At 42.2% G+C, this 286,376-nt stretch overlaps 16 protein-coding genes across 34 annotated transcripts; 7 read left to right on the top strand and 9 right to left on the bottom strand.

Moving 5' to 3' along the window:
• Positions 1 to 49,270: 49,270 nt before the first annotated feature.
• Positions 49,271 to 73,873, top strand: rnf34b (ring finger protein 34b). 4 transcript variants are annotated; one of them, XM_031803175.1, is made up of 9 exons: positions 49,271 to 49,393; positions 49,598 to 49,633; positions 63,715 to 63,933; positions 67,445 to 67,879; positions 69,669 to 69,734; positions 69,931 to 70,132; positions 70,362 to 70,397; positions 70,600 to 70,641; positions 71,849 to 73,873. In XM_031803175.1, the coding sequence occupies exons 2-9, from the start codon at positions 49,625 to 49,627 to the stop codon at positions 72,031 to 72,033; spliced, it is 1,194 nt and encodes a 397-aa protein (XP_031659035.1). In that variant the 5' UTR covers positions 49,271 to 49,393; positions 49,598 to 49,624; the 3' UTR covers positions 72,034 to 73,873. The 4 variants fall into 4 exon arrangements, with proteins under 4 accessions (XP_031659035.1, XP_031659037.1, XP_020314008.1 ...); XM_031803176.1 differs by having other exon boundaries at positions 49,285 to 49,393; positions 67,499 to 67,879; XM_031803177.1 differs by lacking the exon at positions 69,669 to 69,734 and having other exon boundaries at positions 49,278 to 49,393.
• A 198-nt stretch (positions 73,874 to 74,071) lies between these two features.
• kdm2bb (lysine (K)-specific demethylase 2Bb) lies at positions 74,072 to 129,548 on the bottom strand. Of its 8 annotated transcripts, none has more exons than XM_031802849.1 (21): positions 129,115 to 129,548; positions 127,674 to 127,818; positions 127,338 to 127,416; positions 126,869 to 126,915; positions 125,836 to 126,014; positions 125,635 to 125,741; positions 118,967 to 119,060; positions 118,396 to 118,549; positions 118,096 to 118,211; positions 106,294 to 106,420; positions 105,583 to 106,004; positions 105,373 to 105,471; positions 85,697 to 85,933; positions 85,408 to 85,551; positions 85,071 to 85,157; positions 84,568 to 84,915; positions 83,203 to 84,275; positions 82,795 to 82,958; positions 78,523 to 78,684; positions 78,032 to 78,250; positions 74,072 to 76,447 (listed from the first exon to the last, which is right to left on the bottom strand). In XM_031802849.1, exons 2-21 carry the CDS (start codon positions 127,798 to 127,800, stop codon positions 76,266 to 76,268), a joined length of 4,167 nt encoding a protein of 1,388 aa, XP_031658709.1. In that variant the 5' UTR covers positions 127,801 to 127,818; positions 129,115 to 129,548; the 3' UTR covers positions 74,072 to 76,265. The 8 variants fall into 8 exon arrangements, with proteins under 8 accessions (XP_031658709.1, XP_031658704.1, XP_031658705.1 ...); XM_031802844.1 differs by lacking the exon at positions 129,115 to 129,548 and adding an exon at positions 128,464 to 128,628; XM_031802845.1 differs by lacking the exon at positions 129,115 to 129,548 and adding an exon at positions 128,464 to 128,628 and having other exon boundaries at positions 83,203 to 84,272.
• Positions 129,549 to 141,544: 11,996 nt separating this feature from the next.
• On the top strand, positions 141,545 to 145,921 carry orai1b (ORAI calcium release-activated calcium modulator 1b). The gene is made up of 2 exons (XM_020457823.2): positions 141,545 to 142,716; positions 142,951 to 145,921. Exons 1-2 carry the CDS (start codon positions 142,603 to 142,605, stop codon positions 143,509 to 143,511), a joined length of 675 nt encoding a protein of 224 aa, XP_020313412.1. The 5' UTR covers positions 141,545 to 142,602; the 3' UTR covers positions 143,512 to 145,921.
• morn3 (MORN repeat containing 3) lies at positions 143,934 to 151,601 on the bottom strand. Its single transcript, XM_020457822.2, has 6 exons — positions 151,304 to 151,601; positions 150,762 to 150,908; positions 146,830 to 146,987; positions 146,528 to 146,687; positions 146,254 to 146,438; positions 143,934 to 146,112 (listed from the first exon to the last, which is right to left on the bottom strand). The coding sequence occupies exons 2-6, from the start codon at positions 150,904 to 150,906 to the stop codon at positions 146,050 to 146,052; spliced, it is 711 nt and encodes a 236-aa protein (XP_020313411.1). The 5' UTR covers positions 150,907 to 150,908; positions 151,304 to 151,601; the 3' UTR covers positions 143,934 to 146,049.
• Positions 151,602 to 151,709: 108 nt separating this feature from the next.
• LOC109868349 (transmembrane protein 120B-like) lies at positions 151,710 to 159,103 on the top strand. Its single transcript, XM_020457820.2, has 12 exons — positions 151,710 to 151,864; positions 152,748 to 152,866; positions 152,996 to 153,112; positions 153,208 to 153,267; positions 153,364 to 153,459; positions 153,552 to 153,641; positions 153,765 to 153,830; positions 153,995 to 154,056; positions 154,186 to 154,278; positions 157,525 to 157,589; positions 157,912 to 157,980; positions 158,382 to 159,103. Exons 1-12 carry the CDS (start codon positions 151,802 to 151,804, stop codon positions 158,496 to 158,498), a joined length of 1,017 nt encoding a protein of 338 aa, XP_020313409.1. The 5' UTR covers positions 151,710 to 151,801; the 3' UTR covers positions 158,499 to 159,103.
• Positions 159,104 to 164,471: 5,368 nt separating this feature from the next.
• Positions 164,472 to 168,868, bottom strand: LOC109868352 (rho-related GTP-binding protein RhoF-like). Its single transcript, XM_020457824.2, has 5 exons — positions 168,358 to 168,868; positions 167,553 to 167,640; positions 166,148 to 166,257; positions 165,301 to 165,435; positions 164,472 to 165,082 (listed from the first exon to the last, which is right to left on the bottom strand). The coding sequence occupies exons 1-5, from the start codon at positions 168,490 to 168,492 to the stop codon at positions 164,918 to 164,920; spliced, it is 633 nt and encodes a 210-aa protein (XP_020313413.1). The 5' UTR covers positions 168,493 to 168,868; the 3' UTR covers positions 164,472 to 164,917.
• Positions 168,869 to 169,432: 564 nt separating this feature from the next.
• On the top strand, positions 169,433 to 196,558 carry setd1ba (SET domain containing 1B, histone lysine methyltransferase a). Of its 2 annotated transcripts, XM_020457827.2 has the most exons (18): positions 169,433 to 172,500; positions 172,940 to 173,056; positions 175,276 to 175,430; positions 175,724 to 175,822; positions 176,232 to 176,502; positions 179,146 to 179,255; positions 182,833 to 183,966; positions 188,022 to 188,765; positions 189,221 to 189,391; positions 189,517 to 189,801; positions 189,970 to 190,045; positions 190,145 to 190,576; positions 190,699 to 192,075; positions 192,386 to 192,552; positions 192,729 to 192,854; positions 192,976 to 193,095; positions 193,265 to 193,402; positions 193,517 to 196,558. In XM_020457827.2, the coding sequence occupies exons 3-18, from the start codon at positions 175,290 to 175,292 to the stop codon at positions 193,688 to 193,690; spliced, it is 5,565 nt and encodes a 1,854-aa protein (XP_020313416.1). In that variant the 5' UTR covers positions 169,433 to 172,500; positions 172,940 to 173,056; positions 175,276 to 175,289; the 3' UTR covers positions 193,691 to 196,558. The 2 variants fall into 2 exon arrangements, with proteins under 2 accessions (XP_020313416.1, XP_020313415.1); XM_020457826.2 differs by lacking the exons at positions 169,433 to 172,500; positions 172,940 to 173,056 and adding an exon at positions 173,110 to 175,089.
• Positions 196,218 to 204,266, bottom strand: car15 (carbonic anhydrase 15). The gene is made up of 8 exons (XM_020457205.2): positions 204,015 to 204,266; positions 203,871 to 203,900; positions 203,499 to 203,675; positions 203,143 to 203,288; positions 202,909 to 203,001; positions 202,731 to 202,797; positions 201,708 to 201,868; positions 196,218 to 198,202 (listed from the first exon to the last, which is right to left on the bottom strand). Exons 1-8 carry the CDS (start codon positions 204,094 to 204,096, stop codon positions 197,978 to 197,980), a joined length of 981 nt encoding a protein of 326 aa, XP_020312794.1. The 5' UTR covers positions 204,097 to 204,266; the 3' UTR covers positions 196,218 to 197,977.
• Positions 204,267 to 206,049: 1,783 nt separating this feature from the next.
• LOC109867914 (integral membrane protein DGCR2/IDD) lies at positions 206,050 to 221,809 on the bottom strand. Of its 7 annotated transcripts, none has more exons than XM_020457241.2 (11): positions 221,485 to 221,796; positions 214,140 to 214,172; positions 212,480 to 212,602; positions 211,046 to 211,132; positions 210,663 to 210,873; positions 210,474 to 210,550; positions 210,149 to 210,331; positions 209,708 to 209,911; positions 209,302 to 209,451; positions 208,840 to 209,076; positions 206,050 to 208,694 (listed from the first exon to the last, which is right to left on the bottom strand). In XM_020457241.2, the coding sequence occupies exons 1-11, from the start codon at positions 221,564 to 221,566 to the stop codon at positions 208,459 to 208,461; spliced, it is 1,623 nt and encodes a 540-aa protein (XP_020312830.1). In that variant the 5' UTR covers positions 221,567 to 221,796; the 3' UTR covers positions 206,050 to 208,458. The 7 variants fall into 7 exon arrangements, with proteins under 7 accessions (XP_020312830.1, XP_020312833.1, XP_020312834.1 ...); XM_020457244.2 differs by having other exon boundaries at positions 209,302 to 209,454; positions 209,753 to 209,911; XM_020457245.2 differs by having other exon boundaries at positions 209,753 to 209,911.
• Positions 221,810 to 222,039: 230 nt separating this feature from the next.
• Positions 222,040 to 224,783, top strand: LOC109868177 (testis-specific serine/threonine-protein kinase 1-like). The gene has a single exon (XM_020457622.2). It carries the CDS (start codon positions 222,872 to 222,874, stop codon positions 223,952 to 223,954), a length of 1,083 nt encoding a protein of 360 aa, XP_020313211.1. The 5' UTR covers positions 222,040 to 222,871; the 3' UTR covers positions 223,955 to 224,783.
• On the bottom strand, positions 223,986 to 230,432 carry LOC109868094 (splicing factor ESS-2 homolog). The gene is made up of 10 exons (XM_020457530.2): positions 230,004 to 230,432; positions 228,437 to 228,605; positions 228,232 to 228,321; positions 227,143 to 227,309; positions 226,857 to 226,974; positions 226,308 to 226,441; positions 226,035 to 226,137; positions 225,745 to 225,854; positions 225,523 to 225,638; positions 223,986 to 224,847 (listed from the first exon to the last, which is right to left on the bottom strand). The coding sequence occupies exons 1-10, from the start codon at positions 230,139 to 230,141 to the stop codon at positions 224,568 to 224,570; spliced, it is 1,425 nt and encodes a 474-aa protein (XP_020313119.1). The 5' UTR covers positions 230,142 to 230,432; the 3' UTR covers positions 223,986 to 224,567.
• A 14,713-nt stretch (positions 230,433 to 245,145) lies between these two features.
• On the top strand, positions 245,146 to 247,720 carry LOC109868096 (uncharacterized). The gene is made up of 2 exons (XM_020457532.2): positions 245,146 to 245,348; positions 246,005 to 247,720. Exons 1-2 carry the CDS (start codon positions 245,219 to 245,221, stop codon positions 246,772 to 246,774), a joined length of 900 nt encoding a protein of 299 aa, XP_020313121.2. The 5' UTR covers positions 245,146 to 245,218; the 3' UTR covers positions 246,775 to 247,720.
• On the bottom strand, positions 247,232 to 250,496 carry rnf185 (ring finger protein 185). Of its 2 annotated transcripts, none has more exons than XM_031802351.1 (7): positions 250,317 to 250,496; positions 249,821 to 250,043; positions 249,499 to 249,517; positions 249,241 to 249,353; positions 249,064 to 249,118; positions 248,543 to 248,660; positions 247,232 to 248,368 (listed from the first exon to the last, which is right to left on the bottom strand). In XM_031802351.1, exons 2-7 carry the CDS (start codon positions 249,994 to 249,996, stop codon positions 248,271 to 248,273), a joined length of 579 nt encoding a protein of 192 aa, XP_031658211.1. In that variant the 5' UTR covers positions 249,997 to 250,043; positions 250,317 to 250,496; the 3' UTR covers positions 247,232 to 248,270. The 2 variants fall into 2 exon arrangements, with proteins under 2 accessions (XP_031658211.1, XP_031658212.1); XM_031802352.1 differs by having other exon boundaries at positions 250,368 to 250,490.
• A 10,131-nt stretch (positions 250,497 to 260,627) lies between these two features.
• On the bottom strand, positions 260,628 to 262,240 carry LOC109868097 (chemokine-like receptor 1). Its single transcript, XM_020457533.2, has 2 exons — positions 262,150 to 262,240; positions 260,628 to 261,999 (listed from the first exon to the last, which is right to left on the bottom strand). The coding sequence occupies exon 2, from the start codon at positions 261,956 to 261,958 to the stop codon at positions 260,942 to 260,944; it is 1,017 nt and encodes a 338-aa protein (XP_020313122.1). The 5' UTR covers positions 261,959 to 261,999; positions 262,150 to 262,240; the 3' UTR covers positions 260,628 to 260,941.
• Positions 262,241 to 275,279: 13,039 nt separating this feature from the next.
• On the top strand, positions 275,280 to 279,993 carry LOC109868102 (iron-sulfur cluster assembly scaffold protein IscU-like). The gene is made up of 5 exons (XM_020457538.2): positions 275,280 to 275,584; positions 278,547 to 278,660; positions 278,810 to 278,920; positions 279,096 to 279,174; positions 279,309 to 279,993. Exons 1-5 carry the CDS (start codon positions 275,483 to 275,485, stop codon positions 279,398 to 279,400), a joined length of 498 nt encoding a protein of 165 aa, XP_020313127.1. The 5' UTR covers positions 275,280 to 275,482; the 3' UTR covers positions 279,401 to 279,993.
• Positions 279,994 to 280,149: 156 nt separating this feature from the next.
• On the bottom strand, positions 280,150 to 285,087 carry tmem119b (transmembrane protein 119b). Its single transcript, XM_020457536.2, has 2 exons — positions 284,773 to 285,087; positions 280,150 to 282,552 (listed from the first exon to the last, which is right to left on the bottom strand). The coding sequence occupies exon 2, from the start codon at positions 282,538 to 282,540 to the stop codon at positions 281,629 to 281,631; it is 912 nt and encodes a 303-aa protein (XP_020313125.1). The 5' UTR covers positions 282,541 to 282,552; positions 284,773 to 285,087; the 3' UTR covers positions 280,150 to 281,628.
• Positions 285,088 to 286,376: the final 1,289 nt, after the last annotated feature.

Below are 286,376 nucleotides of genomic sequence, written 5' to 3'. Positions count from 1 at the left end.
TGTTCCACACTGTTAGGGCCTATATAAAGCTGTCCCAACAGCAGAGCTTTCTTTTCAGTACCATGGACTGAATCCTTACCGCTGCTATACCTGGCTATCAGCGGAGCTTTGTCTGGCAGCGAAACAGTTGATTCAGCCTTATTTACTGCCTTTAAAAAAAACATAGCTGATATGGCTGACTTTCTTAAACAAATGTGGTTTCTACTGACAATTGAAATGTACAAATTATGGCATAAGGGGATGACGAGCGTCAGAATTCAGAACATGGGCCGTTCTTACAGTATTTTTCCTGTACACCAAGTCAGAACTGTAGGATAAATAAAGGGGGCATATAAGCAGATAATGATAAATGCTCTTACAATATTCTATAATATTAGCCTAACAAACCATTATAACTCTGTTATTGTCGTTAAACGCTTGCGCCAACATTAGCTTAGCTTATGTTATTGAGAATTTGACACTATAGAAAACTCGCTACAATGTCAAATCCAAACTCACCTCTTTTACCAAATGAATTTGATCCAAATCAACCCCACCGCAGTGCTGACCTCCTCTGTCCTGCGTTTTACCCAGTGTAGATTACTCCCTGTACTCCAGCTGACAGCGGCACTCACGGATAAAAAACTGTTTTATTGTAAATTAACAAAGATGTAAAGAACTCATTCACTCGTGCTGTATTCAACCTTTTCTGGCCCATGGTGTTGCATGTAAATGTTTATCCTTTTAAGCTTGGAAGAGAGACCCTTAAGACTTCAGCAGTCTTAGGCACCACAATCACAAGATGTCCTGTGTAGCTCATTTGTTAGAACATGGTGCTTGCATTGCCAGGGTTGTGGGTTTGATTCCCATGGGGGACCAGAGATAAAATGTCTACACTTGCTACTTTAAGTTGCACTTGATAAGAGTGTATGCTAAATGACTAAAATGTAAATGTCATTACCGACCTGGGTTCAATCCCAGGCTGTGTCACAGCTGACCGGGAGACCCATGAGGCAATGCATAGTTGAAACCACTACTAAAGGACTTGCTTGGACCAATAGCAATGGACATTAGACCAGTGGAAATCTGTCCTTTGGTCTGATGAGTCCAAATTCAAGATTTTTGGTTCCAACGCCATGTCTTTGTGAGACGCAGAGTAGGTGAACGGATGATCTCCGCCTTTGTGGTTCCCACCGTGAAGCATGGAGGAGGAGGTGTGATGGTGTGGTGGTGTTTTGCTGGTGACACTGTCTGTGATTTATTTTAAATTCAAGGCACACTTAACCAGCATGGCTACCACAGCAACATGCCATCCCATCTGGTTTGTGCTTAGTGGGACTATCATTTGTTTTTCGACAGGACAATGACCCAAAACACACCTCCAGGCTGTGTAAGGGCTATTTGACCAAGAAGGAAAGTGAGGAAGTGCTGCGTCAGATGACCAGGTCTCCACAATCACCCGACCACAACCCAATTGAGGTGGTTTGGGATGAGTTGGACTGCAGAGTGAAAGAAAAGCAGCCAACAAGTGCTCAGCATATGTAGGAACTCCTTCAAGACTGTTGGAAAAGCATTCCTCATGAAGCTAGTTGAGAGAATGCCAAGAGTGTGCAAAGCTGTCATCAAGGCAAAGGGTGGCTACTTTGAAGAATCTGAAATATAAAATATATTTTGATTTGTTTTACACTTTTTTGGTTACTACATGATTTCATATGTGTTAATTCATAGTTGTGATGTCTTCACTATTATTCTACAATGTAGAAAATGGTCAAAATAAACAAAAACGCTTGAATGAGTAGGTGTGTCCAAACTTTTGACTGGTACTGTATATATTGTCAAAAGCGGAGCAAATGAAGGCAAATAGAGATATGTATATAATGACGAGAAGCTCACGGATGTCACCTGCGGGAAGGCAGGCGACAAGTTTAGTTCCAAAATAAGCCCACGGAAACGCATTGGGCTTATTTTGGACAGATTTTGGCGAGTGAAACCTCTCGCTTCACCTCTTCCTCTCTGCTGCAAAAGAGACAGGTTGGAATGTCTGACTGAAATACGGGACTAATCCACCTTTTTCGTAAATTAATGGTGTTTGAATGTGTTGGGACATAAATGTTTGGTCGTGGGACAAAAGGCCAAAATGCAGGACTTTTCCTCACAATGTGGTCACCCTGTCCATCGAGAGAGGATATCCCTCTGTATAGTTCTATGGCTTTCCAATACATCAGCTTCTCAGCCACGGTTTGTGTTCTGTGTGAATGAGCAGATTGCAACGAGATGGAGGCGAGGCCCAGTCATATATGGACCTGCCAGTGGTAGAGTAATATCACTATAGTGCTGACTGTGACTCACTGCTCTGCTGGGTATGCAGCTTTCCCGGTTCATAGGGATAGTACCGGTATGCAGGGCCATCCATCTTCTGCTCTTATTAGGCCTGTAGAAATTCACGTTGGAGCTCAGTGTCAAATAACAGGAGACTCAGGGCCAATTTGCAGCTGACATAAAGCTCGCCAGCTTGTCCTAAAACCTGGAAATTAGTTACCTCTGGTTCGTTCGGCCGTCCCTATGGCGGAAATTAATGGGGAAAGAATAGGGTTTTGGGATAAACAATGAAAATAAGAGGTTAAGAGGTTAACACAGGTTTAGGAGATCTTATACGTTTTGTTCTGTGAGATATTATCAGTCAGTTAACATAACCTTTATGAATTATGAAGTCTTTATGTGGTTTATGTGCTTTTTTAAATGACAAATTCTTAAAAATTCACAAAAAGTGACTTTAGCTGATGAAGATTATCTCATAGTACAAAACATATACATTGATCTCCTAAACCTTTGTTAACCACAGACCATATTTTTTGAGTTTATGCAAAAACCCTACAACAACTCCATTCATTTCCCCATAGGCTTTAACCAATGAACCATGGCGGAGTTAGTGCCCACAAAAAGATGGCATTTAAAAAAATGTAACCTTGATTTGCAGTTAAGAACAAATTCTTATTTACAATTACAGCCTACCCCAGATGACACTGGGCGTCGCTCTATGGAACTCCTAATCACGGCCTAATTGTGATTCAGCCTGGAGTCAAACCAGGGACTGTAGTGACACCTCTTGCACTGAGACACAGTGCCTTAGACTGCTGCGCCACTCGGGAGCGCAGGCATTATCAATCAATCAGTCAATCAATCAAATGTATTTATAAAGCCCTTCTTACATCAGCTGATGTCACAAAGTGCTGTACAGAAACCCAGCCTAAAACCCCAATCAGCAAGCAACGCAGATGTAGAAGCACGGTGGCTAGGAAAAACTCCCTAGAAAGGCCAGAACCTAGGAAGAAAGAGAGGAAGCAGGCTCTGAGGGGTGGCCAGTCCTCTTCTGGCTGTGCCGGGTGGAGATTATAACAGAACATGGCCTAGATGTTCAAATGTTCATAGATGACCAGCAGGGTCAAATAACAATAATCACAGTGGTTGTAGAGGGTGTGACAGAGGGTGCAACAGGTCAGTACCTCAGAAAATGTCAGTTGGCTTTCCAAAGCTGATCATTCAGAGTATCTCTACTGCTCCTGCTCTCTCTAGAGAGTTGAAAACAGCAGGTCTGGGACAGGTAGCACATCCGGTGAACAGGTCAGGGTTCCATAGCCACAGGCAGAACAGATTAAACTGGAGCAGCAGCACGACCAGGTGGACTGGGTACAGCAAGGAGTCATCAGGCCAGGTAGTCCTGAGGCATGGTCCTAGGGCTCAGGTCCTCCGAGAGAGAGAGAAAGAAAGAAAGAAAGAAAGAAAGAAAGAAAGAAAGAAAGAAAGAAAGAAAGAAAGAAAGAAAGAAAGAAAGAAAGAAAGAAAGAAAGAAAGAAAGAAAGAAAGAAAGAAAGAAAGAAAGAAAGAAAGAAAGAAAGAAAGAAAGAGAAAAGGAAAAGGAGAGAGAGAATTAGAGAGAGCATACTTAAATTCACACAGGACACCGGATAAGACAGGAAAAATACTCCAGATATAACAGACTGACCCTAGCCCCCCGACACATAAACTATTGCAGCATAAATACTTACTATTGACCCAGGCAGACTAGCGTAAAGAAAACCATATTCCTTCTAATAGCATCTCCAAGGCAAAGAGCTCATTCCAACAAGGTATTTTGACAAAAGCTCTGCTGCAAGTACAGTAGCTTAACACATATCCACATTGGTGTACTGACACAACACACTAAGGACTCAATTTTTTTTTTTAACCCCCTTTTTCTCGGTATCCAATTGTTAGTAGCTACTATCTTGTCTCATCGTTACAACTCCCATACGGACTCGGGAGAGACAAAGGTTGAAAGTCATGCGTCCTCCGATACACAACCCAACCAAGCCAAACTTCTTCTTAACACAGCGCGCATCCAACTCAGAAGCCAGCCACACAATGTCGGAGGAAACACTGTGTACCTGGCAACCTTGGTTAGCGTGCACTACGCCCAGCCCGCCACAGGAGTTGCTGGTGCGCGATGAGACAAGGATATCCGTACCGGCCAAGCCCTCCCTAACCCGGACGACACTAGGCCAATTGTGCGTCACCCCACGGACCTCCCGGTCATGGCCTGTTACGACAGAGCCTGGGCGCAAACCCAGAGTCTCTGGTGGCACAGCTGGCGCTGCAGTACAACACCCTTAGCCACTGCGCCACCCGGGAGGCCCTTAAGGGCTCTATTTTAACAAACCTAACACAACGGTAAATCTTAGCACTGTGAGTGTGTGTCAGAATTTTTACAAATATTTTCACAACCAGAATTATGGGCACAGTAGCTGATTAATAAACAAGTTGTAGTTGTGGTGAGACTTGACCTCTCACTGGCCAATCAGAACGTGGTTCAAAGCTAAATATGTAGTTGCTTGACGTTGTGTAGTTACAGTCTTTTTTATTGCATTGTCATCAACTCCAATTTGAATGTTAGTCGGTTACAGCCTAGTTTGTTAAATAAACTACAGAAAGTAAATAACAAACTGTATGTAGGCACATCCCATCTTTGCTAAACATGTTTAACATGTTTGCAGTCAAAATGATAAGAAACCTAATTGCAGGACTTCAATATGGATATGTTTTGTTAAACATAGCATTCCAACTGTTATAAGAGCTCGGCCTACTTTAAATTGCATTATGTCTGACATGTCTAAGCAATGGACATGCCTAAGGTTGTCAATAAGCTGGATTAAATGTACTATTGATAAGGCTTAAAAAGACCCACTGGTTGAGTCAACATTATTTCCACATAATTTCAATCAAATTACGTTGAACCGAAGTTGAATTGATGTCTGTGCCCAGTGGGGAGAGTGAATAATCACAGGGGCACAAGTTTGGTTTTAGAAGTGGGGGGGGGGGGACATAATTATTATTTATTTATTTATTTTATTTTATCCTATGAGATAGACACTCCAAACAGTCCCCCCATATTCATTGAAAGTTGCTCCCCTGGTCAAACACCATAATTGCTAACCTGTGGGCATATAATATTAAGGTAGACTATGGAGGCGTTTACGCACATCCAAAACAATAAGGGGAGCTGGCTAGAATACTGATGAAAAGAGGATGTCAGCTCACTGTGTTGCTGCTCCCAAGCTTGATCTTTTAATAAGCTATGGTCATTCATATTCATTTCAAAGCAGTCTCATGAGCTAACCCCTTTATTGAGAGACTGCTATTTGGCAATTACATTGGGAAGGACAAAAATAAACTGCCTTTATTGAGGGGAGGGGAGGGGAGGCTATGCTTGGTTTTTATTCTAAACAACAATATTTCTAATTAGGATGGGGTCAGAAGCTTGATATCATAAATTGCATTTCTCGTTCCATGACACTCTGTGCACACATAGGCCTACATTTCTTTACGCATAACATATATGCGTCAATACAAAATACTGGGCTCCTGTCAACTGTATCGTTGCTTATGTGCCTTTGACACTTGTACCTACTTGGCGCCATACAGACCACTAAGAAAAGAAGAACATCTATCCACCTTGATTAGAAAACTTTAAAACAATTTGAGTTCGTTGGAAATTACATCTGTCTCTGTCTTTGTTGTCTCTCTCTCTGAGGCTGAGAGGAATAGGACTGTTCTTTCTCCATGTCCTCTCTGTGGCTGAGAGGAATAGGACTGTTCTTTCCCCATGGCTCTCTCTGAGGCTGAGAGGAATAGGACTGTTCTTTCCCCATGTCTCTCTCTGAGAGGAATAGGACTGTTCTTTCCCCATGTCTCTCTCTGAGAGGAATAGGACTGTTCTTTCCCCATGTCTCTCTCTGAGGCTGAGAGGAATGGGACTGTTCTTTCCCCATGTCTCTCTCTGAGGCTGAGAGGAATGGGACTGTTCTTTCCCCATGTCTCTCTCTGAGAGGAATAGGACTGTTCTTTCTCCATGTCTCTCTCTGAGAGGAATAGAACTGTTCTTTCTCCATGTCTCTCTCTGAGAGGAATAGGACTGTTCTTTCCCCATGTCTCTCTCTGAGAGGAATAGGACTGTTCTTTCTCCATGTCTCTCTCTGAGAGGAATAGGACTGTTCTTTCCCCATGTCTCTCTCTGAGGCTGAGAGGAATAGGACTGTTCTTTCCCCATGTCTCTCTCTGAGGCTGAGAGGAATGGGACTGTTCTTTCCCCATGTCTCTCTCTGAGAGGAATAGGACTGTTCTTTCCCCATGTCTCTCTTTGAGAGGAATGGGACTGTTCTTTCCCCATGTCTCTCTCTGAGGCTGAGAGGAATGGGACTGTTCTTTCCCCATGTCTCTCTCTGAGAGGAATAGAACTGTTCTTTCTCCATGTCTCTCTCTGAGAGGAATAGGACTGTTCTTTCCCCATGTCTCTCTCTGAAAGGAATAGGACTGTTCTTTCCCCATGTCTCTCTCTGAGAGGAATAGGACTGTTCTTTCCCCATGTCTCTCTCTGAGAGGAATAGGACTGTTCTTTCTCCATGTCTCTCTCTGAGAGGAATAGGACTGTTCTTTCCCCATGTCTCTCTCTGAGAGGAATAGGACTGTTCTTTCCCCATGTCTCTCTCTCTGAGAGGAATAGGACTGTTCTTTCTCCATGTCTCTCTCTGAGAGGAACAGGACTGTTCTTTCTCCATGTCTCTCTCTGAGGCTGAGAGGAATAGGACTGTTCTTTCCCCATGTCTCTCTCTGAGAGGAATAGGACTGTTCTTTCCCCATGTCTCTCTCTGAGAGGAATAGGACTGTTCTTTCTCCATGTCTCTCTCTGAGAGGAATGGGACTGTTCTTTCCCCATGTCTCTCTCTGAGAGGAATAGGACTGTTCTTTCCCCATGTCTCTCTCTGAGAGGAATGGGACTGTTCTTTCCCCATGTCTCTCTCTGAGAGGAACAGGACTGTTCTTTCCCCATATCTCTCTCTGAGAGGAACAGGACTGTTCTTTCCCCATATCTCTCTCTGAGGCTGAGAGGAATAGGACTGTTCTTTCCCCATATCTCTCTCTGAGGCTGAGAGGAATAGGACTGTTCTTTCCCCATGTCTCTCTCTGAGGCTGAGAGGAATAGGACTGTTCTTTCCCCATGTCTCTCTCTGAGGCTGAGAGGAATAGGACTGTTCTTTCCCCATGTCTCTCTCTGAGGCTGAGAGGAATAGGACTGTTCTTTCCCCATGTCTCTCTCTGAGGCTGAGAGGAATAGGACTGTTCTTTCCCCATGTCTCTCTCTGAGAGGAATAGGACTGTTCTTTCTCCATGTCTCTCTCTGAGAGGAATAGGAATTTTCTTTCTCCATGTCTCTCTCTGAGAGGAATAGGACTGTTCTTTCCCCATGTCTCTCTCTGAGAGGAATAGGACTGTTCTTTCTCCATGTCTCTCTCTGAGAGGAATAGGACTGTTCTTTCTCCATGTCTCTCTCTGAGAGGAATAGGACTGTTCTTTCTCCATGTCTCTCTCTGAGGCTGAGAGGAATAGGACTGTTCTTTCCCCATGTCTCTCTCTGAGAGGAATAGGACTGTTCTTTCCCCATGTCTCTCTCTGAGAGGAATAGGACTGTTCTTTCTCCATGTCTCTCTCTGAGAGGAACAGGACTGTTCTTTCTCCATGTCTCTCTCTGAGGCTGAGAGGAATAGGACTGTTCTTTCCCCATGTCTCTCTCTGAGAGGAATAGGACTGTTCTTTCCCCATGTCTCTCTCTGAGAGGAATAGGACTGTTCTTTCCCCATGTCTCTCTCTGAGAGGAATAGGACTGTTCTTTCCCCATGTCTCTCTCTGAGAGGAATAGGACTGTTCTTTCCCCATGTCTCTCTCTGAGAGGAACAGGACTGTGCTTTCTCCATGTCTCTCTTTGAGGCTGAGAGTAATAGGACTGTTCTTTCTCCATGTCTCTCTCTGAGAGGAACAGGACTGTTCTTTCTCCATGTCTCTCTCTGAGGCTGAGAGGAATAGGACTGTTCTTTCCCCATGTCTCTCTCTTAGGCTGAGAGGAATAGGACTGTTCTTTCCCCATGTCTCTCTCTGAGGCTGAGAGTAATAGGACTGTTCTTTCCCCATGTCTCTCTCTGAGAGGAACAGGACTGTTCTTTCTCCATGTCTCTCTCTTAGGCTGAGAGGAATTGGACTGTTCTTTCCCCATATCTCTCTCTGAGGCTGAGAGGAATAGGACTGTTCTTTCCCCATGTCTCTCTCTGAGGCTGAGAGGAATAGGACTGTTCTTTCCCCATGTCTCTCTCTGAGGCTGAGAGTAATAGGACTGTTCTTTCTCCATGTCTCTCTCTGAGAGGAACAGGACTGTTCTTTCTCCATGTCTCTCTCTGAGGCTGAGAGGAATAGGACTGTTCTTTCCCCATGTCTCTCTCTTAGGCTGAGAGGAATAGGACTGTTCTTTCCCCATGCCTCTCTCTGAGGCTGAGAGGAATAGGACTGTTCTTTCCCCATGTCTCTCTCTGAGGCTGAGAGGAATGGGACTGTTCTTTCCCCATGTCTCTCTTTGAGAGGAATAGGACTGTTCTTTCCCCATGTCTCTCTCTGAGGCTGAGAGGAATAGGACTGTTCTTTCCCCATGTCTCTCTCTGAGGCTGAGAGGAATAGGACTGTTCTTTCCCCATATCTCTCTCTGAGGCTGAGAGGAATAGGACTGTTCTTTCTCCATGTCTCTCTGAGGCTGAGAGGAATAGGACTGTTCTTTCCCCATGTCTCTCTCTGAGGCTGAGAGGAATGGGACTGTTCTTTCTCCATGTCTCTCTCTGAGAGGAATAGGACTGTTCTTTCCCCATGTCTCTCTCTGAGAGGAATAGGACTGTTCTTTCCCCATGTCTCTCTCTGAGAGGAATAGGACTGTTCTTTCTCCATGTCTCTCTCTGAGAGGAATAGGACTGTTCTTTCTCCATGTCTCTCTCTGAGAGGAATAGGACTGTTCTTTCTCCATGTCTCTCTCTGAGGCTGAGAGGAATAGGACTGTTCTTTCCCCATGTCTCTCTCTGAGAGGAATAGGACTGTTCTTTCTCCATGTCTCTCTCTGAGAGGAACAGGACTGTTCTTTCTCCATGTCTCTCTCTGAGGCTGAGAGGAATAGGACTGTTCTTTCCCCATGTCTCTCTCTGAGAGGAATAGGACTGTTCTTTCCCCATGTCTCTCTCTGAGAGGAATAGGACTGTTCTTTCCCCATGTCTCTCTCTGAGAGGAATAGGACTGTTCTTTCCCCATGTCTCTCTCTGAGAGGAATAGGACTGTTCTTTCCCCATGTCTCTCTCTGAGAGGAACAGGACTGTGCTTTCTCCATGTCTCTCTTTGAGGCTGAGAGTAATAGGACTGTTCTTTCTCCATGTCTCTCTCTGAGAGGAACAGGACTGTTCTTTCTCCATGTCTCTCTCTGAGGCTGAGAGGAATAGGACTGTTCTTTCCCCATGTCTCTCTCTTAGGCTGAGAGGAATAGGACTGTTCTTTCCCCATGTCTCTCTCTGAGGCTGAGAGTAATAGGACTGTTCTTTCCCCATGTCTCTCTCTGAGAGGAACAGGACTGTTCTTTCTCCATGTCTCTCTCTTAGGCTGAGAGGAATTGGACTGTTCTTTCCCCATATCTCTCTCTGAGGCTGAGAGGAATAGGACTGTTCTTTCCCCATGTCTCTCTCTGAGGCTGAGAGGAATAGGACTGTTCTTTCCCCATGTCTCTCTCTGAGGCTGAGAGTAATAGGACTGTTCTTTCTCCATGTCTCTCTCTGAGAGGAACAGGACTGTTCTTTCTCCATGTCTCTCTCTGAGGCTGAGAGGAATAGGACTGTTCTTTCCCCATGTCTCTCTCTTAGGCTGAGAGGAATAGGACTGTTCTTTCCCCATGCCTCTCTCTGAGGCTGAGAGGAATAGGACTGTTCTTTCCCCATGTCTCTCTCTGAGGCTGAGAGGAATGGGACTGTTCTTTCCCCATGTCTCTCTTTGAGAGGAATAGGACTGTTCTTTCCCCATGTCTCTCTCTGAGGCTGAGAGGAATAGGACTGTTCTTTCCCCATGTCTCTCTCTGAGGCTGAGAGGAATAGGACTGTTCTTTCCCCATATCTCTCTCTGAGGCTGAGAGGAATAGGACTGTTCTTTCTCCATGTCTCTCTGAGGCTGAGAGGAATAGGACTGTTCTTTCCCCATGTCTCTCTCTGAGGCTGAGAGGAATGGGACTGTTCTTTCTCCATGTCTCTCTCTGAGAGGAATAGGACTGTTCTTTCCCCATGTCTCTCTCTGAGAGGAATAGGACTGTTCTTTCCCCATGTCTCTCTCTGAGGCTGAGAGGAATAGGACTGTTCTTTCCCCATGTCTCTCTCTGAGGCTGAGAGGAATAGGACTGTTCTTTCCCCATGTCTCTCTCTGAGGCTGAGAGGAATGGGACTGTTCTTTCTCCATGTCTCTCTCTGAGAGGAATAGGACTGTTCTTTCCCCATGTCTCTCTCTGAGAGGATTCCTGCGTTTTGGCTTCAATCACCATGATGTGTAGTGAGATGGAATGAGACCGTATCAAAACAACAACCAGTGTCTGACATTCGTGTGAGTGGATATCAGATAGGTTGGGTGACTGAACGCATGTTTCTGTTTCTGTTTCTTCTCTCTGTCTGTAGCTGGTTGATCCTGGAACAGCTTGTCATAATTGTGTTCAACCAGCAGAGTGGCTGAGGAGTCCAGTGAATAAGGGGAGGAAGCGAGAGAATGTGTGTGTATAGCTGTTAGCCCAACAGCCTCTCTCTGTGTGTGTTTCTCTGATGTGAGACTGAGTGGCTCCACTATGCCCAGGGTCTGTGGCCCTCACTGTTGACCTGCTGTAGTGACGGAATATTATTTTTGGGAAAGCAGGCTCCACACACACACACACACACACACACACACACACACACACACACACACACAGAGCACACTTTATGTAGTTAAAAGCATCGACATGGAGGAAACAGGTGGTTAAACAAATATTGGAGTGAATGTGTGTGTGTGTGTGTGTGTGTGTGTGTGTGTGTGTGTGTGTGTCTGTGTGTCTGTGTGTGTCTGTGTGTGTGTGTGTGTGTTCCCCAGGATATGTTTTAGCAACAGCTTGTCCAACTTTTCCTTGGTAGAGAATCAAGAACAGGAATCAAGGACCTTTAGTTGTTCAGCTTCCACAGCTTCAACATGTGGTTTTAGTAGTTGACTATTGTTCCTGATTAATAAATTATTCATTTTTATAACATTATTATAACAACCTAATCATAATACTATCATCTATCGATTTAAAGTAACGCAGCTGAGGCTTAAACTTCTGCAATCAATAACCAGAAGTAATTGTTTCTCTGACATCACATCTTCAGTAAACCTTTGATTGAAATTTGGGTTAGAATGATATACACTGAGTGTACAACACATTAAGAACACCTTCCTACTATTGAGTTGCACACCCCATTTTTCCCTCAGAACAGCCTCAATTCGTCGGGGCATGGAGTCTACAAGGTGTCGAAAGCATTACAAACCGGTGCGCCTGGCACCTACTACCATATCTCATTCAATGGCACTTCAAACATTTGTCTTGCCCCTTCACCCTCAGATTGGTACACAGAGACAATCCTTGTCTCAATTGTCTCAAGACTTAAAAATCCTTCTTTAACCTGTCTCCTGCCCTTCATCGTCAGCAGTCTTTGTTTAATGTTTCAGGCTTGTTTCTTCAAAAACAAGTAAGAAATATCAGTTTTACTACAGGGACACAGACTTGGAAATGCGTGTATGCGTGCGTGATGAAGAGGACGCGAACCTGCTAATATCACCTTCCTATTGAACATACTTCTTTCCGTATGAAATATTATAGTTTAATGACATTTTAGGGTGACGGTTAAATAGAGACGTATTTTGACTTGTTGAAACAAAGTTTAAGGGTAGATTTTCGGATTCCTATCTTGGCATGTTGAATGAGTGGATTACTCATATTGATGGCACCAACTAAACAGACTTTTTGAGATATAAAGAATGATTGTATCTAACAAAACTACACTGCATGTTATAGCTGGGACCCTTTGGATGACATATCAGAGGAAGATTTTCAAAGTAAGTGAATTTTTAATCGCTATTTGTGAATTTATGAAACCTGTGCTGGTGGAAAAATATTTGGATGTGGGGCGCCGTCCTCAAAGAATCGCATGGCATGCTTTCGCTGTAAAGCCTACTGTACATCAGACAGTACAGTTAGATTAACAAGAATTGACGCTTTCAACTGATATAAGACACTTGTATGTACATAAATGTTTAACATCCATCTTTTTTATGATTATTTATTTGAATTGCGAGCCCTCCAGTTTCATTGGAAGTTGTCCCACTAGTTGGGGGAGTGTCTGTTTGAGGTTATGATAGAGAGATCTGTTTGTAGGTAGACGTAAGGGTAAGGTGAGGAGGTTAGGGCTGAGAGTTAAGGATAGGGTGAGGAGGATAGGGGTGAGGGTTACGGATGGGGTGAGGAGGATAGGGGTGAGGGTTAACAATGGGGTGAGGTGCGGGTAAGGTGAGACTAGGGGTCAGGACTGGTCAGAGTAAATAGGTAATAGAGAGAGATGGAGAAGAGTGGTTGATGACCTCTGCTTCCTGAGGAGTGACTAAGTAGAGAAGTAAAATGGTGAGTGAATTAGAGATTTCTGAAGCTTTCAGATGTCCATGGTCTAGTGAATCTGGTGTCTCTGGTTTCCACAGCTGTCTCTAGAGACGACTGTTACATCAGAGTGGGAAGCGTTCATTTCCCATCTCTACTATCATAGATGCTACTGGTACTAACATCTACGATACCCATCCAGTCCAGCCATCTCAGACCCAGTGTGTTCTATACTGAATGCCCTTTGTAGGATATATATAGAAATATAATATAGAAATACGTCATCTAGGAATAAATACATAAATAAATCACACAGGAATAAATACAGAAATACAATTAATCTCTCTCTCTCTCTCTCTCACACACACACACACACACAGAGAGAATGTTTCAACCCCCCAGCCAGACGAGGCACTACTCTCATGTAAGTTCAGTAGGACGTTGGGATCGATAATTACAGTAATCAACTGAATCAGCACATGATTAGAGAAAACAATGTCAACCCTATGTCATACATTCTCGCACTCTTTCCTTCAGCAACTTCAAACTGGGAGGAGTTGATTACTGCAGGTAAGAAGTCACAAATAGCCCCTTGTAGAAGGTCTAATATTATAACTCTGTCCTATATTAACAGGTCTAATATTACTACTCTATATTAACAGGTCTAATATTACTACTCTATATTAACAGGTCTGATATTACTACTATATATTAACAGGTCTAATATTAGGATATGCATATGCACGGTAAACCTTATTTGAAGTGCTACTCATACAGTTACGACCAAAACAGTCGTTTATTGTAATAAGATAAGTATGTCATGAATGTGTTTTGACACAAAAGTTTAAGTTTGTGATATTCAGATGTACTGCTATGTCTAAATTAGTGATCTGTTTTAGGGGGTCCACTTCCTCCTTCTCCTACTTCTTTATGTCTCAGTGTCTGTCTATTGTTCTGTGATTATGTTCACCCTGTTCACAGAGCCTCTGGGTCTGAAGGGGGGGTCAGGTGCAGGTCTCCCAGCTGACCTCATCCTCTGTGTACTGGACCCTGTGTATGGGCCTGCTGGCCTGGACCCCTAACAGAGCCAGACTGGACCACCAGGCCAAGGTCAACGCATGGACCGCAACCACCAATGACCACAACCTGTGGATTCAGGTATGGGGATGAAGGGGAGAGGTAGGGGGTGAAGGAGGAAGGAGAGATTGTATTTGAATTAATGAAATATCTCTCCTCCTCTCTTTCTCTCTCTCCATCTCTCTCTCTCGCTCTCTCATGGTATAAACACATGATCATATGGATTGGTTGGTTGATTGATTAAGACACATCAACAGAAAAGAGATCTCAGACATGAGAGACAGAGACCAATTTATACCTGGTTCTAACATGTGTCCTTTGTCCTGATATAATATTAGCCTTTTTTTCTTACAGTCATACTTATGGATGGCCCCAGCAGGAATCACACCCACAACCCTTGGTAGAGCAAGCACTATGCTCTACTGACTGAGCCACACACATTTTTGGATAGGTGTAGATGATTAAAATACACATTACTATCTGGTTGTGATCTTCCTGATGTAGTCAGACACACAATGTGTCTGGATATCGTAAAAGTATAGACAGATCTGGAAAGTGAAACTATTTAAATCATTATTATCCCGCCTTTTAATATCATTGTCAGGTGGCACCATTGACTTCAATGACATCAATGACATCAATATGTGTCTTAAATAAATACAAACAAAAAAAGAAGAATAGGGAAGGACCTGGAAATCTGGTCACAATGCGGAAGGATATGAGACACATTTTAATACCATGTGTAGACACATCTGAAAATGTGGCACAATCAAAATGTGGATAAGGTCAGGACCAAGGACACATTGTCATGATCGTCGTAGTGAGGAGACCAAAGCGCAGCGTGATGTGAATACATCTTTTTAATGAAAGACGAAGTAACCACGAAGTACACTAAACAAACAAACAAGACGAATGTGACCGCTATCAAAATTGAGTGCAAACAGGCAACATCATCACATAGACAATAACCCACGAAATACCCAAAGAAGATGGCTGCCTAAGTATGGTTCCCAATCAGAGACAACGATAAACAGCTGCCTCTAATTGAGAACCAATCTAGGCAACCATAAACATATATAAACACCTAGATGGTAAACAACCCCATAAACCTACAAAACCCCTAAACAGTACAAAAACACATACATCACCCATGTCACACCCTGACCTCTGGCGCTCTGGCGCCTCCTGGCTGACTGGCGGCTCTGGCGCCTCCTGGCTGACTGGCGGCTCCTGGCTGACTGGTGGCTCCTGGCGGTTCAGGCGGCTCTGGCGGCTCCTGGCTGGCGGCTCCTGGCGGTTCAGGCGGCTCTGGCGACTCCTGGCTGGCTGGCGGCTCCTGGCTGACTGGCGGCTCCTGGCAGTTCAGGCGGCTCTGGCGGCTCCTGGCTGGCTGGTGGCTCCTGCCGGCTCCTGGCTTGATGGCGGCTCCTGGCTGACTGGTGGCTCCTGGCGGCTCCTGGCTGACTGGCGGCTCCTAACGGTTCAGGCGGCGCTGGTGGCTCCAGGCTGGCTGGTGGCTCCTGCCGGCTCCTGGCTGGATGGCGGCTCCTGTCTGACTGGTGGCTCCTGGCGGCTCCTGGCTGACTGGCGGCTCTGGCGGCTCCTGGCTGACTGGCAACTCTGGCAGGTCCTGGCGGCTCTGATGGCTCAGGACAGACTGGCGGCTATGACAGCTCAGGACAGACGGGAGACTCTAGCAGCTTAGGAAAGATGGGAGACTCTAGCAGCGCTGGGGCAGGAGGAAGGCTCTGGCAGCGCTGGACAGGCGGGAGCACCTGTAAGGATGAGACGGAGAGACAGCCTGGTGCGGGGGGCTGCCACCGGAGGACTGGTGCGTGGAGGTGGCACTGGATAGACCGGACCGTGCAGGCGCACTGGAGCTCTTGAGCCCCGAGCCTGCCCAACCTTACCTGGTTGAATGCTCCCAGTAGCCAGGCCAGTGCGGCGAGGTGGAATAGCCCGCACTGGGCTGTGCTGGCGAACCTGGTACACCATGTGTAAGGCTGGTGCCATGTACGCCGGCCCAAGGAGTCGCACTGGAGACCAGATGCGTAAAGCCGGCTTCATTGCACCCGGCTCGATGCCCACTCTAGCCAGGCTGAAACGAGGAGCTGGAATGCACCTCACCGGGCTATGCACACGTACTGGGGAGACTGTGCGCTCCACCTCATAACACGGTGCCTGCCCGGTCTCCTACCTGGCTTCACCACACTCCACGTGTGCCAACCCCCCCCCCCCAATATATTTTTGGGGCTGCTTCTCGGGCTTCCAGCCACGCTGCCGTGCTGCCTCCTCATACCGGCGCCTCTCTGCTTTCGCTGCCTCCAGCTCTGCTTTAGGGCGGCGATATTCCCCTGGCTGTGCCCAGGGTCCAGAATCTCCTCCCAAGTCCATGAGTCCTGCGTTCTTTGCCACTGCTGCTGCTGGCCGTTACCACGCTGCTTGGTGCATTGTTGGTGGGTTATTCTGTCACGATCATCATAGTGAGGAGACCAAAGTGCAGTGTGATGTGAATACATCTTTTTAATGAAAGATGAAAAAAACACGAAGTACACTAAACAAACAAACAAAATAACAAGACGAATGTGATCAAAACTGAGTGCAAACATGCAACATCACATAGACAATAACCCACGAAATACCCAAAGAAGATGGCTGCCTAAATATGGTTCCCGATCAGAGACAACGATAAACAGCTGCCTCTAATTGAGAACCAATCTAGGCAACCATAGACATACATAAACACCTAGATGGTGAACAACCCCATAAACCTACAAAACCCCTAGACAGTACAAAAACACATACATCACCCATGTCACACCCTGACCTAACCAAAATATATAAAGAATACAAAGAATACTCAGGTCAGGGCGTGACACACATGTTAGCACCAGCTATAAAAGAAGGCTTTAGTGACCGTGTGTCTGACAGTAATTTGGATGTAAAGATCACAATAAGTGATTTTGATTTGATTGGTTTACAGTGTGTTATTGATTTATTGGATTGTAAAGTTCCCTACTTCTGCTCTTAAATGTGTTTAACTATATCATCCTCCTGTGTGATACCATTTCCAACTGTTGTAAAGTAGTGTAGTGCCAAACAATACAGGGTTAACTTTTCCGTAGCCAACCTTTGACTGTTCCCTCCCTGACTGCTAAGGGCCACAGTTCATGATGGAAAAACAGCCCTCTCAAAGCACAAAGCTCCACTAAATAACCATAACATTTGAAAGGGGACATCCTAGATACATTGTAAAAGAAAAGTTACAACATTATTCATGCATTATTGGGAGAATCAAGGTATTTTCTTCAGACAGAAAAAGTAATCCAAAGTGTGCTTACTACCGTACAACATAACCAGTGACATGGAATTTATTGATACTGATTTAATAAAATATTGACTGAAGTAACATGTATACTTTTTCTATAGTTAAACAAGCAACATACTACTTGTATTTCTCTCTGTCTGTTTGGTTACCAAATCAAAAAGGGTTGGAATCAGGTGTTGGAATCAGGTGTTGAATGGACTACTGCTACTCTTATGCCCCTCATGGTTCCTCCTGTCCCTCTGGTGTTGTAACAGAGACATCTTCTGGTCAGAGAAGGTTACTGCATGTCTCTTTTAATCCTCACCTGTCAGTCATTTGGACATCTCCATTCAGATTGAGGCTCCATCACTTCCTCTGGTCTTCTTAAACTGCTGTCCTAGAGTATTAGTAGGTGTGCGTGAGTGCTTGCGTGTCAGGTAAAGAGAGAGACCAGCTCACTGTTCAAATCAAATTGTATTGGTCACATACATGTGTTTAGCAGATGTTATTGCGGGTTTAGCAAAATGATTGTGTTTATAGCTCAGACAGTGCAATAATATCTAGCAGGTAACATCAAACAATTTCACAACATATACACAATACACATAAATCTAAGTAAAGGAATGGAATTAAAAATATATAAATATATGGATGAGCAATGTCAGAGCGGCATAGACTAAGATACAGTAGAATATTATAGAATACAGTATATACAGTGGGGCAAAAAAGTATTTAGTCAGCCACCAATTGTGCAAGTTCTCCCACTTAAAAAGATGAGAGAGGCCTGTAATTTTCATCATAGGTACTCTTCAACTATGACAGACAAAATGAGACAAAAAAAATCCAGAAAATCACATTGTAGGATTTTTCATGAATTTATTTGCAAATTATGGTGGAAAATAAGTATTTGGTCAATAACAAAAGTTTATCTCAATACTTTGTTATATACCCTTTGTTGGCAAGGTCAAGGTCAAACGTTTTCTGTAAGTCTTCACAAGGTTTTCACACACTGTTGCTGGTATTTTGGCCCATTCCTCCATGCAGATCTCCTCTAGAGCAGTGATGTTTTGGGGCTGTTGCTGGGCAACACGGACTTTCAACTCCCTCCAAAGATTTTCTATGGGGTTGAGATCTGGAGAATGGCTAGGCCACTCCAGGACCTTGAAATGCTTCTTACGAAGCCACTCCTTCGTTACCCGGGCGGTGTGTTTGGGATCATTGTCATGCTGAAAGACCCAGCCACGTTTCATCTTCAATGCCCTTGCTGATGGTAGGCTTTGTTACTTTGGTCCCAGCTTTCTGCAGGTCATTCACTAGGTCCCCCCGTGTGTCACGCCCTGGTCGAAGTATTTTGTGTTTATCTTCATGTATTGGGTCAGGCCAGGGTGTGGCATGGGGTTTTTGTATTGTGGTGTGTTTTGTCTTGGGGTTTTGGTATGTATTGGGATTGTAGCTAGTGGGGTGATCTAGCAAAGTCTATGGCTGTCTGGAGTGGTTCTCAATCAGAGGCAGGTGTTTATCGTTGTCTCTGATTGGGAACCATATTTAGGCAGCCATATTCTTTGAGTGTTTTGTGGGTGATTGTCCTTAGTGTCCTTGTTCCTGTCTCTGTGTTAGTTTACACTAGTATAGGCTGTTTCGGTTTTCGTTACGTTTATTGTTTTGTAGTGTTTGTATTTAGATTCGTGTTATGTTTGTTCATTAAACATGGATCGCAATCTACACGCTGCATTTTGGTCCGACTCTCCTTCACCACATGAAAACCGTTACAGAATCACCCACCACAAACGGACCAAGCAGCGTGTCAACAGGCAGGAGCAGCCCAAAGAGGAGATGCGCAATAAGGATTTCTGGACATGGGAGGAAATCCTCGACGGGAGAGGACCCTGGGCTAAACCAGGGGAGTGTAGCCGCCCAAAGGTGCAGCAGGAGAAGAGGCAACAGGAGCAGCCCAAAGAGGGGGACAGTATGGACTATACTTCTTGGGAGGAGATAGACAGGTGGGCGGTCGACCCAGGGAGAGTGCCGGAGCCCGCCTGGGATTCGATGGAGCAGTGCGCGGAAGGTTATCGGAGAATGGAGTTGGCGAAGCAAGCTCGGCGGCGCGGACGGAAGCCCGAGAGTCAGCCCCAAAAATGTATTGGGGGGTGGCTCACAGGGAGTAGGGCTACGCCAGGTAGGAGACCTGCGCAAACTCCCTGTGCTTACCGGGGGGCTAGAGAGACCGGGCAGGCACGGTGTTATGCAGTGGTGCGCACGGTGTCCTCAGTGCTGGTGCATAGCCCTGTGCGGTATATTCCAGCTCCGAGTATCGGCCGGGCTAGATTGAGCGTCGAGCCAAATGCCATGAAGCCGGCTCTACGCATCTGGTCCCCAGTGCGTCTCCTTGGGCCGGCTTACATGGCACCAGCCTTGCGCTCGGTGTCTCCGGTTCGCCTGCATAGCCCAGTGCGGGCTATTCCACCTCGCCGCACTGGCAGGGCGATCGAGAGCATTCAACCAGGTAAGGTTGGGCAGGCTCGGTGCTCAAGAGCTCCAGTGCGCCTGCACGGTCCGGTCTATCCAGTACCACCTCCACACCCCAGCCCTCCGGTAGCAGCTCCCCGCACCAGGCTTCCTGTGCGTGTCCTCGGTTCAGTACCACCAGTGCCAGCACCATGCATCAGGCCTACAGTGCGCCTCGCCTCTCCAGCGCTGCCGGAGCCTTTCTCCTCTCCGGCGCTGCCGGAGTCTCCCGCCTGTTCAGCGCAGCCAGAGCCTTCCTCCTCTACGGCGCTGCTGGAGTCTCCCGTCTGTTCAGCGCAGCCAGAGCTGCCAGCCTGCATGGAGCAGCCAGAGCTGTCAGACTGCATGGAGCAGCCAGAGCTGTCAGACTGCATGGAGCAGCCAGAGCTGTCAGTCTGCATGAAGCAGCCAGAGATGCCAGCCTGCATGGAGCAGTCAGAGCTGTCAGTCTGCATGGAGCAGCCAGAGATGTCAGTCTGCATCGAGCAGCTGGAGATGTCAGTCTGCATGGAGCAGCCAGAGATGTCAGTCTGCATGGAGCAGCCAGAGATGCCAGTCTGCAAGGAGCTGCCAGTCTGCAAGGAGTTGTCAGTCTGTAAGGAGCTGCCAGTCTGTAAGGAGCTGCCAGTCTGTAAGGAGGTGCCAGTCTGCAAGGAGCTGCCAGTCTGCACGGAGCCGCCAGAGCTGCCAGTCTGTAAGAAGCCGCCAGAGCTGTCAGCCTACATGGAGCAGCCAGAGCCGCCAGTCAGCGTGAAGCAGCCAGAGCCGCCAGTCAGCATGGAGCAGCCAGATCTTTCAGTCTGGCAGGATCCGCCAGTCAGCCAGACTCTTCCAGATCTGCCAGTCAGCCAGACTCTTCCAGATCCGCCAGTCAGCCAGACTCTTCCAGATCTGCCAGTCAACCAGACTCTTCTAGATCCGCCAGTCAGCCAGACTCTTCTAGATCCGCCAGTCAGCCAGACTCTTCCAGATCTGCCAGTCAGCCAGACTCTTCCAGATCTGCCAGTCAACCAGACCTGCCAGTCAACCAGACTCTTCTAGATCCGCCAGTCAGCCAGACTCTTCCAGATCTGCCAGTCAACCAGACCTGCCAGTCAACCAGACTCTTCTAGATCCGCCAGTCAGCCAGACTCTTCCAGATCTGCCAGTCAGCCAGACTCTTCCAGATCTGCCAGTCAACCAGACCTGCCAGTCAACCAGACTCTTCCAGATCTGCCAGTCAACCAGACTCTTCCAGATCTGCCAGTCAACCAGACTCTTCCAGATCTGCCGCCACCATGGACAGACGCCCACCCGGACCCTCCCTGTTGTTTTGAGGTGCGTTCGGGAGTCCGCACCTTAGGGGGGGGATTCTGTCACGCCCTGGTATTTATTGGGATTGTAGCTAGTGGGGTGATCTAGCAAAGTCTATGGCTGTCTGGAGTGGTTCTCAATCAGAGGCAGGTGTTTATCGTTGTCTCTGATTGGGAACCATATTTAGGCAGGCATATCCTTTGAGTGTTTTGTGGGTGATTGTCCTTAGTGTCCTTGTTCCTGTCTCTGTGTTAGTTTACACTAGTATAGGCTGTTTCGGTTTTCGTTACGTTTATTGTTTTGTAGTGTTTGTATTTAGATTCGTGTTACGTTTGTTCATTAAACATGGATCGCAATCTACACGCTGCATTTTGGTCCGACTCTCCTTCACCACATGAAAACCGTTACACCGTGTGGTTCTGGGATTTTTGCTCACCGTTCTTGTGATCATTTTGACCCCACGGGGTGAGATCTTGCGTGGAGCCCCAGATCGAGGGAGATTATCAGTGGTCTTGTATGTCTTCCATTTCCTAATAATTGCTCCCACAGTTGATTTCTTCAAACCAAGCTGCTTACCTATTGCAGATTCAGTCTTCCCAGCCTGGTGCAGGTCTACAATTTTGTTTCTGGTGTCCTTTGACAGCTCTTTGGTCTTGGCCATAGTGGAGTTTGGAGTGTGACTGTTTGAGGTTGTGGACAGGTGTCTTTTATACTGATAACAAATTCAAACAGGTGCCATTAATACATGTAACGAGTGGAGGACAGAGGAGCTTCTTAAAGAAGAAGTTACAGGTCTGTGAGAGCCAGAAATCTTGCTTGTTTGTAGGTGACCAAATACTTATTTTCCACCATAATTTGCAAATAAATTCATTAAAAATCCTACAATGTGATATTCTGGATTTTCTTTCTCATTTTGTCTATCATAGTTGAAGTGTACCTATGATGAGAATTACAGGCCTCTCATCTTTTTAAGTGGGAGAACTTGCACAATTGGTGGCTGACTAAATACTTTTTTTGCCCCACTGTATACTGAGATCATGTGACACTTAAATTGCACACAGGTGGACTTTATTTAACTAATTATGTGACTTCTGAAGGTAATTTGTTGCACCAGATCTTATTTAGGGGATTCATAGCAAAGGGTGAAAATATATGTTAAAATGTTTCATATATTTTTTGAAACACGTTTTTTTTTTCTACTTCAGCAATTTGGACTATTTTGAGTATATCCATTACATGAAATTCAAATATAAATCCATTTAAATTACAGGTTGTAATGCAACAAAATAGGAAAAACGCCAAGGGGTCGAATATTTTTGCAAGGCACTGAATATCCAAAACACTGATTACTACCCACTGGGTAATGGGTTCAACTAACAGACCATAATAACATATGTATTACTCATCAGTCATGCATTGTGATCTCTGAATCTTGAACTGTCTGTCCATGAGCGAGTACTGTACCCATGTGTACATACAATGCTGTCAGTGGTAAAAAAAAAAAAAAATCTTCACATTTTCAAACAGTACATTTATATTTTCCATTTGGGTGAGGTTTTTGTCTCGCCTGAATAGACTTGATTCACTGCCAAAAATAAAATTAAACAATCTAGTGTTCAGCGAAATAACAACACAATGTCAAATACAGGTAGTCTAGTTAAATAATTAACATCCAATCACATTAACCGTTACTCTCTAAAGGGAACCCTTCACTCATGGGTAGACATTAAGAAACTAAACATGACAATTTTAAAAATAAGCCATGGGAGTTTTTTGAGCTTGAATAAACACGACTTTTGAGTAGTAAGACATTAATAAAAGCAACAGATACCATTAATAAGAAGGGGCTAGGCAAGCCCCATACTATTTTGGAGGACTTAATTCTTCCTGCTGCCACGGATATGGCTGGGACAATGCTGGGGGAAAAGGCCATAAAAACTATACAGACAATTTCTTCATCAAACAACACTGTTTCACAATGTATCAGTGACATGGCAGGAGATGTTTTGAAACAATTACTGCTGTCACGCCCTGACCTTAGAGCCTTTTATTCTCTACTTTGGTTAGGTCGGGGTGTGACTAGGGTGGGTACTCTAGTTTTTGTATTTCTATGTTGGCCTGGTATGGTTCCCAATCAGAGGCAGCTGTCTATCGTTGTCTCTGATTGGGGATCATATTTAGGCAGCCTTTTCCCACTGGGTTTTTGTGGGATCTTGTTTTTGTGTTGATGCCTGTGAGCTCTACAGAACGTCACGTATTGTTTATTGTTTTGTTGTTCGGTTCTCCTTAAAATAACAAAATGTCGAACCGATTCCATGCTGTGCTTTGGTCTGAGTATGATTACAACGACGATCGTGACAACTGCTTCACATTCAAGCCAGTGAATTATATGCGTTACAGCTGGATGAGTCAACAGACATTGGGCCCAATTTGGACATTTTCACTTAGGGGTGTACTCACTTTTGTTGCCAGCGGTTTAGACATTAACCTCTCTGCGCACCGAACCAGTTAGCGGGATTAAATTTGACAACATACGGTGATCGCTACATAAATAGTCATATTAAAAAATCATGAAAATACAAGTGTCTCCTGTTTCGAAAGCCTAGAATCTTGCTAATCCAACTGCATTGTCAGATTTAAATAAGGATTTACTGCGAAAGAATACGATGCAATTATCTGAGGATAGAGCCCCATAAAAAAAACTATTTCAACCAGCACAGGCGTAACAACATCACAAATTGCAATAAAATAAATAGTTTACCTTTGACGATCTTCCTCTGTTTGCAATCCCAATGCTCATTGTTACACAATGAATGGTCTTTTGTTTGATAAAATCCATTTTTATAGCTTAACATGAAACATTTTTGTGAACTGCTTGTGTCGTGAATTCCGTCTCATTCAATTTTCGAAGACACATTCGATGTAAATACAGTGCCTTGCGAAAGTATTCGGCCCCCTTGAACTTTGCGACCTTTTGCCACATTTCAGGCTTCAAACATAAAGATATAAAACTGTATTTTTTTTGTGAAGAATCGACAACAAGTGGGACACAATCATGAAGTGGAACGACATTTATTGGATATTTCAAACTTTTTTAACAAATCAAAAACTGAAAAATTGGGCGTGCAAAATTATTCAGCCCCTTTACTTTCAGTGCAGCAAACTCTCTCCAGAAGTTCAGTGAGGATCTCTGAATGATCCAATGTTGACCTAAATGACTAATGATGATAAATACAATCCACCTGTGTGTAATCAAGTCTCCGTATAAATGCACCTGCACTGTGATAGGCTCAGAGGTCCGTTAAAAGCGCAGAGAGCATCATGAAGAACAAGGAACACACCAGGCAGGTCCGAGATACTGTTGTGAAGAAGTTTAAAGCCGGATTTGGATACAAAAAGATTTCCCAAGCTTTAAACATCCCAAGGAGCACTGTGCAAGCGATAATATTGAAATGGAAGGAGTATCAGACCACTGCAAATCTACCAAGACCTGGCCGTCCCTCTAAACTTTCAGCTCATACAAGGAGAAGACTGATCAGAGATGCAGCCAAGAGGCCCATGATCACTCTGGATGAACTGCAGAGATCTACAGCTGAGGTGGGAGACTCTGTCCATAGGACAACAATCAGTCGTATATTGCACAAATCTGGCCTTTATGGAAGAGTGGCAAGAAGAAAGCCATTTCTTAAAGATATCCATAAAAAGTGTTGTTTAAAGTTTGCCACAAGCCACCTGGGAGACACACCAAACATGTGGAAGAAGGTGCTCTGGTCAGATGAAACCAAAATGGAACTTTTTGGCAACAATGCAAAACGTTATGTTTGGCGTAAAAGCAACACAGCTCATCACCCTGAACACAACATCCCCACTGTCAAACATGGTGGTGGCAGAATCATGGTTTGGGCCTGCTTTTCTTCAGCAGGGACAGGGAAGATGGTTAAAATTGATGGGAAGATGGATGGAGCCAAATACAGGACCATTCTGGAAGAAAACCTGATGGCGTCTGCAAAAGACCTGAGACTGGGACGGAGATTTGTCTTCCAACAAGACAATGATCCAAAACATAAAGCAAAATCTACAATGGAATGGTTCAAAAATAAACATATCCAGGTGTTAGAATGGCCAGACCTGAATCCAATCGAGAATCTGTGGAAAGAACTGAAAACTACTGTTCACAAATGCTCTCCATCCAACCTCACTGAGCTCGAGCTGTTTTGCAAGGAGGAATGGGAAAAAATGTCAGTCTCTCGATGTGCAAAACTGATAGAGACATACCCCAAGCGACTTACAGCTGTAATCGCACCAAAAGGCTGGCGCTACAAAGTATTAACTTAAGGGGGCTGAATAATTTTGCACGCCCAATTTTTCAGTTTTTGATTTGTTAAAAAAAGTTTGAAATATCCAATAAATGTCGTTCCACTTCATGATTGTGTCCCACTTCTTGTTGATTCTTCACAAAAAAATACAGTTTTATATCTTTATGTTTGAAGCCTGAAATGTGGCAAAAGGTCGCAAAGTTCAAGGGGGCCGAATACTTTCGCAAGGCACTGTACACACACTAAACGTGACTTTTCCGTCATGTTTGGTTTCATTGCAATCAACTGTTTTGTTTGTAACACAACCAAACTTGATGGGTCATTTCGCGGGACGTATTGACTAAATAAACTGATTTGAAGAGAACAAGTAATGACATCACTGTGCACCAATGATATGACCTCTATTTCGTTGATTGACTGTATTTTAACCGAATGACCACTGATAGTCTTGAAATCTAGCTGGGTGGATAGCCAATGACCTGAGGTAAACGGCAATATGTAATGGTTATGTGTTGGAAGACCAACCCATGTAGTATACTCCGGCGTAATGAGGGTCATTCGCCATTGAAGATTCATACTGGAAAGAGCGCATGTTACGCACAGCACTTTTTTGGTAAAGTGCATCTTCAGCTGTTTATATATCAATCAGTATGGCAACTAAGTCAGGGAAAGCTGAAATATTAGAAGAAATTTTAGAAGAAATTGATCAGGAAAGTGAGACAGAGATTGTTGGAGGACGATTCATAGCTTTGATTCCCAAATGGAAGAATATTTTTTGAACGGAGAGGACATCGTTTTGGACTGGTAAGTTCTTCTCATGCTAATGCCGTTGTTTGAAATTAATAATATAAAATATTATTTTAGTAGCAATTTATAAAAATGTAATGAAATCACGTTGGCTATACATTGTGGGCGGGGGTATGTTTGTATGTACAGTGGGGAGAACAAGTATTTGATACACTGCCAATTTTGCAGGTTTTCCAACTTACAAAGCATGCAGAGGTCTGTAATTTTAATCATAGTTACACTTCAACTGTGAGAGACGGAATCTAAAACAAAAATCCAGAAAATCACATTGTATGATTTTTAAGTAATTAATTTGCATTTTATTGCATGACATAAGTATTTGATACATCAGAAAAGCAGAACTTAATATTTGGTACAGAAACCTTTGTTTGCAATTACAAAGATCATACGTTTCCTGTAGTTCTTGACCAGGTTTGCACACACTGCAGCAGGGATTATGGCCCTCTCCTCCATACAGACCTTCTCCAGATCCTTCAGGTTTCGGGGCTGTCGCTGGGCAATACGGACTTTCAGCTCCCTCCAAAGATTTTCTATTGGGTTCAGGTCTGGAGACTGGCTAGGCCACTCCAGGACCTTGAGATGCTTCTTACGGAGCCACTCCTTAGTTGCCCTGTCTGTGTGTTTTGGGTCGTTGTCATGCTGGAAGACCCAGCCACGACCCATCTTCAATGCTCATACTGAGGGAAGGAGGTTGTTGGCCAAGATCTCACAATACATGGCCCCATCCATCCTCCCCTCAATACGGTGCAGTCATCCTTTCCCCTTTGCAGAAAAGCATCCCCATGCTTCACGGTTGGGATGGTGTTCTTGGGATTGTACTCATCCTTCTTCCTCCAAACACGGCAAGTGGAGTTTAGACCAAAAAGCTCTATTTTTGTCTCATCAGACCACATGACCTTCTCCCATTCCTCCTCTGGATCATCCAGATGGTCATTGGCAAACTTCAGACGGGCCTGGACATGCGCTGGCTTGAGCGGGGGGACCTTGCGTGCGCTGCAGGATTTTAATCCATGACGGCGTAGTGTTACTAATGGTTTTCTTTGAGACTGTGGTCCCAGCTCTCTTCAGGTCATTGACCAAAAGAACACCATACCTACTGTGAAGCATGTGGGTGGAAAGTGGGCAGATCTCAACCCCATAGAAAATCTTTGGAGGGAGTTGAAAGTCCGTGTTGCCCAGCAACAGCCCCAAAACATCACTGCTCTAGAGGAGATCTGCATGGAGGAATGGGCCAAAATACCAGCAACAGTGTGTGAAAACCTTGTGAAGACGTTTGACCTCTGTCATTGCCAACAAAGGGTATATAACAAAGAGATAAAGATTGAGATATATTGAGATAAACTTTTGTTATTGACCAAATACTTATTTTCCACCATAATTTCCAAATAAATTCATTACAAATTCTACAATGTGATTTTCTGGATTTTCTTTTTCTCTTTTTGTCTGTCATAGTTGAAGAGTACCTATGATGAAAATTACAGGCCTCTCATCTTTTTAAGTGGGAGAACTTGCACAATTGGTGGCTGACTAAATGATTTTTTGCCCCACTGTATATCTGTTTATTATACCTGTTGATACAGGGCTCATATGTGAAACTATTCTAACTGAACATTTTCTTTCACAGTGACACTGACTCCGAATGGCAGCCCCCCAGGGCCAAGGCGTCCTTCCCCACTGAAGCTGGTTCATCCAGCTCCTGCCACAAGTGGTGTTCATCTGCCCAAATGTATTTCTGCAAGCATGGATGTGCCTCACGGCCAAAAGGGCACAGCATGGAGGCGTCGCTGTGTTCTTTGCAAAATGAAGTCCCCCATCACCTGCACCACATGCTTGGTGACCCTCTGCTTTACAGCAGAAAGAGACTGCTATGGCACCTGGCATCAGCAGCACAATATTGTGTAGAGGACTGAGGGTCTTCCAAATATTGAAAGTGTTATTTTGTAAATGTATATAGATTTTTTTCATGTTTTTTTCTCAATTTTTTGGGGGTGGGTGTGTGTTAGAATACCATTTTGGTATTTTGTATATAGTTATTCCATTCAAAATGTATAACTTCACCAATTTGTCCACTTGGGTACATTTGGGCTACTTGTGTGGGACACCTGGGTGACTTCATGATAAATGTCATGTAGCACACTCATTTTGGAAGTTATCATTCTGAAACGTTGCACAAGTACTGCTGCCCTCTTATGTTTTTCACTGAAATTGTCCCCATCATCCTATCTGAATGTTTGTTTTGTCTTGTTCATTTTAAATATGATGATACAACAATAAATGAAGAATGAAGAAACATATGGTTTTTTCATTGTATTATCTAAACCAGATCTATTGTGTTATATTCTCCTACATTCAATTCACATTCAAATGAAACCAAGAATATGCAGAATATTAGATTTGGGTATGTCTTCAGGCGGAAATTTAAAAAAGTAGGGGGGTAGCTGTAAGAGGTTGGCTGTGTGTTGAGTTATTTTGAGGGGACAGCAAATTTACACTGTTATACAAGCTGTACACTCACTACTTTACATTGTAGCAAAGTGTAATTTCTTCTGAGGGTGTACTCACCTTTGTGATATACTGTACATACACAGTAACTTTTGGATTCTTGGATTCTTTGGAGAAACCTGGAGTGGCTCTCCCGGTCCTATCTCCCAGAGTTATAGCTGGGTCGGTTCAAACATGGGTTAACGTTCCTCTTCATTCTCTTTCGACACACACACATTCCTTTCTTATGAACAAACATTATTTATCATTATAGAAAGACCCGGTAGAATTCTGTTAGTTATAGTTCTACATTAAATGTATAAATCATTTAGTCATTATTCATACAAATCATAACACACATTCAATAATCTACATTGGTTATGGATTCTGGCATAAGTCTCATCAAGATCTTTACAGACCTCGCTCCCCTCCTTCTCTTGACACAGTAGACAGGACCAGACATTATTTTGACCTGTCTTCCCCCATGGTCACCATGACACTCACATCAGAGACACATTAAAAAACATAGGACAGAACAGCTACAAATACATTACACATCATAGTAAAATATAAATTATTGGAGAATATCATGAAAATCAAGATTGATGTTAATTTGAGACAACATTGATAACTCACTAAGTGAAGGATAGTCCACTATAGACTGGAAACAGTAGGAGAAAGCAGGACAATATTGATAACTCTCTGAGTGGAGAACAATCCATGCTCTGTCTCTTCCTGATTGGGAGTATGGAACCTGTATCTGAGGTGTCTCCCCATGTTCTAAAAAATCTAATAACAACCATTTAGATTGGGAACATTTACCTCAGTGACCTACTTAAGACCTACATAGACCTACTTAAGGGTAGTTCTGTGTTTCTTGTGAAATGTTAATGCTAAGTATCACATATTGTGTATCTCACTCACCAGTCATCTGGGCCGAGGTCTGTCTTCTCAGTCTCTCTACCTCAGTCTTCACATCACATATCTGTTGAGCTGAAATAACAAAGGAGGACTAAGATCTGAATTCTATGTTAAAGACTTTAGACAGCGGAGTGTCTACAATAACCTGAGAATTGAGGAAATTACAGTCAGCTAAATGTATTAATGGTTGGAATAATCTTACCCTGTTCAGTATTTTCATTGTTGACATCCTCCACCTGTTTGTCTCTCTCCTTTAACTGCTTTTGTCTCTCCTGTAGTAGTTTGTCTCTCCTGTAGTAGTTTGTCTCTCCTGTAGTAGTTTGTCTCTCCTGTAGTCGTTTGTCTCTCCTGTAGTAGTTTGTCTCTCCTGTAGTCGTTTGTCTCTCCTGTAGTAGTTTGTCTCTCCTGTAGTAGTTTGTCTTTCCTGTAGTCATTTGTCTCTCCTGTAGTTGTTTGTCTCTCCTGTAGTCATTTGTCTCTCCTGTAGTCTTTTGTCTCTCCTGTAGTCGTTTGTCTCTCCTGTAGTTGTTTGTCTCTCCTGTAGTCGTTTGTCTCTCCTGTAGTCTTTTGTCTCTCCTGTAGTAGTTTGTCTCTCCTGTAGTAGTTTGTCTCTCCTGTAGTAGTTTGTCTCTCCTGTAGTCGTTTGTCTCTCCTGTAGTAGTTTGTCTCTCCTGTAGTCGTTTGTCTCTCCTGTAGTAGTTTGTCTCTCCTGTAGTCGTTTGTCTCTCCTGTAGTAGTTTGTCTCTCCTGTAGTAGTTTGTCTCTCCTGTAGTCGTTTGTCTCTCCTGTAGTAGTTTGTCTCTCCTGTAGTCGTTTGTCTCTCCTTTAGTCGTTTGTCTCTCCTGTAGTCGTTTGTCTCTCCTGTAGTCGTTTGTCTCTCCTGTAGTAGTTTGTCTCTCCTGTAGTCGTTTGTCTCTCCTGTAGTAGTTTGTCTCTCCTGTAGTCGTTTGTCTCTCCTGTAGTCGTTTGTCTCTCCTGTAGTCGTTTGTCTCTCCTGTAGTAGTTTGTCTCTCCTGTAGTAGTTTGTCTCTCCTGTAGTCGTTTTGTCTCTCCTGTAGTCGTTTGTCTCTCCTGTAGTAGTTTGTCTCTCCTGTAGTCGTTTGTCTCTCCTGTAGTCGTTTGTCTCTCCTGTAGTAGTTTGTCTCTCCTGTAGTAGTTTGTCTCTCCTGTAGTAGTTTGTCTCTCCTGTAGTAGTTTGTCTCTCCTGTAGTCGTTTGTCTCTCCTGTAGTAGTTTGTCTCTCCTGTAGTAGTTTGTCTTTCCTGTAGTCGTTTGTCTCTCCTGTAGTTGTTTGTCTCTCCTGTAGTCATTTGTCTCTCCTGTAGTCTTTTGTCTCTCCTGTAGTCGTTTGTCTCTCCTGTAGTCGTTTGTCTCTCCTGTAGTCGTTTGTCTCTCCTGTAGTCTTTTGTCTCTCCTGTAGTAGTTTGTCTCTCCTGTAGTAGTTTGTCTCTCCTGTAGTAGTTTGTCTCTCCTGTAGTCGTTTGTCTCTCCTGTAGTAGTTTGTCTCTCCTGTAGTCGTTTGTCTCTCCTGTAGTAGTTTGTCTCTCCTGTAGTAGTTTGTCTCTCCTGTAGTTGTTTGTCTCTCCTGTAGTAGTTTGTCTCTCCTGTAGTCGTTTGTCTCTCCTGTAGTTGTTTGTCTCTCCTGTAGTCGTTTGTCTCTCCTGTAGTAGTTTGTCTCTCCTGTAGTCGTTTGTCTCTCCTGTAGTCGTTTGTCTCTCCTGTAGTAGTTTGTCTCTCCTGTAGTAGTTTGTCTCTCCTGTAGTCGTTTGTCTCTCCTGTAGTCGTTTGTCTCTCCTGTAGTAGTTTGTCTCTCCTGTAGTCGTTTGTCTCTCCTGTAGTCGTTTGTCTCTCCTGTAGTAGTTTGTCTCTCCTGTAGTAGTTTGTCTCTCCTGTAGTAGTTTGTCTCTCCTGTAGTTGTTTGTCTCTCCTGTAGTAGTTTGTCTCTCCTGTAGTCGTTTGTCTCTCCTGTAGTCGTTTGTCTCTCCTGTAGTCGTTTGTCTCTCCTGTAGTAGTTTGTCTCTCCTGTAGTCGTTTGTCTCTCCTGTAGTCGTTTGTCTCTCCTGTAGTAGTTTGTCTCTCCTGTAGTAGTTTGTCTCTCCTGTAGTCGTTTGTCTCTCCTGTAGTCGTTTGTCTCTCCTGTAGTAGTTTGTCTCTCCTGTAGTCGTTTGTCTCTCCTGTAGTCGTTTGTCTCTCCTGTAGTAGTTTGTCTCTCCTGTAGTCGTTTGTCTCTCCTGTAGTAGTTTGTCTCTCCTGTAGTAGTTTGTCTCTCCTGTAGTTGTTTGTCTCTCCTGTAGTTGTTTGTCTCTCCTGTAGTAGTTTGTCTCTCCTGTAGTTGCTTGTCTCTCCTGTAGTTGTTTGTCTCTCCTGTAGTTGTTTGTCTCTCCTGTAGTAGTTTGTATCTCCTGTAGTTGTTTGTCTCTCCTGTAGTTGTTTGTCTCTCCTGTAGTAGTTTGTCTCTCCTGTAGTCGTTTGTCTCTCCTGTAGTAGTTTGTCCTTCTCTCCCAGTCTGTGGTTCCTGCCCTCTAGGTGAAGGTCTTTTTCCTGCAATAGAACTCTAAATTCCTCTACTTGGCTGTTCTTGTTCTACAGGTTCTTTCTAACTGCCTCTAGTTGAATCTCTCTATCATTTAGTTGCTTCTCTCTACTAATAGTTTCTCCCTCTGTCCCATTATCTGGTTCTTCCCCTCCAGGAGTCTCTCTGTCTCTCTAACTTCCTGGGTCATATCTTCCAGGTGTGTGTCTTTCTCCTCTAGTGGTTTCCTCATCTCCTGTCTTAATATCTCTTTTCATTATTTTTCCATCTTCAACTCTGAGAGAGCAATTAACATATTGGATTGGTTGTTTGATTCATGAATTCATTCATTCAATAGTATGCCTATAAAGACACATGATCATTTGATGGAGGTGGTACAATTATTTTGTTCTACAGTCAACCGTTATCTGAGTTGAACCAATCATCGTCTGATCTATTGACTATTTGATACATTTCCAAATGAATAAGTCTGAAAATCTAAATGACATCCCCCATGTTCCCTGAACCAATCCTCCCTCTTCCAGACTCTCTCATACTTACCAAGTTCACCAGCTGATCCCTCACTTTTCAACTTGTCCTCCTGGGTCTCACGTTGTAAATACACTGTACCTGAGTCGATTGTGTAAAACAGAGAGGTGAGTTCTGTGTGGTAGACTACATCACTATATGCAGAGAGGTGAGTTCTGTGTGGTAGACTACATCACTATATGCAGAGAGGTGAGTTCTGTGTGGTAGACTACATCACTATATACAGAACAAACAGGACCAATCAGATTTCTCCTGTCACTCAACCCTCCCTCAAGAAGGGACTGTGGGCACCAATGAGGTCTGGTTAATTTCATTAATAACGTTATTCTTTTTATTGGTCTATTTCTGTTCAAATGAATTATTTTCATTTTTTGTGATGACCAGCATTGGGCTCGATGGCAGATACTGTTTATTGTGGCAGGAGGCAGGGTTCTATGGTATGTACTGTACATTCAGTATAATTTGAAGAATGTCTTTGCATCATCATGCTGATCATCCATTATCCAAGATGGAGAGTCATGAATAATGGTCATGAAAAACAAAATGTATTTGTTTATTATAGTTACATTCAATCCAATGTCTGTCTTATTACATAATTTAATCAAATACCATACAACATATTGGAATGGCTGTTTGTCACCTTCCTTACTGATGTACATCAATGGAAAGGGGTGTCAGTAGTGCTGTGAGCAGTCTGAGAATGACTGTCACCTTCCTTACTGATGTACATCAATGGAAAGGGGTGTCAGCAGTGCTGTGAGCAGTCTGAGAATGACTGTCACATTCCTTACTGATGTACATCAATGGAAAGGGGTGTCAGCAGTGCTGTGAGCAGTCTGAGAATGACTGTCACATTCCTTACTGATGTACATCAATGGAAAGGGGTGTCAGCAGTGCTGTGAGCAGTCTGAGAATGACTGTCACATTCCTTACTGATGTACATCAATGGAAAGGGGTGTCAGCAGTGCTGTGAGCAGTCTGAGAATGACTGAGTGCTTCATAATAGAACATCAAACTTGATTCAAGCTGATTCCATTTTAATGTTGGACTGTGAAATGTTGAGCTCCATGGCAGACATATTGTGGGAAGGCTGCAGTATGTCAATTCAGGATAATTTTTTTCTAGATATTCATCATAATAAAAGCTACCATTGAAACAATTGGGACAAGTGCCAAAACATGTAAAAAACCATATTTACTTAGAAATCTTGAAGAAGACACACTGCTGTTCTTTAGAGTATCAGATTAACACTCTGGTCTGTTCCTTGTCTTGTGTTATTGGTTGTCAATCAACAAAAAAGACAAATAAGTTATTACTAACCTAGTGCTGATCATCCAAGATGGAGAGTCATGAATAATGATCATGTGAAACAGAATGTGTTAGTTATTCTCATTACCTTCAAATCACCATATGTCACATAATCCAATCAAATACCACAGTGATGTGATATACATCAGAGGGGTGTGAGGGTTCATCACATTCATTACTAACGACAATCAAGGGATGTGACCAGTAATGTTGAACTGGTTCAAATGCTTTTAGGACAAAGCTCAAATGATTGTAATATGCATTCTAACTAGTTGATATTCAGAATTCATCTAGTCTATTCATCTGTAACTCCGACTTTGAACTCCTACCTACAAGATAAAGTAGGAGTGTTCTGTACAGGGAAAGACGCTGGTTGCTATTGTTGTTGTTTAGGTGTTTATAAACATTACAGGAGTTACAGAACACTTACCTCCTCTGACCCTTAAACCCACTGCAGCCTCCTCCTCCTGTTCTCCATGGATGACCTGACAGATGTAGACTCCTCTGTCTGACCACCTGATGTCTCTCAGCCTCAGAGACACGTCGCCTCTCTCCAGATTCTGGGTGTTCAGACTCACTCTGCCCTTTGTCAGGAACACAAATCCTCTCAGTACATTTATAAACACAGCTGAATAAAAACTACAATATACATACAACAACCAGGACCATGTCAATTCTGAAATGCAACACACACAATTCCAGACAGACATAGACATTTGGAGAAAAGTATATATACATAAATATGTCTTAGAAGAATGGGAATGCTACTATCTAGAGTGATATTATCCCATTTGTTCCCAAATCTTTCCCAGGCATGCCACTATGCAAATCTTATGTCACCAGTAACCCTAACATGTAATCCATTTTGCTTCTTCTTTTTTTATTGAAAAGTAGGTAAAAAAAAGTATGTACCCCTATTCCTCAGCCTCAATATCTATATACAGTACCTCAGCCCACTTACCCACACACCCCAGCCCTGTTACCCCCATGCCCTAACCCTAACACCCACATGTATACAATGAAGTACCGTTACACCCATATCTTAGCCCTAAATGCCCTATTTGCTACTTAAGACCCCAGTTCCTTTGTCAATTCACCTCATCCCTGTTACTTGCCTATCTCAGCCCTGTTACCCACTTCCCGTATTACCCAAGTCACCAACAGCAACCTATTTCCATCTATTCGATGTACACCCCAACACTGTTATTTGCATTTCTTAGTCTTGTGACCTCTGACCTGTATACACTAATAATTTCATAGATGAGCTCATAGTACAGTGGTATAAGACATGTGCCCCAGCCCCATTCACTTTTTTCCCCCTACCACTAAAGTTGTTGCCTAAAAGGATTTGAATGGGCAACAGACGTCCATCCAGCGCCATTACCTGTATGAGCTTTGTGTATCCCTACACCCCATTACTCATTTAAACCAGGTAAATCCATGGGCATACTCATATAAAACAGGTCAACCTCAGTACCCAAGCCTCAACATTTATACAAACCAGGTCCACACTTGTACTTCAACCCCAATATTCATACAGACCAGGTGTACACCTGCACATCTAACACAATATAGAGATCTACTGCTGCATTTCAGCCCCAATATTCTTATAGACCAGGTGTACACCTGCACATCTAACCCAATATAGAGACCTACTGCTGCATTTCAGCCCCAATATTCATACAAACCAGGTGTACACCTGCACATCTAACCCAATATAGAGATGTACTGCTGCATTTCAGCCCCAACATTCATGCAAACCAGGTGTACACCTGCACATCTAACCCAATATAGAGATGTACTGCTGCATTTCAGCCCCAATATTCATACAAACCAGGCCTACACCTATCCTTCAGATCCAATTTGCATACCTACAAAGTCTGCACATGTGCTTGAACCCAATTAATCAACAAAGCCAAGTCTAAATATGCTAATCTTATTTACATAATTACACCATCTATTCATAAAAATCTATCTTTTTCTCAATCACACAGATACAAACATCACTTCCTCTTTCTCCAGTCCTCATTATTTTAAAACAGGAGTGTTGTATCTAGTTCGGAAAGTGAAATATACTGAGATCTCCTATTACCTTTACTGGTCTTGTTGTTTTAAATCCATAACCATGCTCTAACATTCAACAAACATATTGTACACAAGATTGTCCTATACACATACAGTGGGGCAAAAAAGTATTTAGTCAGCCACCAATTGTGCAAGTTCTCCCACTTAAAAAAGATGAGAGAGGCCTGTAATTTTCATCATAGGTACACTTCAACTATGACAGACAAAATGAGGGAAAAAAAATCCAGAAAATCACATTGTAGGATTTTTAATGAATTATTTGCAAATTATGGTGGAAAATAAGTATTTGGTCACCTACAAACAAGCAATATTTCTGGCTCTCACAGACCTGTAACTTCTTCTTTAAGAGGCTCCTCTGTCCTCCACTCGTTACCTGTATTAATGGCACCTGTTTGAACCTGTTATCAGTATAAAAGACACCTGTCCACAACCTCAAACAGTCACACTCTTAAGCCAGTACATGTCCAGGCCCGTCTGAAGTTTGCTAGAGAGCATTTGGATGATCCAGAAGAAGATTGGGAGAATGTCATATGGTCAGATGAAACCAATAATGAGGATGGGGTTATAGAGTTTAAGAGTTTAAATATAGAGTTTAATTCAGGAGATGGTAACTCTTTAACCTCTTATTGCGGAAATCCCGTTAACGGGATCAAATTCAACAACAAATCCGAGCCTGGGAAATTATCTGAGGGCAGCTCCCCGCGTACAAAAGCATTACAAACATTTTCCAAACAAGCTGAGGCGTCACGAAAGTCAGAAATAGCGATAAAATAAATCACTTACCTTTGAAGATCTTCCTCTGTTTGCAATCCCAAGGGACCCAGCTACACATCAAATGGTTTTTCTGTTCGATAAAGTTCTTCTTTATATCCCCAAAAAGTCTGTTTAGTTGGCGCGCTTCATTCAGTAATCGTTCAAAATGCATACAAATGAATCCCAAAAGTTACCAATAAACTTCGTCCAAACAAGTCAAACAACGTTTCTAATCAATCCTCAGGTACCCTAACTTCTTATGGGCAGGTGGGATGGTAGCGTCCCACCTGGCCAACATCCGGTGAAATTGCAGAGCGCGAAATTCAAACTACAGTATTATAAATATTTAACTTTCATAAAATCACAAGTGTAATACATCAAAATAAAGCTTAACTTCTTCTTAGTCCAGCCGCTGTGTCAGATTTCAAAAAGGCATCACAGGGAAAGCAAACCATGCGATTATCTGAGGACAGCGCCCTGCATACAAACAGATGAAAAACATATTTCAACCAGGCAGGTGAGACACGAAAGTCAGAAATAGCAACATAAAAAATGCCTTTCCTTTGATGATCAATAATCCACACAGTTTCCCTCCATCAAAATGCATACAAAATTAATCCCAAACGTTACTAACAAACTTTTCCAAACAAGTCAAACAACGTTTATAATCAAACGTTCGGTACCCTAATATGCAAATAAACAATAACATTTAAGACGGAGAATCGTTATTGTCTTTACCGGAGAAAAATACCAAAGAATGCACTCTCTTCCACGCGCTTGGAAACACTACAGTCAAAAAGGGAGCCACCTAGAAAAACTACAATTTCTGGCTAATTTTTCCAAAACCCAGCCTGAGACTCTTTCTAAAGACTGTTGACAGTGGAAGCCCTAGGAACTGCAATCTGGGAGGACTTGGCCTTATAATTAAAGTGATAGCCATTGAAAATAGAGGAAGGCTGAATTTGGCTTTTTTGGGGATGGTTTGTCCTCTGCGTTTCGCCTGACATATCAGTTCTGTTATACTCACAGACATTATTTTTACAGATTTAGAAACTGTCAAATGTTTTCTATCCAAATCTATTATATGCATATCCTAGCTTCTGGGTCTGAGTACTTTGGGCACGCTTTTCATCCGGACGTCAAAATACTGCCCCCTGCCCAAGAGAGGTTAAGCGTGGTCTGATATGTTAATTCTTAACCCATCATTTTATACAGTTCATTCAAAAGGGAGGTTCCATCAGGCTGACATGCTCTCTGACATCACTCAGGGGCTAGGCTTTTATCTATTATCTATTATCTCTTATGGCTCCTCAAATTATGTCCCTCTCTTCAAAAAAACACTTTCATAACGCATCGGATGAACACTTTCATAACGCATCGGATGAACACTTCACACATATAGTGTGTATACTTTTCAAGTTACAGTATTTCCTTTATAACATTTTTAATGACGTCACAAAATAACACACAATATGACATTAGTGTTATTTTAGGTCACCTCTGCCCAGTCGTAAGATGTTTTCATTTGTCACATAATTCAGCACAATGTCCGTTTTAAATTGTCCTATGTGAGCCTTTCTAATTATTCTGTTGTTTATGGTCAGTCAAGCCCCCACAGACGTATTATTCTCCAGCCCTTGGATGTGCACAGTTAGGGGCCAGAGGTCAGTGAACAGAAAGGGCTTTGCACCGGGGTTTAACAGGTCAACCTCACACTAATTGTACCCATACTTCCTCATTTACCAGTGAACATAGTAATGCGGGGGTACTCTCCCTATCAAGGAAGAGTTACTGGAGGAAGCAGTTCATGGAATTCTAGCCCTGCAGTCTAAAAATATGTTTAATGCAATGCAATTGCACTCATCTTTGACTGTGGATAAGCAAAGGGAAATAACTTGTCCTGTCAAGGAGTAATCGCAATGTGAAAAGCACTTCCTACTTTATTTGTATTTTTTAACTTCACACTGTCTTTGGATATATGAACATATTCACATGTATTCACATGTATTAATGTCTGGTGGTATAAATAAAACATTGTGTTGTTTCACATTACTCTTTTATGTTTATGTGTTATCTTTGCTCTAATGTTGCAATGTAATGGTGTATTTTTGTCATTTTGCCATTTTGCCCCTGAACAAGGCAGTTAACCCACCGTTCCTAGGCTGTCAATGCAAATAATAATTTGTTCTTAATTGACTTGCCTAGTAAAATAAATATAAAAAAATATGGATGTTCAGAAACCATCGCTACAATGCAACCCCTCGCTGACCTGAAATCCAGAGAGGCAGGACTGGTTCACTATTAACGAGACAGGAAAAGTCTGTTGATTTACCCTGGTGCAACGCAAGCTGTTTATTCAAGCTCATAAACACATGACACTGTGACAAGATAAACATCACCAGTAAAACTAAGAGACAAACCATTCCAAAAAAAACGTATTCCTAATAACACAGCTTGTGAGTCCCTGAATGTGTATGTAGTTATGTGTGTTTATGTCTGTGTATGTGAGAGTGTTTTGTTAGTTGCACCTAATTACTCAATCTCAGTTTCCCATGGCCCCAGTTTCACAATTCTGACAGGAACAAGAGAGATGGATGATGGGGTTGTTCACCAGGGTTGCTCTGCACAGCTCCAGTGTTTTTTGATTCAAACCAATCAGGCTTACTTTGGGGGAGAAGAAAGCCTCTTATCGAGGGGTTTAGCAGCATGTTAAAACAACAGGGCATGAAACAAAGCCAGAAAAAGACTGAAATTCCAAGACCTGATAAAAATCCTATTCTATTCTTGCATGAAAATAGGAATGAATGATCAGTTCCCCAAGTAAATTGCAGAACGGCGCAAATTTCTGTAACCACCCTTCAAGGTGAATAGACTTAAAGGAAAACGTGTAGCTCTCGTAGTCAATAAACTTTTATTGATAACCCAGCTAGCAATGAGGAATCGTCCCTGAAGCGGCCGTCTTCCGGGGGCAGGGACTGATTGAATCGGCCCGGAATCGGGTGTCGGACTCGGCCCAGAATCAAAATGAATCACTGCCCAGAATTGACCCAAGTACATCTGGCCGTTTCCGTCTACCGGAATTCAGCCGAACTTTGCCGGCATCAGAAGCGTCCATATGCCGGCATGGGTATCGAACTAGCATCTGTAGCAACGCAGTTTGTACTGCGGTGCAGGGTCTTAGACCGGGGCTCAATCCCCGCATCGTAGCCATAAGTAATACTGTCTAAGGCGGCCCAGACTAGGGCCACATAACATCGGCCGAGTCTGACTCTCAGCCGGAATTGGCCCAGATCCACTGTGCTAGCTGGGAACCAACTGTTCCGAGACTCCAAGAATACTCTATGGCTATTCTAAAAAATACAAAGTTCCCATAGAGGAGTCGAATAATGGAACACCCAATACTATCCATGGTAGGGATTGTAATAATTTATATAAAAACAATCATATACAACAATTGATAAAGAAATAAACTAAAAATACACTACACCGTTCAAGATAGGGAATGTTGTAAAATAATTAATATTCAACTTTTAATAATATTTAGAAATAGATAAAAGACAGCCTCAGAAGAAAGGATCATTATTGAAATAATACATCTGGAATACGAAAATACTTAGGGGCCCGAATTTAGGTAGGAATCAACATGGTAGGGATAAAAGCACAGCGAACAGAGGATATAAAAGGCACCGTATGTGGGTATGGGCGGGTGTATTGTGATGGAAGGTGCGGTGTGTTTTTGTGTTTGGAAAAGTCTGGAGTTACAGTAAGTGAGTCAAAACGGAAAATGGTTGCAAATGCCAGAGCCTATGTGTGTCTGCGACTTGGAGTTGTGAGAGAGAGCTTTCAATTTCACTGCCTGATACGGCAATTGCTCGGCCTCTGACCGCAAGGCACTACAGAGGGTAGTGTGTACGGCCCAGCACATCACTGGGTCTAAGCTGCCTGCCATCCAGGACCTCTACACCAGGCGGTGTCAGAGGAAGGCCCTAAAAATTGTCAAAGACCCCAGCCTACCCAGTCATAGACTGTTCTCTCTACTACGCATGGCAAGCGGTACCAGAGTGCCAAGTCTAGGACAAAAAGGCTTTTCAACAGTTTTTACCCCCAAGCCATAAGACTCCTGAACAGGTAATCAAATGGCTACCTGGACTATTTGCATTGTGTGCCCCCCTCCCTCTTTTACGCTACTGCTACTCTCTGTTCATCATATATGCCTAGTCACTTTAACCATATCTACATGTACATACTACCTCAATCAGCCTGACTAACCGGTATCTGTATGAAGCCTCGCTACTTTTATAGCCTCGCTACTGTATATAGCCTGTCTTTTTACTGTTGTTTTATTTCTTTACCTACCTATTGATCACCTAATAACTTTTTTGCACTATTGGTTAGACTGTAAGTAAGCAGTTCACTGTAAGGTCACCTATTGGTTAGAGCCTGTAAGTAAGCAGTTCACTGTAAGGTCACCTATTGGTTAGAGCCTGTAAGTAAGCAGTTCACTGTAAGGTCACCTATTGGTTAGAGCCTGTAAGTAAGCAGTTCACTGTAAGGTCACCTATTGGTTAGAGCCTGTAAGTAAGCAGTTCACTGTAAGGTCAAAACGGAAAATGTTCTATTCAGCGCACGTGACAAATAAACTTTGATTTGATTTGATATGGGATATAGATTTTAAAATAGATTATAAATATAGTTTATTTATTTATTGTCTTTCATGATGGAGCAGTCCCCAACCCTGTACCCTAGACACCCACTTGAGCGACCCACACACGAAGGAGAAATCCTTATCTGTTTTATAGTCCTACTGAAAGTAGCCTATACGCAGCCAAAACAGAAAGATAAATGCGGTCAGAGACCCAATAAAGCAGCACTGCCACCTTTAAGAGTCTGAGCCTGCCTGGCAGGCTTGGTCCAACAAAGCTATAGCACCCGGACGGGTGAGCATAATATACATGGAATTTTTCAAAGCTGCTAATGAAACGTTGACGACCTTGTACCTAACTGGTGGGGATTCCAGTGAGGTGCACCCACCCTGGTAGTGGCAGTACAGGCAACACTAGCTGCAGTAAGCCATGGGGAGGGGGTCACACTTGGACAATCAGAGAGGGGGCAAATTATTGTGGCACTGGTGGCACAAAATAATCAAAAGTGCACAGAGATGATTGGGAAAATGGTCACAACGGAGGACCAGTGTGTGTGTGTGTTTCAGGGTAGGGGGTGTATCTGAGCATCATCAGCTAGGACTTGACATTGGTTCATCAAATCTCCCCATTCTTTCTCAATTGTGCATGCCTTCTCCAACAGCTACAACTGTATGCATTCGCACATCAAGTCTTCTCTTGAGTTGGGCTCGGGGATGGAACAACAGTTGAACATCTGAGCTTGTGGTTGTTTATGGGGGGGAAGTGTGTGTGTGTGTGTGTGTGTGTGTGTGTGTGTGTGTGTGTGTGTGTGTGTGTGTGTGTGTGTGTGTGTGTGTGTGTGTGTGTGTGTGTGTGTGTGTGTGTGTGTGTGTGTGTGTGTGTGTGTGTGTGTGTGTGTGTGTATCCCACAACTCTTCTAATGGGGTAGTGATATTAGGGATAATGTAATTTTTGTAATGCCAATCCTGGTTAAAAGTAACAATCCTTCATATCTCCCTCACCAACTTTAAACATCTGCTATCTGAGCAACTAACCTGCAGCTGTACATAGTCCATCGGTAAATAGCCCACCCAATTCACCTACCTCATCCCCATACTGTTTTTATTTATTTTTTGCACACCAGTATGTCTACCTGCACATGACCATCTGATCATTTATCACTCCAGTGTTAATCTGCTAAATTGTAATTATTCGCCTACCTCCTCATGCCTTTGCACACATTGTATATAGACTCTTTCTTTTTTTCTACTGTGTTATTGACTTGTTAATTGTTTACTCCATGTGTAACTCTTTGTTGTCTGTTCACACTGCTATGCTTTATCTTGGCCAGTTGTAAATGAGAACTTGTTCTCAACTAGCCTACCTGGTTAAATAAAGGTGAAATAAAATTGAATAAAACAGCCAACATTATGACGCATATTATTCGTTAATTGTGGAAATAAATTAAAATATGCAATATTTTTCATATACATGTATATGTTTTATTAGCTGTATACAGTACAATGGAGGTGAGTGCGTAGGAAATTATTTGGGCACTTAATCCGCTTCTGTTCTGTGGGTGGCACTGTGTGCTCTTTTTAAATGATGGGTCTCAAAGGCCCTAGAAGACAGGTGAACAGGGGTGGTCTGCCAGTCTCTTGGACGACAATTCAATTTGGGATGAAGGTTTTAGAGGATGGAATGGTGAAGAACAATTGAATGTTTACTCAGTAGCAGTGCAAATACCATGGACTGTCAATCATTATGGTACTTTTTAATGGTAAGTTCACAAACATATATTCATTGGAAATTATGCAGACAATTACATTGATGGAAGCCACACTCTATCTGCAATATTAAAGCTGATCCAACCCCCGAAAAAAAAAAAAAAAAAAAGGATGTCAACACTTTGGAGTTTGTTTTACGATAACCCATGTGTCCTTTCCTGTAAACAGAGTGCTCTGCTTCCAGTAATCTCTGCGAGATAGTGGCGTCATGCAAGGTTATTGTAGTAAACTGAAACTAAAATGAATATCAACTAAAAATCTTTAAACTGATAGAAATGAAAACAAATGTAAAAACAGTAAACTATAATAACCATGGTGCCATGCCCTGGATATGTGTTTGGAGGTTTCTGGTTTAGACTTGAGGTGGTGATCCCACTTAGCATAACTCTGTCCCATGTTCAAATCAAAACGCTTTCCATATTGGGGTCAGTAATAACACAGAGACGTGCCAATGGCATCTGAAAGTCTCCTGAATAGCTTTTTATACGCAGCAGAATAACAAGATCATCTTTAAGGTAAGCTGTATCGAGTTGTTTCTCACTTCACAGTAAACCTCTATGAGGGCCAGGAACAAAGAAATCCCACTCTCACTTTTGATTTGTGTTTGTTAGCCGATGTTTTGGCCTACTACAGCGTTGCTGTACTCTTTACAGACCCCTCAGGAGGTCAGAGTGATCCACTTGGGAGGCAGTGAGGGGGAGTAGTTGAGTATTTATTTGCCACAATAGCCACGGGTCAGCTCTTTGGCTGAGATTTGAAAGTCTTGGTCCAAAACAGCCCCATGGAGACCTACACTCAACAAACACTCAACAAACTGCTATGTTTTCGGTATACTTTATCAGCACCAAAGGCATTCTCACAGCATTTACCATGCATACAGTGCCACCGTATGGTCATTAGAGTGTACTGTACTGTGAGCCCATATCTTACATGGGTCTTTTCCTCAGCATTCACGTTCACTGTGTAGGGATAGGGCTAGGGCTAGGCGTTAAGGTTGAGGCTGGGGTTGGGGTTGGGGTTGGTGTTGAACCGGAATGTGGACATGAAGGTAGGGTTAAGGTTAGGGTTAGGGTAAGATTTTCTTTTCCCAATTCTGTCTTTTTCAGTACTTCTGTTGCCATGTAATTTGATGCATCCTATTTGAACCTCAACTGGTACAGAAGTCCTCATTCTACATACACTTGACACATGTCCAAATATTTTAGCATTTATCACACTGCATGACTTTGGGAACGAAGGCTCTTTTACAGGGTATCTTGCATTACCCCAAAATAGGCTAAGTGAGAAGGGAAAGAGTTTTCTTCAAAGAACAATAGGGACAGTTGACCTATATGGGTCAGTTGGCATGCACCAATCACTCTGTTTCTTCAGTTGTATCCTTTGTATTTACTTTTAGCTCCACCCCAGGGATAACACCCTTTTAGGAAAACAGCTAACTTCCTGCATTTCAACACATTTTGCCACGGGGCCAAGAGACAATGTGTAGTTTCATAATTAAATTACATTTTGTCATGATGCTGGAGATAATTTTAGATTTTTTTATGTACATTTCCTGCAATTTTACAAATTTTGCCCTGGGACAGAGAGAAAAATGTGCTGTTTTATAGCTCACCTCATACTATTCTTCACATTTTGCCATAAGACTGAGGAAAATTGTGCAGTTTTATGATGGAGGCCTATTGGTAATGTGTACACATAAGCCTACTACAGTGCCTGATGTCAAAGTGGAATGATGTTTTTTTTTATGTTTTCAAATTAATAAAAAATGATAAGCTGATTTAAAATTAAAATAAAACTTTGTTATGGCATTCCTAAATACGTTCAAGAGTAATAATTTGCTTAACAAATCCCCGCCACCCCCACACACACATTCTGATAGCATTTTTGTGCCCCCCAGTTTTATGATTGGAATGTGATTCAAAACCAAGCAGCGGTGTGCTTTAGGACCATGTGGACGCCTCCGAGTGGTCAGGTAGGCTGTTTGCAGTGTTTATCCGACTGGATGAAAATAAAATATATATGGCCTACCGAGTGACGCAGCGGTCTATGGCCACGATGAGGTAATGCACAAGGCCCAGCATTGTCTGGGTTAGGAGAGGGTTTGCCGGCCAAGATGTCCTTGTTCCATTGTGCTCTAGCGACTCCTTGTGGAGGGCCGGGCATAGGCACGCTGACTTCAGTCGCCAGTTGTACGATGTTTCCTCCGACACATTGGTGCGGCTTGCTTCCAGGTTAAGTGAGCAGTGTGTCAAGAAGGGTCGTGTTTCAGAGGACGCATGGCTCTCGACATTCACCTTTCCCGAGTCCGTACGGGAGTTGCAGCGATGGGACATGGGGGAGGAAGATATATATGTAAATATATATATATAAATATATATATATGGTTGAATCTGTTTTTGAAATTCACTGCTCGACTGACTTGTATATATATATATTACTGTATCTTTAACGTCCCTCAGTCGAGCAGTGAATTTCAAAAACAGATTCAACCACAAAGACCAGGGAGGTTTTCCAATGCCTCGCAAAGAAGGGCACCTATTAGAAGATGGATATCCCTTTGAGCATGGTAAAGTTATTAACTACACTTTAGATGGTGTATCAATACACCCAGTCACTACAGTCGTGGCCAAAAGTTTGGAGAATTAAACAAATATTAATTTTCACAGTCTGCTGCCTCAGTTTGTATGATGGCAATTTGCATATACTCCAGAACATTATGAAGAGTGATTAGATGAATTGCAATTAATTGCAACGTCCCTCTTTACCATGCAAATGAAATGAATGCCCAAATAAACATTTCCACCGCATTTCAGCCCTGCCACAAAAGGACCAGCTGACATCATGTCAGTGATTCTCTCCTTAACACAGGTGTGAGTGTTGACGAGGACAAGGCTGGAGATCACTCTGTCATGCTGATTGAGTTCGAATAACAGACTGGAAGCTTCAAAAGGAGGGTGGTGCTTGGAACCATTTTTCTTCCTCTGTCAATCATGGTTACCATCAAGGAAACACGTGCCGTCATCATTGCTTTGCACAAAAAAGGCTTCACAGGCACGGATATTGCTGCCAGTAAGATTGCACCTAAATCAACCATTTCTCGGATCATCAAGAACTTCAATGAGAGCGGTTTAATTGTTGTGAAGAAGGCTTCAGGGCACCCAAGAAAGTCCAGCAAGCGCCAGGACCGTCTCCTAAAGTTGATTCTGCTGCGGGATCAGGGCACCACCAGTACAGAGCTTGCTCAGGAATGGCAGCAGGCAGGTGTGAGTGCATCTGCACGCACAGTGAGGCGAAGACTTTTGGAGGATGGCCTGGTGTCAAGAAGGGCAGCAAAGAAGCCACTTCTCTCCAGGAAAAAGAAGGACAGACTGATATTCTGCAAAAGGTACAGGGATTGGACTGCTGGGGACTGGGGTAAAGTCCTTTTCTCTGATGAATCCCCTTTCTGATTGTTTGGGGCATCCGGAAAAAAGCTTGTCCAGAGAAGACAAGGTGAGCGCTACCATCAGTCCTGTGTCATGCCAACAGTAAAGCATCCTGAGACCATTCATGTGTGGGGTTGCTTCTCAGCCAAGGGAGTGGGCTCACTCACAATTTTGCCCAAGAACACAGCCATGAATAAAGAATGGTACCAATACATCCCCTGAGAGCAACTTCTCCCAACCATCCAGGAACATAAGGCAAAAATGATAACTACGTGGCTCGGGGAACAAAACATCGATATTTCAGGTCCATGGCCAGGAAACTCCCCAAACCTTAATCCCATTGAGAACTTGTGGTCAATCCTCAAGAGGTGGGTGGACAAACAAAAACCCACAAATTCTGACAAACTCCAAGCATTGATTATGCAAGAATGGGCTGCCATCAGTCAGGATGTGGCCCAGAAGTTAATTGACAGCATGGCAGGGCGGATTGCAGAGGTCTTGAAAAAGAAGGGTCAACACTGCAAATACTGACTCTTTGCATCAACTTCATGTTATTGTCAATAGAAGCCGTTGACACTTATGAAATGCTTGTAATTATACTTCAGTATTCCATAGTAACATCTGACAAAAATATCTAAAGACACTAAAGCAGCAAACTTTGTGAAAATTTATATTTGTGTCATTCTCAAAACTTTTGGCCACAACTGTACAAAGATACAGGCGTCCTTCCAAACTCAGTTGCAGTAGAGGAAGGAAACCACTCAGGGATCATGAGGCCAATGGTGACTTTAAAACATATACAGAGTGTAATGGCTGCAATAGGAGAAAACGGAGGATAGTTTCACAACATTGTAGTTACTCCACAATACTAATGTAATTGACAGAGTGAAAAGAAGGAAGCCTGTACAGAATACAAATATTCCAAGACATGCATCCTGTTTGCAATAAGGCACTAACGTAAAACTGCAAAAAATGTGGCGAAGAAATTAACACAAGGTGGCCTAGTTATAGTTTTGACTTAAATCTACTTGAAATTCCATGGCAAGGCCTCAAAATGGTTGTCTAGTGATGATCAACAACCGATTTGACAGAGCTTGAATAATTTTTTAAAAGAATAATGGGCAAATGTTGCACAATGCAGGTGTGGAAAGCTCTTAGAGACTTACCCAGAAAGATGCACAGCTGTAATCGCTGCCAAAGGTTCCGTCTACAAAGTATTGACTCAGGGCTGTGAATGTGTTTGTAAATTAAGATATTTATCTATTTCATTTCAATACATTTGCTAAGATTTCTCAAAACATCTTTTCACTTTGTCATTATGGGATATTGTGTTTAGATGGATGAGAGAGAAAAACGATCTATTTAATCCATTTTGAAATCAGGCTGTAACACAACAAAATGTAGAATACGTGAAGAGATAGTGTATGAATACTTTCTGAAGGCACTGTATAAATAGCTTTTTGTTGTAGGGACAATTTATGGTACAAATGTCCCTAATATTTGGAACAGGCTAAATTTATTTTGGACAGGCTTACTGTTTACCCATAAGACGTTTTAAAAAAAAGCAACTTCTGAAGTATGTGATATTTGCAGGTTGTGGGTTATAGTGTACATATGCACCTTTCTGTGCATGGATTATTCTTTGTATGGCTAATGCTGTCTGCATAGGTTTGTTTATTTACTTGTTCTCTTTTGTGTAGGCCTGATGTTTTGTTGTGCTGTAATCTCTCCATTGCAGCATCTCTCTCTCTCTCTCTCTCTCTCTCTCTCTCCCTCTCTCTCTCTCTCTCTCTCTCTCTCTCTCTCAGCATCTGCAAGCCTAGGGTCCATTTGCATTTCTGATCACCCTGACACACACACAAACACACACTTGCTTGTTTCCCCTCCTACTTTGAAGTTTGTAGAGCCAGATGCATAGCCTCACATTTATTTGACATTGGTTTTAGAGATTAAGTGATCTGTGTTTTGTGAAATAATACTTATTCAAGACATCAGATGAAAATCATGCAAAATATAGTAGATACTGTATTTGTTTCCCAAAGAAGTATGTTTTGTGTATGCATTACTGATAATCATAGGCGAATCAAATGACCATTCAGAGGTTCACTAGGCTCTATAATTTGTTTTAGACTTCTAGTGCAGTGAAGTGATCCGCAGATATGAAGCCACAGGTGTGTTCGATGGCTCTGAGTTTGGCTAAAATGAAATCATAGCCTACTGGGATATAACTCACCTGTGCACTGTGCACTAGTATCATGTTCACCCCTAAACATGTTGCAACATAATCAAGTTAACATCTTAATAAAAAAAATGCTGAAACAGCGTTTCATAAATTCCCAATATCTAAATGAAATATCGATAGTGCACGGCGGGTTGCCCGTATCAAGACGTGCGCGTGTCTATGGATAGTTTAGAACGCCTACTATGCGGCAATTGAAAAGGCGATTGGCTGGTAAAGATAACCGTACCTCAGGTTATTTGCTGATTGGTCCAGGGTGACTTGTACGTTGCGCTATGCTCATTCTGCAAATACACAGAGAGCTTCTGAGAGGGAAGACGTAATGGTGTGATTCCTTGTGCCCTTGCAATGGTCATCATTCTAATATTACTCGACAAATTTCAGAACCGGGAGTCGGAATGAAGGTATGGTAAGCCTATTGCAATGTCAAAGTGTCTCTGTTATTATATTTATGCACAACCGGCTTGCATTCTATCTATTTTACAACTTTCAATTACGGTTGTCGACAAAATATTTAAACAAAATGTCAATTTCATATGCAGTCAAACCCATGCAATGTTATAAAATTACAATACATGAATTGTGTTGTTTTGTCGTTTGCTTTAAAGGGTTGCAAACTCTGATTATACGGATGCATGTATAAGGTGAGTAACATTCATGTTTTTACCGGTTGGAATATTTTCTCAGGGTTGAAATATTTATGTTGCGTTCTATTTATAATGGCATCCATATATGATATTATATGTTGATGGTCATGAGCGCTTTCTGACCCTCAGTCTGACACTAAGTGGATTGTACCACTGTGCACCAGTGTCAGACTGGGACCACAGTGCGATGTCTATTCCATTTCCCAGCGTTAATCTGCTATAATGAGATCAGTATACTGCAGTCAATGAGTGAGGAATTATTTGTGAGATTTCTGGTCTGTTGATAAATACCCGTACTGAGTTAGCCTTTGGACTCAGTAATCTCTACAACTCACTGACCGGTAGTGCTACAACAGGCGCGAACAATAACAATGGTGATGGTGAGGTGGAGGATGGATGATTATGAAAAATAACCCCCTTGCACTTTGTCAGTGAGAGTATCCAACTTGCGGGAAAGTTATTTACCTCGTTTTAATTAACCACCTCTACCCCCTTTTTAAAAGTCCTGCTTCTTGCAACACTAATGAGTATCAGAATATAGAATTTGGAGTAAAGATGTTCTAAATTGAGCAATTATTTCCAATGGTAATGTTTGGCTCCGATCCAGCATATCAGTGTTATGTTATGCAGCAGGCAGTTGTCTTTGAAATTGCAATAATTACAAGGCGCTTTGCAAAGTAAACATAAGGAGTTTATCCCCACCCATTGTAGGGAGGTGAATACTTTGCAGTGAAGACGTACTGTATCTTCCTTGTATATGCAATGAAGGAACACATTGATGTTAGACAAGTGTCGATACAAATGCTGGCGGCTATGATTGTTCAAAGGCCTATCATATCAATAATACACATGTGTATTATTGCATGTTTGTGCAACATCTATATCTTCAGGTATGCCATATTGTCCTTGTTGTCTCAGTGCAGGTGAAAGGTCATCTGGTCTTCTTTCTGATCATGACAAACCATAATCTGTCCCAGAGAGAACGCCGTGATGTTTTGTTGACTAATCTGGTTTATATTGAAAATGAGCTTTTCAGTTCATGAGAAATGGAGGATGATAGCTGAAATACAGTACAACTCATGAATTGATACTGCATTCTGTTATTCAACATGACTTCTCTTGAGTTCCATTGAATTGTCATGGGGACTTGTTCGAGACAGGTCTGTTGCTCATTGGGGCATATTGTTTTATTGTGCAAGAGAATTCACTCAGGATAGGTTGACTGCCATGACACAGTTCTGAAGTCCAAAATGGATTTGGACCTGTGAGAAGAGCTATGGTCTGTTGGAATGAAATGTGATACATACTCAGAAAGGTATCCGTTTATTAAATACAGCAGTCATACTGTATTTAATATCACAGGAGCAGACACACCACTTCGTTTTTATTTCCTGCAAACAAAATATTCCCTGATCCAAATCACTATTTTTATTAGTAGGAGCTGTCCTCTTCCACCCCAAGTGTTTAAAGCAGTTGTTCTTCACTTCTTCTTTTTTTGACTGCGTAAGAATGAGGTCTTATTTCTAGATGTGCCAACAGCCTTTAACCCATTTAATCTCATCAGTCACAATATTTTGGTACTTTAACGGTTTTAGAGAAGTTAAAGTTGTACTTATCAACAAATAAGCAATATATTATGGTGTCTAGTATGATTCAGAGAAGTTTCATATGATTTCTCAAAATGGTCACAAGACCACAAGCAGACATCTCCAAGGTGTCCTTTTCCTGACGAATTTGGCACCAGAAGTCTGTATTCAACAGCTTAAAAACTAAGAGAGTTTCATTCCAAATTTGTCTGTAAAATTTGCTTTTATTGTTTAAAGAAATTCTGAAAAACATTGGTGTGTTTTTTTCCACAATCTAATCAGTATGTTTAAAATCTATCACTTGACGGTTTCATTTCAGAGAGACAAATAATCATGTTTTTTTTTTTAAATATCCGCCTCACTCTGAGAGGAAGAAGTAGTACTACTAGGTTTTACACAGTCAAAATGTAACAAATAACTACATTTCTAAAAATAAAATAATAATTCAATACAGTAATATGAGGTCTATACATTGGACATTTTAGTCATTTAGCAGATGCTCTTATTCAGAGGGATTTACAGTAAGTGCATTCATCTGAAGATAGAGCTAGGTGAGACAACCACCTGTCACAGTCAAATATACAGGATACCAACATTCCATTCCAGCTAAACAAAGGATACATACATTTTGCACACCAAAAATAAAAACAACATCTGAGAACAGTAATATTTTAAACACACATGAAGGGTCCCATAAGCAATAATTGCTGATGTAAAAACACAAATGTGAAAAATTTGTTGAATACAGCGTTTTGGGAATAAACACGTCAAATACATTAATTTAAAAAATATATTTTTTTAAATATTGTCTTTTGTAAATCTAATGTTTAAAGGGTCTAGTTTACATATGTGCCTTCATTTTCAATACATTGAATCCATGATGCTTGTGGCATATACATATCTTAGTGGTCACATTTGTGATCTAATTTAATATATATATTTTATCATAGCAGGTGATTGCTTTTTTCAGTAGATTGAAGTTGAGTTGGGTAATGGATATACATGATCAAGATTATTTTACAGATGGTTTTTCCATTTAGCGTCAACATATGTTTAAATCGGGGAATTGGCCATGTGTGGACCCATAAACTAAATTAGTGTAATAACGTAACAAATATTTAATGTCAAAAGGTGTCTTTAGTGTCTCTTACACAATGGTAGACCTGGTTTATGTGAGTTTTGCTGAATAGTCACAAGGGTTGACCTGGTTTATCAGAGTACTGGGACATAGCCAATTATCTTGGTTCGTATGGGTATTTGGGCTGAGATATACAGGTGTAGATCTGGGTTATATTAGTATTGGGACTCAGTCAAAGGTGTAGACCTGGTTTGTACTGGAACTGAGGTGCAGGGGTAGACCTGGTTTACAGTTTATGAGTATTCAGGCTTTGCAACATGATATCATAGGAAAACGTCATCCTGGCACATTTTTGCAAAAAGGTAAAATGTCGAATTGGCTAATGTTTTTCTTAATACATTGCAGTCAATGGGAAAAGATGAGCGTCACAGGGTTGATATTTTTCTCAATACATTGTAGTCATTGGGAAAAGATGAATGTAACAAGGTTAATGTTTTTCTCGTTTATTTAATGTCTGCCTCTCACTATTTACTTCCTCTTTATCACCCCCTCATTCTCTTTTCACTCCCTCCCCCTTCACACTCTCACCCTCTGTCTTTCTCTCCCCCTCCCTCTCTCTCCCCCTTCTCTCCCTCCGCTCCCCTCCATTCTCTTTCCCTCCTTTCCCTACGTCCACCTCCTCTCATCTCTCTATCCCTCTCTCTCCCCCTTCTCTCCCTCCGCTCCCCTCCATTCTCTTTCCCTCCTTTCCCTACGTCCACCTCCTCTCATCTCTCTATCCCTCTCTCTCCCCCTTCTCTCCCTCCGCTCCCCTCCATTCTCTTTCCCTCCTTTCCCTACGTCCACCTCCTCTCATCTCTCTATCCCTCTCTCTCCCCCTTCTCTCCCTCCGCTCCCCTCCATTCTCTTTCCCTCCTTTCCCTACGTCCACCTCCTCTCATCTCTCTATCCCTCTCTCTCCCCCTTCTCTCCCTCCGCTCCCCTCCATTCTCTTTCCCTCCTTTCCCTACGTCCACCTCCTCTCATCTCTCTATCCCTCTCTCTCCCCCTTCTCTCCCTCCGCTCCCCTCCATTCTCTTTCCCTCCGTTCCCTACGTCCACCTCCTCTCATCTCTCTATCCCTCTCTCTCCCCCTTCTCTCCCTCCGCTCCCCTCCATTCTCTTTCCCTCCTTTCCCTACGTCCACCTCCTCTCATCTCTCTATCCCTCTCTCTCCCCCTTCTCTCCCTCCGCTCCCCTCCATTCTCTTTCCCTCCTTTCCCTACGTCCACCTCCTCTCATCTCTCTATCCCTCTCTCTTCCCGTTCCTCCTTCACCTTCTCCCATTTTTTCTCCCTTTCCCTCCGTCCACCTTCTCTCTTTCCCTCCGTCCACCTTCTCTCTTTCCCTCCGTCCACCTTCTCTCTCTCCCTCCGTCCACCTTCTCTCTCTCCCTCCGCCACCTTTCAATATCTCTCCCTCCTTCTTTCCCTGCCTCCCCCTTCTCTTGCTCCCTCCTCTCTCCAACCTCTGTCTCTGTTGACACTCTCTTCCCCCCCTCCTCTCTCTCTCCTCTCCCTCCTTCACCCTCTCCCCCATTCTCTTTCTCTCTCTCTCCCTCCCTCTTACCCCTCCATTTGATCTCCCTCCTTTCCCTCCCTCCATCCCCCTCCTCTCTATCCCCATCCCTCCTTCACCCTCTCTCTCCCCTTCCCTCACTTTTTCTCTCTCTCCTCCCCCTTCATTCTCTCTCCCTCCTTCTTTTCCTGCCTCTCCCTCCTCTTATCTCTCCCTCCACTCTCCCACAGACAGGCCGATAGACTGACAGACAGACAGGCAGGCAGGCCAGCAGTTAGACAGTTTCAAGTCCAAAAAAAGAAAGAAAAAAATACCAATATCCTCTTCTGAATTCATTCAGGAATTCATAACAATGCTCTTAGTTTCTGACTTGCAAGACCATTGTGTCCAATGGTGGTGAAACATTATTTTGGGTCGATTGACTTTCATATGCCAGGTCCCCCAGTCACAAATATGTACAATTTGGGAAGATTCAACCTTTTTAACCCTTTGAAACTTCCCATATGACCCCCTATTAAGTCACTTTCTGTAATCATAGGATTAAATGTACAGCCTCCTGGGGACACTCTTTAATGATGCCCTGAGGTTCAAGTCTTTACGTTAAGAATTGACCGTTCTACAGAGGATGGAAGACAAGTGTTTTTGTGTAACTGCAGGGAGAGAATGAAGGACCATGTTGAGGATGAATTAAGACACTTCCTTTTGCCACAGGAAGCTGAACCACAACACAGGGCATCCCTATAAGGTCACGATTGGTTGTGTGCAAGGACGATTAGCTATCTCAATCGCAGTTTACGGAGCTTTATGATTATGTGAGGGGTGTAGGTAATTTCTATGGAGAGAAATGCCTTGTTCTCTGTAGGACCAAGTATTCAATGTGAAGAGTTCATTTCACACGGTCAGATATAGGCTTGGGTTCATCGGTAGTGTCTGTTGAACGATCCCATGCGTGAATTTTGCTTCTAGCCTCAACCCTTCTGCCAATGTCACTCAAAAGCACATTAACTCTAGTTCAGGCTTCAAGCGAGGCCTAACTTTCTGCCATGTAGTGGGGAGAGGGGCAAATTAATTAATTGTTAATTTGATTAAGGTTAGGGTTATGGCAATCTGTCACATTTATTTATAAAGCCATTTTTACATCAGCAGATGTTTGTACAGAAACTCAGCCTAAAACCCAGAAGAGCAAGCAATGCAGATGTAGAAGCACGGTGGCTAGGAAAAGCTCCATAGAAAGGCAGGAACCTAGGAAGAAACCTAGAGAGGAACCAGACTCTGAGGGGTGGCCAGTGTGTCTAGGGTTGAGGCATTAACCCTAGCTTCATGTCCACATTGCAGCTCAACCCTCAACCTAGCCTCAATCCTAACCTTAACTTCATATCAACTCCCGGCTCAACCTTATCTGTAACCCTGTCCCTAAATCTAACCTTAACCCACACTTCGTCTCCACATTTTGGCTCAACTCTTCTGCCGATGTCACTCAAAAGCACATTACCTCCTGATGATCAGGCTTCAAGTGAGGCCTACCTTTCTGCCATATGTAGTGGGGAGAGTGGGAATTTAATTAGAGTATGGGGGTTACCTGGCCTCCACAATCATCCGACCTCAACCCAATTGAGATGGTTTGGGATGAGTTGGGCCACAGTATGAGGGAAAAGCAGCCAACAAGTGCTCAGCATATGTGGGAACTCCTTCAAGACTGTTGGAAAAGCATTCCAGGTGAAGCTGGTTGAGAGAATGCCAAGAGTGTGCAAAGCTGTCATCAAGGCAAAGGGTGGCACCTTTGAAGAATCTCAAATATATTTGATTTGTTCAACACTTTTTTGGTTTCTACATGATTCCATATGTGCTACTTCATAGTTTTGTTGTCTTCACTATTGTTCTATAATGTAGAAAATAGTCAAAATAAAGAACACCCCTTGAATGAGTAGGTGTGTCCAAACTGTTGACTGGTACTGTATATGTATAAGGAATTTGAAAATTGATTTATACTTTTACTTAAGTATATTTTAGCAATTACATTTCATTTTGATACTTACGTATATTTAAAACCAAATACTTTTAGACTTTTAACTCAAGTAATATTTTACTGGTGGACTTTCACTTTTACTTGACTCATTTTCTATTACGGTATCTTTACTTTTACTCAAGTATGAAAATTGGGTACTTTTTCCACCACTACAAAACGCTATATAATAAAATAAAAAAAATTGAAATGTTGATATATTCACTTTTATTGTATGAAGAACTTATGAAAGAGATTGGTGTGTTTTTTCACTATCTACTCATGGTATGGGGTTGTTCAATGACAGACATGCATTTGTTTGAAATCTATCACTTGATGGTTTCATTTCAGAGATAAATAATCATTTTATTTTGCTGAACAATATCCGCTTCACTCTCAGAGAAATGAGTAGTACTGATAGTTTATACACAGTCAAATGTAAAAAAAAAAACAATTTTGAATAAAGAACTGTACATTTGTGACATCAGTATATACAGTACAGTAAAATGAGATCTGTAGGTAAAACATTTCCATTAGACATTTTTGTAATTTAGTAGATGCTCTTATCCATATTGACTTACAGTTAGTCCGTTGGGCTTAAGATAGCTTGGTGAGACAACGGCATGTCACGGTCAAATATATAGGATATTCCATTCCATCTAAAGAATGGATATATAGCGTTATTTTTTCATACGGATCTAAAATCTATTAATAAAAAGAGGTAGAGTAGAGGAGAAGTAGAGGAGAACAGTAATATTTTACACACACATTAAGGTACCCAAAAACAATCATTTCTAGTGAAAAAACACAAATGTGAAGAATTGGTGGATTTTGCGTTTAGGAAGAAAACGTAAATTATTTGCACAGTTTGTCAACCTTGTCTGGTCTTTGTTCTTTAGGGAATGTCTTACACTGTCATATAGTCTGCAAAAAAGGATGATAGTGTCACGGTCGTCCTCCTCTTCATCTGAAGAGGAGAGGCGAGAAGGATCGGAGGACCAAAATGCGGCGTGGTATGTGTTCATGATGAAATTTAATAAAGAAAACACTGAACACTGAAACACTATACAAAACAATAAACAAATAACGACCGTGAAGCTAAATGAGAACTGTGATGACACAAGCAATCAACATAGACAATCACCCACAAACAAACAGTGCAACCCAGGCTACCTAAGTATTATTCTCAATCAGAGACAACTAATGACACCTGCCTCTGATTGAGAACCATACTAGGCCGAAACATACAAATCCCCAAATCATAGAAAAACAAACATAGACTGCCCACCCCAACTCACGCCCTGACCATACTAAATAAATACAAAACAAAGGTCAGAACGTGACATATAGAAGTCAAAGGTCAGAAGAATTTAATATCCCAATGCTCATCAGCAGGTTCAGCACATCATGAGATAGACATTTTAACAGTGTAGAAAACAGTCAAACATGACAGGTGGGGTTAAGGGCCCTAAATTCCCCCCCCCCCCATCAGATAAAACTGCCCACAACCAGGCATGTTATAGTAATTAATATTTAATCTTCATGATCAGTGGATGAGACATTAATAAGCACAAAGAAAGTGTAGATATTGGTAACAGAGTAGTGCACTGTAGTGTAACTCTTGTATGCTTTGGCAGTCCCTCCCTACAGAGCTTACTGGGTGCTAATTGAGGTGACAGGGGAAAGCTCTGCCTCTGGTACTGTGCCAGATATGAGTGATTTTTATGGCCAGACCGCTGTGCCTCATCCTGGTAAATCTAGCAGAAAAGAGGAGGAAGGGTGTAGTAATGGCCCACTGAGTGACTGTCCAAAGGGAAGGGGCACATCTGAGTCATGGTGGCTCATTTACATTTTAAAGTCGAGGGGTGTGAATACTGTAGCATTGACACACAGTGTATTCAGAAAGTAATCGGACCCCTTGACTTTTTCCACATTTTGTTACATTACAGCCTTATTTTAAAATTGATTAAATAATTGTTTTTCCCCGTCATCAATGACAAAGGGAAAACAGTTTTTTTGAAATTTTGGGAAATGTATTACAAATAAAAAACAGAAACACCTCATTTACATAAGTATTCAGACCCTTTGCTATGAGTTGAAATTGAGCTCAGGTGCATCCTGTTTCTATTTATCATCCCTGAGATGTTTCTACGCCTTGATTGGAGTCCACCTGTGGTAAATTCAATTGATTGGACATGATTTGGAAAGGCAAACACTTGTCTATATAAGGTCCCAGAGTTGACAGTGCATGTCAGAGCAAAAACCAAGCCATGTGGGTGAAGGAATTGTCCGTAGAGCTCTGAGAGGATTGTGTCGAGGCACAGATCTGGGGAAGGGTACCAAAAAATCTCTGCATTATTGAAGGTCCCAAGAACACAGTGGACCCCATCAATCTTAAATGGAAGAAGTTTGGAACCACCAAGACTCTTCCTAGAGCTGGCCACCCGGCCAAACTGATCAATCGGGGAGGAGAAGAGCCTTGGTCACTCTGACAAAGCTCCAGAGTTCCTCTGTGGAGATGGGAGGACCTTCCAGAAGAACAACCATCTCTGCATCAATCCAATCAGGCCTTTATGGTAGATTGGCCAGACGGAAGTCATTCCTCAGTGATAGGCACATGACAGCCTGCTTGGAATTTGCCAAAAGGCATCTAAAGACTTTCAGACCATGAGAAACAAGATTATCTGGTCTGATGAAACCAAGATTGAACTCTTTGGCCTAAAGGCCAAGCGTCACGTCTGGAGGAAACCTGGCACATCCCTACGGTGAAGAATGGTGGTGACAGCATCATGCTGTGGGGTGTTTTTCAATGGCAGAGACTGGGAGACTAGTCAAGATCGAGAGAAAGATGAACGGAGCAACTTACAGAGAGATCCTTGATAAAAACCTGCTCCAGAGCGCTCAGGACGTCAGACTGGGGCAACAGGACAACGACCCTAAGCACACAGCCAAGACAACCCAGGAGTGGCTTCGGGACAAGTCTCTGAATGTCCAGCCAGAGCCCGGACTTGAACCCAATCAAACATCTCTGGAGAGATCTGAAAATAGCTGTGCAGCGACGCTCCCCATTCAACCTCACAGAGCTTGAGAGGATCTGCAGAGAATAATGGGAGAAACCCACCAAATACAGGTGTGCCAAGCTTGTAGCGTCATACTCCAGAAGACTTGAGGTTGTAATCGCTGCCAAAGGTACTTCAACAAAGTACTGAGTAAAGGGTCTGAATACTTATGTAAATGTGATGTTTCAGTTTTTATTTTTTATACATTTGCAAAAATGTATAAACCTGTTTTTGCTTTGTCATTATGGGGTATTGTGTGTATATCCATTTTAGAATAAGGCTGTAACGTAACAAAATGTGGAAAAAGTCAAGGGGCCTGAATTTAAAATTGATTCAATTGTGATGTTTTTGTTACTGGCCTTCGTACAATACCTCCTACACACAATGTCAAAGTGGAATGATGTTTTTGTTACTGGCCTTCGTACAATACCCCCTACACACAATGTCAAAGTGGAATGATGTTTTTGTTACTGGCCTTCGTACAATACCCCCTACACACAATAAAAGGAATTGTCCGATGTTTTTTTTTTATGTAACAAATTAATTAAAAATGAAAAGCTGAAATGTCTTGAGTGATTAAGTATTCAACCCCTTTGTTATGGCAATACAAATGTGCTTAACAAATCACATAAGTGGCATGGACTCACTCTGTGAGCAATAATAGTCTTTAACATGATTTTGTTATGACTACCTCATTTCTGTATCCCACACATAAAATTATCTGAAAGTTATCTGAAATCCAAAATCTGCATCCTGTTTGTAATAAGGCCCTAAAGTACAACTGCAAAAAATGTGGCAAAGAAATTAACTTTATGTCCTGAATAAAAAGTGTTATGTTTGGGGCAAATCAAACACATCACTAAGTACCACTCTTCATATTTTCAAGCATGGTGGTGGCTGCATCATGTCATTGGCAAGGACTAGAGTTTTTTAGGATAAAAATAAACTGAATAGAACAAGCACAGGCAAAATCCTAGAGGAAAACCTGGTTCAGTCTTCTTTCCACCAGACACTGGGAGACTAATTCACCTTTCAGCAGGACAATAACGTAAAACACAAGGCCAAATATACAATGGAGTTGCTTACTAAGACAACATTTTAATGTTGAGTGGCCTAGTTAAAGTTTTCACTTAAGTAATGTGCAAATATTGTATAATCCAGGTGTGTAAAAGCACTTTCTTTTTTTCTTTTTTTACCTTTATTTAACTAGGCAAGTCAGTTAAGACATTCTTATTTACACTTAGGGACTTACCCAGAAAGACAGCTGTCATAGGTGATCCTAACATGTATTGACTCAGGGGTGTGAATACTTTTAGTTTTTTTGTTTTCAAGAAATTTGCTAACATTTCTAAAAACATGTTTTCACTTTGTCATTATGGGGTATTGTGCGTAGATGGGCGAGAAGTTTAGTTTTATTGAACCCATTGTGAATTCTCCCTGTAACACAACACATTTTGCAATAAGTCAAGGTGTATGAATAGTTTCTGAAGGCAACAAAGCAAAATGTTATCAGGAAAACTGGAACTAGAAATTGAGCTGCTGTGGTCCTTTCTGTTCAGTTTCACAACAAGCTTATTGTTGTAATGTATTTCCGAGAAGACCTTCTCTTTCTCAGTGCAGTCAGTTCCACATATTCCATCTAGCCATCTGACATGCACTTATGTAACTGAGGTGAGATCACAGAGCAGGCCTGAGTATTGTGGCAGGTCACGGCTGAGCAGAGCTTTATTTGTGGACAGCGGCGACCCCTGCTCGTAAAATATACACTGGCTTCTCTTCTGAACTCCGACAGAGCCACATACTGTATGCTCATGTCAGCTCTTGATTCCCCAGACCGTGGAACAGAAGACATATTCTCTCTCTCTCCCTGCCCCTCCCTCATCCTCTCATCAGTATGCTCCAAGGAGCTACGTCTGAGATCACACCATCTTGGGTCTCAGGCTCTGGAGTGGACAGTCTTGCTGTCAGTAAAACATTGATCAGGAAAACATGTCACATGCACTGTACGGTCCTCTTATGGTCCTTGACCACACTAATATCCCTAAGTGCACCTACTCTACCAGGTCATAAGGCTGTCATAACTGAGAAATTACCCCACTGCTCCCACAGCAACCATAGAAGTCTTTATGTAGAAAAGATGTTTCACTTTCCTCTCATCAGGTGTTTTTTGTCTATAAGAGCTGTTTTCACCTTCCTCTCATCTGGTGTTTTTGTCTATAAGAGCTGTGGTCACCTTCCTCTCATCAGGTGCTTTTTGTCTATAAGAGCTGTGGTCACCTTCCTCTCTTCAGGTGTTTTTTGTTTATAAGAGCTGTGGTCACCTTCCTCTCATCTGGTGTTTTTTGTCTATAAGAGCTGTGGTCACTTTCCTGCTGCAATGTTGTTATTCATTAGATAATGGACAGAAATGTATTGATTAATCCCCTTCGGACTAGCTTATTAGGACAGGCTGTTTGGGCTCTGGTGTAGAGGTCGACCGATTATGATTTTTCAACGCCGATACCGATTATTGCAGGACAAAAAAAAACGGATGCCGATTAATCGGCCGATTACATTTATTTTATTTTATTTGTAATGATGACAATTACAACAATACTGAATGAACACTTATTTTAACCTAATATAATACATCAATAAAATCAATGAAACTTGTTCAATTTGGTTTAAATAATGCAAAAACTAAGTGTTGGAGAAGAAAGTAAAAGTGCAATATGTGCCATGTAAGGAAGCTAACGTTTAAGTTCCTTGCTCAGAACATGAGAACATATGAAAGCTTGTGGTTCCTTTTAACATGAGTCTTCAATATTCCCAGATAAGAAGTTTTAGGTTGTAGTTATTATAGGAATTATAGGACTATTTCTCTCTATACCATTTGTATTTCATATACCTTTGACTATTGGAATATCTTATAGGCACTTTAGTATTGCCAGTGTAACAGTATAGCTTCCGTCCCTCTCCTCGCTCCTACCTGGGCTCGAACCAGGGACACATCGACAACAGCCACCCTCGAAGCAGCGTTACCCATGCAGAGCAAGGGGAACAACTACTCCAAATCTCAGAGCTAGTGACTTTTGAAACGCTATTAGCGCGCACCCTGCTAACTAGCTAGCCATTTCACATCACATCGTTACACCAGCCTTATCTCGGGAGTTGATAGGCTTGAAGTCATAAACAGCAGAGCTGCTGGCAAAACGCACGAAAGTGCTGTTTGAATGAATGCTTATGAGCCTGCTGGTGCCTACCATTGCTCAGTCAGACTGCTCTATCAAATCATAGACCTAATTATAACATAATAACACACAGAAATAAGAGCCTTTGGTCATTAATATGGTTGAATCCGGAAACTATCATCTCGAAAACAAGACGTTTATTCTTTCAGTGAAATACGGAACCGTTCTGTATTTTATCTAACGGGTGGCATCCATCAGTCTAAATATTCCTGTTACATTGCACAACCTTCAATGTTATGTCATAATTACGTAAAATTCTGGCAAATTAGTTCGCAATGAGCCAGGCGGCACAAACTGTTGCATATACTCTGACTCTGCGTGCAATGAACGCAAGAGAAGTGACACAATTTCACCTGGTTAATATTGCCTGCTATCCTGAATTTCTTTTAGCTAAATATGCAGGTTTAAAAATATATACTTCTGTATGTTGATTTTAAGAAAGGCATGGGTGTTTATGGTTAGGTACACGTTGGAGCAACGACAGTCCTTTTTCGCGAATGCGCACTGCATCTATTATATGCAGTGCAGGACACGCTAGATAAACTAGTAATATCATCAACCATGTGTAGTTATAACTAGTGATTATGATTGTTTATGTTAAATGCTAGCTAGCAACTTACCTTGGCTTCTTACTGCATTTGCGTAACAGGCGGGCTCCTCGTGAGGCAGGGGTTAGAGCGTTGGACTAGTTAACTGTAAAGTTGCAAGATTGAATCCCTGAGCTGACAAGGTAAAAATCTGTCGTTCTGCCCCTGAACAAGGCAGTTAACCCACTTGCCTTGTTAAATAAAGATTATATAAAGGTGTAAAAAAAAAACGGCCATTCCGATTAAACGGTCAACCTATACTCTGGTGCTTGACTCAAGTCATTTTCAACCTCAAACAGACCCAAAGAGTTCTCATAATAATATATTTGCAGCCAGCGTCCTGTCTTTTTTTGTGTCTTTCACCCTGTTCGTTCCAGTGTGAGTGTCTTTCACCATGTTCGTTCCAGTGTGAGTGTCTTTCACCCTGTTCGTTCCAGTGTGAGTGTCTTTCACCCTGTTCGTTCCAGTGTGAGTGTCTTTCTTCTGAAGCTCTATAAACTGTAACATCCGCCTCTGCTGCACCACTGTTCACAGGCCTCTGAATACGTTCTGTTCTGAATACGCCGGCTGCCGCCATGCACTGCTACACAATTTTCAATGCACTAGGATCCCGGAGACTGTATTACAATATTTCAATGCCTTTTGTAGAGGAACTCAGGAGCCACAAAGGCATGTAGTTCATTGAGGGGAAAGGTTGTTGAGCAGCGGAAGATCACACTGAGGCATTGTGGGATTCAGGGACAAATGACAAATAAAGTGTGAAGTCTGCGATCCTTTCCCTTAGTGATGCGACCTGCAACAAAAGTTGTAAAAAAGGGATGAAATTGGGGCACTGTATTGATTGCATTGCAGGCTACTATGATTTCAGTACTGCCAAAGGCATATTGTTTATGAACCTACTGGGATGGATAATAGGACTCTAAACTAGGCATTCAAACTTGGAGAACAGACGTGCATGCTGTGTATGTTTGTGTCGTAGGCAGGGGCATCGTCCATGTGGGCATCATGCTGCGGGCTGCTGAACGAGGTGATGGGCACAGGGACGGTGCGCGGGCAGCAGCCAGGGTTCGGGGCCGGGGCGGGGCCCTTCCGCTTTGCCCCCAGCGCCGGGTACTCCACCTATCCCCCCACCAGCGCAGGGAGTGTAGGTCAGCTCTGCAAGGCCTGTGGGCTGGCCTTCTCTGTCTTCAGGCGCAAGGTAAGTGGTGAGGGGGTGATGTTTTTAGTGTGTAAAACAATAACGATGATGATGTTGTTTATGATGAGAACGCTGATGAGGACAGTGTGTAAGAAGATGAGGAGGAGGAGGAAGAATGCGCCCCTTATAAATAAACAAATAAAACTAACTTCCATATGAAGTACTCAATCATAATGGCCACACCAGGGCACCAGCTTAGACTGCAGACAGGTAAATGGCAGAGTGTCTCTAGGCGTTGTCTGACAGTGTGGCATGCTGGGACAGCGATGGAAGCCCCTGGAGCGTTCTCTGAGCTTCCAGGCTCAGACTGCTCTATCAGCCCGCTCACACCTGTTGCTATGCTGATGGCAGATTCAGTCCCGGGTTATATTATAACCACACGTGTGTGTGTGTGTGGCTCAGCTTGATATTTGTGTCATGAAAGCAGAGGTTCAGGGGGATTAACACTGATGATTGAAGAATAGATCTGTCAGAGTGGTCCGCAGCTCATTTACACACCAATGACATGGAAGAATCTCCATTCAAACTGGCTGTCTGTCAGTCGATTCATCTGAATTGCCTCAGTAAACCGAGATAAGCTTGTGAATGTCAGGAATATCTGGGCAATTTGCCATATAGTATTATTTAGATTTTATGTGCCAAGAAATGAGATAAAGTCCTCCTCTGTCCTAGAACATGGTGATGTCATAGGGAATCAAATCTAATTTATTTATAAAGCCCTTCTTACATCAGCTGATATCTCAAAGTGCTGTACAGAAACCCAGCCTAAAACCCCAAACAGCAAGCAATGCAGGTGTAGAAACACGGTGGCTAGGAAAAACTCCCTACAACGGCCAGAACCTAGCAAGAAACCTAGAGAGTAACCAGGCTATGAGGGGTGGCCAGTCATCTTCTGGCTGTGCTGTCTCTAAAGAGTTGAAAACAGCAGGTCTGGGACAGGTAGCACGTCCGGTGAACAGGTCAGGATTCCATAGCCGCAGGCAGAACAGTTGAAACTGGAGCAGCAGCACGGCCAGGTGGACTGGGGACAGCAAGTAGTCATCAGGCCAGGTAGTCCTGAGGCATGGTCCTAGGGCTCAGAGAGAGAGAGAGAGAGAGAGAGAGAAGAGAGAGAGAGAGAGAGAAGAGAGAGAGAGAGAGAGAGAGAGAGAGGAGAGAGAGAGAGAGAGAGAGAAGAGAGGAGAGAGAGAGAGAGAGAGAGAGAGAGAGAGAGAGAGAGAGAGAGAGAATACTTAAATTCACATATAACAGACTGACTCTAGCCCCCCAACACATAAACTACTGCAGCATAAATACTTGAGGCTGAGACAAGAGGGGTCAGGAGACACTGTAGCCCCATCCGACGATACCCCCGGACAGGGCCAAGCAAGCAGGATATAACCCCACCCACTTTGCCAAAGCACAGCCCCCACACCACTAGAGGGATATCTTCAACCACCAACTTACCATCCTGAGACAAAGCCGAGTATAGCCCACAAAGATCTCCGCCATGGCACAACCCAAGGGGGGGGGGGCAACCCAGACAGGAAGATCAAGTCAGTGACTAAACCCACTCAAGTGACGCACCCCTCCTAGGGTCAGAATGGAAGAGCACCAGTGGGCCAGTTACTCGGCCACTGTAACAGGGTTAGAGGCAGAGAATCCCAGTGGAAAGAGGGGAACCGGCCAGGCAGAGACAGCAAGTTGCTCCAGTGCCTTTCTGTTCACCTTCACACTTCTGGGCCAGACTACACTCAATCATAGGACCTACTGAAGAGATGAGTCTTCAGTAAAGACTTCACTCTCACATGGATAGGCAGACCGTTCCATAAAAATGAAGCGCTATAGGAGAAAGCCCTTCCTCCAGCTGTTTGCTTAGAAATTCTAGGGACAGTAAGGAGGCCTGCGTCTTGCGACCGTAGCGTACGTGTAGGTATGTATGGCAGGACCAAATCGGAACGATAGGTAGGAGCAAGCCCATGTAATGCTTTGTAGGTTAGCAGTAAAACCTTGAAATCAGCCCTTGCCTTAACAGGAAGCCAGTGTAGAGAGGCTAGCACTGGAGTAATATGATCAAATGTTTTGGATCTAGTCAAGATTCTAGCAGCTGTGTTTAGCACTAACTGAAGTTTATTTATTGCTTTATCCAGGTAGACGGAAAGTAGAGCATTGCACTAGTCTAACCTAGAAGTGACAAAAGCATGGATTAATTTTTCTGCATCATTTTTGGACAGAATGTTTCTGATTTTTGCAATGTTATGTAGATGGAAAAAAGCTGTCCTTGAAACAGTCTTGATATGTTCGTTCAAAGAGAGATCAGGGTCCAGAGTAACGCCGAGGTCCTTCACAGTTTTATTTGAGACGACTGTACAACCATCAAGATTAATTGTCAGATTCAACAGAAGATCTCTTTGTTTCTTGGGACCTAGAACAAGCAGCCATCCACTTCCTTATGTCTGAAACACAGGCTTCCAGCGAGGGCAGTTTTGGGGCTTCACCATGTTTCTTCGAAATGTACAGCTGTGTGTCATCCGCATAGCAGTGAAAGTTAACATTATGTTTCCGAATGACATCCCCAAGAGGTAAAATATATAGTGAAAACAATAGTGGTCCCAAAACGGAACCTTGAGGAACACCGACATTTACAGTTGATTTGTCAGAGGACAAACCATCCACAGAGACAAACAGATATCTTTCAAACAGATAAGATCCAAACCAGGACAGAACTTGTCCGTGTAGACCAATTTGGGTTTGTCTTCTAAATGTGTGTGGTGACTCTTCCTCTCTCTACTCCCTCTCTCTACTCCCTCTCTCCCTCTCTCTCTCTCTACTCTCTCTCTCCCTACTCCCTCCCTCTCCCTACTCCCTCTCTCTCTCTACTCCCTTTCACTCTCCCTCCCTCTCCCTACTCCCTCTCTCTCTCTACTCCCTCTCTCTCTCCCTACTCCCTCTCTCTCTCTACTCCCTCTCTCTCTCTACTCCCTCTCTCTCTACTCCCTCCCTCTCCCTACTCCCTCCCTCTCCCTACTCCCTCCCTCTCTCTACTCCCTCCCTCTCTCTACTCCCTCTCTCTCTCTACTCCCTCTCTCTCTACTCCCTCTCCCTCTCTCTACTCCCCCTCCCTCTCCCTACTCCCTCCCTCGCTCTACTCCCTCTCTCTCTCTACTCCCTCTCCCTCTCTCTACTCCCTCTCCCTCTATCTACTCCCTTTCTCTACTCCCTCTACTCTCTCTCTACTCCCTCTCTCCCTCTCTCTACTCCCTCTCTCTACTCTTCCTCTCTCTACTCCCTCTCTCTCTCTATTCCCTCACTCCCTCTCTCTCTATTCCCTCGCTCTCTCCCTCTCTCTACTCCCTCTCTCCCTCTCTCTACTCCCTCTCTCTCTACTCCCTCTCTCTCTATACCCTCGCTCTCTCTCTCTCTACTCTCTCCCTCTCTCTACTCCCTCTCTCCCTCTCTCTCTATTCCCTCTCTCTACTCCCTCTCTCTACTCCCTCCCTCTACTCCCTCTCTCTCTCCCTCTCTTTCTCAGCACATTTGCTCGGACTGTAAGAAGAGTTTCTGTGCCCTGTGCTCGGTGCTGCAGGAGAACCTCCGCTGCTGCACCACCTGTCACCTCCTGCGCGGCACGGCCTTCCAGAGACCACAGCTCATGGCGCTGCGCGTTAAAGACCTGCGCCAGTACCTGCTGCTGCGCAACATCCCCACAGACACCTGCAGGGAGAAGGAGGACCTGGTGGACCTGGTGCTCTGCCACCTGGAAGCAGGGGAAAACACCTCCACACAAGGAGCTGTAGAGGAGGAGGAGGAGGAGGACACAGACAGCCTGCACTCCCTCCCCCACTCCCTCCACGCTTCGCCCCCCTCAGCCACACGACGCTCCGCCTCGGAGCAGTCGGTGCTCTCTGCCTCCCAGGGAGACGCTCCTCTCAGCCGGAGTGACAGCTCAGGGACCGCTCAGAGCCAGGTGTGACGACACACAACACACATACACACAACACACTCACACACCCACACACGCATGCACAGTCGCACGCGGACACACACACACACACACAACACATCCACACACACAACACACTCACACACGCACGCCAACACACACACACACAAAACTTGGTCCCATTCCCTCACGTCTGCCCCCCTCCGTTACTGCCTTCCCTGCTCTTTTGACATCTGTCCTACTTGTTTCAAAGCTAATTAATGTGAAGCTTGAAGAGCACATGGCACAGATGTGGGAAGCATATTTGTCAGTGTGAAGTCACAGCTAAGCATAACAATCAGCAACGTGCAATCTGTTCTAGATCTCTAGTGCTGGTTTGTAGGGCTATGATTGTCCCCAGTCCTACTGAAAGTAACCCCCTGGGAAAACCATGTAGGCTAAATATAGGAGCATAAAAAGCTCCCAAGCAGTCTAGTAATTGCAGTGTAGTATTGCAGTCAGGCCCTGTTCTTTACAGCCAGAAAAAAAACTGTTTGATACAGTCTGGTGCTGTGTGTGTTTGACATGAATGAGGTGCCTCACTCACACAGGGAAAAGCCCAGCGCCACTGCAGTGAGCTGACGTCCACTTGACTGACTGCTGGAAACAGCTGCGTTTACAGTGTCACCCTGGGAGCTGGAGCCAGTCAGCAACAGTCAAGGCTTAAACCCTTTGCCTGTTAAGCTGAGTCGGTTATGTCACACTCAGTCGCACACAGGCTGGCTTCTGATTCCTCTCAACCGCACAGCTGTAACTGAGAAGACAGAGAGAAAGAGAAAGACAACAGTACTTCTCACATCTCTGTCCCTGGGGTCATCTTCGGCATCCCAAACATCAACATCCTCCTATTGTGATACCGCTAGCACTGTCTTTTCTGCTATCAAGGAGAGATGTCCTCTGACAGTGATGTGTGGTTGTCTCACCAACTATCTTAAGATGAATATGCACCAACTGTAACACCCTCAGCTGGTTATGGGCATCGCTGGTGCCCGGTGCTTTGCACAGCGGGGGAGGCTAGCACGCCACCAACAGGACTGCTGATGCATTATTAACGCAGGTGCATGCTGGGAGCCTGCTGGCTTATTGGTCCAGCGGAGTGTGACGGAGGGAGCGCATGTGTGTGCATGTACGACCAGGGACGTCAGCGTCCCCCGACCCCTACACACCCATCCCTCATTGTGATGTCACACCAGAAGAATGCCCGGCGCCTGCACCATTAGCTAACTGCTTTATGTGCTATGGTCCAGTGGCGACAGAGACGAGGGGAGTCTAGGCTACTCTCTTCATTGCACATAAAGGGCTGAGTTAATGCAGGGCAATATGCCGCAAGCCAAACGCATTCTCACCAGACTCACTCTGCGTTTTTGCTGCATCCCTGCCAAGACCATTGGATTCTGGTCGCAGGCAAACTCCTAATAAAGCCATCGCCTTCAAAAAAGAAAAAAGAAGATTAGAAGAAGCAAATGATGCTGAATACTAAGTGTAACACGGGCAACCTTTTAGAGGACACGCCTCCATACCGAATTTCCTTATCAGACATTTTAAGAGAGCCATCAAATATCAATGTGATTAACTGCAAGTGGAAGTCTCGTGATTAGAGCCCACCCTGTGGTGTTTTATAGACATTCTGATTTGTGGGCGAAAGAGTGAGGAGCATCCTGTCGGGAAAAAAAAAAACAAGTATTTCAAAGCTGCTTATCTGCTTTCATACCATTTCAAAAACTGAATCTGACCGTCTTTTTGATCTATGTTTTGTTTTCTGTGGAAACCCCAGCCGCATGGGGAAGCTCCAACCATCCCCGTCCTGCACCTGGAACCTGCCAGGGAACCTATCATAGAGGTGAGACAGCCAGCTCTGCCTCTGTCTCCTCCGCATGTGTTTAACTGAAGAGAACTCACTGACTCACTCTTGTGAGAGGATTCACTCTGTGCTATTTGCTTCAATGACCATGGCGTTCACTACAAAAACCTAGTCGTAGTTGAACTTGTTGGCTTGCACATGTTTTCTGAAGGGCCTCCTCTTCTCTCTCTGGTAGGTCAGTCCGGTGACGCAGAGGAGGATGCGGGCCTCTTTGTCTGACCTGGATAATGAGGGGGACATTGAGAGCCTGTCTGTTCGGCAGCTCAAAGAGATTCTGGCCCGTAACTTTGTCAACTACTCTGGATGCTGTGAGAAGTGGGAGCTGATCGAGCGGGTACATCGGCTCTATAGGGAGAACGAGCAGAACAGGAAGTCCAGTAAGCACCACGTTGAATCATTTCCTCCTTTACCAACCAACCTTAACCTCAGCTAGAACCCATAGTGATCCTGTTAATAATGACCATTGTAGCTTATCAATCTCCAGTTAAACCCTATTTTCAACCATATAGAAACTGTCCAAGTCGAAACATATTTTTTTTGATTGGTGTTATTTACAGTTCCAGATACAGCACAGTATTAAAAATGCATTTCTTGATTTTATTTTAGTGGAAAATGTCAGTAACATCAACAGCATGACCGCAGGTGAGCATTCAACACTCTATCATTGGGTTGTATATAACATGCACATATTTGTGTGGAAGTGTGACTTCTCATTCACTGCTGGATCAGATGACTTGTGTACAAGAGTTGTTCTCAGTTCTACGTGAGGTGGAAGAATTGGAGTAAGAGCTTGTATCCTGTTCAAATCACTAATGGCTCTTTTGGTATGTGCTTTCATTCTAAGTGGTGGCATATCCTCCACCTATATGCAATGGTGCAGTGGGAGGTAAGGCATTATTGTGTAAAGCATGTCTAACTCCACCATCATCCCACCTGCAAAACCACAGAGGGCTCAGCACTGTCTTAAAATACAACTCTCCATATTGATGCATGCTGAAGTCTAATTTCCGTCGGATCCTGATCATATTTCCCGGCATGGTTCCATGTTGTTCTCATTCCCATCATCATAGTACTGAAGGCCTGTCGTTCATCCTGTCATTAACGCGGTCCCTAACAACTCTTACCTCGTTACGACCCGTCATATTATTTGAATCCCACCATCTTCATCAGGTTTCATTGTAGTGCAGGTCTTTGAGACACCCTTCCTAATAATATAAAGGGCTTGAGGGTTGCATTATACCCTGCTGTTTAACACACTAAGTGTTGTTCTGGAGAGAGACCAGTTAACCCTGCTGTTTAACACACTAAGTGTTGTTCTGGAGAGAGACCAGTTAACCCTGCTGTTTAACACACTAAGTGTTGTTCTGGAGAGAGACCAGTTAACCCTGCTGTTTAACACACTAAGTGTTGTTCTGGAGAGAGACCAGTTAACCCTGCTGTTTAACACACTAAGTGTTGTTCTGGAGAGAGACCAGTTAACCCTGCTGTTTAACACACTAAGTGTTGTTCTGGAGAGAGACCAGTTAACCCTGCTGTTTAACACACTAAGTGTTGTTCTGGAGAGAGACCAGTTAACCCTGTTGTTTAACACACTAAGTGTTGTTCTGGAGAGAGACCAGTTAACCCTGCTGTTTAACACACTAAGTGTTGTTCTGGAGAGAGACCAGTTAACCCTGCTGTTTAACACACTAAGTGTTGTTCTGGAGAGAGACCAGTTAACCCTGTTGTTTAACACGCTAAGTGTTGTTCTGGAGAGAGGCCAGTTAACCCTGCTGTTTAAACTGACTATTGACGCACTACATACATCATGTAGCTACTGATCAGAGGAGGCTGGCGGGAGGAGCTATAGGAGGATGGGCTCATTGTAATGGCTGGAATGGAATGAATGGAACAGGTATCAAACAGATCAAATATATGGAAACCACGTGACTCTGTTGCAATTATTCCATTCCAGCCATTAGAATGAGCCCGTTTTCTGAGGGCTCCACTGCAACTGATGTAGGGTGTGTGAATGAACCAGAGAAGACGGCCATCGTCAGGCTGCGTACTGCGTAGGGTAATGCTGTTTCCTCATACCTTGTTTCTCTCCACAGATAGTATGAAGGCTCAGCTGGCCTCTGATGATCACCTGTGTCGCATCTGCATGGACGCTGTGATCGACTGTGTGCTGCTGGAGTGCGGCCACATGGTCACTTGTACCAAATGTGGGATGAGGATGAGCGAGTGCCCCATCTGCAGGCAGTACGTGGTGCGGGCCGTGCACGTCTTCAAGTCTTAACTCTGCCGTGGGCGAGCATTTCAGCCGAGGACATTGAACCTGCGGCAGAGTGTGCACATGCTCGAAAACCTGAATCTGTAGTGAGGGAGTGTGAATGGGCTGTGCACGTTTCCAAGGATGCAACAGACGTGCACATCCTCCAGTTGAAATGACATGCAGAGCAGACAGCTTCACACAGCCTAACTTCTATTACTAGAACTACAAGTCCCACTCCCCCCCCAGTGATGGTCCGGACCCCACTGGCTGCACTGACTGACCTTCTACAGGTCTTTAGTGTAACACACAATGAACCGTTCCAAAAATAACTACAATATCTTATTTTACAGTGCTTCATTTCAGTTTGTAGCATTTAAAAAAAACAACGTATAATTAACCATGGAGCGGAGTTGGTCCATGGATGCTTGAATTGGATGTGATCGTTCATGGTGAGTGGCTGAGGTGATCAAGGTGGAAATGATGACGATATCCCAGGGTTAGAGTCGATATGGTTTACACACTCCTGTCACACCAGGCTATACTATACGTATCTCCTTCACTGTTCTTTAGTATGTGCAATATAATAAAAAAAGAGACTTCTATGTGTGAGTGAGGGACTGTCTGTCTATAAACCAGTCTGTATGTTTCTGTGCTGTTTCGTTCTACACACACATCGTAGGGTGTTTTAGGTGCCAAACTTCACACCACAACTACAGTACATTACTGATGTCTGATTGCGGTTTCTATGCCAAGTGCCACTCCTCACTTCAGGCCGTGCATTGTAGATTGGAGCAGCATCCAACCCAAACTCAAATGAATCAAATGTGTTCAAGCTCCGTGATTGGTTAGATTGTAGGGAAACACTTGAGCCACATGCTAAGGGGCTTCAGTTCAGAGTTGTTCCACCCATCTCTTCTTGCATGTGTTTAGTCAGTCACAAGTGATATCACATTATGATCAATATGTACTATGTTGATGATCTTGTTTGGCTTGGATAAGGCTCCCGTCTACTGCACGCTGTCTACTGTGGTAACATGCCATACACTGTGGCTGGGTCATCCCGTGCTTTATATTCCTGTGCTCTGCGTCGCTTTTATTAAAGTCAGGCATGACTGGCAATGTGTCTCTGCCATTTAATTAAGCAATATCATGCCATTTATTTTTCCATAGGTGTTTTGTCCTCTTGTGTTGTCCATTGGCCGTGTTCAACTCGAGAAGTAGGTAATCGGTGCCTATACTTAAACATATCTTTTATCATGTTGTGGGTGTGTCTTGTGATATCTCTATTTTTTGAAGAGAATAAAAAGGAAGCATAACCTAAGTCTATTCTACATTAATCAGTTAATAAAATACAGCTTCTGTTCTTTCAGATTTTTTGAATGACTTTTTAAAAAAAGTAGCTACTGATGCCTGTGGTACGTTATAGCAGAAAAGCTAATTGCTGTAAAATGTATTGCATATGATATCTAATATTGTTGTTTACTGATATGTAATCTATAGATAAATATATTTTTCCATTTGCTTTGGAAGTCTTATATAATTTATTAGCATTAATGGATATTTTTTGAGAGGTTGAATTGCAATTTTTTTCAGAATGTAAATGCACTTATTTTGATCAGATGAATATGATGTTCTGCCAATCAAAAACAGAGCACTTACTGATCATGTGACAGCTCACATTTAAAGTTCTCTCCTTTTCCTTTGGAGAATTTCTTGTTCTTACCTGCTGGGATCCATTTATACATCACGCACGGTAGCAAACTCTGTCACTGTGTTTACATGTTTGTTTATTATAATCCTGCTACTTCTCAAAAAAGATCCCACTTGTAGCCAGCTATATGATATTAAAGTATAATGTAAAGTATATATGGGCATTCAATGGAATCCTGGATCTTTGAACTTCTTATTTTGGTCATTACAAGATTATACCATAAACTAATAAGCAAAGATCCTGTAATTTTTTTTAACACACTTCTTGCTGTATCCGACAGGCTACCATCAATGAATTGTTTATTCCTGGTTTAATGAATGCAATGTTGACAGAATGGCATACTACTCTAGATTTGATGTTTAAGGTATTTATTTCAGAACCTAAAAAACATTCATAGATACTCCAATGTATGACATTTTAAACATATTTCACACATGTTTTGTTTACATATTGCACAGACTGGTTATGAACAAAAAGATAAATTAAGACGATTGTGGGGGGGAAAAAAGTGACCAAAAATAGAGAGCTCGGTATTTAGGATGAGTTTTTAATAACTCAAAAGTCACAAACTAGTTTCTCTAAGCGGAAGATTTACAGTATATACAGTTGAACCAATTATATACTAATACATTTCCCAACCACACAGGGAAGACACGGTGATTGGTAGTTAGACCTGTCCACATACAAAAAGGAGATTTATCAAAACATCAATTAGAAGCCCCTAGTAGTCATACTTTTGTCATTTCCTGTACATACCCTTTTTTTTATACACTCAGTGTATATAGTCTAATAATAGCCTGCATACACACAAAAAAGCCACTACTTACAACCAGTGTAATTAAGGTATAATATAAAGTAGTTAGTTACCTGTCAGACACTGACCGTACAGTACCCCAGTAGATCATATACACTGAATGTACAAAACATTAGTAACTCCTGGCTCTTCTCCAAAACAGACTGACCAGGTGAATACAGGTGAAAGCTATGATCCCTTATTGATGTCACTTATTAAATCCACTTCAATTAGTGTAGATGAAGGGAGGAGACAGGTTAAAGAAGGATTTTTAAGCCTTGAAACAATCGACACGTGTGTGTATGCCATTCAGAGGGTGAATGGGCAAGACAAAAGATTTAGTGCCTTTGAACCACAGGAGGCTTTGGCGGGGAGGACGGGGCTCATAGTAATGGCTGGAAAGGAGTCAATGGAATGGGTATCAAACACATGGGAATCATGTTTGATACCATTCCATTTATTCCGTTCCAGCCATTACTATGAGCCCCGTCCTCCCCAATTAAAGTGCCGCCAGCCACCTATACTTTGAACGGGGTATGGTAGTCGGTGCCAGGCGCACCGGTTCGAGTGTCAAGAACTGCAACGGCGCTGGGTTTCTCACACGACAGTTTCCAGTGTGTATCAAGAATGGTCCAACAGCCAAAGAACATCCAGCCAACTTCACACAACTGTGGGGAGCATTGGAGAGAAAACATAGGCCAGCACCCCTGTGAAACGCTTTCGACAGCTTGTAGAGTCCATGGCCTGAAACTGAGGGTGTTCCTAATGTTTTGTACACTCAGTGTACATACTGTATTGGTTTTATTCAAAAGCATGTGTTTACTTCAAACTTGCATCCATAGGTGTGGGAATCCCTTGTGAAAAAACAACACAGACCATGATAATGTCACACCGGCCTGGTATATGAAGACGGACAGATTCTTGGTATGCAGTAGTAGACTTTAAATCAGCCTTATGATGCTTCCTCTTGCAAACAGTCACTGGTGCCTACTCATACGGACTTGATAAACCTTGGAAAGGACAGTAATATTTATTTGTCAAACAGTACAAATAGATTTTTTCTTCTAGATATTTCGAAATTTAAGTTGAGTAAAACATGAAAAGGAGAACGTATCTGTGTACTGTACAGACAATTACACGCATAAAAATGAACCTCAGCACTTAAATAAATGACATATAAAACAGCCGTACAGAAAACAAGCTACTGCTCTTGGCATAAATCTACAGTCTAAAGAATAAAAAACAAGAGACAGATTGAATTACTGTCCATCAAAAATGGTACTGTAAATCAGTGCATTCAACCCTGCACATAAAAGTATGAAACACTTCCTGATACAAAAATATTGATGTGTAATGCATAAACTGTGCACTGCAACAACAGTACATACTAAACAAAAGAAGTCAAACTTCACCGTTGTGAACATACACTGCCTGTTCATTTGCAGAAATAAAAAAATAACTTAAATATCTTGGCAATAGACAAAACGGGGGTGGGGGGAAAAACATGCTTTTGTCAAATGTCCAGTAATGCCAGGTGGCCTTTTACATGTTGAAAATCCTGTTTTGGAAAACATGATTGTTTCAGCAGCACAAGAGGCATTCAATGAGTATCAGAGCCACAGTCACTTGTAAAAATGTCCTCTGTCAAATGCAACACTTTCTCCATGGCGATGACGCCACCCTTGACGGTTCCTTATTCTGAAGAGTGTCCTAACTAAGCGAGTGCATACAGCGCAGTCTCTCTCTCAACCGCTAGCAGAGTTTCTGCAGTAGTTTCTCCTCTACAAGTCCAAACTGTACACTCACTGACATCTCAGCAACGAACCGCTCACAGCCCTCCTTGGTCACCTGCTTGCAGTAGCGCAAGTCAATGTGACAGATGCTTCCACAGCGCTTGAAGTAGGCCAGCGACTGGTCCGTGACTCTGTTGCACACTGCAGAGGAGAGGGAGGAGGAAGATAGGTTGATGTAATAGGAGACCATTCAGTATCTTTAGTGCGTATACAGACAGATAGGCTCCTCCTATACACCTACCGCTCGTTTGTTTTCTAGGATATAAGATTCAACCCAAAATCTCACCGTAGTCATGTGCATGGGGATTTCAAGTGCTCCATTAACAAGCTTTCAAGCGGTTCCGTCAGTGAGTGATTGACGGTGGATACGACATCAGTGGTGCCAGAGACCTCATTAGTCTGACTGCCACATGGTTCCCCCTGACTGTCTCATAATGGAAATGTCTATCTCTCATTGATCCAACCTTTAAGGGCACTACTCAGAGTGGAGAAACATGGGGGGGGGGGGGGGGTTTCAGTCATGTTTTGTAGTGGAGCTTCACTCCGGGGGGACTGTGAGCCCTAGTTTTACTCCGCCCCATTGGCTCCAATAGAGCATCACAAATAGGCACAATTAAAGCTATTTATATAGGGCTGCGCAATCTATAACATTTATTTGAATGTATGTTTTAGCGCGATGTTCCAAATGTCTATGTTTTTGAGCGTTCTGTCTTTTTGATGTCCTTCGCACCTTCTGTGCTGCGTGCACATTTCTAGTCGCACACAGACCCCAAGTCCCTCCCCTTACCACTCATGACAAAATAGCTTCTTCCTCTCTGACAACAATCGGTTTGAATTTGAGGTTTGGTCCAACAGAATCGCTATGTTGTTCACACAGTTGGAGACGGACAGGAGGGTGTGTTCATAACAGTTCAACTGTTCTGCCTTTTTAGCAAGAAAATAGATCCAAGTTGGCTAGACTCAAAATATGAATATTAGCTGGCTCCTCGCTAGCATGTGGGCTTGTGTTTGAGATATTGTTTATGAGACCTGTGTTCGTTTTCTATAATGTCCGCCTGAAGAAGTTCGTCATCATTAGTGGATTTGCATTACACATGGTTCTGGGTAATTTTATAACAAAAAGGGCTTTGTCATTAACACACTTGAAAGCCAGATCAGTGATTATTGCAACACCACAAAAGTAGGTTAAACTATTTTAATAAAATAATTACATTATTAGTGGGTCTTACGGTTGTGGAAGGATTCTATTTAGCCTAGGTTTAACTTAACAAGCCCTAAATTCATTAGATCATTCCTGACTGTTTGATATGAGGTGTATTGTCTGTTAATGGCTGTGTCTTATTGTGAGAAAACGTTCGAGAAAGATATATCGTGAACCGCCCCGCAGACATGATTTTTAGGCCATATCGCCCAGCCCTATATTCATATTGGCATCCATGGGGGGGGGGGGGGGGGGGTGCATTCCTCTCAGTAGGGAACATGCCATGAGCATGAACCAATGAATAGGAAACATGCCAAGACCTATGCCATGAAGCACCGATTGAACGTTGCAACGGACAGTCAATGGCTGTGTCTGGATTCTAACCAATATGTTCTAACTAGTGACTAGTACTGTTACGGTTAGTCGTAAATACTCTCAGTAAACAGTAGGCTGTAGGGACATTCGGACATAGTCATTGTCCGTAGTGATAGTAGGCATTGTAACACGGCCTTGTATCCTCCTACCAGAGAGGTTGATGTCAGTGAGCGAGTCCCTGGTGGTGGTCCCAGCCGCGGTCAGGATGTTGACCGACTGGTCAGTGACGTGGTTGCAGTAGCTCAAGTCCAGCCTGGTCAGCTGGGGCGTGTAGCGGATGAGGAGGCGCAGGGAGGTGTCTGTGATGTCCAGCCCGGCCAGACGCAGGTCCACCACATTCCGCAGCTTACTCCTGTTGTCCAGCTGACCTAGAGAAGGAGAGACAGAAAGAGACGGAGAGATTGAATGTGTCAAGTTGTTTTTAAGCTTCCTTACTCGGAGCACAATCAGGTCCAAGTGTTTCCAGCTGTGTGGCCTGTAAAGACAGCCACATGGGGGCACCAGAGAGCACAGCAAGACCTGACATGGATGGGCTGCAGCAGCCTGACTGGATCGCAAAACACATGGACATGCTGTTCAAAACTCCCCGCCACGTGTCCAGACGGTCATTCTAACACACTGGAGGATGGTGGGAATATACCTGGTCTGTTGTCTGTGGGGGGTGAGAGTAGGTCCCTCATCTGGGCGTCTTTGAGCCCCTCTACCCACTGGACATCTAGGGTCCTCAGCAGCGGGCAGCTGGCGGTGCAGAGGGCAGACACAGCCACCCAGGAGCAGCCTGAGAGCAGCAGCATCCGCAGACCTGCAGGGACAACAGTCAGGGGTTAACAGGGGTCGAAACTCGACATCACTCATCACCCCCCCCCCCCCCCCCCCCAAAAAAAGAAGTCTGAATAAAACATCATTAGGGCTCCCTCCCTCCAACTAGTGTAACATTCTCTGCTGCTATTTTCAATCTTTGGGGGGGGGGGGGGGGGACTAATTGTGATTTTCCATTTTCCAAGGAATCATATTAGTCTCCAACAGCTCGTTAACCTGAGGCTTCAAAAACAGGGAAACAAAAACAAATCACTATGCAAATGTAATTATAGTCGCCGCATAAATTAATAAGAAACAAAGCAAATGGGCTGAAACACTTAAGGAAACCCTGGGGATACAAGCGTCAGACATGCCGGAGCAGCTCGCCCAGCCATGGAAACAAAGACGGCATTACAGTATTGCCAAACATAAACCCATCGCAACTAGTCACATTAAATATGTTCCTGTCAATGCCCTCAGTACAGAGAAGCACTGTAATAGACAGTACTGGTGACATCAAATCAAATCATCAAATTTGATTTGTCACATACACATGGTTAGCAGATGTTAATGCGAGTGTAGCGAAATGCTTGTGCTTCTAGTTCCGACAATGCAGTAATAACGAACAAGTAATCTAACTAACAATTCCAAAAAAACTACTGTCTTATACACAGTGTAAGGGGATAAGGAATATGTACATAAGGATATATGAATGAGTGATGGTACAAAGCAGCATAGGCAAGATACAGTAGATGATATCGAGTACAGTATAACATATGAGATGAGTATGTAAACAAAGTGGCATAGTTAAAGTGGCTAGTGATACATGTATTACATAAGGATGCAGTCGATGATATCGAGTACAGTATCTACGTATGCATATGAGATGAATAATGTAGGGTAAGTAACATTATATAAGGTAGCATTGTTTAAAGTGGCTAGTGATATATTTACATAATTTCCCATCAATTCCCATTATTAAAGTGGCTGGAGTTGAGTCAGTGTCATTGACAGTGTGTTGGCAGCAGCCACTCAATGTTAGTGGTGGCTGTTTAACAGTCTGATGGCCTTGAGATAGAAGCTGTTTTTCAGTCTCTCGGTCCCAGCTTTGATGCACCTGTACTGACCTCGCCTTCTGGATGACAGCGGGGTGAACAGGCAGTGGCTCGGGTGGTTGATGTCCTTGATGATCTTTATGGCCTTCCTGTAGCATCGGGTGGTGTAGGTGTCCTGGAGGGCAGGTAGTTTGCCCCCGGTGATGCGTTGTGCAGACCTCACTACCCTCTGGATAGCCTTACGGTTGAGGGCGGTGCAGTTGCCATACCAGGCGGTGATACACCCCGCCAGGATGCTCTCGATTGTGCATCTGTAGAAGTTTGTGAGTGCTTTTGGTGACAAGCCGAATTTCTTCAGCCTCCTGAGGTTGAAGAGGCGCTGCTGCGCCTTCTTCACGATGCTGTCTGTGTGAGTGGACCAATTCAGTTTGTCTGTGATGTGTATGCCAAGGAACTTAAAACTTGCTACCCTCTCCACTACTGTTCCATCGATGTGGATAGGGGGGTGTTCCCTCTGCTGTTTCCTGAAGTCCACAATCATCTCCTTAGTTTTGTTGACGTTGAGTGTGAGGTTATTTTCCTGACACCACACTCCGAGGGCCCTCACCTCCTCCCTGTAGGCCGTCTCGTCGTTGTTGGTAATCAAGCCTACCACTGTTGTGTCGTCCGCAAACTTGATGATTGAGTTGGAGGCGTGCGTGGCCACGCAGTCGTGAGTAAACAGGGAGTACAGGAGAGGGCTCAGAACGCACCCTTGTGGGGCCCCAGTGTTGAGGATCAGAGGGGTGGAGATGTTGTTGCCTACCCTCACCACCTGGGGGCGGCCCGTCAGGAAGTCCAGTACCCAGTTGCACAGGGCGGGGTCGAGACCCAGGGTCTCGAGCTTGATGACGAGCTTGGAGGGTACTATGGTGTTGAATGCCGAGCTGTAGTCGATGAACAGCATTCTCACATAGGTATTCCTCTTGTCCAGATGGGTTAGGGCAGTGTGCAGTGTGGTTAAGATTGCATCGTCTGTGGACCTATTTGGGCGGTAAGCAAATTGGAGTGGGTCTAGGGTGTCAGGTAGGGTGGAGGTGATATGGTCCTTGACTAGTCTCTCAAAGCACTTCATGATGACGGATGTGAGTGCTACGGGGCGGTAGTCGTTTAGCTCAGTTACCTTAGCTTTCTTGGGAACAGGAACAATGGTGGCCCTCTTGAAGCATGTGGGAACAGCAGACTGGTATAGGGATTGATTGAATATGTCCGTAAACACACCGGCCAGCTGGTCTGCGCATGCTCTGAGGGCGCGGCTGGGGATGCCGTCTGGGCCTGCAGCCTTGCGAGGGTTAACACGTTTAAATGTCTTACTCACCTCGGCTGCAGTGAAGGAGAGACCGCATGTTTTCGTTGCAGGCCGTGTCAGTGGCACAGTATTGTCCTCAAAGCGGGCAAAAAAGTTATTTAGTCTGCCTGGGAGCAAGACATCCTGGTCCGTGACTGGGCTGGATTTCTTCCTGTAGTCCGTGATTGACTGTAGACCCTGCCACATGCCTCTTGTGTCTGAGCCGTTGAATTGAGATTCTACTTTGTCTCTGTACTGGCGCTTAGCTTGTTTGATAGCCTTGCGGAGGGAATAGCTGCACTGTTTGTATTCGGTCATGTTACCAGACACCTTGCCCTGATTAAAAGCAGTGGTTCGCGCTTTCAGTTTCACACGAATGCTGCCATCAATCCACGGTTTCTGGTTAGGGAATGTTTTAATCGTTGCTATGGGAACGACATCTTCAACGCACGTTCTAATGAACTCGCACACCGAATCAGCGTATTCGTCAATGTTGTTATCTGACGCAATACGAAACATCTCCCAGTCCACGTGATGGAAGCAGTCTTGGAGTGTGGAGTCAGCTTGGTCGGACCAGCGTTGGACAGACCTCAGCGTGGGAGCCTCTTGTTTTAGTTTCTGTCTGTAGGCAGGGATCAACAAAATGGAGTCGTGGTCAGCTTTTCCGAAAGGGGGGCGAGGCAGGGCCTTATATGCGTCGCGGAAGTTAGAGTAACAATGATCCAAGGTCTTTCCACCCCTGGTTGTGCAATCGATATGCTGATAAAATTTAGGGAGTCTTGTTTTCAGATTAGCCTTGTTAAAATCCCCAGCTACAATGAATGCAGCCTCCGGATAAATTGTTTCCAGTTTGCAGAGAGTTAAATAAAGTTCGTTCAGAGCCATCGATGTGTCTGCTTGGGGGGGGATATATACGGCTGTGATTATAATCGAAGAGAATTCTCTTGGCAGATAATGCGGTCTACATTTGATTGTGAGGAATTCTAAATCAGGTGAACAGAAGGATTTGAGTTCCTGTATGTTTCTTTCATCACACCATGTCACGTTGGCCATAAGGCATACGCCCCCACCCCTCTTCTTACCAGAAAGATGTTTGTTTCTGTCGGCGCGATGCGTGGAGAAACCCGTTGGCTGCACCACTTCGGATAGCGTCTCTCCGGTGAGCCACGTTTCCGTGAAGCAAAGAACATTACAGTCTCTGATGTCCCTCTGGAATGCTACCCTTGCTCGGATTTCATCAACCTTGTTGTCAAGAGACTGGACATTGGCAAGAAGAATGCTAGGGAGTGGTGCACGGTGTGCCCGTCTCCGGAGTCTGACCAGAAGACCGCCTCGTTTCCCTCTCTTTCGGAGTCGTTTTTTTGGGTCGCTGCATAGGATCCGCTCCGTTGTACTGTTTGTAAGGCAGAACACAGGATCCGCGTCGCGAAAAACATATTCTTGGTCGTACTGATGGTGAGTTGACGCTGATCTTATATTCAGTAGTTCTTCTCGACTGTATGTAATGAAACCTAAGATGACCTGGGGTACTAATGTAAGAAATAACACGTAAAAAAACAAAAAACTGCATAGTTTCCTAGGAACGCGAAGCGAGGCGGCCATCTCTGTCGGCACCTCGCTTCGCGTCCATGGTTCCAGTGTGTACCCAGAACCATGGACAGAGATACAGACACACACACACACACACACACACACAGTACAGTTCAGACCATTCTGTTATTCTGGTGTTTACCTGGCAGCCTGTTGATGAGCCAGCTGAGCTGCTTCTTGGAGATGTTGGTCCAGCTGAGGTCCAGAGCCACAGGCTGTCTGCGGATGATACCACTCAGCATGAGGGGAGTGATGGACTTACAGCGGTTCAGATCGATCCGCGTCCACAGCCTCTTATCACAGCACCTGGGGAGGCAGGGGCGAAGGTCAGCACACGATCACACAGCCGCGATAGCTACAGCTGTGGAAGGGCTACACTGAGGTGAGAGCTCTAGGCTAGAGAGCCTTACAGCTTAGTGTTCATACTGTAGTTCCAATGAACAAGGTCCATTATGAGAAGCACAACCCACTATTTCACAAGACTGACTGGTTTAACTTGGTATCAGACCCCTTGCTCTATCTGATAGCCACAGCACATCTGAAAACTCACCATCTGTTCCAGGTTTTGCAGACGCGCATGCAGACACAAAGGTCTCTGTGTGCGAGGTGCCCGAACACGGCCATCCACACCTCCCTGTGCATCATGTGGGTCTGTCCGTCTTCCAGGGGCAGTCTGTCTGGCGGGGGGCTGATGGGAGGCGGCCGGATCACGTGACGCTCCATCTGGACACACTTGGGTGGTGAGCGGCAGGGAGGAGGGCGTGGGCAAATAGGTGTGATCGGAGGGCTGCGATTCCACCCCAGAGGCGAGAGCTGGCGGGGCGTCCCATTTAATTCCCGCCCCCTGGGGTGGAGCCAGTCTCCGAGGTCACTGGTGCAGTTGTTGAGTGGCCGCTTGGGCTTAGGCTCCTCCCCGTCGCTCTCAGGCTCTGTCTTCATTGGCCTGTGGTTCTGATTGACTAAGCAGTCCTCGGTCCTCAATGGCCGGCGGTTGTGATTGGATAGACCATCCTCAGTCTTAATTGGCCTGCGGTTATGATTGGCAGGAGAGTCCTCTGTTTTTGGTGGTCTGCGGTTCGGATTGGTCAAGGTGTCCTCAGTTTTCAAGGGTCGACGGCTGTTATTGGCTGGGCTGTCCTCCCTCTTCAGTGGTCTGCGGTTCTGATTGGCCAGGCAGTCCTCGGTCTTCTGAATCTCCAGATTGAGCTCTTTGCTCAGCTCCTTGCTCAGCTCTTTGTTGGGGAGGCGGCGGCGCTTGCGTGCCTTCAACTGGCCAGGTGTCTTCTCTGGGGCATCGCACCCTACACTGCTGGGCCCTGCCCGGGGAGAGCTGGAGCAGGACTGGTCACTCTCTCTGGCTCTAGACGTCCGTAGCAGTGGACTCAGCATAGTCTTTACTGTACCGTCTTTACTGTCCTCTACACCACCATCTTTCTCCTCCTCTTCATCTCCATCCTCTTCCTCCTCTTCTCTTTTCCCTTTAGTTACAACCCTGTCCGCTGTGCATCTGTCCTCCTCCTCATCTTCATGGTCTTTGTGTTCGTCGTCCTCATCTACTTGCTCTTGCTTGATGGTCTTTAACAGCTTGGGGATCAAAAGGTCATCAGGTTTTGGGGGCTTCTTCTGTAAAGGAACATAGGCAGCAGATCAGTTACTCTGACATTCATTTCTTACTTACTCACTTTACACTTTGAAGTGGCCTTATACATATAATCTTCTACATTTTTCTCCCAAGTAGTGTTTCACAAGTAAGGGGTTTACCATTCTCAAATGGCAAGGGTTACGGTTTGGTAATTGAATCTTGACTAAATAAACTTGTCAATTTTTCTCAAATCAAGAGGAATGCTCAGTACAGATACTTCATCATAAACGTAATTATCCATGATCAGGCTGATCAGTCTGTTGGATAAATCACCTTTTTCTTGACAACAGGAGGCTCGTCCTCATCTTTGATGTCGAACAGCATCCTCTTCTTCCTCAGAGGGTTGTCCTCAGGCCTGGGTCGGGGCAGCCCGCCCAGAGACAGCATGGGAGAACGTTTCTTCAGAGGAGGAGATTCCTCTGCTTTCGTTTTGGGGGTGTCATCACGCTCCGCCTTCCTCTTCACTGTGGCCACGGTTGCCGTGGTCCCAGTGGGTGATGTTGGCAGACTGGGCGGGTCGGGCTCTTCCTTGATGTCACGGTTCAATCGCGAGTCCTTCAGCAGCGACCCGGGAAGATTGGACGCGTACTTGAACCCTGGTCCTCTTTTTTGCTTGACGGCCAAAAGGTGAGAAACAAGAGAAGACTACTTTATATCTTTTGCCTATTTGTTTCCGGACACTTTTAATTCTAAAGTATTTTTACGATACATTTGATGTCTTGAACAGAGGCTAGATATTCAGAGTATTCCGGTTCCACACCCCCATAGATGCTTACTTTCCCTGTCTTCCCTGAATGGTTGCATTTTGGACACTCCCAGCAGTTTGGCAACTCGTCATTTACAACTCCACCAGAATCTTTCACCTGAACAAAAGAACACAAAGTACTGCGTGGGTGAAGGTGATAGGAAGCACAAGTAAAAGTAAAAGTGAGACAGTGAGAAGCAAAGCTATAATTGATCATTTGCAGCATAGGAGTCCTCTATAGGAGGAAGGGCAACCATAAACAAATACACTGCAGTAACGTAAGTGCTCACAACTGAGTCGATCGATCACGTACAGAGAGATATGAGAGGCTCAGTGACAGCATCCACACACTGCATTGAGCCGTTTACCTTGAGGCAGAGAGGATGGACTATCTCATTGCAGATGGAGCACTCCATGAGCATGCGGTTAAACTTGTCCTCCTCTTCCTCCACTGTGTCCTCCTTCCCTGCCTCTCCACACACCAGACACACCGCTGTGTGGGGCAGGACAGGCTGGAGACCACAAACATCATATTAGGAACTCACTCTAAAACGTCCACACACATAATGTCCCTATAGTTTTAGTTTGACCATTTAAAACATACCACAATAAAAAGCCAAACAGACTTACTGTAGTTAAGATTAGTCGGAGACCTACCGCTATACACTGCCTCATGATGCAGGACTGTTTCATGCGACCTGGCCCTCCGAACTTCTTCATGTCTTTACAGAAGTGGCATTCTCCACACTCTGTCCTCAGGCACGCCTCGCACTTCCGACAACGCGTCCTTCTCCTCCTGGCGCCAGACGTGCTCCGGCTGGCCGACAGCTTGACCGCCGCCGCAGGAGACGAGGCCGCCATTTTGGGTTTGGGTCTGTTGGGAGGCCGCTGCTGCTGAAAGTAGAAGTGGAGGGAGAGGTGTCTTTATAGCCCAACACTAAAAAGGTACAGAGACAGATGGATCAGGTCTACGGTGGGCTGCAGTGTCTGCAGTATTGACCCCTGAATAAGCAGCTGATTAGGGAAACCAGGTGAATTGACTCATCTAATCAATGCTAGCGGTTGACCAATTAAGTGCCGAGTCATAAGCAGCAGAGCCTTTATTATGACCGGTTGTACAGCTGTCTGGTCTAACTAGCTACTTCCACTTTCTATGGAAAACACAGGACCAGGGAAGAAGCCATCATCCGACCGCACTCAAGTGAGAACATGACATTTGGTTATTTCTTTAACAAAGTGTTAAATAAAACAGGGAGAGGGCATAAGTTTAAATTCAATTGAAGGCAGAGACAGATGAGGAGGGGGACTGCTTTGATGTGAAGCACTTTCCATTATTGAGTTTATGTTCTCCTGTTATTACTGGCTGACCCAACACTGAGACAATACTGTACATGCTGCTCATAAACACACACAAACACACACACACGTTATATAGATGTACTGTACGCAAACAAGAACACACAGGCTATGCCTGGCCAGGAGATATTAGCTACTGAGAGTACTTGTGATCTCATCTATATAGGCAGACTACTGGAGGTTGTTCCTACATCAAAAATATGCTGCAATCATAACCACCCTTTACTCATAGTATAGATCACAGGGACATACTGTACTTGTACTGTACCAAACGGCATATACTGATGTATGGTTATGGCATGACCAATACCCACTTTAAGAGGGCTGTACACAAGAGGAAATTATGTTAATGTGAATTCAAATGGCAAGTATCCAACAGGCACTTGTTTCCACAGCAACCCACAGAAGAATACATGTGTTTCACCCATCAGACTATTGTCAAATTGAATCTGGTCTTTACATACAGTGCATTCTGAAAGTATATAGACCATTAGACTCCTTCCACATTGTGTTACATTACAGCCTTATTCTAAAATTGCTGTAGAGATGGCTGCCCTTCTGGAAGGTTCTCCCATCTCCACAGAGGAACTCTGGAGTTCTGTCAGAGTGACCATCGGGTTCTTGGTCAACTCCCTGACCAAGGCCCTTCTCCCCCGAATGCAGTTTGGCGGTTGGCCAGCTCTAGGAAGAGTCTTAGTTATTCCAAACGCCTCCATTTAAAAATGATGGAGGCCACTACGTTCTTGGTGACCTTCAATGCTGCAGAATGTTTTTGGTGCCCTTCCTCAGACCTGTGCACAATCCTGTCGCGGAGCTCTACGGACAATTCCTTCGACCTCATGGCTTGGTTTTTGCTCTGACATTCACTGTCAGCTGTGGGACCTGAATAGACAGGTGTGTGCCTTTCCAAATCATGTCCAATCAATTGAATTTACCACAGGTGAACTCCAATCAAGTTGTAGAAACATCTCAAGGATGATCAATGGGAACAGGATGCACCAGAGCTCTATTTCAACTCTCATACTTATTTAAATAAGGTATTTCTGTTTATTTATAATGTGCAAACATTTCTAAAAACCTGTATTCCCTTTGTCATTATCGAGTATTGTGTGTAGATTGATGAGGATTTTTAAATGTTTTATCCATTTTAGAGTAAGGGTGTAACATATATATATATATTTTTTTTAAGTCAAGGGGTCTGAATACTTTCCGAATGCACTGTATAGCCTACTAATATACAGTATCAGTCAAAAGTTTGGACACCTACTTATTCAAGGGTTTTTATTTATTTATTTATTTAAATTGTAGAATAATAGTGAAGACATCAACACTATGAAATACATATGGAATCATGTAGTAACCAAAGTGTTAAACAAATCAAAATATATTTTATATATTTGAGGTTCTTCAAAGTAGCCACCCTTTGCCTTGACAGCTTTGTACACTCTTGGCATTCTCTCAACCAAATTTACTTAGAATGCTTTTCCAACAGTCTTGAAGGAGTTCCCATATATGCTGAGCACTTGTTGGCTGCTTTTCCTTCACTCTGCGGTCCAACTCATCCCAAACCATCTCAATTGGGTTGAGGTCGGGTGATTGCAGAAGCCAGGTCATCTGATGCAGCACTCCATCACTCTCCTTCTTGGTTAAATAGCCTTAACAGTTTGGAGGTGTGTTTGCGGTCATTGTCCTGTTGAAAAACAAATGATTGTCCCACTAAGAGCAAACCAGATGGGATGGCGTATCGCTGCAGAATGTGGTGGTAGCCATGCTGGTTAAGTGTGCCTTGAATTCTAAATTAAATCACTGACAGCGTCACCAGAAAAAGCACGCCCACACCATTACACCTACTCCTCCATGCTTCACGGTGGGAACCTCACATGCGGAGATCCTCCGTTCACCTACCCTGCGTCTCACAAAGACAGCGGTTGGAATTTAAAAAAAACAAATGTGGACTTGTCAGAACAAAGGACAGATTTCCATTGGTCTAATGTTCATTGCTCGTGTTTCTTGGCCCAAGCAAGTCTCTTCTTCTTATTGGTGTCCTGTAGTACTGGTTTCTTTGCAGCAATTTGACCATGAAGGCCTGATTCACGCAGTGTCCTCTAAACAGTTGATGTGGAGATGTTTCTGTTACTTGAACTCTGGAATGCATTTATATGGGCTGCCATTTCTGAGGCTGGTAACTCTAATGAACTTATGCTCTGCATCAGAGATAACTCTGGTTCTTCCTTTCCTGTTTCGGTCAACATGAGAACCAGTTTCATCATAGTGCTTGATGGTTTTTGCGACTGCACTTGAAGATACTTTCAATGTTCTTGAAATGTTTCCCGGATTGACTGACCTTCATGTCTTAAAGTAATGGTGGACTGTCGTTTCTCTTTGCTTATTTGAGCTGCTTTTGCCATAATATGGACTTAATCATTACTAAATAGGGCTATATTCTGTATACCAATCCTACCTTGTCACAACACAACTGATTGCCTCAAATGCATTAAGGAGGAAAGGAATTGCACAGATTGCACACCTGTTAATTGAAATGCATTCCAGGTGACTACCTCATGAAGCTGGTTGAGGTAATGCCAATAGCATGCAAAGCTGTGGAAACTTTGAAGAATCTCATATATAAAATATATATATTTTGATTTGTTAAAAAAAAATGGTTTCTATAGTTTTGATGTCTTCACTATTATTCTACAATTTAGCAAATAGTAAAAAATAAAGAAATTGAATGAATAGATGTGTCAACTTTTGACTGGTACTGTAGGTGTGGAATCATTTTTTGATTGATAATGGCCCACAGAAAATTATAAAAATCTGTAGCCTGCACTCGAATAGCGAATGTAGGTTACGTGCGGTTCAGTTTTTAATATGCAAGCATAGGCGACAAGTTCATAAGGCGAGGGGAAACTAAGCTTTCTCTAAAGTAAATACAATTAAAATGCCAAAATTAAATAGCCGAATTAGCCTACTCCTGTCCATAAATAAGTAAATAAAATCATTCAAAACAGGATACTCATTATCTTTTTTTATTTTTTATTTTAAATGTGGTTGTGTATTGTTTTAAATCGCATTGCCTACAGTCGTAAGGAAAGGGTTATTGCTGTGTTGCGACTGTCTGAAAAGTAGGCTAGAGGCCAAGCCAGGCATATTTCAAAAATGTAAAATACAAATCGCGGGAAAACAGTTTGGAAAGCAAATGGTTATTGCAGGGAAGAAAGAAGACTAATAGGTATTTTAGTTATCAAAATTATCAACTTAATTGAGCGAATAGCGGAGAGCATAGGCAATATCCCTGGTGAGTGCGCACTGCACATATTCACTATTTATCAATGTTGGGTCAGTGATACTTAAAAGTTTGTTTTTGGACAATCATTTATTCCTCCAGCAGGAAGAAGAAACGTATCTGATATAGCCCAGGCCTACTCTACACGCTCAGCCATGCATTGAACGCTCAGCCATGCATTGAACGCTCAGCCATGTATTGAACGCTCAGCCATGCATTGAACGCTCAGCCATGCATTGAACGCTCAGCCATGCATTGAACAGTCTTTTTTGCAAACAGTGATTGAGTTACATTATTAGCCTAAATTATGACTATTCAATCTACTCATCACATTGCAAAATAGTAGGCTACCTTACACAAGTCTGCAAATGTAATGAAACATGGAATGGAATGCTTCATTATAAAAGGTGCATTTATGGTGAAAATGTTATTCCCCCAAACTTGAAACTCATGCACCGCGCCTATGTATGCCTGGTAGGCTACACCGGTTGGAATGCAGATTGACGTGCTTCATTTTAAGAATTTAGCAGCACAAGAAAGCTGGGATTATTTTTTGAATGGTGGCCAGTCAAAAATCTGTTTTCACATGCGATTGCGCAATGACTCGGCTTATAAGAACAGCGGCATCAGAGAGCAGTTTTGGCGAAGCCTAGTTACCTTGACTAAGTGGTCACGTGGAATTTGACTGCGGTCATGACTCGTGAATGCTGGTGTGGCGGTAATACGGTCAACGTAACAGGCCTACCCGAGACACCTTTGCAATTTCTGTCCATACGAAATACATGGTGAAACACTCAAATTGATTGTGTGCCTTGTTCAAATGTGTTGTGTCTGACTATTCATTAATGTGAAGACTGTTGTATTATCAAATACATTTTTCTGTGTAATTATTAGTATGTGATTAAACTAATCATGTAAACTTTAATTAACTAGGAAGTCGAGGCACCACAGGAATTTGTTTATAGAGTCTCTCTTTCCCGAATCGACTATTCAGATATTATCGTATCTTATCGATTAGTCTTCTATTAATGTAGCATTATTACCTGAGTTCTCATTACCTTCTCGAACATTAGCCTAAATGATGAATCAGCAATATACAAATTGGCTTAATTATTTATCTACTAACTAAATAATCACAGAAATACATAAACAGTTGATATTGGTTACTAACACAATGCATTGATAAGTCTCAAGTGGGCTAAACAGGCATGACGGCTTGGTAGACAATGGAAAGGGGTGGGGACAGATAAAAGGGCGGGAAAGACAAAATGGATTCACTACATACAGCTGATAATTATATTAATTGAAATGCTAATCCTTTGCACTTGAACGGCAGCTCATTCGAGAAAAGTTGTATGTATATATTTACGTTCATATGTCGTTGTTGTCTTCTCTGTTGGAATCGCCGGTCTGACTGCTGGAGAGTCAGTTCATCAGAGAGTCTCTGATTAACTTCCCCAGAAGTCACAATGTCTTTCGTAGTTGTCGCTTTCGCAGCAGCTCTGGATAGTTTCTGTTGTAATGGATACGTCAGGCATACAGATGGTCGTTGCATAGAATAGATGCATCCGCGGTTGTCAATATTCTTGTACTAGACTTAATTTCCAGCTGCAGACTAGTAATTCTACACCTAGGATTTGCTCTTATTCTGTAGTGATCGATAGTCTCAGAGTTGAACCATTTCCAGCCGTGTAGCCAACGCTATACGCTGTATGGCCTCCAGGGCCTATAGAGTTGTAGTTCTTAACCATTTCACATGTTGCGTCAGCTGCATGTTTTCTAGTCTTGGAAATTCAACCATTTGCAACCTTAGCTTACACTGTGGTTTGGTGGTCTGGTGTGAATTGCGTCACGGGGGCTTTTACACTTGGGTAGAAAAGGGCCATCTTGTCATATTTGTGCCCACCTGGGCGTGGCTACTGACTGTGCATAAGTTACCATAAAACAACTAATTCTTATTTAGAAGAATAAATCACATTGTTATCTTTCCAAAAGTATTCTTATACTTATTCATCTTATACAACCTTCAGATGTAAACCTAGCAGCTGGAATATGTACACATTAAGAGAAATAGTTGTGTGTTTCCTGTCCTTCATGAGATCACCAAATGAAACACACTCGACATGACTGTCCCTTAACTGTCTACGGACCATTCCCACATTCTCAAAAATATAAATATTGTTTAATTCTCCTATTTTGGGGATTAGGAGTTTCTAAATAGAAGCTCTTTGTTCTCCATAGACTCTCTCCCTCAATACTACATGGCAGTTTCTACCAGGTATTTACGACCATTGTAAAAACCTGATTTGTGAGAAGGGGAGGGGCACGATATACACGATATATAGTGACAAATGTATACGCATGAAACGTACATTATGGAAAACATGCCTCATACTCAGTAATAGTTGGTAAAATAATAAGTGGCAAGAATTTGGCACTGTCGACATTTAAGTATTTGAAACTCAATTTCACAACTGCCTTTTCTATAATCCTGGAGACTATCATTCTCCATAGCATAGTCTATATTCCAATGCATCAAACATGCTGCATGCCCACAACGGAATTAGGCAGCTGCTGACATTTGATAACTCAACTGGATTAGAAATCAAACACTGATCATCTTATTGCAGAGCACAGTGTAAACATTTCTCCCTGCTGTTTTTTAGAGAAGATTGTATGGCAAGGTACGCTATACGTGTAGCATATGCACTGCTGCCAGACCCTGAGCTCACCTGCGTCAATTGTTGGTTTGTTCATAGTGATATCGCTGAATTTTGTTTTGTCTAAGTCCAAGTGCATCGCAAGTTTGAAAGTGGATTGTACGTGGCATGTGTGACCCTCTTAATCTCAATTGCTGTGATATGCAAAAAACTTTACAATCACTACCGGAGGTTGTATGTACAGTGGTTCATCCTTTAAAAGTTGCAGCGTACTGCGGCACAGCTTGCATGGTGCCGCAGAATTCTATGGCACATTATTTAAGTGCCAACCACTGGTACCATTAATGCTAGTTTCACCACAAGAGGGCATCTTTGAGAAGCATTTGATGGCCTTCAATAGTGGCTGTACTAGAGAATTTAAAACCTTTTTTTGTAAGAATATAGTATATGGGACTGATTTTAACCTTTTATAACTAGGGGGCGCTATTTTAATTTTTGGATGAAAAACGTTCCCGTTTTAAACAAGATATTTTGTCACGAAAAGATGCTCAACTATGCATATAATTGACAGCTTTGGAAAGAAAACACTCTGACGTTTCCAAAACTGCAAAGATATTGTCTGTGAGTGCCACAGAACTGATGTTACAGAAAAAACCCAGATAAAAATACAATCAGGAAGTGCCGCATTTTTTTAAACCGCCTCATGGCAATGACTCCTTATATGGCTGTGGAGGAGCTAGGAGTCAGCTTACGTTTTCCACGTTTTCCCCAAAGTGTCTGCAGCATTGTGACGTATTTGTAGGCATATCATTGGAAGATTGACCATAAGAGACTACATCTACCAGGTGGTCGTTTGGTGTCCTCCATCGCAATTATTGTGTAATCTCCAGCTGCAGTATTTTTCCGTTTGCCTTTGATGAGAAACCGACTGCCAGGAATGATTTTTCATCGAATAGAATTGTGAAAAACACCTTGAGGATTGATTCTAAACAACTTTTGCCATGTTTCTGTCGATATTATGGAGCTAATTTGGAAAAACATTTGGCGTTGTGTTCACTGCATTTTCGTTTTTTTTTCTTAGCCAAACGTGATGAACAAAACGGAGCTATTTCTCTTACACAAATAATATTTTTGGAAAAAATGAACATTTGCTATCTAACTGAGAGTCTCGTCATTGAAAACATCCGAAGTTCTTCAAAGGTAAAGGATTTTATTTGAATGCTTTTCTTGTTTTTGTGAAAATGTTGCCTGCTGAATGCTAGGCTTAATGCTATGCTAGGCTATCAATACTCTTACACAAATGCTTGTGTAGCTTTGGTTAAAGCATATTTTGAAAATCTGAGATGACAGTGTTGTTAACAAAAGGCTAAGCTTGTGTTTCAATATATTTATTTCATTTCATTTGGTGATTTTCATGAATAGGAAACGTTGCGTTATGGTAATGAGCTTGAGGCTATGATTACGCTCCCGGATACGGGTTTGGAGTCGCAAGAAGTTAAGAAATGTTGCTTAATTAATTAGATTAATATTATGGTGTCCCCCCCCCCAAAAAAGCTCTAGTTTTTTAGATGGAAGGAAAATATGGAATGGAAAATATGGCGCTGTACAACGTGACGGTCGGGAGTAGGCTACAGTACTGGGCTATTTAGCTAAAGAATCCCAGTGTCGTGCGGGCGCGCAGGAGACCGTGGTTCAATTCCCCGACCGGGAGGAAGGAGTAGGCTGTCCTTGTAAATAAGAATTTGTTCTTAACTGACTTGCCTAGTTAAATAAAGATTATTCTAAGAGCATAACATTTATACACCCTAATTGTAATCTAACCAATACTCAAAAGGAGATTCAGTGAAAATAAAAATCTCTTTGATTTATCAAGACCAGTCCCCATGCTTGTCTCAGAGCAGCGCTAAATGGTGCTAAAATAGTTGTAGGCTATTGCTTCAAATCCTATTGCTTCGAACTTTATGCTCTTTAAATAGGAGCTACAACTACAGTAGGGCTACAGTGTATCGAAAAATATGAAAGACTCTCCGCCAATAATTACATATAGAGGATTGGAGGATATTTCAGTGATATTTATTCCCATAGTAATTCGTTATGGATCCATAACCAAATAAACATTGGCATTTTGAAAGAGTATTTTTTTTCATAAATTTGATTAGCGAAAGCATAAAGATGCCATTATTAGTTACATTGTTTTAGTTTGAATGTGCAGACTGGCACTAAGCACAGCGGAAATGTTTCCCTAGTCAGTGCCATTATTAGTGCAATGCCCCTTAAAGTGTTGCTCTGTGCTACCCAGTGTGGTGGGGGTCCACCCTCCCTCCCCCTTCATTCCCCATGGGCTAGTCTGTCTTCTGTTCGCGACTCTGTGGCCCATCCCGTGCCCCCTGCCCTTGTGCCTTGAACCTTGCGCGCTTTCAGTGGATACAGCTGGAGAACTGCAAGGCAAAACCATTGTGTGCCACTCAGGAGCCATGATATATTGTCCTGCTAATAACAGGGTTAATAATGTACCTGTGAGAATATCCATGGGGCTTTTATGTAATTCTAAATGAATAATAATCGCTTTGTTTAAAAAATAACAATATTTTGGAGATGATTTTGTTTTCAAATAACGTAAAATGAGTGAGAAAAAGGCCATGGGGTGAGACATTCTTACTAATTTGTAAATAAAGCCAGTTTGTTATTCAGAATTATTTATTTCTGTTTTTAGAGGGAGAGAAAACTAAAAACCTACAGTCATCTCATGGGTCTCCCAGTCAAGGCCGGCACGGGTATTGAACCAGCATTGGTAACAATTGCGCCACTCAGGCACTGTACAATGTGACCGGTCGGGAGTGGGCTACAGTACTACAGTAAGAGCAAAATAATCCTAACAAAATAAAATAATAAAAACCTCAGTGTAACAACAGTTTCAGTAAGTAATACTGAAGTCGTGCACAATTAGCAGTTTCTATGTAGGTTTATGGTCGCCCATTCATTATCAGTTAGAGACACAGTAGGACCCAAAAGCATAACCAGTGCTCTAACTCCCCCTTGTGGTGGTCTGGAGCAATGAATTGGTGACGCAGGGTACCGTACTAAACCACAAATTACCTCTAAGTCCCGCAGCATAATCGCTAAATATTTAGTGGAGCAACCACTATAGTCAGTGAGTAAATCAATAAATCAACCATCATCATCTATTCCTGTGAGTTCCTGCTCCCTTTCCGAGATAAAGCTCAAAAGCAGCCTGGCCTTGTCAAAACGTAAAGAAGAAAAAGCAGCAGCAGCGAGGCTCAGGAGGTGGTATTAGCAACAGACTACGGAGGTAGGGAAGCCATCACCCGCTCCCCGGTGATCACCCTGTCAAACGTGCAGTCACTACATCATAACCTGGATGAGTTAGCAGTTAAATCCTTTAGGAGAAGATATCTAAAAATCTGCTTTATAGAAACGTGGCTCACGCAGGACAATATTGATGTGAACATAGATGGGATACAATGTTATTAGAACAGATTGAGACAAAACAACACATAAATCAATAGCCCGGGGGGGCTATGCATCGTTGTAGATAATACAAACCACATTTTATTGGGCACATACACATGGTTAGCAGATGTTAATGCGAGTGTAGCGAAATGCTTGTCCAGGCAGTGTAATGTCATTGAACAATTGTTCACCAGAGACTAAGATTCTCGTTGTATCATTCAGGCCATTCTAACTACCCCGCGACTTTGGACAGGTTACCATTACTCTGGTCTATGTGCCTGGACTTAACAATAAGCAAGCTGTTGCCAGGACTGTTTCAATGCAGCTCTTTCACCATCGGCTGACCTGACTGTGCTTGAGGATTTTAAATTCGCTCTCCCTCTCCGCACACCTCCCCAGTCTGCAACAGTACGTCACCGGTTTCATCGCTCAACTACATTGTTATGGCAATGGAGGTGACACATAGAAGGCAGTGTGCAGCACATCAGAGATATAGGCAGTAGGTGAAACACGAAAAACCTGTGGAGAAATCCATTCAGGTAAAGACAGAAGGGGGCAGGGAGGAGCTTTGATGTCCCAGACTGGGAGGTGTTCTTTGATTCGTGCAGGGATCCCCATGAGTCGACAGACAGCATCACATCATACATCCAGTTCTGTGAGTATACTGTCATTAACACAAAAACGGTTATGAGTATTTCCCAACTACAAGCCCTGGGTGTCTAATGACTTGGACATGTGCCTCAATGAAAGGAAGTTTGCTTTCCTGAAAGGAGATGCTGAAAAAGTGAAACATGAATTCAGGTCAAAAATCAAAAACAGATATGCATCTTATTTCAGTCTTTGGGGGCTAGCTAGATGATCCTCTTTATCACAGTTTTCACGTGAGCATGTTTACATCCTACATAGAAGCAGGCCATTGGCTGCCTTCATCATGAGGGGTGTGTACAGGAGTTCTGATTGGGTCCAAGTTTAGCAGTTCAACAAATTTACCTGAGCAAACAGTGTTGAAATATACTTTTTACGAGAAAATGTGCAAGAATTGAAGGTGCCAACAAATGTTATAGTCATCAGAAGAATGTTTTACTGTCATACACAAAGAAATCAGGTTCAGTAACAAGCCCAGCTACCGCAGAGAAAACACAAATGAACAGCAGGGTCCGAGAATAGATCCTTGCCTTGTTCTAGACTTATCCTCAAACAAGTGGACACTAAGCAGAGTGTCCAGGCTGGGGTGATCAGAGATCCAGGAAACAGCCAGAGAGGATTATTTTGGATATTGGGGGAAATCTAAATCAGTGGTGGAATCCGAGGGACTCTGTTAGTACTATAGACTGGGGGTCTGACTGATCCAAGGAACTGCTAAAACTAAACAAAGCATGGACATGTACAGTGCTCCATGACCTGTCCTGTGTCACCGGTCACCTCCTTGGCAAACACCGTATATACACAAAAGTATGTGGACACCCCAATTTCAGCCACACCCATTGCTGACAGATCTACAAAAATCAAGCACGCTGACATGCAATCTCTATAGACAAACATTGGCAGTAGAATTGGACTGAAGAGCTCAGTGACTTTCAACATGGCATCGTATGACGGTGCCAGCTTTCCAACAAGTCAGTTTGTCAGCCCTGCTATAGCTGTCCCGGTCAACTGTAAGTACTGTTATTGTGAGGTGGAAATGTCTAGGATAAACAACATCTCAGCCGCTAAGTGGTAGGCCACACAAGCTCACAGAACAGGACTGTTGAGTGCTGAAGCACGTAAACATTGTCTGTCCTCGGTTGCAAAACTTGCCTCTGGAAGCAACATCAGCACAAGAACTGTTCGTAGGGGAGCTTCATGAAATGCGTTTCCATGGCCCAGCAGTCGCACACAAGCCTAAGATCACAAGGTGCCATGCCAAGCGTCGGAGTGGTGTGGTGTAAAGCTCGTCGCCATTGGAGTCTGGAGCAGTGGAAAAACACTTTCTCTGCAGTGATGAATCACGATTCACCATTTGGGTTTGGCCGATGCCAGGAGAACACTACCTGCCCCAATGTACAGTTCCGACTGTAAAGTTTGGTGGAGGAGGAATAATGGTCTGGGGCTGTTTTTCACGGTTCGGGCTAGGCCCCTTAGTTTCAGTGAAGGGAAATCTTAACTCTACAGCATACAATGACATTTTAGATGATTCCATGCTTCCAACTTTGTGGCCACAAAGCGAGGTTGAGATCGGTGTGGAAGAACTTAACTGGCCTGCACAGAGCCCTGAACTCAACCCCATCGAACACCTTTGGGATGAATTGGAACGCAGACTGTAAGCCGGGTTTAATCGCCCAACATCAGTGCCCGACCTCACTAACGCTCATGGCTGAATGGAAGCAAGTCCCCGCATAAATGTTCAAACATCTAGTATAGAGCTCAAAAGAGTGGAGTCTGCTATAGCTGCAAACGGTGGGACCAACTCCCTATTAATGCTCAAGATTTTGGAATGAGATGTTCGACGAGCAGGTGTTCACATACTTTTGGTCATGTAGTGTACGTCACAAGCAACAAGACACTGATGTATCATCCATCAGATTCCCTTATGTAACCAATTACCTGACATCATTTAGTGATCTTGAAGTTAACCTGCCTTAAAAGAGTAGCTCTATCGCTGTCAGATCATACCTCGGGCCAGGAGGCCAAAGGACCACAGACCTCTCATGAGAAAAGATTTTCCAGACAGCCCTCCACATTGTCTCCATAATCACCTTGGTCTCCCACCATGTCTGGATGCAACACCCCTCAATGAAATTCCTGTAGAGCAGTGACATAAGGGGTTAAATCTCCCTCGACATAAAGGAAGAGAGTCTCAGTTACCATAATCACGGTCACAGGAAGCTAGGATCACTTTCAGTGACAGATGTTCCTCATCATATTCCAATGGAGATTGTATAGGGAGCATGCCATCTCCTTGCAAGGACATGCAATGACATCAGAAGTGTAGCCTCTCCATCTCATCAGCAACAAAGCCTTTAATGCCTAGTAGTTTGACAACAGGTTTGTTATCTGTAAACTATGTAATGCATTCCCAGACCACAGACGCATATTATGTAAGGTATGAAGATGAGCGTTACTAAGCAGGCTTATTCCTTAGCTCAGCAAAGCTGAGGTTCAGCAGAGGAGTAGAAGCAGATGCCACAGCATAATAATCTACTGCACTACAGCTAAGCACAGGAGGACCTACTCAATCTGCATTGGCCATACCCACGCATTCCCAGTCATACAGTACAAACAGACGTCTGGATCTTAGATAAAATACTGCTGGAAAACCTCAAGAGGAAAAAAAGCGAGCGAGGAATAATAGATGCAGAGCTCTCAGAACCTGAGGCACTGTGATCGCCCAGGGGTACGGTCAGAAAAAGATGAATCGTTATCACGTCACCATATTTATTTTAGGCTACTTCATGAATATTCATGTTAACAGGGATCAAAAAGGCTTGTTGCCAACTGCTGTCCAAACATTGACTGCACTGACACTTTCTATTGTAATCTTCTGGATTTACAAGCCTATGAAACTTGCTCTTGATACAACAAAAACTCAAAAAGGACAAGGAATTCACAAGTGACTGACTGAACAACTTCTTGTAATTTATCTCAGATCAATCTATCCATATCTCATAGCACTGTAAAAACATCTGCAACCAGACCCTTGAAATGGTGATATGTTTTCATCTGACATTGAACATCTGCAAACTTGCACAGGAACACCATACAAACTGGTTGTGTAAATATCTACAGCAATAACGGGGGGGGGGGTCTTCCGCCATCTCATCTGTGGAAGGATGGAAAAGAATTCAACTGTATCCAATGATATCACAACCCAGCCTGTGTATAATTGGAGGGGGGTGTGGAATGCAGTCAGGGATATGACTGTGTGGCTGAAGAGCCTATACACAAACACAATATCTCCCTCACTGTTTACATGCACAATTTGCAGGCTGTGCCAAACCCAATTCATACGATACACATGAACTTCATTTTCTCTCATTACCATACACAATCGCAGGCACAGTAAATCTATTAAAATGCATCTGATTTATTCTTCCCTGTTCTGGAACAACCAGTAGCTGCCCTGAGGACTAACACTGCTGTCTGAACACTCAGTGCCTTCTTCCTGCACTTACCAGGTACACACACACGCACACAACCTGTCAATGAAAAGTACAGGGGAGAAAAGAAACAAGAGAAAGGAGAAACGGCATCTCTTTAGGTGGCTCCAGTTCCACACAACATCTACCAATGCTCAGCTCAATTCACCGTGCCTCACACACATACACATTCCTCTCCTTTTCTTTGTCCCGAGGGTTTGGGTTCAGTGCGCTAACCAACCTGCTCAGCCTCTGAGTCGTAATCCTCATCGTCAGCGCTCAGCGACATGGCCATGGCCGGTTTTCATACCCCGACCAGCTCACAGCAAACTGACATGGCTGAAGGCAGCCCCAGCCTAAAGCCTCCTCCTCCTACTGCTGTCTACCCCACGGCCCTCCCTCCTGCTCCACAATCACCAGCAAAGGCAAGGCACACAGCACCGCACCACAGATCAGGCTAGCTCATGAGTAGAGAAAAGCTAGGTCTGGGAGGGAGTACAGGAAGACAGTGCAGCCAATTGGAAGACCATATGCAGATAATGTATTTGAATATGTGTAAGGGAGCCCCACTTCTTCCAGTCAGGAGAGAGAACACAAAACCAATTGGGGGATATTCATGAGCAGGATCACTGGGAAGGAAAACCAGACCAGACCAGTCCAGCCAATAGAGAGACAGATGGGGTTTAATCACCAAAGGTGCACACAGAATCACCGGCTGGTATTTAAAGGGAATGACGGTGAGGAGCAGAAGTAGACCACAGATTTCTATTCTCAAAATTCTAGCACAATGCAGAGCTCTGCTATTGAGTCTCAATCACACTGCTCTGTGAGTGATTCATCTAGTCTGTTGCTTTCCTCCCTGCCCGCTGTATCAGTGGATCTGGATTTGATGGCTCTGCTATGGCATCTACTATATTTCCAGTAGCTTGGAACTTAACATGCAACACAGGAAGTTAGAGAAGATCAAAGAGCTCCACACAGACCATGTTCTATTCTGCTGCATTCCTTCCCCATTATGTCTTAACACAGCAGTGGAAATGTGTTATTTGGTATTTTATTAGGATCCCCATTAGCTGTGGCAAACACAGCAGCTACTCTTCCTGGGGTTCACATAAAACATGACATAATACAGAACAGCTCAAGGACAGAACTACATGAATATATTTCTTTTTACAAAAAGGCACAGATGCTGTGATACAATTTTGCATTTTTGGACCTGCTACAAAAGGATACATCAGACTTTTTGTCAAGCTGGTCAGTATGCCTAGGTCATCCATAATGTACAGTTATGAATATAACTAATGTTCCCTAAAGGAGGGAACGAGGTACAACATACCATGAAGAGTCAACGACCGATTCTATTCACCTGAATCAAGCTGAAATCACACACAGCCTTCCTGGCTATAATACCGGGGCTTGCATCCATTTTCTCAATTCAGTACCGCTCTTCAGCGAGCCCAAAACCCCTGACGGCGTGGGGCCAAACATGTTATATACCTTGTTCCCTCTTTCAGGGAACAGTAATTATAATCACAACTGTACGTTACCTTTCAGTCGGTGACTCTGTATAACATACTATGGACACACAGTCCAAGTCATGCATCCTAACAGCATGTAACGTTTTTTCAATTCAAGTAAAAAAAAATAATAATAATTAAATCTACACATGCAATGACTTGTTCAACTACAAATCGTGACCTTGGGACTACAATGTTGACATTGTCAAATGAGTTAGTTACATATAACAGAGCTTCAGATGGTTCTTCATACAGTATATCTGTGAAGATCTATCTGCATAAACCCATCTGAACTGGGCGCTATAAGTTTCCATCTGCAATGCAATCACAAGCCTGAACCAATACTGACAGACTAATCAGAACATGTCTGCCATCTAAGTAAAGTCTAGGGTAGTCTAGCCAGCAATAATGGCACACAAGCAAAAAAGCAACCGTCAGAAAACTTCAGTTAAATGAAGTCACATCATTGTTCAGTGATGAGTATCTTTCCTTTTCATTGTGGAACCACATGCCCTATAGCACGGTCGGAGGTTCAAACCCAACTAGTTAGCCTTTTTGAACTTCCTCTCACCACTGGCCATCTTACTCAAGCAAGGAAGCACTGGCTACACAAGCAGAGCAGAAAGTAGTTAGCTTTTAGCAAACACAAAAGCCATACCAAGGCCCCAGGCCCAAAACTTGCAACATCTAGGGGGACGAGTACTCTCTCCCCGCTAACAGACACCTAATTCGGAAGCGAATCTCGTAGCCTTCGTATGCTTGGAAAATGCGCAAATTGCGTGACATGTTCTTCCTTCAGGCGACCTGAAGAGCGAAGAATTAAGGAAATGGTTGCGCCATCTATTTGCCCATTGGGCGTGATTTCAGTTTGCTTCAGGTGAGCAGGATTGATAGACCGCTGCGCCACATCGAAGGCACTGCATCTCTTTTCAAGAGGTGTCACTACAGTCCCTGGTTCGAATCCATGCTGTATCACATCCGGCCGTGATTGTCCCATATGGCGGCGCACAATTGGCCCAGCGTCGTCCGGGTTTGTAAATAAGAATTGGTTCTTAACTGACTAGCCTAGTTAAATAAAGGTGATATTAAAAATAAAAAAATAAAAAATAGTTGACTCCCCATAGTATGTTATACCGAGTGACTGACTGAAAGGAAACCATTTATCATTTAGCGCAAAGCTCTTGCTTGGTAATCAAGAACACTTCAAAACAGTGTTAATTATCCAACAAACACTGATGAGGAGACCCAGCTGTGACATGAAGATGAAGAGCAACAAATAGAGAATCTCATTGTGTTCCTCGTTAGGCAACCCTGCAGCCCGCTAAGTCAAAATTATGGAAATAAGTAAAGCCTCTGTTCCAGGGAAGGAGACAATGAAGTGAGAGAGTGACACACAAGCACCAGAAATAGGGGAGAGGGGTAAGTTGAGCCATTTTTTACATTCAGCCTCACTCCAAATAAATATAGTTTAAATATAGAAAATATTCTTTCTAACAAAGATATCTGCATATGTTTCCAGATGTTGTGTATCCCTGGAAATAATCAGAATTCATGTCAACATTAGTTTTGAAAACATAGCTTGTCCTAAAAAATGGTCTCTTGGCACAACTTACCCTGGGTAATTTGCCACTTTCAAATTTCTGTACTGAATGAAATATTACTAGGGATGCACGATATATCGGTGAACATATCAGAATCGGACTATATTAGCTAAAAATGCCAAAAATCGGTCCCGATGTCAAAGCTGACTTGCATACCTATATTATGCAAGTACATGACATAATGACGGCACGTAAAATTTTGAGCTACACGTGCAACACAGCATTCCTAACCTAGCACACAATGTCTGCATTGTGAATCGAGCAGTCAAGTCGAGCATTTGAAAGACTAAGAAAATTTCCGCGAGACAACTCAAAAGGCGAAATCGATTAAAGCCAAGATAATGGAATTCATTGCCCTTGACAATCAACCGTTCTCTGTCGTGGGTGATGTTGGCTTTCGCCGACTGGTCGAGCACCGGTACACACTACAAAGTGTGCTATCTTTCAGATGTTGCCCTACCGGAGTTGCACAGTGATAGCTACACTGCTATTAGCTTGACGACATACATACATACATACATACATACATACATACTATGGAATGCCATTTGGGTCTATGCGTGTCAAAATAGATACAGTAGCACTGCCAAAGCAGTACAAAAATGTCTGCAAACAAGCAAACACCGGCCACGGATGATGTGTTTACAATACCGCGTTGGGAATAAAGCATAATTTTTCAACCGCAACTTCTGGGGTAGCTAGCTTTAGCTTTGTACCTAAGCTAGCACCAATACAACCAGCCTGAAAACAATGATCAGTAGAAACTGCAGTAATTGTCATTATTCTTAGCAATGATTTAGGAATCCTTGTGAGTGTATTAGCTAGGTTGCCACTTGTTTGCCTATTGAAATTGAACTTCAGTTCATGAAAATAAATAGCTAGCCTGCTACTTAACCCTGTTGCCCAAAGCTAACGTTATAAGCAGCCAGATAGCGTCATCTGGCTAGAGAGGCTCGACCGGACTTTTTTTTAAAAGGCTAACCGCAAAGTCCACTATTGTGGCAAATCCTTATTGTGGCTAGCTTCACATTAATGGTGTTCAGGCCCATCTATGTGAAGCTAGCCACAATAAGGATTTGTCACAATAGTGGACCTTGCGGTTAGCCTTCAAAATAAAAGTATGGCATTGTACTATTTGTATTAATTTACATCACTGTTAATGACATACATTTATTTTGAAGGCTAACTGCAAAGACCACTATTGTGGCAAATCCTTATTCTGGTTAGCTTCACATAGATGGGTCCGATCACTATTAATCAAATAAGAACTGTCTTAGAAATTAGGGTTATTTTAGATGATGACACCTAGCTATATATAGTTAGTGTGTGTGTAACCTTTATTTAACTAGGTAAGTCGGTTAAGAACAAATTCTTATTTACAATGACGGCCTAACCCGGCCAAACTCGGGCGACTCTTGGCTAATTGTGCGCCGCCCTATGGGACTACCAATCACGGGCCGGATGTGATACATCCTGGATTCGAACCAGGGTCTGTAGTGAAGCCTCTTGCACTGAGTTGCAGTGCCTTAGACCGCTCGGTCAATGTGTGTGTTAACTTTACTAGAATGCTTAAAAGGCCTCTAAAATTTTAAATATCGGTTTCGTTTTTTGGGGGGCAAGGAAAATATCGGATATCGGTATTGGCCAAAAATGTAATACCGGTCACTAAATATTTCCACTACCTTTTCAAAACCATCTTTATTTCCCAAACACAATTCCATGCAATCACAATCACTTTCTTGTCTTTTAATAATTGTAAGTATATTTTAACAGCGCTTAACACCTAACAAACACTTTGTACTTTAACATAGGCAAGGCCTTGCTGTTACCTCATATCCCAGCGATAATGCATTACACCTGAGAAGAAAACACTTCAAATTTCCTCAACTTGCCATTGGCTCAACGACACCAGAGGCAAAAAAAAGGATGCACTTTCATGCTAGGTTTAGGACCTCATGTTGACGCTTATAGAGACCCCAACTGATGTATAGAACAATATTAAACATGATCTACCTTGGTTTAGTTAGAAGCATCATGAAACCTCTAACAAATTAATTTGACTTGGTGAAAATCTATTTTTTGGACCTAACTTGTTACTACTTTTCCCCAGGAATTTTCTTCCTTCACAGACTCCATGAAATGATGACCTCTTCCTAAATATTTGGTCAAATGGTTAATTTTCTGTATAGTTTCCAATAAACAATGGTGGCTCAACTTACCCCACTCTCCCCTAGGACATGCTCACTACTTCACTGGTCCAAGACAGAGAGAATGAGGATGGGCAGGATATCAGATGAAATATGAATAACAATTCTAAGGAAACATACATGCATTCTCACCTTGGCAGACTTCTTGGGCCAGAACACCACAGGTACTCCAGTGGCAGCCATTTTGGGGTCATCATCTTCATGTTCCTTCAAGACAACCTGGGGAACGGGTAGAAGAGTAAAGTATGTTCCTGTGTTTTGTAATGGTTCATCCAGATATATACACAAGACAAAAAAATACACGAGAACTAAGCTGGATGAGGCACATACCTTCATGTCCTCCAGCAGGGCCTGGGGGTCCTTGATGCCATCTGGAACACCCTTCTTATTTTCAGGGAGGGCTTCCAGTTTCTCCACAAGGGCCTTGAGGCCCTTCAGTTCAAACTCAGTCAGATGAGTCCATTTACTCGGAGACTCTGAGACTGGCGAGCCAAAGGGGATTTTGGAGAACTCTGGAGGCTGGGTGGAGGTGGGGATGCAGCTGTCCTCAGAATCATTGGACAAGGCAGCTTTGAGGTGTCGAAGGCCGCTGGATTTACCCTTCCTGTTATCAGGAGAGCAGGGATCATCAAATGCTGACCTGTCACCCTGTTCATCCCGTCCCTGCTGCGTCTCGCAGGAGTCCTCCTCGTCCATGTCCTGACTCCGGGAGTCAGAGGAGGGGCTCTCTGTGCTCAGCTTAGTTTCCAAGTCTGAGGAAGACAAGGATGAGAGAAGACTGCTGTGCTCCATGTGTAACCATTCCGGTCAGATTATAATTTCAGTCACTTTCATCATGCTATCATTTATGTGAGAAGGCAAACTAACTGATTAAACAGATGAGTTATATCAATGGCTCTTTCCAAAGCATTACCCACTTGTGAGTGGTAATTACAACAAGAGTGCAAGGCAAGGCTCCCCATAAGAATTCTCAGGATAGAACCGGTATTCATAGACACACTGGGTATTGGTTAAATAGCGGCATTAGCTGGGCTCACTCACCGATTAGCAGAGGCTCTCTGCGGAACTCCGGAGTGAGATGGGAGCGCTTGGTCAGGCAGTGCACGTACCTCTCCAGGACATACCAGCACATCTCATGGTAGAATGGGTAGCGGAACTTGGAATGAACCTGAAACGAGTTTGGAGAAACCTTCACAGTCTGAGAGAACAAAAAGCTTTTAAAAAAAAGACAATGGGGGTTTCATTACCATGTTTAATCTACTACCATTTTTTTATGATTAACAAGAGTTGATACCTTATCTTTACTGTGAGTCTAGTGATGCATTCACTGTGTTAATACCCAGACAGTAGATCTCCTGTGACTGTCAAGTATTGTAAAAAAAAAAAAAAAGAAGAAGAAAAAAAAGATAATAAATCCAACTTAAAAACAACATGGATAAAAGACAAACGTTAAAAGGTTATGAACAGTAAAAAATCATGTTTTTCAAGACATTGGATGATATTTTAAGGAACCAGATCAAAGTATGATGACCCAAGTATGAAAACTGACTTGCTTATACATTTATTGAAAGTTTGATCATAAAGTTACTGGTCCCCTCCCCCATGTCAACCACTTGGATTCACTATAAAGGGGACAAGGTGACATCCCCTTAAATCTCATTTTAATACAGCATGATATTCTCTTACCTAATATAAATAAGTACTGTCTTGTAACAAACATCGGAGAAGAAGTGTTGGCAGATGAGCGTAGTTTATATAGCTACTCTTCTGGTGCCAAAAATGTGACTGTAGGGTGTCAGCAAATATAATTTTAAAAAGTGTACCCTATTCATCTATGGCAAAGATACTTATATGTTTGCCCTTACATCTGTGTCTGGTATTAGGTCTTCAGCCAGCATGGAACAAATCGGGCACAGCTGTCAAGTCAACACATCTGTCAGTGCTGCTGTGAACCGCATCACAAGATACATACAAACCTAGAGATGTATGAAAAATGTGATATAACTGATGCAATTTCAACGTTGTTTGAGTTGCTTTGTGTATCACCAAATTTGCTTGAGATGATTTTACTGCGACACTGCATCCAAGTTGCTTTTGACATAAGCGTTTCAATGACTGGTCAGTCAAGGTGCGCTCCTGAATATAAGCTCCCCACCCACTCAGAGAGTATTTTAAAACTTCCCAGTAGTTAGCCATTTGAGAAAAAGTACTTTCAAAATGACTGTTCAGGACCTTTAAGTTAAGTGACACAAATGTAAGACACACTGGCAAACCAGAGGCTCTTCTGAAGGCCAAGCTCTTCCATTCATTCACTTCTCCAGGCAGAGCTTGCCCTCTCATAGACACAGCAGCATGATCTGATTCCCACTCTACTCTTAGAAACACAGCTATATTTATCTCCCAAAGACAATTTCACACAGATCAACACTTGTCAAAGTGATGATCCTTTCCTTTCTTTAGCTACATTTCTATCTCGAGGTGTAAAAATAGAGCGAGCACAACGTGCCGAGCCCTGGGGAGCATATGAAACTGTCGCCGTTGTTACACTCATGCCTCTTTTCCAGCAGAAACAAAAATAGTACGGTACTTCCTGCAAAGCTGACTCTTCCTACAATCTATCCATAATTTCCGAGAAATCCACATTTAGCCAAGTATCCACATAAATCGCAACGCCTGCAGGACTAGCATCCATATTATTACAATAACTACTCATATCATATTATTGTAAAGAATATCCGAATAAGAAGAGTGAAATCTGTCTAGGAATTCCTCTATGTAGGTCATACAGTACAAACAAACGTATACACACAAAACCAATCTTACACAATATCTGATCACCATAAGAAGCCCTTGGGAGTTTGTGTGAAAAGAAGAGATAAACAAATAGGCCTACAGGCTTGACCCTCTTTCCTTGAAGTCCGTCTCTGGCTGATAATATGAAACAAGCGACATGATTATTTTCAGCCTTTGTAAAGCTGTATTCTGATTCAACATGCACTCCTGTCACTGACTCCATTTCCACATGAATATGGATGGCATTTTTTTAAATAAAAGCAGGGGGGCAAAGCCCTCATCGGCACCACCATTAGCATCAGTCTGCTTCTCAATTGGACGGTGATGGAAATTACTGCACTTTCAGCACTAGTGTGCCTTACGGTGTCACATTCCTGCACAGTTCCATTCAAATCCCTAGCTTCCCATCAGTTTATTTCATATTACTTAAACCTATCCTGATCAGATCTGTGAAAACCAAGAAGGTCTGGCTGAGGAAGGGCCTAATTATATTTCTATTAATTATGGATCCCCATTATCTGCTGACAAGGCAGCAGCTACGCAGTTATAAAATTTTAAAAACAGTACAATACATTGACAGATTTCACAAACACACTGTGTGCACTCAGGCACCTACTCCATCGCTACCACATATCTACAATACAAAATCCATGTGTACGTGTGTATAGTGAGTATGTTATCGTGTGTGTGAATGTGTTTGTGTCTCTTCACAGTGCCCGCTGTTCCATAAGGTGTATTTTTATGTTTTTAAATCTAATTTTACTGCTTGCATGAGTTACTTGATGTGGAATAGAGTTCCATGTCATCATGGCTCTATGTAGTACTGTGGGTCTTCCATAGTCTGTTCTGGACTAGGGACTGTGAAGAGACCTCGTGGCATATCTTGTGGGGTAGGCATGGGTGTCCGAGTTGTGCGCCAGTAGTTCAGACAGACAACTCGGTGCATTCAACATGTCAATACCTTTCATAAATACATGTAGTGATGAAGTCAATCTCTCCTCCACTTTGAGCCAGGAAAGATTGACATGCATATTATTAATGTTAGCTCTCTGTGTACATCCAAGTGCCAGCTGTGCTACCCTGTTCAGAGCCAATTGCAATTTTCCTAAGTCCATTTTTGTGGCACCTGACCACACAACTGAACAGCAGCCCAGTTGCAACAACTAGGGCCTGTAGGAACTGCCTTGTTGATAGTGCTGTTAAGAAGGTAGAGCAGCGCTTTATTGTGGACAGACTTCTCCCCATCTTAGCTACTGTTGTATCAATATGTTTTGACCATGACAATTAACATCCAGAGTTACTCCAAGCAGTTTAGTAAACTTGCTCAATTTCCACATTATTTACTACATGATTTAATTGTTTAGTGAATGATTTGTCCCAAATACAATGCTTTCAGTTTTAGAAATATTCCTTGCCATCTACTCTGAAACTAACTGCAGCCCTTCGTAAAGTGTTGCAGTCATTTCAGTCACTGACTTGTATAGTGATAAGTCATCCGCATACATAGACAAGTGGCAATTCATTAGTAAAGATTGAAATAAGTAAGGGGCCTAGACAACTGCCCTGGGGAATTCCTGATTCTACATAGATTATGTTGGAGAGGCTTCCATTAAAGGACACCCTCTGAATTATGTTAGACAAGTAACTCTATCCACAATATAGCAGTGGGTGTAAAGCCATAACACATAAGTTTTCCCAGCAGAAGAATATGATCGATAATGTCAAAAGCCGCACTGAAGTCTCAACAAAACAGCCCTCCCAATCTTTTTTATCCTCAATTTCTCTCAGTCAATCATAAGTCATTTGTGTAATCAATCAATCAAATGTATTTATAAAGCCCTGTCTTACATCAGCTGATGTCACAAAGTGCTGTACAGAAACCCAGCCTAAAACCCCTAGGAAAAACTACCTAGAAAGGCCAGAACCTAGAAAGAAACGTAGAAAGGAACCAGGCTACGAGGGGTGGCCAGTCCTCTTCTGGCTGTGTAAGTGCTGTGCTTGTTGAACGTCCTTCCCTATAAGCGTGCTGGAAGTCTAGTCAATTTGTTTACTGTAAAATAGCATTGTATCTGGTCGAACACAATTTTTTCCCACAAGTTTACTAAGGGTTGGCAACAGGCTGATTGGTTGGCTATTTGAGCCAGTAACGGGTGCTTTACTATTATTAGGTAGATTAATGACTTTTACTTCCCTCCAGGCCTGGGGGCACACACTTTCTAGTAGGCTTAAATTGAAGACATAGCAAATAGGAGTGGCAATATTGTCCGCTATTATCCTCAGTAATATTCCAGCCAATTGTCAGACCCAGTGGCTTGTCATTGTTGATATACAACAATCATTTTTTAACCTCTTCCACACACATACTTTACAGAATTCAAAATTACAATTCTCACCTTTCATAATTTGGTCAGATATACTTGGATGTGTAGTGTCAGCTTTTGTTGCTGGCATGTCATGCCTATGTTTGCTAATCTTGCCAATGAAAAAAAAACATTTTAGTAGTTGGCAATATCAGTCGGTTTTGTGATTAATGACCAATCTGATTCAATGAATGATGGAGCAGAGTTTGCCTTTTTTCCCTAAATGTAATTTAAGGTGCTCCAAGACCTTTTACTATCATTCTTTGTCATTTACCTTTGTTTCATAGTGTAGTTTCTTCTTCTTTATTATTCAGTTAGTCACATGATTCCTCAATTTTCAATACGTTTGCCAATCAGTTGTGCAGCCAGACTTATTTGCCATTCCTTTGGCCTCATCCCTCAACCATACATTTTTTCAATTCCTCATCATTCCACTGAGATTTAGTGCAGCATTTGTTTGCTCCTCATTAAACACCACAGACCAACAAATATTCTTTACATCAACAACATATGAATCACTAAAAAACGTATTGTATGACCTCTTATACACTATATTAGGCCCAGCCTTTGAAATTTTCGTTTTCATAGATATAGCAACTATATTGTGATCACTACATTCGATGGATCTGGATACTGCTTTCAAGCTCATTTCTGCAGCGTTAGTAAAGCTGTGATCCATACATGTTGATTATTTCATTCCTGGGTTGTTTTTAACTACCCTGGTAGGTTGACTGGTAACCTGAACCAGGTTGCAGGTACTGGTTACAGTTTGAAGCTTTTTCTTGAGTGGGCAGCTTGATGAAAGCCAGTCAATATTTAAATCACCCAGAAAATATACCGCTGTTGATATCACATACATTATCAAGCATTTTACACGTTATCCAGATTCTGACTGTTAGCACTTGGTGGTCTATAGCAGCTTCCCACAATAATGGGCTTTAGGTGAGGCAGATTAACCTATAGACATATTACTTGAACAGTATTTAACATGAGATTCTCTCTAAGCGTTACAGGAATGTGGTTCTGAATATAAAACAGCAACACCTCCACCATTGGCATTTCTGTAAATGTTCTAACCTTGTATTGCTACCATTGTATCAAAGGTATTATCTAACTGATTTCAGAAATAGTCAGAATATGAATGTCATCTGTTACTAGCAAACTATTGATTTCATGAACCTTGTTTCTTAAGCTACATATAAAATAAAATCGAATTAGTCACATGCGCCGAATACAACAGGTGTAGACCGTACAATGAAATGCTTACTTACGAGCCACTAAACAATAATGAAGTTTTTTTTAAATATAGATAAGAATAAGAAATAAAAGTAACAAGTAATTAAAGAGCAGCAGTAAAACAATAATAGCGAGACTATATACAGGGAGGGTACCGGTACAGAGTCAATGTGCAGGGGCACCGGTTAGTTGAGGTAATATGTACATGTAGGTAGAGTAATTAAAGTGACTATGCATAGATGATAACAACATAGAGTAGCAGTGGTGTAAAAGAGGGGTGGGGGGGTGCAATGCAAATTGTCTGGGTAGCAATTTGATTAGGTGTTCAGGAGTCTTATGGCTTGGGGATAGAAGCTGTTAAGGAGCCTTTTGGACCTAGACTTGGCGCTCCGGTACAGCTTGTTGTGCGGTACCAGAGAGAACAGTCTATGACTAGGGTGGCTGGAGTCTGACAATTTTTAGGGCCTTCCTCTGACACCACCTGGTATAGAGGTCCTGGATTGCAGGAAGCTTAGCCCCAGTGATGTACTGGGCCTTTTGTAGTTCCTTGCGGTCGGAGGCCGAGCAGTTGCATCACTCCGTACCAAGGAGTGATGCAACCAGCCAGGATGCTCTCGATGGTGCAGCTGAAGAACCTTTTGAGGATCTGAGGACCCATGCCAAATCTTTTCAGTCTCCCGAGGGAGAATAGGTTTTGTTGTGCCCTCTTTAAGACTGTGTTGGTGTGCTTGGACCATGTTAGTTAGTTAACGGGATGGGTGCATCAAGAAGTTAACGGGATCATTTAGTCAACATTCGCCGAATTGCAGAGCGCCAAATTCAAATTTAAATTACAAAAAATATAAAATTTTCATGAAATCACAAGTGCAATATAGCAAAACACAGCTTAGCTTGTTGTTAATCCAGCTGGCATGTCAGATTTCAAAAAAGCTTTTTGGCGAAAGCATACCAAGCGTTTATGTAAGGACATCTCTCTCAGCAGACAAAACATTACAAACAGCTAGCAGCCGAGTAGATTGGTCACAAAAGTCAGAAAAGCAATAAAATGAACCTTTGATGATCTTCGGATGTTTGCACTCACGAGACTCCCAGTTACACAATAAATGTTCCTTTTGTTCCATAAAGGTTATTTATATATCCAAAATACCTCCATTTGGTTGGCGCTTTATGTTCAGAAATTCCCAGGCTCGAGCGGTCACGACCGGGCAGACGAAAATTCCAAATAGTATCTGTAAAGTTTGTAGAAACATGTCAAACGTTTTTTATAATCAATCCTAATCGATCATATTTAAACCGGACGATAGCTTCTTCAATAGGAGAGAGAAAATGTCTGCTCCAAGCTGTGCCAGCAGCACATAAAAAAACGCTGCTGGCACCCAGCCATCCAATGACGCGATGTGATCTTTCTCGCTCATTTTTCAAAATAAAAGCCTGAAACTATGTCGTCTAAAGACTGTTCACAACATGTGGAAGCCATAGGAAAAGGAATCTGGTTGATATCCCTTTAAATGGATTGAAGGCAGGCAATGGAACAGAGAGCTTTCAGGAAAAACAGCACTTCTGGGTTGGGTTTTCCTCAGGTTTTCGCCTGCAATATCAGTTCTGTTATACTCACAGACAATATTTTGACAGTTTTGGAAACTTCAGTGTTTTCTATCCTAATCTGACATTTATATTCTAGAGTCTGGGCCTGAGAAATAGGCAGTTTCATTTAGGCACGTTTTTCATCCAAACATCAAAATACTGCTCCCTACACTCAACAGGTTAATGATGTGGACACCAAGGAACTTGAAGCTCTCAACCTGTTCCACTGCAGCCCCGTCGATGAGAATGGGGGTGTGCTCGGTCCTCTTTTTCCTGTAGTCCACAATCATCTCCTTTGTCTTGATCACGTTGAGGGAGAGGTTGTTGTCCTGGCACCACACGGCCAGGTCTCTGACCTCCTCCCCATAGGCTGTCTCGTTGTTGATCAGGCTTACCACTTTGTCATCGGCAAACTTAATGATGGTGTTGGAGTCGTGCCTGGCCGTGCAGTCATGAGTGAACAGGGAGTACAGGAGGGGACTGAGCACGCACCCGACAGGCCCGTGTTGAGGATCAGCATGGCGAATGTGTTGTTACCTACCCTTACCACCTGGGGACGGCCCATCAGGAAGTCCACAATTCAGTTGCAGAGTGACCTGTTTAGTCCCAGGTTCCTTAGCTTATTGATGAGCTTTGAGGGCAATGAGCTGTAGTCAATGAATAACATTCTCACATAGGTGTTATTTTTGTCCAGGTGGGAAAGGGCAGTGTGGAGTGCAAAAGAGATTGCATCATCTGTGGATCTGTTGAGGCAGTATGCAAATTGGAGTGGGTCTAGGGTTTCTGGGATAATGGTGTTGATGTGAGCCATAACCAGCCTTTCAAAGCCCTTCATGGCTTCAGACGTGAGTGCTATGGGTAGTCATTTAGGTAGGTTACCTTAGTGTTCTTGGGCACAGGCACTATGGTGGTCTGCTTAAAACATGTTGGTATTACAGACCCAGACAGGGAGAGGTTGAAAAATATGTTAACGTTGGCTATTTTGAGCACTTTTCTTCTGGGATGCTAACTTGTTTTCATTGCTTTACGGTGAAGCTTAGCAGAAGTAGATATGCTCATGTTATTTATGTGTGTGCATGGTGAGCTGCACACAGTGAACTTCCTACTAGGGAACACCACCTCGGTGCTAACAGTATACATCTGGTTCATATGCACATGATTACTGCACACAATAGCTGAAGGATCAGCAGAGGCATTCAGGACAGCTAGATGGACAAAATTACGCTGTTTTTGAATGAATTATTTCACCTTTATTTAACCAGGTAGGCCAGTTGAGAACAAGTTCTCATTTACAACTGTGACCTGGCCAAGATAAAGCAAAGAAGTGCGACAAAAACAACAACACAGAGTTACACATAAACAATGGATAACAATAACACAAACAATAAACAATAACACAAAAGAAAAGACAAATAGAAAAATCTATGTACAGTGTGTGCAAATGTAGAAGAGTAAGGAGGTAGGCCATAAATAGGCCCTAGAAGCGAGAAGAAAAATAAATACAATTTAGCATTAATACTGGAATGATAGATGTGCGGATGATGATGTGCAAGTAAAGATACTGGGGTGTAAAAGAGCAAGAGGGTAAGTAATAATATGGGGATGAGGTAGTCGGATGTGCTATTTACAGATTGGCTGTGTACAGGTACAGTGATGGGTAAGCTGCTCAGACAGCTGACGCTTAAAGTTAGTGAAGGAGATATAAGTCTCCAGCTTCTTGCAGATTTTTGCAATTCGTTCATGCCATTAGCAGCAGAAAACTGGAAGGAAAGGCGGCTAAAGGAAGTGTTGGCTTTGGGGATGACCAGTGAAATATACTTGCTTGAGCGCGTGCTACGGGTGGATGTTGCTATGGTGACCAGTGAGCTGAGGCGGGGCTTTACCTAGCAAAGACTTATAGATCACCTGGAGCCAGTGGGTTTGGCAACGGATATGTAGCGAGGGCCAGCCAACGAGAGCATAAAGGTCACAGTGGTGGGTATTATTTGGGGCTTTAGTGATAAAACGGACGGCACTGTGATAGACTACATCCAGTTTGCTTAGTAAAGTTTTGGAGGCTATTTTGTAAATGACATAGCTAAAGTCAAGGAAAGGTAGGATAATCCGTTTTTTGAGGGCAAGTTTGGCAGCATGAGTGAAGGAGGCTTTGTTGCGAAATAGGATGCTGATACTAGATGTAATTTTGTATTGGAGATGCTTAATGTGGGTCTGGAAGGAGAGTTTACAGTCTAACCAGACACCTAGGTGTTGTCCACATATTCTGGGTCAGAACCGTCCAGAGTAGTGATGCTAGTCGGGCGGGAGGGTGCAGGCAGCAATCGGTTGAAGAGCATGCACTTAGTTTTACTAGCATTTAAAAGCAGTTGGAGGCCACGGAAGGAGTGTTGTATGGCGTTGAAGCTCGTTTGGAGGTTTGTTAGCACAGTGTTCAAAGAAGGGCCAGATGTATACAGAATGGTGTCGTCTGCGTAGAGGTGGATCAGAGAATCACCAGCAGCAAGAGCGACATCATTGATATATAAAGAGAAAAGAGTCGTCCCAAGAATTTAACCCTGTGGCACCCCCATAGAGACTGCCAGAGGTTCGGACAACAGACCCTCCGATTTGACACACTGAACTCTATCTGGGAAGTAGTTGGTGAACCAGGCGAGGCAGTCATTTGAGAAGCCAATGCTGTTGAGTCTGCCGATAAGAACGCGGTGATTGACAGAGTCGAAAGCCTTGGCCAGGTTGATGAAGACAGCTGCACAGTACTGTCTTTTATCGATGGGGGTTATGATATCATTTAGGACCTTGAGCGTGGCTGAGGTGCACCCATGACCAGCTCGGAAACCAGATTGCATAGTGGAGAAAGTACGGTGGAATTCAAAATGGTCGGTGATCTGTTTATTAACTTGGCTTTCGAAGATTTTAGAAAGGCAGGGCAGGATGGATGTAGGTTTGGGTCTAGAGTCTCCCCCTTTGAAGAGGGGGATGACCGCGGCAGCTTTCAGACGATACGAAAGAGAGGTTGAATAGGCTAGTAGTAGGGGTTGCAACAATTTTGGAGGATAATTTTAGAAAGAGAGGGTCCAGATTGTCTAGCCCAGCTGATTTGTAGGGATCCAGATTTTGCAGTTCTTTCAGAACATCAGGTTACTTACATTGTGTCTACCAACTCCCCTGGTATAATGTACATTTGCTGAAGAATTATGACAACTCAGCATCACAATGGTAGGGATTAGCTGAGCTGGGCTTGAGTCATTGATAAGTCATTGTCTCAATGCAGCCTTAATGTTGTAAAAGGATCCAGGAACCCAAATGATTTGGATGGATCACATCCTCCTTATAAACTGTGTTTTGTTTCCAAAAAGTTATTGAAATTGTCAACAAAATGTTACACCAATTGAGCTGCAATAATCACGTAGCCAGTAGTGAAAAGAAAGAATCCTGCAAAAGCATTCAATGCCACTATTCAGAGGGCACAGAGCCAAATATGGTGGTTATTTAATTAGCGTCTAGCAGAGAGTCAATGACCTCTTTAAAATCCAGTTTCAACAGTTCAGAGTTGCCCTTCATAATGTTATTAAAACGCTCATGAACTACGATATAATCGATTTCCATGTCCTGAAGTAGTACATTCGGTAGCGGTTAAGTAATGTAATTTACTCAAGCTCTGGGATAGGACATGGTTCCTGGTGCAAAAACATTCACATTTCTTACCATGGAGCAGCACAAAATCACGGCTGGCGAGAAGGACGAGGACACCCACCCACTCCCATGCCTCGGAGAACACTTTATGGGCGGGCGAGAGGTAGGATAACTTGAGCCCGTTGCTCCCGGCACAGGCCTCCGACATATGGAGAATCCCCGTTCGATCCAGAGCAGGGACGGAAGGTTGCCGACGTCAACTTCGAAATCGTAGGAGTAGGCACTGCGGCCGCAGGCATAAGGTGCAGGAAGATCAGGCTCCAGGACGCCAAAACTATTCGTTGTTTGTATCTACTCCGGGCCTATCGTTGGGAGTGTAGACTGCTTTGCGGGAGGCCGCTGTCTTTGCCTTCCACGACTCATGACATGCGACCATCTTTGATTGCCTTGCTCCTTTTGCTGTGCCCCTTCGACTCTGCTATCAGATGGGGGAGCTCCAGGCAACACAGGCCAGTCGGATAATGACAAAAGACAAGGTGGAGATGCAGCCAACAAGCGCGTACACCGTCCAGCCACTGGCGTAGTTAAACATTCCACTCTGCGTTTTAACCAGTTTCTTAGGTAGGCTGGCAACCTGCGTGATCAAGGAAGCCACCTCAAGCCTATTAACCCCGGCAAGCAAACAATTGCCGCATTGGAACTCTGAGTGATCCGGTTTGTCCTGAAGCAAAGCGTAGTAGACACAGCTCCTACAGCACTGGAACACTACAATTATTTCTCCAGACAAAGAGGGCTCCATTGCAAAACTCATCTGGGACTAACTTCGTTAGCTTGGTGGCAAGCAGCTTAGCGGCTCTGTCAAGCAGGCTTCAACCTGTCTGCTAAGCAGAATTCTGGGACAAGAAATAGCGGTCCTAGCTGTTAAAAGCTAACCACGTCACGGAATCCACGCAAAAACAAGTTTGGTATTTATATTTAACGAATATTAGTTATGTTTTAATCAAAAATAACAAACCGAGTGTTTCCAGCATACAGTGTTCAGCTGCGCACTCTGATGACATCACAAGGTTGGTTTGACATTCTCACACTCATTGACGCAGCAAACTAAGTGACCTTGACTTGTTTGTATGAGGTGAGGCTGTTTCCTCATCCATCTTCATTGTAGAGACACAGTTTAGTTTAACTAATGGTCATAGGTGGAGTGAAGCGTCAGTAGTGGGACACCTGTATGACAGCCTACCTTAGTCCTATTCTCTATCTCATAGATGGAGAGTTGCATGGGAATGTTAAAGCTGTGCAGAATGTTGCCTCCAAACACCAGCGTGTCCTCAGGGGTGTAGACTGCATGAATCCAGCCTGAAACAGGACAGCCAGCCAAACATCATGAGAACCGGCTGACCCACTCAAAACAGATAGCATGCCCAAACATGTCCTCAAACACATGCTTGAATAAAGCAGAGCATGTAATGTATGGTTTGCTACAATAATATTAACGTCAATATGATAGGAATACATCAAAATTAAATGCTAGGCAGTTCACCAGAGGGGATGAAGAAGGTGTAGCCCTGTTTCAGCTCCACCCTCTGGCAGCCATCTGCACGGTCTCCCAGGAAGATGTCACTCTGCTTGCCTGACAGAACCCAGTCCTCATACAGGGCAAGGTTATGAGGCGTCGGAGGCACCAGCCAGAACACCTGGGGACAGGACAGGGTATGAAAAGCTGATGAATGTAGCTTTGGTAGTCATCTAAAACAAGGGTGATATTTCTATGTTAACAGCACTCAATGTTACATCTTATACTAGAGAAGCCGGGACATTTCTTAGATTTGACTATCCTACCGCAACATTTCTCTTCCTCTAGCTTGAAGTTTGCACGTTTATATAATGAGATCCCTCAACGGACTACCTAGCAACAGTCCTGTGATTTCTGCAGCCGTCGCTGAGAAAAACAGGGAGCAGGTTCGTTTGTAGCGCCTCTGCAGAAATCTGATACATTTACAGTACCGGCATTGGGGGAGGGTACATCAGAGCCTCAGGTGGATGCACTGCTGTTATCCACATACTGTGAAAGAAAAATTCATACAAATAATAATACAAATAAATGAACTTACCTTCCCTCCCTTGAAAACGTGATACCACACAGACGTGCCCCCGAAATCAATGTGGAAGTCAGTATAGCAGCCCTTCACGCTCATCAAACAGTACCTATAGAGGAGGGATGAGAGGGATGGATGATGAGAGGGATCAGGCCGTGGGTTAGATACTGAGCTGAATGAACATCATGAACAGAAATGGGTAAATAAAACATGTGCAGTATGGTCACCAACTTTGTCAAAGAAGCGCTCAGTGAGCAAACTTTTCTTCACTGTTCTTACCCCAGAAACTATCCAGAAAGTGTAGCATTGCAACATTCCTGTACATGGAACGGAGCTTGAGTATGGAAGCTATTTGGCCGAAAATGTCTATTTATTCCTTCAAAACAAGCAGTTCAACCAATTTGGAACAGCCCCAATACCTGGTTGAAATCTTCTACATCTACCAATACTCTATTCTGACCAACATCAAAAAAATCTATAACCACAAATGTGGACACACACACAATACCCCATAATGTCAAAGTGGAATGTTATTTGCAGTTTTTACTAATTAATTAAGAAAGAAAAGATGACATGTCGAGTCCAATAGTATTCAACTCCTTTCTTATGTTAAGCCTAAAGTTCAAGAGTAAATATGTTGCTTAGCAAGTAATATAAGTTGCATGGACAATTATCTGTAAGGTCCCTCAGTCGAACAGTAAATTTCAAACACAGATTCAACCACAAAGACCAGAGAAGGGCCCTCGCAAAGAAGGGCACCTATTGGTAGATCGTTTCTTTTTCTTTTTAAAGCAGACGTTGAATATCCCTTTGAGCATGATGAAGTTATTAATTATACTTTGGATGGTGTATCAATACTAGAGGTCGACCGATTAATCGGAATGGCCGATTAATTAGGGCCGATTTCAAGTTTTCATAACAATCGGTAGTCGCCATTTTTGGACACCGATCACGGTCGATTACATTGCACTCCACGAGAAGACTGAGTGGCAAGCTGACTACCTGTTATGCGAGTGCCGCAAGGAGCCAAGGTAAGGTGCTAGCTAGCATTAAACATACCTTATAAAAACAATCAATCTTCACACTAGTTAACTACACATGGTTGATGATATTACTAGTTTATCTAGTTTGTCCTGCGTTACATATAATCGATGCGGTGCCTGTTAATTTATCATTGAATCATAGCCTACTTCACCAAATGGTTATTTAACAAGTGCATTCGTGAAAAGAAACACTGTCGTGGCACCAATGTGTACCTAACCATAAACATCAATGCCTTTACCTGCATATTTAGTTAATATTAACTGCTAACATGAATTTCTTTTAACTAGGGAAATTGTGACACTTCTCTTGCGTTTATTGCACACAGAGTCAGGCTATATGCAGCAGTTTGGGCCGCCTGGCTCGTTGCGAACTGTGTGAGGACCAACTTAGCCAAACGGGGGATGACTTAATAACAGCGCATTTGCAAAAAAAAGCACAATCGTTGCACGAATGTACCTAACCATAAACATCAATGCCTTTCTTAAAATCAATACACACAAGGTATTTTATTTTATTTTAAACTGTATATTTAGTTAAAAGAAATCCAGGTTAGCAGGCAATATTAAACTAGGGAAATTGTGTCACTTCTCTTGCGTTTATTGCACGCAGAGTCAGGGAATATGCAACAGTTTGGGCCGCCTGGCTCGTTGAGAATTAATTTGCCAGAATTTTACGGAATTATGACATAACATTGTAGGTTGTGCAATGTAACAGGAATATTTTGACTTATGGATGCCACCCGTTAGATAAAATATGGAACGGTTCCGTATTTCACTGAAAGAATAAATGTTTTGTTTTCAAAATGATAGTTTCCAGATTTTACCATATTAATGACATACGGCTTGTATTTCTGTGTGTTATTATATTATAATTAAGTCTATGATTTTATATTTGATAGAGCAGTCTGACTGAGCAGTGGTAGGCAGCAGCAGGCTCGTAAGCATTCATTCAAACAGCACATTCGTGCATTTGCCAGCAGCTCTTCCCTGTGCTCCAAGCATTGAGCTGTTTATGACTTCAAGCCTATCAACTCCCGAGATTAGGCTGGTGTAACCGATGTGAAATGGCTAGCTAGTTAGCGGGGTGCGTGCTAATAGCGTTTCAATCAGTGACGTAACTCGCTCTGAGACCTTGAAGTAGTTGTTCACCTTGCTCTGCAAGGGCCGTGGCTTTTGTTGAGCGATGGGTAACTGGCTGTTGTCAATGTGTTCCTGGTTCGAGCCCAGATAGGGGCGAGGAAAGGGACAGAAGCTATACTGTTACACTGGCAATACTAAAGTGCCTATAAGAACATCCAATAGTCAAGGGATTATGAAATATAAATGGTATAGAGAGAAATAGTCCTATAATAACTACAACCTAAAACTTCTTACCTGGGAATATTGAAGACTCATTTTAAAAGAAACCACCAGCTTTCATATGTTCTCATGTTCTGAGCAAGGTACTTAAACGTTAGCTTTTTTACATGGCACATATTGCACTTTTACTTTCTTCTCCAACACTTTGTTTTTGCATTATTTAAACCAAATTTAACATGTTTCATTATTTATTTGAGGCTAAATTGATTTTATTGCTGTATTATATTAAGTTAAAATAAAAGTGGTCATTCAGTATTGTTGTAATTGTCATTATTACAAATAAATAAATGTTTTTTTATTTTTATTAATCGGACGATTAATCAGTACCGGCTTTTTTTTGGGTCCTCCAATAATCGGTATCAGCGTTGAAAAATCATAATCGGTCGACCTCTAATCAATACACCCAGTCACTACAAAGATACGAGCGTCCTTCCTAACTCAGTTGCCGGAAAGGAAAGAAACCGCTCAGGGGTTTCACCATGACGACAATGGTGAATTTAAAACAGTTACAGAGTTTAATGGCTGTGAAAGGAGAAAACTGAGGATGGATCAACAACATTGTAATTACTCCACAATACTAAACTAATTGACAGAGTGAAAAGGAAGCCTGTACAGAATGAAAATATTACAAAGCATGCATCCTGTTTGCAAGAAGGCACTAAAGTACAACTGCAAAAGTTTTGTCCTGAATATGAAGTCTTATGTTTGGGACAGATCCAATACAACACATTATGGAGTACTACTCTCCATATTTTCAAGCACAGTAGTGGCTGCATCATGTTATGGGTATGCTTGTAATCATTAAGGACTGGGGAGTTTTTCAGGATAAAAAAAGAAATGGAGCTAAACGCAGGCAAAAGGAAAACCTGGTTCAGTCTGCATTCCACCAAACACTGGGAGATTAATTCACCTTCCAGCAAGACAATAACCTAAAACACAAGGCCAAATCTACTGGAATTGCTTACCAAGACAGTCAATGTTCCTTAGTGGCCGAGTTACAGTTTTGACTGAAATCTACTTAGAGATCTGTGGCCGTGGCCAATGGCGCAGTCTCTAAAGGAACATTTTTAAATGCTGTTCTTTTGGCCGCAGAGACTTCCTGCAAATTTTGCCTTCGGAGGGGAGAAAATTTTTACGTTTTAAGCTCATTTCCTGCAATTCTACACGTTTTGCCGAGGCTTATGTAGTGTTCTTATGCAGCGGAGTGAATCAAACATTCTAGCAGCAGGCCGCAGCTGCTAAATTAATATAGGGAAAACTATGCAAATTATGGTTAAAGCCACTTTCATGATTGTTGTAAGATGGTTTGATTTGTATGTAGGCTACTGCACAATGGTGCATCCATTCTCCTGGTATCATTTTAAAGTCAGCACAGGTATTCTACTCGCCAGGTTTCTCAGATCTATACCCTACAGTAAATCAGGCAACAACAAAAATTGTAGCTACAGGTCCATACATACACTGAGTATTTGATGAAAAAGGTTATGAGATTTCTAATTCAAAGCCTTTCACAGGGTTGTAATTCCACTATTCAAGCCATGGGACATCCATCATGAATGATGAACAAACAATACACCAAATCTATGCCAAACACTGATCGACACAACCCCTGTTCCTGTTGTAGAACAAATGACCTCTCTTGGCAGCACGAGTCCACCAGGGAGCCTCCATAACACCAGTTGATCAATACAAGCTTGTTTGCCTCCTCTGATCCAGTCAGTTGCAAGAGCTCATAAAATACAGACCACTTCCCATCCTGTCAACGCGGCTAATTTCAGCCATACATATTTAATTTGGTCTATTACATAAGTTAAGATATAGTTCTCCAGCCTCCGCTGGCTCCTACTGTATGACGCTAGTCAGAAAGATACAGGCTTGTCGTCCATCCTACAGCAGTGTATCTGCTCCCTCCCACAGAGAGACCTGAGGAAAGGGTTTACAGGAGTATGACCTTGACTGAGGTAATGGGTTAAACTGCCAGTTTAAGCACATAAATACCCAGGGAGAAGGACACCTCATCCATTTAAGTGATAATGCCCAAGAAGCCGGTGTTTGGAGGTTATATTGCCACGAGTGTCGTAGAGGGCCGGAAAACCGTGCCAATATATCCTCCAAACACTGGCATCGTGGGCATTATCATTTTTATACAAAGGGTTACCAACATATTCAAATAATGATTGACATTTTCATAAAAAAACATTTTTTATGAATTTATTCATACTATTTCATCCTTCCACAAGATATAGTCCCGACACAAATCTAAGGTTGCCAGGCAAGCCGACTGGTCATTCGTTCTATCGGTTCGGTTGCAAGAGATGTGACCCATCCGTCATTTCTGTTCTCTATCTATGGACGCGACCCAGTCACTCATTCTAAATGTCCCATTACCATACTGGCTGGCAACGTTCTTATTCCTTGCTTGCTAGCCAGTTATGGCTAAATTACATTCACGTCAAACAGTGCAGCCAGAATAACAGCAAAGTAGCTGCATTTGCGTTTGTTTAAGCTGTTTTCTAGTGACATTTATTTGGAATCATCCATAACAATGAGCTAATGGGGCGCGATTTCGCCTGGCATAGAGAATGTGTTCTCTCGTCAGGACACTGTTGTTCAGAGGAGCTTGCCAACAACACAGCTACCACAATCACAACAAACTGAAGCTGGAAAGACTTCAAACAAGCTGCATTTCGTTTTGTTTTACCTGTTTTCTGACATTACCTGTTTTCTTGACATTTCTTTGTATATATCCATAAAAATGATGCCAGCTGATTCATGAATTTAACTGGCTGAGAAAAGTGGTCTGTCTCGTCCCGACACATTCATTACTATGGGACAGGTGGAGAAAGAATTTCAATATTGAAATAATGTTGCAAATGTCAGAGGTTTATACAAATCTCAGCTGTGGAAAACCAACTGCTTGTCTAAAAAAAAAAGGGATATAAATGTCTAGATGCTTTTTATAGTGGAGATCAAGTTTATAAATTGCCTGGCTGGGTTGATGAGACAGTGAATTGCGCAGTGAGATGGATCAGAGTAAATATGCATTTCAACGTCATAGCTTTAGCCGGTGGTAACTTGTTGAATAGACACCAGTTGGAATGCGGTTTAAACAATCAGTGTCCAGGATTAGACCAACTTTTGTATAACTAGACACAAATATCACCTACACTCAACGGAACATGTCGAGACGCATAATACTGTATGGCTTACATACTTCACATTCACTCTCTTTATATTATGAATACCATACTTGCAAACAAAGACAAATAATTTTCAAAGAAGCACATATAGGCCTCCTACACATTCACAGATGTTTATGATAGAACTATCTTCACCCACGTCTGTTGCAATTATCATAAACTGAGGGCCCATCTGCTGAACCTGTGAGACACAACATAATCACACACATAGATCCCCATCCTATTGGCTGCACAGCAGTTTCCCCTATGGACAGAGAGTGACCAGACCCTGGGCTAAGAGCCCAACATCCCACTACAAACACCACTCACAATCAATCTCAGCACCCCATAAGCGTCTCCATTAAAGAGGGGGTAAATAAATCGAAGTCAAATGACATGGTAGAGTACTCCCGACATCTCTAAACCCCAGTAGCTTTTCCCCAATGAAAGACAGAGACGTACCCGATAGCTATTCCTCTCTCTCTGAGCCGGTTCGCTCAGGACCAGCCCCCCCCCCACGCGCTTTTCACCGACCGGACAGGAGAGAACTGCTATAGCTTTTATTTCTGGCTTTTATTTCCCTGCCTCTCCATCTGCGGAGGGCTCCATTTAGTAAAGAAAAAGAGTGAGAAACTGGGAGGAGAGAGAATATTATAGTGAAAGAGAGAGAGCAAGATAGAGTGTGAGAGAGAGGGGAAGAATAAGGATGAAAGGGAGGGCACAATTGGCTCTGGAGTGCGGGTTATGCCCTAATGCTGGCAACTGATTGGCTGAGGAGGATCTAGTCACTTCTGCACCCTGTGAAGAACCGCCCTCCACCATGAAAGAGCCCCGCTGCCTAGCAACCATCTAGAGCCATAAGAGGAAGTGAACAACAGCAGTGCGCAGCGGGCAGAGGGACTTTGGAAAAGGGAGGAGGAGTAGGCTAATATTTCCTCCCAGCAAAGCAGCTTTTAAAAATAAAATGTGCTCTGTGCTTGAGCATTTTCCTGTTAGGTACAATCCACTACGTTTTGCAAACAGGTTAAAACATCCAAAGAAACGTTCTGACATTGCATGGCAAATACTATGCAATAACTAAGGACATTTCTAAAATACTTACTTCTGTACTTTGGGGTACTTCATCTCTGAGATGACATTAGTGGCTTCGGTTTGTCTTCGTTTCAGTTTTAGGGGCCACATGTTGTCCACCCAGTCCACTAAATCCACCTATAAGAGAGTTGACAGTTGGCTGGCATTCACTATCAAATTTGCTCTCGTTCATAATGAACAAATGAAATAAAAACTGCCAGCGTCATCTCACCACAGTGGGCCTCTTGATGAGGTTCTCCAGTTTGGTGTGGCTGAACTCTAGGCTGATAACATTGAAGAGTTTGTCCCTCTCTTCCTCAGGCGTCTCATAGTAGCGGACAAACTGGGCCATGCTCATCTCAGAGCCTTTCTGGGTGCTCACATCCATCACATCAACGGCACGACGGCTACCTGCAAACACCAACACAGCAGTCTTACGGTAAACCTGGGTACAACTGTACAATTTGTATAACCTTTACCAACAGGTGGAGTTGCTGAACCACAGCACACATACATTATGTACCATAATTTTAAAAAGTACACCCTGTCCTGAACACTTTCATCATCTGACATGAGCAGGGCTAGCCTACGCCGGGCAAATAAACTAATGTATGTAGCTGTCCTTGAGCTGTTCTTGTCTATTGATGTTCTGTATTATGTCATTCTGTATTTATGTTTCATGTTTTGTGTGAACCCCAGGAGGAATAGCTGCTGCTTTTGCAACAGCTAATGGGGATCCTAATAAAATACCAAATATGTGTGCACAATTAAAAATCTTTGAGGTAGTAAAGCTAGAATGCTACATTTGTCTGGGCACTGGTAGTCCTTAATTAAAATTCTAGGTCGCACAGAAAAATATTTAAGCGCTTATGCGAGTAAAATCGTCGCACTGAAGAACCCTGCCGAGATCTAATAAGTGGTCATTTAGCCTAAGTAAAAAGTGCCATTTAACTGATGTCAGTCTGATTAAAATATAGAATCTATATGACTAGGCCTATATCTATTTTGTCTGTAATGCAAATGTATAGAAATTGTCTTGGTACAGTGAGTCATCTCATTTTTGCATTACAGGCTTATAGAAGTTTACATCAACACCCACATACTTTTTTGACATAACACCTTTTCCAGTAGCATGCTTTTCATTCATCAAGAAATGCAGGGTATTGTGGAGTACATCAGCACTGCTGACTAAGATAAGAATTGATGGAGGGAAAGGAAGCATTTAGCAACTTTTTTGCCTGCTATTTAAAAACAGATAGACTTACCAACCAAACCTTTAATCTCACTGACGGTGAACTCCGGGTCTGGCATTCTGTTTTTGTTTTTTTAAAGAATATAGTCAAGATAAGCATATTAACGTCAAACCATTCCATAAAGCCCAATATTTAACCAAGGCAGAAAAAGAGCATGTAATAGGATAAACATGATCAAATCAAATTGTATTTGTCACATGCTCCGAATACAACAAGTGAAGATCTTACTGTGAAATGCTTACTTACAAGCCCCTAACCAACAACGCAGTTCAAGAAAGAGTTAAGAAAATATTTACTAAATAAACTAAAGTAAAAAGTAACTGTAAGAGTCAATGTGCGGAGGTCCAGGTTAGTCAAGTTATTTTGTACATGTAGATAGGGGTAAAGTGACTATGCATAGATAATAAACAGTGAGTAGCAGTAGTGTAAAAACAAATTGATTGTATTGGTCACAGGTCATCATATTTGACTCATGTCTCACCTGATTCCCAGTCCATCTTTGGCTTTGAAAATAAGAGGGGTCTGAAGTGCCTCTCTCTGAACATACTCATAAGTGAAATCTGAGAAGAAGAAAGTGTAAGTAGTCAGTGGGCCATAACTTCTGCATATATATTCAGGTAGAGCAATGTGTGATGTGGGTGTATGTCATGGATTTGTGAGGACATCCTGCACAAAAATGAATTAACAAACAGGAACTTTTCCCTTATCATGTGTGAATCCATAAAAGGGTAGAAATTGTGCATGTCCAGTCAGTTATGAGTCTGCTTGGGGGACTGTGAGTGTGTGGTAATATTTTATGAATGAAACAGATGTGTACCTTTGCCATCCATCAACTGAACGAAATGTGTGTTGTATGAGTCACTAACAAGTTTCTCCTCCAAATTGAAACCCCTGACATTTGCAATTTCTTCAACGTCAGAGAAGTCCTCGTTTTCGTCATACATTGTCCGGCAGATGGAGCGCTAGAGGAATGAAAATAACTGTTATAAAAGTATATATCAATATCAATATATTAATTTATCACATCTCACTAACCGTGTTTTTAAAAATAGCATATAATGAATATGTATGCATGGCCTGGAATAAGAGCTGTCGTTTCAAATTAGAAAAGAGTAGGCCAGTCAGTGCATTGTTGTGTAGGCTCGAAATAATTCACAATAAAACAGTGGTGCACGTGCACATGGCTAGGCTAAACCTCTGAATGTGTGGTTGTAGATGGGCCTTCTGCTGCAAACAGCTTTACAGATGATTAGACAATGTTCGTTAATAACATCAATCGCTGATATCATGTCCCGGATCAACATTGACATAACGTGCTAAGATAGATGCAAAACAATAACAACAACGTTGGAACTGCTGCACTTGCCACAACGTTGCGCTGAGTGGGCTTGTGAATAATGTAATGTAGCCAACTACCTAGCTATATAATTTACCAAACAAGTCAAATGTAAGCAACTACATTAAGTTGAACTTTGTCAACATTTTAACATGGCACTTCTTCTGACTAATGAGGATCACTGTAACGCTAGCTAGCTATTGATGATAGCTCAGCTAACGCGTACACAGTAGTCAAACAAGGCTAGCTATAATAGGGTAATGCTACACACCAGTTTGCGTCCAGATTCTGCACTCGCTTCCATGATCTGAGCCCTTGCCTAGTATATCCGTTTAAACCTTAATTTAAAAAAAACAAATAATCACATTGAAAGTAATTATCACTTTACGTTTCGACACAAAACTAAGTGGGAACCATATTTGTTGTGTTCTGGATTACGTCACCGATTGAATCAAAACATTGTTGGACAACGTCATCCGTAGTGGCTGATTTCCAACACTACTTATTCATGTCAACCCAAATAGTTGTGAACGTTTATAAAAAAACACTACAATTTCTTTCTGCGACCATTCCACACTGTCCGTCACAGATCTGCAATTTCATGAACGGCATGGCATTCATGCGCGATATCCGTAGCGGAGACATTTAATTATTTAGACAATCTATTGTAACAATTTGTTAGTGTGTAACTACAACGTGTGACACGTATGGCTTTGTTATAATCACCCGCTACCATTCAAATAATTTGCAATTGGCTTGGTGCGCATTCTCCAGTATATGTTTCAGATTAGCAAACTAAACTCAACCCCACATGGTGAAGGAAGTTTCTGATGAACTGCAACAGAGCTGAGCAGGGACATATTCACTAGAACGATCCGGCTGCAAACGTTTCTTAAACAGAACGAAACCGGGAGGAACCTACCTTAATTTGTCTAATATAAACTCATTTTTCTTCCATTTTCTTCTTAAAGTGGTAAACGATTTTCATTCAAAAATCGTTGTACCTGTTTGTCCTCTGTATTGCCTTTAATTGTTTACTGAAATCCAAACTTTTTAACAAAACATTCAAATATAACCACCGACCGTTGACTAATTTTCTGTTGCTCTAAAATGACTTAATGCACATTACTTAACGTAATCTGCAATTGAATTAGCGTATTCTTCCTGATATGCCATTTTGGAGACAGAAACCGAGGTTGTATTTTGACGAACGTTTTGTTAAAAAGTATGGATTTGAGCAAACAAATAAAGGGGCATAACTACAGAGGTTAAACATTGGTACAGGGTAAGATTTCAACAATTTACATGTTTAGAAGTATTGACCTTGGGCGAATCGATGTAGTCGGGGCTAAATTTCACAAGAAATCATCTTCTATGGTATTATGGCGGTCCGTAAACGACGTTTGTGGTGTGTGCCGCCACCTACTGGATGGGGTGAAAATGTATCACTTTAACGCAAAGTAGTAGGGAGAAGGGAAGGGTGAAACAATATTTCTTATATTCAAAAGTACCCCCCAGCAGCCGCTGCAGCTGCCTACAACCCTAAATTGTTTCACTTTTATCTCGTCTTAATAGATGATCCGAGATGCCCTGACTAGTAGACCTGGTGGGCAAGACGTATTGGAAGAGTACCAGACAACCAAAACATTAGACCACAGAACCAGGAGAGATGATTGCCATCTTAGTCAGCCACATCCAGGCGTTATCACATCCGGCCGTTATTCGGAGTCCCATAGGGTGGCGCACAATTGGCCCAGTGTCGTCCGGGTTTGACCGGAGTAGGCCATCATTGTAAATAAGAATTTGTTCTTAACTGACTTGCCGAGTTAAATAAAGGTCCAATAAAAAATCTAAAACATTTAATGAAAGAGATGCGTTGGTAAGCTTCTCATTAGCCAATCTGGACACAAACACTGGATCAAAACAATCAAACTATACATTCATGCTTTTTGGCCTCATTATGAAACTAGAAAGATACAGTACCTTCATCAACAAAACATATTTGGCAAGTGTATGCTTTAATATGTTGACACATGTTCTGTGGACTGAAAGGGGCATCAAACAGTCATAGAATCAAGTCTAAAAATAACAATTTGATGACCATGTTGGTCACCTTTTCCCACATCTAAGGAACACTTCTATGTTCCTGACACAATTCAGATATCCTTTGCCTATCAGCTGAAGACGGTGTCAAGGAAGACCTCACTTCGACCCATCAAGAAGAGTATTTCACCCCAGTCGGGAGGCACAACCCATAGGAGGAAGACTGTCCTGGACCACCAGCTTATTGGTGATGCTTGCAAGGAGGCTATTTTTCTATTTTTTTTAAGTGCCTATATATCACCTTTATTTAACCAGCTAGGCTTCTTTTGGGGGTTTGTCTCTTCATTGTCTTAACATGTGGAGAGTGACTTAGAAAGACCCTTTGTGTGTTGCAGCATTGTAGACCATCTTGATGGGAGCCATGGTCGACAGACATACCTCCTTGCCGTTGGAAGAAGACAGAGCAAGATTGACAACTACTACATCATGGTGGACAAGAGGTTTGTTCCCTGCCAGCAACTAGTGGTCTGTGTGCGTTTGATGAACTGTTCAATGCCCACTTTGTCTTTAACCTGACGTATGACGATGCTCTTGTCAACTTCTACACATTTGTGCAGACAACCGTCGACAACATTGATATAGACAAAACAAGAGAGGCCCCTAGCATGATAGAGTTGAGGAAAAAAACTTCTTAACTAGATAAATGTAGGTTACGGTGCTTTTGCTGTCAAGTGTTGCACAGAAACAGCCAGTCATTGATATCTCATTTGAGAATTAAGCACAGTTTCTATCCCTCCACCAAGTTTAGATTGGTCGGTGCTCAAGATAATTGTAGATGGCAGTTTTCAACGTACTCCGGTTTCAGAAAACATTTGAATAGTATTCATAAGGATATTGGTAAAGTAGTTGATGCATTAATCTTAAAAGTACCCTCTCATGTTGCTGATTCTCCAGTCCAGTCAGAAGCTCCACAAATGGGTGGCAACATTGGTGTCCCACACGATAACACTCGGTGATTGTTTTGAGAAGAATGGACAGTCTTGCTAAAGATATGTGTGCCTCCTTCATTGCCATGTTGCAAGCTAGCGGTGTTGCAAATAGTGTTGTGTCAACAGTAGTTTGTGATTTAGAAGAGCTTACTACTGGGCTGCACTCCCAAATTGAACAAGATGTTCTGTCAGTTATGCCTATGGATAACCCCTCTACATCTGCTGTAAAGGATAGTTTGGAGAACTTTGAAAACCCATTTGCCAGTTTTAACACAGAAACCAAGAGATGTTGTGGAGTCAGTAGAAGTAGTGTTGAGAGTTAGATATGACAGCAGGCAAAATAAACAAACAGGCATGTATGATCAAGTCCCAGTGAAAGATACATTTGTATTCCTACACTGGAAATATTGACGTTCATGTGTCGACAAATCTGAAATCTGTAAGTTATTGGAAAATGCACCTAGGGATAGATCTGTGGAAGACACATATGAAGACTTTTGTGTTGGAAGTTTCTTTGAGACTCATCCCTTGTTCTCAAAACCTAGAAATGCTTTACAGATCCAATTGTACTATGATGACTTTGAAGCTGCCAACCTGCTTGGATCCAAGCGTGGTGTTTACCAGATAGGCACCATTTATTTTGTCCTCAGGAATCCCCACCAAGTTGAACTCTGCTGTGATGAATATTCATTTATTTTCATTATTTCATTATCAAGATCTAAAAGAAATATGTATTTTATGCCATTCTAGAGCCCTTGTTTAATGATGTTAAATTGGAGTGATGGTGTAAATTACTTTCAACTGATACAGTTTATGGCACTATCTGCCAATTAACCGGAGACAATTTGGGGGTGCATGCAGTCCTTGGTTTCAGAGTCCTTCAGTGGTCATTACTTTTGCCGGTTCTGTTTGATAGAAAAGTCGAATGCTCAGACGGTTTACAGTGAGGATGACCTTTGTGTGGTAAATATCAATTTGAAATGCATTTGAATCAGTTGCAGTCAGACCCACAGCTCCCGTCTGTGAATGGTGTAAAGAAATTCTAAACTGAACAGTTTGCAGCACTTACATGTTTGTAGTCATTGTTCTGTGGACATAATGCATGACATTCTTATAAGGGTGGCTCAGTTTGTGTTAAAATTGTTTTTTGAATATGTTTTCTTTAGAAACGTGCACTTCTCTCTAGAATCTACTCATTTGACTATGGGTACTTGGAACGCAAAAACCATCCAACTAAAGTCAACCTAGAGAACAGTGGAACTGGCATAGCACTTAATTATTTTCCAACTGTCTTGTGAGAAACGTTCCCTTGATTTTGGGGGATGTTTTTCCACCAGAAAATGAGAACTGGAATTTGCTGCTCATCTTACTGCAATAATCCATTTTTTTTCTTAGCCAGGGCATGACTGTATCTGAAGCATTTGATAACTGAACATCACACACTTTTCAAACAGTTGTTCCTACATAACTTAATACCCACACATCACTTTATGAAAACACCCAGCATGCATAAGACAAATCAGTCCTGTATTACATATGAGGTTTGAGGCAAAGCACAATTTCTTTAGAACACCCTCAAAAACTTCAAGAACATTACTAAGTCCCTTACCAAAAAACACCAATTTCCTATAGGTCATCACTGGGAGACATCACCATTGCGACATACGGAGTATGGACCGATGAAAGCATTTTCCCTGAGTGATTTTACTGCTGGTGAGGAGTTTGCAGCGTCAGTTCAGGTCACTATGCAGAAAGCCATTTACTCTACCAGCTGGGTTAAGATGGATGGCATGGAGTACAGAGAGGGACTGTTAGTTTGCATTAAGATGGAGCATGAAATGCCAGTCTTGTGTAAAAATAACTAAGATCATTGTTGTTGACAATATTGTATACTTTTTGCTGGACAAGTTCCATTCTGATAATTTCAGTGAACATTACCATGCATTCACTGTGTTTGATGGTGTTGATGACAAAATTGTCATAGTTGATGTATAAGCCTTTTGTCTTCAAAGTGCTGATGAGCGCATTTATGTTCCTTTGTTTGACATGATTGAGTAATAGTCATAGTCATTATTGGCATTTGTCAAGAAAATTGTCAAGAAAATTGCATACCTAGTCTTAGGAGAACTTCCTCGTGTTAAATAGCAACTCTGCAAATACTCTTGCTCTCATATAGTACATGTACTGATGCGCTTGTGATGCACTGATTTAATTCTGATGTGCCTGTGATGCACTGTTTTCACTGTGATGCGCCTGTGATGCACTCATTTCACTGTGATGCGCCTGTGATGCACTGTTTTCACTGTGATGCATTGTTTTCACTGTGATGCGCCTGTGATGCACCGATTAATTTTTTTATGTGCCTGTGATGCACTGATTATATTCTGATCCACCCTCTCTTTGTGGCCTAAATAAATGATACAAAGCAGAGTCACTACTCTTGTAACAAATCCTTTATTGCTCCTGTTTAACTCACCTACAACTTGCAGGCTTGAGATATGAGTGGGTGAGAACCAGACCAAATTTTTTTTATTTCCTAGTGTGAATATTTAGCACTTCCTGGTGATAATTCAGCTACAGGATGCATTCTCTAGAGTTGATCCTCAACACTGAAAGGTGTTGCTGCTTAATACTGAGGGTGGGTCATACCGATGGGTCATTTGAACAACACCTGAAGTGTTGTATCTTAACACTCGAGGGTGTTTCAATACTAACACTGAGTGGACCTATATAAACACTGGACGAATGTTAAAATGAACACGCATGGTGTTAAATAAACACTTTCAAATTTGCTGTGAAGGCGAGGTCAGTACAGGTGCATCAAAGCTGGGACCGAGAGACTGAAACAGCAATCTCAAGGCCATCAGACTGTTAAATAGTCATCACTAGCCGGCTACCACCCGGTTACTCAACCCTGCACCTTAGAGGCTGCTGCCCTATATACATAGACATGGAATCACTGGTTACTTAAATAATGGAACACTAGTCACTTTAATAATGTTTACATACTGCTTTACTCATCTCATATGTATATACTGTATTTATACTGTATCTATTCCACTGTATTTTAGTTAATGCCACTCCGACATTGCTCGTCTTAATATTTATATAATTCTTAATTCCATTATTTTACTTTTAGATTTCTGTGTATTGATGTGAATTATTAGATATTACTGCACTGTTGCAGCTAGGAACACAAACATTTCGCTACACCCGCAGTAACATCTGATAAATATGTGTATGTGACCAATAACATTTGATATGAATTGAAGAGGGTATTCCATAAGTGCAGACAATGGATATCAAAAATCTGGAAAGATCCTGTATGGAGGAATAGTCTAAGATCGCTTCTAATGTGTTCTCCAATGTCATAAAACACTTTATAAAAAGGCTGTGCTGTTGTCCTTGAAAGTGGAGGGTACTGGAGTAGGTGACTATCTACAGAAGGGTTTGGTTTGGAACTGGGCATATCTTATATTACCCAAGTCAAGTGCACTGGGTGTGTGACTTTGTAATAGGCGATATATTATATTGATGTTAACATTCTTTTGGGACGGGCACGTATACTCTCACTGCACTTTGGGGATGTGTTATGCACTATATACACTTCATGTAGTTGCATGACTGATATGTGGTGTGTACATCAATATGAAACATATAATTAAATAATTAGACATTATAATTCAAGTTTAATTTTGGAATTGGTCTCGATGTAATCAAGATTTCTCTTCAAACTATTGCACACACAAAGCTCTTGTTATCTTGAATAAAAGCATAAACATCAAACTGGTTTCATTCGGTGAAGGGAAGTGTGAGCTGAGACGGTGACAATAGTTTTAAGTTTAATCAACATCTTTAATCATCCAGTTCAATTGCAACAGTGGACACATTTAATTAGAACACCTCAAAGTACACTATAATTGTCACGTCTGTCGTTTGAATGAGGAGACCAAGGTGCAGCGTGGTAGGCAAACATCTTACTTTTATTAAATGACAAACAAAAAAAACGAACGTAAAGCTATATGCAGTGCAGAAAGCAACTACACACAAACAAGATCCCACAAACTAAGGTGGGAAAAAGGCTGCCTGAGTATGATCCCCAATCAGAGACAATGATAGACAGCTGCCTCTGATTGGGAACCATACCAGGCCATCATAGAAAATACAACAGATTGCCCACCCTAGTCACACCCTGACCCAAGTCAAATAGAGAATAAAAAGGCTCTCTAAGGTCAGGGCGTCACAATAATAGGACAAAACAAGTATTTCCCCCATTTTAGAGCTGGCATAATATGGGCATGTTATGCTTTGCAATGTTGATTGCAATGGACTATTTATCTACTCGTAGCACACACCACAAAACATATTTAAACTGGCATAAAATAGACATCTTATGATCTACTAGTCAACACCTCAAAGTTCACTGTAATATAGAATAACCAATTATTTTACCTCATGTTTTAAGCTGGCATAATATGGCCATCGTATGGTATGCAATGGTCATCACACTGGATTAATGATCTACTTGTGGCACACGTAAAGAAAATTTATACCAGCCATTTTGAAAGTGTTTTTTTTATTACATTGGGATCATCAAAGTTCACTGTAATATAACAACTTAAACAAATGATAAAGAATGTGGGGGACCAAGTAAATGTTGTTATTTATTTATTCATTTTTATTTATTTATTTTACACTTTTTTAATGACATACAAAGAGAAAAATATCAAGCACACTTAGATATTGCTGTGTGTGTGTGTGTATGTCTATAGTGTTTATCATGACTTATGACTAGGGGTGTGTTCTTAAATTCTATCTGGAGTGCCAGAGAACGCTCAGAGTGCGCTCAGGGTGTTCGTAAATTCAGAACATTGTCGGATTGTCCTTTGGTAAATTCAGAGTGTTTCGTACTCGGAGCATTCAGAGCGCATACTGGACACTCTAGATGAGGAGTAGGGTTGATCCGAGCGTTCTAACCTCACAATGGCAGTCAAGCAACCAAGCTAACAGGCTAATGTTGGCTAGCTTGCTAGCTACTTCCAGACGCAAATGAGAGAACAGTAGAAAGTCTAAACAGTATATTTGACCTCTGAGCTTCCCTATCAAATAAAAAAATATTCAATCAGAGAACCTAAAAAAATAACAACAATGACAAATGGTTTGATGAAGGAAGCCAAAACCGAAGAAAGAAATTGAGAAGCCTATCCAGCCAAAAACATAAAGACCCAGGAAACCTGAGTCTACGCCTTCACTATGGTGAATCACTAAAACAATACATAAATACACTACGGAAAAAGAAGGAGCATCATGTCAGAAATTAGCTTAATGTAATTGAAGAATCGATAAACTTTTTAAAAAGTATTATTATTTTACCTTTTTTTAACCAGATAGGCCAGTTGAGAACAGGTTCTCATTTACAACTGCTACCTGGCGAAGATAAAGCAAAGCAGTGCGACAAAAACAACAACACAGAGTTACACAAACAAACGTACAGTCAATAACACAATAGAATAATCTATGTACAGTGTGTGCAAATGTAGAAGATTAGGGAGGTAAGGCAATAAATAGGCCCTAGAGGCGAAATAATTACAATTTAGCATTAACACTGGAATGATAGATGTGCAGATGATGATGTGCACGTAGAGATACTGTGGTGCAAAAGAGCAAAAAGATAAATAACATATGGGGATGAGGTAGTTGGATGTGCTATTTACAGATTGGCTGTGTACAGGTACAGTGATCGGTAAGCTGCTCTGACAGCTGATGCTTAAAATTAGAGAGGGAGATATGTCTCCAGCTTCAGTGATTTTTGCAGTTCGTTCCAATCATTGGCAGCAGAGAACTGGAAAGAAAGGTGGCCAAAGGGGCTGTTGGCTTTGGGGATGACCAGTGAAATATACCTGCTGAAGCGCGTGCTACGGGTGGGTGTTGCTATGGTGACCAGTGAACTGAGATAAGGCGGGGCTTTACCTAGCAAAGACTTATAGATGACCTGGAGCCAGTGGGTTTGGCGACGACTATGTAGTGAGGGCCAGCCAACGAGAGTATACAGGTCGCAGTGGTGGGTAGTATATGGGGCTTTGGTGACAAAATGGATGGCACTGTGATAGACTACATCCAGTTTGCTGAGTAGAGTGTTGGAGGTTATTTTGTAAATGACATCGCCACAGTCAAGGATCAGTAGGATAGTTCGTTTTATGACGGTATGTTTGGCAGCATGAGTGAAGGAGGCTTTGTTGCGAAATAGGAAGTCAATTCTATATTTAATTTTGGATTGGAGATGCTTAATGTGAGTCTGGAAGGAGAGTTTACAGTCTAACCAGACACCTAGGTATTTGTAGTTGTCCACATATTCTAAGTCAGAACCGTCCAGAGTAGTGATGCTAGTCGGGCGGGTGGGTGCGGGCAGCATTTAGTTTTACTAGCATTTAAAAGCAGAGGACTCTAACTACTTTGTTTAGTGTGTTCCAATTTTCCCAAACAACAACACGAAGAGTTATCTAAACCCCTTCTCCAAACTTTTTGGTTCTTTAACAAAAAACAAACAGCGAAAACTTTATAAATCTTAGAATCAGCTTTTAAAGACTACCAGAACCCACTGGATTCTCCAATTACATTGAATGAACTACAGGACAAATTACAAACCTTCCAATCCAAAAAGGCCTGTGGTGTTGATGGTGTCCTACATAAAATGACAAAATATACAGACCACAAATTCCAATTGGATACTTAAACTCTTTAACATCATCCTCAACTCTGGCATCTTCCCTAATATTTGGAACCAAGGACTGATCACTTTTGTGGATTGGGGTTGAGGCAAATTTGACACCAATAACTTCCGTAGGATATGCGTCAACAGCAACCTTGGGAAAATCTTCTTCATTATCATTAACAGCAGACGTGTACATTTCCTCAGTGCTGTACTGAGCAAATGTCAAATTGGATTTTTACCAAATTACCGTACAACAGACCACATATTCGCACTGTACACCCTAATTGACAAACAAACAAAACAAAGGCAAACTCTTCTCATGCTTTGTTGAGTTCAAAAAAGCTTTTGACTCAATTTGGCATGAGGGTCTGCTATTCAAATGGGGGGAAAGTGGTGTTGGGGAAAAACATATGACATTATGAAATCCATGTACACAAACAACAAGTGTGAGGTTAAAATTGGCAAAAAACACACAGATGTCTTTCACAGGGCCGTGTGGTGAGACAGGGCTGCAGTTTAAGCACCACTCTCTTCAACATATACACGACCGGTCAAAAGGTTTAGAACACCTACTCATTCAAGGTTTTTCTTTATTTTTAAAACATTCTACATTGTAGAATAATAGTGAAGACATCAAAACTATGAAATAACAAATATGGAATCATGTAGTAACCAAAAAAAGTGTTAAGCAAATCAAAATATATTTTATATTTGAGATTCTACAAATAGCCATCCTTTGCCTTTTATTTTATTTTTTATTTTACCTTTATTTAACCAGGTAGGCAAGTTGAGAACAAGTTCTCATTTACAATTGCGACCTGGCTGCCTTGATGACAGCTTTGTACACTCGTGGCATTCTCTCAACCAGCTTCATGAGGTTGTCACCTGGAATGCATTTCAATTAACAGGTGTACCTTCTTAAAAGTTAACTTGTGGAATTTATTTCCTCCTTAATGTGTTTGAGCCAATCAGTTGTGTTGTGACAAGGTAGAGGGATATACAGAAGATAGCGTGTCTTTGTGAGATGCAGTGTGGGTGAATGGATATCTCTGCATGTGTATTTCCCACCATAAAGCATGGAGTAGGAGGTGTTATGGTGTGGGGGTGCTTTGCTGGTGACACTGTCTGTGATTTATTTAGAATTCAAGGCACACTTAACCATCATGGCTACCACAGCATTCTGCAGCAATACGACATCCCATCTGGTTTGGGCTTAGTGGGACTATCATTTGTTTTTCAACAGGCCAATAACCCAACACACCTCCAGACTGTGTAAGGGCTATTTTACCAAGGAGAGTGATAGAGTGCTGCATCAGATGACCTGGCCTCAACCAAATTGAGATGGTTTGTATGAGTCTGACCGCACAGTGAAGGAAAAACAGCCAACAAGTGCTCTGCATATGTGGGAAGTCTTTCTGTTGGAAAAGCATTCCATGTGAAGCTGATTGAGAGAATGCTAAGCTGTCATCAAGGCAAGGGGTGGCTTTTTGAAGAATCTAAAATATATTTTGATTTGTTTTACACTGTTTTGGTTACTACATTACTCCATGTGTTATTTCATAGTTTTGATGTCTTCACTATTATTCTACAATGTAGAAAACAGTAAAAAATAAAGAAAAACCCTTGAATGAGTAGGTGTTCAATTTTTTTTGACCGGTAGTGTATATAAACAAATTGGCGAGGGCACTAGAACAGTCTGCAGCACCCGGCCTCACCCTACAAGAATCTGAAGTCAAATGTCTGCTGTTTGCTGATGATCTGGTGCTTCTGTCCCCAACCAAATAGGGCCTACAGCAGCACCTAGATCTTCTGTACAGATTCTGTCAGACCTGGTCCCTGACAGTAAATCTCAGTAAGACAAAAATAATGGTTTTCCAAAAAAAGATCCAGTTGCCAGGACCACAAATAGAAATTCCATCTAGACACCGTTGCCCCAGAGCACACAAAAAACTATACCAACCTCGGCCTAAACAATCAACCCCACAAGTAACTTCCACAAAGCTGTGAAAGATCTTAGAGACAAGGCAAGAAGGGCCTTCTATGCCATCAAAAGGAACATAACATTTGACATACCAATTAGCATCTGGCTAAAAATACTTGAATCAGTTATAGAACCCATTGCCATTCATTGTCTTGGGTCCACTCATCAACCAAAAATCAACCAAATGGGACAAACACCAAATTCAGACACTGCATGCAGAATTCTGCAAAAAATATCCTCCCGTGTACAACGTAAAACACCAAATAATGCAGGCAGAGAAGAATTAGGCCGATACCTGCTAATGATCAAAATCCTGAAAATAGCTGTTAAATTCTACAACCACCTAAAAGGAAGTGATTCCCAAACCTTCCATAATAAGCCATCACCTACAGAAAGATTAACCTGGAGAAGAGTCCCCTAAACAAGCTGGTCCTGGGGCTCTGTTCACAAACATAAACAGACCCCACAGGGCCCCAGGACAGAAACACAGTTAGACCCAACCAAATCATCAGAAACAAAAAGATAATTACTTGACACATTGGAAAGAATTAACAAAGAAACAGAGCAAACTAGAATGCTATTAGGCCCTAAACAGAGAGTACACAGTGGCAGAATACATGACCACTGTGACTGACCCAAAATCAAGGAAAGCTTTGGCTATGTACAGACTCAGTGAGCATAGCCTTGCTATTGAGAAAGGTTGCCGTAGGCAGACGTGGCTCTCAACAGAAGACAGGCTATGTGCACACTGCCCACAAAACGAGGTGGAAACTGAGCTGCACTTCCTAACCTCCTACCAAATGTATGACCATATTAGAGACACACATTTCCTTCAGATTACACAGACCCACAAAGAATTCGAGAAAAAAAAATCAAATTTTGATAAACTACCATAGCTATTGGGTGAAATACCAGTGTGCCATCACAGCAGCACGATTTGTGACCTGTTGCCACAATTAAACGGCAACCAGTGAATAACAAATACCATTGTAAAACTACCATTCCAGTATTTTACTTGCTATATTGTATTTACTTTGCCATCATGGCCTTTTTTGCCTTTACCTCCCTTCTCACCTCATTTGCTCACATTGTATATAGACTTGTTTATACTGCATTATTGACTGTATGTTTGTTTTTACATCATGTGTAACTCTGTGTCGTTTTATCTGTCGAACTGCTTTGCTTTATCTTGGCCAGGTCGCAATTGTAAATGAGAACTTGTTCTCAACTTGCCTACCTGGTTAAATAAAGGTAAATAAATAAATAAATAAAATTGTAAATACAACCCATATTTATGTTGATTTATTTTCCATTTTTACTTTAACTATTTGCACAATCATTACAACACTGTATATAGACATATTATTTTGGTACTTGTGTGAGTGTAATATTTACTGTTCACTTTTTATTGTTTATTTCCCTTTTGTTTACCAATTTCACTTGCTTTGGCAATGTAAACATGTTTCCCATGCCAATAAAGCCCCTTGAATTGAACACCTCACTTTGACCCCTAGCAGAACTGGTTAGACTGTTTTCATGTTTCCTAGAGTATTGGTAACTGTGCTAAAACCGGTGTTGACCGTTCTTAAATTCATCAGTATTCTGTGCTCTAAAATCGGAATAGATAGCCAGAGCGAATTTACGAACGCACCCTATAACTAAACACATGTTGCTTTCACAATTTAACATTGGCGGAACAGCACCCCAGGGAGGCTACTGCAATCTCACTCTACCCGTGACGTTAAAGTAATAACATTTTTAAAAAGCGTGCTATTTAAAACAAATACGAGTTGGTATCATTTTTATTGGGGAAGATTGAGTAAGCGTGTGTCAGACTGTTTGCTTGGAATGATTTGTAGCTATCGTCTCAATCTATGCATGAGAGTGCATTCGAAAACACGCGATACCGTAAAGTGTTTGCGCACTCAAATTCAGGAGGACACAGATTGATGGATTGACTGCGTTTTGCAAGTGTCGGCTCACTTGGCCCCATTGTCGCAGTGCATATCTCATATGCCCAAGTGTTGCATGAGTCGGGAAAAACTTTTGTCTTGATCAAATTACAATAAAACCGATAGACTTCACTCTTTTCTTTCGATCTATCATTCGGGTCAGTCGACGTGCGTCTACCAGTTGACATGTTCTCTCTAAACCACGAAGACCCCTTCGAGACGCCAGAGGAAACACCTCCTGGGCGATCATCTTCAAAATCTTCCTTCATCATGGGGTCAAGTAAGCTTGGTGACATTTTGCACAAGTGACCCTACATGAAAAACAATGACCGTAATCTAATCATTGTACGAACTAGAAAGAGTTTTGTGGTGAATTAGGTAACTACCTTGTTTGTATGATCAACTATAGCAATAACTCACTTATTTTACATAGGCAGACTTGTTCCAAGTTTATTTATCTTTACCGCAATGGTTTATGGGTAATCCGGGGGTGCAGCCAGCCATCCAGCTCGATCGAAACGGCGGTGCGGAAGAGGTGGACGTTACAAAGGTAAACAGGAATACTAGCGAGAATCGATAGAATGGACCTCAACCGATAATTTTTCTACATCGATGTCCGTGGACACCGAGGATGTTACTATCTAGGCTAGCTAATGCCAATTGTTGAACAGCCACATATGCTACGAGTCAAACAACAATCAGCCCGTTCAGTTTATTCAATTTCAGCAGTGCAATGAGTCTGAACGAACATTCATTACAAGCACTGTCGTGGAGGAAGCTTTACTTGAGTCGAGCAAAACTGAAGGCTTCCAGTCGAACGTCTGCTCTACTGTCTGGGTTCGCTATGGTAAGGAATAAACTGGCCCAAAGTCAGATGCATAGCAGCAGAGGCAATTATTTGATGTGCATAGCATGAGGACCAGCATCATCCAAAACCAGAAACGTTATGTATCAATCATGTATGGATTTCTTGCACTCCCTAGTTAAAAAAAGAAGAAGTTCTGCTTCATTTTGGAAGGTCATGTTCCAGACAGCCTGTCTTGTATGCTTATGCCACAATGTTCTTCCACCCTTCTCTCAGGTAGCAATGGTGGAGGTTCAGTTGGACACAAGCTATCCATACCCACCTGGTCTCCTCATTGCCTTCAGTGCCTGCACCACAGTGTTGGTGGCTGTTCACCTCTTTGCCCTGATGGTTAGTACCTGCATCCTGCCTAACATCGAGGCAGTCAGTAATGTTCACAACCTCAACTCGGTGAAGGAGTCGCCACATGAGAGAATGCACCACCACATAGAGCTGGCCTGGGCTTTCTCGACAGTCATTGGCACCCTGCTCTTCCTGGCTGAGGTGGTGCTCCTCTGCTGGGTCAAATTTTTACCCATTAGGCCTAAGAACCACAACCCCAACAATGGGACCATATCTGCAGGTGTGGCTGCTGCCATCACCTCCACCTCCATCATGGTGCCTTTTGGCCTGATATTTATAGTCTTCGCTGTACATTTCTACCGTTCCCTTGTCAGCCACAAGACAGACAGGCAGTTCCAGGAGCTGGAGGAGTTATCCAACCTGACCAGGCTGCAGAATGAGCTGGACGGTAGAGGGGAATCCCACTTGCAATCCCACAGCTCTCATTTCCCATAAAGACTGACCTCTCGTTGAAACTGTCTATTTCAAGCCAATCCTTTGTTGCCAATAGTTATACAGTTCTATTAAAACGCTACATAATCTGCTCATTTCAAAACATTTGAGATGTTACTCACCGTTTCCAAATGTTTCACATTTCTAGAGATTTTTTAAAATTATTTTTAAAAGAATGATTCCAGACTGTGTTACTTTTAACTGTGAAACTATACCAGTTAACAGTCTTAAAGATGCACTCCAACCAATCGCAGCGCTCTAATGGATAGCACCTGCCAGCAATTCCAACACCACGGATAAGCTCATATTTGAAACACATGAAAGCCATTACAAAAACAGAATTTCTATCCAAAAACAAATCGTTTTAAATGGCTTTACAATTGAAAAGTGCGCAGGTACTTGCTACTGTGATTCCTGAAATGCAGAGCCTGTTAAATTATTTTTCTAATTCAAAATTATACTTTAGTTACATTGTTTGCTAACTCAGCTGCTTAACTAGCTCTGTCTTATTGACCACCCAATATTGCAGTTAATAACTTTTTTTTATATAAAAAAAAAAAGCTAAATTAGCCGTGCTAGAATACAGCTCTCATCTGCTGTCGACATCAGGATACGATTTAAGAGCACTAGTTAGCTCCAAAAGTGGTTAGTAACTTTGGCTGCATGCTGACAGTGCATTCAGAGCCGTCCAGTGGCTAGCCACACTACAACCGTCATTTTACCAGGTTCCCATGAAGCAATTGCAATGACAGTCAACCACAACATACCCAAGAGTCTCCTGACTTGCACGGGGTAGTCTGTGTTTAATTTCATTGTGTATTAAAAACACAGTTTGTCATTGTGAGGGGATTACGCCAGTGGTTCGAAGGGGGAATAAGGCTTCCTGGGAAAACGTGGTCCAAGGTTGCAACAGTAACCAAGGGGGCCGGGGGCTTAGCAAAGGGTCATTTGGATTCGTAACATACCACACAAATTGCTAAATCTTATGAAATCATACAAATTGCAATATTTGTAACATATCACACAAAATGGATGACATAGCACACAATTGGATGAAGTCGTACACAAAAAACAGGTAGCACTTTTGTCTCGTGACCAGCACTTTCAAAACTACTGGCTGAAGTTATACATATATTTTTTTACCTTACAGGTAAATGGTAGGAGGGGGCTAAAGAGGCCTCTCATTAAAAGGATCGTTCACCCAAATGACAAAATGACGGTGTTTTCCTTACCCTCTAAGCAGCCCAAGGACAAGGTATGAAAGCGATCTATGCTTTGGTGTCCCTGGCACTGTTGACACATGTTAACGTTTTAGCATTTGTGGCACAAATCACATTGATGGGTCGATATTAGCAATTTTCGCACATTGTGTCCAAATCATAAGAAAGTATCTCAAATTGGTAGTAAAGCTCAAAAGTCACTTAGAAGTTTTGAACATGATGTGCAAAAAATTACTTGAATGGGATTTGTGCCTCAAATGCTAAAACGTTAGCTTGTGGAAACAGTCCCAGAGAAATTAAACCAAAGACTGGATTGCTGTCATACCTTGTCCATAGACTGCTTAAAGGGTAAGGAAACCAATATGTCATTCTGTAATTTGGGTAAACTATCCCTTTTAACTACTATATTGTGACACGGTGGCTTGCCTCATTGTATTCTATGAGCACCAATGAACGGGCACGTACCTCTGCCCAGGCGTTGCTGATGCATGCCAGGTCTTACAATGCCTGGATAGGTATTTTAAGTACCAGCTAACCACATATGTTATAACAATCTGGTGTCCGAAGGCGCAGTCGACGATGTGGCACGCAACCATTGGTTGATGCATGCAACGTCTGACCAGCGAAACGCGACCATTGTCTTACTTCTGTCAGTTCTGTATTCAACCTAAGGTTCAGGTTTCAATTCATGTTTGAGAGATTAAATGTAATCAGCCTGCTTAAGTTATTTTTAGTCTAATCGGTTGGCCAAATGTTGCTGCATAAACTCTACAAAAAGTGTTTTCATAGTTGTAACCTGTGGTATTGAAATAGCATTTTGTACCATGATTATTTGGTCGGAAAATATGAATTTGTGACTAGAAAAGCGTCAAGTTAATTTCACTGCTGCTTAAACAGTGAATACAGAGATTAACTGCACATATTCTTTCTAAACACAATTGGCTTTGTAAAAGTGTTATCTGTTGCTTTAATTTTCTGTTCAAAGTGCACCCTTTGTGACTTGTTTGTTTGTACAATGAGTGGGTTGGTCTTGGCAAATGTAACTGTTTACTTTTTGTTTTGCTTCTAGGAATGTGTTTGTAATACCTCGAGTTGCCACTGGGGAATGATATCCAGATGGCACCGTGATCTCATTACAAGTCAAATCATGTTCAGTGGTCCCGTTTCATAGAAGTAAAATGACTCAAATCTTCCTCATGATGATGTGCTCTCTTTATTTGTTACATGATGGCATTTAACAGCATGGTAAGTGAGCTTGGTGTGCAGAGATCAGCAGAGATGGAGCACTTTAGGGTGTTCTGATGTTCTTCTTTGGCTTGTCCTATTCACTGTGGTATGTTGATTGTGTTTCCATTAAAACTGATCTCACATCCAACAGATGTACCTTTTTAAATAGAGAAAAGGGGGAGACCACACCATAAGGTGAATTGATATTCACATAAGCAGGTAAAGTGGCTTGGCTCAACACTTGCAACACCCGGTAAAGACAAACCTCTTAAAATACTTCAAAAGACAACGTATGTACCTTAGGAATTGGGTATATTGTTGGTGTTGGTGCCTCAGCTCTTCCAAAGTCAGAGACTGTTCCACATTTGGCCACTCCATCCACCCAGAAGCCCTCATAAAGCTGACCTTTGTCCAGGTAAAAGAACTTTCCATGCCCATTCTTCTTCCCATACTTCCAGTTGCCTTCATACCTGTTTTCATTGGCTTCAAAACAAATGAGAGAAGTCGCAACCTGACATACTGTATACAGTCTACGGCTAAATCCATTCAAATGTAAAATAATGTGCCCTTACCGAGACGAAGCATGCCCTGTCCGTGATGTTTGTTTTTCAGCCATTCTCCCTCATATATGTCCCCATTGTCATAATACATCCTGCCCCAGCCACTCCTCTGATCCTCACTCCATTCTCCCTCATAGCAGGCAGTGTCACTGTAGAAGTAGGTCCCAAACCCCTAAGGTAGATGAGAAGACAGAAACCTGCCCTTGTTTCACTGAGGCCAGGTGTCTTATAATAAATGAAGAAATAGAATAGGCCTAGGTTAACATTATTTACATTCTTAGCCTAACAAAACAAACATTGTCCTGTGTACATACATGCTTTTTGTCATTTTCCCATCCACCTGAGTATTCCCTTGAATACTCATTGGTTACAGACAGGAGTTTGCTGTAGGTCCCGTATCCATCACGTTTGCCATATTTCCAGTCTCCATCATAAATGGCCCCGGCCTTCTTCCAAATTTGAGTTCCTTTGCCTAGAAAAATTTAAGGAACAGTGAGAAAAGCCACCCACATATTCATTGCAGATTTTTTTTTTAAAAGGTCTAGCTGGTAACAAATTAAGTGATGACCAATACTATTGAAGTTATAGTGGGAAAGAAAAAAAGTTATCTACAGTACCTGACAAATTTGGACACACCTACTCAATCCAAGGTTTTTCTTTATTTTTTTACTATTTTCTACATTGTAGAATAATAGTGAAGACATCAAAACTATGAAATAACAGATATGGAATCATGTAGTAAGCAAAAAAGTGTTAAACAAATCAAAATATTTTATATTTGAGATTCTTCAAAGTAGCCACCCTTTACCTTGATGACAGCTTTGCACACTCTAGGTATTCTCTCAACCAGCTTCATGAGGTAGTCACCTGGAATGCATTTCAATTAACAGGTGTGCCTTGTTAAAAGGAATTTATTTCCTTCTTAATGTGTTTGAGCCAATCAGTTGTGTTGTGACAAGGTAGGGGTGTTAGAAGATAGCCCTATTTGGTACCAAGTCCATATTATGGCATGAACAGCTCAAATAAGAAAAGAGAAACGACAGGACATCATTACTTTAAAATATAAAGGTCAGTCAATATGGAAAATTTCAACAACTTTGAAAGTTTCTTCAAGTTCCAAAACCATCAAGCGCTATGATGAAATTGGCTCTCATGAGGTCTGCCACATGATTGATTTGATTTGATTAGGATCTTTTAGTCCTCATTTGGACTAATCTTCCAAGAGTCCTTAAACATTAAAATACAATTTATAATACGATCACATTTTCACATATAACACACTGCTACAAACAGACATAATACACTAACATATTGACCCGATTAATACCCTAACAGTCTAACAAGATAGATTGATTCTTCATCTACCATAGTCCAGCACAACTTTCCTATGTATTATATTTAAATGGTTTTAAAGTATTGTTTGAATTTATATATTGAAAGGTTTCTGGTTTGCTCAGCTAAATTATTCAATTTCTTTATTGGTCTAAATCGAAATGTTATTTTGACTATTTCTCTTTTCTGTCTGGATAACCCATAGATGGTGGACAATCTATTCCTATTATTTACTGAATGTCTGTCTCTTACCAACATTCTCTTTTGTCCAAATGATTTAATGATCCACTAAATCAAATGCTTCACTAAAATCTAAAAATAGTACTCCACAAAGCTGCCATTATCCATAGCATTGAGCCAATGGTCAGTCATGTCAACCAATGCAGTGGTAGTAGAATGGTTTTTGCGATAAGCATGCTGATTGGCTGTAATCAGATCATTCTTTTCCATGTACTCCCATATTTGTCGACTCACAATACCCTCCAATATCTTACTGAGTGAAGGGAGTAGACTAATTGGTCGACTAGTGGGAGGAGTAATTGTTTTTTTTGCTGTCTTTCAGGATAGAACACAGTTTAACATGCTTCCATACATTTGCAAATGTCCCCTTTTCCAGTTACCAATTAAATATGTATTTCAGTGGAGCTGCTACCTGGGGAGCAGCATAGCGAAGTAAAAAATTGTCCATAAGATCATAACCTGTAGATTTACCATTGGGTAATGACTTCAATTAGGTTTAACACCTCTACTGACACCATTTGTAGACTAAAAGAGCATGTTGTTTTGCTCATAATATGATCATCAATCCATTGGACAATAGCTTGTTTGGAAGAATGGGTGTTTACATTATCGCTCAGTAAATACATTTTCTTTGTAAAAAAAAAAACTGGTAAATTAATGGCAATATCAGCTGGTTTTGTTATTGTTCTCCCATCAATCTCCACACTAGATGGGTATGATGAAATAGATGTATCAAGTAAGCCCTTCTGTATTCCATACCTTTTTACAACCACTAAAAGCATTTTTGTAAAATAACGTTTTTTTCTTACGATTTAATTTAACTGCATAATTACGTAATGTTCTATAATTCTGTTCATCAATTTCTAGTTCAGATTTGTCTGCAAAGACTTTTGCCATATTTCTTTGAGAAAAAGCCGCACCCAGTTCCTCATCAATCCATGGAGATTGACGAACCTCAACTGTACTCTTTCTTACTGGTGCATGATGGTCTATTACCTCAGTGAGCAAATCAATAAAGCATTCAGTAGCGTGATTTAAATCATCCTCTAGATAAATCAGCGCCCAGGGTACAGCAGCCAAATCATTTTGAAATAGCTCATGATTAATTTTTTTTTAAATGATCATGACCACAATCCTTTGGGGTTTCTTTGGAACATTGGTGTTCATGGTAATGGCCACAATATTATGGTATGTCCAGCCCACTAGCATTGATCTGGCTTTTAAGCATTGCAATGGTATATTACAGAAGATCAGATCAATGCATGTGTCTGAACGATGACCCAACTTAGTTGATGATCTAGTAGTATCATTAACCATTTGTTTCAAACCACAGTCCTCGGCATATCTAATCAATTTAGTTATATTTTAATTATTATGATCCTTCCAATTTATATTAAAATCACCCAAGATAAATACATCTCTGTTACTATCTGTGGCCTGGTCAAACCCAGTGCATAAGTCATCCAGATAGGACACCTTAGAGCTAGGCCTATACACACAACCTACCAATATGGGTGCCCGGTGAGGCAGATGTACTTGAGCCCATAGTGCCTCTATTTGACATACATTAAGGTCATCGCTCCTCTCAAAAGTTATATGATTCTGAATGTACAGTGCTACACCCCCACCATTCCTATTTCTGTCCCTTCTAAGTAAACTATATCCATGAATGTTAATTTGCCCATCATTTACAGATCAGGAAAGGAAGACCCAGAATTACCTCTGCTCTTTCCTCAGAAATTGCAGCCAGAATAAATGCTTCACAGAGTTCAAGTAACAGACACATCTCAACATCAACTGTTCAGAGGAGACTGTGTGAATCATGCCTTCATGGTCGAATTTCTGCAATGAAACCACTACCAAGGACACCAATAAGAAGAGACTTGCTTGGGCCAAGAAACACGAGCAATGGACATTAGACTGGTGAAAATCTGTCCTTTGGTCTGAGGAGTCTAAATTTGAGATTCTTGGTTCCAACCGCTGTGTCTTTGTGAGACGCAGAGTAGGTGAACAGATGATCTCCACTTGTGGTTCCCACCCTGAAGCATGGAGGAGGAGGTGAGATGGTGTGGGGGTGCTTTGCTGGTGACACTGTCTGTGATTTATTTAGAATTCAAGGCACTTAACCAGCATGGCTACCACAGAATTCTGAAGCAATATGCCATCCCATCTGGTTTGCGCTTAGTGGGACTATCATTTGTTTTTCAACAGGACAATGACCTAACACACCTCCAAGCTGTATTAGGGCTATTTGACCAAGAAGGAGAGTGATGGAGTGCTGCATCAGATGACCTGGCCTCCACAATCACCTGACCTCAACCAAATTGAGATGGTTTGGGATGAGTTGGACCGCAGAGTGAAGGAAAAGCAGCCAACAAGTGATCAGCATATGTGGGAACTCTTTCAAGACTGTTGGAAAAGCATTCAGGTGAAGCTGGTTGAGAAAATGCCAAGAATTTATTATTCTACAATATAGAAAAAATTAAGACAAACACTTGAATGTGTAGATGTGTCCAAACCTTTGACTGGTACTGTATGTTCTTAGAATCTGTTGAAAGATTATTATTTTTAAATTGGAGAGAACCAATCACAGCCCATGTGTCTGAACGGTGACACAGTAATCCTAGGCCTAATACTTGGTGTGTGGAAAATCTATGTCATGCTACAGTAGTACCATGCTTCTTGCTGTCCAGCCAATCCCCGGTGTATTCATCTCCATTGACTGAATAAACAGTGTGTCGCAGTCCACACTTTTGTGCCTTTCTGTCCCATAATTTTGACAGGGGCTCCACTTTTCGAGGTTTCTTCAGATGAGGCATGGCTGTAAGCAGAACATACATGATTTTCAAACATTGTTTATTAACTTAAAGGCACAATCCTTAATCAATTTACAGCATAACTGCAGCCCCACCACCAACTGGTTTGGAGGATGCTGTAGAAATAAATGTATCTGGTAACCACAGCCACAACTACAGCTATGGATGCAAAGACTTGACAGTCCATTCATGGAACAGGTAGTTGAAAATAGTTTATCATTTGAAGCTAGCTATAGCTACATTGTTTGTTTACAATGACTGATCAAATGACAACCAAAGCTGAAACAAAATAAGAACATTTCGCAGATTATGCCAACAAAGTTAGCTAGCTAGCTAGCAAATGTGACATTTTTATACATTACTTTTACAGCTAAAAATAATTGATTAACTCAAATTGTACCTCGTATGTGTCCAAGCGAACGACTCCTATTAGCTCAATCCACTTGTCTTTTCAATTTTCAAAGTGAAGTCAAATTTAACATTAGGTCAACATAGCTGGTTAGCTAGCTAGGTGGTAAAAGACAAGCGAGGCCACAATGACCAAGCGTCCTATCCCCATAGCAACCAACTTGCATACATGTACAAATACTAGATTTCGTTCGGGCTGAGAAACTTTCTCAGTTTTTGTAAATGTGTCATTATATTGCCCTCAAAATCATTATTCAAAACATTCATACAAATACAGTTCTGTTTATGAAAATGTTACTGTAGTAGGGGTTCCTGTCTAGTAAGTTTGTTTCTGCACTTTAGAACACGTGACGACACAAATGTACATTTTTCAGTAGTAGGCGGTCGGACGCATGCGCTCTAAATGAAATAAGAAAATAATCGTGGACAGCTGTACTGGCCGTTGGAGGTTCTGTACAGTGGGAGTCGGCGAGTGCCGCTTACTGACACAATGTCACTGCAAAGGTGTCAAACTGAATGGGGAGAAATTGACCAAGAATATCAACAGTTACAGGTAGGCCTATGTGAAGCCAGTTTGATAACTAGCTAGGTGCGTGGCATGACGTGGACTATCGCCAGTTCAGAAAGAGAGGTTGGAGGATGATAACTGATATAACGTTACTATTGTCAGCTCAGCTAGCTTTCTAGCTAGTTTAGCTAACCCAGCCAACATGGCTAGAAGCTAGCTAGCATACTAACTTGATAAAGGGTATTTTTGTACACAACATCAGGTATTTTTGTACACAATATGTTGTATTTAGGAACTTTCCAATATAACTAATTCGTATACTGCGGTATCTGCTAGTCAGATTTACTTAAAGTGGTACAGCTAGCTTTTAATATCCGCACATTTGAACAATGAATGGCGAATGTTAGCTAACGTTAATTATCTAGAAATAATAACGTTCGCCTGTTAAAGTCCTTATAACCAGCAAGCCAACTCCGATTAATAACAATGATTAGGTAACGTTAGTTGTGTTTAAGTGAAATCCACCAAGTTTTCAGTTCGGCGCAGTTTAATCGGTCAACCAATGCGGATAAGTAGAAAATAAATGTCACTTAACTCCGGGTGTAGTCGTGTCTTCCTCCCCGCTTAACGTTATTTCCTTCTTAATTGCTAGCAACGACTGGATAGGTTTCAATGATATTGTAATATTGCCTTCCATCCACCTGTTATTATACTGCTACATCAGGGACCATAGAGAGAGGAAAGAAAGAAAGAAAGTAAGCCACTGAGACAGCCTCAAACTGCAAGAATAAAAGAGGGGATCTGTCCTAGACCTTATCCATCATGGCTTGTCTAAATTTGGACTTTGAAAATAATTATTCAACATATTCAACATATTTGAGTACTGGTGAGCAATGTGCAGTCATTTGCTTTCCATTCTTATTTCTAGGAAACTCACAAAGTGTACAGACAGAAGCTCGATGAGCTCACCAACCTCCAGGCAACATGCAGCAGTGCCATTAGTAAACAGAGGAAGGGTCTAAAAGACCTCCGGCACAGTCTGCGCAAGTAAGTAGCCTATTATTAGTGCTGGCAGCTTGCAGTTATTGACAAAGAATGGTCCATCCAGTCTTGTTTTCCTCTACCAAAGGTCCTCATAATTAGGACCTGAGCATTTAGTGTGTTGTTCTCCTACAGATGTACAAAAACAAGCGATGAGAAAGAAACAGAACTGATCAAAGACATCCAAATGCAAATTAAAGACAAAGAACATTTCTTCTTTGATATGGAAGCCTATTTGCCAAAGAAGAATGGGTCAGTGTATTTGAGGACATGGTTATTTTTTTGGTTGGTTACAGATTTGATGCAGTTTGTCATTAGAGGGTGTAAAAGTATGTGTCTCTTTTCAGATTGTACTTAAATTTGGTCCTTGGCAATGTGAATGTCACACTCCTCAGCAACCAGGCTAAGTAAGTGTTGCTTCAGCTTTAACAAAATATCTGTATTCAGTCACATCTGTTTGGTTACTGCATCTGATTCCTTGTTGCATCTTTTCGCACGAGCAGATTTGCCTACAAAGATGAATATGAGAAGTTCAAGCTTTGCATGACAATAATCTTGATGTTTGCTGCCATAACCTGTCTCTTCTTGTTCAATTACCGGTGAGTTGGTTATATTATACATTTTGATGTTTCCTCGTAGCATCTTTTAATGTTTCGTTAAAGCAAGGTAGTTGTAAATGTCTTTGTTTCAGTGTCACAGATGAAATCTTCAACTTCTTGCTGGTTTGGTACTATTGCACTTTGACCATAAGGGAAAGCATCCTCATGAGCAATGGGTCCCGGTGAGCTACTAAGCTTTTTATGTGACCAAATTATTTATTTACTCCATGAGATTCAAATAATAGACTAGCATGTCGACCTAGTTCTGCTTCTTTATTCTAATTCCACTCAATGTGTCCTTTCAGGATCAAAGGGTGGTGGGTCTCCCATCATTACGTCTCTACCTTCCTATCAGGTGTAATGCTTACCTGGTAAGTCCTTTTTTTTCCTTTTTTTTCAACTTTGAACACTTTCATTAATTGCTGTCGGTCAAAATCGATTGGCAGTTATCATCAAAGGTTGCTTGATGAGCAGTTTGATTGATAAATGTTATTTGATTGCCTGTATTGATTGGTTCCTCTGTTTCTTCTCAAAGGCCAGAGGGGTCCATGTATCAGATGTTCAGAAGTCAATTCCTTGCCTTCTCCATTTATCAGAGTAAGCATCTACTTTCTCATTTTATCTTCACATGTGTTGAGTTTTTTGAAAACAAGTCGCACAATATAAGTCCATGTCATTACTCATATATGATTGATTGTAAAATTATTTGATCCCTGTGTTTTTCAGGCTTTGTGCAGTTTCTTCAATATTACTATCAAAGTGGCTGCTTATACAGGTTACGAGCTTTGGGGGAAAGAAATCAGTTGGACCTCACAGTGGGTAAGATGAGTTCCTTTTCAGTTAAGACAGTTTCTAAGGCTTGCTTATTGGTTATGACTTGGGAAAGCTTTTGAACCATTAAGTCACAACGAAAATTATTGGCACCCTTGATTTAAAAAAAAAGAAGTTTTTTTAAGGCTGTATAAAATAAATAATACATACTGAGCTATATTGCATGCTAAAAAAAAATAGAACATTGTGTGTTTGCATTTGTTGGATGACTCTTTGGCCACGCACACCACACGCATATACAGAAAAAAAATCCATACCTACTGTAATATATAGTGGGGGGGGGGTTTGCTTTATTAAACAGTCGCCAGTTCAAATAAACCCTATTCCTTGGCCAGAGTGTCCAGTGTGCGCTCAAACGCTTCAAGAGCAAAACGCTCAGAATTTATGAACGGACAATCTGACAACGCTCTGAATTTACGAACGCCCAGGGCACTCCAGCGTGAATTTACGAATGCATCAGAATAATCTGGAAATATTCTCTATGGAGGAATGGTCTCTTAAGATCCCTTCCAATGTGGTCTCCAATCTCATAAAACATTTTAGAAAAAGGCTCTGTGCCGTTATCCTCGCAAAGGGAAGGTGCAGGAGTATTGAAAACACGGGTGCCAATAATTCTGACCCCTATCTTTTTGAGAATAGTTTTTTATGACTTATTAAATAAAATATTTCTCTCTGAGCAATTGTATAAAATAATATAATTTTTGCATACAACATCTCATTACTTTAGTCTTTTTTTCTCTCTCTCATCTTGATCAAGGGTGCCAGTAATTTCAGTCATGCCTGTAAATCAAATAACATTTTATTGGTCACAAACACATGGTTAGCAGATGTTATTGCGAGTGTAGCGAAATGCTTGTGCTTCTAGTTCTGACTGCAGTAATATCTAACAATACTCTTAACAATTCCACAACTACCTAATACACACAAATCTAAGTAAAGGGATGGAATAAGAATATATGGAAGACCGAGCGGGCACAAGCAAGATGGTATAGAATACATATCCATACGAGAAGAGTAATGCAAGACATTATTAAAGTGACTAGTGATCCATTTATTGAAGTGGCCAATGATTTCATGTCTGTATGTTGGCAGCAGCCTCTCTGTGTTAGTGATGGTGGTTTAACAGTATGATGGCCTTGAAAGAAGCTGTCTCTCGGTCCCAGCTTTGATGCACCTCGCCTTCTGGATGGTAGCGGGGTGAACATGCAGTGGGTCGGGTGGTTGTTGTCCTTGATCTTTTTGGCCTTCCTATGACACCGGGTGCTGTAGGTGGCATGGAGGGCAGGTAGTTTGCCCCCGTGTGATGCATTATGCAGACCACACCACCCTCTGGAGAGCCTTGCGTTTGTGCGCAGGTGCAGTTGCCGTACCAGGCGGTGATACAGCCCGACAGGATGCTCTTAATTGTGCATCTGTCGAAGTTTTAGGTGTTAAGCCAAATTTCTTTAGCCTCCTGAGGCTGAAGAGGCGCTGTTGCGCCTTCACCACACTCTCTGTGTGAGTGGACCATTTCTGTTTGTCTGTGATGTGTACGCCGAGGAACTTGAAGATTTCCACCTTCTCCACTGCTGCCCATTTCGATGTGGGTAGGGGGGTGCACCCTCTGCTGTTTCCTGAAGTCCACGATCATCTCCTTTGTTTTGTTGATGTTGAGTGCGAGGTTATTTTCCTGATACCACACTCAGTGCCCTCACCTCCTTCCTTTAGGCTGTCTCGTCATTTTTGGTAATCAAGCCCACTACTGTAGTGTCGTCTGCAAACTTGATGATTGAGTTGGAGGCGTGCATGTCCACGCAGTCATGGGTGAACAGGGAGTACAGGAGGAGGCTGAGCACGCACCCTTTTGGGGCCCCAGTGTTGAGGATCAGCAAAGAGGTGTTTCCTACCTTCACCACCTGGGGGAGGCCTGTCAGGAAGTCCAGGACCCAATTGCACAGGGCGGGGTTGAGACCCAGGCCCTCATGCTTAATGATGAGCTTGGAGTGTACTATGGTGTTGAATGCTGAGCTGTAGTCAATGAACAGCATTCTTACATAGGTATTCCTCTTGTCCAGATGGGATAGGGCAGTGTGATGGTGATTGCGTCATCTGTGGGACCTATTGGGGGTGGTAAGCAAATTGAAGTGGGTCTAGGGTGGCAGCTAAGGTGGAGGTGAGTCTCCCAAAGCACTTCATGATGACAGAAGTGAGTGCTACTGGGCGATAGTAATTTAGTTCTGTTTCCTTTGTGTTCTTGGGTACAGGAACAATGGTGGCCATCTTGAAGCATGTGGGGACAGCAGACTGGGATGGGGAGATTGAATATGTTTGTAAACACACCAGTCAGCTGGTCTGCACGTGCTCTGAGGACGCGGCTAGGGATGCCGTCTTGGCCGGCAGCCTATTGAGTGTTAACACGTTTAAATGTCTTACTTGCGTCGGCCATGGAGAGGGAGAGCCTGCAGTCCTTGTTAGTGGGCTGCATCGGTGGCGCAGTATTATCCTCAAAGCTGGCAAAGAAGGTGTTTAGTTTGTCTGGAAGCAAGACGTGGCTGGTTTTCTTTTTGTAGTCTGTGATTGCCTGTAGACCCTGCCACATACGTCTCGTGTCTGAGCCGTTGAATTGCGACTCCACTTTGTCCCTATACCGACATTTCTCTTGTTTGATTGCCTTGCGGTGGGAATAACTCCACTGTTTGTATTCCGCTATATTCCCTGTACAAGACATTTGCATGTGTTTTAATAGTTCTTACAAAGAAGTGGGCCACAAGCAACCCCATGACTGGAAAAATGGGACAAAGGTGATGTTTTAACCTTGAGCAAGTCTCTACTGTGATGTAGTGATGTCCCAGTTGTCGGAATGCCCTGCATGAGTTCACACACATCCTCCACACATCCTCTTTTAATCAAAGTTTACATTTCTACTGCCCAAAATTCCAATTATGATAGACTGTAGCAAAATATATTTAGTGAAATCTTGCTGACCAGAGGGAGCTAATGGACAACATTTTGCAATCAGTTTGCAGCTGCCCTTTGAACATAGTATTGGTCAAGAGGATAAAGGTTTTGTCCCTCTTGTTTAGCTGTTTTTGATATGGCTTACTTTACTCTACCATGTGTTTTAGTCTAATGATTAACCTGTACTCCTGACAAAGCCAGTTGAACTGGATGTAAACATACTGTCTTTCGGGAAGGTTATGCATTATTCAATGTTCTGGATTTTCCACCATTTTATTAATTGTTTCTGTTTTGCAGAGGGGTTCCAGTCATGGATGTGGAGAGGGCTCACCTTCCTCTTGCCATTCCTCTTCTTCGGACATGTAAGTCTAACACAACTGTACTAAAATGGTTATCCGGGACTGAGGTCTGAGTGTGTGCCAGCTTGTTTCACACAGACTAGGATGAGGCGTTATGGGGGTAGAGAGTGGAGTGGGGAGACTTGAAGAAGTTAAAAGATGGTATTGCAAAATCTGTCACACTTGTAAAATAAGTGTTGCCCAACATGATTGCAAAGCTTACATTTTGTTCCTTATTTCAGCTGTTTATACTTTTACATGTACACACGCCAGCTGCCATGCTTGTGTTCTTGAATAAGGTTTCAGGTCTTAGACTGAACTTTTCTCTCTCCAATCCCATTCACAGTTCTGGCAGCTGTACAATGCTTTGACCCTGTTTCGGTTGGCAGGACATAAAGACTGTAAAGAGTGGCAGGTAAGGACAGAAATACTACCATCAAATCTCTGTAAAATCCCTTGTTTTCATATAGAATACAGTACAACATGCCGCTACATCCACCCCTGTCTCGTTACAAGACTATTCTCTACTCAGTCACTGGCCACATCATCATCATGATGATGCAAAATGCATCCATTTTGTGTCATCATGAAGTAGCTGGTGACACTTTGCTTTTTAAAAGCCCAATATCTTAACTTCACTACTGACATGCCACATTTTTGGAACTGTGTATTAAAATAAAAATCAATTTAAGAATGACACCTGTGATGTCATTGTACTAGATGTCCTCAATGGAAGGTTTAACTTCCAGTGTCAGTAGTCTTGTAAAGATTTTCAGCGTAAATGTGATTTCTTTAATGCCTTTTTGTGTATTTCAGGTATTTATGTTGGCACTGACATTTCTTGTCCTATTCCTGGGGAATTTTCTTACCACATTGAAAGTTGTTCGCCAAAAAGTCCAGGAAAACCCAGAGAAGGTGCAAAAGCAAGAGTGACTGCAAGTCTGACTACAGCTCAGACTCCCAAGTGGCCAGTGACCATGAAACAAAATGGCACTTTGAAAAGCACAAATCGATGGGAATATGGACTGCAGGGGGTTTTTGCCAGGAAAAGACAGAGTGAAGAGAACGATGTGTCTCAGCCTTGATGACAGCTGCAACATTAACCAATAACCTTGGCTGAATGTGCTTTTGTTTCCAATAGTTTGTCGTTGTCCTTGCTACACATGCAATCACAACACAGAGCGGCCTTCTTCTGGCAGATGAACCACTGCGATCCTGGACCATTTGAGGCTTGATCCTGTAGATTTAGAGTAATTGGACAGACCTATTCATTATGGTGTGGATGTATTTAGGACAGAGCATGAACTACATGTACAGAGATCCACTCTTTAAACTATATGCAACTAAACAAAGACGGGTAGCATTAGGTCATGAGAAGAGGTTAGATTTACCTACAAAGTATATGTACTGTCAATACTTCACACAGCTGTTTTCGGTATGGAATATTTGAATACATCCACGGCACAGCAATTTTCACTGTTCGCAACTACAAGTGTCTCGTTTTGATATATTCTTCAGTAAAGATGCATTGAACTATACAATTCTCCCGGTGTGCTGTTTGAAAGTAAACATGTTTCTTTTCTCTGGATATTGACATGTTGATGCGGGTACATCTTATATAAAGAACTAAAGCCTGCTTTTTATTTTAGCAATGTACCAGCCAGGACTTGTTAACTGATCATAGACATTTACAAACTTTAACAGCAGCCATTTACTACCATTGTTTGGGTTGATTTGGCAACCATAAATTACAGCTGTTCTATTTTTAAATAATACTATTTTAAATAATGAATATACTAATACATGTCAAGGTTTTAGAATACAAGGATTTTCTTTCCCTTCTGCAATGCACCTTGTTAAACTGAGTTCCTGATGTCTTAACTTCAGTGGGTTCAGAATTAAGACAAATCCATTTTTAAATAATTCCTGTAATCTATTTCAAAATTATAACCCTTTCAATTAATGATTATTTGAGTCCTGTCCAATTCAGGATGTGCTGGTTGTTTTGAGTTCACCTTTGTCACATTATGCTGTAAGTGTCTACTTTAAACCAATTGCTGCTATGAGCACTGGTACTTTGAGCAAATGATTGGGAATAATGTCTTCAGTACAAATGTGCTGGCGTGATCAAGTTCTATAACTCTGCTGACATACCGTATGTATTGTAACGCATCAACTCTGAACTAAGGCAAAATCTCATGAGCTTGTGTATCCCTTTTCAGTGTCCTTTAATTTTGAACTGTAGTATTAGATCTGAACAACTTGGTACTTAGTGACAGCGCTCTCTAATGCCTTCTCTCTTACTTGATTTTTGTTCCATTTGGAATCGATTGTTTTGTTATTGAGAAAATCTAAGGTCTTGGATATTAGTCTTGATTCCGTAAAGAAGAAGAAATCCATTCTACGCTTGAAGGGAGCCACTCTTTTTGTTATACTTGTCGGCAAAAGCCTGTTACTGACCATTAGTCCAAAATGTTACATTCTGTTTGTAACATCAAAACTGCCGCAACGCACTACACAACAGCACCTATTTCCTCATATGTTGTGGTATTGGTTTCATGTCATGGATTGTCCCATCATAAGACTGTACCTTGTGCCTAAACGTATCACTGTAACAAGAGAGTGATTTCATTGATTCTGTCTCTGATTACAGGATGTTATCTGAGAGGCATTTATTTACATTGATATAAGGCCCTGTGTTTTGGAACTAGCAAATATTAATTGATAAGTCAAATGTAATTGCTTAGCAAAGAAATATATATATACATCAGCTTTCACATTTTTTTCAGTTGCCTATCTACAGTACTACTGTAGGACATTGCTATGTCAGTGATTTTTCATAGCAACCACCACTAGTGGGCACTGTCATTAAACTTTAGAAAACTGCAATAGATATTTGTCCAGACTCCAGCTCTGAAAGGAACTGATGTCTATCAGCTTTCAACCACAATAGTAAATGGTTGTAAATTGTCCTGGCAATGTAAAAGGTGCAGTCTACTTTATCATCCTCTGCAGAAAGGGTAAGTCGCTTACATGAACATGTGTAATGGCAGTGGTGTAAAGTACTCTAGTAAAAATACTTTAAAGTACTACTTAAGTCGTTTTTTTTGGAGTATCTCTACTTTACCATTTATGTTTGACTACTTCTACTCCACTACATTATGAAAGAAAATAATGTAATTGTTCCGACATCCAAAGTACTTGTTACATTTCAAATGCTTAGCAGGACAGGAAAATGTTCAAATTCACACTTATCAAGTGTAGGCCGTCATTGTAAATAAGAATTTGTTCTTAACTGACTTGCCTAGTTTGTTTTTCTTTAAAAATACCCCTGGTCATCCCCACTGCCTCTGATCTGGTGGGCTCACCGAACATGTGTTTTGTTTGTAAATTGTCTTAGTGTAGGAGTGTGCCCCTGGCTATCTTTTAAATAAAAAAAGAAAACCATGCTATCTGGTTTGATTATTTATTACAAGGAATGTGAAGTGATTTATATGTTTATTTTTGATACTTAACAGTACCAGTCAAAAGTTTGGACATCTACTCATTAAGGTTTCTTTTTACTCTTTTCTACATTGTAGAATAATAGTGAAGACATCAAAACTATGAAATAATAGATGGAATCATGTAGTAACCAAAAAAATGTTTTAAAAAATCGAAATATATTTTATATTTGAGATTCTTCAAATTAGTCACCCTTTGCCTTGACAGCTTTGCACACTCTTGGCATTCTCTCAACCAACTTTGAGGTAGTTACCTAGAATGCATTTCAATTAACAGGTGTGACATTTTTGGAATTTCTTTCCTTCTTAATGCGTTTGAGCCAATCAGTTGTGTAGTGACAAGGTACGGGTGGTATACAGATGAAAGCCCTATTTGGTAAAAGACCAAGTCCAGATTATGGCAAGAACAGTTCAAATAAGCAAAGAGAAACAACAGTCCATCATTACTGGTGGAAAAGCATTCCAGGTGAAGCTGGTTGAGAGAATGCCAAGAGTGTACAAAGCTGTCATCAAGGCAAAGGGTGGCACCTTTGAAGATTCGAAAATGTATTTTGATTTTGTTTAACACTTTTTTTGGTGACTACATAATTCCATGTGTTACTTCATAGTTTTGATGTCTTCACTATTGTTCTACAATGTAGAAATAGTACAAATATAGAAAAAAAAACATACATTTTTGACTGGTACTGTAAATATATTTAAAAACAAATGCTTTTAGACTAACTCAAGTAGTATTTTACTGGGTGACTTCCATTTTTACTTGAGTCATTTTCTGTTTGGGTATTTTTTACTTTTACTGAAGTATGACAACTGGGTACTTCTTCCACCACTGTGTAATGGGCAAACTATTCCTTGAGTGGGTATTTATTTATAGATGACTTCGTGAAACAAATCTTGCCAGGTGATAAAGTGATCAGTAGAACCAAGCTCTTCCTAGAAATTGAATTGCTAAAGAAAATGACATTCAACCTCTCAATGATGGTTGAGACAAGTTTAAATGTTAAGTCCCCTATTTAGGGGACTATGAGCAGTTCTTGGACCGGTTCCGACTGACGTGTGTGTACGGGCGCTCTGAACTGTGCAACATGTACAGGCAGAATTGACGTGTTCATGTAAGCCAATGATGAGATCATAGAGATCCTATTAAATTCAAATTCTATGGCTGAGATGCAGTAGGTGTAATCTGACACCTCATTTGCATAGAGAGCACACATCACATTTTCTGGCCTATCCAGACAAGGGATCGATTTCCTCTGCCTGTGAACCTCGCAGCTCAGCTCACAATATGGCATATGAGATGGGAAAGCAACTGCGGCAAAAGCAGTGTCATCTTGCTGTGATGTTCTCAGATGGATTTAGAGACCAACATGAAAAAACGTAGAATTCAAACAAGAGCACTTTTTCTTGGTCACAGGGGGACTAAATCACTTTGTGCTTAAAGCTGAAGTTGTAACGAGTTAGCAGGCATTTGAATGGCGTCTCTGGGCAGAAATGGTACCAATTTTGTACTGCCACTAAGTACAGTTGAAGTCGGAAGTTTACATACACTTAGGTTGGAGTCATTAAAACTCATTTTTTAACCACTCCACACATTTCTTGTTAAGAAACTATAGTTTTGGCAAGTCGATTAGGACATCTACTTTGTGCATGACACAAAGTAATCTGTTTACAGACAGATTATTTCACTTACAATTCACTGTAACACAATTCCAGTGGGTCAGAAGTTTACATGCACTAAGTTGACTGTGCCTTTAAACAGCTTGGAAAATTCCAGAAAATTATGTCATGGCTTTAGAAGCTTCTGATAGGCTAATTGACATCATTTGAAACAATTGGAGGTGTACCTGTGGATGTATTTTAAGGCCTACCTTCAAACTCAGTGCCTCTTTGCTTGACATCATGGGAAAATCTAAAAATTAGCCGAGTCTACAAAAAATTGTAGACCTCCACAAGTCTGGTTCAATTTCCAAATGCCTGAAGGTACCACGTTCATCTGTACAAACAATACGCAAGTATAAACACCATGGGATCACTCAGCTGTCATACCGCTCAGGAAGGATATGCGTTCTGTCTCCTAGAGATGAACGTACTTTGGTGCGAAAAGTGCAAATCAATCCCAGAACAACAGCCAAGGACCTTGTGAAGATGCTGGAGGAAACAGGTACAAAAGTATCTATATCCACAGTAAAACGAGTCCTATATCGACATAACCTGAAAGGCCGCTCAGCAAGGTAGAAGCCTAAACCGCCATTAAAAAAAAGCCAGACTAGTTTGCAACTGCACATGGGGACAAAGATTGTACTTTTTTCAGAAATATCCTCTGGTCTGATGAAACAAAATAAAACTGTTTGGCCATAATGACCATCGTTATGTTTGGAGGAAAAAGGGGGAAGCTTGCAAGCCAAAGAACACCATCCCAACCGTGAAGCACGGGGGTTGCAGCATCATGTTGTGGGGGTGCTTTGCTGCAGGAGGGACTGGTGCACTTCACAAAATAGATGGCATCATGAGGGAGGAAAATTATGTGGATATATTGTGGCAACATCTCAGGACATCAGTCAGGAAGTTAAAGCTTGGTCACAAATGGGTCTTCCAAATGGACAACGACCCCAAGCATACTTACAAAGTTGTGGCAAAATGGCTTAAGGACAACAAAGTCAAGGTATTGGAGTGGCCATCACAAAGCCCTGACCTCAATTCTATACAAATGTTTCGGCAGAACTGAAAACGCGTGTGCGAGCAAGGAGGCCTACAAAACTGACTCAGTTACACCAGCTCTGTCAGAAGGAATGGGCCAAAATTCACCCAACTTATTGTGGGAAGCTTGTGGAAGGCTACCTGAATCAAAGTCAAACAATTTAAAGGCAATACTACCAAATACTAATTGAGTGTATGTAAACTTCTGACCCATTGGGAATTTGATGAAAGAAATAAAAGCTGAAATAAATCATTCTCTCAACAATTATTCTGACATTTCACATTCTTAAAATAAAGTGGTGATCCTAACTGAGCTAAAACAGGGATTTTTTACTAGGATTAAATGTCAGGAATTGTGAAAAACTGAGTTTAAATGTATTTGGCTAAGGTGTATGTAAACTTCTGACTTCAACTGTATGATCATATTTATTTTCTATTTAGAAGGTGAAATATTATAGTAAGTTAGTAAGTTACATAGTAAGTTATAATTTGATTGTTATTATATTTAGAAAGCATATCAACCATTTCCAGCCCTATTCATCCACTTTTGAGATTTGAATCTTTCTGGCAGTATAAGCACTACTTGGTATTGTTTATGGCCCTCTCATGACAAATAATTACTTTTGCTATGTCTATTCAGGCAGAAATCTACATTTTGATATTACATTTAACTGGTTAAAAATAAACTAATATATCACAGACCAGCAATGGGTACAACAAATTATTTATAAAAGTAAAAATAGCAATTCAGTCACTGATAAAAAAAGGATATTTGACTCAATTCTATGGTACACAATCTCAATCTACTTTATCATATTCCCACTTATACTTTGGCCTAACGTGGAGACAAAACCACTCTGGAATCCCAGGATAGACCTTGCGCCCACAGAACTAGCAGGATTACCATCTCGACCCTAGCAGACATTAGTTCAGTGTTGAATATCATTGTCCAGATTCCAAGGGCATGAGTTGGCTGGGGATGGTGTCTCCAGACAGGCTCTTGATGAAATTGAATTAAGTTGACCCAGGATGTGGCAAGCAGTTGTTTATAATAGACAAGCAGCAGATGGTGTAGATTTGACATGTAAGACCAGGGGACAGGGTGTCCTGTTGTGTCAATTGACTTCAAGCCTCTGTCCTTTCACTAAGAGGTCACAGGACGACACAATGCCTCTTCCTTGTACGGTGTTTTGCTCTGCGGCAGGATGCCAGGGCTTTTTTAGTGGCCTCTCTGAAAATGTCCTCCACGTTTTCACGATATTTGGCTGAACACTCCAGATAAAGCTCAGCACTCATGTGCCGCCTGGTCTCCTCACCCTGTGAAACCAAACAAAGAGTATTCATTGGAAGACAGGGGAGTACTGGATCAGAATTGGAAACTGACACACAGGGCAAATCAGGTGGACTAGGATCAAACATTTGAGAAGCAATTGAAGGCCATCATCCATAATTCAAATGAAATGGTTAAAGTCAAAGCTGCACACCTTAAGTTATGTGTATAAACCCTTTCATCAGGAGGACAGGTTGATCCTCACCTGTGTGTAAGTAATGGGAGCCTGGTCCATGGCTTTGAGCCTTCTGGTACATTCCTTATCCTTTCTCAGGTCAGTCTTACAGCCAATCAGAATGACAGGAACATCGCGACAGAAGTGGTTCACTTCCGGGTACCACTGTGTGAGTCAGCAGATCACAAAAGTTAAAATAGGGGTCAGAGGTCAAGGTAGGAAGGAAGGTGGTCAAAATACCACATTGGGATTGCAAAAAACACTCCATAGACAGGTTGTTTGGTTTGGCTCTACGCCCATTGCGTCACACACCCAGGTATCGGTTCTACAAATAGGTGTGTTTTCTTTTGTGTTTACCACCCCCCTCCCTTGCTGTAGTGTTTTACACGTACGTCTCACTCTGACTGCATTCCCCATGTCTTTATCACACTGTTTGCATTCATGGCTCTGTATTGACATTTCCCTGTTCATTGAGGGAGGCTTCCAGCACAGTCCCAGTTTGTGCTGTGGTTGATTCACATGTAGCGAGGGGAGTCAAAAGAAAGTACACCACTATATCAAAGTCAATCATTTACAATCATTCATCAAACTAAATTCATACCTAGACATGACGTCTAACCACTGATAAGAGGTGAACTCACACAATCCTTTTCCACCTCTCTGTAGTGACTAATGTTGGTTTTGTTTACCAAACCACACTCAGTTAATGTTAGGTTCATTATGCACTGTACTGGGATCCTAGCAAAACACACCGGCCTGTCCAATTCACTCTGTGGTGAGCTGCATTAGCGTTGGATATTGTTGGGCAGAATATGAATGTCATTGGCTGTCACTGCATAATGGAATATCGTTGATGATTCATGGTCAGTGAGCTTACTTTGATTAAGACATTTTCAAAACTGGTGGGGTTGGTTACGTCATAACAGACTAACACCAGGTTGGCATTCTGATAGGAGAGTGGCCTCAAACGATCGTAGTCATCTTGGCCTGAAAAAGGTACACAGAAATATCAAGTGTTTGATGACATTTTTTAAAGAAAATAGAGACAATGGCAAACAAGGATCTGATCCATTGGGCTTAACCTTGCAGTCCAAGAATGAAAAATAATGGCACATTCATAAAATAACAATGTTAAAAGTATGTCAAATTAAAATGTTCCACTTTTAGCTAAAAAAAGAAACTCTAGTATGGAACAAGTTGATACAGAACCATGCTGGGGGTGAGTTATAAAACCACATCCTGGCTTCAACTTCCATTTCCTGTAAAATAAAGTGGCTGGTGCAGGGGTGATGACTCACAGTAAACAATGTGCTGGGACGTGATACTATGTTCCAGGAACAACCTAAGTAGATCATTCTGCCACTTATTAGTCAATACGTGTCATGTGCATATCTAGAGGGGAGTTGAATATCCATTATTGATAGAGAACAAGTATAAAGTCATTTCTGAAACTAATTTCTCAGGAAGCCAAGTATCCTACGAGTCTGGATAAAAACCCAAAATCCATAACAAGGAGCTGAAAGACTAGAAATCAAGTTTGACATGATCCTAATCAAATAAAAAACTTTTCAACAGAGTAAGGCATTATTTTGAAACTACTTTGCAAGTAAGTAACAATAAAACAAAGATTTTCAAATCAATGTCTAGCCATTTCAGCTGATAATCTGAGGTTTCGTTGACAATGTCTAGTTAAAAGTTTCAAAGACCAGTCAGATGACAAACACAGATAGAAACAGCATTTCTGTCTATAGATGAGCCTAGGCCACATCCTGTCACAACAGCTTTCTACAAAACGGCTGCTTATCAGTGCTGCAGGAGGGCAAGGTGTAAATGCTCAGTGAGATGTCGTGTCATACTCATAGTTTACCAAAAATGTTTCATTAACTACAAAGTCAGACAGTATTCTACAATAATCCATTATGACATTTCAACACAACACCTTGTTCGGGAAAAATGAGCCAATCAGAGAAAGGCATTAGACATGTTCAGTGCTCGTCCTAGTCCAATGTTAGTTTTTACTGCTAACGGGTGGCTATATTAGTTTCTAATTGAAACCCTTTCAGAATCTCTGTTTTGAACCCATTGTTTTGAATGCATTGACGTCTGACACAATTCTATCCTTCTCTAGCTTTATGTTCCACCTAGCTGATCAAAGATCTGCTATCAGAATACCTCTGCTCAAACGGGACAGGCAAGGTGACTCCACATTCACACCCTGCATATCTGCCCACGTGCAGAAACGTAACACTCTTGTAGATATATAGATACTTAATAATACTTACCAGCTGTGTCATAGAGGTTGAGTCTAATCTCTTTCCCTCCATACTTGACTGTGGTGACATATTTCTCAAACACAGACGGGGCATACTTCTGTTAAACAGAAATGACAAAGGGAGAAAGAAATTCCGTATTTCAAATCTTTTGCATATCCTCCATGGGATAATATTAAAGCACATAATTGAGACATAATAGAACCAAAACTGGATACAGTGCCATAGAACACTACATGTATTCAAAATCTGTCTAGGACAATACCCTAATTATGTAACAACATTATCTTTGGAGATGGAAGCCTATATTTAGAATAGTGTTATTTTTCTGTTCTCAAATACCATGATTTTGTTAAGGAGTGTTAATGCAGTGTAAAATGAATAGATTTGCCTTCATGATTTGAAAGGTTCATGTTTATGCTGGACCTTTGTCATTACACACACTTCAGTCTGAACTTGTATAATGAACTTAACATAAATCTGCTGACCAAAATTAAATAATGGAGATGTCAATAGAATAATTGTTTTATTTGTATTAAGACATTTTAGTAAGATGAAATATTTAAACAATGTACTTTTATATTAATTTCATGATAGAGAAGTGGAGATAATCATTAGGCTACTCATAACATTTTGGTTTCACAGCCAACCTCTTGAGTTTGGCTTGGTGATGACACCGTCAACAGGGCACAAATGAATCATGACTGCATAATTCAATATATTTTTAAAGGGTGATTATCTTAATCTAAACAATAAAATTCAAACACATTTACCTTCTTATACTCTTATATTTAAAGAGATGCCATGCTGTCCTTACCTCTGGAAAGTCTCCTTTAGCATAGACCATTAGAAGGGATGTTTTCCCACAACCCCCATCACCCACAATAACAATTTTGAGCTCTTCTCCCTTCTTAGCGGTGCCATTGCTTGTCATAGTACCTTTCTGTGTCATATCTCTTCTGTACGGTCCAACAGGTCGCCGTCAGACAGAAGTCAGGGTAATGTCAGTTCCTCCAAACTGAGTCTAAACACATGTCAGTGTTGCACGATAAGTTAATTTAAAGAAACAGAGCTTGGCTAAGTGAGAAGAATAAGTGAGTAAAAACGGGAAAGGAAGAAACAAAGTTCAGGCTCATCTTAACCAGGTCTTTCCCTCTGCTCTGCTCACCACTTCTTGTTCCTGTCCAAACACTTCTCACCCACATCAATTTGTTCACCGGAAGAGTCTCTGTGGTAAGAGCTGTCATGCAATAGTCAACAGCAGTGCTCTCTCACCTTCCCGCTCTGTAGTCATCTGGCCTGTCCCTTAACATCACTAGGTGGGGCTGAGGCTCACACAGAGGCATTGTCTATATTTTAAAAGGTGTATTGAGTGTGCTTCAGCAAAGTTCTGAGTAGTTCACTCTCCTCTGTGCCCTCCTCCTCCCTCTCAGAGAAGAAATCAATAATGATCAGTGGCATCTGAGATGTATTGGTGCTATGTGATATAGAGGGCTATTATTGCAAGGACTCTGATGAAGAGTGGGGTTAGATGGGGTCAGGGATCACACAGGCCTAGTAACCTTTAACTTGATCTGTGCCACCTTGAAATCTGGAGCTCTCTTACTTTACTTAGAGTTAGGGATATAACCACTATGGATGAAAAGGCTATTCTATGTCATCCTGTGTGCCTTCACTGGGCCTCTGAAATTATACTGGAAATGTGACCACTAAACCACAATAAATGTAAGTTGGCAGTTTAGTACTAAAGATACTTTTTTCTTAGTGTAAAGATGCAATTTTCTTTAAGAAATCATCATCTCTGAGATGTCTTCTTCATTTTGACAGATGTCAGTATTTTAAACCACCAACAATTTCAAAAGTGCAAAGACAACACAAGACAGACATCTTATTGATTTAGATTTATTTACAATTCAAAATTATATTTTTTAAACAATTTCTTACAAAAGTAACATGATATTTTGATTAACATTTTATAAGATAAAGTACATTTGAAAGACCATTGGGTAAACTGTTAAACATTTTTTTTAATGTTTAAATGCATACTTTTATGTAACTCTTTTCAACCTAGTGCTTCATTGCCACCTACAGGAATGCCACCAAAAGGGATATTTCATTTTGGCTTCTGACATGCAGTATGTGTGTGAAAAACAATAAGGAGAGATATATTTGGTTTAGATAGCATAGTTTGTGGCAAAATAAATAGACCCAAAGAAAAATAAAGGCAATTTCAATATACACACAATATCTACATTTGTATCAGTGGATTTTGTCATGTTTTTCTAATCTAAATTGTGGGATTTATGTGAAGTGATATGTTATATGAATAATAACGTTGGCTATATTCTGTTATTATTGCACCAATAACAGTTAATCAATTTCTCTTAAGATTTATTTCAGCCCTTTGGAGAACAGGCAGCTGCCCTTTTGAAGGGCTAGGCCTATAAACACTCCTATGCTCTCAAGCGGTCATGGAGCAGGGAAAAGACTATTCAGAAAAGAGAGTGAACGCATATGAATAATGTAGGCCCTATGTTTAAACACATGCATAAACATTCAAAAACCGCATTAAATTGGAGTAAAATATAGTTTTGACTAGCGGTACTAAAATGGCCGCTCTCTCTCTTCTGTCCATTTCGTACTGTGCGCAAATGGTGACGCTGGAGTCGAGGCCAAACTCGAGGAAATCTTGACAGACTCCACATAATGTATTCGCCTCCAACACTATCCAAATCAAAACGATCCATGGGATTCATTTGGATTTGGATAGTGTTGTAGGCGAATACATTTTTTAAGCAGCATTTGTGTTTAAATCTTACGATTCTATCTTTATTTTCCTGTGACATAGGCCTACTGAATTAACACACTTTATGAGCTAAAATACCATCGTGCACGCAACATAAATCAACCGGAGTAGCCCAATTTGATCATTGTAAAACCCTCCTCCCTATAATCGATTATATTTCTGTGGGACTGCAATCCAGATTAGAATGGTCAAAATGTGATTCGAAAAATGTACGTGTTGAATGTATAGTCTATGTTAAACGTTTATAACGGTAAATATACATTTTGTAACTTTTAACAGTGTTTAGTCATTTGGCAAATTATCTAAATTACCATGGGTCTATTTATTTTGAAGACAATTTTATTTTGTCTATAGGCTCCAGGCGATGAATGCTGGTTGAATACATTTAAATGTGTTATTCTAAATGAAATGCAAAAAAATGGTGCAGTAACCTGTGTCCAGCTCTCCAAATACATTCCAAAACATTTTATACAACTATCGAATGCAACATTATCCCCCAAATATATAAACATGAATTGAGTTATGCTATCATTTGAACTATTAACAGGTTGCCATAAAGGCCTAAATAGATAGCCATCTTGCCTGCATTGAACAGCTTGACGTGCAACGGTCCGAGTATTAGGCTCTGTATTTACGAATGTGCAAAGAGAAATAGTGTAGCCTACTGTACTGCGAGCAGTCGTTGGTCTTCTGCACAAGAGGCCCATTCCCTTCCCCCCCTGGGTGTGCTTTTGTGTTCCTTCTGTGCTTACGTAATGCTAACATTGCACAAAACAGCTGTCCGGTTTTGCCATACAAAAAAACGTTACTATGATTCAGTCGGATTTTTAATAGAGATCTGCCGGTCAGAGAAAGACATTTAGCCAACAATAATTTATTTTTTACATTTTACCTTCTACTCTAGTTGCTTCTATAATAGTAAAAAACACGCCCTGCAATAATTTGAGCACTGAGGAACGAATGGAATGGTCTGCATGGTTATATTCTATATGTTATATTCTCTACGAGAAAGGCCCATCAATTGCTGGTATCTGGTATGCCCAAAGCATAAATTTTGTTTTCAGAGGGTGTAAACACGTCGTTGGATGGCTGGTTTAGGCTAGTTTAGCCTCGTGACCTTATGGTTCGAAGATCCTTTTAACCTTGGCCAATTACGCAGCAATTGTGCATTGGGTATTGAACCCTTCCTGGAAAACCCAGCTCCTCTACAGTTGACTCTAAAACAGTTCCGAAATGTAGACTATGTTCTCTGTTTTTGACAGTGAGGTTATTCAACCGCTGTGTTGATCAAGAGACTAAGATTGATCAGCATTATGCATGGCATAGACTACTGTACGCATAGCAACTGTAGCCAGACGAGCACACCTGGAGACCCTTACTCAGGAAAACAACCTCACCACACACACACACACACACAGCTTTGTTCCTATTGTTCTGCTTTACCTATAGGATGGATTACATCTTGCTTGTCTGACATGTAACATCTTCTGAGTAGCTGATCAACACCTCGAAATACAACATCGAACCATTATCTTGAAGGGGAAATAGAGAGAGCACGAAGAAGTCTGAAATCCCCTTTGAGTATCCTGAACGAAATACAGCACTATGTTCGAAATCGTTTCTTCTGACCTTATATGGCTGTGTGGGTGCAGTGCTCTCAGACGCGTGGCAACCGGCCAGATTCTCAGATTACTGTCGTTCGCCAAAACCGGTTTAGATCTACCAGCAACTAGACTGAATGTGCCATGTTTCTCCGCTCTGTCGTTTGAATTCTGCTGTAGCCTACACTCTTTTACACACAGATACACACACACCCGTTGAAGTCATATTTCTTGCGCACCACTGATATGCTACATTTCCAGTGAGCAAACAGAGACCTGTGTGGGAGACTCAGTTATTTTTTGCGACTGACTATTTCGCCCAGCAATGGCGCAGCAACATAACCAGCACATAGTGATCTCGTTTGTCTGTGAAGAAGCCATTTTGAAATTGAGAACAGAACAGCAGAGAGAAGCCATTAAACAACAGTACATATAAAAAGGTCGTTTTTGGACAAGTGGGAGCAATGAGATGTCTACAAGATTAATGACCCCTTAAAGCATTTCAGTGCTCCCAATAAGACATCTTTCTATTGGATTACATGTTTAATTAACTGTAAGTGTATGATTAGTATTTAATTCCAACAATATAATTTCACTTATTTCAATATAATACTTGTTAAGATAAACTTGGATAAATACATCCTTGGTGAACCTGCTTCTTAAAACAATCAACTTTCCCATTATTGTTGTTTAGAACTATAGCCTATGCTTTGAGACAGCTCAAAATCCATTACCTTTAAAATGACAAGATTTCCATGGCACTATGTTATGTCGTGTAGCTTCACTTTTAACATCTTCAAATTCGAGGGTGAGGGATTTGACTGCAATTCTGTCTTCAGGAAGAGAGAGGGGAGTTGGTTTGCATACTGCTCTCACTGATGCTGATGGAAGATTTTCAGCATTTGTTATTCGTTGGTCAAATGGCAGTGAAGACTAAGTTAAAAGCTTCAAGTGAAATAGTTTTGGGCTAATTGTTTTCTTCCTTTTTTTAGGTGTTGCATCCCCACCCTTCCCTTAAGCCAATATTAGAGGATCCGAAGATGGGATTGAAAACGTTCCATTTCCCCCTGCATTTAGGCCTGATAAATGTATTTCATCACAATGTTAAGGTAAATATTTTCATTGGTTTCATTTTTCATCTGCTTCCTGTTGGATTCAGTATCTATGTGCTTAGCCTTCGGGGATACTAATAAGTAGGATTGAGTCTGGAATTCTACAGAAATAAAAATATGCCCTTGAAACAAGGTCAGGTAAATGTTACCCTCACATTCGTTCTGTCTAATGTCCCCCCAAAAATGTAGGCCTATAGCCTTCTCCTTACTATGAACCTTTATCATTTCACACATTTAGTGCATGAGCCATCATTTGAAGGAAGAATACTTACTGACTTTCAGGGCATTAAAGGTATCTGTTGTGTAACTAGATGCTGTAGCCTACCATGTGAAAGATGAGAAGCAACCACTCTTTAATGTAGAAAAAGGGGGTTAGCTGAGAACAAACAGCCAACTTCCAGATTCAGCATTTTTGAGAAAGGCCATTTGCTCTCTGGCCTGTTTTGTGCTGACAGAGCAGCAAATATACTTAGCCTCTGATGGATATAGTTAAAACAGCATGCAAATTAATGTATTGAAGAGAGGTGGCAATTCTACTGACACCATTACTCATAAATGATCAATGTATGATAGAAGTCAATGAATAAACAGAATTGTGATATTTTAATAACAGTAACTGTACATTTCCTACATTTAAAAATGTACAAAAGTTAATAAAATGTCATTTACAAATGCTATCATACATGGCCATTTACAGTGAAAAATGCCATTACAATGTCATTATACTTTTTCTCTTCATAGCAATTACAAGCTGTTTATTCACTATTTTTTACTTTAGAATCACAAATACTTTTATGGGTGTGCCATGACCTAGTTAGGACAAAGATGGATTCCAAGCAGAGGAGAAAAAAAGGTTAAAAATGTCAAAGGGATAACATCCAGTATTTTATCTTCCTTCTTCTCAATCCTGTCAATGAGGAATCATTGTAATTTATCATAGTCCATAAAGAGATGAGGAAATCAAGTATAAGATCCCTTTTGGAACAAAGGAAACCCATATTGGCCATTGAGTCCCATTTCAGGAAAATGGCTGCTGAGCGCGCGCTCAGCCCCCTCTCTGCTCACTGTTAAAGGATTCCTCAGCCGTGCCTCTAATAGCAGAAGCTAAAATGGAGCTTCGCTCTGATTGGCCAGTGGAACTGCTACTGTTAACCAGCCAATTGCCCAAGCACTGCAAAATATCATGCAATGGATGGTACATCTCCTTAGCATACTTAACACAAAAGCTCAAAAGGACAATTGAACAGATTAATAATGCAAAACGTGTCGGCTGAGATAAATGGTTACTTTAAAATCTCCCCATATTTGGCTTTTGGATATTATAAGGGTATTACAGACTAAGTGCATAGGTTATAATGTAGTCCTAGTCTGCAGTCGCAAACTGTTTTTGAGTAATGTTTTATTTACGTAATATATTGTAAACAGACCCAACCGTTTTCATGAGAAGCACCATTAACACAGCTCTAGGGTCAGGTTTTAAAATTAATTTGTCTAACCTTTTCAAGCAGGAATTAAAACGTAATACTGACCCTAGATCTGTGCTTAGACAGAACTTGCGTCTGCCTTCTATGTCCATCTTGTTTCCCGTATGAGTAAATGTAGGCGGTAGATTCAACACTTATTACATGCCCAATGTGCGAGCTATAGTTACTATACAATTACTTTTAATATTTGCATTAAAATGAATACATATCTTGATTTATTAGTGTGATTTTGTGTTTAAAATTGTCCCATAATATTCCAAAATATACGCATACGTAAAGAACCTGGAATCGAAAGTGCGAATGGTATGAGGGAAGGGAAGCTCAATAGTGGTGTATTGTGGGAGAGACCGAAACCCCAGACTGGAGGCACAATATGTGTTGGCTCGCAAAAAGGAGGCAGTATCCTTTAAATCATGTAGTGTAATCAGTGGGAGGTAAACGATCTCGCCGTTTGATTATTAAAATATCGTTCGATCGGATAAATCATGTCCAAGCCAGGGGAAAGAAACAGGCTAAACGAAGACCATGGCAGAAAGCAGAGTTCAAGTAAGCCTGCTCTTTTTTTTCTTTCCTCTGTAATGTCTGTTTCGGTTACTGGGATACTCTTCTGACCCCCATTTTCTTCCTCAGTATTTGAAAATTCAAGCATCTACTACTGTAGGCTATCGCTACAATGTAACGAGTGTTCGTGCGTGAGTCTGTTGCTCTCATCTTCTTGAAATTTCTACACAGGTTTGGCGAACGGCATGGACAACCACCATCCCGTTTGCAGTTCGGGAGAGAAACGAAGTCACCATTGGAGATGTTTCAAGTTGATTATTGACCCAGCGTTGAAAAAGGGATCGCACAAACTGTATCGTTACGATGGAACTTCATTTAACATGCCCGTAAGTGTTACATCCGTATTAGAAAAGAGAAACCCCTTCACTACATTGTTGCATAGTGTTCGCCTCAAAGATTGACACAATGTACATTGTTAGTGGGCAGGACACGTTACTTTCTGCACCTGACACAGTGCATCAAAAGTGTCACTATCCCGGCGCTACAAACGCAGTCAAGGGTTTATGTAAAACAAAAGAAAAATCCAATCAACTTGATTGATCGGCAATCGGCCTGTTATAACACTCCTGCTTGTCAGAACTTTGAATGGTTAGGCTACATTTTATCATTCATTCTACAGAACCCTGGGATGCCACCCGTCGATATCGTCCGAGACCCAAGAATCGGTCGTCTCTGGACAAAGTACAAGGAGACCGATCTGCCGGTTCCAAAGTTTAAGGTAGGCTAATGAGTTAAACACTAAGATCTTAAACGAATGTGCAATGATTTAGACATTTTCGGTCTGTTACAGGTATGCAGACACACCCCCTCGCTGATGTTGATTGTGTCATGTTTTTTTTATTTAGGATGTAGCGCGCCAGGCAGGCAACACATGCTACTGTCCCTTTATAGAATACACATGTTGTAGCCTATGTCAACACCATTCTATAGTGGTTATTATTTTTATTTTTTTAAATGTGAACTGCAGCTGTCCTAAAAGGATGATATTTAATCAGATATACATGCATTTTATTTTTGTTTGTAACATTGAAGCCTGTAACTCAGGTTTCAATGGCTAATGGATACATATGCTGTAGCCTAAATAAATGTAACATTCATAATGTAATGCAACTATTTTATTTCTCCAGATTGACGAATGTTACATCGGCCGTGTTCCACCCAAGGAGGTGACATTTGCCAGGCTGAATGATAACATCAGAGAAGGTTTTTTGACTGACATGTGCAAGAAATTTGGAGACATAGAAGAGGTGGAAATTCTCTACAATCCGAAGAACAAAAAGCATTTAGGAATAGCTAAAGTTATTTTTGGAACTGTAAAAGCAGCCAAGGATGCTGTCCAGACTCTACACAACACGTCTGTCATGGGCAACATCATCCACGTGGAGCTGGATCCTAAAGGTAAGCAATCTTTGCATGGGCTAAATATATGAGAGTATTTATAAATAATGTGCAATTAATTCTGTTGTAGGAACTACATTTACACATATGTGATAACATGATCCTTTATTTATAAGGTGTCACTAATTAAACTTTTGGAGGAGAACATTTAGTCACGTGTATACATTTACTCTGGTTGCTTGGTTACCAGAGTAATTGCATCTCAATGTCAGTACGATTTACATGGGATTCAGCCCACGAGCATCAAAACGGTGTACAAACTGCAGAACGGTCTTTTTTAGACTAGAATACAAATACAAATGAAACACTGTTAGGCCTATATTGGTTTGGACTTGTTTGTTTTATTTATATCTGATTATTGCAGTAATCATTGAATTAGTTATACTTGTAGTTTGTTTCTTTCTGTGCACAGGGATGGCCTATAATCAAACAATTAGGCTTGAAATATGTTAAACTATAGCCAAAATATAGTTGCTTAATTTCAGCCTATAATTAAACAATATTTTACCGGTTCATGCTAGCTGCATTTTACGATCTTAATATCTTTGGCTGTAGCCATTAATATTGGTAATGTATCTTATTTAAAGTTGACACATCAAGAACCTGCAACAGTTTCATTCTCTTAAAGAGACAGTGGTTCCTCTCATGTCAGCAGAAGGTACTCAGTGATGCATTTGGTTTATAGGCCTACTGGTAGCCTATATAGAAAGGCTGGAGATCATGCATAAGATCTTAGGCCTACTGAGTACTGTCAATTTGTTATTATATTTTCACCTGCCAGCGGGCATATATCCCTGAAATTGATTTTTCAACTAGGCTAATGATCTCCATGTGTAGCTGCTGATTTAAAACGTCCATGAAATGTCACGAGAAAATGTCTTGTTATAAATCATGCAGAAACTCCTCCAAACCATAATTTTCTGTTTTATAAAATAAATTGAATAATAATGCCTTCAGAAAGTATTCATACCCCTTGATTTATTCCACATTTGGTTGTGTTTCAGCCTGAATTCATGTTGGATGAAAAAATATATAATTCTCATCCATCTACACACAATACCCCATAATGACAAAGTGAAAACATGTTTTTTGAAATGTTTGCAAATCTATCTCATTTACATAAACATTCATACACCTGAGTCAGTAGAAGCACCTTTGGTAGCAATGTGTGTCTTTCTGGGTAAGTCTCTTAAGAGCTTTCCACACCTGGATTGTGCAACATTTGTCCATTTTTGCTTTTCAAAACTCTTCAAGCTCTCTCAAATTGGTTGTTGATCATTGCCAGACAACCATTTTCAGGCCCTGCCATGCATTTTCGAGTAGATTTAAGTCAAATGTTATTCGGACACTCATGAACATTCACTGTGTTCTTGGTAAGCAACTCCAGTACAGATTTAGCCTTGTGTTTTAGGTTATTGTCCTGCTGAAAGGTGAATTCTTCTTCCAGTGTGTGGTGGAAAGCAGACTGAACCAGGTTTTCACACTAGGATTTTGCTTGTGCTTAGTGGCATTATTTTTTTTTTATCCTGAAAAACTCCCCCTTCATTAAAGATTACAAGCATACCCATAACATGATGCAGCCACCACTATGCTTGAACATATGGAGAATGGTACATAGTAATGTGTTGTATTGGATTTGCCCCAACATCATTTTGTACTCAGGACAAAAAGTGTATTGCTTTGCCACATTTGTTGCAGTATTTCTTTAGTGCTAAAGCAAACAGGATGCATTGTTTGGAATATTTGTATTCTGTAGAGGCTTCCTTCTTTACTCTGTCAATTAGGTTAGTATTGTGGAGTAACTCAAATGTTGTTGATCCATCTTCAGTTTTCTCCTATCACAACCATTAAACAATGTTTTAAAGTCACCATTGGCCTCATTGTGAAATCCCTGAGAGGTTTCCTTCCACTCTGGCAACTGAGTTAAGAAGGGCACTTGTTTTCTTGTTGTGACTGGTTGTATTGATAAACCATCCAAAGTGTAATAATTCAATTCAACATGCTCAAAGGGATATTCAATGTCTATTTTTTTTATTTGTACCCATCTACCAATAGGTGCCATTCTTTGAGAGGCATTGGAAAACCTCCCTGTTTTTTGTGGTTGAATCTGTGTTTGAAATTCACTGCAGGACTGTGGGACCTTACAATTATCTGTATGTGTGGAATACAGAGCTTGAAGTAGACATTCAAAACTCATGTTAAACACTGTTATTGCACATAGAATCCATGCAACATATTACTTTAATTGTTAGGCATATTTTTACTCCTGAATTGTATGCTTTCCATAACAAAGGGGTTGAATACTTATTGACTCAAGACATTTCAGCTTTTCATATTTTATTTTTTGGAAAAATTTCAAGCAACATAATTCCACTATAACATTATGGGGATTTTGGGTAGGCCAGTGACAACTCAATTGAATCCATGTTAAATTCAAAATGTGGAAATAAGTCAAGGGGTGTAAAGGCACTATATATCACATATTATTGCATATACATTATTTTGTATTTATTGCTGTGCATGATGTTCTTTTTACTCACCTCCTAAGGCGTCAACTAAAGGGTAACTGAGAAATATAATTTTCTATTTCAGTATGGTGCCACCAAACCTTTATTGTACCATATCTTAACCTTATCCATTCAGGAGAGAATCGCCTTCGATACTTCCAGCTACTTCTGAATGGCACCTTCACCCCTCGGACACTTCCGGTGGGAGGAGAAGTGTCCCCTCGTAGCCTGGCAGAGGCTCTTCTGGTAAGACCACCCTTTTTGTGTTGATGTTTAGCAGCACTTATGTTGTATTTGAGAAAATGTGCACGTGTTCCATAACAGGCTCAACATTGAACATTCTATTTGATGTACCCTTTGTAGCAGTGCCCACTGATAGACAAGGCCCTAGTCCCTTGAATTGATTGTAAAGTTCTGAGCATAATCCTGAGTCTCCCAACTTTCAAGGAAAACTCCAACCAAAAATTATCTTTTGGTGTTTGTCAATTGTTGACTTAGTTTTCAAGATATGTACTTTTCAAAATGCAGAAATCCTCCCTGTATGTTCCATTGTCAATATATACTGCAGAATAGCCAGTGTATCTCACCTGAAATGTATTTCAGTTGAAGGCCTAGTTAAGTAATTACTGTCAGTAGTTTTTCCAGCTTCAAAGGTTTGTTTGGTGAATCATTTTGCTCTATGCCTGACTCATTTACCCTTTTCAGACAGATGTGGTTTATTACATCTAATAAAGAATATATATATAGAGAGAGATATGGATATATAGCAATGTTTATATAACCTCCTTTCATACAGCCCCTTTACCATGTTCTTGCAAATTGTAACTTGCAAATTGTGATGGGTGGGATGTGTTGTAAAACTATGGGGGCTGTTAGCATTTCAAATTAGGGAGGTGTTACATTTTATTTGACCTTTATTTAACTCAGCAAGTCCGTTAAGAACAAATTCTTATTTTCAATGACAGCATAGGAAGAGTGGGTTAACTGCCTTGTTCAGGGGCAGAATGACAGATTTTTACCTTGTCAGCTCGGGGATTCGATCTTGCAACGTTTCGGTTTCTAGTCCAATGCTCTAACCACTAGGCTACCTGCCGACATGTTAATGAATTTACCTACAAAAAAGCACAGAACCATTTACACAGACACAATACCTGTATTTTGGTTACATGGTCTGTGAAAATGCAGGAATCATGTCTAGGTCTTTAGGTGGCTTTTCATTTGCTATGTTGTTTTTACCCCCTACCCCTTTCAGATCTAACAAAGCATGTAAAAAGAAGTAGGCATGGTAAATTAGTGGGATTTTGGTCTGTGTATGAAAGGGATAATTGTTACTGCCCTGTACTCAAGTGAGTCCCAGTGAACCCCTAGCCAATCTAAGCTGACACCCTTATCTCTAATCTCTATCAGTGCAGCAGGTGGTAAAATGGGGCCCAGGAAGAAATGTTGTCAAGAACGTCTGCCTGCCTGCAGAGAAAAGGGGCTGCCTGTACTTTGAGCCGTAGCCCTACTGCCCAGCTGCTCCTGCAAGCACTGCTAGGCTGTTTTTAGCTGTTTTAATTCATACATATTGGGAAGTGTTGCAAAAACATCTTTAGATATAACTGTTGGCCTGTTAAGTGAAATCATAACTCTGGTGCTGATAATCTGATGTTATATACAGTCAGGCCCGAAGTTATTGGCACCCTTGATTAGCAATTATAAATAATACAAATACTGAGCTGTATTGCATGCAATATTTACAACAAATATTTTATTTTAATGGGAGTCAAAATCAATGGCACCTCTGTTTTTCAATACCTCACCATGTGCGGATAATGACACTGAGCCTTTAAAATATATATATAGATAATATTATTTTTTAGTTTGGAGAACACACTGGGTGGGATCTTGGACCATTCCTCTGTACAGAATCTTTCCAGATCCTTGATATCCTTTGTCTGCGCTTATGGCAGGGACGTCATTTCAGCTAAACCTAGGGTATGGCAAAGTGACGGGGGGATTCAACCCGCTAATACTGCTAAACTGCATTTGTATTATTAGAATGATTTAGTAGCCTATTCTACATTGTTGGTGTTGAGCTAGGGTATGGCGACTGCCATAACCAATTTACGCCCCTGGCTTATGGACTGTCCTCTTCCATTCAAAACACAGGTTTTCAATGGGGTTCAAGCCGAAGACTGAGATAGCTATTGCAAAATGTAGATTTTTTTGTGGATTTTAATGTGTGCTTGGTTATTGTCTTGCTGGAAGATCCACTTGTGGCCAAGTTTCAGCCTCATGGTAGAGGAAACCAGTTTGTTTTTTTGCTAAAATGCCTTAGTATTGGATAAAGTTCATGATGCTGTTGACCTTAACAAGGGCCCCAGGACCAGTGGAAGCAAAATGTCTCCTTAAGATCAAATATCCACCACCATATTTTACAGTAGGTATGGGGTTCTTTACTTCATATGCATTTTTCTTGTGACGCCAAACCTACCACTGGTGTGCGTGGCCAAAGAGCTCTATTTTCACGTCATCCAATAAATGTAAAAGCCTGGAGATTGCTAAACGGGATAGACACGTGGATTTAAACCTGTGCAATGTTCAGATTTCATGGACGTGGATCTCTATGGCCACACAAACCATGTTTTTATGCAAATAAATAATTGTAAAAAATAATAATGATCTGTAATGGAAACAGGTGATTTCCGATTAATTGTTTGTTTGACATGGGATCCCTTTGTGTCTGTAAAATTTGTTATGCGAGAAATGGCAGTGCCTTTATGCGCAAATATTTCAATAATAACCATCATATCGAGGTAAACTTGGAGTCACGCGATGATATGGTGTGTGTGGTCTTCCCACTACGACTCGAGAAACCAAGCAGGATAATAGACTACAGATAAAATGTAAGTTATGATGAACTTCACAGGGTGGTGAAAGTGCATGTTGATGAGCTTGATGCTCCTTTCCAATAAATATCTAGGGTCATATTCTGATGACATGATGCTTCACTGCCATTTGATAAATACAAATATTCTTGCTCTTATCCATAATAATCTCATGCAGACAAGCCTACCCTCACCGTGTCTGCTAGTTCTTGGCTAGAGCACCCTTGCCAAGACCAGACAATAGTTATTTAATGCAACAGTTTTTGTTAAACTAGTTGAAATTTGTTGACATGCGATGGAAACACATTGACCTTTTTTTTTTTTTCAGTACATGAAAACGTAACTGAAAAAATGACATTTTCTGTGCACTACGTCGTCACCACAAAAAAAAAAAGTTTTTATCCGCAAGTCAGTTGTGTGGAAACACACCACTGGTGGGTAAATGCATACATTTTCTTTATGCAGATTTGAGAATATTTGCATGCAAATATGTCGCCCATTGGATGGAAACCTAGCTACAGAGGGCAGTCCATACGCGCAGACTTAAGGATATCAAGGATCTAGAATGGATTATGTGTGGAGGAATGGTATAAGATCCCTGTGTTCTCCAATCTCATTAAACCTTTTTATAAAAAGGCTGTGGCATTATCCTTGCGAGGTGAGATATTCAAAACAGGGGTGCCAATACTTTTGACCTGACTTTTTGAGAAAAATATGTATTGCTTGTTAAAATATATTTCTCTGAGCAATTGTATTAGTATAAAATAATATAATTACCCAATTTTCTTTTTAGCATACTGCACAATAAAGCTCAGTATTTGTATTTATACAGTTCTTTTTTTGCTCCTCTTTATCAAGGGTGTTAATAATTTAATTAATTTGACCCGACTGTGTTTCATCACTGCCTTCTGTGAGTGGATTTCCTAAGCAGATTTTGTTGTGTCCCTCCCCAGGCCTGTGAACCCTTGCGCCGGCTCTCTGAGAGCAGCTCATCTGCTGCAGTGGGAGGCACAGTGACCCCCAGCGGCACCGGCACCAACACCACCCCACTGTCCCAGGACACGGCTTACTCTAGCCTAAGGCAAGACACGCCGCAGTCCCAGGGCACCCCTCATACCCCTCGCCAGACCAGCACCCCCTTCTCTCAGGACTCCAGCTATTCCAGCAGACAGGGTACCCCAGCCTACCAGTCTAGCCGGGCCGAAGGCTCCGGAAGCTACAAGTCTCGCAGACACGAGAGCAAGTTCCAGGATGCCTACAACCGGAGACCGGAGAGGCGCTACGTCCATGGCGCTGGGGGATCGGGATCCTCCTCATCCTCCTCCTCTTACCGAGGAAATTTTGAACAGTCTGCCTTTAAGCAGCACCAACCTGCCCCACCTGAACCCCCTCCCTCTGCCTCATCCTTTGCCCACACACCACCTCCCCCTACCAGTGCCAGCTTTAAGTCAGCCTTCTCCCCCTACCAGCAGGCCCCCATGCCCCCGGCGTTCCCCCCCTCAGAACCTCCGATCCACCAGCCCGTCCAGCGGGAAGCGGAGTATCGGAGACCCCCCCAGCCCCCCATGGCCCCTGCCACTGACTTCATGCCAGTCAAAGATAAGCCAGGTACTCCACCCATTCCAGAACCCCCACCTGAACCCAAGGCCCACCCCAGCACCCCCCTTGCCCGGAAACCAGAGCCCTGCCCACCTTCTCCCGGCACCCCGACGCTGGAGTCAGAGCGAAATAGCCTGGACTCCCGTATCGAGATGCTGCTCAAGGAGAAAAGGACAAAGCTTCCCTTCCTTCCTGGAGGCGACTCATCAGACACTGAGGTGCGTATGGAGGGGAGCCCCATCTCCTCCTCTTCCTCTCAGCTGTCACCCATCCCTCCTTATGGGGGCACCCACACCTCTCGGCCCTCTAGCACAGGCCTGGAGGATGTCAGCCCTACGCCCCTGCCTGACTCCGATGATGAGGAGCCCATCCCTGGAACAGGCTTGCTCCTCGAGAGGGTCATCTCCCCAGACCATCTCCATGGGATGAACACCAGTGACCCGAAGGATGGTCGCCTCGGAAACCACACACCCACAGACAAATTGGAGGTAAGAACGAGCAGTATCATCCTAACTTGGATAGATGCACTGTTTTTAGAAAGTTAGGGATGAGAAGGGGGAATAGAGGGTCCATTCCATACATGACATGTTATTTGCCAGAGTAGTAGTTTTGCTATGGAGATGTCTGCTTGCAGCCTGATCTATTTGGCAGTTATAGGGGGGGCACAGGAAGTAAACATAGGCCTGCACTTTGTCTTGTTTCATTCTTGTGCTACCAGAGGAAATGGTTTATACTGGTTTCACAGCAAACAGTGACTGTTATTATATGGGTTTCTTCCAAACTTGGTATGCTGTGAAGTTATCAACAACATACTGTGATACAGAACGTTTGAGTAGTTTGTTTTTCTCCTGCCGTCAGAACTCTCAAAGAAATACACTTCACACACTCTTCATGTACTCTGACAATCTGTTTCCATGGTCTTTCTGTTTGTTTGGCTGTGTGTTTTAAAAAGCACGTATTAATCATTTTGCAAAAAAAATGCAAAGCTCCTACAGTTGCTAGTTAATTCTCTACATAGCACAATTGAACATTGCAGCCAGCCTTCTAAAGTGTGGACATGTATCAGGGAAACATCAAACAAAGGCTTTAAAACCTGGTCCCAGAGCAATTTGACAGGAAAAGTAAGTGGCAGTACAGTAGCGGTACAATTTTATGGCCTAACAGGGTACCTCTATCGGTTCAACTAGTCTTTGATAGTTAAAGAAAAACACTTTAGGAAGTAATTATTCTCTTGATGAGTACACAGTTATTTTCCTCATGTTTGATACTCACCGTTTGTAACTAGCTTGTGCCCTGGTAGTAGTAGACCCACACCAAGTGATGTGACTGGGAAAGAGAAACCGGACTCCTGCTGTTGGGGAATAGAAAGCACTTTCACTTCCTCTTTTTAAAGCTCATGGGACACATCGTCAGGGGAGAGGAGTAGCCTACAGGGCCCGCTGGCCATTGGCCCCATTCAACACTCATCACTTACTGCTTCTGTTGAGCCTGACATTCAGGATTGGCCACATAGCCCTGTATGTTTCATGTTATCACAAAGAAAACATTTCAATAATATGACTAGTTTGGCACACACACACCACTCCCCAGGCTTTTTAAGTCTTTGTGAGTTTGTTTGTTTCATGAATCATGATTTCATTGCCACCCAGATATGGTTTGTTTAACAATGATGGCTATTATTAATGGGTTGGGGGAAACATTTTGTCATTTTATTCATGCTTGTGTACAGAATCCATTTAAGTTACTAGGGTGATTTCTGTGTTTTTGTGCATGGCATTTTTCACAAAAAATCACTACTTTAATGTCTCACAGAATGGACAAGCAAAATGTAAATGAAACTTTTGATTTGTGCGTCAATAGTAGCCCTTGGGGGAGTGTATACCCCAAAAAGTGGCCTTGTAAATATTGATATGTTGGCGAAATAAAGCAATTAAGAAGTGCGTTATGGATGTTACGTGAAATGGACAAGCGTTTTGGGGAGACTGAACATATTAGCAAAGGTCGGAGTTGGTAAGTCATAGGTCAAACAGAACAGATGGCAATGAAAACAATACCATAGCGGCTCAGAATAAGTTAGAGGAAAAACAAAAAGAAATGGAGGAACTTATTCGACAAAGATCAAGTGTAATATATTATAATAATAAAGCATACTGGATGGGAAATAGGGAAAAATTCAATAAAAAAAAAATATATATTAAATTTTCTTCGTAAAAATGCTACCAAAAATAATTGACTAAAACTTCTTACAAATGACGGGGTCACTTGTGATTCACCAAATTATATTTTGAAAGAGGAAGCAAAGTACTTAAAGCATATGTTTTTGTTTGTTGCCTCCATCTATTAATAATGTAATATTAACAGCCATACAGAAATACTCATGTGAACGTGAAATTACAGAGGAGGAACTTCTTGATGCAATTTAAAGCCTTTAAGTCCAGTAAAACTCCAGGGCTGGATGGCCTACCAGTTGAGGTATACCAAACCTCTTTTGATATACTCAGAGGACTGTTATTAGCATGTTTTAACCACTCCTATAAAAATGGTAGATTGGGAGGCCTTCAGTGTTGTGCTGCAAAATGTATAGCGCATAGGTATTGTTGGACATTATTAATTCTAATCAGACAGGTTTTTTACATGGAGAAAATATAAGGCAAGTACTGTAAACAATAGAACACTATGAAAAATCTGGGAAACCAGCCCTGCTATTCATAGCAGACTTTGAAAAGTATTTTGATAAAGTACGACTGGAGTTTCTATATAAATGTCTGGAACATTTCAATTTTGGAGAATCTCTTGTAAAATGGGTTAAAGTTATGTATAGTAACCCTAGGTGTAAAATAGTAAATAATGGCTACTTCTCAGAAAATGTTAAACTGTCAAGAGGAGTAAACCAAGGTTGTCCACTATCAGCATATCTATTTATTATAGCCATGAAAATGTTAGCTATTAAAATCAGATCCAACAATAATATCAAGGAATTAGAAATACAGGGCTGTCATTGTACGCTGATGATTCATGTTCTTTTAAATCCACAATTTGGATCCCTCCACAGCCTCATAGAGGATATAGATACTTTTTCGAACCTCTCTGGATTTCAACCAAATTATGATAAGTGTATTACGTATTGAATCACTAAACAATTCTACTTTTACTTTACCATGTAGTTTACCAATAAAAGGGTATGATTGTGATGTGGATGTACTCGGTATACATATCCCAAAATAAATAAATCTCACTCCAGTAATTTTTTATTCTTTTAAATAGAAAGTTAGAAAAAGTAGATAAGATCTTGCTACCATGGAATACCTTTTTATATTTGTGGAAAAATCACCCTGATTAACCCTTTAGTCATATCCCAGTTTATCTACTTGCTTATGTACTTGCCTACACCTAGCGAACATTTGTTTAAATTATATGAGAAAAAAAGATTCCATTTGATTTGGAAGGGCAAGCTAGACAAAATTAAACGGGCCTATTTATATAATGAATATGAATTCGGAGGGCAGAAATGATGAAATATTAAAGCATTAGACCTCTCACTAAAGGCTTCAGTCATGCAAAAGTTATCCAAACGGGTTCTCTAGCAAATTAGTAAAACTGTCTCCCCCTATGTTCACGAAAGGCCTTTTTCCCTTGATTCAGATTACAACCTCTCACTTTCAGTTATTTTAAAAGGAAATCATCTCTCAAATATCATTATTTTTAAAACGAGCCATAGAAAGTTGGTTGCAATTTCAATTTAATCTACCAGAAAAGACAGAGCAAGTAATATTGTGGTCAAACTCAAATATACTAATTGATAAAATAAAAAAAAATGCTAACATTTCTAAAAACCTGTTTTTGCTTTGTCGTTGTGGGGTATTGTGTGTAGAATGGGGGTGGGGGGGCACTATTTAATCAATTTTAGAATAAGGCTGTAACGTAACAAAATGTGGAAAAAGAAAAGGTGTCTGAATACTTTCTGAATGCACTGTAATAATGGGTGGCCACCTGATGAATGACATAGGCCTAATTGGGCCTCAACCCCATTGAACACCTTTGGGATGAATTGGAATGCTGACTGCGAGCCAGGCCTAATCGCCCAATTTCAGTGCCCGACCTCACTAATGCTCTTGTGGCTGAATGGAAGCAAGTCCCCGCAGCAATGTTCCAACATCAAGTGGAAAGTCTTCCCAGAAGAGTGGAGGCTGTTGTGGCAGCAAAGGGGGGATCAACTCCATATTAATGCAGATGATTTTTGGAATGAGATGTTCGACTAGCAGGTGTCCATATACTTTTGGTAATGTGGTGTATCTGCAATGTTGTAGACGATAACCATCTGATAAAGTGTTTGTTAAGCTGCATTTGAAGTGGCATGTGATTTGCATCCACTGCTTGGTAAACAAAGATATTTCTGATGTCAAACTGCGCAGGAAACTGGTCTGTAGGGATGAGTAGAGAAGCTGGGACCTGTGCTCATTGTGTGGAGGCTTTCTATTTGACTCTATCAGGTCATGTACTGTGTAGAGATGTCCTGACACCTTGTCCTTTCCCTCTCCCACAGAGCCATCAGTCTTCTGGGGAAGACATGGAGATCTCGGATGAGGACGACATGCCAGGCACGCCCACGCACAGTGGCGACTGTGCCAAAGGCATCGTGGTCCACTCTGCTGTGTCCCCCATGCAGTCTATGCCCCTCCCACCCCCCGGCTTCCACCCTCTACCCCCTCAAGCGGGCTTCGGTCTTCCACACCACCTCTCTGCCGTCCCGGGCCCTCACCTGGCACCTGGAGTGCCCCACCCCATGCTGCCTCACCTCTACCCCCATGGCATGGTGCCCATGATGCAGATGGAGCTGATGAGCTGCCTGCCTCAATGGGGCAGTGTTCACATGTCCTTCCAGATGCAGACCCAAATGCTGAGTCGCATGGCCCAGACCCGGGGGCCCTACCCCTACCCACACTTCATGAACACAGGAGGGACGGCTTCAGCTGGGTCAGCAGCCATGCAGTTTGGGGGTCCCTACCTACCCTTGTCCATGAGTAGCACCCCAGCTGCCAGTGCAGGGGGCCACGGGCAGCAACCTTGGCCCCATCCTAGCATTCCCAAGTTCAACCCTGCTGTTCCTCCACCAGGCTACGAGGCTAAGAAGGAGGATCCTCACAAGGCCACTGTGGAAGGGGTGCTGCTGGTCATCGTCAAGGAGCTGAAGGCCATCATGAAGAGGGACCTCAACCGTAAGATGGTGGAGGTGGTGGCCTTTAGGGCCTTTGACGAGTGGTGGGATAAGAAAGAACACTCAGCCAAGGTGAGTCATACTTCAAATCCAGCTCCTGTCTAGTCTCACTTCAGTCTCGCGTGAACATTCAATTCTGAGATTATGTGGAATTTTTTATTATTATATATTTTATTTAACTACGCCCTGGCCTGTCATTGTTGGTTTAGCTCAAATATATATCCCTCAGTCTTTTTGTGGCCATTGTTGCTTGGATACAAAATGAATGTTTTTAGGAAAGCCTCATTTAGAACTCCTGGAATGTTTTGTATCAGAAAAGCTCAACTAACCTCATATTTTTGCGAAGTCGAGGTTATGAGTGAGAATTTATTTGAATGCGTTGAAATGATGGACTTTGCTATTTCACAAACTCTAGCTACCATTTAATTGTAATGACATGACTATTCAAGCCAGGTATTCTCCTGCGTTAACTAGCCAGATAGCAAACAGGCTTTCATGTCAGTACCATGTTGTTGTTCGTCCCCCAGGCGTCCCTGACCCCGGTGAAGGCTGGCGAGGAGGAGAAGGAGAAGCCCAAGCCCAAAGAGACCATGGGCTCCAGTCTACTGGAGAACTGGAACAAGGGAGAAGGCCTAGGCTATGAGGGTATGGGCCTGGGCATCGGCCTCCGAGGAGCCATCCGCCTGCCCTCCTTCAAGGTACCACCAGCCACTTTTAGGATTGATTAAGAATATGTCTAAAGGGCTCTGGTGCTTTGTAAAATCGTTCAACAATTGTATTTGTCAGAGATGATTAATGTGTGTGTGTGTGTGTGTGTCTTCAGGTGAAGAGGAAGGACCCTCCTGATGCCACCTCCACCGGGGACACTAAGCGAGCGCGACCCTCCACGCCTGTGGACGATGAGCTGGAGGACATAGCGGAACTTCCAGAAGACGGGTCCAGGATGGACGAGGACAGTGCGGCATTACGGAGGCGACATGCGCGGCCGCTGGAGCTGGACAGTGAGGGCGAGGAGGAAGAAGAGACTTCTGGGAAAGAGGAGTCTCTGTCCGATAGGGAGGAGGAGCCTGACGAGACAGAGGCTTCTGAGAGGTTGTCATCGGGCAAGGTGAGCTGTCAATCAAATGACCACATGTCCTAGAATGGTAGATGAACTGTTGACCATCACAATCTTCAACAGGTGCTTCAGCTCATTGGGAGAAGGCAACCTGAGGCATCATACTGAAGACCAATGTTTTTAATAAAAGCTTTTAACCTCTGTGATTGGACCTTTCAGGAGAGTGGAGAGGATGAGGAAGAAGATGAGGCGGCCTCAACCAGTGATGGTGAATCATCGGAGTCGTCGGATGAGGGTAAATCCACGCTTATGTCAATGACCATAGTTATTTGGTACTGTGTGTAAACTCTGCCTCTGTAACTTGTCCTATTCTCTCTCCTCCTCGCTCCCACAGACGTTGCCAGTTCAGCATCCTCGAAAGTTGTCTCTGACTCCTCTGCGAGTGGGGACTCCTCTGACTATGATTCCAGTTCAGAGGAGGAGGCAGAAGAAGAGGAGGAGGAAGAGGAGGAGGAGGAGGCGGCAGTAGACGTGGAGAGTCTACCGGATAAAGACGAGGACCGGGTTCGGACATCTTCGTCCTCATCCTCCTCTTCATCTTCCTCATCTGAGGAGGAGGTGGAGCCCAAGGCGCCCAGCACGCCCTTAGGTCCTCCCCCAGAGGATGAGCCCTCCGAGCTGGCTGGTTTAGAGGAAGACCAGAGGCCTAGGGAGGGGCTGAAGCTCAAGCCCAACCACAGATCCCTCAGCGAGGTCACAGGAGCAGCGGAGCCTGGCCAGACCAGCCTGGAGGACCTCAGGCCCCGTTCACCCAAAGGAGTCCCAGGTCTTAACCCTCTCCTGTTACCTAACCACACAAGCTTTGTGTTTCAGATGTCATTTCAGATGTTACACTCTGCATATTGCTTTTAACTGATAGATTGTCATGACATGTTGGTTGTCTTTCAGCTGAGGAGTCGGACCTTGACCTGGAAGTCACCATCCCTGTATTGAAGACAGAGCCCCAGGATGATGTTACTAACCTGCGGCCGCCCACCCCGACGGGCTCCCTGGCTGACAGCGACCAGGACTCTCGACCCAAGGCCCACACAGAGGACAAGGATCTGCCCTGTACGCCAGGTAGAGGGGCTTCCACATCCCTGGACCCCGACGCAGTCCTCCTTAGATCCCTAGTAGTCCCACCTATGCACCTCCCCCTCCCACCTTCCCCAGCCATGGGAGGCCACTCCCTCCTGCTACCGCCTCCCAGCCCCATGCCGGACCTCCCCCTCCCCTTTAGGGCCAGGCTGTCCACAGACGAGGATGTGCCCCGCACCCCTGGCAGGGACCTGATGGACCGGGCAAGGGGCCTGGGCAAGTCCCAGAACAGCACCGAGAACGTGCCCGTCACACCTGGCAGCGATGCCCCTCTGACTGGCAGCAGCCTGGTCAGCCTCAGCTCCCCCCACATATCCGGCAGCCCCTTCTCCTACCCTGCCCAGTCCCCCGTCCTGAGTGCAGGTATCCCCCGAACCCCCGGCAGAGATTTGACCTTTACCCCTGTCTTCCCAGACCCCACAGCCCTGGCTGCTGGCCTTCCCATCCACCGGAAAGCCTCTTCAGAAAGTCCACTGTTCAAGGAGCCTCCACTCAGCACCTTGGCCAACCAGACCTTGCCCCCCGTCTCCCTCCAGGGACAGGCCTTAACCAGCGTGCCAAAAGACCTGACTGCTGTCCCGGCCTTAGACCTCCCAGTGCCCCCGGACATAACCCCGCCTAAGAGGAAGCCTGGGCGACCCAAGAGTAAAAAGGCTGCAGCTCTGGCAGCTCTGGCAGCACTGACTTCTCCTAAGACTGAGCCTATGGAGCTCTCAGCGACTCTCACCTCCATGCCCCCCTCTTTGCCTCACGATGCCCAGCTCCGAGAACTCTCTGCAGACACGGCTGCTGCAGACACTCTTCCTGGAATCCCCGGCTACGTTGGGCTAGACTCCTCCACAGTGGGCCTGGACTTCCGGGAAGGGGAGCCAGAGCCGCATACGGTTCTGCCCCTTGACGACCGGTTCCTCCCCTATGAAGAAGAGGAGCGCGTGCAGAAGCCTGCCCGTAAGGTGCGGCGAGGGTGGGAAGAGCTGCTGCTGGCTAGCCACTCCCCCGCGTTCACGCCGCCGCGGCCCCACCTCGCTCCACGCTCTGAGTTTGAGGAGATGACCATCCTGTACGACATCTGGAACGACGGCATCGATGAGGAGGACATCCGGCACCTGCAGGTCACCTACGACAAGATGCTGCAGCAGGACAATGGCAACGACTGGCTCAACGACACACTGTGGGTCCAGCACCCTCATATCCTTTACTACTCTCCGTTGACAATATTACTGCCCATTTATTGCTAGTACATTTATATTTGCCTTTAACTGTATAGCAATGATAGGGCCCTCTGCTGCCTCTCTACTCAAATACAAACAAGTTAGTCTGTTTTTGTCCTAATGTGTTGTTCCGTTATTGTCCTTTTTTTCCCTGTTCTTTTTTTGCTTAGTCATCAAGCAATTTATATAGGTGTACATTTAGAAATGCTTGGTCATGGTTCGACGAACCCAAGGTTTAGCCTTCTCCAAAAGCCTTTTTAGAATGATTTCCCTTGACTCCCCTGTACCTACCAACATCCCAGCGGTGAAGAGGAAGAGGAGGGACGATGGCATGAGGGATCACATGACTGGCTGTGCCCGTAGCGAGGGCTACTACAAGATCGACAAGAAGGACAAGATCAAATACCTCAACAGCAACAAGCACCTGCTGGAGGAGGGGCCCATAGACATGCAGGTGGGTCTCAGCAGAGAGTGGGCTGAAGGGCTTGAGTTCACATCAGCAAAGGGTGTCTGTTCATCTGTGCGTTTGTGCGTCTGTTTGCCTTGAGTAGGAGCTCATTGTGTTTTCCTTCTTAATTTCCCCTCTGTCACTCAATCTCCTTCTCTCCCTTCCTCCGTCTCTCTCTGCAGGGCAAGAGCATTCCCGCACAACCCCTCGTCTCCACCAGAGCTGGCTCTGAGCGTCGGTCTGAACAGCGCCGTCTGCTGTCCTCTTTCAGCTGTGACAGCGACCTGCTCAAGTTCAACCAGCTGAAGGTACCAAAGGCCAAACACAACCCACACACAACCACTGTTGTTTTACTCTGTTAATGTGTCAATGCAATATTGTCACTTCAATTTGTCTTGTTTTAAAAAAAAATTAAAACTCTTTCCCCAGTTCCGTAAGAAGAAGATTCGGTTCTGTAAGTCGCATATCCACGACTGGGGTTTGTTTGCTATGGAGCCAATTGCTGCTGACGAGATGGTGATTGAGTACGTGGGTCAGAACATCAGGCAGGTGAGTAGAACACAACTGTCTTCTCAGTCTGAGGTGATGCGCAGACGGGAAGCATTCCAGAGATTATCCGACAACACAAACGTGTACTTTGTGCCCGGCTGCAAATCGTCATGTCCTACAGGTGAGCGTTAAGCAGGCTAAGTGTAAAACCATCCAATCCTGTGACCAGGTGATTGCTGACATGAGGGAGAAGCGCTACGAGGACGAGGGCATCGGGAGCAGCTACATGTTCCGTGTGGACCACGACACCATCATAGACGCTACCAAGTGTGGCAACTTCGCCCGCTTCATCAACCACAGCTGCAATGTAAGTGTCTCCTCTCAATCAAAACGGAACCTAGTCAGTTCGTTGACCCAATTTCACATTGCTACGCTAGCCAACACGCTGACGCTAACAACTCTGTTTTGTTCGTCTTCTCAGCCCAACTGCTACGCCAAGGTGATCACAGTGGAGTCCCAAAAGAAGATCGTCATCTACTCCCGACAACCCATCAACGTCAACGAGGAGATCACCTACGACTACAAGTTCCCCATCGAGGACGAGAAGATCCCCTGCTTGTGTGGGGCAGAGAACTGTAGGGGAACGTTGAACTAACGTTAGTCTCTGGCCAAGGGGAAACTCCCGGAAAACAACAAGCACTGTTACCAACCAACGTTGTCCCCTATTCCCTGGACACACACACAGAGACATCATGCTAAAAACACAAGGACAAAAGAGGAGGGGTGGAAGAACCAGGAGATGGGTAAACAACCCATCATCTGGATACAGTGCAGCTACCTGTCTGGGACTCTTTTTATACATGCAGATATTTACTCAAGATTGTTTACGATTCCAGGTGCTCTTTAAAATGGACATAAACATGAGTTTTCTACTACTCTGCCAGTGACCTTTTTGAATTTCCACAATGCTGTACACCATCTGGCTTCCTGGTGCAGCACCCTTAATTGTTTTGTGTTCTATTCAGCATGGTTCCCCCCAGGTCTGGTCTTGGCTTGTACAGTTTTACCTACTCCAGCTTTTCTCATAAGCTTTACAGAGACCACGTGGAACGTAGCCCTCCATTTTCTATGTACACACACACACACACACTTCTAGCTCTAGCTGCTCATTTAATACTGTTGACACGCACAATGAAAACACTTGGCAGTGGGAGGGACACCGCTTCCCCCGCGGGAGATGACACTATTCTCACCATTTTGGTGGCCATAGTGGCACATACAGGAAGTAGGTTTGGGGTCTTGAGAACTGGGTTTGCCACCCAAGGAGAAACCTGCGGGGATGCCTCCATTTGCTTAACCCCTCCCCGCCCCTCCCCCCTTTTGTTTTCCATAGTAAATGCAGAAAACTGATGTAATTGAAGCTACAGAATGAGTCATTGTGTCATCAAGTCACAAACATGTGGAGATCACTGGAGTGCAGATGAATCCACACCTACTCATTCCAGCAAAGAATATAGAGTATGCTGCTGTCTGTTACTTTATTTAAACATGAAGGAATACGTTTTCAGAGATGTATAAAATGTTATTCCAATGGTTTTGCCATCCTTTGTTGTCGTTCAGAAATGACCCTTCGTACTGTTTTGTCTTCCCCCAAAAACACTATTGTATTTTGCGTGCAATGAGTGAAAGTACTGCCCTCTGTAGGCCATACGAATGGGAAAATAATGCAAGATGGGTTCCTTCAAAAGAGGAACACAATCGAACCTCTACACCATAGTGTTGTGTTTCCAAAAGCAACCATAGGCGCATCATTCCTTCCATAGCAAACATTGTTTATCCCTGCACAGTGAGACTGCTGATGCAGATTGTATTGAAATGTTTAGACTTCATGATTGCTTGCTCACCTCCAACATGACATCCATCCATGTCAATCTGGTTGCTGAGGTTACCATGTTTAAAGAGGTGATTGACCATTTAAAAGACTGTTCTAAGGAAGGGTTCCGATCCGTACAGCTGATGAGTGAATAGCAATTTGAACTAGTATTATTAGGTTTAGGCTTTTCGTCATGCTTAGATTTCTTCCTAAAGCTTGTCCAATGCTGTCTGGAAGCCATACAGATGTCCATTGCATTTCCAGTGTTAAATCTTGAGAGAAGCATTTATTCAATGTCTCTATAAAGTTGACAACAGGAAAATGATAGTAAAAATAGGTGAAACCTGGGTAAATGTAATTCCAATGTTCTCACATGACTGCAGTTACGAGGGGGGGGGGGGGGCTAGAAAAGAAGGCAGTTCATAAACGTAAGTTAAATCACAAGTGTCATACACATGTCTACGCTTCTGGGGTTTCCATGACTACAGGGCAAAAAGTGTTTCTGAAATCTGCCGCTTGCAACTGTGTTAATGCGCATGCACTATTATGAAATGCTGTCTGCTTTCGCCTGTGTGGATGCGTTTTGTATTGTATGTCATGAATGTGTGTGGTGTACGTGACATTTGTCTTTATTTTACTGTCTGGTGGTGTGTTGGTGATGACTGGTTTAGGTGTTCTCACCCCATGGTGCTTCTTTGTAACATGTCTGGTCCCTCACGGTACAAGTTAGTTCAGTGTTCTACTCGGTTATACACAAGTGTTTCTAATCTCAAACAACCCAAATAGACCTTGCACTATCACCACACTAAGAACCCCCGAGCTTCAGTCTTCTGTTTGTGTGTGTTTGTCGCGTGGGTATATCGTCTCTTGTCATTCAGTTTCGTGAATCATTGCCGTTTTTGAATGCACTGGAGGCCTGCACTTCTGCTTACGCCCTCCTAGCCAATCAGAAGTCTGACGACCAAGTCATTCATTGCTTCTCATTCAGTTGGATAGGTCAGTGTTTTTGCTTCTTTTTTTTTAACAACTGTGATGTTTATATTGTACAGGATCACTTGTATAGAAAAATACCTGAAGCTTTTTTTTTTATTTTATCTATCGTCATGGGGAATACATAAAATGATGCATCTTTTTAAATATTTTTTAACAAAAAGGTGAGTAATTTGAAGTGGTCTTTTCAGGGATCAGTAAAAAAATATATATATATCTTTAAAAAAACATGGGTTTAATTGTTTATCTAAAGGAAAGGTGCATCTTGTACAGAAAAGAAATCTCCACTTCCCTTTGAAAGATTGTTTCTTGTAGAAACGTCTTCATTTTTTTTCTGCCCATTTCCTTTGTAATCTTAAAATGAATAAATACTTTAACTGTGAATATATATATATATTTTTGTTCCGGGGGATTTGCTACAGCAATACAGCTGAGAGATCTGTGTCAGACAGAGCTGGTGAAGCTGGTGGCAGTATTTTCAGCTTGTGTCAAGCTTTATTTAGTCGTTATTGTTGTAAATTCTATGAAAACCTGTTTGCAGTGTGGAGAAAGGAAAAAACATGGTGCAGAAATGACATGGGAATGGGGTGGAATCATCAGCCTGTTTCTCATGTCTATTTATCACACAAATGTATGAAAAATAAAATCATAGAAAATAAAGGCATTTTTTTTCAAATTATTGAGTTAATTGAATGAATACATTAAATTTCAGTGTTCAGACAGCAATTACTGGATTGTTTATGTACAGTAAACCATTAGTATTAACTGACACACAGGACGTTTGATAAATAACATTTCCTTCATGTTGAAAATGTTAATGGAGAATGCCTGCATACCTTCACCCATAATAAGAAACATGAATAAACCAACATTCAGAAATGGAGAGATGTCTGTTTCATAAAACAATGCCCTACTGTCTGTAGGCTACAGTTTAGTTCAGGACCAAATCATGTGATTTCTCCCCCATGTCAAGCAGTGTCAATTCTAGTGATCATATGGACTCCCAACAGTATTAAATCAGTATACCAATAGCATCAATCTCCAATCATAGCAATAGCATCAACCACTTAACAGGTATGGTCAGTAAAGAAATGTAATTAAACTACCTGTGATTGAGGCCCCCCATGATGCCAGTGATCTCATTCTCACCCAGCCAAGTGCTGATAGTCACACTCAACCATCCGGACGTGACAGAGACAGAGTGGCCTCTGTGTGTCTGCCCTCTGCCACCCCAAGTCAGTGACAGGAGGTGGATGGTGTGACCAGCAGTAGGGGAACAATACAGTCAGCATGGATACACAGGTCAGGCTGTCAGGCTTCCCGTGATCACCATTCTCTTTATCGTATTGGATTTGGTCAACCGCCAGAACTGGACAAAGTGTGAGATGTTGTAATGCCACTACTTGATCAATCCACATCTCACTCATACAACCCCCAGTATAAGCATGTCACACCAGTCATTCAGAGTGAGTCACCCCTGGTAGCTGCAGAGTAGTGGTGTGAGGTGGGGAATATCTTCTGATGACAGTTTCAAGTGGATCAAATTCATACAAAATAAAGGGAGGGAAGGCAGGCAGGGAAATAATAGCTCTGCTACCTGCCCATAGCAGTTGCTGAGGGAATATACATCAATGTCATATGGCCATCAGGGGGAATGTAAACACAGTGAGTTCAAATTCAATTATTTGTTTAATTAACATTAATATAGAAGGTTAGGTAGTGATTGAATGCAGTACAATCAGAGATGCATACACGGTAGCATTGATGAACAAAATTTTAGTACTGTTACCAGTACTAGATCTAGTCTACACAATGTTATGAGTTGAACTGTTAAACATGTAATGAAACATTAAACCATTTCTAATTGAACGCAATGACAGTAATATGATGAAAAGATAGAGGTCAATCACAGTAAACAGTACTCTTATTTTTCACAGTATTTTATGTATCCTCTGCATAAAAAAAAAAATCCCCACAAAAATCTATGGTAATGGCAACTTCAGAGTTTCTCGGCTATGATGCTGTCCCACAAGTAGAGAGTGTAAAGCTAGCATCAACAAAACAGCCCTGAGCAAAGAGCTAGAGCCCATAGATAAGCCCAACAGTTAAAGTCAATTGAAGGAGAAGTATTGAGAGTGCTGGGCTATAGGGGTGATTGGCCGTCGCTGTAAGCAGCTCGGCATCTTTGGAGGCGTAGACGCTGCGACTGAAGGTGGGATGGATGTGTCGGAAGTTATCATGGAGATGTGCTACAAATTCTTCATCCTCCTCTGTGGAGAAAATCCCAGTGACAAACTGTTCAAACTAGGAAAGAAAAAACACATTTACAGTGTGGTTATTTATAAACTGTGATGTAATTAAGCATGATCATTCATGGTATTGTTTTCCATCACTAGTAACAATCCTAGTATAGCTGTTCACCCAGGGTTGTTCCATGGTGACAGTATCCTGGTGGAACACAATGATCAGGCTGGTTCTACCAGGCTATGGTGAAAGCATAGATTCAGGACTTTTTCGCTAGAACAGACTGGAATAGGTTTACCACATCAGTCACCGGCTTCATTAATAAGTGCATCAACAATGTCGTCCCCACAGTGACGTACGTACATATCCCAAACAGAAGTCATGGATTACAGGCAACATCCGCACTGAGCTAAAGGCTAGAGCTGATGCTTTCAAGGAGCGGGACACTAATCCGAACACTTATAAGAAATCCTGCTACGCCCTCAGACAAACCATCAAACAGGCAAAACGTCAATACCGGACCAATATCTAAATCATACTACATTGGCTCTGACATTCGTCCGATGTGGCAAGGCTTGAAAGCTATCACAGATTACAGCACAGCTCTGCGTTCAACACCATTGTGCCCTCCAAGTTCATCACTAAGCTGACCCTAGGATTAAACACCTCCCTCTGTAACTGGATCCTGGACTTCCCTGATGGGCCGCCCCCCAGGTGGTGAGAGTAGGCAACAACAAATCCGCCCTTTGACCCTCAACACGGAGGCCCCTCAGGGATGCGTGCTTAGTCCCCTCCTGTACTCCCTGTTCACCCACAACTGCGTAGACGCACACAACTTCAACACCATCATTCAATTTGCTGCCTACACAAAGGTGGTAGGCCTGATCACCGACAACGATGAAACAGCCTACAGTCATAGACCTGGCAGTGTAGCGCAAGAACAGCAACCTCACCCTCAACGTCAGCAAGACAAAGGAGCTGATCGTGGACTACAGGAAATGGAGGGCCGAGCACGTGCCCATCCACATTGACTGGGCTATTGTGGAGCAGGTTGAGAGCTTTAAGTTCCTCGGTATCCACATCACTAAGAAACCATCATGGCCCACAAACATCAGCGCAGTTGTGAAGAGGGAATGACAATGCCTCTTCTTGCTCAGGAGGCTGAAAAGATTCAACATGGGCCCTCAGATCCTCAAAAGGTTTGACAGCTGCATCATTGAGAGCATCTTGATTGGTCGCATCACCGCTTGGTATGGCAACCGCTTGGCATCCGACCGCAAAGCGCTACAGAGGGTAGTGCGTACGGCCAAGTACATGGGGCCAAGCTTTCCTTTTATCCAGGACCTCTATACCAGGCAGTGTCAGAGGAAGTCCCTATAAATTGTCAAAGACTCCAGGCACCCAAGTCATAGACTGTTCTCTCTGCTCCCGCACGGCAAGTCTGGAACCAACAGGACCCTGAACAGCTTCACCCCCAAGCTATAAGACTGCTAAATATTTAGTTAAATAGTTAACCAATAACACCCTGGAATATCTGCATTGACCCTTTTTAACTCATCACATACACTGCTGTTACTGTTTATCATCGATCCCATTGCCTTGTCACTTTATCCCTACCTATATGTTCATATCTACCTCAATTACCTCGTACCTCTGCACATCGATGCGATACTGGTACCCCGTGTATCTAGCCAAGTTATCATTACACATTGTGTATTTATTCTTTGTGTGATTATTTTAATATTTTTCTACTATTCTACTGTAAGCAAGCATTTCACTGTTGTTCACAAAGCATGTAAAAAATACAATTTCATTTGACTTGAGATTAAACCCATTCCATGTGTGTGTTTTCCATCACTAGTAACAATCCTAGTATAGCTGTTCACCCAGGGTTGTTCCATGGTGACAGTATCCTGGTGGAACACAATGATCAGGCTGGTTCTACCAGGCTATGGTGAAAGCATAGATTCAGGACTTTTTCGCTAGAACAGACTGGAATATGTTTACCACATCAGTCACCGGCTTCATTAATAAGTGCATCAACAATGTCGTCCCCACAGTGACGTACGTACATATCCCAAACAGAAGTCATGGATTACAGGCAACATCCGCACTGAGCTAAAGGCTAGAGCTGATGCTTTCAAGGAGCGGGACACTAATCCGAACACTTATAAGAAATCCTGCTACGCCCTCAGACAAACCATCAAACAGGCAAAACGTCAATACCGGACCAATATCTAAATCATACTACATTGGCTCTGACATTCGTCCGATGTGGCAAGGCTTGAAAGCTATCACAGATTACAGCACAGCTCTGCGTTCAACACCATTGTGCCCTCCAAGTTCATCACTAAGCTGACCCTAGGATTAAACACCTCCCTCTGTAACTGGATCCTGGACTTCCCTGATGGGCCGCCCCCCAGGTGGTGAGAGTAGGCAACAACAAATCCGCCCTTTGACCCTCAACACGGAGGCCCCTCAGGGATGCGTGCTTAGTCCCCTCCTGTACTCCCTGTTCACCCACAACTGCGTAGACGCACACAACTTCAACACCATCATTCAATTTGCTGCCTACACAAAGGTGGTAGGCCTGATCACCGACAACGATGAAACAGCCTACAGTCATAGACCTGGCAGTGTAGCGCAAGAACAGCAACCTCACCCTCAACGTCAGCAAGACAAAGGAGCTGATCGTGGACTACAGGAAATGGAGGGCCGAGCACGTGCCCATCCACATTGACTGGGCTATTGTGGAGCAGGTTGAGAGCTTTAAGTTCCTCGGTATCCACATCACTAAGAAACCATCATGGCCCACAAACATCAGCGCAGTTGTGAAGAGGGAATGACAATGCCTCTTCTTGCTCAGGAGGCTGAAAAGATTCAACATGGGCCCTCAGATCCTCAAAAGGTTTGACAGCTGCATCATTGAGAGCATCTTGATTGGTCGCATCACCGCTTGGTATGGCAACCGCTTGGCATCCGACCGCAAAGCGCTACAGAGGGTAGTGCGTACGGCCAAGTACATGGGGCCAAGCTTTCCTTTTATCCAGGACCTCTATACCAGGCAGTGTCAGAGGAAGTCCCTATAAATTGTCAAAGACTCCAGGCACCCAAGTCATAGACTGTTCTCTCTGCTCCCGCACGGCAAGTCTGGAACCAACAGGACCCTGAACAGCTTCACCCCCAAGCTATAAGACTGCTAAATATTTAGTTAAATAGTTAACCAATAACACCCTGGAATATCTGCATTGACCCTTTTTAACTCATCACATACACTGCTGTTACTGTTTATCATCGATCCCATTGCCTTGTCACTTTATCCCTACCTATATGTTCATATCTACCTCAATTACCTCGTACCTCTGCACATCGATGCGATACTGGTACCCCGTGTATCTAGCCAAGTTATCATTACACATTGTGTATTTATTCTTTGTGTGATTATTTTAATATTTTTCTACTATTCTACTGTAAGCAAGCATTTCACTGTTGTTCACAAAGCATGTAAAAAATACAATTTCATTTGACTTGAGATTAAACCCATTCCATGTGTGTGCTTGCTTACCTGTGACCATGAGATATAGGTGGGGACTTCATACATGGTCCATATAACGGCTTGAGAACAAGGTGGAGTGGTGAGGCTACCATGGTAGCGGTAGTACTGGGACAAATGGCTCTCAGGCAGAAGGCCAATCAATGGGAATGGCTTGACTGTAGCCGTTTGACCTAGGAGAGGGAGAAAGACCTTTATTAAACATTTATTAAACCCTCAATGGGACTGAAGCATGTTCACAGTCACCACACTATATCTATACTGAACAAAAATATAAACGCAACATGCAAAAATGTCAACGATTTTACTGAGTTACAGTTCATATAAGGAAATCAGTCATTAGGCCCTAAACTATGGATTTCACATGACTGGGCAGGGGCGCAGGCCCACCCTCTTGGGAGCCAGGCCTACCCACTGGGGAGCCAGGCCCAGCCAATCAGAATGAGTTTTTCCCCACAAAAAGGGCTTTATTACAGACAGAAATACTCCTCAGATTCATCAGCTGTCCGGCTGGCTAGTCTCAGACGATCCCGCAGGTGAAGAAGCTGGATGAGGTGGTCTTGGGTTGGCGTGGTTACACATGGTCTGCAGTTCTGAGGCCAGTTGGTCGTACTCCCAAATTCTCTAAAATGACGTTGCAGGTGGCTTATGGTAGAGAAACTAACATTCAATTATCTGACGATAGCTCTGGTGGACATTCCTGCAGTCAGCATACCCTCAAAACTTGTGGCATTGCATTGTGTGACAAACCTGCACATTTTAGAGTGGCCTTTTATTGTCCCCAGCACAACATGCACCTGTGTAATGATCATACTATTTAATCAGCTTCTTGATATGCCACACCTGTCAGGTGGATGGATTATCTTGGCAAAGGAGAAATGCTCACTAACAGGGATGTCAACAAATTTGTGTTTGTTGCTGATTTGAAATATCTGGGATCTTTTATTTCAGCGAATGAAATATGGGACCAACATTTTACAAGTTGCGTTGATATTTTTGTTCAGTGTACATTAGAGTACTTATGTTTCTACAGACCTTTGTAGGCAATGGAGGGAAGTAGTCGTGATATACGTCCAAAGTGTACATTTTCAATGTAATAAAGCTGCAAGAAGTTAGAGGTTTAGAATATATGACTTCATCATGACAAAATAAACAGATATTTTTATAAATATGCTCTAAAATGAACTACATAAAGTATTTAACTATACTTTACATCAATAAAGAACGCAAGAACTGCAAGGCCAGTTGGGTCATCCAAGGCAGATGTCAAATTGGGATGACTTGACTTCATGTTGACTATGTGCATCTGCAAAAGAAAATGCACTGTCAATTAAATATTAAACCAGGATGCAGGCACTGACTAGTGCTATTTATTTTGTTCACCAAAGATATCCACCCTTCAGTGTAAAGTTGACTGGATGTAGAGAGGACCATCAACCACACTTACCTCCATTGGATACCTGTGCCTGTCCACAGTGTGCTCTGAGCCGTTGGTGTTGAGGCTTCCCCAGTGAAAGTGGAGCTGGACGGTGTGGTACGTCCCTGGAAGACCTCCACCACTCACAGACATCCCATTCCCAACCTCCAACACAACTGCATACAAACACACAGAGCACGTATAAACGTCTACACAAAATGCACAACCCAGTCACACACATGCATTCTCACAAGCACACACGTAGTTGTCCTGTGATGTGATAAGAAACGGGACACACAGGCTAAAGTCTCTAAGTAGAAAATAACTACTCAGTAGATACACCTCCTCACAAATCAATTTCTATGGTAATGATATAGGATATTCACCAGAGTGGCCATTGTTTTTCAGCTTCCAGTGTCCTGTATGAACAGCATGAAAACCATCCAGATGTAAAGCCTCCAGTGACTCATTTCTGGTCATATGATGATCCAGGTTGATTGGAGAGTGATGTTCTTCAAGTATTGGGTGGCAGGATGGGAACGCATCTCCCCATGCATATGGATCTGAGGACACAAAAACACACGCTGCTGACATTCAACGTGTAAGTCTACAGACACCAGAGTTAACACGATAAGAATATTACAAAAATGTTGTTTCAATATCGATTTAAAATCTACCAAAAATAATTTGAGAAAAAAACAACATTTAAAAGTGCATTGTCTCTACTTTTGATACATTGAATAAACATAGACACTTACCACAATGACTCTCATCATAACAGAAGTCCACTGAAATAGTAAAACAAGGAGGATATCAACTGTAAAGCATTCTTACCCATGACGGAATACACACTCAAACAGCTGCCTACCTTGGATAATATCAAGGACAAGCCGGATACTCACCAGTGTGTGAACCTTTAATAAACATCATTAGGAAAGTTATGATTGCCAAAATCATTTTTGCGCCAATAAATGAGCACAGCATTTCAATAGGTCTAGTTAATGTCTAAATAAAAATCACAGAGGCAGGCCTAATCGGCACTTAGGGATCTGTGCAAATGCCAAGCTTAAATAGGACTGGGAAAGTGAATGCTGAGCGCTTTTTTTTCTTTCTCTGTTTGGTCAGTGGAGTGTGTCATTGCCAGTGGTCTTTACTGATGAATGTCACATAACGGGACATTGATGCGAGGAAAGCTTGCCAACTCTCGGCTGAGCACCGATGCCCCCAAGCGGTAAGGTCAATTGTTTTTTATATAAAAACGATTAAGTAGCAGGTTGGAATATGGTAAATGTTAGCACTGTTTATTTTGTCAATGTATCTCCTAGTGGTCTGCCGATAAGGGTGCCTGTCGAAGGAACGGACAGGTATAGGTGTATAGGCCTAAGATCAGGTGAAAACATATGCTGCAATAGGCTACTGATGCTTGACACGGTCTGAATAATAAAGCTTACATCTTTTGGTTTCAGCCTCACTGCGAAGAGAAGTTGCCTTATTGGAACGAAGATGGATAAGCCCATCTCCTATAGCCTGGGAGAATTAATTAACTTACAGGGCTTCCCTTATTCCCTGCTCCGTCAGCAACACACAACTGACCCTTTAGGGATTTCCCACATCTCATCTTAATCCCCCTGACATTTGGTTACAGCGGCGGAGGGATTTCCTTGACAAATCAAGAGAACTCAGTGAAATGCCAAGACTGATGAAACACATACAGTGCCTTTGGAAAGTATGTAGACCCATAGCAAAGGGCAAACTTTTTCCACATTTTCTTACATTAGCCTTATTCTAAAATGGATTAAATAAATAACATCCTTAGCAATCTACACACAATACCCGATAATGGAAGAAGCAAAAACAGTTTGTGTTCAAATTAATAAAAAATAAATAATAAAAAACAGAAATACCTTATTTACTTAAGTATTCAGACCTTTTGCTATGAGACTCGAAATTGAGCTCAGGTGCATCCTGTTTCCAATGATTGTCCGTGATGTTTCTAAAACTTGGAGTCAACTTGTGGTAAATTCAATTGATTGGACATGATTTAGAAAAGGCACACATTTGTCTATATAAAGGTCCCACAGTTGACAGTGCATGTTAGAGCAAAAACCAAGCCATGAGGTCGAAGGAATTGTCCGTAGAGCTCAGAGACAGGATTGTGTCAAGGCACAGATCTGGGGAAGGGTCCCAAAATAATGGTGTAGCATTGAAGGTCACCAAGAACACAGTTGCCTCCAACATTCTTAAATGGAAGAGAAAGGCCTTGGTCAGGGAGGTGACCAATAACCGATGGTCACTTGAGCTCTAGAGTTCCTGTGGAGATGGGAGAACCTTCCAGAAGGACAACCATCTCTACAGCACTCCACCAATCAGGCTTTATGGTAGAGTAGCCAGACGGAAGTCACTCCAGAGCCAGAACATTAATCCAATCACCATCTCTGGAGACCTGAAAATAGCTGGGCAGCAACGCTCCCCATTCAACCTGAAAGACCCTGAGAGGATCTGCAGAGAATGGGAGAAACTCCCCAAATACAGGTTTGTCAAGCTTGTAGCATCATACCCAAGAAAACTAAAGGCTGTAATTGATGCCAAAGGTGCTTCAACAAAGTACTGAGTAAAGGATCTGAATACTTATGTAAATGCGATAGAAAAACATATATAAATCCTGTTTTTGCTTTGCCATTATGGGGTATCGTATGTAGATTGATTAAATTGTCCCCCCACCCCCTCAATTTTAGAATAAGGCTGTAACAAAATGTGGAAAAAGTCAAGGGGTCTGAATATTTTCCAAAGGCACTATATAGCGTAGGCAGAAGCAGGTAGCCCTATTCACCCACTGCGGTCAAGTGCGCAGTCAACCATCTATGGTCTCAAGTTCTCTGCTAAAACTACAGGCTTAACCTTCTCAGAGTCCTTACCCAAATTGAGACAACAGGCATCTGTCCTTCATGATACAATTTATTTGGCATTTGGTTAGATGTACATCCACCCCAGAAAAATACATAAAAGCCCCCTGCAAAAGAAGCAACAAAAATGTTACAATTTAAAAGCTATGAAATTAAAGAGAATACAATTAAATGTATCAACGGTTGCATTTTACATGTTCTAACTCACTGAACATGTCGATAACAAAATCAACTACAGTTTAAATCCAGCAGTTGGGGATGGAGTAGGGGTTCCAATGCATTTATCTATATCAACCTGTAGGCAAGCCTCGGAGCTAAGCCTGGGCAAAGATGAGCAGAACTTTGATTAAATTATAAAATCTGTTGGAAACCTCAGCATGCCTAAAGACTAAAACATGCACTATAGGCCCTAAAACAAGCTGAAAACACACTCAAACCAAATATTGAGATCTGACCCCCAAACACGCATGCACACACCAAAGTTTAAGATTTTTTAAACAATTCAAGACATTATTTTCTTGGATAATCCACAAAAGGATTGTCTATGCTAAAAAAATAAAAATAAATGTAATACAAAACTTGAGACCTACCAAAGAGAAGAAAAAAATGCTACATAAAACCATACATAAAACACATAGTACACACAAAGCTGCAATTCTCAAGATATCTTCAACCATTTCATTGCTGCTGGTGATAGACTAAAGCCATATAGATGACCATGCTATGCAGATGCTGGCTGGTAAGGGCTTGGACTAAAATGACTCCAAAACCCTCATAGGGGCCTTTGTGCTTTCATAGGCCTGGCATTGCAGCCTTCCAACTCCTATGACCATTCAACGCCACAGGTGAACAAGCAACAGGGCTCTCACAGGTCTACAGTATATACATCAGGAGTGTAAAGAATGATTGTCATAATGGGGACAAATTGTGGTTTTCCTAGTAGCTTTTTCACTACCGCGTTAGACTTTCCTGTCCGTCATCATGAAACAGGAGAAAGGTGGTTGATCACTCAATCCCATATAGGCTACTATTAAAACCTAAACAGGTAAATCCCCAATGTCATGTTATAGTCTGAATCTTAACTACACTGACATGACAATGTACATTGGTAAGAAAAGATATACAGCAGATCCAATGGCTTCTAAAAATGAGAATTGATGTGTACATAAACCCTCACACATACATACAGACAGTTGAAGACAGAATTAATTTAGTATTCATTGTTATTATCATTTCATGAGAACACTTTTTTTTTAGCTTAAGTTCACATCTACAAATTCCATGAGGGGGTATAAAACAGTAAGTTACCCTTACACATCCCTAGGAGCTACAACTGAAAAGCTAACCGTCATTCACCATTCATTGACATTCTCTTTCATGAGGTGAACTCATTGACTAAGGTGGGGGGACCCATCAATGTTCAGGTCCCACAACAAGCAAGTCACAGCCTACTTCTTACCCAAGAAAAGGGCACAATACTCAACCTACTTCAATTAGAACTCATAAAATAAAATTCAATACTGTAGCAAGATTTGAAAAGTTGTAGCATTTTTTACCTCAGAAAACACAGTAATAGCAGTGTGTTAGTTGGAGCTAACACTAACCGTACCTAAATATTTTTGCAAGGTTAAAAAACCTTTTGTAGCAGAACCTTTCATTTTTCTATTCAAATTTGTGCCATCAATCTGGAAGACGTCTTAGCATATCAGATTGATTGGAGAGTGCAGAAATCCCAGTTCGGAGGCAGTGCTTGTGATGGGAAAATAATGCATTTCATTCATGGAGGAGACTTGGAGATCTAGTAGGGAGGGAGAGCAGAAGCACTCGATGCTTCGAGTTGTGTATGATGCTCTCTAAGTCCAACAAATGACAATCCAAGCTCTGCCTCCAGGATATAAGCAAAAAGACGCAAGCCATCTACCCCCTCCATTATTACCTGGTGTAATGCCTGAGGGAGTACTTACATCAGGGGCAATCTGGAGCATCAAGCTCAAACAATACAATTGAAAAGCTTTGTCCAATGAAAAATAAAAGCAGAAACTCAACCTCCTCGGCCCGGTGTAGTGCGGTTAGTTCTCTGTACAGAATAATCAGTCTTCATCAGTCTTCCAGATCCTTCTTCACCTGTAGGAAAGTGGTCTGCTTCACACCATTTTCTCCAAGTTCAACTGACAGACACCGACCGGTTTCAGTTCACCTGTTTAAGAAACATACCAGTCCGATTCTCCTCACCGCTGCACACCTCAAGGAGTAGACTGGTCCCTCAATCCATCCTGATAGTCTCTACCCTCTAATGCCATTCCAGTCTCTTCTCACCCTCTCCTCTAACTAATGGACCAGTCCACTCCAGTCCACCCTCCATATGATGGACCCGTCTGACACTGTCCACCTCTCTCAATCTGAGGGTCCAGACCGTAGCAGTTCCCCTCCCCTCATCTCAGTCCTATACCATGGTGCTGAGGGAGGAGCTGCTGCTGCAGTCTGCAGGCATGGAGTCAGGGGCGTGGCCATCAGTGGAGGTGTCAGGCTCCACCAGGAGGGTACTGCTGTCGATGGAGTCCTCCCGCTCCTGGGAGGACATTGGTACAGAGTCTGGCTCGGGGACAGGTGGTGGGGCATCTGTCATGGCATCTACCACATCCCTCATCTGACTTGGGATCATCTGAACTCCATGACGTGCTGTGGAGAGCAGTGAGGACAGGGTTCAGAAACAGCTAGATACTTAACATTATTATTAGATACAATCACAACTGTTCTATCACAGGAAGTGAGTAAATCATGGTAACAACAACACAGGGTGGTCCATAAGTTATTTTAGGCCTACCCAGGTCCATATAGAGAAAGCTGTCGGGGTTGATGGAGGCTTCGTAGGGAGGAGGGGGGTCGTCTGGGTGCTGGATGTCTGGGTATTTGTAGGCAGCGTAGGGTGGGGGAGGTTCCTGGAAATGAAATGCACCTCCCTCTCCATCATCAGAGAGGTGCAGGGGAGTGAGACCAGTGCCAAAAGCATCTGGGCCATAGTCAAAGCCTGGGACTCGCCGCCCAAGGTTGAAATGATGCACTGAAGATAGAGAAGGATACAACATTTCCACTAATTGAAACCAATGTAGACGGATACTCCCAAATAAAATGTGAATACACTGAAGTACCGGAGACTAATACAAGCTAGCTAGGAGAGGTGTTCCGGGTTTGTTAAAAAGGCCAAAAAGTGCTGTTTTTTCAAGGGATGGCAGTGAGCTTGGTGACATACGTTGTTCATATGAGTGTGATAAAATAGGCTGCTTACGGTTTCCTCCAATGAGTGTTTCGATGCGCTCGCGTCTGCGTTGCCGGAGCCTGTGCACCATGAACAGCAGCAGAGAGAGGATGAGGAAGGAGGAGACACAGCTGACAATCAGACGCATCCCACTGGCCATGGAGTCAAACAGGTTGCTGCCTTCTGAAAGACAGTGTCCAGATTTTAATACAATTCATATGTTTACATTTTTTTTTATAACTTTATACAACCGTTTCTCAACTTTTGTCCTTTTACTTCCATCTTCTGAAACTACAGGGACAAACATTGAGGCACATGACAAGTGAGATGTGTTAAGAGCGCCACCTTGTGGGACATTCAAACACCCATAGTTTCTATTTTTATTTTTTATTTTTTTATTTTTAAATAGGGAATTGTGTGAGTGTTTAGGCAGTACCTGGGTCCAGGCAGGTGAACTTGCAGCACTCCTTGGGGTCCTTACCGAAGTGCTTGCAGCCCTCCGGCCGATTACACAGTGCAGCCACACACATCTCTGGCTCGCCGTCGTGACATGTGCAGCTCAGGCACGGGTCTTCCCCCTTAGGCGTGAAGTAGTACCCCTCAGTCACCACCTGGTCCTTTATGTCCACACATGTCTGCCCTGTTAAAGAAAATCAAAGGTTTACAACCAGAACCAAACAAAAACTACACCTAAACTAACTGAGGATGCTGGACTTCCCCAATTTACATACGCATTACAGCACCCAATATTTTTTATGAAGAATTATGACTCAAAACAACCAGATTTCCACTGAGCATCTACACTTGTTACAATCAAGCTACTTTGATCTCCTGTGAAGCTACATAAGTCATTGGGTTTTAATAAGAACAGACATACTCCTCTTGCACAGGAAAGGGAACTTCTTGTAGCAGTTCTCGGCATGCCAGCTGTGAAGGCCGCGCTCGTTCATGCTCTTGATCTGAAAGCGCTGCAGCTGGGCACAAAATACGTTGTCTTGGGTCGGAGATGCCTCTCCAAATTTTGTCAGGCCCTCCGGGGGGAGGAACACCTGCATTGACCCTGAAGAGGAACAGAGAAGGGAACAAGATTAACCTAAACCAAATACAGGTTTATTGCTTTGGTTGTTTGAGCATGACAATGAGTGCTCCTTGAGTTCAACTGCTCCCTTTTGCCTATTTTCATTCATATTAACTGCACCCACCTTTATAAGCCACCTCCCAACGACCCTCCAGTGAATGGTTCCGATTGGTTATGACATACTGGTAACCCACCCAGAACCTGAATCGGAGAGAAATTGGATGAAATAATGACTATGGGACAGTAAAGCACCAGCCTTCAGATCAACACTATATCACATCATGTAACCCATCCGTAGCAAACACATACTCACTTGCACTGGTCTCTGCGCTCGCACACGGTCTCATCGAAATCCACCTCGATCTTGAGGATGAACTGCAGTTCCTCGTTGGTAACGAAAGTTGCCAACGAGCCATTGACTTTCTGGCATGTGTCCACAGCTTGCCAGTAGTTCTCGTTCCTCAGGTATACCTTGTAGCAGCTGGCTGTCTTCTCGTAGTGATGCCACCCACTTGGGCACTTCTCTGTGGAGGGGAAAGGTGCTTTAGCGCTCCTACAGTGTCCAGTAACAAAAGCTTTCCATCTGTTCTTTTAGCAACACTTCCAGTAGTTTAGATACGGTTATAAAATCTCTCTAGCGCTTCTTAGATGAGTACTGAGTGAATGACTGATGGAGGTAGTTAGGTGGGGTCTTACTGTTAAAGCGCATCGGCTGGGCCACGCCGATGACATCTTCCACTTGGTCAAACTCATTGGCAAAGTGAAACGTCTCATCCTTCATGGCTGTAAGGGAGGATCCGAGAGAGAGATACCAGAGTAAGCAGTGTTTCAATAAAAGGAATGTAGTGGCTACTGGCTGAAGATCATAAAAAAAACCTTCTGAAGACAACTTTGTTTGGACTCAAGGAACTTATTAGGGGATGGAGAAACTGCCTTTTTAACCCAGTCACAAGTCATCAACATTAGTTATTTCTCATGACAAGAAATAGTCCAATGTTGACTGCTTTTGCTACAATTGATCAAATAATGTAATTTGCACACAATCCAGATGAAACAAGATGGCTGTGTTATGGAGGTCAGATGTTGTGTGTGTACCCAATCCTTTCCAGAATTCCTATAATGCAGCCAGCGATCAGCGCTAGTTCAGGAATTAAGTAGCGGAAACAATAGGATTTCCTTCTATCGCTTACTACTGCAATATCTAACCACATTAAAGTTCTACAGCTGCACCATTGAGAGAATCTTGGCTTGCTGCATCACAGCTTGGTATGGCACCTGCATAGTCCTCGATCGCAAGGCGTTACAGAGGGTGGCGCGGACGGCCCAGTACATCACTGGGGCCGAGCTCCCTACCATCCAGGACCTCTATACCAGGCTGTGACAGAGGAAGGCCCGGAAAAATTGGCAAAGAGCCCTGCCACCCAAGCCATAGACTGTTCTCTCTGCTACCACACAAAAAGCTGTACCGGAGCACCAAGTCTAGGATCAAAAGTCACCTGAATAGCTTCAACCCCCAAGCCATAAGACTTCTGAACAGTTAATCAAAATGGTTAACCAGACTTAATACCCCTTTTTGCACCAACTCTCTTACACAGACTAAGCACACTCACTGGACCCTACCCACATGCTCACACTGTCCACATACACTTCTGTTACTCTGTTTATCTATCCTGATTGCATAGTCACTTTAACCCCTACCTACATGCTCTATTTTTATTTGCAAATTCTTAATCTTTTAAAAACGTGTTTTGCATTGTTGGGAAAGGGCTCGTAAGTAAGCATTTCACAGTAGTCTACACCTTTTGTATTTAGCGCATCAAAATAATTTGATCCCCCCCAAAACTGATCAAAAAAACAAAGCTCTAAATAAAAGATGTTAACAAAACATATGCACGTATGAGTTCGTAGGTTCCCATGACATTTAGAAAGTTGTTTTCGAAGAAATCTAGAGCTGCTCTGACTGCTGTTTCAGATGAGCCTTATAGTATTGTGGGGAATGTAAGAAATCTCTGTCCTTCACTTTGGAGCATGCAACACAATATAAATGGACATAGAGTATCATGATTGTTAGGGAGGGGGACTAGAGTTCAGGATGAGGTCTAGGTACAGGGTTGAAGAGGTGTTACTCACGGGGGCAGTCCAACTCATCGCTCTTGTCCTCACAAGCAGTCCAGCCGTCACACTGCCAGGACAAGGGGATGCATTGCATCTTCCCACTGAGGCAGGCAAACTGCCCAGGGCTGCAGCGCAGCTCTGAAACACAGCAGAGGGAGGCTAACATCACACAGCGCCCCCAGTAGTTTTGACATGGCCACTGCAACACAGCTCCTGGTCTCTCAGTTGAGTACCAACTATAAAAACACGAGTCTATGGAAGATTGAGCATTTCCAGCTTTAAGGATCATTACTTAGACACTTGCCCCTGTCTTGTGATAAATAAGAAATAAGGTTTTCACCATTTATCATAAACATTACATTAAATGCAACCGATGCTTAAAATGAACATTTTCTGGGAAACAAAATTAATAAAAAGAAAGCATCAAGGGAAAAACAAAATATTTATTGGAATTCAGTTATGCAGCACTCTCTCTCAAGTATTCTGACAGAGTTCAATTCAGGTCTGGTGGTTAAAATAAAATCAGAGTAGATACTAGCTATTAAACAAGACAAAAATCCTTATAACTAGAAACAAACAGTGGTCATCATTGTGAGTGCTATTGAGAACTGCGCTTAGAAACAAAAATGAGAAACCGGCGAAATGAGGGACACGTATCAGGGCATAACAATTATCTAAAATAGGCCGCGATAAACAAATGTATATAAACATTTTTTTTTTAAAGAAGAAGGGGTCATGACAGGCTAAGACAAGACATAAGCCTACTATATACCATTATTTTAGTGTCTAGCCATAAATGTAAGTGCCAAAATAAAAAAAATTATGAGGGATACAAAGTATTTTGAAAGCAGGTGATTCCACACAGGTGTGGTTCCTGAGTTAATTAAGCAATTAACATGCCATCATTCTTAGGGTCATGTATAAGAATGCCCAGTTGCCCATTAAATTTGGCTACAAAGGGCAGAAGAGAGGGATCTCAAAGGAGCATAGGGAGTTTAAAGGGTGTGTGTCTCAGTCATCAGATCTCAACCCAATTTAACACTTCTGGGAGATTCTGGAGCATCTGGGACCGTTTTCCAACATCAATTAAACACCAAATTATTGTGGAAGTATGGTGTTGCATCCCTCAAATAGAGTTCCACACTTCAAATCTGTGCCATGGCACGCTGAAATGGTTCTGGTGGCTCAACGCCCTATTAAAGACACTTGTTGGCGTTTCCTTTATTTTGGCAGTTCTGTATATTCCTTAGTAACAGAGAAGCAGAGTTAAGTGGGTCAGCGTCTCGGTGTCATGTGTGATTAACATGAGACGTGCCACAACATCAGGGGTTCTCCTGTGAGAACGCCTAGCTTTCTAAAGCAGTTAGAACTCTTCTCACTATGGCCCTGAGCAGATATAGGCCTGGCGTCTAGACAATCACACTGGATACTTTGAAGGTAGTTCAAAATTGTTAAAGGAGTTGAATGCATAAAAAAATATATATATATATAAAAATTAACAAAAAAAAAAAAACACTGTTTAAGAGTAAATATCTGAGTTCAATGGAAAAACAAAGCACTGCTGTGAATGGGAAAATTCAACAGAGGCACAAGCTGAGGATAGAGATGAGTAACCCAAATAGCTGGAGCCTGGCATACCTATACATCCACTGCACTAAGAGGAGATGCTGCTTACCTGACAATAATCTTGCCAGTGCTAGCCGTGGACCTGAAACAAAACAAAAAAGCAATTTCTGATGAACTAACCCTTTGAATCTCAAATTCCAGTTTGGAATGTTCCACCACAAAGGGAAGGGAAAAGTTTGAAGGGAACTGTATGATGGCAGAGAAATGACATGTGTTTTTTTTTTTTACGAAAATGTCATTCGTATTTCATGTCGCACTCACTAGATACCATTTCTGAGCAAAGTTCAATGTAACCGAGGAAAGTATGGGTATTTAACGATCTGTTATTTTGATGTTTGAGTTGACCCAAAAGTCACCAGGACCACCCACTCTTCCACTAAATGTTGAACATTTTTGTTCTGTGTTCTTGAAATAACATCCCATTTACATGGACGCATAGAATGTATCCAAGGTTGGAGCCATACATTGTGTGTGTGTATGAATATATAAGAATGTAGCCTAGGCTATTCACAACTAAGCAAGTCGGCCAAATCCACCCATGTTTGTAGTTATTAAAGGCCCCAATTAGCAGCAGCTACTCTTCCTGGGATCCAGCAAGCTTAAGGCAGTTATATATTACATTTCATAACACTTTACCCAATACATTTAGTGTTCCCTCAGGCCACTACTCCACTATCCCATATTTACAATACAACATCCATGTGCACGTGTGTAGAGTGCGTGTCTTGTGTGCGTCTCAAAGTCCCCGCTGTTCCATAAGGTGTATTTTTATCTTTTTTATATACATTTTTTTTTACACAATCCAATTCTACTGCTTGCATCAGTTACCTGATGTGGAATAGAGTTCCATGTAGCCATGGCTCTACTGTGCGCCTCCCATAGTCTGTTCTGGACTTGTTATAATCTCTACCCGGCACAGCCAGAAGAGGACTGGCCACCCCTCATAGCCTGGTTCCTCTAGATTTCTTCCTAGGTTTTGGCCTTTCTAGGGAGTTTTTCCCTTGCAACCGTGCTTCTACACCTGCATTGCTTGCTGTTTTAGGCTGGGTTTCTGTACAGCACTTTGTGACATCAGCCGATGTAAGAAGGGCTTTCTAAATACATTAGATTGATTGAAGGGACCTCTGGTGGCAAGTCTTGTTGGGTATAAATGGGTGTCCGAGCTGTGTGCAAGTAGTTTGAAACAGACACCTCGGTGTATTCAGCATGTCAATCTCTCCTCCACTTTGAGCTATGAGAGATGTCCATGCATATTAGTAATGTTAGCTCTCCGTGTACATTTAAGTGCCAGCCGTGCTGCCCTGTTCGGAGCCAATTGTAATTCAGAGATCCCTCTGTGGTACCTGACCACACGACTGGTGCAACAAAACTAGAACCTGCCTTGTTGATAATGTTGTTAAAAAGGCAGAGCACTACTTTATTATGGACAGACTTCTCCTGATCTTAGCTACTGTTGTATCAACATATTTTGACCATGACAGTTTACAATTGAGTTACTCCAAGCAGTTTAGTCACCTCAACCTGCTCAAACTCCACATTATTTATTACAAGATTTAGTTGAGGTTTAGTGGATGATATGTCCCAAATACAATGCTTTTAGTTTTGGAAATATTTAGGACTAACTTATTCCTTGCCACCCATTCTGAAACTAACTGCAGCTCTTTGTTAAGTCTTGCAGTGATTTCACTCACTATAGTATCTGTTGTGTATAGTGTTGAGTCATTCGCATACATAGACACTGGCTTTACTTATTAAAGCCAGTGGCAATTAATTAGTAAAGATTGAAATAAGGGGCCTAGATAGCTGCCCTGTGGAATTCCTGATTATACCTGGATTATGTTGGAGGCTTCCATTAAAAAGAACACCCTGAGTTCTGTTAGACAGGTAAATCTTTATCCACAATATAGCAGCGGGTGTAAAGCCATAACACAGACTATGATTGATAACGTTGTAAAAGCAGTACTGAAGTCTAACAAAACAGCTCTGACAATCTTTATCAATTTCACTCAGCCAATCAGTTATTTATGCAAGTGCCATGCTTGTTGAATGTCCTTCCCTATCAAGCTCTCACCCAGCCCCCGAATGAAAACCTCAAGGTTAAGTCAATAATAGGTTCTTCCACCACTTGCAGTTTAACAGGTGATGGTTTATGAGGTTAGACAAATACACTACTTGGACAAAAGTGTTTGGACACCTGCTCGTGTTTGAACACCTGATATTCCAAAACCATGGGCATTTATATGAAGTTGGTCCCCCCATTTGCTGTTATAACAGCTTCCACTCTTCTGGGAAGGCTTACCACTAGATGTTGGATCATTGCTGCAGGGACATGCTTCCATTCAGCCACAAGAGCATTAGTGAGGTCGGGCACTGAAGATGAGCAATTAAGCCTGGCTCGCAGTCAACGTTAAAATTAATCACAAAGGTGTCCGAAGGGGTTGAGGTCAGGGCTCGAGGTCAGGGCTCTGCAGGCCAATCAAGTTCTTCCACACCATCAACAAACCATTTCTGTATGGACCTTACTTTGTGCAAGGGGGCATTGTCATGCTGAAACAGGAAAAGGCCGTCCCCAAACAGTTGCCACAAAGTTGGTTGCACAGAACTGTCTACAATGTCATTGTATGCTGTAGTGTTAAGATTTCCCTGCACTGGAACTAAGGGGCCTAGCCTGAACCATGAAAAACAGCCCCAGACCATTCTTCCTCCTCCATCAAACTTTACAGTTGGCACCGAAACCATCAAAACACATTTCATGAAGCTCCCGATGAACAGGGACAGTTTGGAACTGGGTAGTGAGTTTTGCAACAGGGGACAGACAATTTTTACGCAGTACGCGCTTCAGAACTCAGTGGTCCCATTCTGTGAGCTTGTGTGGCCTACCACTTCGTGGCTGAGCCATTGTTGCTCCTAGATGTTTCCACTTCCCAATAACAGCACTTACAGTTGACCGGGGCAGCTCTAGCAGGGCAGAAATTTGACGAACTGACTTGTTGGAAAAGTGGCATTCTATGACGGTGCCACGTTAAAAGTCTGAGCTCTTCAGTAAGGCCATTCTACTGCTAATGTTAGTCTATGGAGATTGCATGGTGGTGTGCTTGATTTTATACACCGGTCAGCAACGGATGTGGCTGAAATTGCAAATCCACTCATTTGAAGGGTTGTCCACATACTTTTGACCAAAACTAATGTTTCAAGGCAACAATCAACAATAGCTAGTCTAAATTATCTTTAAGTTACTTATAGGGACAATGAAACAATAGCTAACAAAAAACAGCAGATGGCCCAGTCTTGTGTTTAAAAAACAAAAATTAAGATTTTACTGAGTTACAGTTCATAAGGTAATCAGTCAATTGAAATAAATGCATTAGGCTCCAATCTATGGATTTCACATGACTGGGAATACAGACCCACAACTGTTGGTCACAGATACCTTAAATAAAAAAGGTAGGGGCATGGATAAGATAACCATTCCGTATCTGATGTGATCACCATCTGCCTCATATAGCACGACACAGCTCTTTTGCATAGAGTTGATCAGGCTGTTGATTGTAGCCTGTGGAATGTTGTCCCCTCCTCTTCAATGGCTGTGTGAAGTTGCTGGATATTGCCGGGAACTGGAACACGCAGTCATGCACGTTGATCCAGAGCATCCCAAACATGCTCAAAGGGTGACATGTCTGGTGAGTATGCAGGCCATGGAAGAACTGGGACATTTTCAGCTTCCAGGAATTGTGTTCAGATCCTTGCAACCTGGGGCTGTACATTATGCTGAAACATGAGGTGACTGTAGTGGATGAATGGCCCAGAAATGGGCCTCAGGATCTCGTCATAGTATCTCTGTGCATTCAACAAACAAAAAAAGATTAATCAGCTGTCCTGTTGGCTGGTCTCAAGACGATTCCGCAGGTGAAGAAGCCGGATGTGGAGGTCCTGGGCTGGCGTGGTTACACGTGGTCTGCGGTTGTGAGGCCAGTTGGACGTATAGCCAAATTCTAAAACGACATTGGAGGTGGCTTACGGTAGAAAAACAAACATTCAACTGCACGCTCCCTCAAAACATCAGTGGAATTGTGTTGTGTGACAAACTGACAAATGTGTGGCCTTTTATCCCCAGCACAAGGTGCACCTGTGTAATGAGCATGCTTTTTAAGCAGCTTTTTTTATATATATATATATATATATATATATATATATATATATATATATATATATATATGCCACACCTGTTAGGTGGATGGATTATATTGGCAAATGGGAGAAATGCTCACCAACAGGGATGTAAACAAACTTGTGCACAAAATTTGAGAAATAAGCTTTGTGTGTATGGAACATTTCTGGGATCTTATTTTAGCTCATGAAACCAACACTTTACATGTTGCGATTATATTTTTGTTCAGAATTAGCTAGCTAGTAGTGTTGCACGGTATACCGAAACTTCTCTACTTTTCAATACTAGATGATGAAAATGTGTTACTTTCAGTACTTGTGTCAAATGTCTCACAGATCAAGCCCCGTTTATCAGCGCTGTCGACCCCTTATTATAGCTCACAGTCCCTACTCCACTTACTCATTGCTAGCTGTAGCCGGTCCTGAGGAACCGCTTCACTCACTGGGAGTCTGGGATGCATCATGTCAGCTCCTCACTCATGGTACACAGAAGTTAACACACTTGAATAATGCGACACGGTGTGTAAAAATGTTGAAACTGTTAATGAAACAATATCCACACAGACTAGAACACTAAAATGCAAACTGATACCGGTAGCTTCCAGCTTTGTATGCCAACTTTCCTTGTTAGCTGGCAGCTAAAATCAATTCACTACCTTAGCACTTTGCGATAACATGCAAACCATAGCACAAAATATGCTGATTGATTTCAAAGCTGACAAAAAAAAAAAAAAGAATTCACAATTCGGTCTCTCCCTCTCACGTTTCTCCCAAAGATTATCACCGAGCCCCTCTTGCCTAGAGAAAAACAATTAATTGTCCCAATGGAAGGAAAACTGATTGTCATCTGTAGCCCCATGTAATCAGCCAAAACAAGCTCAATAAGCCAGTGCATGCATGCATTCCTATTGAACATGCATTCAAATGTATTGTGGATAGGCTACATCTTGTTAATCAATAGAGATTTACCATTCAAATAAATGACAACCATATTGTTGTCGTTAGATTGTTTTTACCAAAGTCAAATTGATTAATTAATGCATAAATGGCTGTCTCTGAAAAATGACGTAAAAACGAATGTCCAATGTAATAATATTGAACTCAAAAGATGTCCAACAATTGAACAGGGCCCAGTTTCCCGATAGAGATGGAATTCAGGCTTACGATTATTTTAACGATGCCTCGTTCCAACGATGGCCAAAGACTTAACATGCATTTGCCAAAACACCAAGCAGGGAGAAAATTCACTAAGTGTGTCATTGAGGCATACAGTCAATACTGATAGGAACGAAAGAAAGTCAGCTCTGCTCTCAGATCAGCTTTATCCATTCAAATCTTACCTTGACATTATAATTATTCCACAATACTGACGATGGGTCTGCTCCTAGAAAGATATTACCACGGCTGCAAATTTTGAGGCGGCTTATTCTAATGCTTAGTTTACCCAATAATAATGCACTAAATAAAGATGTGGCACATCATTGCACACGTGTTGTTACACATCATAAAACAGAGGTAAAAATGACAGACAGAAGGCAGCCTACAATTAGCTAAATAGATCTCAATTGAATGAAAATGAAATTGATTCCAATATTGTTGAATTATATATGCTTATGTAACCTTTCTGAATGCAGTCATCTCAGTTCTCATTTGAAGTATATTTTTATCATTTATTAATTTGCAGTGCAGTGACTAACTGAAATGTCAGCTATTTTTTGGTTTTTAAACCAATTATTTGAATTCCCTTTAGTTTGTTATTCTTTCCCCCTGTGAGGCCAATTTCTCTAAAAGTCAGACCTAGCCTGAACTGTGGGATATTGTAGGGAGTTTCCAACATGCCCATATTCGACATAGTTTTGCGCATAAACAGTGGTAATTATCTGTAATGACAATAATCCATTGAGCATCTACGACTGCTACTGAAGAGACAAGAATGTGCGATTGTGAGAGGATATAGAGAGCAGCTGTTGCTTCGCCACGTATCTCTACCTGAAATATACAGTATCAATGTGATAGATAGTTGGTATTCAGCAGTCATACAAGTATGCCTTAGTTACTTTGAAGAACTACAAAATAGGGATTGTCAGACAGCAGCTCTATAGAAATCAGATGACTTGGAATGAAATAAAGTAATCAAATAAAACAAACGTAATATACAAAACTGAAATATTTTATTAATGTAAAGTAATGTAATTAAATGGTTAATAGGTGATAAGCAATAATGGGCAGTCACTACCATCATTGGACTTAATTGTTTTAAACTCAATCGAAACTGAACACGTGATTATTTTTTTATAATCGAAACGAACTGATTTAAAAAATATAAAAAAATAAAGACACTAACCGCTCAGCACTATTCGGTTGTTTGTAACCATTGCAAAGTCATTGGCAACTGTCTTTGTAGTCAACTTCTTAAAATGATCGGCGGTCAGAGACAGAAAAACATATTGATTATATGTTTAGCAGAGATCTGTGGTGACCCTTTGGGGAAAGCGTCTACGGACGCGCGTTACTAGTTATTCTACTGGCGGTAAATAACTACTGGTCGGTAAATAACTGGCGTTTTCATGTGCAACTTTAGAAATTCAACGATGGGTTTGGGAAACAGTTCGGAGATCTAGCAATAATCGGGCCCAGAGCAGTAAGGTTAGCTAATTTACAACCTGGGTTTGTCTAGATCAAGTGCGATTCAGTGACTAATATGTTTTGCCGTGATATCGAGTATTGCGATACTAAACCTGTTATCGAAGTCAAAATGCTAGTATGGTGACAAGACTAGTTAATACTAGGTTCTGGAAATAAAGTGCAGCAGCTAAAGCTAACGACGTTAGCTAACTAAAACTGCTAACTAGTAACGTTAATGCTAAACTTTCATCGGGCTAGCTATAACTTGTAAACGTTCTCTCCAGCAAAGTGTAAACCATACCGACGATGGAACTGCAAAATGGATCTAACTAGTTACAACTCAATATTGATTAATGTCCCCATATAACTAATTTGAAAACAAAATTATTTACGTTGGATAACTACGCAGTAAGTGGGCTAGTGAGCCAACACCGCGCGGTGTTCATCAAAGGCAGCGGCAAAAATTGAGACCAGTGGATAAGCTAGAAACGCCATTTACACTAGCTAAATTCCCGTAGAATTAGGCCTACCATAGCTCACGGGTATAACGTTACATACATGAGCAAGTTAGCTGACAACCAATTGCATTTCACCGGTCTTACCTGTTCGTGGTGGGTCTGTTAAAGTGAGGACGAAGAGCAAAGAGAGAAGGACGTAACTGCTGCTGTCAGGCTTTGGCAACATTTATCCTCCATTCATAGTAACTCCTCTACTTAGAAATTAAATAAACCGAGATCCAACGTTTGCTTCCGACCTATCAGCGCCAAATATAGTTCCCAGCCATTCAAAAATATGAAAATATATGGTAGATAACGAGCTACATCCTTATTATTAAGCCCTGTTTTTCATTCGGCCTGTCCAACAATGTATTCCAGAACGGAAATAAAACAAGATGGCTCCGTCCTTCCATCACAACAATCCCAAACGGCCACAAAGCCTATCAGCTGGTGGGTTGGAGGCGGAGTTTTCTAAAGTAATTGTCATGCAGTCAGTGGTTATTGTATACGAAATGTGTTACGGTCAATGACTGTATATATGAACGTTACAGTAACCTAATTGTGTCCAGAGTGATACAGTATTAATTTTCAATTCATCGGTTTGTTTTGAGTCATTGCAAATAATGCTACACCTTAACCTAATGGACAGCAGCATTTTTCTTTTTTAAAACGTTTATTTTATCAGGGAGTAGACCAAGGTCTCTTTTACAGATGAGCCCTTAACTACATAAAATAGAGACATCAAAGTATAAATATAAATGCCAGCAGAAAGAAAACACGATAATAAAAAACAAACACATCGATCAGTAATAAGGTCCTCAATCAGCTTTCTGAATTGCTAGAGGCACCAGAACATCAAATGTGATAACTTTTTAAAAAGATTGTTCCACAAATAAGGTGCAAGACCAAAGGAATTTCAAGAGTTGGCTATCCCTGATACCAGATGTGGTAACTCGTATGTCTAAAGTTTAGTAATGATGTTAGGTACCGTGGAACTGGTACAGGGATCTATATATGAAAACAGAAATGTACCAACCTACGTGACATCAGAGGCCAACCAACTTTCTGTTAGAAAATGCAGTGATGAGTCCTACAATTACCGCCTTTATAAATATTGTAAACATATTTAGCATTGCTATTAAAATGTAATTGATCATTATGAAAATGGATGACGTCCGAGTTTCCGATTAGTAATTCCAAATTGGATGATCGTTCAAAAAAAATGATCCCAGTCCGAGCTCATTTTCCCCCCACCGAGTTGTCATGAACGCACCATTATGGCGTACATAAATGGCTCTGCTTTTGAGGAATTAAACGTTCCATTTTGACACAAATTGATGTCATAGAAACAAACTTCATACGTAATTGCCCACGTTGATGATTAAATATTGAATGTTAGTAACATTGACCCCATGTGTATCTTTGATATTCAACTATGAACGGAGTTCAACATGGTGTCGATAATGGTGTAATAATTTAGGTCTGACTAGCCATGGATGACTCACTGGTGCTGAAGAAACGGGGATATACACTGGGCATCAGTTTAGGCGAGGGGTCATACGCCAAAGTAAAATCCGCGTATTCTGAGCGTCTGAAGACCAATGTTGCTATCAAAATTATTAACAGAAGAAAGGCGCCGGCGGATTTTTTGGATAAGTTCTTACCCCGGGAACTGGAGATCCTTGCATCCCTAAATCACCGAAACATCGTCAAGACCTTCGAGATATTCGAGACTTCAGAAGGGAAGGTGTACATGATTATGGAGCTTGGTGTGCAAGGGGACCTACTAGAGTTCATCAAATTCAGGGGTGCTTTGCCCGAGGATTTCACCAGAAAACTGTTCAAACAACTGTCACTTGCAATACAATTTGCACACGACCTAGATGTTGTTCACAGGGACCTGAAATGTGAAAACCTGCTATTGGACAAAGACTTCAACCTCAAAGTGTCGGATTTTGGATTTGCCAGGAGGATCAATTATGATGATGCTGGACAAATGATTCTCAGCAAAACATTCTGTGGCTCTGCAGCCTATGCAGCACCAGAGGTATTACAGGGGCTCCCATACAATGCCAAAGTGTATGACGTTTGGAGTATGGGGGTCGTTCTATTCATCATGCTCTGTGGGTCTATGCCATATGATGACTCCAATATTAAGAAGATGCTGAAGATTCAGAAAGAGCATCGCGTTGACTTCCCACGCAGCAAAACTGTCCCTACGGAGTGCAAAGACCTGATGTATCGCATGCTTAATCCAGATGTAGCCCAGAGGATAGAGATCGATGATATCCTTGAACATGTATGGGTGCAGTCAAAATCCAAATCACATGATGGTTCTAAGAGACGAGAAGATGGACCTTCATCTGAAGCTGCTTGCTCCAAAAAAGAAAGGAAGGGTGAAAGTAGTAAGCATCCTCATGGCAATGAGAACAAGAAAGGGGAAAAAGTGGAGGTTGAGGCAGAATTGGGCCCTAAACTTTCTGTGGAGGGCAAAAAGGCAGCTGAACCATCTAAGCACACCAAGAAAGAATCATCCCCAGATGCAAGGAATGACATCCCTGCTGATTCATGTTGAAGTGCTGGATTTTTTCCCACCAAATTAGTTACAAATAAATGAAGCATACATCTTTGTTAAGATTAACCATATAGACTTAGTTACATTTCTTCAGATGTTGAGTCTGCTATGATAAAAGGTGAGTGTCAACATTTCAGGTTTACAAACAAATCACTCGAAGGCATTTTTTAGGTTGAAAACTGAAATATTATATTGCAGTAAGAGGCATACAAAAGAGGCTTACATGAACATTATATTTACAAAAATCAATGAAGCCTCATCGTAACATTCACTAAAATTCTAATCATTTTAGTCTATGTACAATTATGGGATCTCTCTGGAACCCACAGATTTCAGTAATCCAGTCTTGGAAGGTTTCAAACACAGTACATGCTATGCCTTTCTTTCCAACACCCTAAGAACAGTAATGACCTGAGCTTTGCAACTATCCTTGAATTCAGAGTTTACATTTCGACTCTTTGTCCTTTGTGCACAGACTGTTCCAGTCATAAAAGTCCATAAAATCCAGAGGGAGGGCATGGGTTGGGGTAGAGAGAAACACCCCATGGCCAGTAATTTGCTTGAGTTCACTTCCTCAAGATAACTGTTCTTTCTCGATTTTGCTTTACCACGGTCAGAAGAAGTCAGAGGCTTTCCTCCTCTTGGGGAGCTGCAGTAGGTCGTCTGTGATGGACGCTGGGTCCTGGGAGGCGGGGGTCCTGGCTTTGCTTGGTGTCGGAGTGCCTGAGGGAGTGACTGGACCACCCAGGGGGGTTTTGGACCCTGCTCCTCTGTGTGTGGGAGATGGTGTGTAGCTTGCCCTTAGAGCTTTATCTGTGTATTTGCTGGAGGTCCGGTTTACAAGCCTCTGAAGGGCAGGGGTCAATGCTGGGCTCAGGCCTTTTGGTGTGAGACTGCAAGACAGAAATTATGAATACAATCATTTAAAAATGACTAAGAATTGTGTATAACCAGTGGTGGAAAAAGTACCCAACTGGCATACTTAAGTAAAAGATACAGTAATAGAAAATGAGTCACCCAGTAAAATACTACTTGAGTTAAAGACAAAGTATTTGGTTTAAAATATACTTAAGTATCAAAAGTAAAAGTATAAATCATTTCAAATTCCTTATATTAAGCAAACCTGCACTATTTTTATTTTTGGATAGACACGGACACTCCAACACTGAGATCATTTACAAATTAAGCATTTGTGTTTAGTGAGTCCGCCAGATCAGATGCCGTAGGGATGACCTGGGATTTTCCCTTTAAGAGTGTGAATTGGACAATTTTCCTGTCCTGCTAGGCATTCAGAATGTAGTAGTACTTTTGGGTGTCAGGTGAAATGTATGGAATAGAAAGTACATTATTTTCTTTAGGAATATAGTGTAGTAAAAGTAAAATGTAAAAAATATGAATAGTAAAAATACCCCAAAAGTACTTTACACCACTATGTATAACAAGAGGTCATAGAAATGAGCTGTGGAGGATTTTTTTTTAGATAAAAAATAAAATAAAAAATATCAGCTTTTGCTAAATACAAATTACCAAAGCAATGCAACTTATGTAAATCATCCATCAGTTTTTACCTTGCAAGATTTTCTGTGACCTTTCGCAATGCTTCTTTCTTCTTTGCCCGGTTTTTGGCTGCAGCCTCATTGGCCATTTTCAAACCCAACCGCTCTCTTCTTCCTGGTTCTGGAATCTGTGTGTGAAATTCTCTCAGGTTAATCAATTATTCCAAAACAAACCATTTTGGGGAGAAATCTCAGCAAAACAAAAATAAAGAACTGTTAGTCATCGGCTTGTACCTTGAACGATGGGCCAATATTCCGCTCTTGAAACGGTGAGTCAGACCCATCCAAGCGAAAGGGGGTGCTCTCTATCTCTCCCCAGGTCATCAAGGGGGACTCAGCCATACCTGATAGGACAATATCAGGTTAGAGTTAGGTTTTTATGCAGTGGAGTGTTTTATGGAAGCCTCTAACATCACCAAATGCTGGAAAAACATTATTACCCAAAATATAAGTATTTCTGATAGTTACTTTCTAGTTGATAATATTGAAAATGATCTCTACTTGAACATAACATAAATACTTACCTGGGGAAGGGCAGGGAGTTCCTTCAAACCCATATCCGTTAACATTAGGGGAATCCTGGGCATTAAGCTCTTTGCCATCTGGGCCTACTTTACCCTGTTTGAACTGGAGAAACACTAGCAATGTCAGATAAATCATTCAGGATCAATCCATTTCGTTAGATCTTTAGATACCCTGATCTTAACATTTCTCAACTTTAAACTTTAAATCCCTTCACTAAAAATAGAATAAAACCATTTACTTAAAACCAATAACTTGTAAGACGAGGACTTTACCTGTGCATTAAGGGCTGCAGCCTGCTGAAGCTGGCATTTGTTAAGGGCTTTGCTGAAGGGGTCTCCCACAAAACGAGTGTTCTTGTGAATCACCTCCCTAGGCTTCTTGAAGAGGGTGTCATCATCCTTGACACCTTATTAAAAAAGATAAACTCAAGTAATTCAACTTCAAACACAATTAATTCAATCATGTAAGTACTAGCTTATCCTACACATGCAGTGCATTCGGAAAGTATTCAGACTGCTTCACTTTTACACATTGTGTGACGTTACAGCCTCATTCTAAAATGGATTAAACACATCTTTCCTCAATCTGCACACAATATCCCATAATGACAAAGCGAAAACAGGTATTTTGAATATTTGCAAATGTATTAAAATACATAAGTATTCAGACCCGTTACTCAGTACTTTGTTGAAGTTTTTTTGGAATGCACTGCATGGTGTTGGTAGGTGTGACTCCATGGCTTCATGCACCTCATACAGAGCACATTAAATTCAAACAAGATAACAGGAACATTTCTCATGCAGGAAAACATCAATCCTCACCCTCTGGATAGTACATAAGGGCATTCTTTGCTTTGTACTCCCAGGTCTCTAGTCCTGCCTTTACACACTCAAGGGCTTGCTTCTCTGATGACGGCAGGGCAAGGTTTTCTTCATGCCGCTAAAAACAACAATAATCTCTGTTAATTGAAGGCAAAAAAGAACATTGCTTTCAAATCAAGACATAACACTCCATGAGCATTACATACTTACACATTTGAGTAGTGTGCAATTCACATCAACAAAACGAGAGTTCAAACTATCAAAGGAGCGATTACGCCAAGTGTACCTGTTTAAATTCAGCCTCCGCCTCATATAACCACGAATGCCTCAACTTCTCCTTGTCTTCTGCTAGAACCATGATCTGTTCAAAGGATGCATTATCCTCGCTTGTGTTCTTAGCCAGGAAACGATCAAGACATGGCAGCTCTTTCTCCTCATCTCCTTCCTTATTCACTACAAAATACACAATATCAACAAACACAGGGATTAAGTATTATTGCTGTAATTACATTTGTTACATAGATAGGAGGGGTTGAGTTGAAGGGAGGGATTAAAAACAACAAGATAACTAATATAAAATATACCATGTCTGTAAAATATATTTAGGTTCAGAACTTTTGTGAAGCAGCACTGTTTAAAATATATGGCAAAACAAATCAAACTGGATGGTCTTCAGAGATAGACGAGAGGGGTTGATGGTAGCTGAAGGATGGGATTAAAAAACAAACAAAAGGTAACTATTGTAAAATACATTGTGTCCGTAAAATGTATATAGTATATATAAACTGGTTGTAGAAGCCAAAGTGTTGTTGTCCATTAGTTTACTCCAATTAGGGGAGAGGTGGTAGGGTTAGGAGAAAATATATATATTTTTAAATATGGGGGATTGGAAGTGATGCAGACAATTACATTGATGGAAGCTACAATCAGCGGTATTAAAGCTGATCCAGACCCTAAAAATGTATGTATGTATGTATGTATGTATGTGTATACAATTTATATATATATATAAAAAGACCAATAAAAAAAAAAGTTTTTTACATAGTACTATATATTAAATCAACTTTACATAGTACCATGTCCCGTGTTGCAATGCCAGAGTTGTGGGTTTGATTCCCATGGGGGACCAGTACGAAAAAGCATGCCCTAACTACTGTAAGTTGCTCTGGATAAGAGCATCTGCTAAATTACTCAAATGTATTATATAATAAAAAAACTATCCAATTACTACTAGATCATAACAGCAGGAAGAGCTACTTTCTACATAGTCTTGAGAGCTAATGTAATGGTTTTCATAGTTAAAGTTCAGTGTCCTCAGACTGACTAGTGCTGTGAGTTGTGCCATTCTCAGTCACTATAGTGAACAATAACTTACCACAGTCTGCTCCTTTCTTGGTTTTGCCCAGTACAGAAGAGGGCGATCCAGGACGACCCTCTGGTGTCTCAAAAGAAGCTGGAGTAACATCTAAACAATAAAGTGTGGGGGGGGGGGTATTAGTATAACACCACTGCTGCATTCATAGACAACAAGTGCATTATGTGAAAAAGAGTATAGTGGACAGTTCACTTCTCTTACTCACATGGGGCATTGGAGAGTGGTGTGGACTTGGCTAAAGATGACCCATATTTAATGGATATCTCCCTCATCTTCCCAAGATCCCCATTTTCCTCAGCTTCAAGGTAGTCCTTCTGCGCTTGTAACTTTGTCACATCTGGAAAAAAGTCCCTCTGGATGATCTTCTCTAAATTCTGTTGAAAGTCATAAACAAGTTAGGAAGAAATTGGTAAATGTCAAAAGTATGACGAGCAGGTGTCCACAAACATCTCATTCCAAAATCATGGGCATTCATATGGAGTTGGTCCACCCCCCTTTGCTGCTGTAACATCCTCCACTCTTCTGGGAAGGCTTTCCACTAGATGATGGAACATTGCTGCGGGGACTTCAAGAGCATTAGTGAGGTCGAGCACTGATGTAGGGCGATTAGACCTGGCTCGCAATCAGTGTTCCAATTCATTCTAAAGGTGTTCGATGGAGTTGAGGTCAGGACTCTGTGCAGGCCAGTCAAGTTTTTCCACACCAATCTCAACAAACTATTTCCGTATGGACCTCGCTTTGTACAAGGGGGCATTGTCATGCTGAAACAGGAAAGGGCCTTCCCCAAACAGTTGCCACTAAGTTGGAAGCACAGAATTGTCTAGAATGTCATTGTATGCTGTAGTGTTAAGATTTCCCTTCACTGGAACTAAGGGGCCTAGCCCGAAACATCCCCAGACCATTCTTTCTCCTCCACCAAACTTTACAGTTGGCATGCATTGGGGCAGGTAGCGTTCTCCTGGCATCTGCCAAACCCTGATTCATCCATCGGACTGCCGGATAGTAAAGCGTGATTCATCACTCCAGAGAACGATATTCCACCGTTTCAGAGTCCAATGGCGGCAAGCTATACAACACTCCAACCGGCACTTGATATTGCGCATGGTAATCTTAGGCTTGTGTGCAGCTGCTCGGCCATGGAAACCCATTTCATTAAGCGTCCAGCAAACAGTTCTTTCTGATTTTGCTTCCAGGGGCTGTTTGGAACTCAGTAGTGAGTGTTGCAACAGACAGACAATTTTTACGTGCTACGCGCTTCTGCACTCGGCGGTCCAGTTCTGTGAGCTTGTGTGGCCTACCACTTCATGGCTGGGCCGTTGTTGCTTCACAATGACAGCACCTACAGTTGACCGGGGCAGCTCTAGCAGGGCAGAAATGTGATTAACTTGTTGGAAAGGTTGCATCTTATGATGGTGCCACGTTGAAAGTCACTGAGCTCTTCAGTAAGACCATTCTACTGCCAATGTTGATCTATGGAGATTGCATGGCTGTGTGTTCGGTTTTATATACATGTCAGCAACGGGTATGGCTGAAATTGCCGAATCCTCTCGTTTGAAGGGGTGTCTACATACTTGCGAATAACATCACCAGTATGTGTGTTTAATCACATTTACCTGTATTGACCTTTAAAAAAAACTACTATTTGCACTAACACTATAGGCTTACTGCATTATAAACCAGCTGCAGGTAACGTTAGGATATAATCTGCAATGGCTAGCTAACGTTACCTACTGTAATATAACTCAGCTGTCTGTTCCACAACGGTAGGTTACCTCTATGTAGTTCTCTTCGTCGAGCACCTTTCGATTTGTTTTCTTTGTTTCCTCGGGTGGCTGTCGAAGAGCAACTGTTGTTACAGGATTAGCTGGGACAAGGGTTCCAGACATCAGCGCCTTTCCAAATCCTTCCATTGTCGGTGGCTACTAGAAGCTAGAGAAATGCTCTGGGGCCTTGACTTATGTTTGTTAGCTAACGTCAGCTAGCTAGACCAAACCTCGCTGGAAAAACACGGATTATTTAAAAAATCCGGTTATAAACTCTAAAGAGCCCCTGAAAATAGACGTCTGTGAATACCTTACTTTAATTCGCGTAGTAAAACTACCAAGTGTTCTTAGCTAATGTTTTGCTAATCAAGGAACCTCATGCGAACAACGTACACAACTCGACTGCGTGACTTCATCCGAAATTCTTCTTCTTCGATTATATTTAAGGCTGGTTGGCATCCAATAAATATTGCATTACCGCCACCTACTAGACTGGAGTTGGTGGCAGCATATAAATAAGTGCCATAAATAAATAACACACTCCACTATTTAAATCTATTTAGTCGTACTTCAGGCCAACAGCCTGAAAGGATGGGACACCACAACTTAGCACTCTGTAACTCTTATAATATCAAATCTTGCACAGCCAAATACCTCTCTGCAGCCTCCACCACAACCTATATTTTCTGCGATTTATGTACCATCCCTGCAGTACAGTTGATAACCATTGTTTAAATGCCAAGTCCAATCTTACTGAAACATACAGTACCAGTCAAAGGTTTGGACACACCTACTCATTCAAGGGTTTTTCTTTATTTTTACCATTTTCTACATTGTAGAATAATAGTGAAGACACCAAAACTATGAAATCACGTAGTGACCCAAAAAGTGGTAAACGAATCTAAATATAATTTATATAAGGTGCCACCCCTTGCCTTGATGACAGCTTTGCACACTCTTGGCATTCTCTCAACCAGCTTCACCTGGAATGCTTTTCCAACAGTCTTGAAGGAGTTCCTACATATGCTGAGCACTTGTTTGCTGCTTTTCCTTCTTTCTGAGTTTCAACTCATCCCAAGCCATCTCAAATGGGTTGAGGTCAGCACTACATCACTCTCCTTCTTGGCCATAGCCCTTACACAGCCTGGAGGTGTATTGGGTCACTGTCCTGTTGAAAAACAAATGATAGCGCAAACCAGGTCGGGTGGCATATTGCTGCAGAATGCTGTGGTAGCCATGCTGATTAAGAGTGCCTTGAATTCTAAATAAATCACTGATAGTGTCACCAGAAAAGCATCCGCACACCATCACACCTCCTCTTCCATGCTTCAGGGTGGGAACCACACATGCGGAGATCATCCGTTCACCTACTTTGCGTCTCACATAGACACGGCGGTTTGAGCCAAAAATCTCACATTTTGACTTATCAGACAAAGGACAGATTTCCACCGGTCTATGTCCATTGCTCTTGTTTATTGGCCCAATCAAGTCTCTTCTTCTTATTGGTGTCCTTTAGCAGTGGTTTCTTTGCAGCAATTCGACAATGAAGGCCTGATTCACGCAGTCTCCTCTGAACAATTGATGTTGAGATGTGTCTCTTACTTGAACTCTGTGAAGCATTTATTTAGGCTGCATTTTCTTAGGCTGGTAACTGTAATGAACATATCCTCTGCAGCAGAGTTAACTCTGGATCTTCCTTTCCTCCTCATGAGAGCCAGTTTCATCATAGCGCTTGATGGTTTTTGCGACTGCACTTAAAGAAACTTTCAAAGTTCTTGAAATTTTCCGCATTGACTGACCTTCATGTCTTAAAGTAATGATGGATTGTAATTTTTCTTTGCTTATTTTAGCTGTTCTTGCCATAATATGGACTTGGTCTTTTACCAAATAGGGCTATCTTCTGTATACCACCCGTACCTTGTCAAAACACAACTGATTGGCTCAAACGCATTAAGAAGGAAAGAAATTCTACAAATTAGGTTTTAACAAGCCACACCTGTTAATTGAAATGCATTCCAGGTGACTCATGAAGCTGGTTGAGAGAATGCCAAGCGTGTGCATAGCTGTCATCAAGGCAAAGTGTGGCTTCTTTGAAGAATCTCAAATATAAAATATGATTCCATTTCTTATTTCATAGTTTTAATGTCTTCATTGAGTAGGTGTGTCCAAACCTTTGACTGGTACTGTATATAAACATATATTTTAATTACCCTATCAACTAACTCTATACTCATTAAAACCCATCACCTTATTCCACTACTTTAATAACCCTATCTGATCCTACCCCAGGACAGGACACTACCACACGCTGTAACTCTTCTGAAGTCAAAACTCATACCCCCAAGTACTTCTCCGTAGCTGCCACCACAACATCTATTTTCAGTGATTTACGTTCCATTTCTGGGGCACAGTTGATAACCATTGCTATGAACTCATAGAAGCCAACCTTACTGAAGCATATATCACTCATTGGCCTATCCTTCTGTGATGGCACAGATCTACTATTCACAGGATCCCTCACCCTTGACCCATCCTCCTCTACTTTCTTCACTGCCTCAGCATATGACACCTTCTGCACTACTCTGATTCTAGCCACCTCAACCTGCCTCTCTAGCACCGGATACTTCCGATCCCCAGCAACATGGGAACCCCTACAGTTGACACACAAACTTTATCCACCGAAACTACACAATCCTCTATCCAATGCCCTCCTGCACACTTCCCACATCTTAGAATCTCCCTCCTACACACAGCTGCTACATGACCATAAGCATTGCAACTAAACATTCTTACTCAAAATTCAAAAGGACTGACGGTGAGTCCTCTGTTTCACCATACTCAGCACTGGGTCTGCGTTACACCAAACGACAGGCGTCAACTTCAATTGCTCCATCCTCACACGTAACACCACCCCAGAAACCACTCCTTTCAATGGTGCCCTGTTCCTAGGTGCAAAGCAGGAAACAGATCTTGACCCAAGTTGCGTGACATGGAGCGCCCGCTCCCTCTGGTCAGAAGAAACACAAACACATATCACAAGCCAGCAGGTTACCTTCACTGATTCAACTGCACCCAACATGTCTTGTTTTGCACAAAATAATCAAATTAAGTCCGACAGGATCTTTCCAAACGTAGCTCTTTATTAGCTAGCTATAACTGGCATGTTCATGTGTCTCCGGCCATGATCAACTGAAAATGACTACCGTCGTATCGGAGCGCAGTATGATATGACGGTAGATTGCAACCAATTACAATTCAGTATGTTGATACATGAATATTACATCCCCCTTCTATAAAAAAGACAAATGTTCGACATATGTTCTCTGTAGTTTGAACTCAAGGTAAGTAACCATTTAAACTGCATAATGGACCAACTGCATCAGCATAACAGACTCTGTAACAATGATTCAGCATACTGTTACTTTTAGAACAAAGATTTCTCAGCAACTCAGCTTTACCCTGTATCAATGACATCAACATTTCAAACAAATACAACACCAAAGCATTTCCAACTATACCCTTTGACATTTCACAGGTATAGGACAGCTCTAGGCTTGACCTCTCTTCCTGACCTTGTGTGATATGATGCTGAGCAAGCTTCTATGTCAGTCAACCATTCTTGTGGTATTGCAGGTAAGTATGGTTTATGTTGTGTGTGAGTTTAGTCCATCACATTCTCTTTCAGGGAAACAGTTAATCTCGTCAGTGTGTTGTTCTTTTGTGGTCAGTAGGTGATGATGATTACGGTGGTACACCGCTCCTTCTGCGGTGCGGACATGATATGAATGTTCAGTGTCAGCTGGCTGGATGACGACTGCTGGCTTCTAGTGGCCATGCTCCAGGATTCTAACTGACTCTCCGTTGTTCAGTGGTGGCAGTGGTCTAGCTGACCTGACGTAGTATCGCTTCTGGTGTTTGTCTCTGTGCACGGCTTGCATGCATTTCCTTGTAGCTGACGACCTCAGGTTGGAGCTGCTGGTTGGTGCTGGATTGAGCAAAGCGGCTCAGCTGCTGGTTGGTGCTGGATTGAGCAAAGCGGCTCATCAACTCATCTGCGGCTCATCAACAGCAGTGCTGGTGATTTGAAGTTGTCAACTGGAGTGTTGCGGTATTCAAGGAGACTGAGGTAGGGGTCTCTCTTGTCTGTTTTTGCTTTGTCCATGAGTGATTTAGCAATCTGCACAGATTTTTCAGCAAGGCCATTACTTTGAAGGTAATGTGGGCTTGTGGTGGGTGACGTGTTTGAACTCCCATGCTTTTTTGAAGGATTCAAACTCCTTTGATTTGTCAGCTATTAAAGTCTCTACAATGCCACGTCTGGCAAAGGCTGCTTTCAGCTTGTGGTTCACAGCTGCAGGTGTGGTGCTGTGAAGCTTGTCGAGTTCGAAGTATCTGCAGTAGTATTCCACTGTTACGATGTAGTCCTCGTTGTTCCAGGTGAACACACCGGTTGCCACAACCTGCCAGGGTCAGTCTGGGACACAGTGAGGTAACATTGGCTCTTTGGTGTTTGAGGGGAGTCATTCAAGACAGGTGGGGCATTTACCAACAATGTCCTCTATTTGCTTGCACATTCCGGGCCAAAACAAAATGTCCCGCTCTTTTCCATGCCCACGTGTCCAGCATGGATATTCCGTTGATCTGTGATAGTTAATCACGATGGTTCCATTATCACGCCTTGACCTTAGAGATCCTTTTTATGTCTCTATTTGGTTTGGTCAGGGTGTAATTTGGGGTGGGTATTCTATGTTCTATTATTTGTATTGCTATGTTTTGGCCGGGTAGGGTTCTCAATCAGGGACAGCTGTCTATCGTTGTCTCTGATTGAGAACCATACTTAGGTAGCCCTTTTTCCTAGTTGTCTTTGTGGGAAGTTGTCTTTGTTGGCACTATAGCTTCACAGTTGGTTTTTGGATTGTTTATTGTTTTTGTTGGCATCATAATAATAAAAGGAATATGTACACTCACCACGCTGCACCTTGGTCCAGTTAATTTGACAGCCGTGACATCCATCCTGTATGACTTTCCTCAGCTGTGTGAGTTGTGTCCTTTTCTGTTGACGCTCAGATCTTCTTCAGTTTTGTGTCACTAACTGGTAAGTTGCTATACACAGTGTGGACCTGCATGTCCATGTCTTCACTGAGGGTGCTGTCCTTGTAGGTAAGAAACTTCCTGGAGAGTGTCTGCAACAGGGATATCTTTGCCTGGCATGGTGAGTGATTGTGAAGTCGTAATTTTGTAGTTGAAGAATCATTCTCTGTAGCCTTGGCTGGGTTAGCGGTTTCCTTATGAGTGACTCAGGGGGCTTGTGGTTGGATTCCACAATGACTTGTCGTCCATAGACGTCCTGATGGAAACGCTTAGATCCTAACAGAATGGCATACAGCTCCTTTTCGATTTGAAAGTAGTTGATTTCACTACTCTCAAAGAGATTTGGAAGCATAGCCGATGTGCTTTCCTTCTTGCAGTAGCACTGCACCTAGTCCATACTTCAACACATCCACTTGGAGTCTGAGCTCTTTGTTAGGGTCATCGTAGGCGAGGATTGGTCTTGGTTCTCTTGTGATCAAGTCTTTCCCTTTCCGGAAAGCAATGTTGTGTTGCTTGTCCCAGAGGAACTCACTGGACTGCTTTAGCAGCTGACGCAGGGGTGCATTAGCATTGGCGAGGCTGGGTGTGAACTTTGCTAAGTAGTTGACCATGCCAAGCACTGTTTCCAGCTCTGCGTGGTTCTTTTGTGTCCCCATTTCCTTTATGGCTGAGATCTTCTGTGGGTCTGGCTTGATTCCATTCGCTGTGAGATGTCTGAAGTAGCTGACCTCTGTAGCGCCGACTAAGTGTCCATGTGTTTGTCTCTGTCTCCTTTTTCACCGATCCACAGGAGCAGGTAGCTTCACTTCTCCTCTTTCCTTCAGAGGACCAGTGAACATTATCTACACATGCTGTTTGAAACTACCCACTGCATGGCGGAAGTTTGTAGACCGCCAGTCCATTCGAGGTGAAGGAACTCCAGCAAAATCCATATTTTCGTCCTTTTACTGACACCATGTCTTGTTTTGCACACTTTGTACAAAATAATACAATGCAGTACGACAGGATTTTTCTCAACGTAGCTCTTTATTAGCTAGCTATAACTGGCACGTTCATGTGTTGCCGGCCATGATCAACTGAAAATGATCTCATGACCTGGATGGTATTAACCAATCATAGCGCAGTATGATACAACCGTAGAAAACAATTAAAATACAATATGTTGACATACGACTGTTACACCACCCACCCTGAATCCAAAAATGTCACTTCTACTGGACCAAACATTTCTTTATCATTACCATGTTTATCAATACAAGCTCCTTACAACACCTTCTATCCCTTCCATTTCACCTCCAGATCTAGAGCTGGCGTCCAGCTCACTCTGTTTGAATTTGACACCAATCTTCCTCAACATGCCTTCCTCCTTTTTGCTAGCTTCAACAGATTCAAACCCATCCTCCGTCTCCCTTAGTCTTTTCAACCTCCTCTCTCTTTCCCCCCAATCCTCTTCCCGACTCCTGAAAATGTGTAACTCTTCCAAGCCAAAATCTACTTTTAGCCTCCTCAAAAGACATGCAAAGCCCTGTACTCCCTCTACTTCAAACTCGAGCCTCCTTTCTACTCCCATTATCCAGCGACAATTTCTCCGTCACCGGAAATGTCAGTCAGTGACGCTTTTATAATTATTCTAGCCTTCATCATTGCATTGGATAAAGTATCCAAAAATGTCTAGAAAATATCTACAAGTGCATAATACGGTACACCATTTTCTAGTCTTCCAGGGCTTGCACACCAAATGCTGTTCTTTTTTGTCGCCTCCACTTCGCTCTTCGGTTTTTAAACCATACCTATCGAAATAAAAGTAAATTAGGCTACATTGACAAACCGTTTTAAAACGTAATGAAACAAAAATATTTAGAAACGGACAAACACAAGGCGCTTACCTCTACTCGCTCTTCGCGTAAATGAGTGCGTTGTGCCAGTTTTTCCCTCGCGTTAACATCTGGATACTGGTTCTGAAGGAATAGCTCCTCCAGAGCATCCAGCTGGTCCTCAGTGAATATGGTGCGGTGTCGCCGTGTTCGCCTCTGGACCTGACTGAAGGACTGCTCCTCTCTGTTATTGTTTCCGCCTGGCCTGCATGGCTCTGGAAACATTCTTCTGGACCATGCATACTGCCAAGCTGAATTAAAATAACTTTACATGTAAGTGTTTGGCACACTGATTTCAGGTCAACGCATAAACGTCTATACACCTACCTGGCTAATGGTAAAAACAACTGATCTGCTAGACATAATCATCAAACAAACATGTCATAGGTTTAGGTCTTACTTTCAGGAGGATAGTCAGCCTGGAACACCTCTCCACAATGGGAGCAGTACCAGCAGCATGAGCAGGTGTGCTGTGGAGGTTCTATGTGGCTCCCAGTAGGAATACTCTCTGATCTTACTCCATCCTCACCTGGTACAGTGTTGTGGGTTGCACCAGACTGCCCGCTCTCCTCATTGTTAATTGGAAATCTGTTCAGTATATTGTCAATGGTGAATGGAAACTTCTGTCTCTCCATCCTACTTGACCCCTCCATGACAAGATTTCTGCCCAAAGAATTCACTTCAAATTCAACCTAGTGTTTAAAGTGCCAGCCAAGGCAGTCAGTTAATGCTTTTGGGTGAAGCATATACCTTAGTGTGGCTCATTCTCCACTGTGCTGAACCACAGACACACTCATTCTGATTTTATAACAGAAATTTAGGAAGAAAAAAAAGGACATAATCCCCCTATGGACTAGACAAATACAAAATGGTTTAAACTTAATTCCCAGCTAATCTGGGCAGTTTTGTGAGGGGGTTAGGGAGGATGGGACTTTGCTTTGCTTTCTGAAAAAGAAATCAGATTTCTCTGTATTAAATTAGGGGTAGAGAGCTTCTAAGATCCTTATTGTTGTGGTTTTAGAGAAAAATAGATTGCTTGGTATTAGAAACCTGGTCTTAAAGATGAACCCTTTGGTGTAACCAAGGACCTATTGGGGATTAGCCCCTGAATTTGAACACTTGCAGTCCTCGTTGATTTGTGCTCAGAGTTTATTCCTAGACACGAGGCTACACGTCTGGTTTTCAATCAATCTGAATCATACAGTTCCAATACAAATGTTTACAATCTTTATTTATCCATTAAATAGAGACAATGGAATTTGGTGATGTTTGTTTGTTACTGTCACAGTACCAATCCTCACCACACAACACACATGGCAGGCTGGGAGCAGCAAATGGTCAGCTGTAGAGCAGCGTGTGTTCATCATGTTTGAGCATTACAGCCATTCACAAAGGGAGCATATTCAGAGGTGAAATATAATTCAGAATGTACAGGTATGGATAGCCAAGGCTTCTGACAATCTCTCTCTGTTAGTATTCACAGCATGAGAACTAGACCTTATCTATGAAGTGCAGTCATTCAGCCTGACTTTTCTGACAATGTGCACGGCTGAGGTAAAGCTATTACAGGTTGTATTTATTCTCCAACAAATCCTTTGATTTCATATAAGGCAACACAACACCTTTTTATCAAGGAATTAATGGATTTTCAAAATCTGTCCTAAGCTCCTCAGATAAGGGTTTTTTGAAAACAGATAACAATAAACATCACCTCATCCCTTTCACTGGGGTTTAATGGCCAGCAGATTGTTGATGTATAGTTTTTAGAGCTGTTGAGATAGCTATCTCTGGTCTTTGTGATTTTTTTCAATGAAAGACATTGTATCACATCCACATAGGTTTAATGGTGTTAAATTCATTACTGGGGATTAGTATGATAGAAGCGCCTTATATTGTTGTTGTCAAAGGCAATTGGTTTGTAAAAACTTTGAATCCTCTTGTGGAAAATATAAAATAAACATAAAACAACACATCCTTGCCCAACGGCACAACCTAATGGTGTAAGATCTAGCCGGAAGATTGGTTTGACCAATATTATTTTCTAGACTGCAAGAGGATCAAATATGTTAAGCATAACTTCTGAACTAAATAGCTGAGAAATGACATGGATGTAAATTAAATAATACTCTGTGTTTGCAGTTACCAGCAGCCAATTATTAGGCGGATCAGGGTTATTTATAAACCCTGAATGTGGTGCCAAATTATTGAAATTGTCACATATTTTCAAGTGAATGTGGAATGGTTTGCATACGGTTCAGTAAGCCTAGCCTGTAATAAAACAGAAATTGCTGCAATGCCACCTAAGCGCTATTGAATGAGTTGGATAATACGTTCTTTAACCCGAACATGAAAATCAAAACAAGTTTTGGCCAAACACATGTCCTGAGGTGTGGAATGTGATTGAGTACAAGGATTTGACATTGCTGTGTGGAATGTGTTCAACGTTCCTTCCCCTATGCTGAGGGGAAAAATGACTATTCTGCTCTCTGGAGATGCTCAAGCCATGGGACTGATTTCTTAAACATTTCATAGAATAGAAAGGGAAATGGGGTGGCTATATGTGAGGCTATACACTATGTAGTCCTAGTGGTGCCTTTAGTGAAAATTGGGGAATTAAACAACGGTAGACTGTTAAAAAGTCATTTGTTCAGCTAACTCCATTTTTTTGGTGGAAACCCGTTGCCTAGAACAATTCAAGTAACCCAACTGAAGGTACTTAAAGTGACATCGTATTTGTCAGTTCCCCAGCTATGTTCCCAGCTTCTGCATTAATGTTTGTATGTTGTTGTTACCCGTGTGCTGACGCTGTTCCTGTCTTGTTACCTGTCTGTTCCACATTAAACGTTCAGCTCCCGTACCTGCTTCTCATCTCCAGCGTCGTTTCAATCAAATATGTTTTATTGCCTCACAGGTGATATGGATAATTACATTTATTTCAGGGTCTTTGTTAAACTCTCTGTAATCTTAACTTTCTAAACTGACACACTTTCATGTTGTCTGTTGTGTACCTCCGTTAGGATGCCTTCTTTTCAGTGGGGCCCAATACAATGGAGAGCTGCAGGTGACAAGTCAGTGGCCAGAGGTCAGAGGTCTTAATTCAACAGTTCATCCTTGGCATTGAAGAGGGTAAAATGTTTTCAGTGTTTTTAGATTTTTCTTTTTCAAAACATTTGAATATCTGTTTTTTAAATGTATTATTATAGGTCAGTAGTCCAACAGGTTTTTATTTAGTACGATGCCCACAAATACATGATATCAAGCCATTTGCAGTTTCAACTGTAAACAATACAATCTTTGAATAGATGGAATGTAAAGGGAAGGTGTGATCTGCAGAGATGATGCCTGCTTCTCTCTACACTGCTTAATGTCCACATTTTGTGTGCCTTGCTTTTTGGGGCTACTTTGCTTTTTTCTTAGGAGGACCTTGGGATCACAATTATTACCCCAACCCAGAAGACTCAGAGAGCCTATGGTGCTTTGTTATTGCCAAGAGGACTATACAAAGACAAACTTCTGCCAGCGACCTCTGCCAATGTATTTTTGATTATCTACACTCAGATTCTGGGGCCTGGTGTGAAGAGCGCTCTCTAATGATAACTTGATTGTTTTCAACCCTATTATTTGAGGTCAATCAGTTGGTCATCAACTTGGTCTCATGTGTTTTGGTGGGAAAGCTTTTCACGTACCACCACAATTTTTAATCTCACAAAACAAAGTGACGGCCTTGACTTATACACGACACACGTGCATGTTTTTAGAAATAAAGCTAATAATTCCCCTCAGTGGGACAGCATTATCAGTGGCATACCGACATTTCACAGTGCAGTTTTATAGCCATTATCATGCTATTCTACACATTTTACAATGAGGCTGAGAGAATTTTTAATTTTCAAGGTAATTTCATGCAATTCTGCATACATTGCCATAGGGAAGAGGAAAAGTTGTAGTTTTATAGCTTATCTCATGCTATTCTACACATTTTGCATTGAGAATGAGATCAAATGTTACAGTTGTACAGCTTTTGCCATGACGTGCTCATATGCTATCTGGGGAGGCGCCCCCCAGACCCCATGCCCCCTCCCACACACACTTGCGGGGGGGTGATACTCCAGTGAGTATTTTATGTTGTTACACAATGTGTTCAATTGAAGGGCATTTTCAACATAAAGTTAATTTAATAACTCACTGCCTTTAATACAGACATGGACAAGATGTATCAATTATTTTTCTTGTGGATGTTATCTGATAGACCAGCAGCTGTCTCACACTTCCCTGTGTCATGTGATGCTCAGCCTAAGCAGTGGCAAAGTGTACATGTTAACCCAGATGTGGGGATCAGTCAGCGGGTCCACACTGGGCCCAAGAAGAAGAAGGACTTGGGAGTGCTGGGTAAATACTTGCAATATTTCCACAATGAGCTGAATGTACAAATATACACTTTCTGCATCAAATATTAGAATATATCATAGTCTTGTTGGGGTGCTTGAGGATCGGAGTTGGCAGTGCGTTCCATTATCATCAGCTGCTAAATAGGTTCACATGGCTAAAATCCTGAGAATGAGTGACAATCAAATTCAACTAATTTGAGTGCTTACAACTGGACAAAAAAATAATAATCTGAGAATACAACACAGAAATGCAGATAAATTACTGTCAATGCCAGAGGTGGCCATCCTCACTTCACTGATCCCTGATCTACTTGGTAAGAGGACTTCTATTCCAGCCCAGCAATTACACATTTGATTATCAACTAATTAGGTTTTGTGAATTTAATCAGGTGTGTCAGTACTGGGCTGGAATAGAAGCCTGCACATCCAGCAGGGTTGGTCTGCTCCAGATGTAATTGGTTTATACATTGTGTGTGACTTTTAATTGTATTTTTGTTTACAACATTTGCAAACATATAACCCATGGTATACAAGGATACACCCTTATTACCTTGGGACATTCACAGGAACCTCTTAATTGTACAGCTCTCTGTATCTGAGGACAGAAAACATCACAAAGAAACAGGCTTCATTATGCTCAAATTAGACAGTACTGGCTATTATGTTGCAATATCTCTCTGTTCTCATAGTTTTTCTAACTAGGTACTGGAACTGGAGAATATTTTTCTATAATGTTCTCCCACATAGGTATCTGCCCTGTCCAGAGTAGCCTACTCTCTCCCTTATCTGACAGCCAGAGTTGCTAATCCCTTCACCCTTTTCCATGTCTGTTAGCTAGCTAACTATAAATGCATTTCGAGTTTGTGTTTTTAATTTACAATGATAAATACATCAAGTTGGCTAACAAGCTAATATGAAGTTAGCTGGTTATATTTAATTAAATTAGCTAGCTACACAGTATGTAAAGTTAGCTAGCTAGCTAACATGACAATATCAACTCATTTAAAAATAATAATAATAATATATATGTCTAAGTGAAAATATCTTTCACTGTGATATTTGTAAGTGTATCTCCAAATTCCAGGTTATGTCTTAGGTTATGTCTTAGCACCATCCTTACGGCCATCATTGTACTGCTGGGATCAGACATAACAGCCGGCTACTTCTACAAGAAGTAATTTTAGGGATTCATTCCTTGTACATCCCACATGCATAGCAATGGAGAGAAACAAGGAAGGACATTTATAGAAACAAGCAAGGAATCAGAGATACAAATGACTGCAACTTTCCACCGGTATAGAGCCTGTCTCACTGCACATTATTAGGGTATAAGATATCGCTGCACGAATCTGGAGATCTATATTTAGGCATCCAATCTAATTAAGTGTCTGCTTGTCTATTTATGATCGTAGTTCATCACAGCATTTTATATAACAGGGGTTACTAATTTCTTATACAAGGATTCAATTGTTATCATTCTAATTAGTTAGGAGTGTGATTGGCAGTGGACAACAGTTTGGAAACAAATGATGCAAAATGAGATTGATCTATTATTTTTTATTTCACCCTTATTTAACCAGTTTGGCTAGTTGAGAACAAGTACTCATTTACAACTGTGACCTGGTCAAGATAAAGCAAAGCAGTTCGACACATACAACAACACAGAGTTACACATGGAATAAACAAACATACAGTCAATAATACAATAGAAAAAGTCTATATACAGTGTGTGCAAATGAGGTAGGATAAGGGAGGTAAGGCAATAAACAGGCCATAGTGGCAAAGTAATTACAATATAGCAATTAAACACTGGAATGGTAGATGTGCAGAATATATATATATATACATACAGTGGGGCAAAAAAGTATTTAGTCAGCCACCAATTGTGCAAGTTCTCCCACTTAAAAAGATGAGAGAGGCCTGTAATTTTCATCATAGGTACACTTCAACTATGACAGACAAAATGAGAAGAAAAAAAATCCAGATAATCACATTGTAGGATTTTTTATTAAGTTATTTGCAAATTATGGTGGAAAATAAGTATTTGGTCAATAACAAAAGTTTATCTCATATGATGAAAATTACAGGCCTCTCTCATATTTTTAAGTGGGAGAACTTGCACAATTGGTGGCTGACTAAATACTTTTTTGCCCCACCGTGTGTGTGTTTGTGTGTATATATATATATGAATGTGCAAGTAGAGATACTGGGGAGCAAAGGAGCAAGATAAATAAATAAATAAATACAGTATGGGGATGAGGTAGTTGGATGGGCTATTTACAGATGGGCTATGTACAGGTGCAGTGATATGTGAGCTACTCTGACAACTGGTGCTTAAAGCAATGCAGCAGTTATGTGAATGGATATTAAACAGGGACCTGCTTGGGTCTTTAAACCCACAAGCCAGAAGCTGAGGAGCCAGCAGGAACAAAAGGCAAGTAAGCGGGGGCTGCAGTGGATCAACTTGCCTCTCTCTGCCTTCTGCAACCTGACATGTGAAATGGTGGATGAGAATACGGTGGCAGTCTGTGTCCAACAGACACCTGCTGAAGAGGACAGAGTGCGGGAGGAAGGGGAGGGGAACGGGAAAGTGGAAAGAGTGGGTGGGGAAAGGGAGGTGGAGGGTGGGGACCCACTAATGAACCAGGCTGGTACCCCTGAGGTGTGAGAGGAGCTGGGTGGATAGATGTGTTGTGGAATGATGCCATTTCTCTCTATTTTTCAAATGCTGTTTTTGAACACCGCATGTAACAACAAATGCCATATGTGAACGGTCAATTAATGGGAATGGTACAGAGGTTTTGGACTGCTTGGACTGACTACACACAATGAAGACTTTAGAGTTGTATGAGCAACAGAAGATGTATCTACACAAGCATGTAATTATGTTTCTCCAGTGGTAAAGGCTTGTACTGTGTGTTGAAATAAATGCTAGTAAAGGCCTACAGTACTTACACTAAACAAAAATATGTTACAGCTCATATAAGGAAATCAGTCAATTAAAATAAATTCATTAGGCCCTAATCTGTGGATTTCACATGACTGGGTAGGGGCAAAGCCATGGGTGGGCCTGGGAGGGCATAGTCCCAGCCAGGCCCAGCCAATCAGAATACATTTTTCGGCACAAAAGAGCTTTATTACAGACAGAAATACTTGTCTGTTTCATCAGCTGTCCGACTGGTTGGTCTCAGACGATCCCGCAGGTGAAGAAGCCGGATGTGGAGGTCCTGGCGTGTTTACATGTGGTCTGCGGTTGTTAGGCCAGTTGGACATACATCAAAATTCTCTAAAACGACGTTGGAGGCGGTTTATAGTAGAGAAATTAACATTACACTCTCTGGCAACAACTCTGGTGGACTTTCCTGTAGCTCCACTAATGTCTGGGATGATATGCCAGTTGTCATATGACACAATCAGATGTTTTTTTTTTTAAATGGAAATAATAGGCTACTGCTGCATGAAATGAGACAAAGCATGAGCACCGATTTTCCGCTAGCCTGTTTGCACTTCATCTAATATAATAATTTGCTTAGCTATAGCCTAGGACTAATGTCTGGTCAATTATTTATATTTGAGAGTTAGGTTGACACTGATGAGCCCACCTTCAGGACAGGTGTCCCAGAGATGGTATATCATGCTGCCAAATCCTTTGGTTGTGTCCTCTCTAAGTATTCAGAACACGAGATTGTACTGCCCTCTTGTGATGAGTAGGCATATGACAGATAAAGGGAGACAGGTAGCGCAGGGACACGCATGCGGCAGCGGATCGGCTGGCAATATTCTGTACAGTACATACCGCTTTGACGTAACCACGCGCCACACAGGCGGAAAGGCGGGAGACCGTCGCTTCCGCGTATGTCAAGAAGTCAAGATGGACGAAAAGTTGATATTGTCTGTTTTTAATTTTCCTGAGCTGTATAATACAACTTTGCCAGATTACCGCAATGGTGACACAAGATCACTTGCTTGGGGGAAAATAAGCTTATTGACAGCTCTTCCAGGTGAGCTTTGGTAGCTTATTTCTACAAATTATCAAGTCACATTAATGCAAATGTTTTAGCTAGCTAACATTAGTTGTAAGCAAGCGGACCTTTTCAAGTTTGTTTATATTATATGTTTTAAATCACGTGAGTAGCACATGAGTACGGTGAGTTTTAACAGCACCTCACTGCAAGAACCGCATTGTAGTCAATGGGGAGGCAGCGGCGACGAATTCGTGAGATCAGCGCAGACGGCAGTCACTGCCGCACAGGGAGGGATTTTTCTTCTCCGTTCCCCACCGCGCGATGAGACACAAGTAGCGTCACTTGAGGCATCGCATTTTCCGCGCATGAATGACATTATCTACCAATTAATCACTGATAGAACAAATGTCAAGTCGCCAGCCTGTCGACATTTTGACATGAAATGGAGAGCACTGCAAATTAGTACCAACTCCAATGGTAGATCCTTCTATTTACAGTTTATAAGTAGGAACCCGATGAGGCTCCATCGATGGGATAGAGACAATCACCTCTAACGTTATCTGAAGAAAAAATATATATATAAATAAATAGTTATATTCATACTACTTTAGAAAGCTTCATGTTCGATATCCAATGTATAAAACAATATATTATTTTGAGTATGATTATTCTATATTTATTTATCCCTTTAGCTGAAGAGTGCAAAAGGAAATGGAAGAATCTGAGAGACCGATACTTCAAGGAAGTAAGACAGGAGAAGAGGAGTAAGGAGGAGACAGGGGAGCTCGCTCCAAGCCGATGGAAATACAGACAGCGTCTGAGCTTTCTTCAACCATTCATTAAACCAAGAAACAGCAATGTGGCCCCTGCCAACCTGGAAAGCCCTGATACAATCAATAAAAGCGCACAGAATGAAATAATACCTGTCAAAACACTCAACACAGCCCTGGTGAACGACATGAAAACCCCTAGCACCCAGGTTGGCACCATGTCACAGCTAGCTTTTGTGACCCAGCTGTCCCCAGGGCAACAAGGCGCCCAACTGTCTTTTCTGGGCAAGTGTCCACCAGGCACCCAGACGTCCCCAGCACCCCAGACATCCGCAGTGCTCCAGTCATCAATTTACACAACCAAGGAGAGGCCTCAGACAAGACAACCTGCTTCACCATGTTCCTCAAGCACTCCCTCTAAGCGCTTCGCTAAGAACAGGATGCTGCTGGCCAAAGAGAAAGATCACAGATCAGATTCCACGATCCCTATCTGGCAGTGTGACGAGGATGAGATGTTACTCCTCAGCTTCGTTCCTGCTTTGAAGAGGCTAACCCCACAAAAAAGATGTGAGACCAAAATTAAGATCCAACAGATTATGTATGAGGCCGAGTTTAGTATGGATCAGCCAGTGACTGTCAATGAACCACCGGTGACGTTGTCCAAAGAACTGCCAGATCAAGAGACGTCATAACTCATTCATATTGTAGGGTCGACGGGTTGTTCTCAGGTTTATATGTTTTTTTATTTTGACCGAAACAATCTTTTTCTAAAATATATATTTTTAAATCTCTCTCCTAATGCACATGAATAGGCAAGTTATTCATGTTCTGTTTTTGGAATATCACATTTTTGGTGGCATCATAGAGAGGTGCAAAAAATAACTTTTTACATTTTTATAGATGATCTTCTAATTTTGCTGTTGTGAATGCAAGTTCTTAACCCAATTGAAAATAAAATGGGCTGTTATTCTGTTTCTAATTTTGAATGTTTGTCTGGAATTGAGTGAATTGACGAGAAACACATTGACAACCCATATAAAAGGTGAAATTAATGTTTAGGTAAAGATCTCTCAGTAGGATATAGTACAAACTCTTTATTACAGATGCTAATGCTATTCTAACCATCCATTGTTATAATAATCCACTCTATATATTTTACTATATTTATTTTAGAATAAATGAGTAAAAGTTGTAAACAAGACAAAAAAATTAAATAGAAATGAGAGGGATTACTCAAATAACTGCATCAGTTACTCATGCATATTATCATGACCGTCATCTTGTTAGTTGTGTCAGGTTGAAGAAAACTATATCCATTTTTATACCATTTGCATATTTTTTCCCAAGCTCTTTACTATGTATGCTATAGAAGCGTTTGCATTAGAATTCTACATTTTTCAGACTAAATAATAGTCTTACAAGTGGCAGACAATGACAGTATCATTCAATAAAAAAATAACTCCTTTAAAATGGTCTCAACTTTCATCCTTCAAATATTGTAACCTTAATTTATTCACTTATTTTCTGAAACATAAGAAATAGTCTTACCAAATCGTATGTATGTATGTATGTATGTATGTATGTATATATATATATATATATATATATATAGTATGTCATTAAATAACTTAAAACCATACCAATACGGCTCTTCACGACTATTCCCCTGCTAACACCACACATAAAAATGCACCACTGTATTGTTTATATGGCTTCATACTGGTAGTGGTACCCAAAAGGCAATTGTTGTGTCAATTTTGAAGTATCACCAATGATACGCCTCTTCCTGAATTTATATATCATATTTAGTTTAGAAACAGGACATACCACTTGTAATCTATATCAATAGAAGCACAGAGGATACATCTGGTAGCTTACATTTACAATCTTTCTTTTAGTATCTGGTTCTATATTGCCAACCTGGTACACTTAAAATGTCTAATAAAAACACAATAACCTTGATGGAAATGAGAGGCAGGGCCATTGTTCAAACAAAAAAAACTATTTCAGACTTCTGTAGGATTCATAGTACAGGTATAATCAAACAGTAATGATATTGATTACTGAAATTAAATCAATAGCTTGTCAAGTCTAGAGGACAATACTTAAATGTGGAAAAGGACAAAAATCAAACAAGTATCTGCAAACAACTGTCTAACTTGAGCCTTGGTCCTGGCTGCTCAGACATTTATGCGATTAGCAGCCAAAACATGATCACCAGAGCAACAAATAGAAAGAGTCGAGACAGGAACTGTTCATCCATGTGCTGAGGGGTTCCAGGGGTAGCTATGTGTGTGTGTGGGGGGGGGGGGGGGGGGGGGGGGGGGACACACACGTTGAGAGAGATTACTTTAACAGGTGAACAACTGCTTTTCAAGGTAGAGGGGGCCATTCACAATAATCACATTTTGATCAAACATTGTTACAATACACAATGCGCAACCTGCAGAACTAAAGTACCTGGGGGTGGTCTTCCATCATTGATGTTAAAAGCTGTAGCAAAAATGCCAAATGGAAAGGCACCAATGCCAAAAGACATCTGGAATCCTCCATCTCCAAAACCAAAACCCTGAAATCCCTGTAATGGGAAGAAAGAGAACTTTACAGTAACATTGCATTGATAGGGTTATAACATTACTATTCAATATGTACAAAAAAAACTTGATTTAACAGGTGTTGAGGGAGAGGTGATGCAATCGTTAGTGCCGTGTTGTCATTCTCAAGGGGTCAAATAAAGAGCCTCTCTCTCTTACTCATCAGATAGAGCTTAATAGGTCCCAGTGGAAAAGGTAATTCTGCTAATGAATTAGGCTATGGGCAGGTTTGCACTACAGCAACTACACAATACCATGTAATAGTTTCATCATGAATGGGTAGTGCAATACAGCAGTCAACATTGCAAACAGGTGGTACACAGTAGAACAATCTGGATTGAACTTTGCTCACATTCTTGCAAAAATAATTACAGTCTGAAAACTTACACCACGATTTTCAGGCTCTGGCCTCTGTCCTTGTGGTCGAGGAGGCGTTCGCTCCCTATAACAATGAGAGATTAGTTGTTTACAGCAGTAGTTTGGGATGTGGAATTCAGAGTAGATAACTGAGGAATGTATGAAAACTGTGCGTCTTGCTTTCATTTATTGAGTGCATCAACCCACCTTGGGTCCTGTTGGCCCGTACTTCCCCTGCCATATAGTGGGATGACTTTCTCTCGACTGATGCCTGCTTTGCATACTGGACACACTTGTCTGTTAGGTCTGGTCTCCAACCACTGCATAAACATGGGGGGGGGGGGGGGGGGGTTAAGATCACATGATACATTCAGAGAAGCAGTAAAGTATCCCTTGGGATAGGGTCAAGTGACAGCTGATCATGACAGTAGTTGTGTAAAATATATTAGGTATCAACTGCCTTACCTGATGTAAGCAGGGCCAACTAGATGTGCAAGGGGACAGGGAAGGTAAGGGATAGAATAATTAGATGACAGTCAAGTCATAGTATCTCATCTCATCATTCATCCTGACATCTGAGGATTGCACTACGAAAGCTAAACATGGCATCAATAACATTTCCCCATATACAACTAACATGACATGTGAAATAAGACCACAGAGATACATTAAATTACTCTATTTAATTGTGAACGAGACCCTTTACCGAGTACAGGCGACCAGATAATAAGGATGAATGTCCCTCAATCTCAAATACAGAACAGTGTCAAGGCAAGAGGGTGCTTACCAAAAGAGATGCCCACACAGACTGATCACTGCATCCTTGGAGGTGTCCAGGCAGATGTTGCATTCGAATGTGCTGTCCTGGTTACCACCCTCCCCCGCTGTCGAGCTGCTGGAGCCGGGGATGGGGTTCTCAGTGGCAGTCGAAGCAGCTGCTGGTGGAGGGGCAGCGCTAGCCATTGTTTCAGGATGTAGAGTGAGGTGACGAAAGTAGCCGACCCCCTTGCCTGTAAATTAGCATGTGATAATGAATATAAACATATGACAATCGATAGTTCCGTAGTTGAATTAGGTTACAATAGTGAAATGTTCAGAGAACTGTTACTCAACATTTCTCCAGCGACGTTAGTAACGTTACCAAATAGACTGACGCAGCAGATAGATCCAGTGGCTAGCTAGTTTAGCAAAACATGTATGCTAAAGCTAGATAGAAGAATGTGCTATTGGTTTAGCTAACGTTACATAGCTAGCTATATCAACATACAAATACAATTGACTACCTCCTTGCTTTCATCAAACAAATCCTCTGTGTCGTGGGTAGAGTTATCTACCTAGCTATGTAGAACGCCACCTATTTACTCAAGTTGCCAAGTTAAATTCCACTTTTAGTTTCAGATGATTGCGTCACTGTATTATCCGGAAGTTGTGTGGTGATTAGGGATACAGATTGGTTGCCCTAGCCCCAGGTCGTCACCACAGCCACCCTTTCTACAATTTTTCTTAAAATCGGATTTTAAACCTTACCCTAACCACACTGCTAACCGTATGCCTAACCTTAAATTAAGGTTAAACATTTTTTTTTTATCATAAATGTGTACGTTATAGCCTAGTGCTGGTGTCGTCAATAGTTACCACAGCCATCAGGGACTACTGATTTATGTGCATTCAAAACAACTGTGAATAAAAAATAAAAAACGGGTTCCGACAGGGAAAAACAATGTTTAACGGTCATCCAATTCGGAATTCGAAGTCGGAAACTCGGGACATCTTTTTTTCTAGTAGAGCAATAGATCAAAACATAATATAATACTTAGCCTAGATAATTGTTTGTACAGTGTGTCGACTTGTTTATTTCAGACTTTATGGCATTTAAGGATGAGCATAAGTGTATTAAAAGGGGAAAAGACCACTATAGTCTGAACATGTGGAAAAGTGCAGCTATAGTGAGGGGCAATTTACCAGTTTGGTCAGGGCCAGCATGAGGGATAAAGTTTATCCTGTGTCGGTGAGTGAAACTATTATGTTAAGTTTGAGCATACAGTGTGTTCTATAAAGCTGTCATTCTACAAGAGCCATTAATGATATAATCATTAACCAGATTATCCTGAATATCAGACTTAGATGACTTATACCTCAGTTCTAGAATGTTGTCATTGATGAGAATGAATCTAAAAATATATTGATATTCAGAATGGACTGTTAAGACATCAAGCCTGTATTGTAGTTTCATGACCAGAGACAAATCTTCAAAGGCACAGTATTTATTTTTTCGGTGTGGTACATGCATTCAGCCTTGATTTATAGGATCTTTCTCACTATATGATTGATATGTCAAGTGATAAAATCCCAAGCAATCAATGAAAAGTTAATGAAAAAACTGCACTTGTCCTCATGTGAAAAATACAGTTGATTAAATATTCTACAGCTGTAATGTCATCAATCAAATCAAACTTTATTTATGTAGTGTAGCACTCAAAAAGATGACAATCTTTCCAAAATCATTTCCAACGTGTGTTGCAGGGTGACACACATGGAGCTCATAAGTGTAGCCATGCAGCCTATTTTGGTGGTCCACAATATTGGCCGTACGGCTGTGGAATGTGAGTGGAGGAAGCCAGCCGTGCCCAACCAGGTGCAGTCAGTGGAGTACCTGTACCCGGCCGAAGACTACAACGCTATATCCCGAGTGCCCACACAGGAGGATCTTCAGTGACTAAGGAACCATCTCCAGGGCAGGTTCAGTGGAATGACAGGGATCCTGAACCTGAGCCAGAACAACCACTACCTTCCCTGTCATCACTGGACATTGTTAAAAAACAAGGACACCTGGGGCATGCAGGCATCCTGGCTGGCATGGCGCTGTCGGTGGAGCAGCAGGAGGCTATACGGCAAGCAACAGTAGGACAGTGCATCAACCCCAACTGGCACACCATGAAGAGAGGGAGGTTGACAGCCAGCAGTTATGGAGCAGTGGTTAGGGCCAAGTTCATTACTCCGTGTCTGCTAAAAAGGGTCCTCAGATCACAGTCGTTGGATGGGGGTGTTGTCTGTAAAGTGGGGCACATATAATGAAGAGGAGGGCATCAAGGCATTCAAAACAGCTACATTGATGGATGTGCTGGAGTCAGGGCTTTGGGTCACAGCATCTGGGATCCTGGGTGCCTCACCGGATGGTCTGGTGGGCACCATAGCAGTGGTGGAGGTCAAGTGTCCCTATGGTGCAAGGGAACTTATTTTTTTAAATGTATTATTTAACCTTAATTTAACTAGGCAAGTCAGTTAAAGAACACGTTCTCATTTACAGTGACGGCCTACCTTACCATTGATGAGGCAGTCAAGTTGAAGGATTTCTATATCAAGGAGGTAGGGTCTTATCGCCTCCGGGAAGACCATCCCCACTGGCACCAGGTCCAAAGTCAGCTCCACATTACTGGAAGGAACACCTGCTTCTTCATTGTGTGGACTACCAAAGCCTCCATTGCCATTCAGAGTGACGACCTGACAGACTCATATTGCACCGCCTGTTAGTACCTGTTTTCAGGGAAGTGTCCAAAAATATTCCACATAGTTCACACACTAGGCTCTCAGAATACGATATATTACATACTCGTTTTGCTCAAAGCAGCCAACTAAAGTAATGTAGTTAACTTTACCATGGTCACAGTTGGATTTTATATCTGTAATGAAAAAATGATTTCTTACCCCCTGTGCCTTACTGAAGGCCCCAGTCAACCCTACTTGTACCTGACATTGTTGACAAAGAAGTGAACAATTAATAAAGGTCATACACAAACAATAGGCTCCTAGAATAGGTTATATTACATTCACGTTTTGGTGAAATCAGCCAACTGAAGTAGTTAACGTAATTTTGGTAGGATGTGTTTATAGACCTCCTAGTTCTAAGGTGTCCTATATGGATGACTTATGCACTGGGTTTGACCAGGCCACAGATAGTAACAGAGAAGGATTTATCTTGGGTGATTTTAATATAAATTGGAAGGATCATAATAATTAGAATAGAACTAAATTGATGAGATATGCGGAGAACTGTGGTTTGAAACAAATGGTTAATGACACTACCAGATCATCAACTAAGTTGGGTCATCATTCAGACACATGCATTGATCTGATCTTCTGTAATATACCATTGCAATGCTTAAAAGCCAAATCAATGCCAGTGGGCTGGACAGACCATAATATTGTGACCATAACCATGATCACCATGGTTCCAAATAAACCCCCTAGGATTGTGGTCAAGATACATTTTAAAACATTTAATCATGAGCTATTTCAAAATGATTTGGCTGCTGTACCCTGGGAGCTGATTTATCTAGAGGATGATTTAAATCACGCTACAGAATGTTTTATTGATTTGCTCACTGAGGTAATGGACCATCATGCACCAGTAAGAAAGAGTACAGTTGGGGTTCGTCAATCTCCATGGATTGATGAGGAACTGGGTGAGGCATTTTCTCAAAGAAATATGGCAAAAGTCTTAGCAGCCAAATCTGAACTAGAAATTGATGAATCATAAGAAAAAAAACGTTATTTTACAACAATGCTTTTAATGATTGTATGGGAGAATCAAAAGAAATCAGCCAAGGCCTCCGAAAAAAATTGTAGACCGCCACAAGTCTGGTTCATCCTTAAAAGCAATTTCCAAATGCCTGAAGGTACCACGTTCATCTGTACAAACAATAGTACGCAAGTATAAACACCGTGGGACCACGCAGCCATCATACCGCTCAGGAAGGAGATGCGTTCTGTCTCCTAGAGATGAATGTACTACGGTGTGAAAAGTGCAAATCAATCCCAGAACAACAGCAAAGGACCTTGTGAAGATGCTGGATGAAACAGGTACAAAAGTATCTATATCCACAGTAAAACAAGTCCTATATCGACATAACCTGAAAGGCCGCTCAGCAAGGAAGAAGCCACTGCTCCAAAACCGACATAAAAAAAAGCCAGACTGCGGTTTGCAACTGCACATGGGGACAAAGATAATACTTTTTGGAGAAATGTCCTCTGGTCTGGTGAAACAAAAATATAATTGTTTGGCCATAATAACCATTGTTATGTTTGGAGGAAAAAGGGGGATTCTTGCAAGTAGAAGAACACCATTCCAACCGTGAAGCACGGAGGTAGCAGCATTATGTTGTGAGGGTGCTTTGCTGCAGGAGGGTCTGGTGCACTTCACAAAATAGATGGCATCACGAGGAATGAAAATTATGTGGATATATTGAAGCAACAAAGCTTGGTCGCAATTGGGTCTTCCAAATGGACAATAACCCCAAGCATACTTACAAAGTTGTGGCAAAATGGCTTAAGGACAAGGTATTGGAGTGGCCATCACAAAGCTCTGACCTCAATCCCATAGAAAATGTGTGGGCAGAACTGAAAAGGCGTGTGTGAGCAAGGAGGTCTACAAACCTGACTCAGTTACACCAGCTCTGTCAGGAGGAATGGGCCAAAATTCACCCAACTTATTGTGGGAAGGTTGTGGAAGGCTACCCGAAACATTTGACCCAAGTTAAACAATTTAAAGACAATGCTACGAAATACTAATTGAGTGTATGTAAACTTCTGACCTGCTGGAAATGTGATGAAAGAAATAAAAGCTCAATTAAATAATTCTCTCTACTATTATTCGGACATTTTGTAATTTGAATTTGGTGCGCTCCAATTTCTCTGGATGTTGTCAAAGTGTCCCGCTAGCGGTTCGCGATCCCTAAGAGTGGTGATCCTAACTGACCTAAGACTGGGAATTTTTACTAGGATTAAATGTCAGGAATTGTGAAAAACTGAGTGTAAATGTATTTGGCAAAGGTGTATATAAACTTCCGACTTCAACTGTATATACTGTACTGGTACCCCCTTTATATAGCCTCACTATTGTTATTTTACTGCTGCTCTTTAATTATGTTACTTTTTTTCTTACTTTTTTAAGGTATTTTTCTTAAAACTGCATTGTTGGTTAAGGGCTTGTATGTAAGTAAGCGTTTCACAGTAAGGTCTACACATGTTGTATTCGGTGATTTGATTTGACAAACACATATCACAGGCATAGTAAGTACACGTTTCCTCAATAAAGTAGTTATCAGTTAAGTCAGAGCCAGAAAGGGTGCAAGTGTTTATTATTGTATTCTTATTATTTTGTTTTGGGGGGGGGGGGGTTGAGATAGCCAACACTCCACTCAGCAAACTGGATGTAGTGTATCACAGTGCCATCTGTTTTATCACCAAAGCCCCATATAGCACCCACCACTACAACCTGTATGCTCTCGTTGGCTGGCCCTCACTACAAATACGTCCCTAAACCCACTGGCTCCAGGTCATCTATAAGTCTTTGCTAGGTAAAGCTCCACCTTAACACAGCTCACTGGTCACCATAGCAACACCCACCCATAGCACGCGCTCCAGCAGGTATATTTCACTGGTCATCCCCAAAGCCAACAGCCCCTTTGGCCGCCATTTCTTCCAGTTCTCTGCTGCCAATGATTGGAACGAACGGCAAAAATCACTGAAGCTGGAGTCTTATATCTCCCTCTCTAACTTTAAGCATCAGCTGTCAGAGCAGTTTACCGATCACTGTACCTGTACACAGCCAATCTGTAAATAGCACATCCAACTACCTCATCCCCATATTGTTATTTATCTTTTTGCTCTTTTGCACCCCAGTATCTCTACTTGCACATTATCATCTGCACATCTATCACTCCCACTCCAGTATTAATGCTAAATTGTAATTAGCTTTGCCTCTATGGCCTATTTATTGCCTATCTCCCTACTCTTCTACATTTGCACACACTGTACATGGATTTTTCTTTTTTTCATTTATTTTGTGTTATTGACTGTACTTTTGTTAATGTGTAACTCTGTGTTGTTGTTTTTGTCGCACTGCTTTGCTTTATCTTTGCCAGGTCGCAGTTGTAAATGAGAACTTGTTCTCAACTGGCCTACCTGATTAAATAAAGGTGAAATAAATAAAAAAGGTAAGGAGGGGGATTATTTAAGATTCTCTTTGAAGATGTAGGGTTTCAGGTGCTTTTGGAAGATGTGCAGCGACTCTTCTGTCCTAGCTTCAGGGGGAAGCTGGTTCCATCATTGGGGTACCAGGCCAGAGAAGAGCTTGTACTGGCCGGAGCGGGAGCTGCCTTCCCATAGGGGTGAGATGGCCAAGAGACCAAAGTGGCTTAAAGGAGTGCTCGAGTTGGGGTGTAGGGTTTGATCAAGGTAGGGAGCGGCAGTTCCTCTTGTTGGCAAGCACCATGGTATTGTAGTGGATGCGAGCTTCAACTGGAAGTCAGTGGAGTGTGCGGAGGAGCGGGGTGGCATGGGAGAACTTGGGAAGGTTGAAAACCAGGCGAACTGCAGCCTTCTGGATAAGTTGCAGGGGTTTGTTGGAACAAGCAGGCAGCCCAGCCAACAGCGAGTTGCATTAGCCCAGACGGGAGATGACAAGTGCCTGGATTAGGACCTGCGCCACTTCCTGTGTGAGGTAGCGTCATACACAACGTCTGTTGTAGAGCATGAACCTGCAGGATCGAGTCACTGTTTTGATGTTTGCAGAGAACAACAGGGTGTTGTCCAAGGTAATGCCAAGGTTCTTTGCACTCTGGGAGGGCGACACTGTGTCAACCACGATGTACAGGTCTTTGAGCAGGTAGGCCTTTCCCGGGAGGAACAGCGGCCTCGTTTTGTTGAGGTTGGGGGGGGGCGACATCCAAGCTGAGATATTTGCCATGCACGCAGAGATGTGTGTCGCCACCTGTGTGTCAGAAAGTGGGAAGGAGAAAAGTAGTTGAGTGTCATCTGCATAGCGATGATAAGAGAGACCATGTGAGGATATGATAGAGCCAGTGACGTGGTGCATAGAGAGAAGAGGAGAGGGCCTAGAATAAAGCCCTGGGGGACACCAATAGTGAAAGTATGTGATGCAGACACAGGTCCTCTACACGTCACCTGGTAGGAGCGGCCTGAGTGTGTACAGAGCCTGTGACGCCCAGCCCTGAGAGGGTGGAGAGGAGGGTATGATGGTTCAGGGTGTCGAAGGCAGCAGATAGATCTAGGAGGATGAGAACAGAGGAGAGAGAGTCAGCTTTGGCAATGCAGAGAGTCTAAGTGACACAGAGAAGAGAAGTCTTGGTTGAGTGACCCACCAGCCTGTCTGGTTAGAGACAAGAAGATTGTTCTGAGAGAGATAATGAGAGACAGCTCTCTCTCCCGCACCTGCTGTTTCGACCTCTTAATGCTTGGCTATGAAAAGCCAACTGACATTTATTCCTGAGGTGCTGACCATCTATACCCACTGTGATTAGTCTTTGACCCTGCTGGTCATCTATGAACGCTTGAACGATATCTTGAAGAACGATATGGCCTTAATGCCCATGTACTTTTATAATCTCCACCAGGCACCAGAAGAGGGCTGGTCAACCCTTAGAGCCTGGTTCCTCTCTAGGTTTCTTCCTAGGTTCCCTCCACCTTTCTAGGGAGTTTTTGTAGAAGAGTGGAGGCTGTTACAGCAGCAAAGGGGGGACCAACTCCATATTCATGCCCATGATGTTGGAATGAGATATTCGACGAGCAGGTGTCCAAATACTTTTGGTTATGTAGTGTACCTTGGTGAGTGTCAGACCAAAGGAGAAGGACGGGTTTTCCCAGGGGAAATACACAACCTCAGTTTTTGTGTTGACAAGTATTTGTTTTTTAGATGATCTCCTGCTGTCCATCCTCCTGGTTGCTACATTGACAATTCACAGAAGAGGACCCTTAGAGGGGTGTCTTTCTTCGATGACAAGAAAATAGCAGTCCTCCAATGTCAGAACAACTGTGCTGGAAGGTACAGTAGGTCACTGTCTTTCCAGTGGTAAGGAGGGAGAAATAAACAGAAATCCCACGTGCTCAGTCACTCACTCAATCACTCACTCACTCACTGACTCACTCACTCAGTCACTCACTCAATAATACAACTGATGCATTCACATTTTCCATAGGGTTGTGCTCTAGTACTACTACCTCATCACCAAGTAACAACTATTCAATGGTTCCCTACTTGTATTGATGGCCTCTTCGTGATTTCAATGCCTTTTTTAATCTCTCTTGTCAGTATACCCAGGGGTAAAAGTAATACATGCTGGTGTCCTCTGCATCAGAGGTGTCCTCTGCATGCACCTGTATGCATTGCTGGAATTTGGAGCTGAGTGTTATTGTGGCCTTAAGGTCCAGGCCCCTAATGCCTCAGAGACTAACTGTAACATGGACTGCGAGGGGGACCAGAGCATCATCTATAGAGGACCCGATTGGCTCTCCATCGTCTTCTTAGAACCAGCTCCGGACACTGTTGGACACAGTGAATTGTTTATTTTTTCTGTGCATATTGTTGATAATGTTAATCCACTAGTTAACCCATTCTCTCTCTACACAGACAAATAGAGACATTTTTAAAGTGGGCTTCAAGAAGCCAGTGAACGTAACAGAGGCTGTTGACATCCTGAATTTGGGGATTTCTGCACTGATCACGTCAGGAAACCTCTATCTTCATTCTATTTTAAATGGAAAATGAATTCAGTTAACGGAAAACCACCTCAAAGTGTCTTCATTATCGACATCAAATCTTGTCACTCAGTTGAACCTGAAGTTTGTATCCTCCCCTAGGAGTTGTCTCTGGCTGTTCTTGGGGGTCAGTGGTGCCTTTGTGGTTACCCTACATTCCTGTTCCCCTGCATGAGCAGGAGGATGAAGAGATGTGTCTGCAGAGTTGCCCTGGAGAAGAGCTGGAGCACTGTGGCACTCAGGGCTACTTCATATTGTAAGACTCGAATCAAGGGTGAGTATTCCAGTAGGGTCGTACAAAAAAAAAGAATATTATACGCAACATCAGTTCCAAGCTGTCATTTTCACTTTGCACAACATCACGCCATTATTATACAAGCTTGCTTGCTGAGTGGTGGTGAGTGACTTGTGATGTTTATTTAGGGACTTTCGTTTCCCCCAAAAGCCCCCATGCACTGCATCATTGGTGGGAACAGGGTACTAACTTCCTCTTGGGTATTTGTTTTGTTGTTCTGCAGATGCCCCGTGTTTCAATATGTAGTTAGGTCATCATCTGTGCTGATTTCTACTTCTGCTTTACACTGGTCGAATATTACACTTTAGCTAATCTCGCAATCCAGGACCAAAGCTTGTCTGTTCCTGTTCAAGCAGCTGCTGCATGGACAGGTGTTTCCTGCTCTGTCGGTCAAAAATGGCATTCGCCAGCTTCCCAGGGACAGGAAACACCTAGGCACATCACCTGATAGAATTGGCCACATGATTCTACCCTGGCAGCTACTACTTTGATGGTCCCCTCTACGGCAAAAGTAAAAACCCAACGAGCAGGCTTATTAAATTGACCTATGAACACCCCACCACACCAGTTGATTCAATGGCGGACTGTCCATTTTGTGACTAACTTTAAGTTGTAAAATACAGAAAGGTCCCCTTTAACATGTTTCAAATGAGAGAGAGATTATTGGTGCAATGGCAGAACTATCTGCATAAAGACCCATGAGTGGCAGGGAGGCGATTCATGCCTTGACACCAGCGTTCTAATGATCCGCAACCCCTACAAAGCCCTGATGCTTGAGTGCTATCGCAGGTTTGGAGGCCATGTTGGATTTAACCCCCTCGCTTTGTGGAGAGGAAAAGGTGAACAGGATGCCTAGGATAAATCTATTTGAACGTTTTTAACCTCAACCTTTTCCTACGAATCATGACATTATTTTCAGTCATTGCACAACCCCAGTTCTTGAACTATCACGTGTTGTAGCACACAGTTGCTTAATTGTGGAATGGTTCTTTCCTTTGTTACCCAAAGATACTGAACATAATTATAAACGCAACATGCAACAATTTCTATGATTTTACTGAGTTACAGTTCATATAAGGAAATCAGTCAATTGAAATAAATAAATGAGGCCCTCCATAATCTATTGATTTCACATGACTGGGCAGGGGCACAGCCAAGGGTGGGCCTGGAAGGGTATAGATACACCCACTGGAGAGCCAGGCCCAGCCATTCAGAATGAGTTTTTCCCCAAAAAAGGGCTTTATTAAAGACAGAAATACTCCTCAGTTTCATCAGCTGGCCAAGTGGCTGGTCTCAGACGATCCCACAGGTGAAGAAGCAGGATGTGAAGGTCCTAGGCTGGCGTGGTTACACGTGGTCTGCGGTTTTGAGGCCGGTTGGACATACTGGAAAAATTCTCTAAAACAATGTTGGAGGCAGCGTGTGGTAGAGAAATTAACATGACATTTTCTGGCAACAGCTCTGGTGGACATTCCTGTAGTCAGCATGTCAATTGCACGCTCCCTCTAAATGTAAGGAATCTGTGGCATGGTGTTATGTGACAAAACTAAACATTTTAAAGTGTCATTTTATTATCCCCAGCACAAGGTGTACCTGTGTAATGATCATACTGTATAATCAGCTTCTTGATATGCCACATCATTCAGGTGGATGGATTATCTTAGCAAAGGAGAAATGCTTACTAACATGGTTGTAAACAAATTTGTGCACAACATTTGAGAGAAATAAGCTTTTTATGCTTATGGAACATTTCTGAGATCTTTTATTTCAGCTCATGAAACATGGGTCCAACACTTTACATGTTGCGTTTATATTTCTTGTTCAGTAGATACTTTAAGAAAACATAAGAGTCCATAACTTTAACAACTAATTGTATAGAACTAATGTAACAGATTTTAATCAGACACGCCTTTTGATATCCATTGAAACTCATATTTACACAGTAACACTTTGAATTAATACATTACAAATCAAATAACATCTATAGAAGCAGTGCAAAAAAGGTACCATCATTACAAACTTACAAACAACCTCAATAAAATGACACAATCTTAAACCTCAGACGTGTGTGAAAGCTTTACTCTCAAAAGACCCAGACTTTGAGAGGTTACGTCCACCTGTACGCCCATCTTCTGCCATTGCATTTTCTATCTTCCACAGAACAGACCTCTTTAGGGTTTGCCGAAAGTCATGACCCATTAACACATACAGTATGGGGTTAAGGAAACTGTTTGCTGCAGCCATTGTGCTGCCCACCTGCAGCCAAGTGTAGAGCATCTCAAGGCTGTGATTCCCCAAGTTCAACTCCAACAGGACAAAAGTGTGATAGGGCACCCAGCAAACGAAGAAGGATACAATGAGGACAGTCATTACCTTGACAGGTTTAGTGGATTTCATGGGGCGACTCCTGAGCTGCACAAAGATAACTGAGTAGCAGAAGACTATAATCAAAAGAGGAATCACAAAGCCACAGACAAATCGACTCAGAGCCACTGCCTTGTGCCCAGACTGATAATCAGTATAGCACAGTGTATCAGCCCCGTGTGTTTTGGTCTGGCGGTAGACCAGTGAGGGTACAGTCAGGGCAGCAGAGAGGGCCCACACGAGGACGACCACTCCGGATGCTCTGGGTATGGTCCGGTTGTTCTGAGCCCAGACAGGAAAAGTGATTGACACACAGCGGTCAACACTGATCAGAACCAGCAGGAAGACGCTGCTGAACATGTTGAGGAACATAGCGGAGGAGGTCAGCTTACACATGACCAGCCCAAAGGGCCAGTGTGAGGTGACCATGTATACAATGTTAAAGGGCAGACAGACACAGAACAGAAAGTCTGAGATGGCCAGACTGAGGTACCAAGTGGTGTTGACCGATGTCCTCATCTTGAAGCCAGAGATCCAAATTACTATAGCATTTCCACTGAGACCCAGTAGTGATATAAGGATATTGATTACAGTTTCCACTGAAAAGGACCTGGGATGGTTGAAAGTCACTGAGCCACTCACAGAGGTGTTTTCATATGTTTCATTGTAGGCAGTATAATCTCCATATTCTGTATAGTCAAAATCCTCCATGTTACTGTAAGACTTTTCTAGTCAAAGACTCCTAAAACTTCCTGTTGATATACACACAAATGATCAGCCAACACATTGAAAGCATACAATTACAGCTAGTCATGTGCTCAAATAACTTCTCATTATGTGCCTTTTGTCAAACTTCAGAACTGAGCACTATGACATAAAAAGGTGTAAAGTAAAAGACTCACCTTGTGTCAGCGTGAAATGACAACAGCTATTACAGCCTACTGAGAGTGTTCTCTGAGTTTAAATACCCCTGCGGCTGGAGCAATGGCTCACTTCTTCTTTCATTTTAAGTCACAACAACATAAAGGAATGAGGAACCTAGATGGGTTCTGAGTTTGAAGTTCCACATCACACCAGAGTATGTGAGTGGAAGGAGCAGAGCGAGGAGCAGAGCGTGCCCAATTTGACTGGAGCGTGGATCGAGATTCCCAAAGGCTGAAGCGTCGGCCTGCTCCCCAGCTCCAATTTCGCTTCAGTAGCGTTCCAAGTAGCAATCACTTCACGAGCTCACGGCATGCCCGCCTCAGCACGCGTTTGTAGTAATCTTGTGTTCAGCTATACAGTCGTGGCCAAAAGTTTTTAGAATGACACAAATATTCATTTTCAAAAAGTCTGCTACCTCAGTTTGTATGATGGCAATTTGCATATACTCCAGAATGTTATGAAGAGTGATCAGATGAATTGCAATTAATTGCAAAGTCCCTCTTTGCCATGCAAATGTACTGAATCCCCCAAAAAACATTTCCACTGCATTTCAGCCCTGCCTCAAAAGTGTCAGGGATTCTCTCATTAACACAGGTGTGCGTTGACGAGGACAAGGCTGGAGATCACTCTGTCATGCTGATTGAGTTCGAATAACAGACTGGAAGCTTCAAAAGGAGGGTGATGTTTGGAATCATTGTTCTTCCTCTGTCAACCATGGTTACCTGCAAGGAAACACGTGCCGTCATCATTGCTTTGCACAAAAAGGGCTTCACAGGCAAGGATATTGCTGCCAGTAAGATTGCACCTAAATCAACCATTTATCGGATTATCAAGAACTTCAAGGAGAGCGGTTCAATTGTTGTGAAGAAGGCTTCAGGGCGCGCAAGAAAGTCCAGCAAGCGCCAGGACTGTCTCCTAAAGTTGATTCAGCTGCGGAATCGGGGCACCACCAGTACAGAGCTTGCTCAGGAATGGCAGCACGCACAGTGAGGTGAAGACTTTTGGAGGATGGCCTGGTGTCAAAGAAGGGCAGCAAAGAAGCCACTTCTCTCAAGGAAAAACATCAGGGACAGACTGATATTCTGCAAAGGGTACAGGGATTGGAATGCTGAGGACTGGGGTAAAGTAATGTTCTCTGATGAATCCCCTTTCCGATTGTTTGGGGCATCCGGAAAAAAATCTTGTCCGGAGAAGACAAGGTGAGCGCTACCATCAGTCCTTTGTCATGCCAATAGTAAGGCATCCTGAGACCATTCATGTGTGGGGTTCCTTCTCAACCAAGGGAGTGGGCTCACTCACAATTTTGCCTAAGAACACAGCCATGAATAAAGAATGGTACCAACACATCCTCTCATCCTTTTCCAGCCATAAGGCAAAAGTCATAACTAAGTGGCTCTGGGAACAAAACATCGATATTTTGAGTCCATGGCCAGGAAACTCCCCAGACCTTAATCCCATTGAGAACTTGTGGTCAATCCTCAAAAGGCGGATGGACAAACAAAAACCCACAAATTCTGACAAACTCCAAGCATTGATTATGCAAGAATGGGCTGCCATCAGTCAGGATGTGCCCCAGAAGTTAATTGACAGCATGCCAGGGCGGATTGCAGGTCTTGAAAAAGAAGGGTCAACACTGAAAATATTGACTCTTTGCATCAACTTCATTTAATTGTCAATAAAATCCTTTGACACTTATGAAATGCTTGTAACTATACTTCAACATTCCATAGTAACATCTGACAAAAATATCTAAAGACACTGAAGCAGCAAACTTTGTGAATATTAATATTTGTGTCATTCTCAAAACCTTTGACCATGACTGTAGCCCCTTGCGTTAACTACTGTCATGAAGTCCGCAAAATATTTTCATAAAGAAGCTGATAAAACTCACAGGTGTTAAGTCAAGGTCACTTACAATGATGAGGACCAAGTGCAAAAGAGGGAGTTGCGGCAACTAAACAATCATTGTGGAATCTGAAAAGACACTTATCCCAAAAGCATGATGATGTACTTACTAGGTGCTTAAATAAAGGAATGAGGTGGGTAGATAACTAAGTATGTCATTGTAGCTGGATTTTCAACCACTCAACTCAGCCCACGTGCTCTGCATCACAAACTTGGCTTGTTCAGCACCACGGAGAGCACTATTTCTATCACTATTTTCAGACAGCTGGGGAGCTATAGTTAAAAGTTGACCAATATCGCCTTCTTGTGTTAAACTTAGGAAATTAAATAAATCCTCTCTTCACAACGACCATGCACACTCTTGTTACGTAAGTGTGAAAATACATATTCCTTACATACAAATCAAATGTTATTTGTCATGTGCTCCGAATACAACAGGTGTAGACCTTACTGTGAAATGCTTACTTACGAGCCCTTTTAACTATAAATGCAGAGTTTAAAAAAAATAATAATAATAAATAACACATTAAAAATAACAACCCCACTATATACAAGGGGTACCGGTACCGGGTCAATGTGCAGGGGTACAGGGTAGTCGAGGTAATTGAGTTAATATGTACATAACAAGTCAAAAGTTTGGACACACCTACTCATTCCAGGGTTTTTCTTTATTTTTACTATTTTCTACATTGTTGAATAATAGTGAAGACAAACCATGAAATAACACAAATGGAGTCATGTAGTAACCAAAAACGTGTTAAACAAATCAAAATAAATTGTATTTTTGAGATTCTTCAAAGTAGCCACCTTGCTGACATATTTGCACACTCTTGGCATTCTCTCAACCAGCTTAATGAGGTAATCACCTGGAATGCTTTTCAATTAACAGGTGTGGCTTGTTAAAAGTACATTTGTGGAATTTCTTTCCTTCTTAATGCATTTGAGCCAATCAGTTGTGTTGTGAAAATGTAGGGGTGGTATAGCAAAAAGATAGCCCTATTTGGCAAAAGATCAAGTCCATATTATAGCAAGAACAGCTCAAATAAGCAAAGAGAAATGACAGTCCATCATTACTTTACGACATGAAGGTCAGTCAATCTGGCAAATTTCAAGAACTTCGAAAGTTTCTTCAAGTGCAGTCGCAAAAACCATCAATGATCAGCTCATTTGTCTTGCTCACGTTGAGGGAGAGGTTGTTTTCCTGGCACAAGACTGCCAAGTCTCTGACTTCCTCCCTATATGCTCTCCTCGTCTTTTGTGATCAGGCCTACCACCGTTGTGTTGTTGGCAAACTTAATGATGGTGTTGGAGTCGTGCGTGGCCACACAGTCGTGGGTGAACAGGGAGTACAGGAGGAGACTAAGCACGCACCCCAGAGGGACCCCCGTGTTGAGGGTCAATGTGGCTGATGTGATGTTGCCTTCCCTCACCACCTGGAGGTGGCACATCAGGAATTCTAGGATCCAGTTGCAGAGGGAGGTGTTCAGTCCTAGGGTTCTTAGGTTAGTGATGAGCTTGGAGGGCACTATGGTGTATTAATTAACAGCATTCTCAAGTAGGTGTTCCTTTTGCCCATGTGGGAAAAGGGCAGTGTGGAGTGCAATAAAGATTGCATCGTCAGTGGATCTGTTGGGGCAGTATGTGAATTGGAGTGGGTCCAGTGTTTCTGAGATGATGGTGTTGACGTGAGCTATGACCAACCTTTCAAAGCATTTCATGGCTACAGATGTGAGTTCTACAGGTGGTAGGCATTTAGGCAGCTTACCTTGGCGTTCTTGGGCACAGGGACTATGGTGGTCCGCTTGAAACATGTAGGTATTACAGACTGGGCCAGGGAGAGGTTGAAAATGTCAGTTGAAGACATTTGCCAGCTGGTCAGCTCATGCTCTGAGTACGCATCCTGGCTTCCTCGGACCACTTCCATATTGAGTACGTCACTGGTTCTTCCTTTTAGAGTTTTTGCTTGTAATCAGGAATCAGGAGGATTTAGTTATGGTCGGATTTGCCAAATGGAGGGCGAGCTTTGTATGCGTCTCTGTGTGTGGAGTAAAGGTGATCTAGAGTTTTTTTCCTCTAGTTGCACGTGACAAAAATTTGGTAAAACGGATTTCAGTTTTCTTGCATTAAAGTTCCCGGCAATTATGAGCGTTGCCTTTGGATGAGCATATTCTTGTTTGCTTATGACCTTATATACAGCTTGTTGAGTGCGGCCTTAGTGCTAGCATCGGTTTGTGGTGGTATATAGACAGCTACGAAGAATATAGATGAAAACTCTCTCGGTAAATAGTGTGGTCTACAGCTCATCATGAGGTACTCGTGAGGTACTCAGGAGAGCAAAACCTTTGAGACTTCCTTACTATTAGAGATCCGGCACCAGCTGTTGTTAATACAGAGACAAAGACCCCTGCCCCACCTCCCCGATTTTACCGGAGGCTGCTGTTCTGTATTGCCGATTCACAGAAAACACAGCCAACTGTATATTATCCATGTCCTTATTCAGCCACAACTCGTGAAAAATAGGAAATTAAAGTTTTTAATGTCCCGTTGATAGGATAGTCTCGAACGAAGCTCATCCGATTATCGATTCCTAGATGCAGTCTCACCAGGTATCCGTCTCGCCGACCACTGTAGCGGCTCATTTAGTTAGGCCTCTATGTGTAACATTTTTACATAGCTTCTGCCACAGTCACTCCATTGGAGCCACTCCTCTGGTACTGGTCCTCCATTGCCAGGAATGTAATACACACCTGGGTGATGCCACAGCTGCTGAAAAGCACACAAAAAGCCATCACCTCTTAGCAGTGGTTCGGAGCATTCTTCCTTTGCTACCTCTGGACACAGCATGCAGTCATTGGTGTAATACTTCCAAGCTGATTTAACAACAGTATAGCAAAAGATCTCGCAACTGAGAGGCAAGACCACATGATAGTGATCAAACCCTAGAGCATTCAAAACCCCAAAAATAAAATTTAAAAATGCAACAAAAAACACTTAGAAATAAAATACAAATATATTACAATGTTAAGAGATTATATTTTCACCTGTTCAGTAAGGTAAGGTGGTAGCTGGGTCTGAGCTTTTGAGTGATCCCCCAGGACTCACATACTGTAGCTCAGAGAGCAGCTGGCCGGTGAATTGGGGACCCCGGTTGGACACAAGAAATCGGGGGACCCCCAACTAGATTATGATCTCCTTTTTCAGGATCTTGGTAATATGGTGTGTTTTGCTGTCCCCCAGAGGGAACATATCAAACCACTTGATGCTATAACCAGCAGGTATACATTTCTGTTCTTCTTACTGGGTGGAAACGGTTCCATCGGCTCCAAGTGTGTTTCCTGGTTTGTTGTTGTCTGCTTTATACTGTTGGCAGATGGTGCAGGACTTTATGTGCTCCCATACTTCTTTACGGATACTGGACAATCAGGCAACTTCTAAAACATGTAGTAAGGTATTCAGTTTTCCTAGAGGACCCCCTAGAAGGTTGTCATGAAAGTAGTGTAGGAAACTGGAGATTAGTGCCTGGGAACAACCAACGGGTACTTTTCCCCATCATCCTTCAAGGGAACTCTACAATAGAGGGTGCCTCGCTGGTCTTTAAACCTGTTGTGTTCTGATCTGCTGTCAATATTGGTGTTATTTTGAGCTGTTGTCAAAGAAGATGTCAAGGAAGTGAGTTTGTGTTTATACAGGACCTCCCGCCCCCACCTACCGTTAACCAATCATATCAATGCGGAGCTTACAGAGCCCCCCGCTTTGCTACAAAATTTGGGAGGCACACGGCGATGCAGTATGGAGCTCAATTTGGCCTCTGCATACCTCCGGAGGCTCCACTATTGCATCACACCCTCCATACGGAGCCTCCGACCACATTTTTGAATCAAGCATAAATTGGCATTTAGGATCCATTGAGTCAGGCGAGATGTAGTTGAGCACCTAGGAGAGGGCAGAGTGGTCTGTATACACTTCAAACTTTACTCCTTTAAGGTAGTGCCTCAGAAGTATATTAGTTACATTCCAATCTGCGGCAATCACCTTCTCTCCTTTTGGTGTCTGGGTTAAGATTGGGGTCTGTGTTAAGATGGCCCTCAGCCCCACTTCACTTGTTGAAAGGGTAAGGAGAGGGTCGGCTGAACCAACACAACTGGGTCTTGCAAGGCACCCTTCAGAGCATCCACACTGGCCTGTCTTTGCTCTGTCCACTTCCATTCTACGCCATTCAGCTGGTTTAAAGGTGCTTCCAGGTCAGCAAAGAGTGGGATAAACTTGGGATACCAGCCAGCTAACACCAAAAACCTCTGGAGAGACTTTGTCTTTGGGGGTTGGATAGTCTTTCATTGCCTGTGTCTTGGTCGATCTCAAAGCCTTTCCCTGACACTGCTGTGATGTGGTGAGGTTGGACCCAGGTGCAGAGAAGAGACCAGACGAGGAATCAGTGGTTAAGGATAAACAGAAATACTTTACTGATAAACAGTAGCCGCAGGATCACAGTACACAGGAAATAACAACAAACAAGGGGGTGCGAACCCGAACTGACACTCGAATGGCGACACAGTGGACGAGTTCGGCAGTGTGTTATGAGCATTTATTCCTCCCAGGCGAGGAACTTGCTCCAGTTGCTGGGCAGAGTGGAGATGAAACAGCAGAGGAGCTTCTCCAGCTCCTGGTTGGCCCGCTCAGTTTGCCCATTAGACTGTGGGTGGAACCCAGAGGAGAGACTCACAATACCCCAACAGGGAGCAGAAGGCCTTCCAATAGCGTGTGATGAACTGGGGCCCACGATCTGAGACAATGTCATGGGGAAGTCTGTGTAGTCAAAAGACATGGGTAATCATTAGATCAGCGGTCTCCTTCGCTGAGGTCAACTTGGGTAAGTTGATGAAATGGACTGCCTTGGAGAACCGATCTACGACCACCAGGATAGTGGTAAGCCCTTGGGATGGAGGTAACCCTGTGATAAAGTCTACGGACAGGTGGGACCAAGACCGGCTGGGGATTGGCAGAGGTTGGAGCAACCCAGCCGGTCACTGTCATGAGGACTTGCTTTGGGCACAGGTGGAACAGGCCGCAACAAAGGATCTCACATCCTCGATCATGTTGGGCCACCAGAATTTCCTCCGCAGGAACTCCAGTCTCCGATTAACCCCTGGATGCCCAGTTAATTTAGAGGAGTGTCCCCATTGTTGCACTCGAATGGGCTGATCATGGAACATCAAGTCTGTTAGTGGGACCCCCGCTGGGGTCAGGTTCTTGGGTCTGGGCTTGTTGTACCATGGTCTCAATACTCCATATCACAGAGGCCACAATGCGAGCTGGGAATGATGAGCTCGGAGTCCCTCTCCTCGTTAGAGATCATGTTGGCAGGACAGGGCATCTGATTTCTGATTCTTGGATCCCGGACGATATGCTAGTGTGAAATCAAACCTGTTAAAAAATAGAGCCCACCTAATCTGGCGAGCATTCAACCTCTTGGCTTCTTGAATGGAGACCAAGTACTTATAGCCTGTCCAGATCACAAAAGGATGAGGTTCCCCCTCCAACCAGTGTCTCCACCCCTCAAGGGCCGACTTAAGTGCCAAGAGCTCCCGGTTGCCTACATTGTAGTTGTGTTCCACTGGCAAGAACTGCTTGGAGAGAAAGGCACATGGGTGCAGTTTCTTTACCGCCACTGCTTCGGTGTCCGAGGCATCCACCTCTACCACAAAGGGACGAGTAGGACATTTTACTCAGGGGATTTGTAATTCTCTGGTGAAGTCTTGATCAATGAAATTCTCTGCGGTCCACGAAAGCTTGAATCTGGTGCTGACTGTTGTCCTAGTTGAGGGTTGCGTGTAGTGACAGACAGTGACTGGGTAGCCAGGGGTTAACTGCAGAGCTCCTCAGGGTCTCCCCTTGCTCCTCTTGTCCTGGCGAGCCCCGGCGTTTCCCATCAGCTCTGGGCATGTAGCTCGGAGATGGCCGAGACCTCTGCAGCCTTCACCTGCGCCTGTCACGCTCCTGTGGGCTCAGACGTGTGCGTGAGGAACCCCTTGCATCCTCCCAGGTGGCCGTTATACCGTTTGAGGGCTGGGATCTTGGGTTCCCGGTGCAGATTCCCTGGAGGAACTACGGCAATGGCTGTAGCACTGGGCAATGAGACTTGGTCATTGGCTCCTCCTGGGTTGAGGTTGGACTGTGGTTGGAGGGAGTCGGTAAGTGCCCTGAGGGTCTCTGATATTTGGGAGAGTTGTTCTTGCTGCCGCCCCTGCTCCTTGGTGGGTTACAACATTCTTGATCTGGGTGATCTCTGCTGGGTTCATGTTTGGGCAGAAGCTTGCTGTGACGTGGTGAGGTTAAACCCAGGTGCAAAGAAGACACCAGACGAAGATTCAGTGGTTAAGGATAAACATAAATACTTTACTGATAAACAGTAGCCGCAGGATCACTGTACACTGGAAAAAACAACAAATACTAAGGCTGCAGACCAAACATTTAAAAGACACACCCTATCCCCTCAGCCCTCAAATTAAGTGGACACTTCTGATGACGTATCATGACGTCTGAAGAGTATACACTTGCATGGCAAGAGTCAAGGGAGGAAGGAATGATTTTTAAATGGACCGCTCTTGCCCGGAAACTCGTTCATCCCACGATAAATGTGTTTTCAGCTACCGGTAGCTTGTGGGTGCTCCCGAGTGGCGCAGTGGTCTAAATCAAATCAAATCAAATCCAATCAAATCTCAGTGCAAGAGGCATCACTGCTGTCCCTGGTTCGAATCCAGGCTGCATCACATCCGGCCGTGATTGGGAGTCCCATAGGGCGGCGCACAATTGGCCCAGCGTTGTCTGGATTAGGCCGTCATTGTAAATAAGAATTTGTAATTAAAACAATTAAATATGCTCTACAGTCAATTATAATTACATGTCTACTTATATTAATTATTAATATACACCTACTGTATGATAGCTAGCAAATTAATTTGCTAACGTTAGCCTGCCTAGCTGGAACTTCTGAAGAAGGAAAATGTTTTATTTCTACAATTTCCAAAAAATAACCAAACAAAAACATATTTACTTTTTATGAGACATGTTTGTGCCGTCACGTGCAGTAGTAGCACAATTTCTAACTTATTCACATTTGTTTTTATTTACACTTGTATGTTGACATCTCCATTGATGTTGTTTTTTAGTTTTGGTGGACTAATCTTAGCAGATAGATGTACAATTGTCGCAAATTTAATTATGGGGAGTTTCAGGCCCTGGAGTGAAATAATTGTACACTCACAAACTCGACTAAAAACCATGGCTGAGGGGCTTACGTTGCAAACTTTCCTTTCTTGTCTAATCATTTGGACTGCCTTCCAAGATGGTGACGGGGATTCCCCCAAGGGCATAAGGCGAGGGTAAGTGGACGAGGGTGTGTCTTTTATGAGTTTGACCCGCAGCCTGGAAACCAGAAAACAGGGAAATAATAATGAGTAATAGGACACACTTGAGTGTCATTAATGTCTCTAGGACAGTCTCTGCCGCCCTCTGGTGACAGGTGGAACCTTGACAACTACATGTCCAAGGAACTTGAGTTGAGACTTGCAGAAGTGAAAAATTCTTTACATACAATTCCTGGTCTAGCCTTTTAACCTTTAGTTAGATGACCATGTATGTTTTTCACTTTAGGCTAATTTAGAAAGGTCTATATATGTAACAGTTGTTACAACTGTGTTATTGGTTAGATTTGTTAGAGACAAATTGCTGATGAATTTGTTTTTTTCACAACGCCCCTCATTTTTAAGTCACATAAACGACTTCTAGGAAGGAAGTTTCAGACTGAATGTATTCAGGGATGATAGAGCAGCTTAATTAAATTCAGGTTGAGTAATCAGGCAGGAATTATACTACCCTGTGTTTGGCTCATTCCTAACGTTTGGAAATATTGGCTGAATATTGCTAGAATAAAACGTTATATCAAAGGAAAGCCATGCACTTTCCTGTCATTCACTGGGATTAGTCTAAAAGCTCCTCCTACACTGTCACGCACATGATAATGCTACGTTCATCTCCTGACTTCTGATTTCAGTTCAAGACAACTGGGAATTCTGAAAAAAAAACATCCCAGACTGGGAAAAATAATTTTGGACGGTCATTCAACTCGGAAGTCCAACTTCTAGAGCTCCGACTTTTCAACATGAAGATCACAGACGTTTTGCTCTCGTGAAAGCCCTGGTTTTCTGCACATTAACACAACTTTATTTAACTAGGCAAGTCAGTTAAGAACAAATTCTTATTTACAATGACGGCCTAGGAACAGTGGGTTAACTGCCTTGTTCAGGGGCAGAACGACCTTGTCAGCTTGGAGATTTGATCTAGCAACCTTTCGGTTACTGGCCCAACGCTCTAACCACTAGACTACCTGCCTAGAAGCTTATTGCCTAAAATGTATCAATTGAAAGTGTGGTTTCACAGCTCCAATCTAGATGTGTTGGTCATTACTGAGACTTGGTTAAGAATGTGTTTTGAACACGGAACACTGACGTTAACCTTTCTGGTTATAACTTTTTTCGGCAAGACAGATCTTCCGAAGGTGGTGGAGTGGCAATCTTTACCAAGGAACACTTCAGTGCTTGGTTGTCTCCACCAAGTCTGTCCCCAAACAATTTGATTTGCTGATTTTACTCATTAAACTTTCAAATAACTCTTTGTTGAATGTTGCAGGGTGTTATCGGCCGCCATAAGCACCGGCCTGTACCCTAAATGCCCTAGGCTCTCTCCTGGCGCCTTACACTAAATCTGAATTTGTCCTGTTAGGTGACCTAAACTGGGACATGCTTAAACCATCTGACCAAGTCCTAAAGCAATTGGACTCCCTAAATCTTTCTCAGATTATTACCAATCCCACAAGTTATGACTCCAAACACCCAGAAAAGGCTACTCTCCTTGGTGTTGTCCTTACAAATAATCCTGATAGGTATCAGTCTGGTGTTTTCTGCTCAGTGAAAAAACCTGTCCTAACTTATCATAGACACTTGCTAAAAAACTTTAATGAGCAAGCTTTCCGTCTTGATCTGGCTTCTATAGATTGGTATAGAATCAGCTTGATCCCCCTGTTGAAGATATTTTCAGTGGTATCCTTAACAAATATGCACCCATAAAGAAAATGCGAATAAAAAACAGGTTCAGCCCCTGGTTCGACCGTGATCTGGCAGAGTTACTCCACCTCAAGAATTCCATTTGGCAAATGGCTTGGCACACACATACACATAGGCTGACTGGCTCTCATTCATGCAAATTAGAAAGAAGTGCACTCAGGCTATCCGGAAGGTCAAAGTTAGTTACTTTAAGGAGCAGTTCTCTCTCTGTGGGTCTAACCCCAAGAAGTTCTGGAAAACGGTTAAAGACCTGGAGAATAAACCCTCCTCCTCACAGCTGCCCATGTGCCTTAATGTTGATGATTTGGTTGTTACTGACAAGGAGCAAATGGCTGAGCTCTTTAATCACCAGTTCATTAAGTCAGGATTATTATTTTACTCATCTCCTACCCCTTCTAATGTGACTGTCCCCGATGCTCCTACCGCTGCATGGGGTCACTGAGTCCGAGGTGCTAAAGGAGCGCCTTAAATTTGACCACAAAAAAACATCTGGGTCAGATGGTTTAGACCCTTTCTTCTTTAAGGTTGCTGCACCTAACATCGCCAATCCTATCTCTGACCTTTTTAACCTGTCTCTCCTCTCTGGGGAGGTTCCCATTGCTTAGAAGGTAGCCATGGTGCATCCTTTATTTAAAGGGCAAAATCAAGCTGATCATAACTGTTATAGGCCAATTTCTATTTTGCCCTGTTTATCAAAAGTGTTGGGAAAACTTGTCAATAATCAACTGACTGGCTTTCTTGATGTATATAGTATTCTTTTGGGTATGCAATCTGGTTTCCACTCAGGTTATGGGTGTGTCACTGCAACCTTAAAGGTCCTAAATGATGTCACCATTGCCCTCGATTCTAACCAATGTTGTGCTGCTATTTTTATTGACTTGGCCAAAGCTTTTGATACGGTAGACCATTCCATTATTGTGGGCCAGCTAAGGATTATTGGTGTTTCTGAGGGGTCTTTGGCCTGGTTTGCTAACCATCTCTCTCAAAGAGTGCAGTGTCAAGTCAGAACATCTGCTGTCTCAGCCACTGCCTGTCACCAAGGGAGGTCCCCAAGGCTCGATCCTAGGCCCCACGCTCTTCTCAATTTACATCAACAACATAGTTGAAGCAGTAGGAAGCTCTCTCATTCGTTTATATGCAGATGATACAGTCTTATACTCAGCTGGCCCCTCCCTGGATTTTGTGTTAAACGCTCTACAACAAAGCTTTCTTAGTGTCCAACAAGCTTTCTCTGCCCTTAACCTTGTCTTGAACACCTCCAAAACAAGGGTAATGTGGTTTGGTAAGAAGAATGCCCCTCTCCCACCAGTGTGATTACTACCTTTGAGGGTTTAGAGCTCATACAAGTACTTGTGAGTATGGCTAGACGGTGCACTGTCCTTCTCTCAGCACATATCAAAGCTGCAGGCTAAGGTTAAATCTAGACTTGGTTTCCTCTATCGTAATCGAACCTCGTTCACCACAGCTGCCAAACTAACAATGATTCAGATGACCATCCGAACAATGCTAGATTAGTAATTTATAGATCGGCAGGTAAGGGTGCTCTCAAATGGCTAGATGTTCTTTACCATTTGGCCATCAGATTTGCCACCAATGCTCCTTATATGACACATCACTGCACTCTATAATCTCTGTAAACTAGTCATCTCTGTTAACCCTTTGCAAGACCCACTGGTTGATGCTTATTTACAAAACCCTCTTAGGCCTCACTCCCCCCTATCTGAGATACCTACTGCAGCCCTCATCCTCCACATACAATACCCGTTCTGCCAGTCACATTCTGTTAACGGTCCCCAAAGCACACACAAAGCTAGATAGCTGCAAAAAACACTCAAACTGGACCGTTTTGCCTCCATCTCTACATTCAATGCCCTTTGTTGTTAACTGTGCCCAATAATGTTTGTACCATGTTTTGTGCTGCTACCATGTTGTTGTCATGTTGTGATGTTACCATGCTGTGTTTTCATGTGTTGCTGCCATACTATGTTGTCGTTTTTAGGTCTCTCTTCACCTAGTGTTGTGGTGTCTCTTGTCCTGATGTGTGTTTTGTCCTATATTCGTATTTTATTTTTAATCCCTGCCCCCGTTCCCGCAGGAGCTCTTTTGACTTCTGGTAAATAGGAGTTTTTTCTTAACGGATTTGCCTAGTTAAATTAATAATACAAATAAAACCAAAAGACGTCATGATTTGACCTCGTATTTTTCAGAGTTCACAGTTGTCTTGAAAGCACCATAAGGTAGGCGCTCGCATGGTTTCAGACTGCGTCATTTCAGACAAACCGTGAACATGGCGGGTCTAGTAGCAGCAAAGAAGTGCATCACCCCTCTTGTTGTGATCAAAAGGCTTTCTTCCCCGGAATATAAAGCCCAAGCCGCCTACCACAAGAAGGTAAAAAATAACTAGCTGTGTTTGATAGCTGATAAATTCAACCATGTTTCACTGTTGCGGTCGTAAACTCTTCCAACGACATGAATGGCTTGGCGCAGTAACGTTAGGCAACTAATTTAGTAGGTTAACTACCTAATATTAGGTAACTGAACTTGCCCAGAAGCAAAGGTAGCATTTATGATCTGTTATGTATTTGTCATACAGTGATGTTAGCTAGTTGAAATATATTCATTAAAGAAAGCGGTAGCTTAGGTAACATGCGTCACATGTCTTGCCTAGTATTAATTTAGAGTACTCTAAAGGTAGCTAGTTAACTGTAATTTAACATGTTCACTTTTTTTCCTGCCAATGCAATTTTCATGTACAGCAGCATGCCGAGTGAGACAAGTGCTACTTGACGGTTAATCTGTTCCGTCCTGAGCTGTTATCTAATTCCACAGCTATTTTGGTAACAGGTACCTAGAGTAAATAAATTAGCTAGTTAGGTGACGCGGCATCTACAGTGGTAGCCCTGGCAATACGTAGTTTAATTGATTTTTGGCTCTTTATTAGACTCGGAAATAACATTTACACAGTAACTCGGTTTCTGTTGAACCAACATTAGATGTGTGTCCCTTGATCATTATTCAGTTCCATTACACAAGTTATTGGACGAAGGTCTCTTCTGTGTGGTGGAGTTTTAAGCGCTCGGTCTGAACATTGAAACCCAAATTAGTGTTTTTTAAATTTTATTTTTACGAGCGTGTATGCGCTTCAAATTAGAAAGGATGTCTATTTTTCTCGCGTCCACGCGAAAGTGAGCGGGTAAATTGGCAGAAAATAGACTTTGTGCATTGTTACATATGGATTTGTGACATTCAAGTGTTTTTGTAGCAATAAAACGAGGGGCAGAGTTGTGGACTCGAGTCACGTGACTTGGACTCTAGTCCTCACCCCGATCCAACAGGTCCCAGTCATGCTCAATGGGATTGAGATCTGGGCTCTTCGCTGGCCATGGCAGAACACTGACAGTCCTGTCCTGCAGGAAATCACACACAGAACAAGCAGTATGGCTGGTGGCATTGTCATGCAGGAAGGGTACCACATGAGGGAGGATGATGTCTTCCCTGTAACGCACAGCATTGAGATTGCCTGCAATAAGTTCAGTTCGACGCTGCTGTGACGCACCGCCCCAGACCATGACTGACCCTCCACCTCCAAATCGATCCCGCTCCAGAGTACAGGCCTTGGTAACACTCATTCCTTCGACGATAAATGCAAAACCGACCATCACCCCTGGTGAGACAAAATTGCAACTCTTCAGTGAAGAGCACTTTTTGCCAGTCCTGTCTGGTCCAGCGACGGTGGGTTTGTGCACATAGGTGACGTTATTGCCAGCGATGTCTGGTGAGGACCTGCCTTACAACAGGCCTACAAGCCCTCAGTCCAGCCTCTCAGCCTATTCCGGACAGTCTGAGCACTGATAGAGGGATTGTGCGTTCCTGGTGCAACTCGGGCAATTGTTGTTGCCATCCTGTACCTGTCCCGCAGGTGTGATATTTGCATGTACCAATCCTGTGCAGGTGTTGCATGTGGTCTGCCACTGCGAGGACGATCAGCTGTCCATCCTGTCTCCCTGTAGCGCTGTCTTAGGCGTCTCATAGTATGGACATTGCCATTTATTGCCTTGGCTACATCAGCAGTCCTCATGCCTCCTTGCAGCATGCCTAAGGCACGTTCACACAGATGAGCAGGGACCCTGTGCATCTTTCTTTTGGTGTTTTTCAGAGTCAGTAGAAAGGCCTCTTTAGTGTCCTAAGTTTTCATAACTGTGACCTTAATTGCCTACCGTCTGTAAGCTGTTAGTGTCTTAACGACCGTTCCGCATGTTCATTAATTGTTATGGTTCATTGAACAAGCATGGGGAAACGGTGTTTAAACCCTTTACAATGAAGATCTGTGAAGTTCATTTGTAAAAATCAAAAACTCTTTGAAAGACAGGGTCCTGAAAAAGGGATGTATCTTTTTTTGAGTTTGCCACCTATGGATGCAAATTGAGGTGGCTCATTCTAAATGCTTACCCTATAATGCACAAAATAAAAAAATTGAGCACATGTTTCACATTAAATACATTGAAGCAAAATTTGACAGTAGCCTAGAATATTATATTATTAAATTGAATGAACATAACATTTATTTGAGAAATACAGGCCTATGTTCTTTTTCAGCCATGGTTTTCATTTGAAGCATTGTCTTATCCTTCGCTTATTTGTTACAGTTGCAAAGACATATTTGTAGTCAACTTCATTCTGAAGTTATCGGCAGTTCCAGAGAGACCCATCAGAGTTGAGTCTTTGTTTAGCGGTGCTCTTCTGTGTATAAAGTGACAGAATGGCAAAAACAAGCATCTAATGACACACTTAGCTATTCTGAGTGGTCTGAGGTAAATAAGGGTTTTCAAGTGCAACTTCAGTAACTATGGTTTTGAGAAACAGCTTGGCTATTAAAGATGCATCTTAAGATGGTTCTAACAATGATCTTAATGCTACTCATGCTCTGGGAAACGAGGCCCTGATATTTTAGGATATTCAGACAATCCTCGTAATGATGATCTCATCAAAAGCTTTGTTCCCAGCATTGTTTAATAGTGTAGAGAATGACTCCGCATCATGGCTATTACATCTGGGGGGAGGGAGGTTGCAACAGGAATTACTGTTGTGCGCAGTGGAGCCCTGTCCTAATCTGTTTATTTTAATTTGCCTTACGTAACGTCAACTTGTTACATAACAGCAATGCAAGAGGCCTCAGCCTTGAGCCTGCTTTTTTGGGAGACAGTTGGAATGTGATTACGGATGCTGTTATGTGAATGTTTGTGACAGCAGCAGGGCATGTTCCCAAGAGAGGGTAATCATAATTGTGAATGAAGTGGAATCAACAATATGATGACTAACCATGACATTTCCTTCCTTTTTCCAATTTTTAGGTAGTGGACCACTATGAGAACCCAAGGAACGTTGGGTCCCTGGACAAGACCTCCAAGAATGTGGGTACAGGCTTGGTGGGTGCCCCAGCTTGTGGAGATGTGATGAAACTGCAGGTACGTTGGTCCCCTGGAGGATTTGCAGAGAAGCGGCATGTTCTATTTAGTTACCAAGCATGTGTTTAGTAACGTGACTACATTGTTTATGAATTCATTTGTGGACAAAAGTCACCATTTGAATGAAATGACTCCTTTCCTTTCTGCAGATTGAGGTAGACGATCGTGGGAAGATTGTGGACGCCAGGTTCAAGACGTTTGGCTGCGGCTCCGCTATCGCCTCCAGCTCCCTGGTAACAGAGTGGGTGAAGGGCAAATCTGTGAGTGAACGTTCTGCACCCATGACACTTCCTCTGCTTCCTCTTTCACTGTTCTGTCTGAAATTTTGCATTTCAGTCTTTTCTGCCACGCTGCTTGTTTGTTCCTTTTGTTACATATCATGGTTGGGTGGAGTTTATTTCTTGGTTGATGGAATGTTGCTCGCTTGGCTTTCAGATTGACGAAGCACTGACCATACAGAACACGGATATTGCCAAAGAGCTCTGTCTTCCACCGGTCAAACTTCACTGCTCTAGTAAGCTCTTATTTCAGTCTAATATCTAAGGCTGTTCTTTATAAACTGTTTAACAAGTTGTGAAATTCTAAACCATTTTTTAAAAACCTAATTTTAAAACCATTTGAAATTCCTGACTGTGCCCTTTTCTCCAGTGCTGGCTGAGGATGCCATCAAAGCTGCCCTCCATGACTACCGTCTCAAACAACAGGATGGCAAGATTGAGGCGGTCAACGCCAGCAACTGAGGGCTTTGCCAATGTCTGAACACCAGTGTCCTGCACCCTACTACCAAGGGGACACTCAAAGTATAGTCCTGGATCCCCACTCCACCATTCTTCTATATATGGGGCACCTTAAATTAGTTCATGTTATGTCCACCCATACAACGTACATAGATGGCACAGTGTACACACCAAGCCCCTGTGGCATTATGTTTTTTTGATCTTTACTCCAGCCTGCCACATTAACGCACATTTTAAAGGCACTGATCGGGGGATTGGTACAAAGTAAGCCTTATTTTCAGGAGTGAAAAATGTGAAGTGAGTAGAGTGTACAGGAGTTTGCTTGCTTTGTGCTTGAGTATTTTGTCATGGTATGGGTGTGTTCCATTGGGAAGTGATTCTGGATGCAGTGGTGGAAGTATTGAATAAGCCTTAGAAGTTTGTCTTAGTATTCCATCAACACTCCTGTACTAATGGCTTGATGGCAATGATGAAATGTAATGCGGAAGATGTAAAATGGTAGCAAACTATCAAGGTATCTATTTTGATTGTTTAGTGACATTTCAGACATAATTCCTGGTTTTAATGGACATTAATAAAGTAATGCGTAAGGAGTATTGCATGTCTGTTGTAGTCATTTAGTCAACCAGTTTTTCGGTATTACCTGGTATTTGTCAGATGTAGTGTATACTACCAGATAAATTGAAGTGCTGTATTTCTCCACTAGATGGGAGCATACAGCCATGTTAAATATGTGACTTCATACATTCAGCTAAATGGTTCTGCTTTTATCGTTACCTACCCAAATACACAACACATTTTAGAATGCTGCTGTTTCTTACTGTCTTCATAAAATCTACTTTATTTAACCAATGTACAATTATGGAAGGAAAGTCGGCACCTCTACAAACATTTTGGAGTGTGCATGTTTTCAACCACACCGGACTAACCAGCCTGTATTGTACAAGTAGAACAGACACTTGGATGCTTTCCCAACTTCTGACCCAGGACCTGGGTCTGCAGCTGAGCAACTGGCCCTTTAAGGGACAACAATCTGCAGTTGCTTCACATTTCTTTGACTGTTAAAATACTTATGTAGGCATTGATTCTTGACGACTAACTTAAATGCTTCATGAGCTTAATCTGTCGTACCCATTCAGAACCCCAACTAGAAGTTTGTTTTACTTCAATGTTTGTGAACAAAGTTAGTGTAAACGAACACTATAGCTTCAAAACATGGTTCACAATCAGTTTGATCTCATGGATGCTCAGTCCTTGCATCCATAGCTCTATGACTTTGAGAGTCGTTGTGTTTCTTAAGCCCCATCCCTCAGCTGTTTACTGAAACAAGTGGCTGGGTGCCTGCTTTGTTATTGTTAGAACTCCGGATTGACCCTTTAATGGAAATGTTTAAAGCGAAGGGATAAACATTTGACTAACCAAACGATAAACAGGTTTTATAATGCAAAAATACTTCCCTTAATGTAGGAAACATGCTAAGTTCAAGTTGTTGCAGATGCTGCACCATGATGTGCTCATGGTGAACTTCCCCTCCATATTTGTTCAAGGGGTGGCAGGTAGCCTAGTGGTTAGAGCGTTGGGCCAGTAACTGAAAGATTGCTAGGTCGAATCCCCGACCTGACAAGGTAAAAATCTGTCGTTCTACCCCTGAACAAGGCAGTTAACCCACTGTTCCTAGGCCGTCATTGTATATACGAATTTGTTCTTAACTGACTTGCCTAGTTAAATAAAAAGAGAAAGCAATCTCATGTTGCCCTAAAAAATGATCTCTACCAATGAGTGGAAGAGAGAAATAAAAGGCAGTACCATTACTTTGGCCATTGTACAAATACAAACAACACTAGACTACAGCGTCTATGGGTGTATGCTCAGGTTACATCATATACCCTTTAGGGAGCGACATGGAAAGATGGCTACTGGGAAACAAATATATGATTACATACAACTGAATAGACATTTGGTATGGCTTTGCCTTAAAGATGTCACTCATGCAAAAGCGTCCAAACCATTGAGCTCAAACATATTGTCCAATGCAGTGGAGGCTGGTGGGATGAGATATAGGAGGATGGGCTCATTGTAATGGCTGGAATGGAATAAATGGAACGAGATCAAACATATGTAAACCACATATTTGACTCTGTTCCGTTGATTCCATTCCAGCCATAACAATGAGCCTGTCCTGCTATAGCTCCTCCTTCCACCAGCCTCCACTGGTCCACTGTCCAACATAGTTAAAATGCTGTTTTCTCCCCAGTGATCAACGGAATAGACTGCGTGACAGTGGAGTTCTCCTGCCTATCCCCTTCCTGCTTGGCTTGCGAGTGCCCTTGGCCAGATGGAAGCTCAGCTCTTGTGAGTGACTCGTCATCCTCTGTTAGGCCTATCTGTCCTGGAAGGATCTCTGGCTGCTTGGGGCAGCTGCGGTGTTGGGCCTCACTGTCTGAGAGCTGGCATACCTCCTCCTCGCTCTGCTCAGGTGCATTTGATGGCTCGTTGTCTTTCTCTATGATTTCTCCCTCAGCCTGAACAGTCACATCAGGACTTTTCTCTGCAGCTGCTGCTATCTGTGTGGGGTTGTTTCCCTCTCGCTCACCCAGGGGAGGTTTGGAGGGAGTGCGGAGGTTCTTGGCTGCCCTCATGATGTCTTGTTGGAGCTGCTTGCTTGAGTCAACTGGTTCAGCCTGCTGCCCATTGGAGGGTTTCTCTGGCACCTCGTTGAAGAGCTTGGTACCTCCGGTCTTGTCCCTCTGGTCTACGTACATCTTAGAGGGGAAGGACGAGGGGTAGTAGGCATTGACCTTCCGCTTGCGGCTCATGATGCAAGCACAGCAGAGGATGAGGAAGATGGTGATGAAGAGGATCGAGGCAACAAGGATGAGGAGCATGTTCTCCTGCAAGAAGTGAACCATCTGGCTGAGCAGGAAGTGCTCTATGTGAGTGGAGCCATCTGAGGTGGTTGGGGACTCTGAGGCTGGGCCACTGGTGGTAGGTGAGGAAGGGGTGGGGATGAGGCTGCCCAGCTCCTCCCCCTCTGCACTGCCCTCCAAGGAAATGTTGAAAGGGAGGGGTGTGGCCAGACTGGGACTGCTGGACCAGAGCATCACAGAAAGACTAATCAGATGAAGTGCCATGAGGAACGTCATCTCCTGTAGGACCTGCAGAAAACAAGAACAGTGTCAGTGCTGCTGCAGTAACTGTTGTCAATTTGCATTTCCACTTATTGAATTAAACAGATTTTGATCAACAGAGGTGTTTGCAATTAATGTAGCTGTTCTTGTGTCTAACAGTGACAGATAACATCTACTGCTTTGTGTGTGTTTCACAAAACATTGTAAAGGCCTCACCCATCTACAATGAATGAACATATCTTCTGAGTAATTTCTATTCTTGATAGAATGTCTATAGCTGTAGAGCCCTAAATGTAATTTTAAGACCAAGACAGCAGCTGAGAACTGATGAGAGGCAGGATTTAAAGTCTGGATTCAAATCATAGCATGTCACATGCAGACACACACAATGGCAATGCACACAGACAGATACAGTTGATGTACACAAATGCCTAGATTCAATCAGATTGGCCTTAACCCACAATAACTGAAAACTGCACAGCAGATCATTGTTGAGTCGATGTCGGAGGTGTAAATTAACTGCATTGGAGCTGTCAAATTGGTGAGCGGCTGCTCTTGTGGTCATTGTCACGAAAGCCACACACATCCTACCCACGTTCAAAGTTCAGAATGAAAAAGTATAGAAATAATGACATCATTAGACTAAATAATACAAATTCATATGAGCCTAATCGAGTTGTAGATTACAACACACATTTCAATGTTAAACTTGTAACAAGGCTGCATGGGATTTCTACTAATGAGACTTGGTGGAAATGTCTGATCGGTATAACGCCGCGAGTCGCTTGCTGATATGACAGCTTCAATGCAGTTACACCTCCGTGGGTTAAAGCGGAACTGATCGAATCTAGGCCAAACTCCTGTCCGGTCAATGATATTTGGTTACATGACTAAAACGTTAATCCCATTTTGTCAATCTGCTTTTGGTCAATGTGAGAGTCACATCATCTGATGTTAATGTCATTGCTTCCTGTCCCGATCTTTTAATAACTATTTTGGATATTTATTTAAACAGCTCCTTTTCATGCTGCTTCACAGAAATAAATCATGGACCGCTCATTTCCCTGAAATTGAATTTGGCTTAAAACAATTTTCTACGGTAACGTGGGTTAACTAGCTCCCTCGGGTAATTCTCACATAAACCACTGTCACCTATTTTCCCTGGCTGCCACTACTCTTGCTCAACAAAAAATGTTACCCCGGTATTTGGGAAAAATGCCCCTTTACAACAAAAAAATTATTAAATAACAAAAAAAGTGTAAACTGTAGCCACTTATTTCCCTTCATAGTTTATTTGCCTAGCATGACCATCATCCACATACCACATTTTTACCAAACTTTGCATTTTTGTGTCAGCAGTTGGACATTGTTCTTAGAGGGGGCTGGTTACCCCACGTTACCCTAGCAATAACAAGAATAACTAACTCTTACTTTCACAATGACTGAGAAAAACCAACTGATCATTGCCGATAGAAATGTAATTAATAGAGTTGTCATGATTCCTTACTCAACATGTATTTTCTACACAATATATTTCTATCTGAATTGTTCCACAGTTGTGCTCTGCTGAATGTAGCCCTGGACTAGAATGCTGGCCTGGTCCATATAAACCAACCAACCCCCTCCTTTACCCCCTTTTCCCACTCCATCTGTGTGCAAGCTGGGCCACATGAGGCATTGCACTTATCAGGGAAGGGGGGATGGGAGCGCATCTACAGTTTATCGCCCATTCCCCCTCAATGTATACTTTCACACACATGCAGATATGTGAACACACACAAAGGATACAGATGTATTAGTCTCTATTGAAATGTTCAAGATACCATTAGATGGAGACGATCAGACATTTGTCAACAGTCATACATTTAGCACTGCCTTTGTGTGGGAAATAATGACATACAAACATTTTAATACGATTGAATAATTCAAAAAATAAAAGCTCTATTCACCGCACGTTTATCTGCACAATGTCTCATGCAAATATGGGAAACCCATTGGTCTCAGAGAACATCCTGTTGGGGAACTCTATTGAACTAGCCTGATTCCCTGCTGGCGGGCTGCTTGCCTGGAGACATGTCATGATGCTGTCACTGTAGCTGAACTGCACTGCAATGGTCATGTGAGGTCATACCTGTCCACTAAAGTGAACTCATATTTGATAAGAATGTTATCAGCTAGTATTTCATCTGTTTCCCTATGTGGTAAAATGTACAGTGAAAGTAAATGAATAGAAGTGGCTCTACTCACCTCCTACAGAAGTGGTCACACAGAAAAGGCTCCTCTGGAACTGTGGATGATTGAGAGAGGAAAATGGACTGAGAGAACAAGAGGGAAAACGTGCCTGCCTCACCTCCTCCAGTAACTTCTACAGTTTCAGATTTTAGACTGGAGGTTTCTCTGACCGGCACAGAAGGAAAAAAAAGTTTTTTGCCATTAGGACACATCCCTCCTTCCCCCTTTCTTCTCCTTTCCTCCCCTTCCTCTCTTCTCCTTCCCTCCCCTCCTCCCTCTTTTCTCCTTTCCTCCCCTCCTCCCTCTCTGGCTGCCTTGCTTCCCAGAAAATGACTGGGCTCATGGGCTCTACACAGATTGTTCTTGTTAGGCAGTAGTCTAATGTGATGTGGGGGCAGGGGGCTCGGCTCTCCTGTCCCAGATCTAGATGCTCAAGGCCAGAGTCAACAACACTGCAGCAAACTGGCTGGAGCTCAGAGTGAGTGGGGGAAAAAAAATAAGCGTTCAGGGTTTTAACTGGGGAATAGACAGAGACTCAACTAACTGCAGACATTTTATTGGATTAATTGTTTGTCGCTTGGCTTACTCCCTCTGTCTTCTTACATGCACTTAGCAATCTTAAAGCATTTTGGGCCACCTAAACAAAAACTATCAAGGCTTTTTGGATTGCTGAATTCCCTTGCACTTACCCTCTCACTTACTTTCCTCACTCTGCCAGATACACACATCTCCCACACTAGCTAGAGTGGAAGTCTCACGAGGTTATAGTTATGGCTAAAGGTTTTTTTGGCCCCACACTGTCCCTCTGACACCCTGGTGACTTACAGCAGACCAGCCATGTTAACAGACATGCAGCGCCACAGTTTGATCGTCTCTCACAGGAAAGGGTTCATGTTTCTTGTGTGGACAGCCTGGTCTCATAGACTTGACGTAACATAGTAAATGTAAATCCAGGACGCTGCAATTAGTATGATACATTATATATACAAAAGTATGTGGACACCCCTTCAAATGAGTGGATTTGGCTATTTTAGCCACACCCGTTGCTGACAGGTGTGTAAAATCGAGCACACAGCCATGCAATCTCCATAGACAAACAATAGCAGTAGAATGGCCCTACTGAAGAGCTCAGTGACTCAGCGTGGCACCGTCATTGGATACAACCTATCCAACAAGTCCCGGTCAACTGTAAGTGCTGTTATTGTGAAGTGGAAATGCCTAGGAGCAACAACGGCTCAGCCGCGAAGTGGGAGGTCACACAAGCTCACAGAACGGGACCGTAGAGTACTGAAGCGCGTAGCACGTAAAACCCCTTAGTTCCAGTGAAGTGAAATCTAGTGTGTTACGTTTGGTATGGTTAATTAAAACAGAAGTTTACTTAAGGCAAAAATGAGGGTGGTTGGTCGGGGTGGATGGGTGGGCGTATACCACAAGCGTCTATGCAAATACTTAGCATGTTAGCTAACCCTTCCCTTAACCTTAACCCTTAATCTTAACCCTAACCTTAACCCAGCCACCTAGCTAACATTAGTATTAGCCACAACAAACTGGAATTCGTAACATACTGTAAAAAATTGCAATTTGTATGAATTGCAATTTGTAACGTACCATATTAAATG

The sequence above is a fragment of the Oncorhynchus kisutch genome, linkage group LG23 (genome assembly GCF_002021735.2).
Source record: "Oncorhynchus kisutch isolate 150728-3 linkage group LG23, Okis_V2, whole genome shotgun sequence".
NCBI classification, from domain to species: Eukaryota; Metazoa; Chordata; class Actinopteri; order Salmoniformes; family Salmonidae; genus Oncorhynchus; species Oncorhynchus kisutch.
This window is presented reverse-complemented; position numbering and strand designations above follow the sequence as displayed.

Coding starts and splice junctions, on each gene's coding strand:
- rnf34b (XM_031803175.1), top strand. Junction 63,934..67,444: donor TCTCTGTCTTCAGGCGCAAG/GTAAGTGGTGAG, acceptor TCTCTTTCTCAG/CACATTTGCTCGGACTGTAA. Junction 70,642..71,848: donor ATGCAATGGTGCAGTGGGAG/GTAAGGCATTAT, acceptor TTCTCTCCACAG/ATAGTATGAAGGCTCAGCTG.
- kdm2bb (XM_031802844.1), bottom strand. CDS start 128,496: ATGGAAGCGAGTGCAGAATCTGGACGCAAACTG. Junction 127,417..127,673: donor TCAGTTGATGGATGGCAAAG/GTACACATCTGT, acceptor TCTTCTTCTCAG/ATTTCACTTATGAGTATGTT. Junction 85,158..85,407: donor TCCATCCTCTCTGCCTCAAG/GTAAACGGCTCA, acceptor TCTTTTGTTCAG/GTGAAAGATTCTGGTGGAGT.
- orai1b (XM_020457823.2), top strand. CDS start 142,603: ATGAGTCTGAACGAACATTCATTACAAGCACTGTCGTGGAGGAAGCTT. Junction 142,717..142,950: donor TACTGTCTGGGTTCGCTATG/GTAAGGAATAAA, acceptor CCCTTCTCTCAG/GTAGCAATGGTGGAGGTTCA.
- morn3 (XM_020457822.2), bottom strand. CDS start 150,906: ATGCCTCATCTGAAGAAACCTCGAAAAGTGGAGCCCCTGTCAAAATTA. Junction 146,988..150,761: donor GCTGGACAGCAAGAAGCATG/GTACTACTGTAG, acceptor AAATTTTTCTAG/GCAAAGGAACTCAAATTTGG. Junction 146,113..146,253: donor CAATATACCCAATTCCTAAG/GTACATACGTTG, acceptor CTATTTAAAAAG/GTACATCTGTTGGATGTGAG.
- LOC109868349 (XM_020457820.2), top strand. CDS start 151,802: ATGTCACTGCAAAGGTGTCAAACTGAATGGGGAGAAATTGACCAAGAA. Junction 151,865..152,747: donor AAGAATATCAACAGTTACAG/GTAGGCCTATGT, acceptor TCTTATTTCTAG/GAAACTCACAAAGTGTACAG. Junction 153,113..153,207: donor TATTTGCCAAAGAAGAATGG/GTCAGTGTATTT, acceptor GTCTCTTTTCAG/ATTGTACTTAAATTTGGTCC.
- LOC109868352 (XM_020457824.2), bottom strand. CDS start 168,492: ATGACACAGAAAGGTACTATGACAAGCAATGGCACCGCTAAGAAGGGA. Junction 166,258..167,552: donor CAACCTCTATGACACAGCTG/GTAAGTATTATT, acceptor TACCTTTTTCAG/GCCAAGATGACTACGATCGT. Junction 165,083..165,300: donor CTCCCATTACTTACACACAG/GTGAGGATCAAC, acceptor TTGGTTTCACAG/GGTGAGGAGACCAGGCGGCA.
- setd1ba (XM_020457826.2), top strand. CDS start 175,029: ATGTCCAAGCCAGGGGAAAGAAACAGGCTAAACGAAGACCATGGCAGA. Junction 188,766..189,220: donor AGAAAGAACACTCAGCCAAG/GTGAGTCATACT, acceptor TTCGTCCCCCAG/GCGTCCCTGACCCCGGTGAA. Junction 189,802..189,969: donor AGAGGTTGTCATCGGGCAAG/GTGAGCTGTCAA, acceptor TGGACCTTTCAG/GAGAGTGGAGAGGATGAGGA.
- car15 (XM_020457205.2), bottom strand. CDS start 204,096: ATGCTGTGCTCATTTATTGGCGCAAAAATGATTTTGGCAATCATAACT. Junction 203,901..204,014: donor TATTAAAGGTTCACACACTG/GTGAGTATCCGG, acceptor TTACTATTTCAG/TGGACTTCTGTTATGATGAG. Junction 203,002..203,142: donor GGCACAGGTATCCAATGGAG/GTAAGTGTGGTT, acceptor TTTCTTTTGCAG/ATGCACATAGTCAACATGAA.
- LOC109867914 (XM_020457240.2), bottom strand. CDS start 221,566: ATGTTGCCAAAGCCTGACAGCAGCAGTTACGTCCTTCTCTCTTTGCTC. Junction 210,332..210,473: donor TTGGGAGGTGGCTTATAAAG/GTGGGTGCAGTT, acceptor GTTCCTCTTCAG/GGTCAATGCAGGTGTTCCTC. Junction 209,912..210,148: donor CCCTTTCCTGTGCAAGAGGA/GTATGTCTGTTC, acceptor TTTCTTTAACAG/GGCAGACATGTGTGGACATA.
- LOC109868177 (XM_020457622.2), top strand. CDS start 222,872: ATGGATGACTCACTGGTGCTGAAGAAACGGGGATATACACTGGGCATC.
- LOC109868094 (XM_020457530.2), bottom strand. CDS start 230,141: ATGGAAGGATTTGGAAAGGCGCTGATGTCTGGAACCCTTGTCCCAGCT. Junction 226,975..227,142: donor CGGAGGCTGAATTTAAACAG/GTACACTTGGCG, acceptor TGTTGTTTTTAG/CGGCATGAAGAAAACCTTGC. Junction 225,855..226,034: donor AACTCCCTGCCCTTCCCCAG/GTAAGTATTTAT, acceptor TTGTCCTATCAG/GTATGGCTGAGTCCCCCTTG.
- LOC109868096 (XM_020457532.2), top strand. CDS start 245,219: ATGGACGAAAAGTTGATATTGTCTGTTTTTAATTTTCCTGAGCTGTAT. Junction 245,349..246,004: donor CTTATTGACAGCTCTTCCAG/GTGAGCTTTGGT, acceptor TTATCCCTTTAG/CTGAAGAGTGCAAAAGGAAA.
- rnf185 (XM_031802351.1), bottom strand. CDS start 249,996: ATGGCTAGCGCTGCCCCTCCACCAGCAGCTGCTTCGACTGCCACTGAG. Junction 249,119..249,240: donor ACGGGCCAACAGGACCCAAG/GTGGGTTGATGC, acceptor TCATTGTTATAG/GGAGCGAACGCCTCCTCGAC. Junction 248,661..249,063: donor CAGAGCCTGAAAATCGTGGT/GTAAGTTTTCAG, acceptor TTCCCATTACAG/GGATTTCAGGGTTTTGGTTT.
- LOC109868097 (XM_020457533.2), bottom strand. CDS start 261,958: ATGGAGGATTTTGACTATACAGAATATGGAGATTATACTGCCTACAAT.
- LOC109868102 (XM_020457538.2), top strand. CDS start 275,483: ATGGCGGGTCTAGTAGCAGCAAAGAAGTGCATCACCCCTCTTGTTGTG. Junction 275,585..278,546: donor AAGCCGCCTACCACAAGAAG/GTAAAAAATAAC, acceptor TCCAATTTTTAG/GTAGTGGACCACTATGAGAA. Junction 278,921..279,095: donor AGTGGGTGAAGGGCAAATCT/GTGAGTGAACGT, acceptor CTTGGCTTTCAG/ATTGACGAAGCACTGACCAT.
- tmem119b (XM_020457536.2), bottom strand. CDS start 282,540: ATGACGTTCCTCATGGCACTTCATCTGATTAGTCTTTCTGTGATGCTC.